Source organism: Lithobates pipiens, unplaced genomic scaffold (assembly GCF_037356315.1).
Source record: "Lithobates pipiens isolate NorthernLeopardFrog02 unplaced genomic scaffold, aLitPip1_a1.2 Scaffold_19, whole genome shotgun sequence".
Lineage (NCBI taxonomy): Eukaryota > Metazoa > Chordata > Amphibia > Anura > Ranidae > Lithobates > Lithobates pipiens.
The window spans coordinates 402,709,027-402,952,819 of NW_027507764.1; the positions used below are offsets into that span (position 1 = coordinate 402,709,027).

At 43.5% G+C, this 243,793-nt stretch overlaps 2 protein-coding genes across 6 annotated transcripts; one reads left to right on the forward strand and one right to left on the reverse strand.

Annotated features, from left to right (window-relative positions):
• Window positions 1-27,344: 27,344 nt before the first annotated feature.
• On the reverse strand, window positions 27,345-102,273 carry SEH1L (SEH1 like nucleoporin). Of its 2 annotated transcripts, none has more exons than XM_077492402.1 (9): window positions 102,035-102,273; window positions 95,065-95,115; window positions 87,122-87,268; window positions 83,459-83,670; window positions 82,031-82,129; window positions 80,179-80,319; window positions 67,874-68,031; window positions 63,895-64,042; window positions 27,345-27,761 (listed from the first exon to the last, which is right to left on the reverse strand). In XM_077492402.1, the coding sequence occupies exons 1-9, from the start codon at window positions 102,143-102,145 to the stop codon at window positions 27,578-27,580; spliced, it is 1,251 nt and encodes a 416-aa protein (XP_077348528.1). In that variant the 5' UTR covers window positions 102,146-102,273; the 3' UTR covers window positions 27,345-27,577. The 2 variants fall into 2 exon arrangements, with proteins under 2 accessions (XP_077348528.1, XP_077348529.1); XM_077492403.1 differs by lacking the exon at window positions 27,345-27,761 and adding an exon at window positions 59,652-59,864 and having other exon boundaries at window positions 102,035-102,271.
• A 5,179-nt stretch (window positions 102,274-107,452) lies between these two features.
• On the forward strand, window positions 107,453-235,324 carry PTPN2 (protein tyrosine phosphatase non-receptor type 2). Of its 4 annotated transcripts, none has more exons than XM_077492405.1 (10): window positions 107,454-107,685; window positions 171,513-171,603; window positions 201,666-201,766; window positions 207,314-207,412; window positions 209,270-209,407; window positions 212,403-212,612; window positions 214,768-214,929; window positions 219,012-219,157; window positions 220,930-221,031; window positions 231,262-232,326. In XM_077492405.1, the coding sequence occupies exons 1-10, from the start codon at window positions 107,629-107,631 to the stop codon at window positions 231,296-231,298; spliced, it is 1,143 nt and encodes a 380-aa protein (XP_077348531.1). In that variant the 5' UTR covers window positions 107,454-107,628; the 3' UTR covers window positions 231,299-232,326. The 4 variants fall into 4 exon arrangements, with proteins under 4 accessions (XP_077348530.1, XP_077348531.1, XP_077348532.1 ...); XM_077492406.1 differs by lacking the exon at window positions 231,262-232,326 and adding an exon at window positions 234,961-235,324 and having other exon boundaries at window positions 107,455-107,685; XM_077492407.1 differs by lacking the exon at window positions 107,454-107,685 and adding an exon at window positions 170,866-170,904.
• The last annotated feature ends 8,469 nt before the right edge of the window (window positions 235,325-243,793 follow it).

Genomic DNA, 243,793 nt, shown 5'->3' on the forward strand with positions numbered 1-243,793 from the left:
GCTAAGTCCTGTTCTGGGCATAGTTTCGCTCTTTCCAGTGCCAGAAGTACCTTGCGGATATTTAAAGTCGCTGATCTGCCAGTCGTGAATCCTGATTGGGCCTGGTGCAGGAGGGTAGGGAGAATGGTAGCTAGGCGTGAAGCTATAATTTTGGACAGTATTTTAACATCAACATTTATAAGGGAAATGGGCCTATATGAACCTGGGCATAAGGGATCCTTGGTTTGGGAATTAACTTAATGTAAGCCTGAGAACCCGTAGGGGGGTAGGAACCACCGTCCCATAGGGCTGTAAACACTTTGGAAAGAGTGGCAGGTATAAAGTCTCGGGTAAGTTTATAGAATTCGGCTCAATAGTCATTGGGGCCAGGTGCTTTAGAAGGGGACATCAATTTTATTGTAGACCGAATGTCGTCCAGGGTAATAGGGGCATTTATGGCGTCTAATTGCGGTCCGGTCAACTGTGGCAATCTCACCCTCGAGAGTAATTGGTCAGCGACTGAATGGTCAATGGGGTCCTCCGCATATAGGGAGGAGTAGTAGTCAGTCAGTAATTGGCTTATCATCTTAGAGGAGGTAGCAATGGATCCGTCGGGGTGCTTCAGGGCATGGATATGAGCGGGCCTTTTAAAGCCCGCACATAGCCGGGATAAAAGCTTACCCGCTTTATTGCCATGTTTGTGAAGGCGCATGGACAAAAAGGAGGAGGCAATCTGCTCCTGCCTTTCCGCCCAGAGGTCAAAGTCCTGTTTGGCTAACTGCCAGGCCCTGACATTAGCCTGCGTGCGATTACGTAGGAGCTCAAGATGCATGGAGCGAAGTTTATCGCTAGCTTGTATATAGTGTTGCTTTGAGTGTCTCTTGTATTGTTGCACATAAGCCACAATCCTGCCTCGGAGGAAGGCTTTGCCCGCCTCCCAGAAGAGATTCGGAGTGGCGATATGTTCACCATTCGTTTCTGTATATTCGGTCCAACTAGTGAGTAGCATTTGTTTGAAGTCCTTGTTATTGGCCAGATAGGAGGGGAAGCGCCAAATGGGCGAGGAAGAGGAAGGTTTCACATTTAACAGGCTAACCGTCACAGGGCAATGATCTGAAATGGCCATGTCCTTGATGTCAGGATCGCTCACCATCGGCAGGAGAGCAGGGGACGCAAAGACATAGTCAAGACGCGAAAACGACTTGTGGGGGGGTGAATATAAAGTGAATTCACGATCCGTAGGATGGGACAATCTCCATATATCAGTGAAATTTAGTGATGTGAACGTACGGGCAAGGGGGGTGGTGTCACTGTCAGTTTGGGCCGAAGGTGTAGGGCTATGGGAGTTACTGCAAGTCCTATCTTCAGAGGGACACATGACCGAGTTAAAGTCCCCACCTATCAGGTGGAGTGCTTCAGACGCTTGGGAGATCCAGGCTCCCAGCTCCCTGAAAAACAACAAGTCGGGGGAGTTGAGCGCATACACGTTAGTTATAGCAATGTCTTTAGAGGCCAGGGTCAGGTGCAAGGTGATCAAACGACCACACGAGTCTATACGGACGTCACGAGTGGTATACTGCAGTCATTTATGGAGCAGAATAACCACCCCCGCCTTGCGCCCCACAGCCGGGGAACCCAGAACTTCGCCAACCCAAAGTTTGCGAAGGCGTGAAAGATCTCCGTCAGTCAGGTGGGTCTCTTGTAGGAGCGCCACATCGGCTTTCAACCGCTTCAGATGACGGAGGACTTTCATGCATTTGGAAGGTGATCGAAGGCCCTTAACATTCCATGATACTACAGTAAATCGGTCTTTAGAGGCATCAGCCATAGGGGTCATCAGGGGTGGTAATAGCTGGCAAAAGAGGCATTAAGTCAACAGTGAGATAGACGGAAATATTCCAGGGAGTGCGCATAGGTAAGGAAACCCCCAAGGGTAACCAGGTACAGGTGGAAGGGAAAGAAAAAAGGAAAGCATTAGCGGGAAAGAGAAAGGAAAAGAAAAGGGGACAGAACCAGAGAGTACGAATTGCAGCAGAACACGTTAGGTGTATCCACTATAGAGTAGCCGTAGCCCACTTCACCTTTTTCCACACGGGTTGCATCTAAGGCACACGGCTCCCAGCGGGTGCATTAGCCCCCTGGGAGAGGCCGGAAATACTCCTCGGGGGGGGTGAGGGTAGGGGGGGGGGTAAGGGAAGGGAGAGAATACAAATCAGTATCTCTGACAGGGAGGTGGGGGAGGATTGGGGGGCAGAGGAAGGGGGGAAAACCCCAATGTTTTAGATGGGCAGCATGATAGCTGCATGACAAAAATGGGAAAACCAATCGTGCAGGTGAAATAGGCGGGCTAATACCCCAAACTAAAACAACATAACATGGACATTTTCAAGAATAGGGATAATAGCCCCAGTTATAAACAAACATAAGAGGAACATGAAGTATAAAACAAAATAACAGTGTGCAAGCACCATCTCTTAGGCAAGCATCCCATTGCTGACCTCACAGCAAGAGTAGTGGCTGAGAGTACCAAGAAGTGGAAACACTTTTTAACGTTACCAATATCCAGGCGTGGAGCCGGGAGGGATCAAAGGGCAAGTTCAGCGGAGCTCAGAGCGCGGGCGCTGGGTGGTGGAGCGACTTCGCTTGTATGGTGGTTTGGAGGGGCTCTGCTGATTACCAGTAGGGGCCTGGGGGGTGGCAGCCAGATCAGCAGAGGGACTCAGCATCGAGGGGTCATGTGTGGTATCCATGTCTGCGGGGTAGTTGGTGAATCGTTCCGCTTCAGAGGGTGAGTTGAAGGTGCGGCGAGTGCCATTGGGAAGAGTAACGTGCAAAATCGCCGGATAAGCCAAAGTGAACTTGACATGGTTCTTAAAGAGGGAGGCACAAATCGGTGAAAATTCTTTTCACAGTCGCATGACTTCTGCAGAGTAATCAGCAAACAGGAGTAAATTAACGCCATCAACCGTAAGGGTGCGTTGGGAGCGGAATTTCTGCAGGATAGCATGCTTGTCTGCATAGTTCAAGTATCTAGCTATGACCGCTCTAGGTTTGTTGCGCTGTTCCGAGAGATGTCCTAGGCGGTGTGCACGTTCCACCACACGTGGGGTAGAGAGGCCCAGTCGAGCAGGAATAGTAACCATACAGAGGTCCATAAGCTGTCCCGCAGAAACTGATTCAGGCAATCCTACTATTCTCAGGTTATTCCTTCTCGCCCTATTCTCAAAATCATCTAATTTAATCCACAAGTCCCTGGTAGTACGTGTGAGGCGAGCCAGAGCAGCAGCCAGAGCAGTGGTGTCATCCTCCATGAGGGAGATCCGCTCTTCAGCCTGTGTAAGGCGCTGTGCCTGGGCCTGCAGCTCGTTCCTAAATTGTTCCATAGCCTTCTGTATTGCAGAGTCTATAGAGGCTGTCAGTGTAGGCGTCAGTAAGGCTACCACAGCCTGGGCTATGTCTGCCGAAGGAAGCGCTTCTATGCCTGGGAGCTGAGGAGCTGTGAGTGAGGGCTCAGCGAGGCTGTGCACCGGCGCCATATTGGCCGAGGATTCGGCCGCGTCTGCCGTCGCGGACATCGCGGCGGTCAGCGATCGGTTCCCGGACCGCTCCACAAAACGGTCCATCAAGGGCTCTATACCTTCCCCTGACAGCAGGAGGGATCCCCGAGGCGAATAGCTGCCTTGTAGCCGGTTAATAGGGGGTATGCGGCGGGAGCTGAGTCCGCTTACCTCCTCCTCATGTGGCGCCGGAACCGGAAGTTGAATATTTCTTAATTGGCTATCAAAACCAGAAATTGAAGTTTTACACTCATTGATCGCCAACAGAATCTCTCGTAGGGTAGGTTCACCGCCCCCTACGGATTTTTGGGACATCTTATTTTCCTCTTGGGATGGCTCACCCACCCCCCCCCCAGGAGGTAGAGTACCAGAGTCTGCTGCCAGGTAGCCCACACTTCTCCTGTCCCCCAGCGTCCCCTGGGTTTTTAGTTGGCTAGATGAATGGTGCTGTGTTTTCCTGCCTGGAGAAGTCGCATGTGCAAAGCGCTCGAGTTTTGAGGCCGCTGAGGCTTGATTTCGTTTTTCCTTGGCTGCGCGTGTTTTTTGGTTCCCCTCCCCATGCGACATATCCTCCACGGCTCTTTTGCTAAGCATAGTAGTATTTAATGTAAAGAAAGAGGAAAAGGGAGAGGGGGGAAGGGCAATAAGCCAGTAGAGAGTTATTATAGAGTGGTATATCCCCCAAAAACTTCCCAGCGGGAAGGGACCGCTTTCAGCTAATAAGCACCTGGGAAGGAAAAAATTAGTCTCAAAGTCCCATAATACCAAGAGCATACATCAATTATTTTATAGGACTGAGCTCTCGCCGACTGACTGTTCAAAAAAAAAAAGGCAGAAGAGGGGGAGCAGGCCATCCATCAAAGCGGGGGACGCCAATATGCTGCTATACTAGCGGGTTTTAACAAGCCTGTAATTACCGTCCTCAGTACTCTAGGCGTGAAGGTCCCATCCGATTTTCCTGCTGGCGACTAGCCAGCCTTACTGGGCTATTCAATATATGCAGTGTACCTTAGTATGCCTTAGGGCACCTCGGGCCTCTAGGGAAGGGATTTCCACTGGGCGAACCCTGGTGATGCACTCTGTCGGGTTCCGTCGGCGATGATATCCTGGTCCGGGCCGGTCACGGAGCCTCCTCCATACGTCTTCATGCAGCGTTGAATGGGAAGCGTTCGGCTCTCGCAGTCTCGCGATAACCCGAGCCTCCACGAGATCTCTGTTCGGGCAGTCTCGGCAGCTCTCTGCACTTTTCCGACGGTCTTCGGCGAGCCAGGGGAGAGCGAGGATGGCATGCAATCTCCCGAACGCTCAGAGCGCGGCCTTGTCAGGGAACAGAAGCTTGCGTTCTTCGGATCTCAAGGCGGAGGCAGGGAGCCCGGGCATTACTCACATTCTCTCACTCGCTCACTCCCACCTCCATCCGGCCACACCCCCTTCTTGCTGACCATCCTCCAACCTCATGCATCTTCAAGGCTCCACTTCCTGATTCCCATACCCAAGAGACGATTGAGAGATCGGCTTCGGGTGTGAACATCGCGGGGGCGCGCTGGGCGGGTAAGTCAGCAGCTGCAGTATTTGTAGCTGCTGGCTTTTAAAAAAAAAACGGCGGACTCCGCTTTTACCAGCAAGTTCCCAGCCGGGTGTGTATGGCTAGTTATTTCCCATACGTAGGCTGCCATGGAGTCTGTTAGGAGAAGGAAAATTTATATCAAATAAAGTTCCTATCCTGATGGACTCCATGGCAGCCGGAGTTCCCTTTTGAGTTGCCACAACCTTTTTAGCTATATTAGCTTCAAATCTTCTGGGAAGGCTGTCCACAAGCTATAAGACTGTGTCTAAAGGAATGTTTGACCATTCTTCCAGAAGCGCATTTGTGAGGTCAGGCACTGATGTTGGACAAGAAGGTCTGACTCGTGGTCTCCGCTCAAATTCATTCCAGAGGGGTTCTATCAGGCTGAGGTCAGGACTCAAGTTCCTCCACCCCAAACTTGCTAATTCATGTTTTTTTGGACCTTGCTTTGTGCATTGGTGCGCAGTCATGTTGGAACAGGAAGGAGCCATCCCTAAACTGTTCCCAAAAAATTGGGAGCATGAAATTTTCCAAAATGTCTTGGTAACCCCACACCATAATCCCCCCTCCCCCAAATTATTTCGACCAGTGCACAAACGCAAGGTCCATATGGATGAGCAAGTTTGGGGTGGAAGAACTTGACTGGCTTGCACAGTCCTGAACTCAACCCGATAGAACACCTTTGGGATGAATTAGAGTTGAGACTGTGGGCCAGGTCATCTTGTCCAACATCCAGTGCCTGACCTAGCAAATGCTTTTCTGGAAGAATGGTCAAACATTCCCATAGACATACTTCTAAACCTTGTGAACAGCCTTCCCAAAAGAGTTGAACTGTTATAGCTGCAAAGGGTGGGCCAACTCGATATTTTATATAATCTTTATTTTTATTTTGTCAGAAAAATAAACATAGTGCAGCTGACATTTGCACAAAATAAGACAAGAGAAGGGTACAGACATTAGGGGGGGGGGTTCGGATGGCATGCAGTACATATCTCTTAAGAAAAAACAACAACATAGAGTGAGTACCCCTCATATGATATCATCAAGTTGTTCCTCCACTATGGGGGGTTTACGATGCAGAGACCTTTGTCGCTATACAAAATCAAACTTTAATTGCAAAATATAGCATTTCACCTGTGGCTACTTGCACAGCCTGAAGTAACAAGTAAGGGGGAGGGGAGAAGGGTGGGGGAAAAATGGACACATCAAAGGTTAATTTCTTAGTGTAACAGTAATAGGTTTGGTTCATCAGCCAGTATCGGGATCCTTGAGACAATAGAGTAGTGTAGTCTCAGCCTAATCACTCATACACCCTGTAAAGGTGGGTCCTTGCTCTGTTAGGTGCTCGATTTCCCTCTTCCTATCTTGCCTAGGCCGTGGTCTGTATGTACTTGGGAGTCCCATTCACCGGTGAGATAACCAAGACTCATACACGAGATGTATGTGAATAATGATTACATTTAATGTTTTGAATACAACAGGTTATATGCTGAGACAATTGGGGTGGCACCCTGTGGAGTAGCCAATCAGGGATACCCTCGTAGCTATACACCAAACTTTTCCTAGTAACAGGTTTATTGACAGAACAAGCAGAATAAGCAGAAATCGTGTCTTCATGGCAAACCACGTCATTAACCTTCACGAGATAAGAATAAGACTACAATATTCAACAACATTGTGCTAGTAGTCTGTGATCCAGACGTTCTAGGTCACAGACGCAGTTAAGGGAATATAAGATAATTGCATATCTTGGCTTTCTCTGTACAAACTCTCGCGGCCAAGGGCATTCTAAGAAAACAGCATATTTTCCAAATAGCGAGCATCTATGTCTTAGCAGTTAGAATTCTAGCTTGGTCATACAAAGTTTAAAATGGAAGACAGTATAACAAAATGGAGACTTGCTAATCCTTATACACCCATACATGGCCTATTGAACTGTTTGCATTTGGACGGCTACTGGTACTGTCTGAGTTATGGAAGATGTATAGTGTATCCAAGTGGCCCAAATAGCATAGAATTTACCATAACTGTCCCTGCATTTTGCCATCTACCCCTCTGCCGCCATTATAGAATTGAGCAAACGCACCTATTCAGAGCGACATGGAACCTGGGTTGACTTCCAGTGTACAGGGACCAGCCGCCGGGCAGCGTTCAGAAGGTGTGGAAGAACTGATTTACAGTAGGTACGTAAAGGAGTGGGTGGCACGTGCAACAGGAACACCATAGGTGAGTCTGGCAGGTCTACATCTATAATGGTCTTAATTTGTTGCCTAATATCTTGGCAGAAAGGCCACAGCAGCGGGCACTCTCACCCAGAGCTGGTACAAGGATTTTTTACACCCTAGGCGAAACCTCATTTTACCGCCCCCCCGGCTCCACCCCTGACTCCACACCTTTGCCCTGCCCACGTACACCTCACCTTTGTTAATGGCTGCTACTATTTTCCATGCAACACTTTGTAAACCAGCTAATCGTGGAAAATCTCACCTGTGGCCATTAATGCCACTTCACCTGTGCCCATCAAATACAGCCTCATCTGTGCCCATCAAATGCAGGCAGCCCCATCAGTGCCCATTAATGCCGCTTCACTTTTGCCCATCAAATGCAGTCTGACTTGTGCCCTCACTATGCTCCTTCACCTGTGCCCATCAAACGCAGTCTCATCTGTGCCCATTAATTCCACTTCATCTCTGCCCATCAAACAGTTTCACCTGTGCCTATCAAATACAGCCTAACCTGTGCCCATCAAATGCAGGCAGCCCCACCAGTGCCCTTCAAACACAGTCTCACCAGTGCCTATCAAACACAGTCTCACCTGTGCCCATTAATGCCGCTTCATCTGTGCCCATCAAATGCAGTCTGACTTGTGCCCTCACTATGCCGCTTCCCCTGTGCCCATCAAACGCAGTCTCATCTGTGACCATTAATGCCGCTTCACCTGTGCCCATCAAATACAGTCTCAGCTGTGCCCATCAATGCCACTTCACCACTGCTAATCAATGCAGCCTCGGGGGGGGGGGGGGGGGGCTTGGTACATACTTGGCATTTTGGCAGATCAATCATCAGTGAATATAAATACATACAATACACACATAACATTTGAAAATTGAATGTCATTGTCAATGTATACACAAGCTCTTTATTAAGACAGTTTCTCGCTCACACAATCTACAATTCTGCTGTGTATGCCTGTACCTGCCTCTGTCCGTGCCTCTTCCAGGCTCCACCTGGCCCCAGGCTGGAGAGCCGCCACGCTATGAGACTATCCCATGATTTACTCCGCTCCACTCCAGTGTGACACGGCCCGCCCAGGAGAGCGTCCTCGAGCGGGGGGGGGGATGCTGGACACACACACGTGTCAGAGCGGATAGTGAAGAGCGAAGAGCAGGGGGAGGGGGGGTGCTGGACACAGGACACATGTCATTATCAGAATTTAGAACGATCTCCGCTCTGAGTCAGAGGCTCAGAGCGGAAAGCTGGCTGAGGGGTGAGAATCCGCTGGAAAACATGTCAGAGGCGGGAGAGCAGCAGGGGAGTTGTTCTGCACAGTGTGGACACACATGATGGCACTGATGTTACAGCAGAGATCGGGTGGGGGCAGGGACGCTGCCCTGCTTCACACATGTCAGAGGCTCAGAGCGGCTGCCTGGAGTATAGTATAGTTGCAACTGCAAGCTCTGTGGACAGTGGCCGGGTGCCCTAGGTGGCAGTGCGCCCTAGGCGGCTGCCTAGTCCGCCTAGTGGGAGCACCAGCCCTGCTCCCACCAAATATGTAGGAACGTGCCTCGGAGCCCACAGCCTCTCCAGCATACATCCGAGGCTGTAGGGAACATCCTAGCTAGAGTTGTAGGAACTCTGTACCATCTCGTCAGCAGCTTAAAACCATTTTCTTGCATTTTAGTATCCACTGAGCTCTTATGAGTCAGCCGATATAGGTGGTCTAGTTGGACCTCTGTAAACGTATTCTGCAGGTCTCTCTCCCACTCTTGAATGTATGTTTGTTTATTTCGGGACTCCGCACTCTGCAACATGTCATAAAGTACTGAAATAGAATGAGGGACAAGGTCAGCGAATTTACACAGCTTTTCAAAAGGGGTCATAGAGGAGGGAGGTCTGATATCGTGTGGCAGACTACTAATAAAGTGTCATAGTTGTCTATAGCGCCACTCGTCCAGCAGGAAGCCGCCAAATTGGGAGCGAAGCCAGTCCAGAAAGACTAGGCCTTGTTCATGTACAAACCTCCCACATCGTGTCTCCCCATCTTGTGCCCACATGCCGAAATAGGGGAGATGTTTCCCCGGACTGAACCAGGAGAAGCCTCCAAGAGGTGCGAGTGGGGATATCGGTTGTGACAGTTGCTCCCTCATATTCAAATTGTCCCATAACCTCAGCACGTGGACAGAGACCGGGGACACAAAGTCCGAGAGGCCTCAACTTTCCCGGGGGAGCCATGGGGCGTGTGACAATTTACGACCCGCCAGGCACTTTTCAAGGGGTACCCAGGATTTTGTCATAGTGTGGTGTTGGCAGTCCAGGACCCTCTGTAGGGCGACTGCTTCATAGTACCCAGGAATGGAGGGAACTCCCAATCCCCTGTACCTCTTTGGACAGTGCAGAGTGCGAAGGGCTAGGTGGGGCACCCCACCCTGCCAAATAAACCTTATGAACAGACTGTTGAAAGCCGAGAACAAAGATCTAGGGAGCGCTATACGTACCAGTTGAAGGTAGAACAGAATTCTCTGCAGCACATTCATTTTCAAGATACTGACTCGGCCCATCCACGAGAAAGTGGTGCGGTCCCATAGCGAAAGGTCTGTTTTAATTTTATTAATTAGGGGGGCAAAATTACAGGTATATAGTTGTGCGTATTTGGTGGGTAAGTATATGCCTAAGTATTTTAAAGATGAGGAGCACCAAGTGAAAGAAAAAGATGCTTTTTAATTGAGCGTGCATCGTCGGGGGGACGTCTGGGGGGGGGAATTTCGGATTTATTGTAATTGATTTTAAAATTGGAGACAGAATGGACCTTCCGTAATTCTGCCATGATGTTGGGGAGGGAGATCAGTGGCTCCGCAACATAAAATAAGACGTCATCGGCATATGCCAACAGTTTGTGTTCGGTCGACCCTACTATGAATCCCCTAATGTCTTGGTTGGATTGTATCCTATTAAGCAGGGGTTCCAAGGTAAGGCCAAAGATCAGGGGTGACAAGGGGCACCCCTGTCTTGTCCCATTCTTAATAGGGAAGGGGTCAGACAGCATCCCGTTCACCTTAACCCGGGCTTCTGGGGAGCTATATAGGGAACCAATCCACCAAAGCATGTTGTGCCCCAGCCTAGACAACTAGGTAGTCCCAGTCCACCCTGTCAAACGCCTTTTCGGCATCCGTAGACAGTAAGAGACAGGGTGAACTGGGTCGCCGTTTGTCCGTCCAGTGAATCAGCTGGATGGCCCTGTTGGAATTATCTCTGGCCTCCCTCCCCATTATAAAACCCATTTGGTCTGGATGAATTATTGTGGGCATGACAGGTTTAAGTCTATTGGCCAGAACCTTTGCTAAAATTTTTATGTCTGTGTTCAACAGCGAGATCAGCCTATAGCTTCTGGGGATGGATGGATCTTTCCCATCTTTTGGGAGGACCGTTACATGAGCCAACAGTGTCTCACCAGGAAGTGAGGCGCCCAAAGCCAGTGCATTAAAGTATGTGCACATGCGGTCAACTAAGAGGGCGAAAAACTTTCTATAATATGAATTAGTAAACCTGTCCGGGCCGGGATTCTTTCCTAACAGTAGGTCTATGACTGCTTCAATTTCCGATGCAGCCACAGGTCGATCAAGCTATTCGCTAAGTTGTGTCGATATTTGAGGGGCCAGGGCTTCTTCCAGGTACTCTGATAGGAGCTCCATTATTTGCAAAGGAGTGTGGCCTGCCAAGGTGGTGGGGAGCTGGTAAAGTTGGGTATAGTATTCCCTGAACGCAGCTGCAATCTTAGAGGATATTGCCGTTGGAGGGCCCGTGGTGGTTTGTAATTTTTGTACATGGCCAGATGTACGTTGCCGTTTAAGGGCTCTAGCTAAACGTCTACCGCATTTGTTGCCAAACTCATAAAATTTATGAGAGACATATCTCAATCTATCCCTGGTCCTCCTCTTTAATAGGTCAGATCATTTTTCCCTAAGTGACATTAGTTCTTCATACAACTGGGCGGTCAATTGGCGTTTATGTTTAAGCTCTGCAGTGCGCAATTGGGCTAATATTAACTGAAGTTCCGCACTGTGCGCCTTTTTAAGTCTAGATACCTGGAAGATAAATTCGCCCCAGACCACCGCCTTATGGCCCTCCCACACGGATGCCATCCCGTCTCTCCCAGCACATTCTCTTTAAAATAGTGAGAAATGGTATCCGAGACCCGCTGTTGAGCAACAGCATCATCCAACAGGCTTTCATTTAGCCGCCACGTCCAGTGACGAACATCTGGGGAAGAGAGAGCTAGGGAGACAGAGATGGGAGCATGGTCCGAGATTGTCAGCAGTCTGATCGACGCACCCGAGAGCGACTCCAGCAGACATTGGTCTACCATTAAAAGATCTATCTGCATGTACACATTGTGCGTGGCGGAGTAGTAACTAAAGTCTTTAACTGTCGGATGGAGCACTCTCCAGAACCAGAAGATTAGCCTGTAGCGTCTTGCAAAATCTTTTGAGAAAGGCAAATGAATGTGTTGAGCGGCCAGAGGAGGTGTCCATCTGGAAATCAGGGCAGACATTAAAGTCACCCCCTACCACTAGCCTCCCTTCACGGAAAGTGGATAATGTATCCAGCAACTTATCCAGGAAGTTCAGTTGTCCGGAGTTAGGGGCATAAAGTGCCACAATCATAAGCTTTTGGCCAAACAAGGTGCCCTTTAACCACTTGCCGACCACCGCACGACGATATACGTCGGCAGAATGGCACGGGCAGGCATATGGGCGTATATATAAGTCCCTGCCTGCCCGCGGGTGGGGGGCCCGATCGGGCCCCCCCCCCGGTGCCTGCGGCGGTCGGCATTCGTTCGGGAGAGATCCGGGATGAGGGGACGGCCATTCATTCATGGCCACCCCCTCGCGATTGCTCCCGACGAATGGAAATCCTTCGTGACATCACTTCCTCTCCTGTATTGTAAACACAGGCAGAGGAAGTGATGTAATCTCTCCTCGTGTCGGTCTTTTTCGTTCCGGCACCGAGGAGAGAGGATCGGTGAGTTTCACCCAACACTACACATACAGTAGAACACGCCAGGCACACTTTTCACCCCCCCGATCACCCCCCAATCACCCCCCCAATCACCCCTGCCCCCCCAGTCACAGTGACACCAAGTGCAATTTTTTTTTTTTTTTTTTTGCATTGGTGTCATTTGTGACTGTAATAACTGTTAGGGCAGTTAGGGTTAGCCCCCTTTAGCTCTAGGGTGCCCCCCTAACCCCCCCAATAAAGGTTTAACCCCGTGATCACCCCCCGTTGCCAGTGTCACTAATAAGCGATTTTTTTCTGATCGCTGTATTAGTGTCACAGGTGACGCTAGTTAGGCAGGTAAGTATTTAGGTTTGCCGCAGCTTTTTATAGCGTCAGGGACCCCCATATACTACCGCATAGCCCCCTGATTGCCCCCCAGTTAACCCTTTCACCAGTGATCACCATATAACTGTTACAGGTGACGCTGGTTGGTTAGTTATTTTTTTTTTGTTTCAGGGCACCCGCCATTTATTACCTAATAAAGGTTTAACCCCCTGATCACCCGGCGGGTGATATAAGTTTGAGGGTCAGATAAGGCCTGCGTCGCCCCAGCATCAGGTTAGTGCCAGTACCGCTAACACCCACGCGCAAAGCATACACCTCCCTTAGTAATATAGTATCTGATCAGATCTATATTAGCGTTGCCTGCATTTTAGGTTTCCCAAAACGCATTGTTAGCGGGATCAGCCCAGATACCCGCTAGCACCTGCGTTTAGCCCCTCCGCCAAGCCCAGCCCAGCCCACCCAAGTGCAGTATCGATCGATCACTGTCACTTACAAAACACAACACACATAACTGCAGCGTTCGCAGAGTCAGGCTTGATCCCTGCGATCGCTAACAGTTTTTTTTGTAGCGTTTTGAAACAGTCGCTGACAGGCTAGGTGCTTTTTTACCTGTGAGTCTCACTAGTGTACCCCTAAATTTAGAGCCCAAAATGGCAAAGCGAAGGTACACTAGTGAAGAGGCCTACACGTTTCTGAGCATGACAGATAGTGAAGAGGACGTCACTCACCTGTCAGATTCAGGCTCAGAATACGATCCTGTAGAGGACAGCGGCTCCATGACAGATAGCTCTGACGACGGAGATGAGGCCGCTGCTAAGAACAGGTGTGCCCAATCCCGAATGTATTCTGTTGTTGAGGTGCAGGAACCGCAGGTCACTCGTATGGAGCAGAGACGTACTAGAGCTGCTCACCCTTCCTTCTGGTGAACTGGCAAGCACCAGCGGCCTAGTACACCCTGGACGTACATCCAGCACTGCAGTAACACGTGGTGACGTGGCGAGTCCCATAAGTGCAGTTCAAGCTGACGAGGTGGCAAGCACAAGTAGTGTCCCGCTGCCACCAAGAAGAAGACAAAGACAGGCCTGTCGTACCCATAGTGCCCTTCCTGCAGAATTCGCCAATCCTATTTGGGTGCCCACATCTTCTGCAGAACCCGTACTTCCCCCATTCACTGGCCAACCTGGCATTAACGTGGAAACAGTTGATTTTAAGACACTTGACTTTTACTCACTGTTTTTCACCAAAGATCTCTATAGATCTATTGTGGACCAAACCAATTTGTACGCTGGTCAACACATCGCCACTATTCCCCAGTCCGCCCTTGCCAGACAATGGAAACCAGTTACGGTTTCCGAATTTAAAATCTTTCTGGGCCTCTCCCTCAACATGGGCATAACCAAAAAGAGTGAGTTGCGGTCATATTGGTCCACTGACCCAATTCACCATATGCGCGTGTTCTCTGCTTCCATGTCCAGGGCACGATACGAGATGATTTTGCGGTTCATGCACTTCAGCGACAATGAACTCTGTCGTCCTCGTGGAGACCCTGAATACGATCGGCTCTACAAAATTCGGCCCCTCATAAACCACTTCAATCAACGTTTTGCAGACTTGTTTACTCCCCATCAAGTTGTCTGCGTTGATGAGTCCCTGATTAAGTTTTCTTTTTTTTTTTTTTTATTTTTTTTTTTTTTTTAAACATGTTTTTATTCTGAAAAATGTAGCATTTGACATACCGGCGAAATACAAGTAACATATCCAGTCATATCAAACTTCGGCACATATTCTTGGAAAACTGAACAGTATATCTTGAACGTACAGCAGGCTCTGAGAGATACATACAGTCTCAAAACAAACAGGAAACATATACCAGTATGCATAACATCACCAGTGTTGTGAAATTAAACAAGAAAGTTTAACTAACTATTAGTCTCTCCAAGCTAGAACCCAAAAAGGCGACATATGATTGGTATAATAAAGGAGTACTTCTAGTCTGAACTTAGGAGGACGACAGGTAGTTCATATCTCCCTACACTCACCCCTACCGGGATCACGCTGTGAGGGTAAGGAGACCTGAAGCAGGATCACATACCTAGAAGAGCCCTGTCGTCTATACGCGCCTCCTCCGAGTCCACTCAATAACGTGATGCGTCCTGATTAAGTTTTCTGGTCGCTTGTCATTCAAACAATACGTCCCCAACAAGCGTTCCATATACGGGGTCAAGATGTATAAGCTCTGTGACAGGGCCACAGGCTATACACGTAGTTTCATGGTTTATGAGGGTAGAGATAGTCACGTAGAGCCGGAGAACTGCCCTGATTACATAGGAAGCGCTGGCAAGATAGTGTGGGACATGGTGTCACCCTTATTCGGAAAGGGGTACCACTTGTACGTGGACAATTATTACACAAGCGTGCCACTGTTTAGTCACTTGTTTGATCAGCAGATTGGAGCATGTGGCACCGTGCGACCTAATCGCCGGGGCTTTCCCCAGCGGCTTGTAGAGTCCCCTCTTAGGCTGGGGGAGAGAGCCTGCTTGCGCAGTAATAATTTGCTCGCTATGAAGTGGAGGGATAATAAGAATGTTTTCGTTCTTACCTCCCTTCATGCAGACATGACGGTCCAAATTCCTACGGCGACTGGTATTGTGGAGAAACCCCTCTGTGTCCACAAATATAACCTTAACATGGGAGGGGTGGACCTCAATGACCAGTTGTTGGCGCCGTATCTAGTTGCCCGTAAGGCCAGACGCTGGTACAAAAAAGTGTCTGTTTATTTATTCCAATTGGCTATACTGAATGCTTATGTGCTACACAAAGCTTCAGGACGGACTGGATCCTTCCTTAAATTCCAGGAGGATATCGTCAGAGCCCTTCTGTATCCAGACGGTGCTCCACCTCACCTTCCCCTACCAGATGCAGTAAGCCGGCTGCATGAGAGGCATTATCTTTATGCCCTCCCGAGTACCCCTACCCAACGAGCCCCCCAAAGAAAATGTCGTGTCTGCAGAAAGCGCGGATTTAGGCGTGACACCCGTTATTGTTGTCCCTGCTGTCCTGACAATCCTGGTCTTTGCATTGGTGAATGTTTTGAACGCTACCATGAACTAGTTGAGTATTAGCGTAGGGTACAGCATTGCACAGGCTAGGCACACGTTCACAGGGTCTCCCAAGATGCCATCGCATTTTGAGAGACCAAAACCGCGGGAACCGTTACAACAGAAGTGTTAAAGTTACATAAAAAAGTGTTTAAAAAAAAAAAAGTAAAAAAAACAAAAAACCAAAAAAATATAAAATAAAAAAACCAAAAATAGTTGTTGTTTTATTGTTCTCTCTCTCTCTATTCTCTCTCTATTGTTCTGCTCCTTTGTACTGTATTCTATTCTGCAATGTTTTATTGTTAACCATTTTTTGTTTTCAGGTACGCCATTCAGCTGTAGCGTGGATTTATTTATCTTGACAGCAACAGCGTTTGCTCCCACGATATGTAAAGCCACGACTCCAGCGCTGTCGGAGGTGATTTCACCACCACAGTTAAAAAAGAGCATATATGCCGAAGCATGGGGGCATAAGGGGTGGAGGAGCGATTTTGCTCCTAATGCCGCGTACATACAGTCAAAATTCCGACGGAGGGCTTGCCCGTGGAAAAGTTTGAATGTATGTACGCGGCATAACTTTTTTGCGGGAGGATGCCCCCATGCTTTGGCATATATATATTTTAGGCACAGATTGTGTTAAATGTGTTATTTTTTGCTATTTTTTTTGTATTTGCTTTGCAGGTATGGTAAGTCCTACTGTTATACTGTAATGTTACTTTGTTTTATTGTTAACCATCATTTGCTTAGCAGGTACGCCATTCTGCTGCAGAGCGGATTTATTTATCTTGACAGCAACAGCGTTTGCTCCCACGATACGTAAAGCCGCGACTCCAGCGCTGTTGGAGGTGATTTCACCACCACAGTTAAAAAAGAGCATATATGCCAAAGCATGGGGGCATACGGGGTGGAGGAGCGATCTGCTCCTACCTTTTGCGGGAGGATGCCCCCATGCTTCGGCATATATATATTTTAGGCACAGATTGTGTTAAATGTGTTATTTTTTGCTATTTTTTTTTGTATTTGCTTTGCAGGTATGGTACGTCTTACTGTTATACTGTAATGTTACTTTGTTTTATTGTTAACCATCATTTGCTTAGCAGGTACTCCATTCAGTTGCAGCGCGGATTTATTTATCTTGACAGCAACAGCGTTTGCTCCCACGATACATAAAGCTGCGACTCCAGCACTGTCGGGGGTGATTTCACCACCACAGTTAAAAAAGAGCATATATGCCGAAGCATGGGGGCATAAGGGGTGGAGGAGCGATCTGCTCCTACCTTTTGCGGGAGGATGCCCCCATGCTTCGGCATATATAAATGGTGCATGTATGCCCACCATTAAAAGTGGGTGGATGAAGGGTGGTATCTAATGGTGGGCATACCCACCGATCAATATTTTTTTTTCGTTCAGCCCACAGGCTGCATGAAAAAAAAATTACAATATATGCCCAACCAGTTCCAGCAACATACTGGTATGTTGCGGGACTTTGAGTGCTTATACCAGAATGATGCCTGCAGGTTTAGGTATCATCTTGGTATCATTCTTTTCAGCCAGCGGTCGGCTTTTATGTAAAAGCAATCCTAGCGGCTAATTAGCCTCTAGACTACTTTTACAAGCAGTGGGAGGGAATGTCCCCCCCCCCGCACCATCTTCCATGGTTTTCTCTGGCTCTCCTGTCCCAACAGGGAACCTGAGAATGCAGCCGGTGGTTCCGCCAGCTGACCATAGAGCTGATCAGAGACCAGAATGGCTCCAATCATCTCTATGGCCTAAGACACCGGAAGCTACGAGCATTTCATGACTTAGATTTTGCGGGATGTAAACAGCGCCATTGGGAAATTGGGAAAGCATTTTATCACACCGATCTTGGTGTGGTCAGATGCTTTGAGGACAGAGGAGAGATCTAGGGTCTGATAGACCCTAATTTTTTTTAAAAAGAGTACCTGTCACTACCTATTGCAATCATAGGGGATATTTACATTCCCTGAGATAACAATAAAAATCATAAAAAAATATATATAAATGAAAGGAACAGTTTAAAAATAAAATAAAAAAGCAAAATAAATAATAAAAAAAAAAAAAAAACACCCCTGTCCCCCCCTGCTAAGGCGCAACGTCGAACGCAAGCGTTGGTCTGGTGTCATATGTAAACAGCAATTGCACCATGCATGTGAGGTATCACCACGAAGGTCAGATCGAGGGTACTAATTTTAGCAGTAGACCTCCTCCGTAAATCTAAAGTAGTCACCTGTAAAGGCATTTAAAGGCTTTTAAAAATGTATGTAGTTTGTCGCCGCTGCACGTTTCTGCGCAATTTTAAAGCATGTCATGTTTGGTATCCATGTACTCGGCCTAAGATCATATTTTTTATTTCATCAAACATTTGGGCAATATAGTGATTTTTAGTGCATTAAAATAAAAAAAAGTGTGTTTTTTCCCCAAAAAATGCGTTTGAAAAATCGCTGCGCAAATACCGTGTGAAAAAAAAAATGAAACACCCACCATTTTAATCGGTAGGGCTTTTGCTTTAAAAAAACACTTCATGTTTGGGGGTTCAAAGTAATTTTCTTGCAAAAAAAAATATTTTTTCATGTAAACAAAAAGTGTCAGAAAGGGCTTTTTCTTCAAGTGGTTAGAAGAGTGGGTGATGTGTGACATAAGCTTCTAAATGTTGTGCATAAAATGCCAGGACAGTTCAAAACCTCCCCAAATGACCCCATTTTAGAAAGTAGACACCCCAAGCTATTTGCTGAGAGGCATGTCGAGTCCATGGAATATTTTATATTTTGACAAAAGTTGTGGAAAAAATACATTATTTTTTTTTTTTTTTTTTTTTTTTGCACAAAGTTGTCATTAAATGATATATTGCTCAAACATGCCATGGTTATATGTGAAATTACACCCCAAAATACATTCTGTTGCTTCTCCTGAGTACGGGGATACCACAAGTGTGAGACCTTTTGGGAGCCTAACCGCGTACGGTACCCCAAAATCCAAGCACCACCTTCAGGATTTCTAAGGGTGTAAATTTTTGATTTCATTCCTCACTGCCTATCACAGTTTCGGAGGCCATGGAATGCCCAGATAGCACAAAATCCCCCCAAGTGACCCCATTTTGGAAAGGAGACACCCCAAGCTATTTGCCGAGAGGTATGGTTAGTATTTTGCAGACCTTCATTTTTGTCACAAAGTTTTGAAAATTGAAAAAAAGAAAAAAAATATACATTATTTTTTTTTTCTTCATTTTCAAAAACAAATGAGAGCTGCAAAATACTCACCATGCCTCTCGGCAAATAGCTTGGGGTGTCTACTTTCCAAAATGGGGTCATTTTGGGGGGTTTTGTGCTATTTTGGCATTTTATGGCCTTCAAAACTGTGATAGGTAGTGAGGTGTGAAATCAAAAATTTACACCCTTAGAAATCCTGAAGGCGGTTCTTGGTTTTCGGGGCCCCGTACGCGACTAGGCTCCAAAAAAGTCCCACACATGTGGTATCCCCATACTCAGGAGAAGCAGCAGAATTTATTTTGGGGTGTCATTTCACATATGCCCATGGCATGTGTGAGCAATATATCATTTAGTGACAACTTTGTGAAAAAAAAATTTAAAAAAAATAAAAGTTTGTAATTTTCCCGCAACTTGTGGCAAAATATAAAATATTCCATGGACTCAACATGCCTCTCAGCAAATAGCTTGGGGTGTCTACTTTCTAAAATGGGGTCATTTGTGGGGGTTTTGTGCCATCTTGGCATTTTATGGCCTTCAAAACTGTAATAGGTAGTGAGGCGTGAAATCAAAAATGTACGCCCTTAGAAAGCCTGAAGGCGGTTCTTGGCTTTCGGGGCCCCGTACGCAGCTAGGCTCCCAAAAAATCCCACACATGTGGTATCCCCGTACTCAGGAGAAGCAGCAGAATTTATTTTGGGGTGTTATTTCACATATGCCCATGGCATGCGTGAGCAATATATCATTTAGTGACAACTTTGTGAAAAAAATAAATAAAAAGTTTGTAATTTTCCCGCAACTTGCGGCAAAATATAAAATATTCCATGGACTCAACATGCCTCTCAGCAAATAGCTTGGGGTGTCTACTTTCTAAAATGGGGTCATTTGTGGGGGTTTTGTGCCATCTTGGCATTTTATGGCCTTCAAAACTGTAATAGGTAGTGAGGCGTGAAATCAAAAATTTACGCCCTTAGAAAGCCTGAAGGCGGTTCTTGGTTTCGGGGCCCCGTATGCAGCTAGGCTCCCAAAAAATCCCACACATGTGGTATCCCCGTACTCAGGAGAAGCAGCAGAATTTATTTTGGGGTGTCATTTCACATATGCCCATGGCATGCGTGAGCAATATATCATTTAGTGACAACTTTGTGAAAAAAATAAAAAAAATAAAAAAGTTTGTAATTTTCCCGCAACTTGTGGCAAAATATAAAATATTCCATGGACTCAACATGCCTCTCAGCAAATAGCTTGGGGTGTCTACTTTCTAAAATGGGGTCATTTGTGGGGGTTTTGTGCCATCTTGGCATTTTATGGCCTTCAAAACTGTAATAGGTAGTGAGGCGTGAAATCAAAAATGTACGCCCTTAGAAAGCCTGAAGGCGGTTCTTGGCTTTCGGGGCCCCGTACGCAGCTAGGCTCCCAAAAAATCCCACATATGTGGTATCCCCGTACTCAGGAGAAGCAGCAGAATTTATTTTGGGGTGTTATTTCACATATGCCCATGGCATGCGTGAGCAATATATCATTTAGTGACAACTTTGTGAAAAAAAAAAAAAAAAAGTTTGTAATTTTCCCGCAACTTGCGGCAAAATATAAAATATTCCATGGACTCAACATGCCTCTCAGCAAATAGCTTGGGGTGTCTACTTTCTAAAATGGGGTCATTTGTGGGGGTTTTGTGCCATCTTGGCATTTTATGGCCTTCAAAACTGTAATAGGTAGTGAGGCGTGAAATCAAAAATTTACGCCCTTAGAAAGCCTGAAGGCGGTTCTTGGTTTCGGGGCCCCGTATGCAGCTAGGCTCCCAAAAAGTCCCACACATGTGGTATCCCCGTACTCAGGAGAAGCAGCAGAATTTATTTTGGGGTGTCATTTCACATATGCCCATGGCATGTGTGAGCAATATATCATTTAGTGACAACTTTGTGAAAAAAAAATTTAAAAAAATAAAAGTTTGTAATTTTCCTGCAACTTGTGGCAAAATATAAAATATTCCATGGACTCAACATGCCTCTCAGCAAATAGCTTGGGGTGTCTACTTTCTAAAATGGGGTCATTTGTGGGGGTTTTGTGCCATCTTGGCATTTTATGGCCTTCAAAACTGTAATAGGTAGTGAGGCGTGAAATCAAAAATGTACGCCCTTAGAAAGCCTGAAGGCGGTTCTTGGCTTTCGGGGCCCCGTACGCAGCTAGGCTCCCAAAAAATCCCACACATGTGGTATCCCCGTACTCAGGAGAAGCAGCAGAATTTATTTTGGGGTGTTATTTCACATATGCCCATGGTATGCGTGAGCAATATATCATTTAGTGACAACTTTGTGAAAAAAAAAAAAAAAAAAAGTTTGTAATTTTCCCGCAACTTGCGGCAAAATATAAAATATTCCATGGACTCAACATGCCTCTCAGCAAATAGCTTGGGGTGTCTACTTTCTAAAATGGGGTCATTTGTGGGGGTTTTGTGCCATCTTGGCATTTTATGGCCTTCAAAACTGTAATAGGTAGTGAGGCGTGAAATCAAAAATTTACGCCCTTAGAAAGCCTGAAGGCGGTTCTTGGTTTCGGGGCCCCGTATGCAGCTAGGCTCCCAAAAAATCCCACACATGTGGTATCCCCGTACTCAGGAGAAGCAGCAGAATTTATTTTGGGGTGTCATTTCACATATGCCCATGGCATGCGTGAGCAATATATCATTTAGTGACAACTTTGTGAAAAAAATAAAAAAAATAAAAAAGTTTGTAATTTTCCCGCAACTTGTGGCAAAATATAAAATATTCCATGGACTCAACATGCCTCTCAGCAAATAGCTTGGGGTGTCTACTTTCTAAAATGGGGTCATTTGTGGGGGTTTTGTGCCATCTTGGCATTTTATGGCCTTCAAAACTGTAATAGGTAGTGAGGCGTGAAATCAAAAATGTACGCCCTTAGAAAGCCTGAAGGCGGTTCTTGGCTTTCGGGGCCCCGTACGCAGCTAGGCTCCCAAAAAATCCCACATATGTGGTATCCCCGTACTCAGGAGAAGCAGCAGAATTTATTTTGGGGTGTTATTTCACATATGCCCATGGCATGCGTGAGCAATATATCATTTAGTGACAACTTTGTGAAAAAAAAAAAAAAAAAGTTTGTAATTTTCCCGCAACTTGCGGCAAAATATAAAATATTCCATGGACTCAACATGCCTCTCAGCAAATAGCTTGGGGTGTCTACTTTCTAAAATGGGGTCATTTGTTGGGGTTTTGTGCCATCTTGGCATTTTATGGCCTTCAAAACTGTAATAGGTAGTGAGGCGTGAAATCAAAAATTTACGCCCTTAGAAAGCCTGAAGGCGGTTCTTGGTTTCGGGGCCCCGTATGCAGCTAGGCTCCCAAAAAGTCCCACACATGTGGTATCCCCGTACTCAGGAGAAGCAGCAGAATTTATTTTGGGGTGTCATTTCACATATGCCCATGGCATGTGTGAGCAATATATCATTTAGTGACAACTTTGTGAAAAAAAAATTTAAAAAAATAAAAGTTTGTAATTTTCCTGCAACTTGTGGCAAAATATAAAATATTCCATGGACTCAACATGCCTCTCAGCAAATAGCTTGGGGTGTCTACTTTCTAAAATGGGGTCATTTGTGGGGGTTTTGTGCCATCTTGGCATTTTATGGCCTTCAAAACTGTAATAGGTAGTGAGGCGTGAAATCAAAAATGTACGCCCTTAGAAAGCCTGAAGGCGGTTCTTGGCTTTCGGGGCCCCGTACGCAGCTAGGCTCCCAAAAAATCCCACATATGTGGTATCCCCGTACTCAGGAGAAGCAGCAGAATTTATTTTGGGGTGTTATTTCACATATGCCCATGGCATGCGTGAGCAATATATCATTTAGTGACAACTTTGTGAAAAAAAAAAAAAAAGTTTGTAATTTTCCCGCAACTTGCGGCAAAATATAAAATATTCCATGGACTCAACATGCCTCTCAGCAAATAGCTTGGGGTGTCTACTTTCTAAAATGGGGTCATTTGTGGGGGTTTTGTGCCATCTTGGCATTTTATGGCCTTCAAAACTGTAATAGGTAGTGAGGCGTGAAATCAAAAATTTACGCCCTTAGAAAGCCTGAAGGCGGTTCTTGGTTTCGGGGCCCCGTATGCAGCTAGGCTCCCAAAAAGTCCCACACATGTGGTATCCCCGTACTCAGGAGAAGCAGCAGAATTTATTTTGGGGTGTCATTTCACATATGCCCATGGCATGTGTGAGCAATATATCATTTAGTGACAACTTTGTGAAAAAAAAATTTAAAAAAATAAAAGTTTGTAATTTTCCTGCAACTTGTGGCAAAATATAAAATATTCCATGGACTCAACATGCCTCTCAGCAAATAGCTTGGGGTGTCTACTTTCTAAAATGGGGTAATTTGTGGGGGTTTTGTGCCATCTTGGCATTTTATGGCCTTCAAAACTGTAATAGGTAGTGAGGCGTGAAATGAAAAATTTACGCCCTTAGAAAGCCTGAAGGCGGTGCTTGGTTTTCGGGGCCCCGTACGCGGCTAGGCTCCCAAAAAATCCCACACATGTGGTATCCCCGTACTCAGGAGAAGCAGCAGAATTTATTTTGGGGTGTAATTTCACATATGCCCATGGCATGCGTGAGCAATATATCATTTAGTGACAACTTTGTGAAAAATTTATAAAGTTTGTAATTTTACCGCAACTTGTGGCAAAATATAAAATATTCCATGGACTCAACATGCCTCTCAGCAAATAGCTTGGGGTGTCTACTTTCTAAAATGGGGTCATTTGTGGGGGTTTTGTGCCATCTTGGCATTTTATGGCCTTCAAAACTGTGATAGGTAGTGAGGAGTAAAATGACATATGTATGCCCTTAGAAATCCTGAAGGCGGTGCTTGGCTTTCGGGGCCCCGTACGCGGCTAGGCTTCCAAAAAGTCGACCACATGTGGTATCCCTGTACTCAGGAGAAGCAGCAGAATGTATTTTGGGGTACAATTCCACATATAACCATGGCATGTGTGAGCAATATATCATTTAGTGACAACTTTATGTAAAAAAAAAAAAAAAAAAGTTTGTAATTTTCCCGCAACTTGTGGCAAAATATAAAATATTCCATGGACTCAACATGCCTCTCAGCAAATAGCTTGGGGTGTCTACTTTCTAAAATGGGGTCATTTGGGGGGGTTTTGTACTGCCCTGCCATTTTAGCACCTCAAGAAATGAGATAGGCAGTCATAAACTAAAAGCTGCGTAAATTCCAGAAAATGTACCTTAGTTTGTAGATGTGACAACTTTTGCGCAAACCAATAAATATACAGTTATTGACTTTTTTTTTTACCAAAGACATGTGGCTGAATACATTTTGGCCTAAATGTATCACTAAAATTGAGTTTATTGGATTTTTCTAATAACAAAAAGTAGAAAATATCATTTTTTTTCAAAATTTGCGGTCTTTTTACGTTTATATCGCAAAAAATAAAAATCGCAGAGTCAGTCAAATACCTTTAAAAGAAAGCTCTATTTGTGGGAAGAAAAGGACGCAAATTTCGTTTGGGTACAACATTGCATGACCGCGCAATTACCAGTTAAAGCAGCGCAGTGCCAAAGTGTAAAAAGACCTCTGGTCATTTACCAGCAAAATGGTCCGGTCTGAAAGTGGTTAAGAGTACGAACCTGCCACTTGGGTCCGCATGGTGGGCCAGAGGAAGGAAAGGGCAATTTTTATGTATCGCAATGGCCACCCCACCAGATTTAGGCCTGGGCGAGTTACTGAGATACCATTGGTTATAGATGTGTGTAGGGAGGCGGGGGACCGAGTCAGTTCTGAAATGAGTCTCTTTTAAAAGTTAAACATGTGCCCCCAGTCTCTGTCTCAAGCCACAACTTACTGCATTTAGATGGTGAACTCAGACCGTGGACCTTGTACGATACGATCTTCAAGTCAGCCATGACTTAACATGAGAAGCAAAGCTACTTGAGCATATGGGAGGATAGGATATTGAGTGTTAAACCTAAGGTGTTGATAAAAAAAAATGCCAGTATTGCCCACATGAAAAAAGAGGAAATAAAACAGGTAATACATTAACAATATAACACAAACAAAAGACAGATTGCCTCTTGGACTTAAATCCAAAACTAACGTCGACGGTGTAGGGGTCACCCCCCGGCCAGCCGGTCCTGAGTGGTTCCAGCGTCCCGCACACCATGGACAACCTTGTCTGAGGGGTATAACTCCCAGGAGTTCACCTATGAGGGGTGATTGGGGAGATATTGAGGAGGGAGCCCCACTAAAGGGACCCGCTCTAGTGCATGAGCACTCCCGTTGTTCGAGTGTGGTATAACAAAAAAGTGTCTGCAGCACAAAATCAGTCCTGACTAAGACAGCATAGAAAAAAGGAATTCTTGCAAAAAGAAAAATTAAAGTCGGTGGGACCTCTAAAAAAAGAAAAAGTAAACCAGGAACTTAGATTATAAAAATGACTGGGGAGAGAGCAGAACCCAAGTTCGTAAAGGCTAGGTGCAGGTGATGCTCAACGAGCAGGTGGGGAGGTAGGGGGTTCTTGCCCAGCAGAACCAGCGGGATCATCCTGGCACCTCCTGCAACATTTGCGAGTGCTGGGATCACCGTCGACGTGCACCAGTCAGGAATATCCACCAGGATGGGCAGGTCCAGATGGGAGAGGAAGTGGGCGGGGGGGGTTCCGATTTGTTTCATAGTGTGATTTGATGTCCCCCTTTGGTAACAATAAGGCTGAAGGGGAATCCCCAGCGGCAGACTAAGTGGGCATCTTGCAGGGCTTCCAGCAGTGGTTTAAGGGCCCTTCGCTGCATTGTGCGTCTGGATAGGTCAGGGAATAAGGACAGCTTGGCTCCATGAAAGTCCACATGGCGAACTCCTCTGAGATGGTACATGATACGTTCCTTCAAGGTATGTTTGTGTAGTTTACAAATAATGTCCCGGGGTTTGTCTGGATCATCAAAGGGGGGTCTGAGAGCCCGATGGGCATGATCAATCTCTATGCATTCTGGGGTTTCCTTGCCCAGAATTTGTGTAGATACCCCTTGAAGAGTGGGGATAATGTCTCTTGGCCCTGTGGCCTCTGGTAGGCCTCGTATACATATGTTCACCCTGCGGCTCCTATTTTCCACATCATCAAGATGATCTAGTAAGGAGTCAATGTGTTGGTCTTGCACCATGCTGCATGTTTGTAAGGCTTGTAAGGCAGGTTGTATGTCCTCCACTCTCCCCCCAATATGGGCAGTGTCAGCTTGCAAGTCCTCAATGTATTTTCTAAAGGCCTTCTCCATCCAGGCCATGAAGCCTTCCAAGTCAGCCCACATAGGGAGGGCCAAAATGTGGGACCTTAGATCCCCACCCCCGAGAGCCAGCTGCGGTCCCTCCTGTTTAGAAGGAGGAGGGTGGAGGTGACGATGGAGGAGGATGGCACGGTGATGGGATCGGGGATGCTGTGTGCAGTCTGTGAGCACTCACCTGGCACCATCTTGGATGCAGCCCCACGACATCTGCTCCTGCCGGTGAAGTAGGTCTCTAACAAGCTGGAGCGGAGTCCTGGGGTCCTCCGGGGCTGCGGGGAGGATTTCCCCTGTTCTGACATCCTCTGGGGAACTCGTCCCAGGGTAAATGCTGCTGTGTGCGGCGCAGTGCAGAGCGGGTCAGACGGAGCTCAGCTCAGACACGTCTGCTCGCTTCCATGTCTCGGCCCCCCCCCCCCCCCCCCCGGGCCAACTCAATATTGAACTCTACGGACTAAGACTGGGATGCCATTAAAGATCCTGTGCGTGTAAAGACAGGCGTCCCATTTCTATTGACAATATAGTGTATGTCCCTATGCAACATCTTTAGTAAACATTACCCTCTAGATCAGGGATCGTCAAACTACGGCCCTCCAGCTGTTGCGTAACTACGCATTCCATGAGGCATTGTAAAACTCTGACATTCACAGACATGACTAGGCATGATGGGAATTGTAGTTTCTGAACAACTGGAGGGCCATAGTTTGAAGACCTCTGCTCTAGATGTATTGGACACAAGGTACTATTGGATGTGGTCGCACCTTGAAGGATTTATTACCACGTCTTGGTTTGCTGTTGCTGCTTGTTATGCTAAAATTTCAACTTGTGCCACCTGGGAAGGAAGTGAAGGAAAAATCCCACAAAAAAAATCAAAAATGTGAGTGAAACCCCGCTTTAAGTTGCTATTGCTCATCATCACAACTAATCACATTATCTTTTTTTTTTATTTTTTATTAGACCTGACCAGAAATAGATACCAAAATGGGGGAATTTAATTGCTATGAACAAAAGTATACACATTTTTTCTTAATCATTTTAAAAATGGTTTATGAATTTCGAAAAATATATTAATGCATGAGCACTGCATTCATTTTATTAATATGTTTAGTATTAATATTATAACAAATCAAACTAATCAACGTTTCCTGCATATAGAGGAATGCTGCCTTATGTCTTCTCTTAAGTGGGTGTAATATCAAACTATATAGTTTCCTGAACATTTGCAAGTCCTGCTATTCATTAAACACAAAAACATACCATCACCCCTCACGTAATCATTGTAATATTTTTCTGAATTCATACACCAACATTTTCAGGTACAGTCTTAAGAGGTGGATTGTATCGACGACGAGGATGTGAGCATTGAAGACTTTCCGGGTCTGTCTCACAAGAATTCACTGGAGATGGTGAAGGAATAAAATGAGCATAGCTAGACCATCTTGATCCAGCTTTGGGGCTGTCCATAAGGGGAAAGCTATACCTAAAGCAAGGAAAAAACACAAAGCACAAAAAAAAAGCTGAACACATAGTCAATTATAAAGTGGTGAGCAGGAAATAAAATTATACAGTTTTCTCTAAAAACGACATACTGTATTGTATCATAAGCCTTTCTATTTAATTTTTCTTATTTGCTCTTTTGCTCTGTTAAATATACATTTGAACACTTTTTTCCCCATGTTTGTTCAATAAGTGCAAAACAAATAAACAAAAGCTCTTAATTGTCTTAGAAATGTATAATTGTAATTTGTTTTATGCACACTTTCTGTAATCTTAGTGACTCCTCCCAGTTCTTATTTTGGACTTCAAAACAATTTGTCTCTATGTATTAGAGGTGAGAGAACTGGGAGAGAATTTGTAGTCTAATGCTGTGTACACACGGTCAGACTTTTTGCCGGACTTGAACTCCGAAGGACTTTTCGACAGAGTTCCAATGGAGTTCTGTTGAAACTGACTTGTCTACACACAATCACACCAAAGTCTGACAGATTCGACCGTGATGACATACGACCGGACTAGAATAAGGAAGTTCATAGCCAACAGCTGCCCTAGCGTCGATTTTCCTCCGTCGGACTAGCATACAGACAAACTGATTTTTCAACCGGACTCGAGTCAGTCGAAAAGATTTAAAACATGATCTAAATCTAAAGTCCGTCTGATTTTTTTTTTGACAGCAAAGGTCTGATGAAGCCCACACACGGTCGAATTGTCCGGATTCATTCTGTCAGACCTTCGCAGTTGAAAAGTCTGGCCGTGTGTACACGGCCTTAGAACTGAAAACTGGTGCGGGTTGACACTATTCCTTGCAACTTCGGTCCAAGAAAAGGCATGTGGTATCAGTCTACAGAACTAAATCAAGAGCTGTTTGCACTTCTGGCACTGGCAGATTAAGACCAGGCCTTTTCTGAAACTTTTTGTTTACAAGTTTAAATTTGTATTTTCTGCTAGTAAATTCATTTGAACCTCCAAACATATTTAATTTTTTTAGCAGAGACCATAGAGAATAAAATGGCGACTGTTGCAATATTTTGTCACAGCATATTTGCGCAGCAGACTTTCAAAAAAATTTTTTTTTGAAAAAATACACTTTTTTGACTTAAAAAAAAAAAAAAACAGTAAAGTTGGCCCAATTATTTTTTTTTTTATAAAGTGAAAGATGATGTTACACTCGCAAAAACAGATACCTAACATTTCATGCTTTAAAATTGCGCACGCTTGTGGAATCACAACAAACTACGGTACTTAAGAATTTATAGTTGACTATTTTTGATAGATTTTAGGATAAGGCCTTCTCCGTGCCACCTTTTGTTTTTATGGGGATGGAGATGGAGAAAGGCAGAAAGGGCATATTAATGCCCATGGGGTGTCTTTTTGTTAATTGTTTATACACATTGTGCCTTTCTTATTTTATTTTTTAATTTGTTCATTCAAATGTTTGCTGCTTTTAGGGTCTATCACTCTGCAATGCATCTTGCAATGCAATTAATTAAGCATTATGTTTTTTATTATTTAGATGACATCACGTGACCAAGAGATATTCTCTATTCTGTCATGAAATGTTCCTGGCCTTAATTCAAAATTTAAAAGAGCACTGTTATTTAAGTATTTGAAAAGTTATTTTCCACATATAGTGCTACTTCAAGAAACTCACCTTATGGGGAGTAAGCTTTTGACCCTTAAGAAGCTTTGAGTACAGAAGACTTACCATGCTACATATTCCACCTTCTCTAGCGGGGTTTCGATATTGATCAACAGATCCTTACCTTGCACGGTGGAAGATGTATTCTCTGGCCCCCAGGGTAAATATGTTTTGGTTGGGTTTCTTCTATGAGGCCAGAGATATATAGTTGTCAGTGTGTATATACCACCTCCCTTAGCAGGAAACTTCTTTGTATGGTCAAGCTAAGCTATCGATAATGGGAGACTTTAATACTATTCTTGATCCTGCTTTGGATAGGCCAACTCCTCCTAAAAATTTCTCTGGAGAGCTCTCTAGTTGTTCCCAGATGGTAGAAGCTTGGCGATGGAAAAATCCATCAACTAGATCATATTCTTGTTTTTCAACTTCGTATAAGACCGTCTTCCGCATAGATCTAGCCTTCGCTAAGTCGGCGATATTAGCAGATATGGTGGATGTTAAATACCTGCCAAGCGGGTTATCTGACCATGCTCTGCTTATGCTTACACTTAGTCTGCATAACTTTCGTGATGCAGTACAGTGGAGATTGGTTACTCACTGGATTTCACATTCAGATATGGTTAATAAAATTCTATAAGTGTTCCTTTAAATATCGTGCCTGGGGGGTGTCTATAGTATGCCTGTGAAGTGCCATGTGTTTCCCGTGTTTAGAACAGTCACTGCACAAAATGACATTTTTTTTTTTTTTAAATCTTTATTTATATCAAAATTTTTTCCAAAACCAACTAAATACATGTATGAAAAGGAAAAAGGGCCATATTCATGCAAATACAATATATAACATACCAAAAGGAAAGAAATTATTAGATTAAACCTACACATATGTAATCATTATATACCCCTCTACTTTCCCCCACACCCCCCCCCCACCCCCCACCCTTGCCTTGTAGAACCGCTAATGGGTTCCCTCTTAGTGACCGTTTTTTTTTTTTTTTTTTTTATTATTATAAACGGGATATTGCTTTCTTCTGAAGTTTATTGTGTAATTTCCTCCACATATCTCCAGGTCAGTTTAAATTCTTCCCACGATGCCCATTTATTTGAGCCTCCCTCCTCTGCTGTTACGTCTGCATCCCCATCGTTATAATTTTCTATTTTTTGTGTTTCATTTAAGCGAAAAATCCAATCCGATATTTTAGGGCTCTCCTTTTCCTTCCATTTTTTTGGAATTAGATTTTTGGCGGTGTCTAACAGGGTTGGGATTAATGAGTTTTTATAATGCTTTATGGGTTCGTCTGTCCCATGGAATAGGACGGTCCACGGGTCTTCTCTTATTTCCTTTTTTGTTACAACTTTAATTATCTCTAAGATTTTTCTCCAGTAAGTTTTAATAATGGGGCAATCCCACCAAATGTGGGCCATAGTCCCAATTTTTTTACACCCACGCCAGCAATCCGCCGATTGCTCTGATCCAAATTTGGCCATTTTATCGGGAGTCACGTACCACCTTGCAAGGCATTTGTAATTCGTTTCTATCAGTTTATTATCTACAACCCCTGAGTGAATTAATTTAAAAATCTTATTCCGAATTGATGTGCTACATTGTGACCCCAACTCTGATTCCCATTTATGGACGTATGGCGGGTCCCCCAATTCCTCTCCCTCAGAGAGGATCTTATATAAAAATGTAATATTTTTTTTTGATGTATCTCTCAGACATAGATGCTCCAAGGGTCTCAATTCCTCTTCACTCCGAATTGGCTGAGATAGACTCGAAATGAAGTGACTAAGTTGGAGAAACCGCCACCCGTCCATTTTCATGAGGTCTGTGTCCAGACTAAGTGCTTGAAGTGATGCTATTTTACCATTAACTAATATATCTTTTAATTGTGCCGTATCTTTCCTAATCCAGTTACCCCCCACCTCCTGTTTACCCGGTGTGAAAAAATCATTATTTTTAAGAAAAATCAAGGGTGAATTGTACCCCCACTTATTTTGTGAATGTGTTCGGTCCCATATCTTTAATGCTAAACGTGTTATCTCGTGAGTGTGAGGTCCGATGGCCCTAAACTGTGGGGGGTTCCATATCATGCGACCCAAACGTGCTTGACTCATTGTGATCTCTATACTCACCCACCTCTTTTTATTTGCCTCTTTCGCCCATTCAACTACTCGAGACAGGACCACTGCATTGTAATATCTTTTTAAATCCGGGACAGACAATCCCCCTTGTCTTTTCCCCCTGCATAACACCCCCATGGCTATTCTCGGTTTTTTATGTTGCCAAATATATTTCAAAATTAAATTTTTCAATAATCTAAAATAGGCAGAAGAGAGCGGGATGGGCAGCATCTGAAACTTATAGATAATCTTCGGGATTAATATCATTTTAACTGCGTTAATACGCCCTAACCAAGAGAGGGGACATGCTGAGATTTTTTTTAATTCTCTTTTAATTTCATCAAGTAAGGGGATATAATTCTTCGTATATATTTTCCTAATGGTGTTCGATAGGTAAATTCCCAAATATTTAATCTCCTTGCGCCAAGGGAAACGGAATTCTGATCGGAGGTTCTCCTCTTCCTGTGTGCTGATATTAACATTCATAACTTCGGACTTGCTGAGGTTTATTTTCAAATTCGATATTTTGCCGAATTTTTCCAACACCCTCAGCAAGTTCGGAATCGTGATCCTCGGGTTAGTTATAAAGAATAAAACATCATCCGCGTAAGCGGCTAATTTATGATCTTCCCCTCCCAGTTTAATCCCCGTTATATCCTTATTTTTTCGGATATGGGTCAGCAACGGCTCCAAAGATAGAGCGAATAAGAGTGGGGAAAGTGGACACCCCTGCCTGGTGCCGTTACTCATTTGAAAATAAGAAGAGGGTTCTCCATTAATTTTGACGAAGGCCCGCGGGTGGTTATAGAGGACCTGGATCCATTGGATCATTCTCGGGCCTATCCCCATAACTTCCAACGTTTCTATCATGAGTCCCCAGTCTACCCTGTCGAATGCTTTTTCTGCATCTATCGACAGGAATAGAGCTGGGGACCCACTGTTTTTTAAGGCCTGGAGAAGGAGTAAGGCCCTCACCCCATTATCCCTTCCTTCTCTCTCAGGAATAAATCCGACCTGATCTGGGTGTACTAGATCGCTCATCTTGTTCTTCAGCCTGGCTGCCAGTATTTTGGCGAATAATTTTGTGTCCGCATTCAATAATGCTATTGGCCTATAACTTGAGCAAAGTGTATGATCCTTCCCTTCCTTTGGAATTACCGTAATTGAGGCCAATAGAGCTTCAGCCTTCATGTCATATTTTGTACCGAGCCCATTCAAATAGTGACATAGTCTTGGGACTAAGATTTCCTTGAATTTTTTATAATACAAAATCGTGAACCCGTCAGGACCGGGGCTTTTGCCCGATTCTGTCTCCTTTAAAGCTCGATATATTTCCTCCTCAGTAATAGGTCTATCTATACTGTTTCTTTCACTCTCTTGTAAATGGGGTAAGTTGGTATCATACAAAAATTCTTTGGTACTTTCCTTAACCCCTTTACCACACTTCCCTTTTTGGCCAATATTGTATAGGGCGCTGTAATATTGACTAAATACCTCCGCGATTTCTTTAGTGGTATGGACCGTCATCCCATTCTTATCCTGGATTTTGTCAATAAAATTGGTCTCCCTCCTCCCTTTTAGTTGTCTCGCTAAGTATTTGCCCGTTTTATTTCTCCCATAGTATCTCTCTCTAGTTCTCCCTTCGAGTGTCCTACTTGCTTCCTGATCCAACAGATCCTTAAGTTCCTCCCTTTTATTGATCAATAGGTGAAGGTGTTCCAGATGTTGGTCCTTTTGCTTTTTATGCTCTTGCTCTAGTCTGTGGACTTCTTTAATCAGGTTCTCCATTCTCTGAATTTTAGCTTTCTTTTTATTTGTGCCAATGGAAATGAGGATACCCCTTATATATGCTTTATGTCCTTCCCATAGGGAGGCGCCCGAGATATCCCCTGTATCATTTGTCGAGAAGTAGAATTCTAATTCTTTCCGGATTATCTCAATGTTGTCGTTATCCTGGACCAAATTTTCATTTAGTCGCCAAGTAAAAGGTTGTCTGTATAACCCTGGTATCCTCAACTTCATTGTCACAGGAGAGTGATCAGAGAGGGAGGCTATTCCTATCCCTGTCTCTACGACGTCCTCTAGCAGCCTGTGATCCACCAATATGAAATCCAATCTAGAATACGTCCCGTGCACTGGGGAGTAGAAAGAGAAGTCCTTCGTTTTCTCATGTTGTATCCGCCAAACGTCCACCATTTGATGTCGTTTAAGGCGTTGTTTCAGCATTTTCAAGGACCTCTCGTTCGTCCCCCTTTCCCGGGACGTGCTGTCCAAGGCGTTATCCATGCAAAAATTAAAATCCCCTGCTAAGATTACATCGCCAAGTTTGAATTCTGCTAGTCTTCGTAGGATCCGTTTCATATATCCCAAGGGGTTATTATTAGGACAGTATATGTTAGCGAGAGTAAACGCCCTATTTCCTAGCTCTCCCTTAAGAAACAAATAGCGGCCCTCAGGATCCGTCAATCTGTCAATCAAAGTGAATCGTGTGTGTTTCTCGAATCCAATTGCCACCCCCTTAGCCCTCCTGATGGGGGAATCCCCGTAGAACCATGTCGGGAATCTATCTGAATTAAGCTTAACATTCGAATCCAGGGAGAGATGGGTCTCCTGTAAGAATACTACTTCAGCTCTACATTGATGTAATTCTGATTGGAGTTTGTACCTTTTATTTAGGGCGTTTAATCCTCTTACGTTGTAGGATATAAAATTCACCTCAGTCATCCTGTGCTGACTACTGGGGTACTTAATCTATATTTATTTATCCTTCCCGTTCTTTTCATGTCCCTTTTGGTCCCCCGCTCTACAAGGCAATTCCCCTCCCCTTCCACCCCCCGCCCCCCCGATCCCTTCACCCCCCCCCCCTCTCCCACCCCTGTCCCCCCCCATCCCTTCACCCACCCCCCTCCCCCCCCCCTGGCCCCGTCCTGGCCTATACTTGATTATGGGAGGCCCAGCCCCCCTCTACAAGTAATACCTTCTAGGGTGTGGCTCCAACTGCGGGCTTCCACTTCGACTCCCCCGTCCCCCCGCCCCTAGGGGTGGAGATTCTCCATCTCCTGACGGGGAGTGGTGGAGGTCGGGTCCGCCCCACCTATCCATCTTCCCCTCCAACCCCGCCCCCCACTCCCACTCCAATAAAAAAAAAACAATATAGAGAAAGAAAGAGACAAGAGCAAAAATCGGTCAAAAACAGACTAAGAAACCAAGGGGCCCACTCGTAAGGCGCTGGGGACCCCCACTTCCTCATTAATTTTCACATGAATCTCAGGGGAGCTTAAGGGGTGGGATTCCCAAATTTTTGCAAAAAACCTCGAGATCCTCTAGGAACTTTAACTTATGAGTCCTGCCCTCTCTCTGAACAATCAGAGCTGTCGGGAAACCCCAGCTGTATCTTATATTGACATTTCTCAGATGTTCCAATAAGGGTTTGAGTTGTCTTCTCCGTGCCAAGGTCCCTGCGGAGAGATCGGCGAAAATTTGTAGAGTTGTCCCTTCGTATTGTAATGCGGGTAGACCTCTTAGTTTACTCCAGATCATGGCTTTGTCCTCGTAGAGATGAAACTTTACAATCACATCACGGGATATCTCTCCCCCCAGTCCTGGTGGTTTCCTTACTCTGTGGACACGATCTATCTTTAGATCTTCATCTTCCATTCTACCTAATAGAGGATTAAATAGCTGCCTCATCTTTGCACCAAGGTCTTCTCCTTGTTGTTCAGGTAAGGCTCTGATCCTAAGGTTCTGTCGTCTGCTCTGGTTTTCCTGTTCCTCCAGTCTATATAAAATGTCCCTGTGAGCCTCTTGCATTTTTCTGGACTGCGCTTTTAAGTCTAGTAGTTCCTGAGCCTGTTTGCCCAATAGATCCTCCGTCTCTTCTATTCTCCTTAACAGGTGACCCATATCTGCCCTGACAGTTAAGATCTCTGACTTAATTAAATTCTCCATTTTCAAAAACATTTCTTGTATTTCGCCTTTAGTCGGCATTTGGGAGATATCTGTCTGTTCTCTATTTTTACCAACCATGTCTGACTCTGATTCTTCACCTGAGGAGTCGCCTTGGATCCCGGTTGATTTTCCAGCCTCCTTCCTCCTCTCTCGCTTGCTCACTTGTTTTTTGTCCAGGCCTGGACTTTTTTGGCTTGTCTCTTTGAGATATTTCTGGATAGAGCTTGTGTTTAAGCTCTCTTTAGGGGCTTTAGAGTCATTAACTTTTGGGTTTCTACCCTTCATGTTGTCCCTCTTATGCTTCCTCTTCCCCAGAGTTCCTTTTCTTTTGAAGGCACCTTAGAGAAAGGCTATGGGAATACAAGTAGGAAACAAAGAACAGGGGTGCAAGCGATGGGGAAAATAATAGAGTCAGGTCTTTTCCTCTGAGCTAGCCAATGGCCTGTCTATGGGACAGCAAGCACTCCCCAGGAAATCGTTAAATATAGATCCCAGACCACAGTGGGAAACGGGGAGAACTACTGCACCTCTACTTAAGGAAGAAAAAAGGCCGGGGCGCCTCCCTTAACTGTTCGTAGCTATAAGCAGTAGAGATTGAGAGGAAAACAAGATAGCAAAATACTGCCACAACAGGCCACCAGAGGGCCCCTTTTCTCCCCCCAGGTATACACTCCCCCCGAAGCAAAATGAGAATGGAAGAGTGGTTTACTGGTTCTGGGGGGTCAAGTCGTAATTCCTATGTAAAGTAAAAAGCTATATATCGACAGCTGTCTTCAGATTCCTGGACAGAACTTTTCAGGGCATAGAAAAACATATGAGTCTTGCTGCATACATTCAGAGTGCTGCTATTGCATAAATCATTTACATTTACTACCAACAGCTTGCTTGCTCCTTAGAAGCACCTTCTCAGAACTTTAACTGGAGGATATATGATAGTCCAGGAGAGAAAAAACATAGCAGTTTGGAAGGGTCTGACCTGTTAGTAGTCTTCTGCGTAGAACTTTTCAAAACGTAATTAACATGTAAAAGAGTCTATTTGTCACCAGCCATCGTCAGAGTCCTGGGTGGATCTTTTCAGGGCATGAAAATGTATATGTATCTCAATATGAACATTCAGGATACTACTATTGAGCAATCAAGTTACTTTACAATCCAACAGCTTACTTGCACCTTAGATGCCCCATTTATAACAGTCCAGGGTAAAACAAAAAGAAAACCATAGCAGTTTGAGAGGATCTGAGACATATGAGTCCTACTGCATACATTCAGAGTGCTGCTATTGCCTAGATCATTTATATTTACTTCCGACACCTTACTTGCTCCTTAGATGCACCTTCTCAGAGCTTTGACTGGAGGATATATAATAGTCCAGGCGAAAAAAAACATAGCAGTTTGGAAGGGTCTGACCTGTTAGTAGTCTTCTGCTTTCACAGACTCTTCAGCCCGCAGGGACAGCGCACACTCAGCGGCGTCTACTAGGTAAATAGAGGAGTGGAGAGGTATGGGGGGAGGGGTAGACCCGAGGGTTCATTTAACGGAAAAAAAAGTCATTTCAAACTTGCGTTTTTAATGTAATAACTGGTTCTGGCAATATGGATGAAAATCATTGAGAAAAATGGCATTTGTAGCCCCCCCTGCCCATTACCAGCCCCTTTGGGTCTTGTACGGATATTAAGGGGAACTCCGTACCCATATTAAAAAAAGGAAAGACGTGGGGCCCCCAGGCCCTATATACTCAGAACAGCAGTATACAGGCGGTGCAAACAAGACAGGGACTGTGTAGATTTGTTGTGTTAAGTAGAATCTCTGTGTAATTTTGAACTGGTACATTTTTAAAGTGTAGCTCCAGTCAAAAAATCTATTTTTAAGCTTTTTGGAAAACATAGGGAAGGGTTATCACCCCTGTATAATTTGTTTTGCCGTCCGTCTTTCTTCATCTCACTTCCTGTTGTCTCCTTCGGTTTGCAAGTAGGAGACGTTTGTAAGTTGGATGTTTGAAAGTAGGGGTCTGCCCTATATGCTCTGCAGAAATGGCGGAACAAGGTGTTGCCACAACATTGTAAGCCCTCAAAGTGACTCTTGGTGGGCGCTGGAGCACCCTGCTGTGAACGATTATATCAAGAATTGTAATTACATGCCATTGTTGAACAGTGGTAGAAAAATTGACCTTTGCTGGTTGTGGTGCTGGTGCCACAACACTATAAGTCATCACAGTTACTCTGGGTGGGCATAGGAACGGGCCCTCCTGTGAAATATTATATCAAGAATTGTAATTACATGCCCCTGTTAAACAGGGGCTGAAAAATTGGGCTGCTGGCACTGGTGCCACGACACTGCAACCTCTCCCATATACTCTAGTTGTGGTGCAGGAATGAGCCCTGCTGCAAAGCATTGCATCAAAAATTGTAATTAAACGCCCCTGTTAAACATCCTTCCTGAGGACTGGTGTCCAGAACTGGACAGCATACTCCAGGTGAGGCTGGGGCCGGACCAAAGTCTTGTAGAGTGGGAGAATTATCACTTTATCCCTGGAGTTGATCCCCTTTTTAATGCATGCCAATATTATGGTTGCGTTGTTAGCAGCAGCAGCTTGGCATTGCATGCCATTGCTGAGCCTATCATCTCCTAGGGCCCCCAGGTACTTTTCCATGCTAGATTCCTCCCCTAGTGAGTAGATTGCATTCATATTTTTGTCCCCCAAATGCATTATTTTACATTTTTCCACATTAAACCTCATTTGCCATGTAGTTGCTCACCCAATTAATTTGTTCAGATCTTCTTGCAAGGTTTCCACATCCTGCGGAGAAGTTAGTGCCCTGCTTAGATTAGTATTGTCCGCAAATACAGATTGAACTGTTTACCCCCATCCTCTAGGTTGTTTATGAACAAATTAAATAGGATTGGTCCCAGAACAGAACCCCACTTCCCACCCCTGACTATTCTGAGCACTCCCCATTTATCACCACCCTCTGAACTTGACCTCGTAGCCAGTTTTCATTCTATGTACTCACCCTATGGTCCATGTCATCAGACCTTACTTTGTACACTAACGGCCAAAAAAGGGATTAAATCTGCCGGCAAACCACTGCAGCAGCACTTTGCCGGCAGCATAGCAATCCTGCTCCATTGTTTTCAATGGGCAGCAACGGCGTATTCACTGCTCCTCAGAAGCTGCCGGCAGGACTTTTTGTGACACCCTGCCAGCGCAGCACCCCCAGTGTGAAAGTTTGTAGCTGAGGCTTTTTTTTCAGGTGCTTTACAGGTGCTATTTTTAGGGCTGTAGCACCTGAAAAACGCCTCAGTGTGAAAGGGGTCTAAACGTTTATGGGGAACTGTGTCAAATGCTTTTGCAAAATCCAGATACACCACATTTACGGGTCTTCCTTTATCTAGATGGCAACTCCCCTCCTCATAGAAGGTTAATAGATTGGTTTGGTAAGAATGATTCATGAATCCATGCTGATTACTGCGAATGATAGTTTTCATTACTAAAATCTTCTATATTCAGTGTCTTGCAAAAGTATTCACCCCCCATTTTCAACCTTTTTTTTTTTGCGTTTTGTTGCCTCACAACCTGAAATTAACATGGATTGTTTGAGGATTTGCGTCATTTAATGTACAGAACATGCCCACAACGTTGAAGTTTTTTTTTTATTGTGAAGCAAACAACAAATATGATTAAAGATCAGAAAAAGACAATGTGCATAACTATTCACCACCTAAAGTCAATACTTTGTAGAGTCACCATTTGTGGCTATCACAGCTCCTTGCTTTGGATAAGTCTATGAGCTTGCCACATCTTACCAATGGGATTTTGCCCATTCCTACTTGTAAAACTGCTCCAGCTCCTTCAATTTGGATGGTTTGTGCAGCAATTTTTAAGTCGGACCACAGATTTTCTATTGAATTGAGGTCTGGGCTTAGACTAGGCCATTCCAACACATTTACATGTTTCCCCTTAAACCACTCAAGTGTTGCTTTAGCACTGTGCTTGGAGTCATTGTCCTGCTGGAAGGTGAACCTGCGTCCTAGCCTCAAATCACACACAGAGTGGTACAGGTTTTGCTCAAGAATATTCCTGTATTTAGCACCATCCATCTTTCCCTCAACTCTTAGTTTCCCAGTCCCCACAGCATGATGCTGCCACCACCATGTTTCACTGTGGGGATGTAATGTCTTTGGTTTGCGCCCAATGGCCAGACTTAAATTTTAGTCTCATCAGACTAAAGCACCTTCCTCCATTCATTTTGGGAGTCTAACACATGCCATTTTGTTGTTTTTTTTGCTGAAAGTAATGGCTCTCTTTTGACCACTCTGCCATAAAGCCCAACTCTATGAAGCGTAGGGGTTAGTGCTGTCCTATGTACATATAATCCATTCTCTGCTGTGGAACTCTGCAGCTGCTCCAGGGTTACCTTAGGTCTATACGCTGCCTCTCTGATTAATGATCTCCTTCCAGGTCCGTGAGTTTCGGTGTGCGCTCGTCTCTTGGCATGTGTCTAAAGATTGTGGTGCTTGGTGTTAGAAAAAAATACGGTGTACATTTTTTTTTGTCTTATCTTTTGTACTGACAGCCCATTCAAGATTATTGGGCTGCCTTAACACAAGTTAAACTGTAATGCTACGTGCATTAACAGAAAGCACATGAACAGCAAGGTCTAATGGACATTTAAAAAGACCCTGTCACCAACTTAAAATCTGCAGGTATAAGCTAAGAAAAATCAAGTGCCTTTTAAACTTGCTAGAAAATTTGAATCTTTGGAAAAAATAAATTCCTTAGCACAACCTCCTCCCTGCATGTGTAGCACTGCCCCCGTAGGGGTTGCCAAGTGTAGTCTTCCCTGGGCCTCCCTCTGATTTTCCTGCAGCCAGTTAATTGGGTATTTACACACTATCAACCACACAGACTTCCGCTTATTGTCAATGATCAATCTAGGGCAAGGATGTCCAAAGTCCAGCCTTTGGGCCAGTTGCAGCCCATGGTACGGTTTCATATGGCTCCCCTGGTAATTTGGAGATATATCTTTTATATATATCAAAGCCCCAAGATTCATTGGGGAGCCACAAAAGATATATACTGTCTTTATTATTTCTGGGAGGGGGCAGGACAAGTGCTGCCAGTATTGCATACAGAATCTGCTAATAGGCAAGGTACATTGTTTTCTGCCCAAGCTAGGATATGATTCACCTCTCTGGGCCGCGCAACTGCTTGAGCCCCCTCGATGAGTGATAAAACCATGGCTGTGGCATTGTCGGATTGGAGGCTGACAGGAAAATTCCATACCTGAACGTCCAGGCCCTCAGGGCAAAGCACGCTGCCTGAATCTCTAGAATGTTGATAGGCATTTCTGACTTGGACGGTTGCCTCCTCCAGGACTGCTCCCCAACCAGCCAACAAGGCTGGCATCTTTTACCACGTTCCAGGTAACTGGAAGGACTTTGCTTTTTGCAGATTCTTGGTTATCAACCACCAACTGAGACTCTGGCGCCCCTTTGGAGACAGATACCTTAGTAAAGCTAGAGCTTAGACTTTCTTTTTCCAAGCTAATAGCAAACGGTTTTGCAGCAGCAGCCACAAATGAAATTGAGCATAAGGAAAAGCCTTGAATAAAGCCACCATCTTTACTAACGACATCATGCGAAGCCAAATAGGATTCTCTTTTGCTTTGACCATCTGAATCAGTTCCTTGATGGTGAAGATCTTTGTTTAGGGAAAGAATACCTTGTTCTGGGTTGTATGCATGTGCAGATCCAAGTATTCTAATCTCCTTGATGGTTTTAAGGATGATTGCTCTAGGTTGAAAATGCAACTTAAGTATTCCAGGTAGCCAACTGTGGTAACCATACTTCAGTCTAAGAGGGCTAACGCCTGTTCTATCGAGAGCACATCATCTAGATAAGCTATAACCATTATACCTTGGGCTCTGAATCTGGCTAGAGGAGGGGCCAGGAACTTTGTAAACTTGGTGCAGAAGCTAGACCAAAAAGGCAGAGCTACAAACTGAAAAATAGGATTTTTATAGCAGCTTTCTTGTAAAATCCTCTTGGTGGAGAACATCATTGGACACAGTGCCTAAGTAATAACTTAATGGGTTGACATGGGTATACCCAATGCAGGAAGTTCACTCCCCTATATAACCCCCTCCTCCTTCCAGGAGTATTTTTTTTAAACTTTAGTAGTTGTGTAGCAAAACAATATACTTAATCCCCATAAAAAGGGGGAGGGACGTCTGTGTTCCATGATCTACTCCAAGAAAAGGAATTTACAGGTAAGCCGTTATAAAAGTAGCTGGAGATGCAGACTCAGACTTACCCTGGTTCGCATCCTTCCTAGAGAAGGAATCTCAGAAAGTGAAACTAGGAACGTTCACTTCGGCAGTACGAAAAGTTACATGCGCAGTCTCTCAAGGATCACCCCTGGAGCCCATGCTCTAACATCTATCACCGCCCACTCCTCAAAATCATCAGTAAACAGGATCTACTTCATCACTCCTACGCGGATGACATCAAACTCTACCTACGCTTCACCAGCAAAAAAGACCAATACCAGGCACTGGAAAACTGTCTCTCATTGATAACGATTGGACGACGGACAACTCTCTTAAACTCAACAGATCACAGCTATGGAATGCTCTACCCGTGGATATTCGCTCGGAAGAAAACTATCTGGCCTTCTGGAAGAAGCTCGAGACTCATCTCTTCTGAAAACCTAGATGGACACTGCCGGCAAAAGCACCCTGAGGCAATTTAGTTTGCATATGTAGCGCTATACAAGATATTCATTCAAAAATCATATTTTCTTCATCATATATCATGGGACACAGAGCCTTAAGTAATTACTTAATGGGACGTCCCATAGCAATGCTATTTGAGGGGAGGGAGGGACTACCCATAGGGCACCCCAGACCTGAGAGTTTATACTGCTGCCTGCAGTACAATGGGCCCGAAGGCAAAATCCTCATACCTCCTTAAATCCACCTGATAAAATTTTGTGAATGTATGTACTGAAGACCAAGTTGTGGCCTTGCAGATCTGAGCCATGGAGGTCAGGTGACGCACTGCCTGCCCTGGTAGAGTGCACCTTCGCTTGAAACAGGGAAAACCTTACCCCTGAAATCATAAGTTTGAATTATCACTTGTCAAATCCACTTAGCGACAGTGGATTTCAACGCTGCCTGTCCTTTCTTGGGAGCCTCTGGCAGAATAAGACATCAGTCCTACGAATCTGAGCAGTTGCCTTTAAATAGATTTTCACTGCTTTCACCACATCAAGACAATGTAGTGACCTTTCTTTCCTGGAACATGGTTTCGGGAAAAACGATAGCAGGACAATAGCCTGGTTCAGGTGGAAAGCCAAGACTTTTGGTTAAAAAAACAAAAAAAACCTGGACGAGAGAGCAACACCACTCTGTCATGAATAATCAAATATGGCTCTTTCCAAGAAAAAGCCAATCCTAAAACCCTCCTTGCTGAGGATAAAGCAAACAAAAATACCAGCTTCCTTGTCAGAAGGACTAAGGGAATATGCTGCATCAGTTCAAATGGCTGTTTTTTTAACACTGACAAAACTAAGTTTAAGTCCCAAGAGCTCAAAGGTGATTTAACTGGCGGATTAATATGCATCACCCCTTGCATAAAACCCCAGAATGAGTAGCAAGCAGTCTACGAAATTAAATCTAAGGATGAGACTTGGCCTTTAATGGTACTCAGGGCCAATTTCATCTCTACGCCTAATTGTAGAAAGGCAAGAATTCTGCCTATGATATATCTCCGAAGGTGCCAACCCTTGGATTCACACGAGGAAACATAAGCCTTCCACACTCTATAATATATAGCTCTGGAAGCTGGCTTCCTTGCATTAATCAAAGTAGAGATAATGGACCCAGAAAGTGGGTTTCAATAGCCAGGCCAAATTTAGCATTCGTAAAGTAGGATGGAATATCGGCCCCTGTGAGAGCAGGTTACATAATTAGTCAGGATGAAAAAAGACACAAGTCCATCCAGTTCAGCCACAGGTCTCGCCTTAGTGGAAAGGACCATGGATCCTCCACTGCCATCTTTACGATTTCTGCATACCATGACCTTCTGGGCCATGCTGGTGCTACCAGAATTACCGGCTTTCTTTCCAGCTTGATCCTGCAAAGACGGTGTGGCACCAATACGGGGGGAATGTATAGATCAGTGAGAACTGATCTCACAGGGTCACCAACGAATCTGTTCTGCATGCGAGTTGATTGCTTGTCCTGGACACAAAGATGACTAACGTCATGTAGATCTTCTAGCATCCAGATTCAACATCAGGAGTCCTCCATTTTTGGCAAAGAGCCCCACAAAAATGTCGGGGGTGAACAGACCATTCCCGAGGGAATAACTGCTGGTGACTTAAGTAGTCCGCCTGCCAATTCTCTATTCCTGGAATGAAGACTTTTGATAGGCATGGAATATTCCTTTCTGCCCAAGTTAGAATATTTTTCACCTCTCTCTGTGCTGAGAGACCCTTGGTGCCCCCCTGGCGATTGATATAGGCCACAGACGTGGCATTGTTGGATTGGATCCAGACTGGATAATGCCTTAAACTGGAAGTCAAGGCCTTCAGAACCAGACCCACTGCCCGAATCTCTAGGATGTTGATGGGCAAGGCTCTTTCGTGTCTTGACCACTGTCTTGGTCTTTGGCTGACAGAAGATCCAATCTATAGTGCTTCACGAACGTAGAAAAACTGGACCACGTTGCAGCTCTACAGATCTGTTCAGGAGAAGCACCAGCCCACTCTGCCTGAGAAGCTGCCACTGCCCTGGTTGAGTGTGCTCTGATCCCAACCCTTCCTAGCCCCTGAAAATAAAGTGAATCAGACTTCCTGAACTGACTTGTGTAATCTAAATAATGGACACATCTTCTAACATCCAATCTATGAAAAATGTGTTCCTGTTCTCTCACCGGATTTGAACAGAAAGTAGGCAGCACAATCTCCTGGACTCTCTGAAAACTAGAGGCTACCTTAGGTAAAAAGGCTGGATCTGTCTTAAAAATCAAACGGTCCGGAAAAACCTGGAAAAAAAAAAAAAAGGTGCCCTAACAGAAAGGGCTTCAAGTTCACTCACTCTCCCTGCCGTAGTGATAGCCACCAAAAACACAGTTTTGAGAGTGATCAATCTTAACGAGCAAGATTCCAATGGCTCAAAGGGTTCTCCTGTGAGAACCTGTAAAACTAATGAAAGATCCCAAACTGGGAAGGGGGAATTTGTAACGGGTCTCTGCCTACTTAAGGCTCTAAAGAACCTCACTATCCAAGGGTCTGATGCTAGATGCCTTTCCAGAAATACGCTTAAAGCGGATACCTGACCCTTCAAGGTTCCAAGGGCTAAACTTTTATCTGCCCCTGCCTGCAGGAACTCTAGAACGGCTACCGAGCTGTGCACATCGAAGGAGTTCTCTGAGCACCAGCTATTGAACCGCCTCCATACCTTCAAGTAAATGGTCCGAGTTTCCTTTTTCCTGCAACTTTGGAGAGTGGATACTAAACGATCTGAGAACCCTTTGCCCCTCAGCAATTCCTCCTCAGTAGCCAAGCTGCAAGGTTCCACCGCTCCACCTGAGGACAGCAGATTAGACCCTGGGCCAGTGTGGCGTGATTAGAATAAGTAGTGTTCTCTGCCTGAAACTTCCTTAACACTGCAGGGATCAGAACGGGAGGGGGGAAAGCATAGCACCTGGAGAATCCCCAACTCTGTGCTAGTGCGTCCACCCCCAACGCCCCGCCCCCCCTGTTTATGGAAAAAAAGATGGCTACCTTCGCGTTTTTACTCGAGGCAAAGAGGTCTATCGAAGGGATCCCCCACCTTTGGGTTATCATTTCGAAAACCTCTTGCTTGAGAACCCAGTTGCCTTCTCTCAGTGTTCTCCTGCTGAGGAAATCTGCTACCCGATTTTGCTCTCCCTTCAAATGTATCGCTGAAAGGGACAAGACATTTGCTTTGGCCCACTTGAGGATGGCTTTTGCTAGGGCCCATAAGGATCCGCTCCTGGTGCCCCCCTGCCTGTTGATGTAAGCCACTATGGAGGAATTGTCCGACCTGACTCTTACATGATGTCCCCAGAGTTCCCTCTGAAAGGTCCTGAGTGCCAGATCTACTGCTCTCAGCTCCCTCCAATTCGAGGATCTCTTTGACTCCCTCCTCTCCCAGGTACCCTGTACCAAACGGGGATGTCTGGGTGTGCACCCCAACCCGAGCCGCTCGCATCGGTTGTAACCACCCTGGATACTGGTAAAATCCATTCTAGACTTTGCAACAAATTTGCTCCCTTTCTTCACCAAAAGGACCTCATTACCCGAGTAGGAACCGAAACCAGAGAGTCCAGAGACCCCTGGCTGTGGTCCCAAACCTTCAAGATGAATAGTTGCAGAGGATGGAAATGTAACCCCGCCCACTGAACTGCTGGGAGCATGGATGTAAGCAAGCCCAAGGCCGACATGACCTTCCTCAGCAAGATCTGACGGCTGCCCTGGAGAAACAATGCTTCGTCTACCTTTTGGATTTTCTCTAAGGGAAGGAAGACCTTTTGTTCTGTTGAGTCCAACACATACCCCAGGAAAGTGACCCTTTGGGATGAAACCAAGTTGGACGTCTCTAGGTTCAGAAGCCAACCCAGGCTCGCTAACAGGTCTTTTGCTACTTGTAGATCCCGAATCAACTGCGCCGAAGGGGCAAACGGGAAGATCGTCAAGATACGTGATCACCGGAGATTCCCCTGAGACGCAGGAATGCCAGAACTTCTGCCATCACTTTGGTGAAGATACGGGGGGGGGGGGAAGAGGATAGCCCAAAGGGAAGTGCTTTGAACTGGAGGTGTAGCACCCCTACTGGAGGTTTTCACTGCCAACCTGAGGAAACGCTGGTGGCTCTCTGCAATGGGAATATGCATCTTTTAAATCCATCGATACCATGAAACAGTTTGGCGGAAGAAGTGCTTTCACGAGTAAGCTGAATCCATCCGAAACCTCCTGTAGGTGACAGACATGCAGAGGCTTCAGGTTCAGGATGAGCCTGAACATTCCGGAAGGCTTGCGAACCACAAAAATGTGAGAATAGAAGCCTTTGCCTGTCTCTCCTGCTGGAACCCGTACCACCACCTCCTGTTCCTCTAACTCCTGAAGAGAGGAAAGAAGGGCAGACGATTTTTCTGCAAACTTTGGCATCTCAGTGATAAGGAGTCTCAGAGGGGGGCTCTGAAAACTCCAAATCGGTAACCACTTCTGATGATCCCCAACACAAACTGATTGGAGGTGATCATCTACCACTGAGAGGAAGGCCCCCAACCTTCCTCCCACCGTGACCCTGTCATTGAGACTTTTTGGGCTGTTCAGGAGGGCGAAAAATCACTCCCCCACGCCCTTTGCCCTTCAGCCCCCAACTTTTCTTCTGCCGAATAGTTCTAGGGGCTTCAAACTGAGGACGAGTCTTTTTTTGACTGCTCCCCATTACTTCCTCTTAACAGGAAAGGCCTTTTTCTTATCAGCCGAGCAATCTAACACTGCTTCAAGACCTGGCCCAAACAGCAAGTCCCCTGTAAAAGGGATCCCACAGAGCTTTTTTTGGACGCATTGTCACCCTGCCATGTCTTCAGCCATAAGGCCCTCCTGGCTGAGTTGGTCAGAGCCGTAGACCTTGCAGACATTCGCACTGATTCAGCCGAAGCATCCGCAATGTATGCTACCCCCTTAAGCAGCATGGGAAAGGAGGATAGAATAGTCTACTTTGGCGTCCCTGCTTCAATGTGTGCCTTAATCTGGGTAAGCCAAAACTCCATATTACGAGCCACCACTGTGGCTGCCATGGCAGGCTTAAGATTTCCCTGTGATGAATCCCAGGCTTTCTTCAGAAGTGAATCCATCCTTCGATCCATAGGGTCTGAAAGTACCCCCATGTCCTCAAAGGCCAGATCAGTATGTCGGGACACCTGAGAAAAGGCAGCATATAACCTGAGAGATTTATTCCAGACAAGAGCCTCCTCTTCCGCAAAGGAAACCTTCGTTTCAACGCACCAGAAAAGAATGGTTTTCTTTCGGGATCCTGCCATTCCTTCTTGATGGCATCGATGAAGACGTCATGAACTGGGAACAGCCGCTTTTTCTGTTCCCCCAGGCCCTTGTACATCTGATCGTGGAGTGACAATGCCTTCCTTTCCTCTTATATACCTAAAGTGGTATGAATAGCTCCTAAGAGCTCCTCCACTAATTCCAGGCAAAGTGTATACCGTGAGGTTCTTTTAGATTCCCCCTGGAAGTCTGAGGCGGCACTGTCAACTTCTTCCTCAACTTCCTCTCTGGAACCCCCTGGATTCTCCCCACCCCCAGGAGGAACATTCACTGGGCTATGTGGTACACTCTGCTGCGCTGGTGGAGGAGTGCTCTGCGGCTGAGGCCACTGGAAACTAGAAAAAAAAGAGCGTTTTGAAGGACTGGAATGTACTAGAGAGTTCCTTCACAGAAGCCGCCAGGTCTGCACCCTGTTCTGCTGCCTGCTCCCTAAATACCCCTCAATACACTCCTTACAAAGTGCCTTTGTCCAGGAATCCCCCATAGAGGCTCTACATGAAGGACACTTCTTGCTAGAACCATGGGGGGGGACTTGCTCGTGGCTTTCTGATATACAGAAATAAAATAGGGCAGCATAAGTTTAAAAAAGTGCCCCCCCTAGGATCAACCACCACCAGGATCCCAGACACTCCCCTTCCCCCCCAACCACCAAGGGGGAAAAACACCAGTGGAGCTACTGGTTACAGAGTAAGGGAACACCTCCCTAGGGTTCCCCTTACCTTTGAGTGGCTGGTGCCGTTATCCCCAGGAGCTCGAGGCCTCCGCTTTGGACATTCTGTTGAGGAAGAGTGGCACGAACGTGCCTCCGACAGCTGCCTGTACAGCTTATAAAGAGGCTGCACCAGCTGAACGCTTGGTCCCCTTTCACAAACTGCGTCCGGAACCGGAAGACGCAGATCCAACGAAGATGTCCGCCCCCACCGGAACTGACATCGCCCGTCATCCGGTTGGGCCTCCAGCTCCAACCCGACTGCAAACACAGGGGGGAACTAGGACATCCTGCTGCAGCGCCCCACTGGGCGAACGAACGGATGGACCTCCTCGAACTTCTTGCTTTCCCCAAGCGAAGTTTGGAGTGTGTGGAAGACAGTCAGTACGAAAAGTCCAGCTCCCCAGCCGACCGGACTGCCAAATGTCGTCCGACAGACAATCGGACTGCAGAGCCAGAGAAACCACTGTCTCCTCCACTCAAGATAACAGCCTCAGTCTCGCTGATCGTTTAGCTAAGGTTCCTTAGCGGTGTCTCCCCACCGGAGGAAACACCATAACTGAGGGAGGATGAGACTTAAATTGTGAAATTTAAGGCGGTGTTTCCGAAGAGGGGAAGAGCCAGGGTCTCTACGGTGGCTGTCCTGAAAGATGGACTTGGGAAAATCCTATTTTCTTTCATTCACTGACACAGCAACAGTAATCTTAACCGTAGGGACGTCCCCAAGCAGTGTCATAACGAGTGGTGGGAACAGCAATAAAACTTCACCCACAACCAACGGTGCGCCCTAATAAGGCAGTCCCCATCTTAACTAACCGCAAGAACTTGCAGCCAACAAATGCAACTGTGCATCAATACTCAAAAGTAACTTTCTTTAAAACAGAGGAAAGAGTGCAGAATTGCAACATTACACGGCCGCCTGCAAAACTGTGGCCAAAGCATGCATCCGAAGATACGCTTATATCCACTTTGTAGAATTTGGTAAAAGTGTGAACGGACGACCAAGTCACCGCCTTACACACTTGAGCGACTAAAGCTTGATGTCAGAAAGCCCAAGAGGTTCCAATTGCCCTGGTGGAATGGGCCGTGACAGGAAAGGGGCACCTGCCCCTTCAAGGCATAGGCCTGGACCACAATCTGTCTGATCTACCTGGAAATGGTGGCCGATACAGCCATTCTTTTTTTTTGGACCTGCTACCGAAACAGTCTAACTTCCGAAAGGGAGCCGTGGCAGACAAATATACCCTTAGAACCCGGACCACGCCCAGGGAATGAAGGGCCACCTCTTTAGGCTGTGCTGGTTTAGGATACAGATTCCTGTCCGATGCAATGGCCACTAGGAAGACCATTTTCTGAAAAAGAGTGAATGGAAGTTCCCCGACGTTCTCAAACGGCAGTTTCTGAAGCACCGATCGCACCAGGTTCAGATCTCACGTGGGCAAAGGTGGACGCACCGGAGGGACTACATGCCGGACCCCTTGAATAAAAGTGCTCACAAGAGACGCCAGGGGTCATTGGAAAAAAAACAGCCAAAGCTGATATTTATCCCTTAATGGTGCTTAAAGCCAATTTCTGGTCTACTCCTCGCTGTAAGAACAGCAGGATCCTGGAAACTGAATAGGTGCGCGGATGCCACCCCTTCTAACATGGAGATGTAGGCCTTCCAGGTACAATGGTATATCTTCTGAGAAGATTTTCATGCCCTCAACATATTTGAAATCACCTAGTCCGACAGGCCCCCGGTTCCTTAGCACCCAGCTCTCAACAGCCATGCCGTTAAAGCCAGCAATGGTAAAGCAGGATGGAGAATTGGACCTTGACACAGGTCTTCTTGCAACGGTAGTCCCCAGGGAGCGTCCGCAACCAGGCATACTAGGTTGGCATACCAGGGATGCCGAGGTCAATCTGGGGCAATCAGTATCACTGGAATCACCTCGGTCTCCACTCTGCGGAGCAGTCATGGCAACAGTTTTTGGAGGAAAGGCGGTACTGACCCCATGGGGCCACCAGCACGTCTGACACATCTGGCCAAGTATCGCTTCTCCTGGATATGAATCTCTGCACCTTCCGACTGAGACGGGAGGCCAGGAGATCCACATCTGGTGTGCCCCACCGCAGGCACAGCAGCCTGAATGCCTCCGGATGCCACGCCCATTCTCCTGGGTCCAACATCTGGCGACTTGGGTAGTCCGCCTGCCAGTTTTCTACTCCCGGGATGTAAATGGCCGACAAGGCTGGTACATGTCGCTCTGCCCACTGAAGGATGTGAGTGACCTCCCGTGCTGCAGCTAAGCTTCTTGTTCCTCCTTGATGGTTGACATATGCCACAGCCATAACGTTGTCTGACTGGATCCTGATCGGACACCCTCTTAGTCTCGTTGACCATGTGGAGAGGCATAGCCCGATTGCTTGGAGCTCGAGCACATTGATCGGCAACTTGGATTCCTTCCCCGACCAGAGGCCCTGGGTCGACTGTAATCCCAGTACTCCACACCAGCCGGTCAGACTAGCATCTGTTGTGATCACTGTCCAATGCAGAGGTAGTAACTTCTTCCCGGACCAATGTTCCGGCGACCTCAGCCACCAGAGCAGGGAGTCCGATTGACTGACTCACCCGAATCTGCCGATGCAGGGATAATGGAGATTTGTCATTCTGCAAGACTCTGCTGTGAAACTGGGTGTACGGTACAGGGCTCGCATGCAGAAGCACAGCAACGAACACCTGTGGTTCATCAATAGTTTTAACGCGACTGAGAGTCTGCAGTTTGAAGGGAGAAAAACGCTCGCTTCCACAGAGTCCAGCAGTAAGTCTAGGTACTACAAGTGCTGAGTCGGTATAAGCACCGACTGGTTCAACAGCCACCCAAATTCTTGCAGGGTTTGCATGGTGATCGCCACATCCTCCAATTCTGAAGCGGAAGCTGCTCTCAGGAGATCGTCTAGGTAACCTACAATTGCGATCCCGCGTTGTCGCAACAATGCCAAAACTGGAGCCAATACCTTGGTAAAGACTCAGGGTGCTGATGCCAAGCCAAAAGGGAGCACCACCTACTGGTAGTGGGCTTCCCCTAATGCAAATCGCAGAAACATGATGCCTGAGGCATATGGATATGTACAGGTATGCATCCTGGATGCCCAAAGACGCCAGGAAGTCCCCTTGATGGAGTGCAGCAACTACCGAGCGAACAGATTGCTTTCTGAACCTCTGTACTTTTACAAAGCAATTGAGGGCTTTCAGGTCCTTTTTGGGGACTACAGATTGGAGTAGAACCCCTGGAACCTTTCCGGAACAGGCACTATCACCCTGCGGCTTAGCAGGTCCCTTACTGCCCCTAATAGGGCCTCCCCACGAGCTGGGAGTAAGGTTATGCTGGAGGGGAAGAATCTGTTTGGTGGCCAAGAGAGAAACTAATCTTGTAGCCAGAGGAAATCAGATTGCAGACCCATTGGTCGGACAGCCGAGAGGCCCACTGGGCTGCACACTCCAAGGTGAGTAGCACTTTTGCTCACAGGCTTGTGGTTCTGGGAACGCTTTTGTCCCTCAGGTCGACCTGAGAGCGTTTAGCCGAAGTCCCGGACGGATGTAAAAGCCTTAAGCGGAAAATGAGGACCCCTTGCCTGCAGCGTGGCTTCTTAGTCTTCCTGGCCTGTGGAAGCAAGGTACTCTTCCCACCCGTGACATTCTTAATAATGTCAACCAATGAGGCTCCAAAGACTCACAAAAGGAAGGGTAGATCCAGAAAGGCTTTTTTTATTTTATTAATTTTTTTTAAGATGCCTGGTCTGCAGACCAGCATTTTAGCCAAATCAGTCGCCGCAGCACCACTGCTGACACTGAAGCCCTAGAGAGCAAAGGAAGCATATCCAGGGCCAGGTCAAATGTGCTCAAGGCCATGCACTAACTGGTTTGCTAGTTCCACGCAGACAGGAGTAGCCTGCTGCTTCTCCAATTTGCAGTGCAAATTGCTGACCCCACAACCGTAAACAAGGAACGGGCCACTGCCTTGGCCTTCCTGACGGTAGGGTCCTTAAATGCAGGAGTCCCCTCTACCGGGATCGTGGTTACTTTGTTTAACTTGGATATGGGGGGGGGGGCACAACCGGAGGAGCCGACCATTTTTTAGGAAGGCTCTCCTCAAAAGGGGTAGCACACCGCCATTCTTTTAGGGACTTCCCCATTCCTTGTATATGAACTCATCAAAATAAGTCAGATACGGAAACACCTCAGGTGTACAGGCTGGCTTACGGGACCCAAAAGGAGGAACCTGCTGTATCCTGAATTTTCAGAGTACCACGCATAGCTGTGATAAGCGCTCCAACTAACGCTTTGTCTTGTGTGGACCTGGACGGGGACTCATACTCACTGTTCAATCGGTCCTGGTCAGAGTCATCTGAAACAGAGCAGGGGCTGCTTTTTACCACCTTTGCGCCTGCACATCGCCTCCACCCTGGCAATGAACGTTTCAAAGACTGCTGACAAAGCATCCAAAGGCACTGCACTGTTTGCAGACAAGCCGGTTGCAATTGCAGGGAGTTCTTGGGAAGAAACACCAGTTTCTGAAGCCATGCTGACCCACCCTGTCTGCACCCTTGGGGACTTAGTACAGGTGCACAATCCCACCCTCCTAGCTGCTGAAGACCGAAGGGCCCCCACCGCATGACTCACCACCCCGCTCTAGGGCGATCACCACATGCAAACCTCCAGGCAGCCAACGGGGAGACCACAGACACCCAGTGCAGCCCCCAATTTAAGGTCAGAGCCTCCCGGAAGACCCCTGGCTCAGGTACACACCGCTCAGCAGCCAGTCATGCAGCATCCCCCACGGGTGGAGGGAATATAGGGACAGGGAGAAAAAAAAAAAAGAAGAGGGACCCACTAATCAACCTCCCAGGGAATGCCCAGCTGCTCCAACACGCCGAGGCAGGAAGAGCTGTACTTAGCATCCGGATGAGCTGGGGACAATTCCATCACAGACCCACTCCCGAGCAATACGGGGTGGCTGCTGGCCACTGCACACTGACAAGAACATTGGTAGTTCAGTCATGTGTGCCCGGAGCGTTGAGCTCAACGCCCGCACCTGCAACCTGAGGGGCATGTTGTGGCCGACCCAGTGCATAGCTAGGGTCTGCACACGCTCAATGGCCAGGCTGGGGAGACTACAAGGATCTAGATTATCCAGCCGGTCACCCAGCCGGCTGTTGATAGATCACAGGATCTTAAAATCTCGCGCAAAAGGCAGAAAAAAAAAAAAACTGAGCTGCAGGAAGCAGGCTGAGGGGTTATTGCCAGAGGGACTGCCCCCTGGGTACTTTTCCTACTAAATTTTTTTGTATATATTTATCCAAACCATCCCCAAACAGCCGTTCACCGCAGAAAGGGAAACTAGCCAGGAGCAGTTTTGCAAGCATAGTATTCTATGCATATATACCAGCCCAATCGTAAGGCCTGAAGAATAGAATAAACAAAATAATAGTGTAGCGCTAATTGAACAGTGATATATTCACAAGGGAAAATATCCGTGTGTAAGCAATCGTAAATGCTAAGAAAACTGGAAATAGAGCCCTCCATCATGTGATTAATACATAAAAAAATATTATACTTGAAATTAGATATCTAGGTGAAGACAATCATGTCTAAAAAAACAAAGTATAAAGTCCTCTATCATGTGACTAGTACACGTGAAGTGAGATGAGAGGCATTCTTCAGATGAAATAGACGTTTCACTGATCAGGTGTAGCAAGATGTGTCAACTTGTCTGAAGTAATCAAGAAAGTAGATGGAATACTCTTACCAGATGCGGTGGACTCCCCAGTCTTACGACAGTAGAGTCAGGAACGCTTAGGGTCTGCACATGCGACCAGATGGTAGATTAAAAGCAGTCCAACGGGATTCCCAGAAGGCTCCGAGTGATGCAACAGCCGTGGCGGGCGTCTCTCAGGGGGATCCCTCAAGTTGTCCGGATCAGGTGTGGCCCATTTACATTTCAGACCCCAAGTGTAAAGGGGGTTCGACAAGGATGGTAGAAACAAAAGAAAAGAAAGCTCCAAATGGTGCAGGTCAAATTTTTTTTTACCAGGAGGGATTTATTAAAAAGTCATAAAAAAAAGACATGAATTATAACAAGTGATCACAAAAACGGAAGCGTCAATAAAAGCAATGTGGGGTGCTAGATGCAGGCCCGACGCGTTTCGACAAAGAGCATCCCTTGTCCACATCAGATGGGGCTACCTACCCACTCTACTCAATGCGCAGGTAAAACGCAAGAATAATGAGCTATACATTTCTAATAAGAATGATGTAATTTTAATGAATCCACAGTAAAGATCATTTCACTGGCATAGAGATATAACATTTTTTTGATACCAGTACTTATATGAGACTCAATATAAAGGTCCTCCCAAAAGATGTGTATTTATATGCATGGTTTTACTAATGGTTTATATGGATTGTTTATAACGTGTATAATTTTGTGATGTTTTGATAGACATATGTGGTTGATTGGCTTAGCATATTGAGGGCTGGTTTTGTGCTTGCCCGCCCACAGGCTCGTTACTATTCGGTCGCCACTCCCCACACATCTTGTCTTTGATTACAGACTCCGCCCCTTTATAGGCGGGTCTGGCTTGGAAAACTTTATAAATTTGATAGCAATGTGGTGGGTTCTATTATGCCCCTGTTGAAGACACTCTTTGTCGAAACGCGTCGGGCCTGCATCTAGCACCCCACATTGCTTTTACTGACGCTTCCGTTTTTGTGATCACTTGTCATAATTAATGTCTTTTTTTTATGACTTTTTAATAAATACCTCCTGGTAAAAAAAAAAATTGACCTGCACCATTTGGAGCTTTTTTCTTTTGTTTCTACCATCCTTGTCGAACCCCCTTTACACTTGGGGTCTGAAATGTAAATGGGCCACACCTGATCCGGACAACTTGAGGGATCCCCCTGAGAGACGCCCGCCACGGCTGTTCCATCACTCGGAGCCTTCTGGGAATCCCGTTGGACTGCTTTTAATCTACCATCTGGTCGCATGTGCAGACCCTAAGCGTTCCTGACTCTACTGTCGTAAGACTGGGGAGTCCACCGCATCTGGTAAGAGTATTCCATCTACTTTCTTGATTACTTCAGACAAGTTGACACATCTTGCTACACCTGATCAGTGAAACGTCCATTTCATCTGAAGAATGCCTCTCATCTCACTTCACGTGTACTAGTCACATGATAGAGGACTTTATACTTTGTTTTTTATACATGATTGTCTTCACCTAGATATCTCATTTCAAGTATAATGTTTGTTTATGTATTAATCACATGATAGAGGGCTCTATTTCCAGTTTTCTTAGCATTTACGATTGCTTACACACGGATATTTTCCCTTGTGAATATATCACTGTTCAATTAGCGCTACACTATTATTTTGTTTATAACTTTGGGCTTTGTTTGTTTGAAGTGTTAGCAGCTGTTTTTTCATTTTTATTCTAATATAGCATGGTGTTTTCCCCCCTACCTATTTTCTGAAGAATAGAATGTCTCAGTGTCTATTGCAAAACATAGGGCACCTGGTAGCTCCGCTAAATCCTGGGCCTGCTGATCAGGGATAACCTTGAGCACCCATTTAAACTGGTCTTTCAAGGATTGACATACACCAATCGCTGCCACCGCAGGTTGAGTCACTCACTGAATCTGCCAGAGAAAATGCGTTTAACAGGAATTCCATTTTTTTAACTGTTGGATCCCTAAGCTATTGAGCATTGTCTACCGGACAAGTCAAACTTATTCACAGAGCATATAGCAGTGTCAATTGCCGTTATCTCCCACTTTAGTGAATTTATCCTATCAAGGATAAAGTGTTGAAAACTTTAGGAGAAAAAAAAATAATTTAAAATCTAATAATGCTTGTCTGGGTGATCCCACTCAGAGCAAATAAGCTGTTCCAGCAATGAACGGACAGAAAAAGCATGCACAGCTTGGGGCGGCTTTACCAAACAAGCAGTGGGCTTGTTTAAACAGACTCAGTTAAGGGTAGCATAAAAGCAGAGAGGACCAACTCAGTAAGAGATTGCACCATCAATCTCTCAGATTGTGAAGCTGAAGGTCCTTCCGCATTTGACCCCTCAGAAGAGGAGTCATCACCCTCTTCATTGTTCCCTGTGATAAAATAATCTTCTCCCACCCCCAGTTCTTCTGTTTGAGGGTCCCGGGTAGTGGAAGGGCACCTGTTGTGTTTTGTCCCACTCTGGGAAGATGCAATTAAAGCCGCTAACCTTTCCTCCAATCCTATCATGGCTGAGGAAAACTCTTCAGTAATATAGACAGAGGCTGCAGTGTTGGAAACGGTTGCAACATTTGATGGCCCCAATGGCTCACTGACCACCCACCACCTCAGTTTTGTCAGGGGAGGATGCCGTTGTAGAGCTGAGGCTAAGCTTCTTAGAGCTTGAGGGAGATAATTTTGAGCCCTTTTTTGAGGCGTTTCTACATCCCTTCTAAGCATAGCCCGATGCAAAAATGCAGAGGTGCTAACAGAATAAATTGCACCCACTGCTTGAGCAAATAGTCCAGAAACTGCTGCTGCCATTAATGCTCAGCCTGAGGCGTCAGTAAATGTGCCAAGGGAATGCCTGTGTCACCACTTACGTGCCACCTTCTGCTTGTGTCCCTCAGTCAGCTGCTGGCAGCAAAATTTCGCTTTTTAAATGTACTCCTGTGCTGGGCGTTGCCGCACGCTAATGCTGCGCCAAACACCCGCTTTGTCTTCCCTCCAACGGGATCGGCGTGTGTGGGAGGGGGCGGCGAGGACAGCGGTGACAAACCGCCATGCAGGGGCAGTGAACGGAGCTGCATCCTCCGATCGTTCTGACTTCCCCCTACCTATCCAGCGAGAGAAGCACTTCTGCCCAGGTGGGGAGTGTCTTTTTGAAAGAAATGCCCCCTCAACATCTTACTGGAGGCCTGGGACTGCTAGCCGTAGGAATGCTTGCAGCTTCTGAGAGTGATCTAAGGAAAGCATGACAAGGTACGTGCTCTATACAGCCCCCAGTGGTGACTTTAGGCATGACAACATTTACTTTTTAAAGGAAAAATACATAAGAAAATGTAAAACTCCTTAGGAATCTCCACTTACCTTATCCTGCTGCAGTGATTCTTTGGTAAAACTGACACTCAATCTTCCTCCATGAGGCCCTGGTACCATTCAATTCGCCTTAAAAGACATTTTGAATGGATCCAGTTGCATAGCCTGCCCCAGCAAGGAATATTCCAGGGGGAACGCAGCACATCTTTACTCGTTACCAACACCTAAAAGACTGGTGAAAAAAACTGAGGTACTCCTAGCAGTGGGAAGGGCTATAAAAAGGGAGTGGACTTCCTGTCTTAGGGTGTGCCAGTGTCCATCGCTTAGAGGTGGTCTTTAACCCACGTAGTAATTACTATGGCTCTGAGAGAAAAGAAATTACATTTTTTTCCTTAAACTCCCCCCTTAACCACTTGACAACCGTCATATAGCAAAATGGCGGCAAAGTGGTTTCAATAGCCTGACCGGACATCATATGACGGGGCACGCAGCGCGATGATAGACTGACACACCGCAACACGGATCTAGGTAAAGAGTCTGACGGAGACTCTTTACCAAGTGATCAGCTGTGTCCAATCACGGCTGATCAGTGTAAACAGGAAGAGCCGTTGATCGGCTACTCCTCTCGTGTGACAGATCCGATGGTCCTGATGGGGGGGGGGGGGGTTGTCTGTGCACTACAGTAAGGTGGGAAGGAAAGTCCTTTGCTTGCTCTGGCAGCAGACTCAATATACACTTTTCTTCAGGACACTCACTAGTATCCTCTTTATCCGACACCCTTGCAAATGGCTTCATTAGCCTGAAGTGAAGACCTTCACAGAACAGGCCCCTAGATGCAGGTCTGTACTCACTGTAGCCTGGACAGACCCTTCTAGGCACAACTCCCTCCTAATCAGCATTACAGAACATCTGCGTTGCAGCTTCCACGATTCTGGCCCTCAGGTCGACCTGAGGCCACATGGCAGCCTGTACGGAGGAGCGGCAGCAGCCCCCCTCCCTCTGGGACCCTGTTCTCCAGCCAAAGACCCCAAGCACTTGTGTTGTAGGCATATATAGTCAGGCAACATGCCCTGAGGCACCCGTTTCTGCCAATGGCAAGGGCTGTGCCTACACTCCCATTTGTCATGTTTCGTCCCACTGTCTAATATGCCTCATCTTACTGGACCAGTGTGAAATAGGCAGACCCGATCAATGGAATTGCTGCTCCCTGGTAGGCAGAGAAACCCAAAACTATGCTCTTTTTAGCATAGTTTTGGGGGATGAAAAACCTAACCATCTATGACCAGCTTTACTCTGCGAGTGACCTGAACATAGACCAGACAAAAGAATTTTTCACTTTTAAAACCTCTTCTGACTGTAGCTCACATCTGTATTAAAAAAAAATTTTCCTTTAACTATGTCTTGCATTTTTTTTGTTTTATAGAAGAAAAAAAAAAAAAAAAAAAAAAAAAAAAAACTTAAAAAAGGGGTTCTAAAGGCTTACAGTTTTTCACCTTAATGCTTTCTATGCATTTTAGGTGAAAAACCTATTGTGCTGCAGCTCCCCCCCAGAGCCCGATCCAGCGATGTGCACGAGCGCAGCAGCTCCTACTGCTGTTTCTCTACTCACTGGGCAAATGGATGGCAGCGGAAGCTACCATCTCTCGCTGTCGTCAAAAGCTGACATGGGAGCAGGGCCAAAGCCCCGTTACCTGTGTCAATGGACGCGGCAGCGGGACTTCTGAGCTAGCATGCATGGGTGACCCCATGGAAAGCAACTTACCGTGGGGGCACCAACCGAAGAGGGGGGTCTAGTGCACTGAAGTAGAGGATAGGGACTGCTCTGTGCATAACCATTACACAGAGCAGGCAAGTATAGGTATGTTATTTTAACAAGGATGATAAAATTCTAAAAAAAAAAAAAAAAAAAAAAAAAAAAAAAAAAGACGGCGGCTTTACTAACATCTTAAGCCAAATTCCAAACAAAAAAATGTAATGGTTATCTGCCAAGTTAAAAACAGTCCCAGTGATTATTCTTGGTATGTTCATTTGTCACAGCTGGAGTAAAATTGTTAATTTGGTGTGCAGTGCCACTCCCCAAATCATGAAATGCAGTATAACTTATGGGATTTAGGCTACAAATAGAAGATGAAGGGGGAGAATAAATAAAATAAAAGGGTGGGTGGGGCAGAACTTTCCATGTACTTAAAGTGCAATTTAAATAGACATACGCCTGGCATTATCAGAGGCATTTGTAAGCCAATATTCCTACTCGTAAAGATTTAGCTAAGTGAACAGAAACAAGATTAAAGTACATATTTTTATTATATCAAAACAAAAAAATATTAAACATATACACAATTTTTTTTTTTAGCTGTAGTTACAAGACATCCTGCACATCCTGGAATGATTCAAACTGTGTTGGTAATAAAAAAAAACTCTGCATCCAATCCAGCGTACATGCAACAAGCAGCAAAACAGCAAAGTTACTCCGGTTAGGTTGGTATCAGCTGTGCGGTCTGTTAAGAACACAATACAAACGGAGAAGGGAGAAAAATAAATGCATCACTCAGGTAAAATGTGTTAAACAAAAGCATACATCTTTCTTGTTTGGATTAGATAAAAAAATATATAAATTGAGAATAAAGCTGAACGCTACTAATGGGAGCAGCAACATTTCCCCCCCCCTTTTTTTATCACAGGCAAATTTAAATGTTAAAGAGTTTTCTGTCAAATGACACAGTCAGGTTTCCATGTATGTATATATTTTCTGGCCCCCTAGTGCACAGCTTACTGAACAAGGGCAGAAAGGCAGGTAAGTAAGTAACTTTAATGCAGAAGAGACAAAACATGTCTCTCCTGCACTAAAAATCCTCCCTTTTCGCCCATTTTTATTTAGCATAAAGTTTCACGTTACAGGCCAGACAATATCAGATACCATGGCAGTTGGATTTCCACAGTGTTTCCAGAACACCTGTCTGATTAAAAATGATATCGATTATAATCTGTGCCCACAGACCAAATTGATTCCAGCAGTTAAGGCTTTAAGGCTGGGTTCACACCTATGCAAATTGGATGCAGGTTTCTTTGCATGTAATTCGCACGACAGGAGATTGTGACCAGCTATCTATGGAGCCAGTTCACATATCTCCTTGCGGCGTGGTTTGCACATGAATGCTGTGCATCTTTAGCGCCGTTTCAGGGCTGAATGCAGGCAAAAATACGTCCCAGTTAGTCCCTGAAACAGAGAACAGGAACACACTGGACCCATGCTGTGAGCCACATCCATTGGAGATGTGAACCCAGCCTTATGGAACGCCACACAGTTAAAATGTATGGAAATTAGAGTTCAGCTTTATTATAATCCATAGCTCATTTTATAATATATAAAAACAAAAGCATTGCAGCTATTCAAGATAAAAAATTAAAAAAAACACACACACATAGGTCCACAATTAGAAGCACTCAAAACACATTCAATTAAGCAATTACCTATATGTCACAGATAAACAGATTGAAGGGTTTATTAATTTAGCATAAACTGCAATGAAGTGCATTAATCCATAATAACGGAATCAAGACTGCCATTCTTAGACCCCTTTCACATTGAGACGCTTTACAGGCGCTACAGCGCTAAAAATAGTGCCCGCATAGTGCCTCTCCTCTCACTCGTGTGAAATCCGAGGGCTTTCACATTGGAGCGGTGCACTGGCAGGACGCTAAAAAAGTCCTTCAAGCAGCATCTTTGGAGCGGTGTATACACCGCTCCTGCCCATTGAAATGAAAGGGGCATTGCTGCAGAACTGCTGGCAAAGCGCCAAGGAAGCAGCACTTTGCAGGTTGTTTTAAGCCTTTTTTTCGGCCGCTAGCGGAGGTTAAATCCGCCCCACTATCGGTCAAAAACCCATGCAAAAACGTCAGTAAAGCTCCACGAAAAATAGCAGAACTTAACCGCAGACGGCTCTGATGCCCCAGCATGAAAGGGGTCTCACGGTTTTGTCATAGTAATTCAGGTCTAAATACACAAATTTAGGTAAACATCTTGTGAGCTGTGCAAACATTTTCAGTGTATGTCAATATAGCTAAAATAAATCAACCATTTATGAACTGCCAATAATAAAATCAAATTCTGTGCGGTTTCACAAACCTGCAAAATATAAACCAGGGGAAACCCTTGGACACAGTATTGCTCAGGACACTCTGCAACAATAGCAACATCCTCCTCACCACCCAAGGATGAGCTCAGGCGTGTTTGCAATTAGCACGTGCAGAGCCCGCCAGGAAGTCGACACTGCACAGCTTTGATCACAGGCAGCGAGACATTCCTCAATCCCTGCAGCCGCGCATCGGGAAAATGCCTCACTGCCTGCGATTAGCGCTGTGCAGACTTCCTGGCGGGCTCTACATGTGCTAGTTTAACACACCGGAGATGATCCTTACTGTTCAGAGAGGTGTACTATTTTCCTTCACCGTAAATCTCCCGTTTAAGTAGGCTCCACAAGTTCTCAAGAGGGTTTAGGAAGGGGGCCATGTCATTCTTTAACCTTTAAGGCCTTTACTGGCTAGTCACCCAGTGGCAGTACTTTGATGCATGCAATGGAGCATTGTCCTGCATGAATATCATGGTCTTCTTGAAAGAAATACAGACATTTCTGTACCACTGCTTGGGGTAAGGGGAATTAAAAATAACTTGCAGTAGGTTTGAGAGTCAATTTTGAGCCAATCTTCAACTCAAAACAGTCCAACTAGACCTTCTTTAATACCACCAGCCCATACCAGTACACCACCTCACTAGTGTCTGAGTAAAAGTGGAGATTTGTGCCTTTACTGATCCAGCCACAGGCCCACCCATCTGGTCCATTAAGAGTCACTCATCAGTCCATAAAACCTTTGAAAAATCTGTTGGATATTTCTTAGCCCAGTCTTGACGTTTCAACTTATGCATCTTGCTCAGTGGTGGTTGGGTTTCAGCCCTCCTTACCTTGGCCATGCCTCTGAGCACTGAACACCTTGTACTTCTGGGCACTTCAGTTAGGTTGCAGTTCTGAAATATGACAGCACTGGGAGGATAATGGGTTCCTGGTAGGTAGTTTCAAGTTTGGTTCTCAACTCTTTGGCAGTTAAATTTACGTTATTTTTTTTCTCTCAACATGTTTCTCACAACCCTGTTGACTATTTGCAACAAAATATTTGGGGCTCCATTCACCTGTGATTTGGAAACGCAGCACATCGCGGGACGCCCTTTTGATCCCTGTTACTTTGAATCACACCCGAATCGCAGTAAAAATCTCACAAACAGAACTATGGGACGCCTGTCGCCCAAAAAATTACAAGAACCTCTTTTGGGAGACAGTCCATTTGTGCCATTTTACTGCGATTTGGGTGCCGCTCAAAGTAATCGGGGATCTCAAGGGGTCCTGCGGTTTGCGGTGTTTCCGAATTTCAGGCAGAATCGATGCGATTCCACCTGCAAAAAGAAATGCCATGGCATGAATGGAGCCTGATGGTTCTGTGATCACACTCCAATATCTTAGCAATTTCAAGAGTGCTGCATCCCTCTAAGACTTTTTACAATTTGTGACTTTTCAGGGTCAAACGTCTTTTTTGGCCCATTTTACATAAGGAAAAGAATTGGTCTAAGAATTATGCACACCTTAATGTGGCTGTAAAACCTTGTGTGTGACATTTACCTATAGGCAAGTCTAGAATAAGACTTGACTAAGTAGTGGAAATATCTCCCAAATATGCGCTGTTTAAGATACATTTTCTTTGTAGCGTGCCGATTATGTAAATCGGTGCATACTCCATAAAAGAAACACACCTCTGTGCCCTTTCTTCACTCGCAAGTGCCGCGACCGACTGCGCCTGTGCGCATGCGTGGGAGGTACGTCACGCGGCTCCGGCCAGTCATAGAGCCAGAGTGCGCGACCCCAGAAGGAAGAGGGGTAAAGATTGATGCAGCACAGTGGACAGCGCTGGCTTCGTTTGCAGGTAAGTGTCACATAATGGGTTAGTATGTGATGCATACTAGCCCATTATGCTTTTCATTTGAATGGAGTAAGAAAGGAAGTAAAACCCATCGGGGTTTACCTCTCCTTAGGTCACACCCTCCATCATTACACAAATACACAACCAGATATGCTTAAATCCTATAAGCATTCACGTTTATACAGCTTAGAGTCGTACAATAGGCATAATGATTCGGTCAAAATACTCACTTGCCTAAAAGTTGTGCACACAGTGTAAGTCTTTTCTTCAAGTTTTGGAAAAAGTTAAAGGGTTGAAACCCAAAACTTGTCACCAGAAAAAAAAAAAAAAAAAAAAAAAAAGGTACCCTTGTGGGAAAAGATTTCCCCTCTACTCCTGGTCCAGTGACAATCAGATACATTGGCTGGCGTATACTTATATTTTAAAATATTCTCTGGGTTTTATTTTTTTCTTCATCACACACTGTTTCAGTAACATGCATATGTTTAATCACAAAAAATTAACACCTCCATGCCAACAAGTTACTTGCACATTCAAATGTCCACAACATAAATCACTTACCTGCTAGAAGATGAGCCATTGATAGAATTAGGTAAACTCTGATTGGTGGAGCCAACAGAAGGAACAAGAAATCCTTGCTGATTGGAACTTACAGGATTCCCATCACCTTTTAGTACGCCGGTGCATTTCCAGTTGTCCATATAGTTGGCTTAAATAGATTCAGAAGAAAAGTAAATCAGATATTATGCCAATGTCTCAGGGACTGGATTACCATTAGAACAGGGCAAATAAAAAAATAAACACACAGGTATCACACAACTGCCTGCCACCCCCAGCAATTAAGCAATCAAAAGAATTTTACCAAGACAGAAAGACCGACAAAAAAAGCAGACAGAAATGAGAAAAAAAAAAAAATAGTTTTGTAAAAACATTTAGTGTTTTCCCTGCTGGGCATATGTATAAAGGAGGATTTTGATTTTGTGGTTATGAGAGAGTAAAAAAAGGGGAGGGATATGCCAGTATATGAAGAATGATGTGCAAGTGAATGTGAGGGATGACATCACTAATGGAGGTGGAATCCTTATGGGTAGAACTACAAAGGGAAGAAACCAGGTGAAAGCAATACTGGGAGTATGCTATAGGCATTCTAACCAGGAGGAGGTGGGGGGGGGGGGGGGGGGGGAAGACAGAACTATCACAGTTTGGAATGGCGGGATTTTAATTATCCAGATAGATAGGGCCGAAGGAAAAGGGACTTTGTCTAAGACTAGCCATTTCCTAAATGTCTTTAAGGACAATTTCATGAATTTCATACTAGACCTACTGATCACCAATACAGACGTGATCACAGGTGTGGAAATACAGGGCAACCTAGGAAAACAGTGACCACAGGTCAACTCGTTTCAGTATATAATCAAACAAATAGGAAACATAAGGGGAATACAAAGACACTGAATTTCAAAAGCGCCAACTTCGATAAACTACGCTCCTTGTCGGAAGATATTAAATGGGATGAAGTCCTAGGAACAAAGAACAGAGGAAAAATGGGTGTGAATTAAGAGCATATTAAATAAAAGCACTTGCCAGTGCATCCCAAAGAATAAAAAATTAAGAGCCAATAAAAATCCAGAGTGGCTCAATTTAATATTGGCCCCATAAAGAATGATAAAGGGAAGCTGGTTACAAAGGATGGAGAGATGGCGAAGGTACTGAATTTATTCTCAGTCTTAATGAGGGGCTTCAGTAACCAAAACTGCAGGGTTTATCCTTGTGACACGTCACAGGAAGCACACTCCTGGCCAACAGAGAATAGAATTGGAAATAGACTTGAAAAACCTAAAATAAGTCACCGGGACCAGATGGCTTGCACCCAAGGGTCCTTAAAGCGGGAGTCCACCGGGACTCCGCGTTTTTTTTTTTTTTTTTTTTTAAAGCCAGCAGCTACAAATACTGCAGCTGCTGACTTTTAAAATAGTGACACTTACCTGTCCAGCGCGCCCGCGATGTCGGCACCCCGAAGCCGATCTCTAGATCGTCTCTCGAGTGCTGACGCCGCCATCTTGGGTATGGGAATCAGGAAATGGAGCCTTTCGGCTTCATTTCCCGGTTCCCTACTGCGCATGCGCGAGTCGCGCTGTGCAATAAGGACGGTCCCCGCTGCCTCTGGGATCTGTGTGTTTCCCAGCAGGCAGCGGGGCACTTGCGGAAAGGGGCGTAATCTATGCCCCTTTCCGCAGAGAGCTATCCCGGAAGTGGGTGCAGATACCTGTACTGTACAGGTATCTGCACCTCCCTCCCCCCTGAAAGGTGCCAATTGTGGCGCCGGAGGGGGGGAGGGTTCCGATGAGCGGAAAGTCCACTTTAGGGTGGACCTCCGCTTTAAGGAACTCAGGCAATTGCTACACCATTGTTCATTTTTACGAACAGTCTGACTGGTTGGTACCAGCTGATTGTTGAAAAGCCAATGTAGCAACAATATTTAAAAAAGGTCCCTTGGTACTATATATCAGTTTATCATCAATAGTATGCAAGCTCTTTGGAGAAGATAAGGGACTGTATACAAGATTTTTGCAATGGAAATGGTATCATTAGCAGTACTCAGCATGGAATTGTGAAAAATTGTTCTTGCCAAAGCAATCTATTAATCTTCCATGAGGAGGTGAGCTGCAATCTAGATAACGGAAGGCCTGTAGATGTAGCGTGTCTGGATTTTGCAAAGGCATTCGATACATTTCCCCATAAACATTTACTGCACAAACGAAGGTCTGTCAGCACGGACCAAAGGGTTAGCAGTTGGAGTGAAAGCTGGCTACAGGAGCAAGGTCAGAGGTTGGTGATAAAATTGTGAGTATCCAGAATGGAGGGGTCCCCCAGGGTTCTGTCCTGGGACCAATCCTATTTAATTTACTCATAAATGATCTGGAGAATGGGATAAACAGCTCAATCTCAGTATTTGCAGACAATACCAAGTTAAACGGCAATAACTTCTCTGCAGGATGTGGAAACTTTGCAAGAGGATGTAAACAAATTAATGGGGTGGACAACCACATAGCAAATGAGGTTTAATGTAGAATTTTAAATAATTCCTTTCAAGTGGCAAAAACATGAACGCAATCTACTTACTAGGGGGGAGAACCTCTGGGGGGAATCTAGGATGGAAAAGGACCTGGGGGTCCTAGTAAGGGACAGGCTCAGCAATAGCAAGCAAAGCCAATAGAATTATTGGCATGCACTTGACTGGCCTGCATAGAGTCCTGACCTCAATCAGATAAAACAACTTTGGGATGAATTAGAGCGCAGACTGAGCCGGGCCTTCTCGTCCACATCAGTGCCCGACTTCAGAAATGTGCTTCTGGAAGAAAGGTCAAACATTCCCACAGACACGCCTGAACCTTGTGGAAAGCCTTCCCAGAAGAGTTGAAGCTGTTATAAATGCAAAGGGTGGGCCAACTCAATATTGAACCCTATGGACTAAGACTGGAACGCCGTGAGGCTGGTTTCACAGCACACAGCAGGCTCAAAGCAGGAGTTTGGCACCTTTTCAGGTCAGATTTCAGCCTGAACTTTTGGCTGAAATCAGACCTGAAACTGATCAGAAGACTCACAGGACTGCCCCTGCCATCCTAGGCTGCAGGGCTGTATGTATGTATAATGCTGTACACTGTGTAGGGAGACAACTAGTCCCTGCATGCAAGGGTGCCACCCTGAAGCAGGAAACCTGAGGCAGCTGTCATGGAGGCAACTTAACTGGAACATAGCCATGGATTAAAGTGGTTGTAAACCCTTACAAACCACTTTGACCTACAGGTAAGCCTAGATTAAGGCTTACCTGTAGGTCCAAGAAATATCTCCTAAACCTATATGGTTTAGGAGATATTTGGCCGAAAACAGGCACCGCTGTCCGCGCAGGCGCACTGGGCGCGGCATTCTCAACAACGGAGCTGCCGCGCGTGTCGGCTCCCGTGCGCATGCGTGGGAGTGACGTCATCGCGGCTTCGCCTTATGACAGCGGTGGAGCTGCGAGACCCCCACCAAGAAGATGGATGTGGCGGACTACAGGGGACAGCGGCGACTTCGCTGGCTCCTGTGTCAGGTAAGTGACACATAATGGACTACTATGCGATGCATAGTAGTCCATTATGCTTTGCAGGGAATGAAAGAGGAAGTAAACTCATCGGGGTTTACTTCCCGTTTAAGATAAAGAAGCTATGTACTCGGTAACTACAATTGGCTGCTGAAAGTGCTTAGAAAAACTTGAGGGATTAACATTGCTTTAAATTTACAGAAAAAGGTGAAAACAGAACTTTAGCATTAACAACACCTGTGGATGACCGTTTGTAAAATATTGTTTGAGGGAGTTGGTGTGTGACATGGATGCGTTGCTTTAAAACACTACATGTTTGGCGTGGAGACAATTATCTAATTATATATAACCCTTATCAATTACATATACACTACACCAAATCCAACTGAATATGTACCATGACAGACTTCTTGATTAAAAAAGCCAACATTTGCTACAAAAATAAAATATTTTTACCTTTCCATAACCGAACAGTTCCATCATCCCCAGACGATGCCAAAACAGTGCCAGTTATGTTCCAACTTACTCGCCATACCTGTGAATTGTGGTTATCAAATTGTGCCACTGTATGAATTTCAAATTTTGTCACACCCCCAGCAGAAGTCAGTTCCTTTCTGTAAATAAATATATAAACATAAAAAAAAAAAAAAAAAAAAAGACCTGCTAACTTTAACATCCCCACCCCCCTTCAACTTGGGGAGATTTCCTCTCACTTGCTGCTGAAGTGAAAATTAATCTCCTTAGCAGGACACAGATTGGAAGGAAAAAAAAAACAAACGGAAACAAGTTTTGCTTATATATACATACACACTTTAAACTAGATGCACTGGACGTGCTACTAAAAAATAAAAAACCCTACTGCTACAACCCCTGCCAGAACACACACACACACCTGGCAGCTGAGAGATCTGCCGTATTTATCGGTGTATAAGACACACTTTTTTCCCCCTAAAATCGAGGGGGGGGGGGGTGCGTGTTATACGCTGATCCCCTGCTGTTGCAAACTCTTTCTGCCTTTCTCTGAGGCTTCCGTGTATCTTCGGCCGCACATGACACTGACAAGGCTGCATTGATGGGCATTTAAATGCAAGTTTTTTTTCCTTAAACTTCCCTCCTAAAAGTTTTTTTTTTCTTCTTTTAAATTCCCTCCTAAACTTGGGGTGCGTGTTATACGCCGATAAATACAGTATATATTTTTTTTTTAAAAACTGCATTTATTAACAGTGCTGTTCGTGGCTTCATTCATCTGCAGATCATTGAGATGAACATCATTAGGGTTATTTTCCTCTGTTCATCCCCTCATTAACCTTTTGTTTACTCTAATCAGCCTTAAGTAACTTGTTATTCTCCTTCTGTATTCTATTGTTTTCAAAGGAACTGCACAGATGTGAACCAGCTCTTAGTGACCCGATTTTCAACTTCATACCATTTTTAAAAATTTTAAAAATACGTTTAGACAAGCGACAGGTATGAAAGTCTTTTCTTGTATGTGAAACTTTGGTATAAAGACATCCAAATTAACCCCAACACTTTAGGTATTATGGCAGGAGAGTATAGAAGCCATAAACACAAAAAAACACCATGTTAGAAACACCGTTACCGGCAAGTCTACGAACCTTCCAGGACTGCACATCTGAGAGACGAGGGCTCCTCCCTACAGGAAACACAATCAATTAACAGCTTTGTTATAAGTCTCCACCCTTCCCCTTGGATCCTCAGCATTTAATAAAGTAATCCTGAACTGGTTCACAAGGAGCATTGCTCTACATAGGAACTTACCACCTAGCGTTTAGCTTATCTTTCTCTCCACATAGGGGGGGGGGGGGGAAGTAGGCCTGTCGTCCTGAAAGGTTCGTAGAAACATCGTTACCGGCAAGTCTAACGTAGGTTTTCTCCTATCACCTTCCAGGACAGCACACCTGAGAGGATAATCAAGTAACCCCAGGCCTACTTTTAGGGTGGGACCACAGCTTATAGGACCTTCCGACCGAAAGCCAAGTCTTGCTGTGACAACACTTCCACACAGTAGTGCTTTAGGAACGCATCTTGACTGGACCAGGTGGCCGCACTGCAGAATTGTTCCCCGGAGGACCCTGCTTTCTCAGCCTAGGACATTTCTTGTGACCTGGTTAAATGAGCTTTAACTTTTGCTGGTGCTGGAACTCCAGAAATTTCATATGCTACAGAGATAGCTTCTCTGATCCATCTAGAAATTGAGGCTTTAGAAGCCTGAAGCCTCTTCCTAGAGCCAGCATATTGAACTAGCAGGTGACTGGACCTCCTAAAACTTTGTTCTTTCTAGATAGGCAAGGAGACATCTTACATCTAGACAATGAAATTTATTTTTTCTCATTTTTTGGTTTATCACAGAAGGACAGCAATATTATGTCTTGTGTCCTATGAAATAAAGACGCTACCTTTAGTAGATATAAGGAATCTGCCCTAAAAGGTGACCCTTTCTGGCTGTACCAATAGGAAAGGTTCCTTAATGGACAGACCTTGCAGGTCACCGACCCTCCTGGCCATAGTAACTGAAAAAAATGATAATTTTAAGGTTACAAACTTAAAGGGAACTTCTATAGGTTCAAAAGGGTATTTAGATAACGCCTCTATTACGCTTGTTGGGTCCCATGGAGGGAAACCACTTTTGGCGACAGGAATCCTTTCCGTGGCCAACAGAAAATGTTTGATTAGGTTTTCTTTTGCCAACCTTATATCAAGGTAGACAGAGAGGGCCGCTATCTGAACCCGAAGGGTGCTGACCCCAAGGCCTAAGTCTACTCCGTCCTGGAAAAACTCCAGGATAACTGGAACAGTGGTGGAGGTTATCTGCCTCTCTTTACCCAAGGAACAGAAGGTCTTCCACACTTTAGAATAAACCTTTTAAGTCACTGGTTTTCTAACCATGAATAGGGTATTTATTACTCTGAGCAGTCCCTGCTCTTTAAGATCTGGCACTCACTAACCAGGCAGTCAGAACATCTGTTCCTTCCATGTACATTGAAAAAAAAAGGTCTTGGAATAAAAGTGAGAATTATATAATATCACAGATATATAGGCCATAAACCTTGTATTTCTGAAGGGTGGCCAGCTCAAGCTTTATATGGAATACAAAAACAGGAAGACACACCCAGCCTGCACTGTTGCATATTCTGATGTACAGTCGCCTATACAACAGAGAAGACACAAACAACCATAAAATGTTATGTATTAAGATACCATCATATTTAAAGCACAAGTAAACCCATCCACACAACAGTTACATTTCTAACATGCCGTAAATGTGACACCCCCATTGGTTGTGCTTTCAACCAAACTGTCAAATCATCCTATGGTTGGTGTCTTAACTGATCACATGTGCTGCAACATTGCAGTTATAGATTAAACGGAGGCCAAGATGGCAGCTTCCTTGGCTGAAAACGACTGGTGGGTTTACTTCCACTTTAAGCACAGGAAGGAGGAAGGAGGAAGAGGAAGAGGAAGAGGAAGAAGAACTTCCAATGTGTGCTTCTGATGCTCAACAAAGTAAGGTCATATATCTAACAAAGGACACTAACAAATGCAAATGTGGTGTTTTTCTTAGTCAATATGAAAAACAGAGAAGACACAGACACCTTTCACTGTTGTGTTTTTCTGATGTACCGCAAACTAAGGTAATAGATGCCAGACAGAAGGCCAAGAACCAGTACGGCGCTGTGTACTCCTGATACTGAACTCTGTATGGCCATATAACCAGAAATTATAGTAACACCTGGAGTACACTTCTGATGATCAAGAAAACTGGAGTTAGTACTTACCGGTAACTCCTTTTCCGGTGGTCTTCCAGGACAGCCCTTGAGAGATGGAGCTCCTCCCATCGACCCAGGAAACACATTGCCACAGTTCAAAAGGCGGTCCCTCAGGTCCCTGGTCAGTCATTCACCAAGAACCGAAGGATGGAACTGAAAAACATATAAACCATAACAGGTAATAACATTAGTACATCATTATAATCAAATAAAGGGTGGGATCGTGCTGTCCTGGAAGACCACCGGAAAAGGAGTTACCGGTAAGTACTAACTCCAGTTTTCCCAAGTGTTCTTCCAGGACAGCCCTTGAGAGGATCCCCAAGTACTTACCAGATTAGGGGGGGACCACGGCCTGGAGGACTTTCCTCCCAAAGGCCTGATCCTGACTAGACATTAAGTCCAGTCGGTAATGCCTTGTAAAGGTGGAAAAGCTTGACCATGTGGCTGCTTTACATACCTGCTCCGGGGTGGCACCAGCTCTTTCTGCCCAGGATGCAGACAACGCTCTTGTGGAGTGAGCTTTAACACCCTCAGGAGGATCTCTATTCAAGGCCTTATACCCCTCTGCTATAGCTAGCCTAATCCATCTAGCTATGGTTACTTTTGAAGCTTTCTGTCCCCTACGCTGTCCGGAGAAAAGGACAAAAAGGGAGTCTGAAATTCTGAATGGATTTGTTACTTTAAGGTATTCTAGAATACACCTCCTCACATCCAATAAATGAAAACGTTCCTCTTTCTCATTTGCTGCATTTTGACAAAATGAGGGAAGGACAATATCTTGGGACCTATGGAAGCTAGATGCTACCTTTGGTAAGAACCCAGGGTCTGTCTTTAGAATGACTCTGTCTTCTAGGATCTGTAGAAAAGGTTCCCTGATGGAAAGGGCTTGGATTTCACTGACCCTACGGGCTGAAGTGATTGCCACCAGGAGTACTGTCTTAAATGTAACAAGCCTTAAGGAGGCCTCCGAGATAGGCTCAAAGGGTGACCCCAAGAAAGCTTTTAGTACAACTGCTAAATCCCAGGATGGGACTTTGGTGACTCTGACTGGCTTGCGTCTAGCGACTGCCTTACAGAATCTAGCGACAAAAGGATTTTCCTGTAAACGTTCATCTAGGTACACACTTAAGGCAGCTATCTGTACCTTAATGGTACTTAGGGTTAAACCCTTGTTTACACCTTCCTGTAAAAACTGTAGAATATTAGCCGTGTTTATGTCACGGCTATTCAACCAGCTATTAAATTTTTTCCAGACTTTTTTGTAAATAGCCCTCGTGACTGGTTTGCGACTCTGTAGTAAGGTCGCAATTACCTCATCTGTCAGGCCCTTACTCTTTAAGATTTCCTCCTCAGTAACCACGCCGAAAGCTTCAGTGTGGCGACCTGTGGATGGTAAAGAGGTCCCTGCGACAGGAGGTCCTGTCTGTAGGGAAGCCTTAGAGGTGGATAATCTGTCAATTGTAGCAACGTTGTGAACCATGGTCTCCTGGGCCAAAACGGTGCTACTAGAATCAAACAGGTTTTTTCCTTGAGGAATCTTGCTAGGACCCTCGGAATGAGATGAAGAGGGGGAAAAGCATACGCCAGACTGAAAGACCATGGAGCTTGCAAGGCATCTACAGCCAGGGGCCGATCTCCTGGGTTTAGCGAGAAAAAATTTGGAACCTTTGCATTGTTTTTGTTCGCAAAAAGGTCTACCTCTGGTTTTCCCCAGTGATTTGTTATGAGATTGAATGCCTCTGGGTGTAAGGACCATTCTTGGTTCGAAATCTTTTGTCGACTCAAGAAGTCCGCCGTGTTGTTCAGCTCTCCTTTCAGGTGGACTGCAGAAATGGATTCCAGATTGGCTTCTGCCCACTGGAAAATGCGTCTGGCTACTACCATCAAACGAGGACTTTTGGTACCTCCCTGTTTGTTTATGTATGCTACAGCCGTCATATTGTCTGAACGGACTTGTAGATGGTGACCCTGTATTGTGGGGTGAAAGGCTAAGACCGCTCTCAGGATTGCTGTTAGCTCTTTCCAGTTGGAAGAGAAACATTTCTCTTCCGGGGTCCACTTGTCCTGGACCCAGCTTGAGCCGAGGTGTGCTCCCCAGCCCCAACTGCTCGCATCTGTTGTCAGTGTTGAAGTGATAGGAAGGACCCAATGAACCCCTTTGTTCAGGTTCTCCCTGTCCTTCCACCACCAGAGGGAGCGTTTTATCCTTGAGGGGATCAAAACTTCCTCCTCCAGATCTCTGCCCCTTAATTGTTCTAGCAGAAACCCCTGAAGGTCTCTTTGGTGGAACCTGGCCCATTGTACGGCTGGAATGGCTGCTGTCATAAGACCTAAGACCGACATTACTTCCCTCACTGTACATTTGGGGCTGCATTGAAGAAAAGATATTCTCTGCCACAGATTCAAAATCTTTTCTTCCGGCAGTATAATTTTTTGATCTACTGACTTGATCCAGTAACCCAGATACAGGATCTCCTGTGTTGGGGTTGTCTTGGATTTCTCCTGGCTGACAATCCACCCTAACCGACTCAGGCTGAGTTGAGTCAACTCCAGATCCTGAGAAAGACGACTCTCCGAGCGTGCTGTTAGGAGTAGATCGTCTAGGTAGGGAATAATTGAGACTGACTGAAGCCTCAGTGGAACTAAAGCCTCTCCGAGAACTTTGGTAAAGATTCTTGGGGAGGATGACAGACCGAAGGGAAGCGCTCGGCACTGAAAGTGGTAAACCCTTGTGTCTATCTGTACTGCCATTCGAAGGAATTTCTGGCATTCCTCCTTTATTGGAATATGCAGATAAGCATCCCTTAAATCCAGGGTAGCCATAAACATCTCTTTCTGCAGGAGATTCTTTATGGAGTAAATGGACTCCATCCGAAATCTCTTGTAACGGATGGAGCGATTCAATGGTCGGAGATTCATAATTAATCTGAATCTTCCTGACGGCTTTTTTACTACAAAAATGTGAGAGTAAAAACCGTCTCCTTGTTCCTGTATAGGGACTGGTGTCAATACTTCTTGATCCACCATCTCCCCTATCAGTAAGGGTAAGGCCCTGGCCTTTTCTGAGTGACTTGGAAGTTTTGTCACTACAAACTTTGAAGGAGGGCGGCTGTGAAACTCCAGCGCATGACCCCTTTTTATTATGTTTAAGACAAATTCGTTTGAAGTTGTCTCTTCCCATTGTGGAAGGAATTGGCTTAATCTTCCTCCCACAGGGACCCTGGCATCACTGGGGTTTGGGATCCTGATTGGGGCGGCTAAACAGTATGCCCCCTTTTCCTTTCCCTTTATGCCCCGACCAATGTTTTTTGGGGATTGAACTCTTCTCTGGTTTAGAGGGTTCTTTAAAGGGACGAAAAATTTTTCTTTGAAAATTTTTCTTTTTTGCGGGAAAGGTTTTCTTTTTATCCGCCGTCCTTTCTAAGGCGGAGTCTAATTCAGGCCCGAAGACTAAGTCTCCTGTAAAAGGGACGCTGCACAGGCGGGTCTTAGACGCCGTGTCTCCCCCCCAGGTTTTCATCCATACTGACCTCCTTGCTGCCACTGAAAGTGCTGCTGACTTAGCCGCAAATTTTACGGAGTCCGTGGAGGCGTCAGAGATGAAACTGGTGGCCTTAAAAAGCATAGGGAAGGATTTCAGAAGCTCCCCCCTAGGAGTGCCTGCTTTTAAATGTTCTTGAAGTTGCGACAACCAGAACTCCAGGTTTCTAGCTACACAAGAAGTGGCTAGAGCTGGTTTTAAGCCTGCCATAGAGGCATCCCAGGCCCTCTTTAAGACAATGTCAGTTCTCCTGTCCATTGGATCTTTCAGGTGACCCATATCTTCAAAAGCCAGATCAGCTTGTTTTGAGATTTTGGACAAAGGGGCGTCTAGTTTAGGATTTTTATTCCAGACCGCCTCTGGGCTCTCATCAAAAGGGAACCTTCTCTTAAGGGATTTAGGAAAGAAAACCTTTTTATCTGGTTCAGACCACTCCTTAAGGACAAGGTCAGAAAGCACCTTATGTATAGGGAAAACCCTTGCTTTCTTTTTCCCCAGAGCCTCATACATTTGATCATGTCTAGATAACTGAGTTTCTTCCTCCTCAATTTCCAGCGTATCATAGATAGCCCCCATTAGCTCATCTACTTCCTCAAGAGACAATCTATACTTTGAGGCTTTGGATGTTACTTGATCCTCTTCCTGACCCGAGTCAGTGTCAGAGGAATCGGGGCTAATCAACGTGGGGCTAGGCTCCCTGATCATACGGGGCTCCCCTGAGCTGGGTGTTGTAAGGCATGGTGAGGAAGAGATTATAGTTGCTTTACTCGTGGAGGCAGCTGCAGCTGATCCCACGTCAGTGATTAACTCCCGGAGGGACTTAAAGGTCGACGCCATTTCCTCTTTAAAGGAGCCCAAAAACTTTGCTAAAGGGGAATCTGCCTCAGATTTAAGCAAGCTTGCAATGCATTGCTTGCATAGGGCTTTGTTAGAGCCAGAGGACAACCTATTCCCACAATTAGGACACTTTTTGCGGCCTGTCTTGTCTTCCCTTGGGATATCTTTAGCCTGAAATAAGAAGACAAAGGATTTCTTAGCGTCAGCCCCATGTCCCTCCTTCAATCACCAAGTGCAAACAATCTCACTGTGAGTAAACCGCCACCGTGGGGCACTACAGGACCCAGCCTACAAACACCACCACTCCACCAGAGTAATAGCATGCCCAGCAGCCTACCTGGGATTGGTTGGTGCCTGTCTCCGCCGGAGTATCCTGGGGAATAGCCTCCATGGTCCCCCTCTGATGCTCCCGATCCCGCCGCTAGTCCGGTATTGCTGGACGCTGGTCGGGCTTCACAGGCACAGCGCTGGCTCTCCCTCTCCTCCTTGTACCTTTAGAGACCCGGAACCGGAAGTCTCGGCACGCAGTGATGACGCGGTTCCGCCGGAAGTGACGCTCGGCGTCTCCGACCCCACCGCAACAAGGAGCTGAGATGGAGGTTCCACTCACCGCTCCTGGGGGAAACCAGCGCCATTCTGCCCCTGGCCACCTCGGCACTGGAAGGAGGAGGGTAACGGGTCTGCTCCGAATCAGCTGGACGGTACCCGAGCCGTTTAAAAAAGGTATGGACCCAAAACTGCAGCCAAGGAATAGGACCCGGTCCCTCATGGCTACAGGTTCTCAGGCAGCCCCTGAGAGGGGCCTTCAGGTTCCTGGCAACATGTTCCTCCGACGGAGGAAACACAAATGACTGACCAGGGACCTGAGGGACCGCCTTTTGAACTGTGGCAATGTGTTTCCTGGGTCGATGGGAGGAGCTCCATCTCTCAAGGGCTGTCCTGGAAGAACACTTGGGAAAATGCAGTTGCATAGCCAGCTCAGTATGATAACAGACAAGACACCTGCGACCTACAGTTGTGTACTGCTGGTGCTGGACCAAGTGCAGTCATAACCAGCAGAGTGACACTAACCCACTTCTGATTAGCAACAGGGTATAGTCAAAGAACCAACAGAAAATGTCACGAACCATTCAATGTTGTGCACTTCTGATTAGCAACACTGCACAGTCCCATAACAGAAATGTCACTAGCAAAAACTCATTGCTGTGCGTTTCTGAATAGCAACTTGTACAGTCGTATAACCAACAGAAATGTCGCTGACAATTCTATGCTGTGACTGATTGGAAATAGTGTATGGTTATATGTAAGAAATGTCACTAGCAATTCAATGTTATACGTTTCTGATAAGCAACAGTATACAGTCACATAATATTATGCATTTCTGTTGAGCCATAAGATAGTTATAACAGAAAAGACACAAAACTTCCCATGGTGTGCATTTCTGATGTGCGGTCAGACAATCTATCCTAGGCACAGCCTGAACTTCCAATACTAATCCTTCACCAGTGAAAGAGCATGGTAGTTCCAAATAATGGAGGTCTGAGACTATAACACAGTAGTGGTAGTTGTTACGCTACTACTGTATAAGTCCGAATAGGTGTAGCCAACCCACCCACAGGTGGGAGTGAGTCCAAGCATCTAAGGCAGGCATGTCCAAAGTCCGACCCATGGTCCAATTTATAACGGCCTGCCTGGTGATAGAGATGGATAGATAGATAGATAGATATCTTTTGTTGCCCCCGACAATCTCCCAGTGCCGGGGCCACAAAAAATATATAGTCCGGCTGCCTCGGAGGCGGGGTGAGTGCCATGCACACAGGAAGATTATTTTCTGTTTACACGGCAGCCTCTGTAATAGGAAGTCCCGTCTCCAGCGCTGCCATTAGATGACTGTTCTGTCCATCAAAGGAGGCAGGACTCTCTCTTAAGGAGGCCGCTGTGTTAACAGGAGATTCCCCTGTAGGATCTCTTTGGCACTCGTCCTGCCCCCTCCAAGGCGGCAATGATGGAAAATGGTGCATTCCTGGCAACGGTGGGGCGTTGCAGATGGGCACTAACCCTTATTTTTTCACAGTTCTTTATTTCAAATTTTTAGTTTTTATTTCCTGAAACTTCCCTCTTAAAGTGAAGGTGCGTGTTATATAATAATACCACTGACTTCATCTCTTCACCACACAGCCACAAAGGCAAGATAATTCTTGTCGGGCAGTGTATTAGTGCTTGAATGAACACACCTTAGACCGAATTTTAATGGTTCAAAGAATGTCAAGCAAAATGGTCGGCCCTCACGCATGTTCACTTCATCAAATTTGGACACCCCTGATCTAAGGCCTTAACGAGCACAGACCCAGAGATTAATTAAGTCATTCTCAGGAAGAGATGATCACAATCTTAGCCTGGAGGTAATCAGACACCAGTAGGACTTCACACTAGATACACTAGATACAAGCTAGTTTATGTAGCTTTAGCATAGAGGTTTACCCCAGGAACCCCCCCCCCCAGGGTAAAAAAATTAGGGGGCAGGCTTTTAGGAGCCAAAAAAAAAAAAAAAAAAAAAAAAGAACACTCTAAATGCACCATTGTGGAGCCACCTGCTAAATTCATAGCAGCCGGCCTTAATTTCGATAACCTAGTGTGCATTTGCTGACCAGGGAAACCTGTTATTCCTGGAATTTCCAGGTTCCTGTAAACCACCTCACAACCTTCCCATTAACTGTTTAGGAATGTTTAATGGCAGGACAGCTTGTAAGAGACTGTGCCCAACAGATCACACCTCTTCACTAAATTCACCCATATTGATGTACTATATTAGGGTTTATAGTGGTAGGCTGGTAAGCTAGTTTTGCAATAACCACAGAATCCGATTCACAAGGAAGCTGTATACATTGGTCAAGCTGAAGCTTCTGGGCTATTTGTTCCCAGACACATGGGAAAGGATAGTAGCACCCTGGATTAAGGGAGGGAGTCCTATCTCAAAACCCTAAAACCACCTGGCTTTTATTAGGGGGATTCTGCTGCTAAGCTCCCAAGGCAAAGGGAAGTACTCATTGCTTTGTCTTTCCCCTTTTTTACCACAGCCACAGGGCTCACTTTTCCAACCTCAGGAAAACTGAAGGAGGAGAATAGCAGCCAAAATCACCACCTTCCAAGTTGTTGTCCCAACTGGAGAGATGCAAAGATAGGCTGTGTGATTCACACTGCACCAGCTCTCACCTCTCCTGGGACCCAACTTTTTCAAAGGGAAGAGGGAAAAGCCAGGGCCAAAAAATTTAGCCGCGTTCAGCTCTAGTCTGGTTATCCATATCCCCCCCCTTCCCCGTCTATCTGGGCAAGAGGGAGTAACAGTGAGGGTAGGATAAGGGCACTAGGCCCCCCTCCAGAGAGGCTTTCCAGAGAGGATGTGCCCTCTCTAGGGGTGAGCTACTCTGTCTCAGGGCCCTGGGCTGTTGACTGCTCGGCGGCATCACAGAAGGTTTTAACAGTTGCCAGCATTTCCGTTTGCATGGATGAGAACATTTTTAATCAGTGCCGAAGCCTCTTTTCCTGTTTATTTATGCATTTATAGTAGAAGGGCTTTGAGTGAGACTTGGGGAGTTTGTCCTTACAATATCCAGACTTTTTTGAGGAGCTATGCCCTGTAGCGGCAGGAGGGTGTTTATCTGGGGCCTCCTGGGCTCCGCCGAGGGACTATATGTCTTCCCCCAGACTGCGGGCTTGTACTGGGGAGGGAGGAAGGGTAAGGTAAAGTTCAGCCTGTCCTGACTTTTCCAGGATTCTTGACACCAAGAATCTGGATTTTCTTACCCCCTTCCCAACCTCTCTTTCCAAGGGGGTTGTACTCACCGGACCCCGACCTGGATCTGGCCGCAGTAATTGCTTTCCCTTCCTCTTGTTCCATGAGGTTAGCAGGGTCCTGGGCTGCTGGGGCATGTACAGCCGGCTGACCGTTTCTCACCGCCTTGCTCCGCTCTCCACACGCTTCTCCAGGTTGCGCTGTGACTCCAGCTGATGCGGATGTGCCTCGGAGTGAGGCTTGGAAGACAGGACTTGCTGAAACTTAGGCAATGAGGAGAGCGGCTGATGGTGGAGATTGAAAGCCTCAGCAATGGTACGCACTCCCTGCGGCCAGAGCGCTGGTGTTAACTTGGGGGCGACCTGTGAGGACAAGCCTGCAGGTTAGTTCAGCCCTCCCCGGCTTCCCTAAAACCTGTCTCAACAGGGAGCCATCAGACCCTCCCCGGTCATCCAGTCTTGGGAAAAAAAAATAAAAAATAAAAAATAAAAAAAAAACCCCCAAAAACCATGCTGCTGTGTTCAGGAGAAACACAATCAATACTGAGGATCAAGGGGAAGTGTGGGGACTTATAGCAAAGCTGTCAAGTGATTGTTTTTCCTGTAGGGAGGAGCCCTCATCTCTCAGATGTCCCGTCCTTGAAGTTGATAGGAGAAAATGTATTATTAAGAACAACACATACATACACACAAACCCTACTCTGTGGCTGGTACATGCAAAATTTAAAGTTGTGCCAGAATTAAAGAAAATTCGTTTTTTAAGAAAGCATTTGCAAACTGAATATTCTACCCCAAGAACATACCTTAAAGGCTTCATGGTGAAAATTCGGACATCTTTACTAGCAACTGCAAGGATGTGGAATGATCTCCCCAAGTTCGGAGCAAATGCAATATCATGAACTGGATCTGTGATCATCATCAAAGTTTCAGCTTTTACATATTTTCTGCAAAGAAATAAGATTTAAAAGCCTCCTAAATAACTTGTGCAAGTAAAACAGGCATTTTCATTAGAAAAATATGGCAGTCATCACAAGCCTATACAAAACACAAGTTAACCAAGTTAAGTGTATCCAAAGTTAGAAAGGAGGTAAGCTACAAGTGTTGAGAATGGAGAAACATCAGCATAGGGGAAGCACATCCAAATTTGAGAAAATACGGGCACCATGGCTAGATGTACCAGGGCTTGCCCCAGTGGATCTGGCAGCAGACAGACTATTGGGAATAAATGGTTACTTGGTTATGAGGAATACTGTAACTTACTGAAGATACATGGTATTGAACTGTATTGCGCTGATTAAACTGTTGGTATACCAACTCTGCTAAAATAAATACCTTTATTATTGCCCCCCCCCCCCCAACAAAAAAAAGGAGGTAAGCCAAAAGAAAAAGTTAACATAGATATAACTTACAGTCATTAGGATTTGTCCTTTGAACCAATTCCTCTTCTGTTAGAACAGGGGTAGGCAACTAATGTTTGTGCAGAATCACTGTGCCCCTTAACCCCTTTCTCCTGATACACGCTGGGGGAGGGGCTGTAACAGGTAGTCAGTCCCGAGTGTGTGGGACTGGAAGCATCCACATGATACTTAGAGAGAGACCTGTTGTATCAAGACTCCATGTAAGAACGTGCATCGCTTTCTGAGTAATAACCCCTCCCTGGTTAAGAAGTGCATCCAGCCTGTGTGTAACGTGCCGAGTGGATACTGGCAGCATTGCCAGCAACACCTTGAGAGCCCCTTTGTCCAAGGGACATAAAAGCAACCTACTGCCCACACCCAGCCTGCCGCTAAACGTCTGGCCCACCAGTGCACGTGATAAACAACCGATGCAGCCAAAAAGCCACTCAGCTGTTATTCTCAAGCAGCAAGACCAGAGCGACCAGCCAGCCCATTGGCCGGACACCCAAAGCTGTAATCAGCTTTGATTGGGTCTCAGATCTAGTAACATGGAAAAAATGTCATGAGTTAACTTCCGGTTTACAGAAGACTTAAAAACGCCAAATAAAAAAAAAAAAAAAAAAAAAAAAAAAAAAGGACAGCATTCAAAAAAAGCCAAAACTAAAAAAAAAAATAAAACCGCCACATTCCTCTGTCCTCACTCAAGTTGCGACCGTGGATGTAAACAAAACCTTCCAACGTTAAAGTGAAAACCTGTAGAAATTTTTAGAGTACCGTAGTAATGTAAAAGGGTCCAGAAATGCAGGGCTGTGTAATGAAGCAGGTCAAGATTAACATCTTCACTTATTTGCAGGTGAATGCAGCCCTCCATGCATTCACATACATTGAATCCAGCCCTAAAGTGGAAAAGGGTCGCTGACCGCTGCGTTAGTTGTAATCTTCGGCAAGTGACGCCTTGCCCACCATCTCGGCACAGGTTAATACAGCTAAGGGACTGTGACAGGCTTAACAAAAGAGCCCGACTATGCTGTCCCTTTCTGCACAGCTCTTCAATTCAAAGAAGCCATACTACAGCGTAGTTATTTTTACATACTACAACTTTAATTTTAACTTTCATCATCTAACTTTGGAAGCAGTTAACTTGCATTGTATAGGCTTGTGATGACTATTACATTTTAGACAATTAGGCTTAAATCGGATTACCACTTCGACAAAATTTATATCATGTAAATTTGGAAAAATGCAAAGTTTCTCTTACCTAGTGTTCTCATTATATTCATAGATTTGAACTTTTCCCATTATATTAGGGCTGCTGTCATCACTACCCACTGCAATCATAGGAGAATGAGCACGGCAACTAAAAAACAACAAAACAAAGAAAAGTTACAAAAACTGATCTAATTCACATCATAGCTGTACAAAATGATTCAACATGAACAGTTAATTTTCTAAAAAGCTGTAAGTAATGTTAAAGCCTATGATGTAATAAGGGGGAGGTAGAATTGCCTGCTCCAACTAGCTGGCAGTATAATTTGAAACAATGTCGCCACCAGCAGCACCACATCAGTCTGTGTCCAGGAGTTGCAACTACACGCTGGTTATCAAACTACTAATTAAACTACTAGGGAGGAAAAAAATAAATTGCCAATGTATACTACACTTCAAAGTGCAATTCAATGCAACAAGTCTCTCTCTAATACGGGTATGGGGTTACCTTTAAGAGCTGCAGAGGGCACAGTGGCATGGCAGCGATTGCGTGCACGAGAGCCGACACATGGGTTTGTGTGTGTAAACAGGGGAGGAGGAGATATAGCATTTGCTCCTACAAAGACATTTATAACACTGATCGCTGTATAAATGTCAACGGTACCAAAGATGTGCCAAAAGTGTCTGATCTGTCCATTGCAATGTCGAAAAAAATAAAAATTAAAGTTATCACAGCCATTACTAGTAAAAAATAAAAATGTCTTTTTTTATAAAAAGCCCATAGTTTGTAGATGCAATAAATTTTGCGCAAACCAATCCATATAAACTTATTGCGATTTTTAACAAAAAATATGTAAAAGAATACATAATCGGCCTAAACTGATTGGGGATATTATAGCAAAAAGTAAATAGTTTTTTTTCAATATTGTCAATTATAGCACAAAAAATAAAAAGACGCAGAGGTTTTTATTTGTGGGAAAAAAGGATGCAATTTTGTTTGAGTACAGCGTCACATGAACTCTCTTGTCAGTTAAAGCGGCGCAGTGCCAAATTGTAAAGTGCTCTGGTTAGGAAGGAGGTAAAATCTTCTGGGACTTATTGCACTGTCTTGGCCTGTGTTGGGTGTTAATAAAAATAATATTTGCAAAAAAATAAGTCTTCTGTTGCTGAAGTGGTTAATCATTTGTTCTTGGGGTTGGAGACAATTAAATTTTACTGTCAGATGGCCATGCTTACCAGGAAAGGAATAAGGAAATTTTTTGTACTCGCCCATTTAACACTTTTCTCATCAGCCAATTACAGCAATTTATTTGCGTGTCCGATTTCTGAATTTACTGAAATGGCCCATATCAGTACCTGAACAACAGTAGGCAAGATGTTTAAATGAACATAAGGGTTCTGTAAAATATGTTTTTCTCCCTTCAGCAATAGTAAAGTTAGTTTTGTTTTTTTGTATGGAAAATGTAAAGAGGAAAGTGACCTGGAAGGATTCCAGGAGATGCAACTGCAGCTGAGCTTGCAGGAGATTTCATGCTGTAGAGACCACTGACTGAGGTTCATGACATCAGGAGCTTCGTATATTCTTACAACACCATCCGCAGAACAGGTGGCCAACATTAAGCCCATGTGTTTAGGTGCAAACTTGACATCTGTTACCGATGTTCTGCTGTCCACAAGTGTAGTTCTTTTAACCTAAAAAGAGAAGCCAATAAAAAAAATAAAAATAAAAAAATAAAAATAAAGGACAGGTAAACGTTTTTACAATAAACACACTGAACAAAGTTTAACTATAATGATAGGAAAAAAAGTTTTGGACATAGTGGAGAGGGATTAGAACAAGTCAGTCGTTTTATGCTGTCTGTGTCCCCGTTAAGGAAGATTTGTCCTGTGTACTATTATCGTTGAAATCAAACCCCAAATTTTGGGTCCCCATAAATTAGAGGGGAAATCTTCCAATGGGGACACTAGTTCTGATGTGCTGGGGGTTCCGTTCATTTGCAGGAAAATTGTTGTTTGGTTATGGGACAGGAAGAGAACAGGAATCTCTGCAATGTGACACCGGGGGTGGGGAACATTAAAAAACACACACACACGGAATGTGTATAATCCTCCCTTATTCTATAAAACAAAACACTCAAAAAATAAAAGCTTTCCTGGTTTGCATAGCAATTATTTACAAAACCTTGTGAGGTTACGATCTGTAAAAAAGGAAAACATCTGTGGGCAATCACAGAACACTTTACTATAAAACCACTACCACACAAAAATAAACTGTAAAGCACAGAGAAGAGGAGAAAAAAAAAAAATAAAAAAAAAAAAAAATAAATAAAGTTAACATGTAGAGCATGCCCTTTCCTGCATTCTGATGAAGCATTAAAGAGGAAGTAAACCCTAATGGTTTACTTCCTTTGTCTCCCTGCAAAGGAAAAGCATAATGGGCTACTATGCATCGCATAGTAGTCCATTATGTGTCACTTACCTGACAGGAGCCAGCGAAGTCACCACTGTCCCCTGTAGTTCTGAGCATCCATCTTCTTGGTGGGTCTCGCCGAAGCAGTGATGACGTCACTCCCACGCATGCGCACGGGAGCCGACACTCGCGGCATATCGCCGCAATCTGCGGCTTGCCCAGTGCGCCGCTGTCTACAGTGGCTATCTTCAGGTAAATATCTCCTAAACCGTATTGGTTTAGGAGATATTTCTTGGACCTACAGGTAAGCCTTAATCTAAGATTACCTGTAGGTCAAAGTGGTTTGTAAGGGTTTACAACCACTTTAACAGTCACATTGATGCAGATAGGTACTCAATACACCCATTCTACCCTGGAGGACACAGACAATGATGAGAAGCTGTGGATTGTTTGCGATTAAAGCTTCCATGCATGGTGCAAATGAGACTACAAGGATAAGTGTGATACTGGTATGCACACGAGAATACCATAGACACTCAGACACACACAAACTATGGCCAGAACATCTTACCACTAAACCGCCGGTATAGTACTCCGATTGTATTAACCACCTAGTGATATCTACGCAATTAGTTACTTGCTGAAATGGCATCTAAGCAAATGTTTACTGACACTCAAAAGGTCTAACTGTGGACATTACAGTATTGCACAATATACAGCCAATAATCTGGGGAGGTACATTTGACTTAATAATAGCACCAAATAATGCTGAAAGTATTGGACAGGCTCTTGTGGACTAAGACTATAAATCATACTTCCAACATAGACATTTACAAAAAACAAAACACATAACCTGAAGGATCAGATAACAGCATTTTATGGCCTATTGCACACAAGCATAAAAAGCAGTAATGGTGTAGCATGCAAACAGCCATGTAAAGATCCATAGTGCAGTAATGTATGGATGCTCAAGCTGTGGCCCTCCAGGTGTTGCAGAACTACAAGTCCCATGAGGCATTGCAAGGCTGATAGTTACAAGCACGACTCCCAAAGGAATGATGAGACTTACTGTTCCACAACAGCTGGAGGACTACAGGTTGAGCACCCATGCAGGATCATTAAAAGCCTTATACAAAATGTTTATTTTTATTTTGTTAAAGAAGTTCAGGCAAAACGTAAATGTTAAATCTGCTCTGCGCTACATTCTAAAACAAATCTAACCCTGTAAAAGCAAAAATCACTATACTTAGCTATCCTGCACCTGATCCAGTCCCTGCATTAGCTACGCCTTTGCTGTGTAGGTGGGTGCAGAAGAGGCACCCGACAACAGAAGCCCCAAAGTCAGTCTATGGGTGGGAATCACTTCCTATTCATTTCACAGCCGTTGTTGGTCCTATCCTGCACACATCTGCCGCTGGAGACCAGCCCAGATCAGGTGCAGAATAGGCAAGTACAGAGTTTCACCAATGCAGTCCAGATGCTTTTCTGCATGTGCGTTTGATGCATTCCATATAACCTACTTTCCATGTGTTTTTGATGTATAAAAAAAAAAAAAAAAAAAAAAAAAAGCACTGGACTGAATGTGGTGTGAACTGACCGTTACACCTCTACTGTAATTTTGGTCCACTCTTTCACAACTGCTCCATGTTTCATACTGAAAAGGGTTCTTTTCCCCAACTTCTGTTTTGAGATCTCTCCACAGGTGCCCTATGGGATTTAGACTTCTTGTTGGCCAGTTCAGGACTCTTCAGTGCTTTGTCTTAAATAATTTCTGGGTGCTTTTTGAGGTGTGCTTTGGACCATTGTCCTACTGAAAGAACCATTATCACTGACAGAAACCCAACTTTGACAGTGGGCCCTATATTTCACCCCAGAATTCTTTGGTAGTCTTCAGATTCCACAATTCCATGCGCAGTCAAGACATCCAGTGCCTGAAGCAACCCCAAAACATGAGTGAAGAACCTCCACCATGTTTGATTGTATTCTTTTCTTTAAATTCCTTGTTTCTTTTTCTGAAAACAGTAGCATGAGGTGCTTTACCAAAAAGCTGTAATTTTGTTTTGTCTGTTCACAGCACATTGTCCTAAAGGATTTTGGCTTCCTCAGGTAAGTTTTGGCTTAAACCGAGGAAGAAATTATTTTATTTTTAACATTTAGGATATAGCAAAAAGTAAAAAAAAATATTGTGTTATCTTGAAAATTGTCGCTCTTTTGTTTATATTGTAGGAGGACAATTTGTTTGGGTACAATATTGCACGACAGCAAAAATTGGCAGTTAAACTGACAGTGCCGTATTACAAAAATGGCCTGGTTAGGAAGTAGGTAAAGTCTTCTGGGGCTGGTGGTTAAAAGATACAGGCAAGTTTAATTACAAATTACAGGAGTATCAAACTTAAATGATAATCATTTTGTCCAGTCCATTTATGGAGTCTTGCATGGAATGTGTCAGATTTGGATTTTTGTTTCTCCACTTTGTGTCATACCAATACAAACAAAAAATAAACACGTGAAAGCCTAGACATTTGTAATAGAAATAATTTTCTGGGCGAAGTGGTGCATTATCTGACAAAATTGCAGGGGTGGCAATATTTTTTTGCTATGACTGTACACATCAAGCTTTACACCCACTCAAGCTCTGCAGAAAAATAAAAATAAATTATAGTAATTAAATTAGGACCTGGAAAGGTAATAAGACCACTTTCACATAAGTTTTAAGCTACTGATAAATCTTACCCAGTGACTCTGCCCACGAGGTTTGTCATTTGATTCACCTACTATTTCCTCCCAAACAGCAGCTGTTCTATCAAAAGAGCATGAAGCCAAAACCTGCCCAAACTCTGGATGAGCCCAAGTGACACGCCATACAGAGCCGCTGTGTGTCTGAGGAGAAAGGCACATAACAGTTACTCATACAGATCAATCCTGAAGCAAAATTATAAATATCAACATTGCTTTCCTTTTTCTGTAGCTAAATTAATGCTAGCCATACATGGACTAAAATGTGGCCATTGGCTAGTTAAATGACAAAAATAAAAAAAAAAATAAAAAAAAATAAAGGAGATCCATAGTTTGCCTTGCTGCACCACCCAGCTCAACAAACTTCAAATTTGAGGAAAAAAATCGTTGGCTAAAAAGTGATTGCACCCAATGAGCTGTGTCTAGCATGGATGGCGGAAGCTGTTAGATTTCTTTTGCCCAGCTTATTCAAAAATGAAGCGAGCAGAATGTAAAATTATAGAGAAAAATAAAATAAAAACACAAGCAGAATTCATAGGTTGCTTAATTAAGTTGACGTCCTAGTCAACTGCGCCCTTCAAGTTCAAATGTTTTTTTTTTTTTTCAAATTTTTTATTTAATACAAGAAGACCAGGGTACATGAATCAGTACATCCAAAAGTATAGAAAACAATACAACTGCAAAATAAACAAACGGCAACATTTCTATACCCATGTAGGCATAACGCCCTACGTTAAGGTCTCACCACTAGGGAATGCTAGAGGGTAGGGTCAGTTTGCCACTTATAATTCCCGCGGCCGACACGTCTCCTCCAGGGAGGCGAACAGCCCGTCCAGGTGTGGTGGAGCAGCAATGTGTCTGACCATGCACACGTGGTCCCTCCTACTTTTTTATATTTTTTTATGTTTAAGGTGGTAGTCTCGACCTCTCCCTACGGCGTTCCTCCCAGGGATACTAAAAGACCGGGGGAGGTCCGCCGAGCGAGAGTGTAACCTAACAAGGGGACAGGCCAGTAAAAGAGGAGGTAGGGGGGGGGAGGGAGAAGGGGGGAAAGAGGGTAGGAAAGAAGGATTCTGTAACAATATCCCGAAAAGGTCATCATTCAGCATTCCTGAGAGCACGACCTTCAGTAGAAAACCTGAAGGCATTCCATGCCTGCCAAGTCTTAGAGTACGCTTCCTGTCGGTGTTGGCTGGTGAGGATCAGGTCCTCCAGCCTGCTGATGTCATCTACTTTGTGTAGCCATTGAGCGACTGTCGGAGGATTAGAGGATTTCCAGTTGAGAGGTATGCACGCCTTAGCAGCATCCAATAGGTGTCTTATCACTGATTTGCCATATTTCCGGGCAGGAGTATCCGTCATATGAAAGAGAAAATAGGCAGGCGAAAACGGCACCTCCCTATCAGTGAATGTCTGGGTAGTGCGCCACACCTCCCTCCAGAAACCCTGCAATCGGGGGCAGGACCAGAATATATGCAGGAGGGTACCCTCCTCTAAGTGACATCTCCAACATCTGTCCGAAGTCGTCGGGAAAATCTTGTGTAGTAGTGCGGGGGTTCTATACCAGCGGGAGATAATTTTAAAGTTTGTTTCCTGTTGCCCAGTGCATAGTGAGGATTTGTGGGTGTAGTTGATTATTTGTCGCTTCTGATTGTCTGTGAAGGTAACCGCTAGGTCCTCTTCCCACTTGGCAAGATATGGGGGCTGGAAATCCCTTGGGGGTTCAATCAACATTTCATATGCCATAGACAGTGTGTGGGCGAGGGTCCCGGTCTCTGTGCAGAGCCTCTCCAGACAGGTAAGGGGCCTCTGTGAGTCAGTGGGTGGCGGCGGCATACTCTGGAGGAAATGGGATAGCTGGGAAGCCCGCAGGAAGTCAAGGCGGTATGGGCCCCCCAGGTCCGTCAAGTCCGCGAGCGTCGTCCATCTACCCCGTTGACTAAAATGAGACGCTAGGGAGAGACCCTGTCCATGAAGGTCCCGAAAACACTTGTCTCTGAGACCAGGGGTGAAACTCGGGTGACCGATCACAGGCCGCACCGGCGCGTCAGGTGTCGACAGGTCTGGGTCAGTTAAAAGGAGTGAGCAAATCTTTGCTGTATTGCCTATCAGGGGGTGACGTCTAAGCTCCATAGGTAAATCTCCATAACACCACGGGCTGCCCGTCAATGAGATGTCAAATTGTTCCTGTTCTAATTGCGCCCAAAGTTTAGTGTCTTTATGGCGGCACCAATCCAGAAGTCTACTGAGGTGGGCAGCATAGTAATATTTCCGGATCTCTGGCAATGCCAAACCCCCCCCGATTCTTAGGGTTGGAAAGCATGCTCCTGGATAGACGTGGATGCTTGCCCGCCCATAAAAAGCGGGTGAAAAGTGAGTGGACCTGCCCGAAAAAGGCCCTGGGAACATGGACCGGGAGGGCCTGGAATAGATAGAGAAATTTTGGCAGGATCGACATTTTAAGAATATTACAGCGGCCCAGCCAGGAGTGCATTCCGCCCACCCAGTCATCCAAAAGCTTTCGTACGGTTTTCAGTAAGGGGGGAAAATTAAGTTTAAAAAGTTGCGAGACGGAAGGGGGAATAAAGGTGCCCAGGTACTTCAGGGCAGTATCCGACCATTTCAGCGTAAAGGAAGTCTTTATCCGCTGCAAACGTGCGGGTGGTACCCCCACTCCCATAGCTTCGGATTTTGAAAAATTTATCTGCAGGTTAGAAAGTTGGCCGTAAACATGAAATTCCTGCAAAAGGGTCTTGAGAGAGGTCTCAGGGTCTGCTAAGGAGAACATAAGGTCGTCGGCATAAGCAGACACCTTATGCCTAGTCCCCCCGATCCCTATCCCCTTAATGGCCATGTTGTTACGGACATGGCACAAAAAGGGCTCCAAGGTCAGTGCGAACAGCAAGGGGGACAGAGGGCAACCCTGTCGAGTGCCATTCGTAATGGAAAACACGTCAGAGAGCATCCCATTCACCCGTACCCTCGCCGTTGGTCCCGAATAGGCTGCTGAAATCCAGCGTATCATTTTGTCTCCAAGGCCTACATGTCCAAGGGTGGCAAACATAAAGGACCACTCAACCCGATCGAATGCCTTCTCGGCATCTGTGCCAAGAAACACACACGGGGTCCGGGTCTTGGAAGCTATATGGAGCAGGTTGAGGACCTTCGTGGTGTTGTCCCTTGCCTCCCTAGACGGGACAAAACCCACCTGATCTAGATGGATCAACTGAGGAAGGTATTGTTGCAGTCTCGTGCCCAAAACCTTAGTGAAAAGCTTCAGGTCTGAGTTCAGGAGGGAGATCGGGCGGTAGCTCCCACACTGGGTCAGGTCCTTACCTTCTTTGGGGATCACCGAGATATGCGCCCGCAAAGTAGTGTCGTGAAGTCTGTTCTCCCTCCCCAGCCCATTAAAGAGGTCTACTAAAGGGTCCCCCAGGGTCGGCAGTAGGATTTTGTAGTAGGCAAGAGTCAACCCGTCAGGGCCCGGCGCTTTACCCGGTTTCGTATTCTTCAATGCCGTTTGGACTTCTGACAACGTAATGGGCTCCTCCAGAGCGGCACTTGCCTCCGGAGACAGGGATGTCATTTTGGACTCAGTGAGATACTGCGAGACAACGGAGGGCAACGGCGGCACACCGGACAGGTTGTACAGGGAACTGTAATAGTCCATGAACGCCTGTGAGATCTGCAGGGGTAGCGACCGTTTTTGTCCCGACGGGGTCACAATCTCGGGAACGTAGGAAGCCAAACGCTGTGCTTTCAGGGTCTGTGCGAGGTAACGCCCACATTTATTACCCGACTCGTATACCGTCCGTCTACATCTCTGCAGTGCAGTCTTAGCTCTATATTGAAGTAGGTCGTTGATTTGTGAGCGGAGAATGTCCAATTCCACGCCGAGGGCCGACGACGGAGATGTTTTATGCGTCTGTTCTGTGGCATGGAGCTTTGCTAGTAGGGAGTCTAATTGTTCAGTCCTGTCTCTTCAGTCTGGCCCCGTGTTTTATAAGGACCCCCCTGATGACCGCCTTATGGGCTTCCCACACTACCCCCATACCACTGTCAGGGGTATTGTTCGTGGCAAAATAGTGGCCTATTTCTTTGGTCACATCTGCCAGGATTACAGGATCCTGTAGCAAACTCTCGTTGAGGCGCCACTGCGCTGGAGGATGGGTAAGGTTGTCTGACAGTGTATACCGCATGCTGATCGGGGCGTGGTCGGACCACGTAATCGACCCGATAGAGGTGTGGGACACCGCATGTAACTGCCCATGAGGTATTAGAAAATAGTCCAGTCGTGAATAAGTCTGGTGTGGTCTGGAAAAGAATGTGAAGTCACGTTCCCCCGGATGGAAAAGTCGCCAGACGTCTATAAGTTGCGCCGAGTGTAGGGATAAGCCTATACGCTTGCGCATGTCTCTCGATGTAGTAGATGTACCGGACGATGTGTCCTCCAGAGGGTCGAGGGGGATGTTCAAGTCACCTCCAACTATCAACTGACCTTCCGCATAGCTCTGAAGATGATCCAGACGCTTGCGAAGGAATGTATCCTGGCGGTCGTTTGGGGCATAAAGATTTGCTAGTGTGACCTTCCTACCCCCAATCAGTCCCTTTAAATATAGGAAGCGGCCCTCCTCATCTGTTCGAGAGCCGATCAGCGTCCATGGTACCCTGGCCGAGATTAAGATCGTCACCCCTCTCGACTTGGCTACCGCATATTGGGAGTGGTATGCAAAGGGATAATGACGGCTTTTAAGGAATGGTAGACTACCATCTCTAAAATGAGTTTCTTGGATAAAAACCACGTCCGCTTTAGCCCGACGCATATCGTGTATGAGAATCTTACGCTTTTCGGGTATATTGAGGCCCTTCGCGTTTACTGAAAGTATATGAATAGCCTCCATCGCTGCAAGCGAAAGAGCGGACAGCAATACAAAAGGTAGGGGCGGGGTAGAAGAGGATGGGAAGGGGAAGTAAAAGAAAAACAACAGAACAGGGGGGAGGGAAAGGGAACGGAAGGGAGTTAGAAAAAATTGGGGAGTCTCAGGAAATAAGGAAGGGTGTAGAAAAACTAAATAAGGGGGAGGGGGGCCGTCACAGTCCTAGACGGCCAAGTAAACAAACCTAAAGTAGCCTAAACGGCTGCAACACTCACCAGAGCTACCTCTGGTAACCGAGCGAAAACCTAAGTGGGAGCTGGAGTGAACCGAGTTGTAAGGGTGAACTCCCGGTCCAGTATAGCATCCCCTCCCCGGCAGCCAACAAGCACATGTGAAAAAATAGATAATGACAGATATAATAATATAAACATATAAAAACCGGCATAACATTAAAAAGTTAAGAGCAAAGACATAAGGTAAGCAACTACATAGAACGTCCCATGCGGCAGTTAGTACGGCCAGGGGGGGGCGGGGGACCATCAAAACAGAGGGCCTTATAGCCCAAAAAAAATCTACTACGTGGGAGCGGAGGCCGCGGAGGATCCTCAGCACCCACCACCGAACATTAAGTCCAGCCGAGTGTGCCTCTCCTCCACGATCTCCCACTCTCCCAAAACCACCCCCCCCCCCCCGGGTGCCCCCCACAATGCTGAGGTATAGGTCAATAAAAGAGAAGACCCCCTCCCCCCAACACCTCCCGGTAATGTGTCCCCTCAGGCGGGGAGAGGCCCCCGCAGGCTCCACAGCATACCCGAAGGTTCCCCCCCCCCGCATAGGAGATTAAACAGGTCAAAACATAGCCCAGTGCTCCCCCCTACCAGCAACCAGCGCTGCGCAAACAGGCCATAAGTCCCCTACAGCAGAAGTCACATTTATCGCCCCCGCACTGGGGAGCCAAAAGTTCCTGTAAATGATGGATCAGCTGATCCGTGATGGTGGGTTGCTGTCCGGACCTCTCCACCAGCAAAACCCTTGTTCCTCCAGATAGCAGCTCAAAAAGTAAAGGGGGGGATAAAGGGTCACGTAGTAGCAAAGCGTTGCCCAGCTCAGTGCAGAACAAAACAGGTGTCAGTAGTGGCATCCGGGAGCAGACCATGGCAGACAGCCCGGGGCGGGTTGCACTGGCCGGGGTGCGGGATTGTAGGGAGCTAAGGGCAGCATCAAAAAAGAAATAAAAGCATAAAAGACCCGTCCGGGAAGTGTCCCAATAGTCCGCGACAGCCGCCCATGTCGGAGTGGCCCCTAAGGGCCCCCAGGGGGAGGAACCCCACGGAATCAACGGGGGGCCCGATTGGCAAGGGGGGAGGTGCGGGGGGGTGCCCATCACAAAATAAAAATCAAAACAAAAAACCGGGTGGCATAGAGGGCAAGGGGGTGCGTACAAAACACGTCAAAGTGTGCATATCACCTATGTCAGTGTGTCCGCCGCCATGGAGAAGTGGGGCTAGTAGCTGCAGTGGGTAGCCCAGGGCCTACTCACGTGGTGCTTCTCCCGAAGCCGATCGGTGTCTCCGACGTCCTCGTTGCTGGCGGGGGGGCTGGGGGCCCCGGTTAACCGATGCACCCGATCTGCCCACTTGCCGAGGGAGTAGCTGCAGCCAGTCCGGGAGCGGGATGGGCTCTGTCCCCAGAAACCGAAAAAGAGCCGGTAGGTCGGTGGCCGTCTGCAGGGTGAAGCTTCCAGTGTCTTTGCGGAACATGACGGACAGGGGGTACCCCCAGCGGTATGTGTAACCCAGCCGTTTGGCCAGGTCAAGGAGTGGTCGAAGAAGGGCCCTCCGCCGCAACGTAGAGCGGGACAGGTCCTGCAGAACACGGATGGTCGCTCCATTCACTTCCACATCACCAAGCTCCCAGGCACGTCTCAAGATGGCTTCCTTCTGCGCATAACGGTGTAGTCTGCACACAATGTCCCTCGGTCTGTCCGGGTCCGTCGGTCGCGGGCCGAGAGCCCTATGCGCTCTGTCTAAGGGGACCACCACTTCTGGATCTCCGAGCACTGTGCGGATGATAGCGCCAACCACCGCGCTCACGTCCTCCGGACCTGCTGTCTCCGGGACCCCACGGAGCCGCAGGTTGTTGCGGCGGCTCCGGTCCTCCAAGTCCTCCACGTGCAGTTGGAGGGAGATGGCGGCATCTCTGTGCTGGTCCCGCGACTGTTCCAGCGCGGTGACCCTGGCTTCCAAGGATGTCAGAGATGACTCCCCCGCTGACACTCTTTCCGCAATCCCGGAGACCTCTCCGCGGACCTCCTGTATGTCCCGCCGGTGCGTCTCCTCCAGCCGCAAAATCAACGCCTCAACGGCGGACTGTGTTGGGAGGGCCTGGAGCATTTCTCTAATATCCTGGTCCAGCATGGAGGGCCCGGAAGCCGCCGGGGCAGGCATCACCCCCGCTCCCTGCTCCGTCTCCTCCATACCCAACTCCGGAGGTGTCTCCTCGCCGGGCTGGAGCGAATCCAAGGGTGCCGAGCGTGGATGCTTCGGTGAGGCCTGCAAAGCCTTTCGTGGTGTTGCGGCGGCCGCTCCCGGTGGGGATTCCTCGCCGCGCCCGAAGTAGCGGCGGAACGAACCGGCGGATTTGCTGTGGGGGGTCCCTCGAGTTGCTCCCCGTGTCCGGTGCTTCTTAGATGAGCTCATGCCGGTAAAAAGGATTATCAGCGCCGGGGCATGAGGCCTTGGACCGGGAGCTCCAAGAAAAAGCTGCCTCACTCGGCCATTCCTTAGCCACGCCCCCCCAAGTTCAAATGTTTTGCCTGCACTGGAGAATGCAACAAAACGCACATCGTTAAGGCTGGGTTCACAATGGTGTGCTGCATTTTGGCCACAGTGAAGGCGTTTGCGTGGTTTAAATGTTTTTAGCTGCAGTTTCATCAACTTCACTTTAGAGATATCCAGGGGGAGCTTAACACTGAAGGCTTTTTTACCTTCATGCACACAACGCATGAAGGCAAAAAAACTTAACCCTTTACAACTACTTTATATATAACTGAACCATACTCACCTTCCAACTTGCAGTACAGTGCCAATCCCCATTTTCACTTTTGTCCCAAACCTAAAAAAAAAAAAAAAAAAAGTCAGATTCTGATTTGATTTTTAGAAATGTAAACCAACACTTATACATATACATTTACAGGGTAAAAATGCCCCACTACCTGTCCTAGCCCTAAACATATACCTGCCTCCAGGTTACTGCTGCTGGCTCCAGCATCAAACAACGATTTGAATTCTCTTTAACCCAGTAACATAAGTTTAGGGCTCAGTCACAAGGACATTAGAGCACTTGCAACACCCAAGGAGTTGCAGGTGACCCATGCAACCAACCATTTAAGTGAATGGCAGTATGCAATTGCACAAACCCAAATGCTCTTTTGGGTCAGCATGTCCCCCATGCATATGATGTATTCCCCAAACAAGAAACTTCTGCCACTGTACATACCATCTGTGGCTCCCAAGGTACGAGTCAACTGATGCATATGTTACAATTCCATTTGCTTCCATTTAAGCAAGATTTCCCTTGGTAAGGCACAATTTTTGTATGCAATTGTCTCCTATATCCCGTAGATAACTCAGAAGCAGGGCGTCGAGGGGTATAGAGCTGGGCGATAAAAAATAAAATAAATTCACAATATAATTATTATTTTTTTGATTGACACCGCGCCGGTCCTGAGAAAAGGAGTTTTTAGGCAAGGTCACGGCTTCGGCCCAGTCCACGGCATCTGGCTTCGCTGACTAGGCTGAAGCCGTGGCCATGTCTAAAAACTCCTGCCCGCAGCACCTCAGGACCGGCACTGTGTCAGCGCCGGTCCTGGTGAGGAAAATCTAAAAAAAAAAAAAATTTCCCCAGCCCTACTGCATACAGTCTCCAGAGTATCTGCCATTGCGTACCAAAAAGTGGCGGAGTTTGGGACAGGACCAGACCATGTGAAAGAAGGTGCCCAGTTCTAGATCACATCTAGTGCAGTTGGTGCTGAGGTCAGGGTATATGCCCGCCAGCTTCTTTGGCATGCAATATGCTCTATGGATAAAATTTAGTTGTATGAATCTATCCTTGGCCGCAATCATGGATGGGATGAATGCTGTTAGGCACTCCTCTCCCAAAGAGGGGATATCTACCTGCCATCTGGCCATGCATCAAATTTTTTTTTTTTAGGTCATGGGCTATTGTTAAGTGCAAGTAAAGGGAGGAGAGGGGTTTGTCCAGCACCCCCAAGATCAGGTGACGCTCAATCGAATCTGGCTCGAGCGTCACCTGATGCGGGAATTGGGCTCTAAGGGCATGCCTCAGCCGCCAGCATCTAAAAAGGAAAGGTCTTAGGAGGCGGTGGGTCTGTTGCAGCTCCCAGAATGAGGCAATCTTGCCCCCCTGGCATCACCTGTCTAAGGGTGGCGATTCCTTTCTCAGCCCACCCAGCCGGGTCTGGGATTGTGGACAGATGGGGGAAGCAAGGGATTGGCTCAGAGCGAGGTGTGCAGGGAAACACATGACTGCTTCACAAGAACCTGAAGCATGGTTTTCATAGGTTCTGTCACTGCAGGATGGGCCCTACTCCCCTGGTATGCCAGGTTCGTCAACAGTGCAGAGGATCCTAGGAGGGCAGCCTCCAACTAGACGGCAGGGTTCTGCCGGGGTTGGGAGAACCACCACCTCACAGTGACCAGGACCGCTGCCAAATATTATATCAGGACGTTGGGTAGTGCCAAAACACTTTTGGACAGTGGAAGGTAGAGTATATTTTTTGCCACCCTTGGGGGTTTCCCAGCCCATACAAAGGAGATCACTATGCTTTCCAACCAACGGAATAAGGTCCTGGGGATAGGGGTCGGAAGGTAAATAATTTTTAATAGATTACCTCGTCCTACCGGAGTCAGTAGTAAAGTACGCCAGGTGGTACACCTCTGAGTGAGTTGTGTTAATAGTGGGTGCGGGTTTCTATCCAGATAACCTACAATCCCATTCCCCACCTCCCATTCCCCACCCTCACCCCCAAGTGAATTCATACACCCATTTCAAAAGGTGTACATGTGTCCAGATAGGGCATTGACTAGTGAAGCTAGAATAAGAGCGAATTATTCCAATTTATTTGAATGCCAGAGAATCAGCCAAAGTGATCAAAGACAGTCAGAGCTGCGCAGAGGGAGGCAGAGGCATTGACTAAAATATAAGAGGGAATCGTTGGCATATAGAGAGTTTTCCTCCACCGCACCTATTCATATGCCCTTAACTAACATGTCCGCTCTAAGGAGAATGGCAAGGGGTTCCAGTGCCAGGGCAAATAAAGCTGGGAAGAGCAGGCATGCCTGCCTCATTGCAGAGAGGAGAGGATCCCGTTGGTTCGAATAAGATCTCTAGGTTGGGCATATAGCAGCCGCAGCCAGGAATCAGGACCAAACCCAAATTTGGAGAGGACCGCCCATAGGTAGCCCCACTCGGGCAAGTCGAAAGCTTTCTCGTCGTCTAGTGAGGCCACCACACCTGGGTCATCGGGAGCAGCAATTGCAATGTGCGTATATAATCATAATGTCCGTGCCCCTGCCTGGCATAAACCCGAAGAGTTTAAAGGGAAGGGTTTTGAGGATTAAAATACTAACTCCCCTTGAAAAGTGGGTGGAATGATAGTGATGTCCCACCCAAGGTTTCTTTAAGCTAAAAGCCTTCTTCCCCACCAGGTGGGTCTCCTGGAGAACATGTGAGGGCCATAAGATTTAATAAATTGGAATAGGGATCGCTTAATCGCCAAATTTAGGCCTCTCGTGTTCCAGGAGAATACCTTAAGAGAAGACATCAGTACTAGGTTAGAATATTGCAGAATGAAATGGGGGGGGGGGGGGGGGGGGGGAGAGAATCAACACTCTCCAGTCTGGGCATCTGGACCTGGAAGGACACAAGGGAGATATAAGCAAGCATGCAGTGTCAGGCATATCATTAGTAGGCAGTACTGTCACATAAAACAAGTAACTTAAGGCCTCCAACAACAGCCACCATAACCAACCATCCCCCAAACTCAGGAGGAGGGCTTCCATCCCCAAAATAAACTTGGCTCAGCGGCCTGACGTGAGGGAAATGTGCAACAGGTACCTGGCCCCTACTTCAAACCAGTGTTGAAAAGCAAAACAAACATGTTATAGTCCAGCAAGGATAGGTGGTGTAGATCTCCCGGATCCCCGGGGGCACATACTTATGTCTTTGCGGAAACGATGCAAAAACAAGAGTTCTGAAACTCATCACTGTTTTAACAGCAGGCATTTCAGTGTCCGAGTGTCATAGGTCAAAATTACTTGAGGGTAATATGTAAATCCTGCAACCGGCCAGAGTACTTTGCCCCATGGCCCTGCGGAGGAGAAAGGAATACCCTCCAAGCGTCCACAAGTCCCCCTCCACACAGAAGCCCCCAAAGGATCATGGACAAGACCATGCAGAGAGGGCTGCAGATGAAGCAGGAGTAGTCACTGCGCAAAGGAGCGGTTTGTAAGGCAGGGTTCACAGGGCATCCGGTCAGGCATCCCCATCGGGAAGAATACAAAACATAGGAGTGACACTAGAGGGTGTGCACCCTCGCCATGCAGGGGTAGGTAAACATTTCTCAGAAGTCAGCATGAGTAGCTGCAGTGACAAATCACGGCAGATTCAATTAATCATAAGAAGCATTCAATTAATCATTGTAATAGGAAACAGCATACCTGGTGGACATCAGCTGGGGAGAGTTTAAGCCCACGCCACTGCCTTCCTGGGCAAGGTAGAAAATTGAACCCATTCCCCACCCTGGACCGGCAGCTTGGCAGGAAAAAGCATGCTATATTTGATTCCCTTCTGGCGCAGCATGCCTCGCACATGATTGAATGATTTATGTTGGCATTGTGTTTCTACCGAATAATCCGGGAATATGAGGAGCTTTGAATTCTCGTATTTTAGTTCTCCTTGCAGACATGCAGCATGGAGCACCGTATCAATGCCGGTAATGCAGAAGCTTAAATGTGAACGTGCGCGGCAGGGTCCCTGGCCGCCGGCATATGATGGGCACGCTCAATAGAGAAATGTGGGGAGAATTTGGCTCTGGGAAGTAGGGATGGGAGCAAGTATTTCATGAACTCCAACGGGACGTTCCCCTCAGCTCTCTCAGGGAGGCCGAGAACCCGCAGGTGCTACGCCTGTTCCGGTTCTCTGGTCTACAAGTTTTTGACCTTAAACTTCAGGGCCAGTATATCGGTATGGTGGTCTCTCGGAACATCCTCTGCCACCCGATCCTGAAATGTATCCATGTCCCTTCAGATGAGGGCAGTCTCAGTCTGGACATGGTCAATTTTTGTGTTCAGTGTGGACTGGCAGGTAGTGATAGCCAACATTAGGACATCGAAGACTGCAGAGCCGGCCTGAATAGTTCCATCAGGCGGGGGGTGTCCGTCTGAGTCTCCATATTGTGCGCCACGTGGGTAGTAGGCCTCAACACGGGATGGGTACTCACAGGAGTGGCTGCGTTGCTCTTTTGGCTAAATCTTCTGCCCCCGGGCATCACCCAGTCCTCCCGCAGAGGATCTGATAGAGGGTGGGTGTAATGTGGTCATCTTACACCAGGACCCAAGCAGGACCAGAGGCCGGAGTCGGGAGCTCTTCTAATACAAGTGCGCTTCCAGGACCATCTTTGACAGGCCCCCACAGGTTACCAGTTAAGAGTTACACAAGAGGTCTGGCACTAGAATTATTGTGCTCGCTCTGACGTTCAAAACAATACTTCACGTGTGGTGCAATCCAATTTACATATGCATGCGGGAGCAATGTATACATTCACACTTAAGCACAGTGGGACAGGGGCGCATTCAAATTTTCTCTTATTATATACAAATTAATTTTTTAGGGATCAACTTTATTGCCATCGTAAGGGATGAACATCCCTTGTGACAACATGGGCCGTGACAGTTGCTCTTTATGGAGAGATCTGGGGTCTATTAGACCCAAAATCTTTCCTCTAGCCTCCCATGCAACCAAACACAGATCGGTCTAATCGGCCGCTTTCCTGGCTGCTGGCCAATAAAGAGGCGGCACCGAAAACAAAAAAAACTACATATCGCTCTTAATTTCTGGGGTTATAAAGGGAGGGGGAATGACATCAGTTCCTCTCTCTCTGTTAAGAGCAGCCATTGCCACATCACTCCTGGGCTCCGTGGTGCAACGGTAGAGCCCGAAAAAGGTGGTGGGGAACCCCATTCCTTCACTCGCAGGAGTGGTAGAGTGGCTAATTAGCCACTTGGATCACTTCTGCATGAAAGAATCACCAGGTGAAAAGGGAAAAATGTAATACTTACTTTTTCTGGTGCCTACCCATGGAGGCATACCTATGAATGGGAGAACTGTGTGGGGGTCATGCCTACTAGAGGTATAATGAGGTGAACTCTGAGAACAGAGGCATGAGTGGAGGATTAATGAGCATGTCCCGAACTCCCGATCTTCTATTTGGTAAAGATGTGTGGGATGACTTGCATGAGGGCTGTAGTGAAAACAAAAAAAATAAAAGTTTTCCGTGCCGGAAGTCAACCCGCACAGTTTCACCAGATAGAAGATCAAGAAGTCATGGGAGGTCAGGACATATGCGTACATCCTCGGCTCATGCTTTTCGCAGTTCTCAGAGGACGCCTCATCATACCTCTAGTAAACATGACCCCCACCCCATACTGTTCCTCCCATCCATAGGTATATAAGGTTAGGGGTTACAATTAATTTACTAGCAAAAAAATATTGATTTTAACTTAAGAAACAAGTGTAAGAAAAAGATTTAGACTTTAAATGGTTAAACTTCCTATATTTACACATTAAAAACATGACAGACTGCCTGGATTTTCTCTTTACACACAGAAGTTTATCCCTTTGATCCAAGTAGTAAGAGTTAGTTACGTTTCATGTTAAAAACGTGCCCATATGTTTTTCTTTTGACAGCTGAGTGAGCAGTTAAGTCTCTCCACTTGTTTTATGAAAGAATCGGCAAGCTCTGCAATAGAGATCATCAAGGGGCTTGAAACGAGATCACAATGTAACGATTAATTGTGCAGCTCTACAGCCAAGCACAAAAATTCCTCAAACATATTTGAGGCCCGCAGCCCCCATACACACGAATAAGTATTAACAGTGTTGGGACACTTACACAGTAAAACGCAGTCTGCAATACACGTTACATATGGTCGCACATGCTGGAGTGAGAGTAATGTTTAAAGCTCCAGACCTCATCCGTAACACTAGACTGATGCTACAGGGAGCTTTGAATGTGTGGTCTAGGGTAGTAAAATAAGTGAAGTCTGTCGCCGTTTCACGCAGTGCAACCTCATCTTTTATATTTTGCCATAAAGTTGGGTCATTTGTGTGCCCCAAAATTAACTTCAGTCCGTTTTTGTGGCATTATTGATAGATTCAAATTTAAACCACCACCATTTTATTCTCTATGGTGTCTGCTTTCAGAAAGATTTTTTTTTTGGGGGGGGGGGGGGGGGATACAATTTTCAGGCCTAAAAGTAGTTTTTTTAATCATTGTATGTAAAGACAGCTCTGGCAGCAAGAGGGTTGAACCTCCAAAAGGTAGGTGTGAACCCAGCTGGCGGCTGTTAGAGATGTCACAAGGAGAGAACTTTGCACATGACACAATAACACAGTGTTGACCCCACTCTGTACAAGTCATTGATAAAAGGTAGGCCATGTGTGGAGCCTTCACCTTCCTTCTCAGGGTTCTCTGCACCCAACTATAGGGTGCACTCTGTGATAGGATGGCTAGGACAAGACACGCATGTTTTCTAGTGTAGATGTGACTGTAGTGGACTGTTTTGTAAACATCAGATGTGCCATCACTGGGGGCAACACATGGAGGGAGGACAGACTCTGATCACGTGTACACCACATGGGGCTTCACCCCATCACCGTCCATACAACGCAGCATGCTGGAGAACCCCCATCTCATGCCCCACGTGCTCCTGCTCTGCTGCCACACACTCACTTTCACGCTCTGATCACTGGAGCAGGTCGCCATTCGTCTGCCATGGAAATCAAACGAGACATCGTGGATGAGATCCTTGTGATCAGCGGCGATGCTCCGGGCTACGAACATACCGGGAGCCGAGTCGTGACACTTCACTGACTTCTAATACTCGGCCCCTGACGTCATACGTACACCCGAATTCCGAGCAAAAAGCCCCGCCGCCCGCTCACCAAGAGACAACCACCGCGCATGCGCGTCACCCGGCGCCTTTTTTTACGTAGTCCGACCGTCACGTGATATCAGGGTGGCGTCACGTGCTTCAAGAAATTAGGATTGTGAAATCAGTGTTGTTACAAAGTATCGCACAAATAATAGGGAAACGCCATTCTTGTATAAACGGGTCCTTGCAGAAAATAATCCTTTCTTATAAACGACATAACATTACTAAAACCCCTTTCACACTGAGGCACTTTCACGTTAAAAAAATAGCACCTGAAAGCTACTTCCCATTAATATCAGTGGAAGCTTTCATACTAGCGTGTAGTGTCATATTTTGCTCCCCATCGTAGAATGTTCCGGAAGTGACGTTGCAGCCAGAAATTTCTCACTGCGCATGCGCAATGCTTTTCAAACACTTGCGCCATGCGTTCCAGAGGATTTCCGACAATGCAGTTCAGTGAAACCATCAGATAATGTCATGGAAGCGAGGGGAGGTAATCGTGACGTTAACTTTAGACAGAGCAGAGAGAGAGCGGATAACTGTGGCTCAGGGAGGGGATTACCTCCCCTCACTTCTGTGACATCTGACGGTTTCACTGGTCTGCATTGACGCAAATCCTTTGGAACACATAGCGCAAGTGTTTGGAACGCATCGCGCATGCGTAGTGCAAAATTTCTGCCCGCAACGTCACTTCCGGAGCATTCTACGATGGGGAGCAAAATATGACACTACAAGGGCATAGCTCCCAACTGTCCCTGGTTTCGAGGGACTTTCCCTGATTTAGAGCAATGTTTCCCCCTCATTTGTCCCTCATTTTGGTCTGATTTATATAGTTGTATATAAAATGAACTTTTTATCTTTCAAAAAGTGTTTCCCAGTGCTAAACCTTTCATCTAAATTTTAAATGGCTGCATTTGTAAATGCTAAAAGTCAATATAAAGGAATAAAGGGGACATCAATGGCTCCTGTGTCAGGTATAGTATCGCATAGTAGCCCATTATGCTTTGCCTTTGCAGGGAAACCAAGAGTAAGTAAATCCATCAGGGGTTTACCATCTCCATCAGATTGTCCCCCACAGCTATTACCTTTTGTATCACTTGACCCTCCCAGATTGTAAGCTCTAATGAGCAGGGCCCTCTGGTTCATCCTGTATTGAATAGTATTATAACTGTACTGTCTGCCCTCATGTTATAAAGCGCTGCACAAACTGTTGGCACTATATAACTCCTGTATAATAATAAAAATAATTTGTTATTATTATTTATATTAATAATGTTTATTTTGTGTTAGGGTGTTTAGTTATTTATTATTATTGTTATTTTTTTTGAGGGTAAGGGCCGGTTCACACTGCAGGCGATGCGAGGCGACACCGACTTGCCTCGCCGCGACCTGCCGCGACCTCAGCGGCAACTTGCAGATGACTTCTGTATAGAAGTCAATGCAAGTCGCCCCGAGGTCGCCCGAAAATAGTACAGGAACCTTTTTTCTGAGTCGGAGCGACTCGAGTCGCTCCTCTCAGAACGGTTCCATTGTACAGAACGGGGGCGACTTGTCAGATCGAGGCGAGGCAAGTCGTGTCGCCTCGCATCGCCCGCAGTGTGAACCGGCTCTAAGGGGTTAGGGTTAGGCATTAATTATTTCATATGGCGGCCTGAAGGGTGTGTTCACATTGCCATCTCCACAATGCAGCACATTAAACTCACTTCTGTGTCAAGTGCAGCTATGATGTTTGCGGCATCAGAGTGCGAGAGTTTACTTCCTCTTCAAGCACCTGTAAACTGGCTTTCAACCGTGGTTTTTTTAAAGTGATCCAGCACAAATCGCATTTCAGTGGCCAGTACAGCCTGCCACCCTTAGGAAAATAGCCTTATGCCGCATACACATGACTGGACTTTCCGTCGGAATGAACTCTGACGGACTTTTGGAGGGACTTGCCTACACACGATCACACTAAAGACCAATCGTTTAACGCAATGACGTACGACAGGACTAGAAAAAGGAAGTTCAATAGCCAGTAGCCAATAGCTGCCCTTGCATCGTTGTTGGTCCTGCGGACCTGCATACAGACAAGCGTTTTTCTCTATAGAAACTGTTTCTGGCGGAAAGATTTGAAACATGTTCTATTTCTAAAATCCGTCAGATTTTTCGACAGAAAAGGTCTGATGAAGCCCACGCACAATTGAATTTTCAGACGAAACAAATCCGTCAGAAAGTTCGGTCGTGTGTACACGGCATTAGACATTTAGGGTTTCTTCAGGCAAGCATTGCTCTCAGAAGAGAAATCCGTGTAGATCATTTTTCAGAGGGCATTTGACAAGTTTAAACTGACTAGGCTATCCTCCCAGGAAGCTGTCAAAGTGGACAGCAGACAGATCCCCTGCTGATCGAAATGAAAGATGCCCATGGAAAGGACCCTTATGCCGCGTACGCACGGTCGGATTTTCCGACGTCAAATGTTCGATGTGAGCTTGTTGTCGGAAAATACGATCATGTGTATGCTCCATCGAACATTTGCTGTTGGAATTTCCACCAACAAATGTTTAATAGCAGGTTCTCAAATTTTCCCACAGCAAAACTTGTTGTGGGAATGTCCAATCGTGTGTACACAAGTCCATCGCACAAAAGTTCACACATGCTCTGAATCAAGCAGAAGGAGCCGCACTGGCTATTGAACTTCCTTTTTCTGGGCTTGTCGTTCGTGTTGTACGTCACCGCGTTCTCACTTTCAGAATTTTTGGCCAACATTTGTGTGACCGTGTGTATGCAAGACGAGTTTGAGCCAACATCCACCGAACAAAAATCCACGGTTTTGTTGTCGGAAAATCTGATCGTGTGTACGCAGCATTAGATTGTCTGTCTGCCTTGACAGGTTATAGTGGAGGAAAGCTCAAACTTGTGCCCGAACCCACCTGAGCTCATTCCTGCTGATCACTTGTACATCACCATGGCATGTGCAGATCAAACACCAGGATAAGATGGCAGCTTCTTTGGCTGTATAGTATAGGAGGGTTTCGTTTGGATTTAAAAGCACCCTGAAATACTCTAAATAAACCTAAAATAAGTTTGTACTGGAGAGTGAAGAGAGTTTGTATTTATTATTATTATTTTTTTTTTCTTTGTGCTATCTGCTTCCTCACTGGAGACATTAAAGTGTTTGTACCCCTTAATAAAAAGATAACTTCTGTTCCTTTATAGCAGGTTAAACAGCACATTGCTTGTGCTTTGTAACCTGCCCCTCTCTAAACTGTAAAATACCTGGCTGATCCTGCTTGGTTCTGCCCTCCCACCTATAAACTGACCCCAGTGTATGATGGCTCTTGAGCCCTGACACCGTGGTCAGTTTACATGCCTCTGTCATCCACAGCTCTCCTCTGTCCTCCTCTAACCTCCTCCCTGCCTGTCAGCTTCTGTCTCTGTGTGAGCATCTCCCCACCCTTTCCCCCCTCCCCTCCCATCTCTATTAGTATACAAGTTCAAAAAATATCACTGCCAGACCCTCGCTTGTATGCAGCCCTGGATCGGAGTAGGAGAGCGGCCAGGAGTCACATGACCGGCCTGAAGATAACAGAAAAAAAGGTATTTAGAGGCTCTGTTTTAAAGAAACACTTTCAGAGTGCATTATTGCTGCATACAAGAGAGGGGCTGCAAGTGAATCTACCTATTTGGGTTGCAAGCACGTTAACATTTCTCAGTTTGTCCTGGTCATCAATGTCACCGGAATTGAAAGTGAGGGAAGAACCCAAATTTTGAGTTGTCACCAGAACATGTATAGATAGGAAATCTTTCAAAGGGTACACTTGCTACAATGACAATGTCTAAGAGGAGATTTACCTTAGGTTGTTACCTCACTTCTTGTTTTGTTTACAGGACAGGAGGTGAAGGGAAATCTCCTAAATAGGACAAACATGCCAAAAGCTGGCCGTACACTCTATAATCTGATTATGCAACCTTCTTTAGATCTAACATCAACTATGTAGTACAAGGGCCTACCTAATTTTATACAGATGAAATGTTTAGGTGTGTCCTCCTATCGCATAGTTTTGGTAACTTATCGTACAATCAGATTGTATAGCGTTTGTCCGGCTTTAAGGACATTGTACAATCCAATTGTATAGTGTTATGTGCAGCTTTAGCTATACATTTAAGCCTGGTACACATAATAAGATTATAGGACGAATGGTTGTCTGTTTTGTTTTACATGCTAGTCTCATATTTAAATGAGGTTATTAAAGTTATGAAAATTCTCGTACGACAGAATAAAAATTCGGAAGTGATGTGACGTATTGTATTTTCTGCTGAAAACTGTACTGATTACATGAAAATCGTTTGATCTGCATACCTCCCAACATTTTGAGATGGGAAAGAGGGACACCTACTGGCAAATACTAGGACACGCCCCCTGCCACACCCCCTTAAAGGAGAATTAACCAAAAAAAAAAGGTTAATTAAACCCACAAGGGATTTTTTTTTACCCCTTCTATTCCTTTATATTGGCTTTTAAAATGTACATATGCAGAAAGTTAGAAATTAGATGAAAGCTTTAGCAGTGCGAAACACTTTTTAAAAGATAAAGTGAATTTTATATACAACTATATAGATCAGACCAAAATGATGGACAACTGAGAGGGAATGAGGGGCAGAGGGACATTGCTCCAAATCAGGGACAGTCCCTTGAAATCAGGGACAGCTGGGAGCTATGGAGAAAAATGTTCGTCCCATTGGATAATTTCACACAAAACTTGTTGTGATCATCCCTCAAAAGCTCTGTACTAACAATTATGATATGATCACTTAAAAAGCAGTATTTTTCGTATGATTTTCTGATCGTGTGTACTAGGCTTTATTATAAAAGTTTGACAAGAACACATTGATGACTAATGATTGGATGTCAAACAAACCTGGCCAATCTAAATGCCTAGGTCTAGGCATCTTTCTGCGCTCACTACCACTTTGGTCCTCCTAAATCCACCAATTCAACATCAGTCAGCAGCAGAACCTAACATGCCCACATCAACCATGGCCCCCCTGTACCGCTGCCCTTACTTTAGTCCTTATTCACGTACTATTGGGGATCTCCAAATGGGAGGAGCAACAACAATGGGTTAGGACTATCTGTCACAGCTCGCTGTTTATTGGCTGCTCGGCTACAGTGCCGGTTGCCAAAGGCAGGTTGAGCGAATAATGCGGAGAGGTGGGCGTGTCACTAACCGGAAGAGGGTGTGGTTTGGGAGGCCGGTGCTTCTGTTGCTGTCGCAGATCAGGGCCGGAGCTGGTTTCCTCTTCTCTTCTCGTAAACAGCGCTGCGGTGTGCCAAGAGTGCCCGGGGAGCGATGCGGCCGAGCGTAGAGCTGTGAGAGCGGAGTTCTTTAGAGAGAAGGCGGACATTGGCGACATGGAGAACGAGTTCAAGAGCATAGACGAGGAGAACCGCTGGAGTCCGCTTTATGGAGTGAGTATGGACTGTGTACATTACTGGCAGTGTGTGTCCTCAGCTCTCCTTGTACAAGGCAGGCCAGCCCTGTCACTCTTCATCTCATTATTCATGTTTAATCATGTCCAATATCAAGGCTGAGAGATCATTGTGACAACTTGTTATGGGCTCAACTATTCCAGGGAAGTGCGTTTCCTTGTCGGGCCCATTAAAGATACCTAATAATTACTGGTGATTGGTTTCTGGGTTAGACAAACCATACCATGACATAAATTGTGATGTTGGGTGGAGTAGTCACACTGTACACAGGATTCCAGCAAAATCCACATCTGTATGCTATCACTGAAACAAGAATGTACCCTGGCATAATCTAGATTTAACACTCAGTCGCTGAAATCAGAAGGGACTGATGCCAGGGACCCCCCCCCCCCCCCATCGCTGGGGACCCTGGCATAAGCTAGATTTTACCCCCCCCTCTCCCATCGCTGGGGGCCCTGGCATAATCTACATAGCAACCCCCCCGATCGCTAGGGACCCTAGTGTAATCTACATCTCAACCCATGATCGCTAGGGACACTGGCATAATCTAGATCTCAAACCCCCCGATCTCTGGGGACCCTGGCATAATCTAGATCTCAAACCCCCCGATCTCTGGGGACCCTGGCATAAGCTAGATCTCAACCCCCCCCGATCTCTGGGGACCCTGGCATAAGCTAGATCTCAACCCCCCCCGATCTCTGGGGACCCTGGCATAAGCTAGATCTCAACGCCCCCCGATCTTTGGGCACCCTGGCATAAGCTAGATCTCAACCCCCCCGATCTTTGGGGACCCTGACATAAGCTAGATCTCAACCCCCCCCCGATCTCTGGGGACCCTGGCATAATCTAGATCTCAAACCCCCTGATCTCTGGGGACCCTGGCATAAGATAGATCTCAACCCCCCTGATCTTTGGGCACCCTGGCATAAGCTAGCTCTCAACCCCCCCCCCCCGATCTCTGGGGACCCTGACATAAGCTAGATCTCAACCCCCCCCGATCTCTTGGGACCCTGACATAAGCTAGATCTCAACCCCCCCCCCGATCTCTGGGGACCCTGACATAAGCTAGATCTCAACCCCCCTGATCTCTGGGGACCCTGACATAAGCTAGATCTCAACCCCCCGATCTCTGGGGACCCTGGCATAAGCTAGATCTCAAACCCCCCGATCTCTGGGGACCCTGGCATAAGCTAGATCTCAAACCCCCCGATCTCTGGGGACCCTGGCATAAGCTAGATCTCAAACCCCCCGATCTCTGGGGACCCTGGCATAAGCTAGATCTCAACCCCCCCGATCTCTGGGGACCCTGGCATAAGCTAGATCTCAAACCCCCCGATCTCTGGGGACCCTGGCATAAGCTAGATCTCAAACCCCCCGATCTCTGGGGACCCTGGCATAAGCTAGATCTCAAACCCCCCCGATCTCTGGGGACCCTGGCATAAGCTAGATCTCAAACCCCCCGATCTCTGGGGACCCTGGCATAAGCTAGATCTCAAACCCCCCCGATCTCTGGGGACCCTGGCATAAGCTAGATCTCAAACCCCCCCGATCTCTGGGGACCCTGGCATAAGCTAGATCTCAAACCCCCCCGATCTCTGGGGACCCTGGCATAAGCTAGATCTCAAACCCCCCCGATCTCTGGGGACCCTGGCATAAGCTAGATCTCAAACCCCCCCGATCTCTGGGGACCCTGGCATAAGCTAGATCTCAAACCCCCCCGATCTCTGGGGACCCTGGCATAAGCTAGATCTCAAACCCCCCCCCGATCTCTGGGGACCCTGGCATAAGCTAGATCTCAAACCCCCCGATCTCTGGGGACCCTGGCATAAGCTAGATCTCAAACCCCCCCCCCCGATCTCTGGGGACCCTGGCATAAGCTAGATCTCAAACCCCCCCCCCCCCGATCTCTGGGGACCCTGGCATAAGCTAGATCTCAAACCCCCCCCCCGATCTCTGGGGACCCTGGCATAAGCTAGATCTCAAACCCCCCCCCCGATCTCTGGGGACCCTGGCATAAGCTAGATCTCAAACCCCCCCCCCCGATCTCTGGGGACCCTGGCATAAGCTAGATCTCAAACCCCCCCCCCCCCGATCTCTGGGGACCCTGGCATAAGCTAGATCTCAAACCCCCCGATCTCTGGGGACCCTGGCATAAGCTAGATCTCAAACCCCCCGATCTCTGGGGACCCTGGCATAAGCTAGATTTCAACCCTTGATTGCTGGGGACCCTGGCATGATCTAGCCCCGGATCACTGAAAGCCAAGAGGACTGCAGCATAATCTAGAGCTGAACACAATCGCTGAAATCTCCTGCGTAATCTAGATAAAAAACCCTATCCCTGAAATCATAAGGGACCCCAGTGTAATCTAGAGCTAAACCCAATTAATAAAAAAAATTATATATTTCACTGCAGTGCGAGCTCTAACAAGTGGGCCCTTCAGTATCCTTCTGTATTGTATTTTATTGGATTGTAGCTGTATGGGCTTTTTACTTTGTAAAGTACTGCATAAATTGTTGGTGACATACAAATCCTGACTAATATTAATAATGTAGATCTGAACACAATCTCCTATATTGGGGCTCATTCACACCTGTAATTAGGGCCATCAGCAGGTTCCTGCTGTTGGAATCGCAGGTGTGTGAGAATAGCTGCAGCCACTCAGTCTGCACAATGACAGGAGCAACAGCTATCTGCTGCTGTTTGAATGTATCTGCACATTGAGTGTTTTTATCTGCATTTAAAAAGGTGATTGGCCTTAGATGCAGACAATTTGTGTCCAGCAGGACTGGTCCTCTGTTCCTGACTGCAGATAACCTCTGGATGTGCAGATGGATAGCCTTGTTTCCTGTCAGCCTGTCATTGGATGGTACAGACTTTCTGGCTGTAGCTGTTTTCGCATGCCTGTGATCTTGCCACAGGAATCCTCCGACAGCCCTAATCGCTTAATATAATTATAAATGCTGTCTTTAATCTTATTAAATCTGCAGCTTTTAGTAAAAGACTATCCATGAAGCCATGAAGCTTCTTGTTCAGGCACTTAATGTTATGGGGTGACTACTGTGTCCTGTTAGTGCTCTTGCCTTGTCATCCTGTCACATGCACCCCTGGTTGAGATTGCAAGCGGTTGTGCAGACACACGTTACGCAGGCATGGTTCACCATTTTCACTATAAGGAGCCATTCCAGAGCAATAATGTGCAGGTAGAAAGGAAGTTGCTGGAGGAGCTCAACTGTGATATGGGATACCCTGGAACTGTTATTTCATAAAAAAAAAAAATAAATAAATAAAAATAAAAAAGCAGCAACTGTTATGCCCTGTGCTTTAGAAAATTAAACATCATCCTACCGTTAAGATTTAAATGCAAAACAAAGCTCCCTGGGGTGAAAACACTTTCATGCACAGATACCAGTCCAGTGATGTAAATCGCACTGTTTGTCACTACAACTCCTGTTAGGGCTCTTTCTCTGATCCCTGCCGAGCAGGAGGATGACAAGCCCTTGTCCACTTCTCCTATGCAGAGCAAACACTGACACAGCCTGCTTTCCTCTATGAGCGGTCAGTTGGGAATGGACTGACTGTCCGTTTTACATCCGAGGGTCATTCAGTCTGCCAGACAGATAGGGAATCCATTCCATTTATCTGTATTTAACAGATAAGATCAGATGTCGATGGGTGTAAATGAATACATGTCCGTTTACATTCACTGCTCTGTAGAGGGCAATGAATGGTCCGATCAGATCTGCCTTAAAAAAATAAATAAAAAAAAACACTCTACAGGCGGACCAGGTCGGGCTGCCTGTGCGAAAAGGGCCTTACAGGCGCTTTACATTTTTCCACAAAATAAACCGGGCCAAAACTCCAAAACAATATTCTAGTCATGTCCTGACACCAACTACACACATTTTAAGTCCTAAGACACCTTTCACACCGAGGCGGTTTTCAGGCGCCTGAAAAAAAACAGCCCCTTTCACTCCAGTGTGAAAGCCGGAGGGCTTTCACACTGGAGCGGTGCGCTGGCAGGACGGTGAAAAAAGTCCTGCTAGCCGCATCTTTGGAGCGGTGTATTCACTGCTCCTAAACCGCTCCTAATCATTGAAATCAATGTGGCAGCGCAGTTATAGCACTGGCAAAGCGCCGCTGCAGCTGGGATTAAAACTGCCCCGCTAGCGCCCGCATACCGCCGCTAAAACGGCGATAAAAATAGCGCCGCTTTACTGCCGACGCTGCTCCCGCCCCAGTGTGAAAGGGGCCTAACTTCCACCAACCTTAAATCTGTCAGACATGACTTGTCTGTTCCCCCAGACTCTATAGCAGTGTCTGAGTTCCAGGTGATCCTAAATTGCCAAATGTGTTGGGTGTAAAATCCTAGCTGGATAAAGAATCCAATCTCTAAAGGTTTACGAGAGGAGCCTGGGAAATGTGTTAACCTAGACAGGACTTGCAGGACTCTACTACACACTTGTGGATCATAAGAGAACCATGCCACTGGACAGCCAACAAGGTGTCCACATCACATAGAGCTGCACAATTAATCATCAAGAATCATTATCCCAATCTTGATTAAAGTGTTTCACAATTCTTTCTATGCAAAGAATTATCTCTGCCCACAGCCTTCAAAAGAAAGGAAGAGAAAAACTGGGCAGTCTGCCAAGAATCAAAACATTCTTTATCAGTTGAACTTAAGTATAAACATTGTAACAATTTGTCAATGGAATAGACTTTGTGTGTAAGTGAGGAAAGGTTAAAGCGGTTCTGCACCTTTAAAAAAAAAATATTAAAAGCCAGCAGCTACAAATATTGCAGCTACTGACTTTTAATAAATTGACACTTACCTGTCCCAGGGTCCAGCGATGTCGGCAGATGACGATCGATCGCTCATCTCTCTGCTGCCCCGCCGCCATCCTCTGTCAGGGAATCGGGAAGTGAAGCGTTGCGGCTTCACTGCCCGGTTCCCTACTGCGCATGCGCGAGTCGCACTGCGCGTCTCTGCTGGTTGCCGTTGTGTCCTGGGAACTGTGTGTTTCCCAGAACACAACGGGGGGGGGGGGCCATCTGCGGCGGTCTGTCCCGGAAGTGGGTGCATAACTGCACCCCCTCCCCCCTGAAAGGTTCCGATTGTGGCATCGGAGGGGGGTGGGATCACATGAGCGGAACTTCCACTTTAGGGTGGAGAACCACTTTAAACAATAAACCCTTTTCTGACATTTGTTGGTTTCAAGTTATAAATTTTTTTTTTTTTGTTAGAAAATTACTTGGAACCCCCAAACACTATATATATATATATATATATATATATATATATATATATATATATTGACCTACATTTTTTAGTAGACACCCTAGAGAATAAAATGGTGGTTGTTGTAATATTTTATGTAACACTGTATATGTGCAGCAGTCTTTCAAATGCATTTTTTTTGGGGAAAAAATACTTCTCAGCTCAGCAGAGATCAAGAGGATGACAGGGTGGTCTCTGCACACTGTGATCTCTGTTCTCCTCTATGGGAGGATCGGATGAACATGGGCCGCCTGTCCGTATTCATCCGATCCGCTCTGCAGACGGATAGAAAAATGGGATTTTCCTCAGTCTGCAGAATCGGAACCATAGCGGAGACGGATGATATCAGGTGTCAGCGGATGTTCATCCATTGACACCTGCTATCCCATAGGAATGGATGGATGAAATACGGCAATACTGTCCGCATGTGTGAAAGGGGCCTAAATAGTTAAAAGTTCCATATCTATAACGGAAGCCTCAAGTTAGACAAATAGCTTGCCTGCAATTGATGGCTTTCTTGTGTACTTATGTGGCTTTAATACTTTGTTACTGATCTGGAAGCGTTTTGCAACCAAAGTCAGACGTTATTTACAACCTGTTCTGGATTGGTGACTTGGAAAGCTTTGAAGCATATAATATATATTTCCCAGCGCAAGAACTGTACTTGTCTGCTGATTGTTCTTTGCTTTCAGGTGAGGGGGTTTCCATGCTATAAGGAGTAAATGGATTCATGTGCTTTATAGTAATCCCATGAAAGCTGTGAAGCAGAATATTTACCATGTTGCATTGCAGTTGTCTATTCAAAGCAGTCTTTGTTCATCCAGATCATTGCCATATTAACAAATCGAATGGTGCTGTATAAGAAGTTATTGTCATCTTTGAGCCAGATCAGTGCCATTTTACAAAGGGTTTGAGATGGCCATGCCGCCATAGTTCCTTGTTACAGATGAATGACTTGTGACAGTTCAAACACAAAGGCCGTTCTGTTTAACGTTCAGAAATGAGGTGACTTTTTATTTATACATTCTTTAGGAAGTTTTTAAATTGTAAAATGGTAAATAATACAAAGTGGAAAATACTGAACAAATATAAAAGATCCATTTATTGCATTAGTGCGTTCCTCAAAAAATTTGTATTTTACATACAACTACGGCTGCAACTAATGATTATTTTCATAGTCGATTAGTTTTTGCTGTGCGTTTTTTAGATTAGATGTGAACCAGGGCTAAGATGTTTAGTAACGTAATGGGATTAAAAAGACTAACATTAGCCCTTTATAGTACAAAAAAAAAGCAGATAATCACTACGGGAAGGGGTTAATGTTTTTATTGTAGAACAGTGAAAGTAATATTTACAGTAGTGATGATACTTTTCTACTATAAAGGGTTAATTTATTTTTTTTTTTTTTTTTTTACCCCATTATATTACTGGCCGATTAATCGGTTTTGAAAATAGTAATTGATTTCATAATCGATTAGTTGTTTCAGCCCTACATACAACCAAAATATATACCTGTATTTTTCTTATGAGCATGTCACCCCTGTACAACATCACTAAGGGCTCATTCCCACTAATGCTGTGCTGTGATATGGTCTGCTTTAAAGCGAAGGTCCACCCTAAAGTGGACCTTCCGCTCATTGGAATCCCCCCCGGCACCACAATTGGCACCTTTTCAGGGGGGAGGGGGGTGCAGATACCTGTACAGGTATCTGCACCCACTTCCGGCGTAGATTCTGCAGAAGGTACACCCCTTTCCGAAAGTCCCCCGCTGCCTGCTGGGAAACACACGGATCCCAGAGACAGCGGGGATCATCCTTATTGCGCAGCCCGACTCGCGCATCAGTAGGGAACCGGGAAATGAAGCCGAAAGGCTCCACTTCCTGATTCCCATACCCAAGATGGCGGCGGCAGCACCCGAGAGACGATCGAGAGATCGGCTTCGGGTGCCGACATCGGGGGCGCGCTGGGCGGGTAAGTGTCACTATTTTAAAAGTCAGCAGCTGCAGTATTTGTAGCTGCTGGCTTTAAAAAAAAAAAAAAAAACGGCGGAACTCCCGGCGGACTCCCGCTTTAAGGCTGGATTCACACCTATGCAGTTTTAGTGCTTTTTTTTTTCATTTTGCAGATTTGCACTGCAGTCCATTTAACATGGTTTCCTATGGAACACGTTTTGTAGTGCAAATCTGCAAAATGCAAAAAGCACTAAAACTGCATAGGTTTGAATCCAGCCTAACACGACATCCTGGGATTGACTAGAATTGGAAAGTGCAACATTTAGGGCAGCTGTGCATATGAGCCAATCCGCTTCTAACTTCAGTTTGTTCGGTTAAAGAGGAAGTAAACCCTGATGAGTTTTTTTCATTCCCTGCAAAGGCAAAGCATAATGGACTCCTATGCATCGCATAGTAGCCCATTATGTGTCACTTACCTGACACAGGAGCCAGCGAAGTCACCGCTGTCCCCTGTAGTCCGCCGCATCCATCTTGTTCGTGGGGTCTCGCAGCTCTGCCGCTGTCATTCGGCGAAGCCGCGATGACGTCACTCCTGCGCATGCGCACGGGAGCCGACGCGCGCGGCAGCTCCGTCGCTGAGAATGCTGCGCTCAGTGCGCCTGCGCGCCGCTGTCTACGGCGCATGCGCCGTAGACAGCGGTGCCTGTTTTCGGGCAAATATCTCCTAAACCATATAGGTTTAGGAGATATTGCTTGGACCTACAGGTAAGCCTTAATCTAGGCTTACCTGTAGGTCAAAGTGGTTTGTAAGGGTTTACAACCACTTTAAGCTTTGACATAAAAAAGTGCTTGTTTTTATATAGAGTTGTACCAGATTTTGCACTCCGCTTTTAGTAGATCAACCCTACAGTTAAGCTGGTTGGTGCGGTAGGGTGGAGGAGAGCCTAGCGTGGTCAGTTTTTAATAAGAGAGCAGATGGACTGGCAGAAACACCAGGGATTTCAAACAAAGGAAGCAATACAAAGAGAATAGGATACTTGTTCATACATGGTATAGTAGTCACATACCAGGGATATGGAATTTTGAGTTAACATACTCTTTAACTACTTATGTTGTATGCATGTTACTGTAATCAAGTCAGATGATATATATTGGTTTAAAAGTCATAATACACTGGTGATATTCAGAAATCTTTCATGTTTGATGCTATTTACCGATGCAGCTCTGTAAGGGTGTCTACCGTTTAAGAGGCTAAAAAAAACCCTCTTGTAATTACTTGATACATTACTTGATACTCCATGCCAGGAAACCTATAATTTCTTCTAATCCTTTGCAGGCTCTTCAGCGTCCTGCTCATAAACAATAACATAGCCTGTGTGAATTAAATTAGTCATCAAGGGTATGTGATCGCTTGCTTTGGTAGTTCCTTTGTAATAGTAATGCCTTAATGAGAAATAGTTGGCAGGAACAAAAGCTTTCCCAGGCTCTGTCACATCATCATTGTATTGCTAATCTAGTTGTGTTTGGCAAAGATGCTACACATTATAAATAGTGGTACCTGTGATCTTATACTGACAACTAAAGATTTCCAGTGAACAAGAAAATGAAATTGGATAAAACAAAGTAGTAAGTACTGTATGTATTTAAAGCAGATCCCTGTTATTTTCCAAAGGATTAGTCATTTTGTTAGTTAATGAACTAGACAGAGAGAACGGTAACACCCCCAAAATTGGGGTCAGAGGGCGCTGATCACCCCTGGTATGTTATAAACAAAAAAAGAAAAGAAAATGGTGTCCCCGGATCGGGGCTTTTTGCCAGCAAAGTTTAACCTGTGTAATATAAATAACATTGACATGTAGAAAAGTAAACTAATATTGTAAATATTTATTAATAATAAAAAGAGGATAAAATGGGTCACGCAGTAGTCAAGGACTGAGCTCCACAAATTAGGTAAAAATGTATAGTATTACATGTATGAACAGAAATACACATATACATAGAATTGTGATGCTTGAAACATAGTATCAGTACAGTAAGAGATATATGCGTGTAGATAGTAAAAACCCTTTACGCGTTTCAACCCTCCCAGGGGTCTTCTTCAGAAGGTTACTATCTATTTATGAAAGAATAGAGAAAAGACAAGCATAAATATATATCACAATACATGATGCACTGTGTTGTACTAAAAATAATCTGTTGTAGACAGAGTATATATCAAAACATTGTAAGATTACACAGTTAACAATCAAGCGATACATATTGTAACAATAAATACCTATATTGATCACAAAAGAAATCCTCTTTCAAAGGACCGGACAGGGTTCCGTACATTCTCCCATAGTGTTCATAGATGTGCCGACCTTATACAGATGGAAAAAGTGGCTGGCTCTGCCCGGACAAAGGGGGAAAGAGCAAGGAAAATGGATCCAAAGGGGTAAAAAAGCTTACAAGGGATCACATCACTGTTACCACCTCCAAAACATAATAATGGAGGAAGGTATGGGTATGGGTAAGCGGGATTAGGAGAGAGGGCAACCTACAGGAAAAGAAAGAATATAAGACATGGGTATATATATATATATATATATATATATATACATATACATATACATGTATATATGAAGAGGGGCCCTATTTAGAAAGCTATCACCTCTGTATAGAGAGATAGGACATGCCCGCATGCAGTGTCAATAGTATACACATGTCTAGGATACGCATATGTCAAGTGAATCCTGCCATTTCAGAGTGGAATATTTCACTCGGTTAGGGTGTAAGCAAATGCCCAAGGAAAACCCCAAAGAGAAGACCAACGCCAAACCAAGACACCATGTACAGCGAAAGTGGGAAAGGGGGGGGAAGAGTGGAAAATTGAAAAGGGAAAAGAAGCAGAGACGGAAAGGGAGGTGAAGTGGCTGCGAACACGTGCCAAACAAAACTACAAGAATGAACCAACAGTGAACGTAACTGAAGAAAAAAGTGAATGGGGAAAGAAAGTGAAGTGGTGTAGCAGCTTCAGAATATCACAACGTGACCACAGTAGTGCAAAAAGTAAAATAATGTATATATACCTATAGCCAATTTCCAATGGGTCCACATTGGACAATAGAGCCAAAAAGAAAACACTCAAATAATGAGTGGTAAAGTGACTTGGAAGTGGTGACCTTTATAGTACAGCCCTTCACATTAATATGTTTCCATGGGGCCAGAGTGGTCTTAAGTCTGCAAATAGACAAGAGATAGTCTTATACTCCTGCCGACAGAACTATATATAGTGCAATAAAATGAGTGGAACAGCATAGAATAAAAGAACCCAAGGACTTACCCAGTTGCGTGAAAGCAGTGTGCGTGTGCTCCTGTGGATGAGGAAGTGATGTGCAGTGTGAGGGGGTGGAATATAAGTAGCCCAGGTTGGGTTGATGGATCAATCAGAAGTCTCCACCTGTTAACCCATAACCACTTTTGGTCGCCTAGAAAACGACCGGATGTGGTCCCCTCGGCGTTCCGGAAATGACTCTCCTGATAAGGCGGGAGAGTACACGGTAGCGTCGCACCGGCGTGACGTGGGTGCGTCGCGTCGTACGCGCGGAACGCGCGTGCGCAGTGAGGCCACCAGTCCGATACCGTTCGGAATGCCGCCGACCAGAAATTATTGTCCCGGGTGGACGGGCAGCGCTCACCCGTTCGTACCCCGGGACTTAATGGGGAGAGGCAAGCACGCGCCACTGCCACTCCCCTCTTCTGGTCGTGAAGCCCTACCCCATTGGTCCATCCAATCGACATAGATAAGGATGGGAGATGACCTCACATGGCACCATCTAGTGGAGAAAAATGGGAAAACATAACCGGACCCTCCGTAGTACAGCATAAGGGATAGTAAATCCAAAAACAGTATATTTTTTGATAGCAACATGTCACAAGTAAAGAATAACAATAAATAAACATAAATGAAAAACATTTCATAATAAGCATGTAATCTACAGGTAAACTGGGCACACAGAAGGAGAGATCTACTGGTTAGTGTATAAAAATATGACAGACTAGTGATCATGGGGCACGGAGTTGTATACTGCACCAATGCATCATACACATGCACATACAGCCCATCAACACCAAAAAGGTGAGCGGGAGCAGGTGGAATGCACCCATTCCAAAGAGAGATGGGGTGCATGAGCATGCGGCATGTATAGCATGCCATGCATACATGCAGTGCAACCGGCCAAACATATGTGCCCCACAGGACCCACATACGAAAAACAAGAGGTGAATAGGTCTGCAAGGAAGTCAAAACCAAAGACACAACAGTATATTGCAGGGACGACATGGAAAACACATGGCTAATCCGCAGTGTGTCACTGTGTTTTGCCAGAGGTGAAACCCTTTAAAAATGGAGCAAACGATATGGCTTCATTCAGGCCTGGGGAAACGGTAGCATTGAGCTTAAAGATCCATCCCTGTTCGAGTTGGAGAAGGGTCTTATTCCAATCTCCCCCTCGAACAGGGATGTGTATACGATCTAAAGCTACAAAGGAAATAGCGGGCATCTTATAGTCATGTGTAGTTACTACATGTCGTCCAAGGGGTACATAAAAGTTACCAATCTCCATGTGGTAAATGTGCTTGGCCATCCTTTTATGTAGTTCCAACTTGGTTTTGCCTACATAGTACGACCCACATTCGCACTCCATGAGGTACACAACCCCACGTGTTTGACAATTGGCGAAGTGGGATGGACGAAATGTTCGACCATTTGGGAGTTGAAAGATTTTATCCCGTTTAATGTACTTGCAGGTAGAGCAGTGCCCACAGGGAAAGGATCCCAAAACTGAGCAATGCGCTGCTCGTCTTGCTTCATCTCTATATTCACTTTGCACTAGTTTGTCGCGAAACGAAGTAGCGCGTTTGTGGGTAATTAGAGGCTGTTTCGACACTAGTTTGCCAATTTTATGGTCATCTTTCAGAATAGACCAATGTTTTTGGATAATATGACGAATCAAGGCATGTTGCCTGGAATAACGAAGAACGATCCTGGCAAAGTGCCTAACAGGGTCGTTCTTCGCTGCCCCAGGGTGTAAAAGATTGTTACGGGATTGGGCCAGTGCTCGATTATACGCTTTGCGCAGACATACCCGACTATAGCCGCGGGCTAAAAGTCTTGTCTGTAGTTGGGCAGCTTCGGCCCTAAAAAGGGCATCATCCGAACAGTTCCTGCGCAACCGCAGGTACTGGCCATAAGGTATGGACTTCTTAAGATTTATTGGATGGAAGCTGTCTGCGTGGAGTATAGTGTTCCCGGCGGTATCCTTACGATACAGGGTAGTGAAAATTGAATTAGTAGGAGAACGCCCAATTTTTATGTCCAGAAAGGTGATCGAATAAGGACTATAAGAAATTGTGAATTTTAAATTATATTCATTTTCGTTGATTAGGGTCATGAATTCGAGTAGCTGATCCTCCGTGCCCTTCCATATGACGAGAATATCGTCGATGTATCGCCGCCATAGACAAATATGGCGCGTAAAATCGGCGAACCTCTCGCCAGACAGGAGGGATTTCTCCCACTCCCCCAGGTACAGGTTGGCGTAGGCCGGTGCACAACAAGTGCCCATGGCCACGCCCTGCACCTGGAGGTAGTGGGAGTTGTTAAATACAAAATAATTATGATGCAGGATATACTCCAAACCCTGTATGATGAAATCACTCAGGGTCTGGTCATATAATTCCCTATGTTGTAAGATGTTGTAGATGGCTTCAATCCCTTTGATGTGGGGTATTGAGCTATAGAGGGCTTCTACATCAATTGCTACTAACCAAGCATTGGTCGGTAATATCATATTCTCAATGATCTGCAAAAGATGTATGGTATCCTTTACGAATGACGGCATCTCCATCACAAGGGGTTGCAGGAAAGAATCGATTAACTTGCTAAGGTTCTCGGTTAACCCCCCCCTACCGGAAATTATGGGTCTCCCGGGTGGACGAGATGGATTCTTGTGGATTTTAGGAAGGCAGTAAAAGGTTGCTTCTATGGGAAACTTGGTGTTGATGAAAGAGTATTGGTCTCTGGTGATACTACCCGTCTGAAATGCACCATCAATCAATTGATAAAATTGTTGATGGTAAGTAAGTATTGCCCTGGTTGGGATTACCTTATACCAATCCGTATTGTCCAGTATGGCCTGGCACATGTTGAGATAATCGGAGTTATCCATCAACACCACGTTTCCCCCCTTATCCGAAGGTTTGATGGTGATATTTACATTGTTCCCCAATGATTGAATAGCTCTGTATTCATCACTGCTTAAATTGGCGGGATAGGTGTGCTTACGACGAAGTTTAGAAATATCATTTAGCACCTGTTTGACAAAGATTTCAATGCATGGATTTAGGTTTAACGGGGGAAAGGAGCCTGATGGTTTTTTCAGGGATGAATGACATTTCACCTGATCAGTATTACTCCCTAGGAGAGACTCCAAGTCAACTCGATCAATTAGATCCAGAGTGTTATTTTCCTCATAGAGCAATGTCAGATCTCGTAGAGCTCTAAGTTCTCTCATGCCTAATTTAGGCATCTCATGGTCCTCAACATCTACATCCACCTTCGCATGCAAGCTCTGAAGAAGGAGCCTGCGTGCGAAGAGTTGGATATCAGTTGTCACTTCAAAAATGTCATATTCCTCCTCTGGACAGAAAGTAAGTCCTCGCGACAATACACTTGTCTCTATTGGGGTCATGCTATACGAGGACAAATTAATTACACTCATAAATTTTGTGGGATTCTGGTGACAAACATGTCCAGATTGCCCAGTCCCCTGTTGTTCGGGGGAAGGGGAGACCCCCGTATGGCATTTAAAGTATTAGATTTTGTCTCAGATGTAGGTTCAATAGCATTCAAATCTCCCTTCGGGCATAATATGTTAGTCACATCACAGGTGACTGGTCTATTATCGTGCCCAACAGGGGATTCATTGGCAAGTCTGGTTCCAGTGGAAATCGGTATCGGGACCTGTTTGGTGTTAGATTCTAACTGGGTCTCCCCCCCGGTGTTACGTTTCTTTTTCTCTTTGTCAGGTGAATCCTTATTATAGTTTCTTTTGGCTTTCCTTCGTCCCTTATTTGGTGCAGTGGATTTCAGATGGCCACTGGGTGCATTGTTAGATTGTGATGCACCCATTGCCTTATTGTGGGTATGTTTAATTGAACTCCCTCTTGGGGTGGATAAGTTCATATTCCATTTATAGGCCCGACCTTCAGAGAAGATCGACTTATCCCTCCAGAATTTGGTTTCCTTTTTACGTAAAATATCACGATTGAAGGTCTGTAGGCCTTCATTCAATTTGGTGCGCAGATCCAAGAACCGTGCACTATGCGAAAAGGGTTTTAGAGCAATTTCCAAATTATTGATCTCCCCATCAAGGGTTACCATTTGTCTATTATATTCCCTTATTAAGATGGTCATCATTTGTTGGGAGCATGTTTTTAGATTCTCTTCCCATTCAATCCTACATTCATTACCGATATGTTCCATATTTGGAAAGATTTGGACCCGAAGTCCTAAGGGGTTAATATTATTATCAATGTATCTCTCGAAGGATTTTATATGCCAAAACAATGCCGACTTCTTCTCTAGCACTTTGGTGAATTTAACAAAAAGAGTGGAGATCTCAGTTTCCACTCGATCACCGTTTTCAAATTCAGTCTCATAGCTGGACATTAGATGGTTCCAATCATCACCCTGGAAGCTATTCATATTATCAACAAGCGAAAAACAACGATAAGGAATTATACAAAATACAAATATGCCAAGTAGAGCTCAAGTCCCAAAACCTCTTGCGTTACCGAATGGGGAAGGGTGTTTAACCACCCGGGTTTAAAGAACTAGACAGAGAGAACGGTAACACCCCCAAAATTGGGGTCAGAGGGCGCTGATCACCCCTGGTATGTTATAAACAAAAAAAGAAAAGAAAATGGTGTCCCCGGATCGGGGCTTTTTGCCAGCAAAGTTTAACCTGTGTAATATAAATAACATTGACATGTAGAAAAGTAAACTAATATTGTAAATATTTATTAATAATAAAAAGAGGATAAAATGGGTCACGCAGTAGTCAAGGACTGAGCTCCACAAATTAGGTAAAAATGTATAGTATTACATGTATGAACAGAAATACACATATACATAGAATTGTGATGCTTGAAACATAGTATCAGTACAGTAAGAGATATATGCGTGTAGATAGTAAAAACCCTTTACGCGTTTCAACCCTCCCAGGGGTCTTCTTCAGAAGGTTACTATCTATTTATGAAAGAATAGAGAAAAGACAAGCATAAATATATATCACAATACATGATGCACTGTGTTGTACTAAAAATAATCTGTTGTAGACAGAGTATATATCAAAACATTGTAAGATTACACAGTTAACAATCAAGCGATACATATTGTAACAATAAATACCTATATTGATCACAAAAGAAATCCTCTTTCAAAGGACCGGACAGGGTTCCGTACATTCTCCCATAGTCTTCATAGATGTGCCGACCTTATACAGATGGAAAAAGTGGCTGGCTCTGCCCGGACAAAGGGGGAAAGAGCAAGGAAAATGGATCCAAAGGGGTAAAAAAGCTTACAAGGGATCACATCACTGTTACCACCTCCAAAACATAATAATGGAGGAAGGTATGGGTATGGGTAAGCGGGATTAGGAGAGAGGGCAACCTACAGGAAAAGAAAGAATATAAGACATGGGTATATATATATATATATATATATATATACATATACATGTATATATGAAGAGGGGCCCTATTTAGAAAGCTATCACCTCTGTATAGAGAGATAGGACATGCCCGCATGCAGTGTCAATAGTATACACATGTCTAGGATACGCATATGTCAAGTGAATCCTGCCATTTCAGAGTGGAATATTTCACTCGGTTAGGGTGTAAGCAAATGCCCAAGGAAAACCCCAAAGAGAAGACCAACGCCAAACCAAGACACCATGTACAGCGAAAGTGGGAAAGGGGGGGAAGAGTGGAAAATTGAAAAGGGAAAAGAAGCAGAGACGGAAAGGGAGGTGAAGTGGCTGCGAACACGTGCCAAACAAAACTACAAGAATGAACCAACAGTGAACGTAACTGAAGAAAAAAGTGAATGGGGAAAGAAAGTGAAGTGGTGTAGCAGCTTCAGAATATCACAACGTGACCACAGTAGTGCAAAAAGTAAAATAATGTATATATACCTATAGCCAATTTCCAATGGGTCCACATTGGACAATAGAGCCAAAAAGAAAACACTCAAATAATGAGTGGTAAAGTGACTTGGAAGTGGTGACCTTTATAGTACAGCCCTTCACATTAATATGTTTCCATGGGGCCAGAGTGGTCTTAAGTCTGCAAATAGACAAGAGATAGTCTTATACTCCTGCCGACAGAACTATATATAGTGCAATAAAATGAGTGGAACAGCATAGAATAAAAGAACCCAAGGACTTACCCAGTTGCGTGAAAGCAGTGTGCGTGTGCTCCTGTGGATGAGGAAGTGATGTGCAGTGTGAGGGGGTGGAATATAAGTAGCCCAGGTTGGGTTGATGGATCAATCAGAAGTCTCCACCTGTTAACCCATAACCACTTTTGGTCGCCTAGAAAACGACCGGATGTGGTCCCCTCGGCGTTCCGGAAATGACTCTCCTGATAAGGCGGGAGAGTACACGGTAGCGTCGCACCGGCGTGACGTGGGTGCGTCGCGTCGTACGCGCGGAACGCGCGTGCGCAGTGAGGCCACCAGTCCGATACCGTTCGGAATGCCGCCGACCAGAAATTATTGTCCCGGGTGGACGGGCAGCGCTCACCCGTTCGTACCCCGGGACTTAATGGGGAGAGGCAAGCGCGCGCCACTGCCACTCCCCTCTTCTGGTCGTGAAGCCCTACCCCATTGGTCCATCCAATCGACATAGATAAGGATGGGAGATGACCTCACATGGCACCATCTAGTGGAGAAAAATGGGAAAACATAACCGGACCCTCCGTAGTACAGCATAAGGGATAGTAAATCCAAAAACAGTATATTTTTTGATAGCAACATGTCACAAGTAAAGAATAACAATAAATAAACATAAATGAAAAACATTTCATAATAAGCATGTAATCTACAGGTAAACTGGGCACACAGAAGGAGAGATCTACTGGTTAGTGTATAAAAATATGACAGACTAGTGATCATGGGGCACGGAGTTGTATACTGCACCAATGCATCATACACATGCACATACAGCCCATCAACACCAAAAAGGTGAGCGGGAGCAGGTGGAATGCACCCATTCCAAAGAGAGATGGGGTGCATGAGCATGCGGCATGTATAGCATACATGCAGTGCAACCGGCCAAACATATGTGCCCCACAGGACCCACATACGAAAAACAAGAGGTGAATAGGTCTGCAAGGAAGTCAAAACCAAAGACACAACAGTATATTGCAGGGACGACATGGAAAACACATGGCTAATCCGCAGTGTGTCACTGTGTTTTGCCAGAGGTGAAACCCTTTAAAAATGGAGCAAACGATATGGCTTCATTCAGGCCTGGGGAAACGGTAGCATTGAGCTTAAAGATCCATCCCTGTTCGAGTTGGAGAAGGGTCTTATTCCAATCTCCCCCTCGAACAGGGATGTGTATACGATCTAAAGCTACAAAGGAAATAGCGGGCATCTTATAGTCATGTGTAGTTACTACATGTCGTCCAAGGGGTACATAAAAGTTACCAATCTCCATGTGGTAAATGTGCTTGGCCATCCTTTTATGTAGTTCCAACTTGGTTTTGCCTACATAGTACGACCCACATTCGCACTCCATGAGGTACACAACCCCACGTGTTTGACAATTGGCGAAGTGGGATGGACGAAATGTTCGACCATTTGGGAGTTGAAAGATTTTATCCCGTTTAATGTACTTGCAGGTAGAGCAGTGCCCACAGGGAAAGGATCCCAAAACTGAGCAATGCGCTGCTCGTCTTGCTTCATCTCTATATTCACTTTGCACTAGTTTGTCGCGAAACGAAGTAGCGCGTTTGTGGGTAATTAGAGGCTGTTTCGACACTAGTTTGCCAATTTTATGGTCATCTTTCAGAATAGACCAATGTTTTTGGATAATATGACGAATCAAGGCATGTTGCCTGGAATAACGAAGAACGATCCTGGCAAAGTGCCTAACAGGGTCGTTCTTCGCTGCCCCAGGGTGTAAAAGATTGTTACGGGATTGGGCCAGTGCTCGATTATACGCTTTGCGCAGACATACCCGACTATAGCCGCGGGCTAAAAGTCTTGTCTGTAGTTGGGCAGCTTCGGCCCTAAAAAGGGCATCATCCGAACAGTTCCTGCGCAACCGCAGGTACTGGCCATAAGGTATGGACTTCTTAAGATTTATTGGATGGAAGCTGTCTGCGTGGAGTATAGTGTTCCCGGCGGTATCCTTACGATACAGGGTAGTGAAAATTGAATTAGTAGGAGAACGCCCAATTTTTATGTCCAGAAAGGTGATCGAATGAGGACTATAAGAAATTGTGAATTTTAAATTATATTCATTTTCGTTGATTAGGGTCATGAATTCGAGTAGCTGATCCTCCGTGCCCTTCCATATGACGAGAATATCGTCGATGTATCGCCGCCATAGACAAATATGGCGCGTAAAATCGGCGAACCTCTCGCCAGACAGGAGGGATTTCTCCCACTCCCCCAGGTACAGGTTGGCGTAGGCCGGTGCACAACAAGTGCCCATGGCCACGCCCTGCACCTGGAGGTAGTGGGAGTTGTTAAATACAAAATAATTATGATGCAGGATATACTCCAAACCCTGTATGATGAAATCACTCAGGGTCTGGTCATATAATTCCCTATGTTGTAAGATGTTGTAGATAGCTTCAATCCCTTTGATGTGGGGTATTGAGCTATAGAGGGCTTCTACATCAATTGCTACTAACCAAGCATTGGTCGGTAATATCATATTCTCAATGATCTGCAAAAGATGTATGGTATCCTTTACGAATGACGGCATCTCCATCACAAGGGGTTGCAGGAAAGAATCGATTAACTTGCTAAGGTTCTCGGTTAACCCCCCCCTACCGGAAATTATGGGTCTCCCGGGTGGACGAGATGGATTCTTGTGGATTTTAGGAAGGCAGTAAAAGGTTGCTTCTATGGGAAACTTGGTGTTGATGAAAGAGTATTGGTCTCTGGTGATACTACCCGTCTGTAATGCACCATCAATCAATTGATAAAATTGTTGATGGTAAGTAAGTATTGCCCTGGTTGGGATTACCTTATACCAATCCGTATTGTCCAGTATGGCCTGGCACATGTTGAGATAATCGGAGTTATCCATCAACACCACGTTTCCCCCCTTATCCGAAGGTTTGATGGTGATATTTACATTGTTCCCCAATGATTGAATAGCTCTGTATTCATCACTGCTTAAATTGGCGGGATAGGTGTGCTTACGACGAAGTTTAGAAATATCATTTAGCACCTGTTTGACAAAGATTTCAATGCATGGATTTAGGTTTAACGGGGGAAAGGAGCCTGATGGTTTTTTCAGGGATGAATGACATTTCACCTGATCAGTATTACTCCCTAGGAGAGACTCCAAGTCAACTCGATCAATTAGATCCAGAGTGTTATTTTCCTCATAGAGCAATGTCAGATCTCGTAGAGCTCTAAGTTCTCTCATGCCTAATTTAGGCATCTCATGGTCCTCAACATCTACATCCACCTTCGCATGCAAGCTCTGAAGAAGGAGCCTGCGTGCGAAGAGTTGGATATCAGTTGTCACTTCAAAAATGTCATATTCCTCCTCTGGACAGAAAGTAAGTCCTCGCGACAATACACTTGTCTCTATTGGGGTCATGCTATACGAGGACAAATTAATTACACTCATAAATTTTGTGGGATTCTGGTGACAAACATGTCCAGATTGCCCAGTCCCCTGTTGTTCGGGGGAAGGGGAGACCCCCGTATGGCATTTAAAGTATTAGATTTTGTCTCAGATGTAGGTTCAATAGCATTCAAATCTCCCTTCGGGCATAATATGTTAGTCACATCACAGGTGACTGGTCTATTATCGTGCCCAACAGGGGATTCATTGGCAAGTCTGGTTCCAGTGGAAATCGGTATCGGGACCTGTTTGGTGTTAGATTCTAACTGGGTCTCCCCCCCGGTGTTACGTTTCTTTTTCTCTTTGTCAGGTGAATCCTTATTATAGTTTCTTTTGGCTTTCCTTCGTCCCTTATTTGGTGCAGTGGATTTCAGATGGCCACTGGGTGCATTGTTAGATTGTGATGCACCCATTGCCTTATTGTGGGTATGTTTAATTGAACTCCCTCTTGGGGTGGATAAGTTCATATTCCATTTATAGGCCCGACCTTCAGAGAAGATCGACTTATCCCTCCAGAATTTGGTTTCCTTTTTACGTAAAATATCACGATTGAAGGTCTGTAGGCCTTCATTCAATTTGGTGCGCAGATCCAAGAACCGTGCACTATGCGAAAAGGGTTTTAGAGCAATTTCCAAATTATTGATCTCCCCATCAAGGGTTACCATTTGTCTATTATATTCCCTTATTAAGATGGTCATCATTTGTTGGGAGCATGTTTTTAGATTCTCTTCCCATTCAATCCTACATTCATTACCGATATGTTCCATATTTGGAAAGATTTGGACCCGAAGTCCTAAGGGGTTAATATTATTATCAATGTATCTCTCGAAGGATTTTATATGCCAAAACAATGCCGACTTCTTCTCTAGCACTTTGGTGAATTTAACAAAAAGAGTGGAGATCTCAGTTTCCACTCGATCACCGTTTTCAAATTCAGTCTCATAGCTGGACATTAGATGGTTCCAATCATCACCCTGGAAGCTAATATACTGTTTTTGGATTTACTATCCCTTATGCTGTACTACGGAGGGTCCGGTTATGTTTTCCCATTTTTCTCCACTAGATGGTGCCATGTGAGGTCATCTCCCATCCTTATCTATGTCGATTGGATGGACCAATGGGGTAGGGCTTCACGACCAGAAGAGGGGAGTGGCAGTGGCGCGCGCTTGCCTCTCCCCATTAAGTCCCGGGGTACGAACGGGTGAGCGCTGCCCGTCCACCCGGGACAATAATTTCTGGTCGGCGGCATTCCGAACGGTATCGGACTGGTGGCCTCACTGCGCACGCGCGTTCCGCGCGTACGACGCGACGCACCCACGTCACGCCGGTGCGACGCTACCGTGTACTCTCCCGCCTTATCAGGAGAGTCATTTCCGGAACGCCGAGGGGACCACATCCGGTCGTTTTCTAGGCGACCAAAAGTGGTTATGGGTTAACAGGTGGAGACTTCTGATTGATCCATCAACCCAACCTGGGCTACTTATATTCCACCCCCTCACACTGCACATCACTTCCTCATCCACAGGAGCACACGCACACTGCTTTCACGCAACTGGGTAAGTCCTTGGGTTCTTTTATTCTATGCTGTTCCACTCATTTTATTGCACTATATATAGTTCTGTCGGCAGGAGTATAAGACTATCTCTTGTCTATTTGCAGACTTAAGACCACTCTGGCCCCATGGAAACATATTAATGTGAAGGGCTGTACTATAAAGGTCACCACTTCCAAGTCACTTTACCACTCATTATTTGAGTGTTTTCTTTTTGGCTCTATTGTCCAATGTGGACCCATTGGAAATTGGCTATAGGTATATATACATTATTTTACTTTTTGCACTACTGTGGTCACGTTGTGATATTCTGAAGCTGCTACACCACTTCACTTTCTTTCCCCATTCACTTTTTTCTTCAGTTACGTTCACTGTTGGTTCATTCTTGTAGTTTTGTTTGGCACGTGTTCGCAGCCACTTCACCTCCCTTTCCGTCTCTGCTTCTTTTCCCTTTTCAATTTTCCACTCTTCCCCCCCTTTCCCACTTTCGCTGTACATGGTGTCTTGGTTTGGCGTTGGTCTTCTCTTTGGGGTTTTCCTTGGGCATTTGCTTACACCCTAACCGAGTGAAATATTCCACTCTGAAATGGCAGGATTCACTTGACATATGCGTATCCTAGACATGTGTATACTATTGACACTGCATGCGGGCATGTCCTATCTCTCTATACAGAGGTGATAGCTTTCTAAATAGGGCCCCTCTTCATATATACATGTATATGTATATATATATATATATATATACCCATGTCTTATATTCTTTCTTTTCCTGTAGGTTGCCCTCTCTCCTAATCCCGCTTACCCATACCCATACCTTCCTCCATTATTATGTTTTGGAGGTGGTAACAGTGATGTGATCCCTTGTAAGCTTTTTTACCCCTTTGGATCCATTTTCCTTGCTCTTTCCCCCTTTGTCCGGGCAGAGCCAGCCACTTTTTCCATCTGTATAAGGTCGGCACATCTATGAAGACTATGGGAGAATGTACGGAACCCTGTCCGGTCCTTTGAAAGAGGATTTCTTTTGTGATCAATATAGGTATTTATTGTTACAATATGTATCGCTTGATTGTTAACTGTGTAATCTTACAATGTTTTGATATATACTCTGTCTACAACAGATTATTTTTAGTACAACACAGTGCATCATGTATTGTGATATATATTTATGCTTGTCTTTTCTCTATTCTTTCATAAATAGATAGTAACCTTCTGAAGAAGACCCCTGGGAGGGTTGAAACGCGTAAAGGGTTTTTACTATCTACACGCATATATCTCTTACTGTACTGATACTATGTTTCAAGCATCACAATTCTATGTATATGTGTATTTCTGTTCATACATGTAATACTATACATTTTTACCTAATTTGTGGAGCTCAGTCCTTGACTACTGCGTGACCCATTTTATCCTCTTTTTATTATTAATAAATATTTACAATATTAGTTTACTTTTCTACATGTCAATGTTATTTATATTACACAGGTTAAACTTTGCTGGCAAAAAGCCCCGATCCGGGGACACCATTTTCTTTTCTTTTTTTGTTTATAACATACCAGGGGTGATCAGCGCCCTCTGACCCCAATTTTGGGGGTGTTACCGTTCTCTCTGTCTAGTTCTTTAAACCCGGGTGGTTAAACACCCTTCCCCATTCGGTAACGCAAGAGGTTTTGGGACTTGAGCTGTACTTGGCATATTTGTATTTTGTATAATTCCTTATCGTTGTTTTTCGCTTGTTGATAATATGAATAGCTTCCAGGGTGATGATTGGAACCATCTAATGTCCAGCTATGAGACTGAATTTGAAAACGGTGATCGAGTGGAAACTGAGATCTCCACTCTTTTTGTTAAATTCACCAAAGTGCTAGAGAAGAAGTCGGCATTGTTTTGGCATATAAAATCCTTCGAGAGATACATTGATAATAATATTAACCCCTTAGGACTTCGGGTCCAAATCTTTCCAAATATGGAACATATCGGTAATGAATGTAGGATTGAATGGGAAGAGAATCTAAAAACATGCTCCCAACAAATGATGACCATCTTAATAAGGGAATATAATAGACAAATGGTAACCCTTGATGGGGAGATCAATAATTTGGAAATTGCTCTAAAACCCTTTTCGCATAGTGCACGGTTCTTGGATCTGCGCACCAAATTGAATGAAGGCCTACAGACCTTCAATCGTGATATTTTACGTAAAAAGGAAACCAAATTCTGGAGGGATAAGTCGATCTTCTCTGAAGGTCGGGCCTATAAATGGAATATGAACTTATCCACCCCAAGAGGGAGTTCAATTAAACATACCCACAATAAGGCAATGGGTGCATCACAATCTAACAATGCACCCAGTGGCCATCTGAAATCCACTGCACCAAATAAGGGACGAAGGAAAGCCAAAAGAAACTATAATAAGGATTCACCTGACAAAGAGAAAAAGAAACGTAACACCGGGGGGGAGACCCAGTTAGAATCTAACACCAAACAGGTCCCGATACCGATTTCCACTGGAACCAGACTTGCCAATGAATCCCCTGTTGGGCACGATAATAGACCAGTCACCTGTGATGTGACTAACATATTATGCCCGAAGGGAGATTTGAATGCTATTGAACCTACATCTGAGACAAAATCTAATACTTTAAATGCCATACGGGGGTCTCCCCTTCCCCCGAACAACAGGGGACTGGGCAATCTGGACATGTTTGTCACCAGAATCCCACAAAATTTATGAGTGTAATTAATTTGTCCTCGTATAGCATGACCCCAATAGAGACAAGTGTATTGTCGCGAGGACTTACTTTCTGTCCAGAGGAGGAATATGACATTTTTGAAGTGACAACTGATATCCAACTCTTCGCACGCAGGCTCCTTCTTCAGAGCTTGCATGCGAAGGTGGATGTAGATGTTGAGGACCATGAGATGCCTAAATTAGGCATGAGAGAACTTAGAGCTCTACGAGATCTGACATTGCTCTATGAGGAAAATAACACTCTGGATCTAATTGATCGAGTTGACTTGGAGTCTCTCCTAGGGAGTAATACTGATCAGGTGAAATGTCATTCATCCCTGAAAAAACCATCAGGCTCCTTTCCCCCGTTAAACCTAAATCCATGCATTGAAATCTTTGTCAAACAGGTGCTAAATGATATTTCTAAACTTCGTCGTAAGCACACCTATCCCGCCAATTTAAGCAGTGATGAATACAGAGCTATTCAATCATTGGGGAACAATGTAAATATCACCATCAAACCTTCGGATAAGGGGGGAAACGTGGTGTTGATGGATAACTCCGATTATCTCAACATGTGCCAGGCCATACTGGACAATACGGATTGGTATAAGGTAATCCCAACCAGGGCAATACTTACTTACCATCAACAATTTTATCAATTGATTGATGGTGCATTACAGACGGGTAGTATCACCAGAGACCAATACTCTTTCATCAACACCAAGTTTCCCATAGAAGCAACCTTTTACTGCCTTCCTAAAATCCACAAGAATCCATCTCGTCCACCCGGGAGACCCATAATTTCCGGTAGGGGGGGGTTAACCGAGAACCTTAGCAAGTTAATCGATTCTTTCCTGCAACCCCTTGTGATGGAGATGCCGTCATTCGTAAAGGATACCATACATCTTTTGCAGATCATTGAGAATATGATATTACCGACCAATGCTTGGTTAGTAGCAATTGATGTAGAAGCCCTCTATAGCTCAATACCCCACATCAAAGGGATTGAAGCTATCTACAACATCTTACAACATAGGGAATTATATGACCAGACCCTGAGTGATTTCATCATACAGGGTTTGGAGTATATCCTGCATCATAATTATTTTGTATTTAACAACTCCCACTACCTCCAGGTGCAGGGCGTGGCCATGGGCACTTGTTGTGCACCGGCCTACGCCAACCTGTACCTGGGGGAGTGGGAGAAATCCCTCCTGTCTGGCGAGAGGTTCGCCGATTTTACGCGCCATATTTGTCTATGGCGGCGATACATCGACGATATTCTCGTCATATGGAAGGGCACGGAGGATCAGCTACTCGAATTCATGACCCTAATCAACGAAAATGAATATAATTTAAAATTCACAATTTCTTATAGTCCTCATTCGATCACCTTTCTGGACATAAAAATTGGGCGTTCTCCTACTAATTCAATTTTCACTACCCTGTATCGTAAGGATACCGCCGGGAACACTATACTCCACGCAGACAGCTTCCATCCAATAAATCTTAAGAAGTCCATACCTTATGGCCAGTACCTGCGGTTGCGCAGGAACTGTTCGGATGATGCCCTTTTTAGGGCCGAAGCTGCCCAACTACAGACAAGACTTTTAGCCCGCGGCTATAGTCGGGTATGTCTGCGCAAAGCGTATAATCGAGCACTGGCCCAATCCCGTAACAATCTTTTACACCCTGGGGCAGCGAAGAACGACCCTGTTAGGCACTTTGCCAGGATCGTTCTTCGTTATTCCAGGCAACATGCCTTGATTCGTCATATTATCCAAAAACATTGGTCTATTCTGAAAGATGACCATAAAATTGGCAAACTAGTGTCGAAACAGCCTCTAATTACCCACAAACGCGCTACTTCGTTTCGCGACAAACTAGTGCAAAGTGAATATAGAGATGAAGCAAGACGAGCAGCGCATTGCTCAGTTTTGGGATCCTTTCCCTGTGGGCACTGCTCTACCTGCAAGTACATTAAACGGGATAAAATCTTTCAACTCCCAAATGGTCGAACATTTCGTCCATCCCACTTCGCCAATTGTCAAACACGTGGGGTTGTGTACCTCATGGAGTGCGAATGTGGGTCGTACTATGTAGGCAAAACCAAGTTGGAACTACATAAAAGGATGGCCAAGCACATTTACCACATGGAGATTGGTAACTTTTATGTACCCCTTGGACGACATGTAGTAACTACACATGACTATAAGATGCCCGCTATTTCCTTTGTAGCTTTAGATCGTATACACATCCCTGTTCGAGGGGGAGATTGGAATAAGACCCTTCTCCAACTCGAACAGGGATGGATCTTTAAGCTCAATGCTACCGTTTCCCCAGGCCTGAATGAAGCCATATCGTTTGCTCCATTTTTAAAGGGTTTCACCTCTGGCAAAACACAGTGACACACTGCGGATTAGCCATGTGTTTTCCATGTCGTCCCTGCAATATACTGTTGTGTCTTTGGTTTTGACTTCCTTGCAGACCTATTCACCTCTTGTTTTTCGTATGTGGGTCCTGTGGGGCACATATGTTTGGCCGGTTGCACTGCATGTATGCATGGCATGCTATACATGCCGCATGCTCATGCACCCCATCTCTCTTTGGAATGGGTGCATTCCACCTGCTCCCGCTCACCTTTTTGGTGTTGATGGGCTGTATGTGCATGTGTATGATGCATTGGTGCAGTATACAACTCCGTGCCCCATGATCACTAGTCTGTCATATTTTTATACACTAACCAGTAGATCTCTCCTTCTGTGTGCCCAGTTTACCTGTAGATTACATGCTTATTATGAAATGTTTTTCATTTATGTTTATTTATTGTTATTCTTTACTTGTGACATGTTGCTATCAAAAAATATACTGTTTTTGGATTTACTATCCCTTATGCTGTACTACGGAGGGTCCGGTTATGTTTTCCCATTTTTCTCCACTAGATGGTGCCATGTGAGGTCATCTCCCATCCTTATCTATGTCGATTGGATGGACCAATGGGGTAGGGCTTCACGACCAGAAGAGGGGAGTGGCAGTGGCGCGCGCTTGCCTCTCCCCATTAAGTCCCGGGGTACGAACGGGTGAGCGCTGCCCGTCCACCCGGGACAATAATTTCTGGTCGGCGGCATTCCGAACGGTATCGGACTGGTGGCCTCACTGCGCACGCGCGTTCCGCGCGTACGACGCGACGCACCCACGTCACGCCGGTGCGACGCTACCGTGTACTCTCCCGCCTTATCAGGAGAGTCATTTCCGGAACGCCGAGGGGACCACATCCGGTCGTTTTCTAGGCGACCAAAAGTGGTTATGGGTTAACAGGTGGAGACTTCTGATTGATCCATCAACCCAACCTGGGCTACTTATATTCCACCCCCTCACACTGCACATCACTTCCTCATCCACAGGAGCACACGCACACTGCTTTCACGCAACTGGGTAAGTCCTTGGGTTCTTTTATTCTATGCTGTTCCACTCATTTTATTGCACTATATATAGTTCTGTCGGCAGGAGTATAAGACTATCTCTTGTCTATTTGCAGACTTAAGACCACTCTGGCCCCATGGAAACATATTAATGTGAAGGGCTGTACTATAAAGGTCACCACTTCCAAGTCACTTTACCACTCATTATTTGAGTGTTTTCTTTTTGGCTCTATTGTCCAATGTGGACCCATTGGAAATTGGCTATAGGTATATATACATTATTTTACTTTTTGCACTACTGTGGTCACGTTGTGATATTCTGAAGCTGCTACACCACTTCACTTTCTTTCCCCATTCACTTTTTTCTTCAGTTACGTTCACTGTTGGTTCATTCTTGTAGTTTTGTTTGGCACGTGTTCGCAGCCACTTCACCTCCCTTTCCGTCTCTGCTTCTTTTCCCTTTTCAATTTTCCACTCTTCCCCCCCTTTCCCACTTTCGCTGTACATGGTGTCTTGGTTTGGCGTTGGTCTTCTCTTTGGGGTTTTCCTTGGGCATTTGCTTACACCCTAACCGAGTGAAATATTCCACTCTGAAATGGCAGGATTCACTTGACATATGCGTATCCTAGACATGTGTATACTATTGACACTGCATGCGGGCATGTCCTATCTCTCTATACAGAGGTGATAGCTTTCTAAATAGGGCCCCTCTTCATATATACATGTATATGTATATATATATATATATATATATACCCATGTCTTATATTCTTTCTTTTCCTGTAGGTTGCCCTCTCTCCTAATCCCGCTTACCCATACCCATACCTTCCTCCATTATTATGTTTTGGAGGTGGTAACAGTGATGTGATCCCTTGTAAGCTTTTTTACCCCTTTGGATCCATTTTCCTTGCTCTTTCCCCCTTTGTCCGGGCAGAGCCAGCCACTTTTTCCATCTGTATAAGGTCGGCACATCTATGAAGACTATGGGAGAATGTACGGAACCCTGTCCGGTCCTTTGAAAGAGGATTTCTTTTGTGATCAATATAGGTATTTATTGTTACAATATGTATCGCTTGATTGTTAACTGTGTAATCTTACAATGTTTTGATATATACTCTGTCTACAACAGATTATTTTTAGTACAACACAGTGCATCATGTATTGTGATATATATTTATGCTTGTCTTTTCTCTATTCTTTCATAAATAGATAGTAACCTTCTGAAGAAGACCCCTGGGAGGGTTGAAACGCGTAAAGGGTTTTTACTATCTACACGCATATATCTCTTACTGTACTGATACTATGTTTCAAGCATCACAATTCTATGTATATGTGTATTTCTGTTCATACATGTAATACTATACATTTTTACCTAATTTGTGGAGCTCAGTCCTTGACTACTGCGTGACCCATTTTATCCTCTTTTTATTATTAATAAATATTTACAATATTAGTTTACTTTTCTACATGTCAATGTTATTTATATTACACAGGTTAAACTTTGCTGGCAAAAAGCCCCGATCCGGGGACACCATTTTCTTTTCTTTTGTTAGTTAATAGATAATAATAATTAGCTAATAAAAAAAATAAAAAAAAAAATAAAAAAAAATATATATATATATATATATATATATATATATATATATATATATATATATATATATATATATATATATATTTATTTATTTATTTTCTCTGTATCATGTATGTATATTTGCATATTTCTGCATACTACAATGCAGAGAACACTTTATTTCAGGAGCATCTGGTTCACATAATGTAACAGAATTGCAATTGTTATGGCAAAATGTGTGTCTAGCTGTAATTTGCTTGCTGTGTGAACAGTTCTAAATAGCTGTGGCTGCCGACAGCCCGTCTTTGAACTGTGCGCTGCTATCCACACAAAGCTGCCAATTCCAGCTGCAGGAATCGGTAAATTCTTGCTGCTGGGATTCACAGTGTGGCTAAACACCCCTGCGAGTGCATCCTAACATTTCGGTAAAGAAAAAAAGTTGTGATAGCGCTGCCGAATAGAGAGCAATCATTCAATCAACTGAAAAGACAAAAAATAGTGACTTTCATAAATATTGGGTAAGCATAAACTTCTGTGCTGTGCTATAAAATTGCTATATAATTAGAAAAATACACAAATGCATTATAAAGTCCACACATCTGGTGCATCATATTTCAATTTGTGCGCCATCATATAACAAGAGTGCTCCGTCCCTAGGTGAAATACTCGCTTTAAGACAAGACCCACAAAAGTGCTAACGCAGCATAATTGTAATCAATCCTGTACACCAGATAGTGAGTCCTCTGCTCTCTTCTTCATATGTTGGAACTTCCCCAGCTGGGATGACTCCACAGAACAATCAGAATTATATATATTATATTATATTATATTTATTATATTTTTTCCCAATAGACATCTGTACAGGAACCCACACAGATGTCTCTAAAATCGCCCCCTGAAGTCGGACTGACATGTGAGAATGAACTTGTGCAAATTCAGCTTAACTTGCACAATTTCAATCCCACAGCAGTCAACCCAGGCTAAAGGAAATAATCGCACAGTATCGTGGTTAAGATGCATAAGAATGTATCAGACAAGCTTGACCTCTTCCCACCGAGCGTACGCATATATGCAGCCTTTGCTTTAAGAGGTTATACCAGGATGATGCCATCAGCTGCATTATCCCAGAGGAGCATACCTGCCCCCCCACCCGCCGCTCTTACCAGTCCTCCCGTCCCACCGGGAGACCTGATCCTTGATCTGCCGGTGGCTAGAGACATACTGGCATGAAGCCGGAAATGGCTTTGTTCCAGTCTTCTCTCTGTAAACACGGAAGTGATGTCTCAACGTCACTTCCGTTTACTCGGCTGCCAATGGCACAGTTTAAAAATAAAAATAAAAATACATTATTCAGGATAGCCATTTTTGGCAGTCTGAATACCTTGAAGTGCAGAGGAGGGATTTGGCGTCTTTTAGACCCCCCCCCCCCAATCCCTCCATAAAGAGTACCTGTCACCACCTATTAACATCACAAGGGATGTTTACATTCCTTGTGACAGCAATAAAAGTGATCAAAAAAATGTTTTTTCAAAAAAAAAAACAATTTTTAAAGCATCCCTGTGAGCTCATGCAGCAAAGAAAATGCATACGGAAGCCATGCCCGCATATGTAAACTGTGTTAAAATCACACATGAGGTATCGCCACGATCATCAGAGCGAGAGCAATAATTCTAGCACTAGACCTCCTCTGGTAACAGTTATTTTTTATTTTTTTTTTTAAACGTCGCCTATGGAAATTTTTAGGTACCGTAGTTTGTCGTCATTCCACGAGTGTGCGCAATTTTAAAGCGTGACATGTTTGGTATATGTGATGCAACAGAGTCTCGCAGCATCCAGATCAGGTAATGATGCACGCCGCCTGGCTCCCCCTTTACGCGTTACACCATTCTCCCGTGTGGCTTCTTTAGAAGGTGACTAAGCTGTAGAAGCCACATGGGAGAAAGGTGTAACATGTAAAGGGGGAGCCAGGTGGCGTACATCATTACTTGATCTCGATGCTGTGAGACCCTGTTAAGCAATATGATACAACAGGGTAACAGGGTTGACATGCCAAATCGCATCAACGTGAACCTAGGCTTATTCTGAGAGTTCTGTGGAGTCATCCCAACTGGGGAAGTTCCATCATCAGATGAGATGAGCAGAGGACCCACTATCTGGTGTACAGGATTGATTACCATTGTGCTGTGTTGGCACTTTTGAGGGTCCTGAGGCGAGTGAGTATTTCACCGAGTGATGGCGCACTCTCTTGTTATATAGTGGCGCACATATTGAAATATGAAGATGCGCTAGATGTGTGGAATGTTGGGACTTTATTTACCTATAATGTGTTTGTCTATTTTTCTAATTGTATAGCAATTTTATAGCACAGGAGTTTGTTGCGTGATATATATTAAAGGGGTTGTAAAGGTAAATGTTTTTTCACCTTAATGCATTCTATGCATTAAGGTGAAAAAACATCTCACACTGCCGGCGCCCCCAGTCCCCCCGTTTTACTTACCTGACCCCTCGAAAATCCCGCGCTCGCCCCCGCCGTCCTCTTCGCCGCTCAGCCTGGCCGCTGATTGGCTGGAGTGGATGGATTGAAAGCAGCGCAGCCATTGGCTCGCGCTGCTGTCAATCACATCCAATGACGCAGCTCGCGGGGGGGCGGGGCCTTGTGATACAGCGAGCGGCTATAGCCGCCGGCTGTATCACGGGAGCGCGCCCGCAGTGCTTCTCACCAATGCGAGGGAGCTCGCATTAACGTGAGAAGCACCTGCGGGAGGAAGCAGAGACAGCCGCCGAGGGACCCCAGAAGAGCAGGTTCGGGGCCACTCTGTGCAAAACGAGCTGCACAGTGGAGGTAAGTATGACATGTTTGTTATTTTAAAAAAATAAAAAATTTTATTTTACAACCCCTTTAAAGTCACAATTTTTTTTTTTTTTTTTTTTTGATTCTAAACTATTGGGCAGCTCTAGCACTACTTCTTTTTTTTTTTTTTTATTTTTTTTTTTTTTCTTTACCGATTTTTGCAGTGTATGTGTGTGTGTGTGTGTGTGTGTATGTATATATATATATATATATATATATATATATATATATATATATATATATATATATATATATATATATATATATATATATATATATATATAATTTACCATCTGCTCTTTTGCTCTACAGTGGTGGAGTGTATTTATATTTGCAGGGCTGTTTGTCCTGTGAAGCTGCTTTGTAGATTCGTTCTGTATAAGTTAGGTGGTTTCCCTCCAGGTCAGATGTTCTTCATCCATATGAATAAGGAAAATTCCACATTAAATTAATACTAAAGTCTTATTTTTGAAAGGGGGGGGCAAAAAAACTAACTATTATACTTGCCTGCTCTGTACAGTGGTTTTGCACAGAACATTTTGGATCCTCCTATTTTGGGTCCCCTAAGGTGCTTGGACTTGCTATTGGGGCAACCGAGCTGAGCTGCAGCTGTGTGTGTCCACATTCAGACATAGAGCTGGAGTTCATCTCTCTCTCGCTGATGCCTGTATGGCAAATGCACTTTATATTTTTATAATTCTTTTTTTATTTTTTGTTACCTGCAAAATACCGTATATACTCGAGTATAAGCCGAGATTTTCAGCCTCTTTTTTGAGGCTGAAAGTGCCCCCCTCGGCTTATACTCGAGTCATCGCTGTCTGCCTGCTCGATCAGCGTGTCGAGCAGACAGACAGCGGCCATTCTATAATTCAAAAGCCGCGCCTCCGGCTCCGCCTTCGCCTGTGATAGGCGGAACACTGAATTTCCCAGCAGCCTGTGTTCCGCCTATCACGGACATCGTCTCATCCTCGTACTACGGACGAGGATGAAAGGATGGCCGTGATAGGCGGAACACAGACTGCTGGGAAATTGTGTTCCGCCTATCACAGACAGGGAGGCGCGGCATTTGAACAGGGGAATGGGCGCCGACGAAGAGCGGTGATCCTGGGACGGGACCGGACGGAGGCTCGGCTCGGCTCGGGACGGGACCGGACCGGACGGAGTCTCGGGACGGGACGGGACCGGACGGAGTCTCGGGACGGGACGGGACCGGACGGAGTCTCGGGACGGGACGGGACCGGACGGAGTCTCGGGACGGGACGGGACCGGACGGAGTCTCGGGACGGGACGGGACGGGACCGGACGGAGGCTCGGGACCGGACGGAGGCTGGGGACACAGGTAGGCTGGACACACAAGGCCACACACACACACACACACACACACACACACACACACACACACACACACACACACACACACAGGGATGGATGGATGGATGGACACACACACAGGGATGGATGGATGGATGGACACACACACAGGGATGGATGGATGGATGGACACACACACACACAGGGATGGATGGACACACACACACACACAGGGATGGATGGATGGATGGACACACACACAGGGATGGACAGGCATATCTCACCCTCGGCTTATACACGAGTCAATAGGTTTCCCAGTTTTTTGGGGGTAAATTGGGGGCCTCGGCTTATACTCGGGTCGGCCTATACTCGAGTATATACGGTAGTTACCGTTTTAATATATTAAAACTTAAAATTTAATATTATTTAAAAAAAAAAAAAAAAAAAAGAGAGAAAATGTCAATTTTGCAAAGAATATTACTAATATAATTACTAATATTACATACTTAAATTCTTCTTTTTTTAATCTAAAAGCAGCCAGTGGATGTGGTTGCTGTTGGCTAGTGACATCACTTCCAGGGAGGGACACTGTTCCTGTGTAGCCAGTGGGTGTATACCGGATGGGAGGAGCTGATCATAGGTTCCTGCCCAGTGTTCTCTCATTGTACATACTAATTCATGAGAAAATGAAGAAATAAAAAGCCCCATCCACACATGACATTGGGGGTGGTTTGGCTTGGGAGGTGCAGTTCACATATACAGTATAGCTGTGCTGGTCTTTGAGTGGCGACTAGCACAGGAGAAGGGACCTGGACACAGGGGAACTGTTAGTGTAGCTGGAAGGGCTCTGGGGTCTTGGCTCAGTCTACAATGATCACTATACACTAAAGAAATAGTACAGGCAACTACACCAAGCCTGTTTCCACTAGTGCAACTTGTCATGCGACTTTAGACACAGTTGCATGGGTGCAAGAAGTATAGACTGTACTGTATACCTAATGATGGTGAAAAAGTTTTAGATATGTTAAAGCATTCCCTGTTTTTTATGTTCTACATTTTTCTAAATAAATATTTTTGAAATATTCTTCTTAAAATATATTGTGCCTTTTAAAAGTCCACCACAAAGGGATTTCTTTTTTTATTGAAAAGGTACCTGCACTACTTTAATGCGACTGATCCAGACTGTAAAGTTGGATCAAAGCTGTACTCGGTCACATCAAAGTCGCACTCTAGCCTTGGGCTACGTTTCCACTAGTGTGTCTCCAAAGCTGTGTGACTCTGAGTGTAGCTTTGATCCAACTTCACACTCTGGATCAAAATAGTGCAGGCACCTTTTCAAAATCGCTGATTTTCCAAGTGCTATTGTAATCAATGGGCTGTAACTTTGTGATGCCTCTTTGTGTCCAAAGTCACATGACAAGTTGCATTATTGGAAATGGAGCCTTAAACTCATTACTCGCATTTAATGAGCAATAAAAATCGATCTGTATCCTTCCAAATATTTTGAAAATTTTTCCTTTGTACTTGTTTGTTTTTATTTTTTGCTCCCTCCAGCATTCGCTGCAGCTGGGCTTGTGCCACACCATGCACACAGTGCGACACCATGCACATACCAGTGCCATGCAGAAACAACCATGTGGTTCTACACTGTAGAACATGTGCAGCATATTGCATTGTAACCTATTTTACAGTCTCTAACAAACATAGCATACTTCCAATGCCTGCTCCCTCTCGAACTGCTATCCAAAAAAAGGCTATGAAGACAGGAGATCATGTTCTTTGACAGGTAGGAGAGATGGGGGTGGGGCTGGGCAGGTCTAGGCATGCCTGCCTAAGAACAATCAACAACTTTTTCAGGAAGTGAAAGACAGCTTTGCAAATAAAGGGAGATTGTGTTGTCGGTGAAGAACTGGCTAGCTGATTGTTTAGCTAGCCAGAAAATTAATAATATCAACGATAATTATATTTAACCACTAGGCGCCCGTGCTATAGCTGAAAGACGTCTACAACACTGACACCAATTGCCGGGAGGCCGTCCCTGGGTGTCCTCCTGTTTACTTCCGCGATGCACGCTCCCACAAGCACGCATCAGGGAAATTCTGCGCTGGCCGTGTCCCTTGGACACAGCCAGTCACAGATCTCTGTAAATGGCCAATCACAGTGGCCGTTTACAGTGTGATCTGAGTATCAAATGAGAGATTATCTTGTATGTAAACATGAGATCATCTCTCATCGCCGGCTCTCCAGACAATAAAATGCCACCTGTCCCCACTGCCACATCAGTGTCACGTGCCATCTGTCATCAGTGTTATTGTCCTGGTGCTCCAGGGCCTTCAAAAGTGTAATAGGTAGTCAACAAGTTAGATGTGTAATTTATGCTTCTAGAACATGCTCCCTGCATGTTGGGCCTCTCTATGTGGCCAGGCTGTGGAAATGTCCCACACGTGGTATCGTAATACTCAGGAGGAGTAGCAGAATGTATTTTGGGGTGTCATTTGTGGTATGTGAGAGAAATATTCTGTTATGACAATTTTGTGGGAAAAAATCTTAATTTTGCAAAGAATTGTTGGAAAAAATTACAACATCAAAAAACTCACCATGCTTACTAAATACATTGGAATGTCTACTTTAAAAAAAAAAAAAGGGGTCCTTTGGGGGTTATTTGTACTTTCCTGGCTTGTTCGGGTTAAAAGAAATGATAGGCCACCAGTACATCAGGTGTGATCAATTTTTTATGATTTGCACCACAGCTTGTAGACTCTCAAGGCCCCTTTTCACACGGGACGGATCAGTAATGATCCGCTCCGTGATGATCCGCTTGCTCAGCGGGGATTGCTCCGTTGTCCCCGCTGAGCCGGGATTTTCCTCCGTCTGCAGAATCGGACAATAGCGGAGGTGGACGATAGCGGGTGTCTGCGGATATTTATCCGCAGACACCCGCTATCCCATAGGAATGCATGTATGTCCGTATTTCATCCGCAAATGGATAGATGACATACGGACATAATGTCCGCCTGTGTGAAAGGGGCCTAACATTCACAAAGACCAAATAATATCCACAAATTTGGGTTATTTTTACCAAATCTATGTAGCAGTATAAATTGTGGCCACAATTTATGAAGAAATAATAATTTGCAAAATTTTATCACAGAAACAAAAATGCGTGTGTTTTTTTTTAATTTTTTTTTCAAAATTTTCTGTCCTTTTTTCATTTATAGCGCAAAAATACTATTAATGGGAACAAAAAATTTTTTGGACTGCACTCCACTTTAAGATGCAATTTGGCTCTCAATTTGGAAAGCTTTCCTCTTCCATGTTACTTTCCCAAAAAGATAATCTATGAAAAAAAAAAACTTAAATAAAGAATAATTATAAAAGTCTATTTCAGTATCCTGTTCATAAACAACATAGCCCTTGTGAATTAAAAAGATTAGTCTTTTGGGTATGTGAATGTTTGCTTTGGCAATTCCCTTGATAGTAACGTATTCATGAGAATTTGCTTGTAATTGCAGAAGTTTTCCCAAGGGTTTAGTCACCTTTTTTTTTTTTTTTTTTTTTTTTTTTTTTTTATCCTCTGTACTTCTCTTTCATTCAGCGTTATTCTACCCTGGAGCCTCTTGTCATTATTTGAACTCTGTGCAGATGTACAGGAGAAAACTGTATATAGAGGAGAGAGAGAGAAAAAAAAAAAGAATTTCTCAATGGTGTTTAAGCACGGTGACCTCCATGACATCACTGCACTTGTAGTCCAGTTCTACTTCTTTCAGCCCCATAACTGTAAGTTTTTATACCTGAAATATAGGTCTGGGATGGAGAAATAGTCCACGGGAACCTGAGCTCTGAACATGGTTGCATTGCTTTGTAGGGTCCAATAAAAGAAAAAAAAATGCACATTCTTTTTATTAATATGGGCATATTTATTTCACTTTTTTTACCTTGATGCATATGATTTTGTGCCCCCCCCCTACCCACTGCCCTTATACTGAGTCCTCTACTCAATCAAGCGATGTGCTTGCCTGTAGTCTTCTTTGCTCTCTCCCTCTTCACACAGGGACTGACTGGCAACAGCAAGAGCCATTGGTTTCCACTGCTGCCTGTCAGTCCCTGATCGGTCCTATCGCTGCGCTGGAGGATACCATATGACTGGTAAGTTTGCCATAACGAACCAATATGCTGTGCATACTAGTACATTATGCCATAACCCAACTGGAGGGCCAAAAAATAAATAAATAAACATTATAGCAGACTTTACTTCTGCTTCAATTTTACATAAGCAGCACCCAGAAAATTAACTCTTGAAAAATAGCAGAGCACTTCTGGTATGGGAGAGTTCCTGGGCACTCCTGTGCCTTACAGTCTGAAGCTCAGCTCACATATGAGCTGCATGTGGCTCACAGCAGAGGTCCTGTGCTTGCTGGTTCACAGTTTTTTAGGTCCTACTTCAGCCAGAATTTTGGGCTGACTTCGCACCTGAAACAGATAAAAAGATGACCTGCTGCAGAGATAAGGGAACCGGCTCCATATCGATCTGGTCAAAGTCTCCAGTTATTGCTAATTGGATGCGGGGATCCTGCTTTCAAATCACAATAGTGTGAACCCAGCCTCAACTGTATACCTGCAGTATGAAATATGGACAGCTGCCTCTGACTGCTATGAAATTTAAACTTTGGATCTATTGGTTAAAAAAAAAAAAAAAGTTTGTTAAATTTAACAAGCATTAAGAACATTACTGTATCTTTCTTAATATGGTCAGAATTTTGACTAGGCAAATGTTTTATTTCCCATGATTTGTCAGCTCTATCTAGTGGTCATAGTGCAGTATTTTTCCTGCTATTCCACAATCAGAACATAACCACATTATGTCCACTAGATGGCGGTGACAATTTTGCAGATTTCATGTCCGTTTTCTTGTGACATTTAGTTCAGGGGTTTTTTCTTTTAAATAAAGATCACCTTTTTAGTGATAATCACTGTTCTTGTTGGAAGCTCTAACATAAAGAATCAAAGACCTACCTCTGCATGGATGGACACATGGTGCAGTACACTGCCTGGCAAATCATTCATGGGGAATAATTAGCAGCAGGTGGACTGTAGGTAATACCAGTTATTAGTTTTATCTGTCTTTCTTATTTATAATTTATTTCTTAGAAGCTTCAAGAGTTTGGTTCCTCGTAAAAATTTTGATTATTTAGTGCCAGAGTGTTGTATACAAAACATTCTTACGTATGTAATTTCCTGGGCCGGTGTTTATACATACATTATATGTATGTATAATGTATATGTGTGAACTGTGCATGTGTGCAGCTCTTGTACAACTTTGCCATCATGCCGAGGTAAATAAACTCCTAGGTGGGAGTCAAAATGGCCATGGATCCAAAAACATAAAGAAGGCAGGCCTAGGATGTCAAAGCGAGGGAGCTCTGGGACATGGCATCCCTGGAGTGGAGGAGAGTATAATTCTGCGTTAGTTATCTAAAACGCCATGAGCCTCTTTGTAGCCAGAGACTGTTGGGTGTCTAAGACTTGGGTTACACTTCCTTTTTTTTTTTTTTTTTTTTAAAGCTCACTCGACTTTTCGGATCATATTTCATGTTACACCCATATTATTCACAGCCCCCCCCCCTCCACTTTCCGTTTCAGTGCTGTCATGCATGCCTGATTAATTGTCGCTCAAAGTAACACTGTACCCAAATTAAATTTTTATCTCCTTTTTGAGACAGACAAAGCTTTCCTTTTTGGTGGTTTTTAAAAGATTAAAAAAAAGTTGCCTACTTGCCTAGGTGGATGCAGCATTGGTCCCCCGCCACCTCTAAGACTGAGAACTGCGCTATCAAAGACTGCTGATCGCTCAGTTCTTGATGCTCAGTGAGCTGAGAGATAGTGACTGTCATTCTACATCGCTCTGCTCATCCTGCCCTTAATTGAGCGCTGGGCTGTATTGAGAGCCTGAGCCAGTCATCCCCCACCCCTTGCAAAGAGCTGATAGGCTGAGCCATCTGGGTGGATCTCGACATTCAAGTCTGGATCTGTCCAGAGTCTAAAATACACACATACACACTTTTTTGTTTCAAGAACAATTTTACATGCAACTCAAAAGTTGCGATGGGCTCCAATGTTGCCCCACCATATGCCTGCTCATTTATGAATGAATTTGAAAAGAGGCACACATCTGGTGGCGCTACATAGATGATGTATTTGCGGTATGGCAACATTGAAACCTTGATTTTGAGATACTGAATGGGTTCAGCCCAGATATACAGTTTAAAATCAACATTGGTAGCAATTTGATTACTTTCTTGGATACAAGGGTCTATATTGACCAGGGTCCCATTAATTCTGATTTGTATATTAAACCCACTGATGGGAATCAACTCTTATTGTTTAACAGCTATCATCCACCTCATGTGTTTAAATTGATCGTGAGAAGTCAACTACTAAGGTTTAAGTGCATTGTTAGTAATGAGATAGTAAGGAAAACGAGACTATAGGAGATGTGCCAAAAATTTAGGGAACAAGGTTACCCAGAGAGAATGATTACACAGGAACCGATTAAAATACAGCAAGAGGATGCAATTTGCACTTTGAGAAAACAGGAGAGACCAATATTATCATTTGTTTTTCAGTTTCATAGTTACAGTGAAAATATTTTTAATATCATTAAAAAACATTGGCCCCTTTCTGAAATGGTCCTATCCTCAGATTAACATTTTGCAACAAGTCCCCATGAGAGCCTATCGGCGTAATAAGACTAAGGGATTCCTTAGTCAAATCTGAATTTAAGGCCAATATACATAAAAAAATAAAAATAAAAATGAAATTTCTGGGTAGAAAAAGAAAGGGATGTTTTCCCTATTTGAATTGCATTCAATGCAGTTTACTACTCAAACTATATATATATATCTATATCTATCTCTCTATCTCTCCTCACATACCCTTGTGATTTGATATACATCGGTAAGACGACCCAAAAGATAGAATAGCCCAATATCGCAGCACAATAAGACTTAAAGAGGAAGTAAACCCTCTCACAAAAAAATAAATAAATAAAAAACCCTGCAAGACAAAGGCATAATGAGCTTACTAGCTCATTATGAATTACCTGAGATTGAGGCCCCCAAAACGATCCTCGTTCACCTCCTCCGTCGCTGACATGTTCACTCGGCGTGTCTTCCGGGTATCGCAGCTCCGGTGCTGTGACTGGCCAGAGCAGCGATGACGTCACTCCTGCGCATGTGCGCTGATGCTGCCACCAACAGCATGATTGCCATTAGAAACGGCACACACAGTGCGCCTGATGTCTGCTATTATCTCCTAAACCTTTTAGGTTTGGGAGACATTTCTTGCACCTACAGGTGAGTTTTAATCCAGGCTTACCTGTAGGTTAAAGCGGTTCTCCACCCTAAAGTGGAAGTTCCGCTAATCTGATCCCTATATTATCTAATATAATATAATTTTTTTTTTTGTAGGCTACCTTAACACACAGACTAAAAAATACACATTGATTTAGGATATTTTTACCAAAGAAACATAGCCGAATACATTTTGGCCTAAATTTGTGAAAAAGAGATTTATTTGCAAAATTTTATAATGGTATTAAAGAAATTTAATTTTTCTTCAAAATTTTCAGTTTTTTTGCATTTACAGATCACAAAACTTAAAAAAAAAAAAAAAAAAAAATACACAGTGGCAAATAAAAGGAGATGTAGGTTAAAAGCTTTTTTGGCCCTACTTCTCCTGTAGGTCACAGGAGTGCACTTCACGCTACACTGTGACCCGCATTCAGACATCACTCAGCCAGTGCAGAGTCTGTGGGCCAGAAAGACATAAAAGGAGAAGGTAGGGAGATGGCGTGAGAATGAAGGCTGGAAGAAAAATAGAATAGGTATATGGAATAGAATAAGAGGGGATAGTGGAGAGAAGGAGTGGGAAGGGGGGGGGATCCCCGGGGTGGGGGGTAGTGGAGGCATACTAGAGTGAGAGTAGGACTGGGTCAAATTGGAAAGGGTGGATATTTGCCACCCAGGGTTGCCATGTCAGGAGGAATTTGGTCTGTCTGTCTGTCTGATAACAGGGCTATCAGCTTTTCGTTAACCATGATGTCGTTTACTCAGTTTTTGACTGCTTTGAAGCTGAGAGCTGTACTTTTCCAGGCTTTTGCTATGGTCAATTTAGTTGCAGCAAAAATATGCGATGCCAATTGGTGTTCTGGTTGTAGTAGTTTCGTGATCGGTTTCCCCTGAAGGGCCTCAAATTGGTCCCTCTTTATGTTAGCATTAAAGAGGTTGCGAAGAAGTGCATAGATTCTGATCCACAATCTGCTTACCCTGGGGCACTTTCACCAGATGTGCGCCATTGTGCCCTCTTGAGAACACCTACGGCAGCACAAGGGGGCATATGATGGTCTAAATCTCACCAGCCTAGCCGGGTTAGAGCACTTTGCAAGAGTTTGTACATTATTGGAGTACTTTGACAGTGCAATAGTCATGATCTGCCAATCTGCTGGGTCCAATCAGTTCCCCAATTCTGCCACCCACTGGAGATGGTATGGTCTCAAGAGTGGCTTATTTGGAGCCTATTATAGCTGCATATATTAAAGAGATTAAACCCGAGCACTGGGGTCGTGATCTACAAAGGCTTTCAAAAGGGGTCAAAGTATAGGGGGTTGGTCGAGATTTAATAAGATGTTGAAGAAAATGTCTGAGTTGCAAGTAAATGTAGTGCTCCCTAAGGGGGATGTCATGGGAGGATCATAAGCAACAAAGTTACCATTTCAAGTTACTTCTAACACCCTTCATAGGCATACTTAAAAATCACCCCAAAAATAATTTTGCTACTTCTCCAAAGTATGGCGACACCAGGTGTGAGATTTTTTCACACTTGCAGCCTAGCCACATAGAGGCCCAAAATCCAAGGAACGCCTTTTGGACATTTGAGGCATAAATTATGCATGTAATTTCTTGACTACCTATTACATTACACACAAAATGACCACATGTTAGAAAGCAGACAATGTTTTTTTTTTAAGAGGCATGGGGGTCTTTTGTAGACTTTGTTTCTTTGACAAAAGTCTGTGGTAAATGCAGAAAGAAAATGTTTTTTTTTTTTTTTGAAAAAAAAAAGTTGGCAATTTAATGGGGTATGTCTCATATACAACATGGGCACGCTTTAGACTTACAACCCGAAAAATATTCTGTTACTCCGCATGAGTATGGCGGTACCATATGTGTGGGACTTTTTCACTGCCTGGACTGATCTCTGCTGCCATAAGCCAGACAAGACTAGTCTGATATGTGGCTGTCCCCGTGCCATGTCATGTTCATTGGCTAGAAAGTACAGGAGGCTGAAGAAACGCAAGTATTCCTGTGTATTCCAGAAGTGCAGTTGTCTGCTTGGGAAGGCTGTGATTGGTGTCTTGAAGGAACATAAGTCAGATGGGTAAGTTCAGGCCGGCGGGCAAAGATATGGTCAACAGATGGGCAAAAGACTCGGTGAATGTAGATGCTTGTGTAGGGTCAAAGGAAGTTTAAAGCACTTTTTCTGTCTGTCAGAATCTCTGAAAAGTGATCAGAATACAGATGGCTCATCAAACGTGAACAAGTCCTTAGGATGACACTGACTGGTGTGGTGGTTATTGGGGACACTGAATGGGTGGTGGTGATTATGGATGTCAATCACCAATCATGAAGGTCACACAGTAGTAAACAATGGTGTTAACGCTGCTTTGAGGCCCGAGACTACGCATGAGCCCCTGTTTTTGGAGGACGTATGTGTACTTTGGTACTTTAGTTTTGGCAAGTACCCGCTCCCACTTCTGCTTGGTTCACTTACGGCCTGCCAACCTTCTGGGACACGCCACAGGTCCCAAGAGGCTGTGGGACCATTCACAGGGTGCAGCAAGAAGTCTGCTTTGAAGCTGCAAGGTGTTGCAGCCAGTTTCCAGCAGTTAACATGCTGTCACTGGGGACCCGAAGACAAGGTGAGGACAGCGCTGGATCCCTGGACAGGTGAGTGTCTTGTCTTTGTGTTTTTAAAAAAAAACCTGCAACCTGCTGCAACTCCTCTTCAATTTTTGACTATACATGCTTTATTAGATGTACAGTGGATTTAAAAATCTAAACACCCCAGTTAAAATGTCAGGTTTCTGTGATGTAAAAATTGAGACAAAGCTAAATCATTTCAGAACTTCTTCCTCCTTTTTTATAGGTCACATTAAACTGTACAACGCGATTGAAAAACAATCTGAAATCTTTTAGGTGGAGGGAAGTGAGAATAAAAAACTAAAGTAATATTGTTGCATAAGTGTGCACCCTTACACTAATACTTTGTTGAAGCACCTTTGATTTGAGTACAGCACTCAGTCTTTTTTGGCTATGAGTCTTTCAGCATGGCACATCTTGACTTAGCAATATTTTCCCACTCTTTGCAAAAGCTGTGAGACTGCGAGTGCATCTCCTGTGCACAACCCTCTTCAGATCACCCCACAGATTTTCAATCTGATTCAGGTCTGGGCTCTGGCTGGACCATTCCAAAACTTTAATCTTCTGGTGAAGCCATTCCTTTTGATTTGGATTTGCCTCACATTGGGTATGGTGTTATTTTTGGTGATGTGCAGTGTTGTTTTTGCGCCATACATATCTCTCTGGTTTTATGGCCAAAATGTTTAACCTTGGTTTCATCAGACCGTAACATGGTTTCCTGCATACTTTTGTGAGACTTCAGATGTGTTTTTTTGATAAACTTAGCCAGACTTGAATGTTTTTCTTCATAAGAAAAGGCTTCCGTCTTGCTACTATACCCCATAGCCCAGACATATGAAGACTATGGAAGATTGTTGTCACATGTGCCACACAGACAGTATTTACTAGATATTTCTGCAGCTCCTTTAACCACTTCCCATCTGGCCTATAGCAGATTGACGACCGGGAAGTGATTCTGTTATCATGACTGGGCGTCATACGACGTCCAGCGGGATAACATGCCGGCGTGCGCCTGAGGGGTGGTGTTTTTTCAGACACACTGCATCTCCGATCATAGTAAGGAGCCTCTGATGGAGGCTCTTTACCATGTGATCAGCTGTGACCAATCACAGCTGATAGTCGCGTGAACCAGCAAGTGCCGGTAAATGGCTTTTCTCAGTTTTGCGCTGACAGGGAGAGCCAAATGGCAGCTCTCCCTATCAGAGGTGGGGGTCTGCTGATAATCACATTGATTATCAGCACAGTCCCCATCAGATGTGCCAGTCGGTGCCCCATCGGTAATGCCTGTCAGTAGCTCCTCATCGCTGCCTATCCAGTGCCACCTATCGGCGCCCATCAATTCTACATATCGGTGCCGCCACATGAGTGCCCGTCAGTGAAGGAGAAAATTTAAATTTTATAACGAACCTTTTTAGTTCAGCAAACAAAAAATCCCAAATCATCAAATACCACCCAAAGAAAGCTCTATTTGTGGGAAGAAAGTGATAAAAAAAATTGGTTTGGGTACAGTGTCGTATGACCCTGCAATTGTCACTCAAAGTGTGATAGCGCTGAAAGCTGAAAATTGCCAGGAAGGGGCTGAAGTGGTTAATGTTGCTGTAGACCTCTTGGCAGCCTCCGTGACCAATTTTCTTGTCTTTTTCATCAATTAATGAACTTTCAGTTCATGCCATGTTTTCTCTGCTTGATGACTGTGTTCCATGGTACAGGGATGCGTAGACTTTTTTTTATTTTTTTATTTTTTTATATCCATTCTTTTTAAGCAGCCTATTTTTCCATTAGAAGTTGCAAGCCTTGGAGTCAAGCACCCTAAGTAGGTGAGAAACCTAGGTGATACAAATACCATCCTCAACCCTGCCCACCTGTACCAGACCAGGTGTGAGACTCCTTCCAAGCACCTCTCATAAGACACTAGCCTGTCATTCATTTTAAAACTTTATTTCTCTGGTCAAAAAAGGTATATGTGTGTGTGTGTGTGTGTGTGTGTGTGTGTCCATCCAATTTATGGACCCGATGAAGTGCCATGTTTAATCAGGTAACGGATCTCTCCATTTTTATTTGCATGTGACATTGACAGTGCTTATACACTAAACAAGGATGTCTGACTTGACAGCATGATTTGATGGCCTTCAGGGCAAAAATGCTCAAAGCCACCTATGAACTTCTACTGTATAAGCTTTGCTTTGGCATTTGGCATATGTACAGTGCTGAGGTGAAGGGGAGGGAGAGTCGGGACAGTTTTCGTCACTAGGCTAATCCTCTTTACTGCCAACAGCTTGTGGTGCCCACAGGTCTGAACTAGCCAACTCTCGTCTGTCTTCAGGCAGTTTCTGTTACATATTATTATATGTTCCCTAATTGTACAGAGGGGGAATATTTGTGTTTTTTGACAGGTGCATATGATATTTAAAATGGAATGTGGTGTGCATTTTTTGTTTTTCTGCCCATGGCGCCCTGCTGTGGCATTGTTGATTTATTTATTTATTTTTAGTTTTTTTTAGTTTTAAATTTGCTCTACAACTCTGTAAAATTGCATCACATTTATCAAGTTGCCTTTTAAAGCTGTCATGACCTATAGTTCTTTATGCACCATACATACTCTGCAATCTTTTTGTACCCACATCAAAACTGTTTGCTGCCTCATTTCCTGGTTTTAAAACATGTTAATGACTGTGATGGAAACATGATGTTGTAGAAGACAATACTGAAAGCTTTTCAAGTACAGTTTGCTTCAAAGTATCCTTTAAAATGGACCTGCAAAAGCTTTGTAAAAATAAAGCCATTAGAAAAATATGTATATCTCTCTCTCTTAATGGCTTCTGGTGTTTCTGGAAGGTGCACACACACATCACTGTGCATCACTGCTACCTCGTGCGAAAGATGGGCACTCGAAATCCTGCAAGAATGCACTCAAGCCTATTGTAAGGGCCCTCTGTGTGGAACCTGTGGTCTCTGCAGAGGTCCGACATGCTCTTTTATGTAAAGGATAAGTTCACTTTACTTTACTTTGCTACTTCTTCTTTTTTTTTTTTTTTGCAGGTAAAAAATGTGCATTTGTTTTATGTTGCAGGAGCCTGTAAAGCATTGCACCGGCAATCAGTGGATTGCTGGTGCCACGCAGGTCTCCTGCAGATCTGCTCCATGTCATATGAGGAAGCCAACACCTTGTGACAGTTAGCCCTTGTACACACGGTCGGACATTCCGACAACAAAATCCATTGGATTTTGTCCGAAACTTGTGTTGCATACACACGGTCGGACAAAGTTGTCGGAAAATCCGATCGTACGTAACGTGATGCCGTTATTTCGTTACGACGGGACTACGTTCAGGCTAGTAGCCAATAGCTTTGGTCTAGGGATTTGATCTGAGCATGCGTGGCACTTTGTCTGATTGGAATTCTCTACACACAATCGGACAAAGTCCGATCGGATCATGTTGTCGGAAAGTTTTATAGCCCAGCTCTAAAACTTTGTCCGTCGAATATTCTGATGGAAACAGTCCGATGGAGCCCACACACAGTCGGATTATCCGATAACACGGTCGGATCTGACATTTTCCATCTGAATGTCCGACCGTGTGTACAAGGGTGAAGACTTGAACTATCACAGCGCTGTGGTAGTTCATTGAAAACTACAAGCTGACAGCCGCAGCCGGTTTTTCATTCAGAGGACACTGAATGAGTGACGTTGGCGGATTTTTTTTTATCCCCTATTGTGGCAGCAGACATGGAGAGAAGATTCCCAGTCTGCTGTTACAGTGGGGATCAGGGGGTGGGGATTTCACTGGGCCTGGTACGTTCATAACTTTTTACATGTTGTAAACTTCTCCTTTTAATCAGTGCTAGACCTTGCAAATCAGTTGTGCTGACCGCAGAGCCAATAGGCTGACTCAGTGGAAGCATGTGTCCGACCTCCACAAGAGTCCTGCCCCCCCCCCCCTTACAGAAAGCTAGGGTCTTTATCTGTAGCATGTTGGGGCAGACTTTTGTATGTAGGCTATAACAGCTTTCTTATTTTCTGAGAAACGGGTTAACGGGTACAAAGTTGCCCTGCATTATCATATGGAGGAGCAAAAACATTATGCAAGGCAAGTGAGAGAGAAAAGGGCACCAACTGGGCAGACTAGTGACCAAGCGAAAAGTGCCCAAAAGGGAAATTTGTGGTTATAGTGATGAAGTATTACAACACCCAGTGTTAGCCAGGACAAAAAATCTTCTCAGCAGGGTTTCTTCTTTCAAAGCAAAAATAAGTAGAAAAGGGGGGGTACAGATGAAAAATAAAAAAGAAAGTATCCCACAGTTCGACAATCAGTAATTACACCCCTATTTCAGTGGCGAAGGCGAGATTTTAAAATATTAAAAACAACAAGGAAGTCCACACCGACTCTTAAATTACAGTACACCCAGTGAGTGATTGGTGAATCTTAACTTGAGTCACCAAACCCAACATAAAATTGGAAAAAATAAAAAATCCCCTGATCAAAAGAATCTTTTTCTAAACATTAATAAACATCAACTCCAAACGTAAAAATAAACTTTATATAAAATCTGTGAAAATTATTTATTCTTTTTATAGTATGTGTGAAAGGGGGGGGAAGAGAGAGAAGAGTTTGTGCACTTAATAGTGTAAAAATCAAAAATAAATGTAAAAGGCCTCTAAGGGCCACACTGCCACCAAGTACTTTGTGACAATCATTGCAAAAAAAGTTTGTGTGTATATACGTGTGTGTGTGTGTATGTATGTATGTATGTATGTATGTATGTATGTATGTGTATATATATATATATATATATATATATATATTATACATTTTTTATTAATATATAAAACCCCCCCCCCCCCCCCCACACTTTTTTGCGAATGATTGTCACAAAGCACTTGGTGGCAATGTGGCCCTTAGAGTGTATGTGTGGATAGATAGATAGATAGATATATTATGGGTGAAGGTGAGTATAGTGGTGATGGCGTCAGGATTACCAATTGCTGGCATCAAAGATGGGTTTGATGAACTGAGAACTAAACACTTTGTCTATAGGATGGTCCTTCCAATAGAGTTTATTGGGTTCATAAGATCAACGCCCCTCGAATTAGAATAGCCAGGCATTCTTCGAAATTCGGTCCGTTTCTGCTGAACTGGCTGTGTTTTTGATCCATGTATGGCCAGCTTTAAATTTCAGGAACCATATATACACTTAACAGTGTGCTAGTATTTTCAGAGAGTTGCAAGAGTTAGGCACAAAAAACATTTTATTTTTAGTTCTGGTCTACTTTAACTGCTTTTTGGGGCTCCAATACAGATTTACCCTCACTTCCTGTCCTATTGTTTTACCAGACAGTAAGTGGGAAAACTCTCCAACAGCAACGCAGATAGAAAATTTATATTTTTTTTTTCGTCCATGCATACAAACCTTGTCTGTAGTCAGTCTTACAAGTGGGGAAAATATGGCAAACCCATTTTATAATTAAGAGAAACCCTTGAGTCGTTATGTTCACTTACTTGGTGCTACTGATTGCTGTTTAAGATTGTGTTCATTTCTGCAGCATGTGCGGCTTGCTGTGCCTTAATTTGTTGTTTCTGGAAAGTTGTAGTAATTTGATCTGTAAGATTGTTCTGGGAATAAAGCTGGGCTTTGACTGGGAAGAGGTCAGTTTGCGCAAAATACACATTTTATGACCTCTGTACACATTTTAGATGCTATTTTCAGAGTAAAGAATCCCATATAATCAATTCCTGACTGAACATTTTTCATGCATTTAAGTGTGATTAGCCACACAGGAAGATGTGTTTTTTTTTCCTCCTTTTCTTTTTCTTATCTGCCTTCTGTATGAGGACGTGAAAGCTGAATGACAATAATTGATGTACTTAATGCAAGGAGAGGAGGGCTGGTGATGACACAATCTCCACCTCATCCAGTTAGTGGCGGTTAGCAACCCGCTAATCGCAGTCTGCCCGTTGATTGCGGGCAGGCTGCTGGTAGTTTAGTGATTCTGTTTGCCGACCCCCTGGACTGCTCCTCTCACATTGCACACCAATGTAGGGAGTAACTACTTGGTGTGCTGTGCTGATCCCGGCTGGCCCTTCTCGCACGTCTATCCCAGGCGCTAGTGTGTGTGACATCAAAGGGGATGGACGAGAGTGGAGGGCCGACCGACGCCAGCGTGCCAGGGGCAAGAAGAGTACTGTCAGCACTTCCCTTCTCTGCCCACACTTCTCTTTTGTGTACCCACACCACTGCTCTATTGACTTCACTCATCTTCTGCCCTACCAGTTGTCAGCATCCACTGCCTTGCTGACCCTTAATGACCGCCCGACACACTGCTCAGCCTTTTACTGACCTTTTTACGCTGTCCTGCATTCAGGCCTGAGACTACACCCTGTTCCAAATTATTATGCCAATGCTATTTTTCTCATTTATCTAAATGATTGATTAAGAGAACAATTCAAATTGTATTGAACAAACCTCCTAATCACTTTTTATTTTTATTTTTTTCCTTTTTCTTTTTGGGGAAAAAAACCCCAAAAACGTACAATGCACTGTTCCTAATTATTACGTGCAGTAAGTTTCAGAACACTTTATAGGTTGTAAAGAACGGAAAATTGTCATTTGTTTGCAGCATATTTACTGAAATCAAAAGCTATTTCTATCAAACTTTGAACAACATTTTAACTTTTTAAACATTTTAACAGGTCACGTTACATTTTAATATTGGACCCCTTTTTTTGATAGCCGCTTCACAAGACTTGCATCCATTGAACTTGAGTTTTTTTTTTTTTTTGGACAGTTTTTCTGCTTGAATTTTTGTTTGCAAGATGTCGCAATAGCCTCCCAGAGCTTCTGTTCGGATGTAAACTGCCTCCCACCCTCAGCTCTTTTGCTTGAGGATGCTCCAAAGGTTCTCAATAGAATTGAGGTCAGGGGAGGATGGAGGCCACGCCATGACTTTTTCTCCTTTTTATCCCCATAGCAGCCATTGATGCAGAAGTATTCTTTGAAGATGATTTTATTACAGAAAGCATAGTTCTTCCTTCTGTACCAGGGAAGGAAGTGGTCAGTCAGGAACTCCACATACTTTGCAGAGGTCATCTTTACACCTTCTGGGACCCTAAAGGGGCCGACCAGCTCTCTTCCCATGATTCCAACCTAAAGCATTACTCCACCACCGCTTTGCTGACGTCACAGCCTTGTTGGAACAGGGTGGCCGTCCACCAACCATCCACTACTCCATCCATCTGGACCATCCAGAATTGTATGGCACTCATCGGTGAACAGGACTGTTTGAAAATTAGTCTTCATGTATTTTTCTGCCCAATGCAGCTGTTTCTGCTTGTGAGCATTGGTTAGTGGTGGCGGAATGGAAGGTTTATGCACAGTTGCAAGACTCTGGAGGACTCTACACCTTGATGTCCGTAGGACTCCAGAGGCACCAGCAGCTTCAAATATCTGTTTGCTGCTATGTAATGGTGTGTTGTCAGCTGCTCTCTTGATCTGATGCATGGATCTGGCAAAAATCTTCTTCAATGTGCCTTTATCTGCACGAAACCTGTCTGTGCTCTGAATCTGCCACAAATCTCTTTAATAGTGTGATGATCACGCTTACGTTTTCGTGAAATATCGAATGTTTTCATACCTCATCCAAGGAATTCAACTATTTCACTCGTTTCGGCAGCAGAGATCCTTTTTGCTTCCCCATATTGCTTGAAAATGGTGCTCTGCTTAATAATGTGGAATACCCTCCTTTTAGTAGCTTTTCCTTTCGTTGGGCTCACCTGGCAATCTAATTATCACAGGTGTCGGAGATTGTTTTCAGTGATCAATAGATTCCTGAGACACAATGCCATCCATGAGTTAAACTGGAAAACAAAATAGTTATTATATCTTTGTGACACTGAAATAGAATTTGCATAATAATTTAGAACAGGGTATAGTCGAGTAAGTCAGCCTGCAGTACCAGGTGTTCTGCCTTTTGTGGGGCTTTTGCCTCAGACTTGTGGGGGTGACCAATTACAGGCGATCCCCGGGTTACAATCAAGATGGGGTCTGTGGGTTTGTTAAGTTGAATTTGTTTGTAAGTTAGAACAGGTAAATTTCTTTATCATACATCATGGGACACAGAGCCTTAAGTAATTAATGGGTTATAGGCCACCTTCAGGTGTTAAACCCAATCAAGGATGTTCATTCTCCATATAAATCCTCCTCCTTCCAGGAGCACATCAATTTTTTTACCAGTGTTTAAGGTGTTAGTCACGAGGGAAATATGCTCTGAAGAGCTCCACTGGAGGGATCCATGCTGGCTTTAAATAGCCTCCATAAAGACCAAATTCATCCAAAGTGCCACTAAGGCCTAAAAGTATGGTACCTGGGGCCTCGTATCTGAAGCATGAGGTTTTGCCGGTGACGCCTCTTAAGGCCCATACACACGATCAGACTTTTTGACAACAAACATGCAAATTAGCTGTTTTGGAGCAACATCGGACCGTGTGTACGCTGCATCGGACAAACTTTTTTAGTTATCATCTGGCTTTTGTTGGCTGTGCGAACAGACAAACTTTCTGGCAACAAAAGTCCGATGGAGCAAAGTCTGATCGTGTGTACAGAAAACCATAGGACTTTTGTACAAAGTACAAACAGGCATGCTCAGAACCAATGCAAAAGATCAGACAACAATACAGAAGTTGACCACAGGTGGCGGTAAAGAGCAGAAAAACCACGTGATTTGGTGAAAGTTGGCTGAAAAATTCCTGCTGTGTGTATGCAATACAAGTTCAGGGCCGACGCCCTTTGTACAAAAATCCAAGGGAAAGTTTGTACAAAGTCCTATCGTGTGTATGAGGCTTTAGTGGTGCTGGAACCCAGGGCTTGGTCTTGCTACATTGCCTAAAGCTTCCTCATGGGGTGTTTTACAGGTCCAAAGGTGTTGGAACCCTGTTTTAGGGACCTGGTCCTTGATGGGTGAAGGCTGGATTGTCTGTTAAGCAAATCCAGCGGGGATAAGGTAAGGGAAGAAATTTGGGTATTAAAAATGCCTATGTATGTCTTCCATTAGGGAAAAAAAAAAAATTCCCGATGCCTTCATGGCAGCACACACTGGGTTGTGACTCCGTCCCCACAACCTGACAGGATTGGTTTAACTATAAATTTGAAGGGGAGACACCCCGCTGCATTCTCTTTTTTATTTTTTTTTTTTTTTTTTTTTTTTTTATCCTCACCTGACAGGTTGGATGAACAGGTTTCTCCGAATTTACAGATGAATAAGCCTCTTGCCGCAATCGCCCCAGCAGGTTCAAGCCTCTCCTGTTTGGAAGTTCCTCCTGTACAGTCTCTAAAGGAGCTTCTATGGAGGGAACTCCTGTTCTGGTGGTCTCGGGGGGGGGGGGGGGGCGTCTGGATTTTGGCATTTTATAAGCTTTAAAGAAGCTTCTCCTGTTTGCAGTGGACTTCCTATTTACTTAATTTTTTTTTTCCCCCTGGTTTTTGTTTCTCTTATTAATTTCTTATTTTACTCTGGGTCTGCTGGTCCTTGCTGTCCTCTGCCGTGCTGTCATCATGGCCTCCGCCATCCTTTCCATTGCTCTGAGCAAGTGCAGAGCAAGTGCAGAGTCAGGTCAGTTGATGCTGCGATATCCAGTGTGAATAAAGGCCTAACTTGTCCAGTAGACCATGCACAGATGCTTAAAGGGGTTGTAAAGGTAAACATTTTTTGTTCTTTTCTATGCGTTAAGGTGAAAACACATGTGATAGTGCCGCCCCCTGCCTGACCCCTCAAAAGTCCCGCGCTCGCCTCCAACATCCTCTTCGTCACTCAGCCTAGCCGCTGATTGGCTAGAGTAGATGGATTAAAAGCAGCGCAGCCATTGGCTCGCACTGCTTTCAATCACATCCAATGACGTGGTGTGCAGGGGGGCACGGGCCCGAGTGATGCAGTGAGTGCCTATAGCCGCTGGCTGTATCACGGGAGCATGCCCGCAAGTACTTCTCACCATGCGAGGGAGCATGCATGAACGTGAGAAGTACTTGCGGGGGGGAGCCAAGACAGCCGCTGAGGGACCCCAGAAGACCAGGTTCGAGGCCACTCTGTGCAAAACGAGCTATACAGTGGAGGTAAGTATAACATGTACCTTGTAACTTTTTATTTTTTTTTAAATCCCTTTACAACCACTTTAAGGAGCCAACAGATAAGGAGTTGGAATCCCTGTTAAGATTTACTTTTTCCATGACAGGTGCCACTACTCAGTCTGCAGTCTCTACAATAAGCGTCTGTCAATCCCTAAAGGACCAATTTATACAGGCCCTTGGAGAGCTTCCTGCGCAACAAGCTCGGGATTTAGCTGAACTACTAAAAACATTATGCTTTGCCATAGATGCTATTAAAGTTTCTATTCACCAGGCGTTCTGCCTTAAGCTTATGCATGTGCAAATGCTTAGAATCCTGTGGTTAAAAATTTTGGTCAACTGAAGCACCATGTAAAGGCCTCCTAACTGGGCTCCCTTTTCATAAGGAGTGGCTATTTGAAGAAGACTTGGACAAATATATCCAAACAATTTCTAGTGGGAAAAGTACTCTTGCCAGTCGAGAGAGAATAAACACCCTTCATTTAAACGACCCTTTCCCCTACTCCAGAGGCCGTCACTCTAGAGGAAAATCTCAGTTACCCTCAAAAGAAGTCCTGGGGTTGAATCCTAAAGCCTCATCATGAACAGGCAACCCCCCTCACCAAGGTGGGGGTAAAGACTTCTGCTGTTTTCAGTCTGGAAAGTAGAAATTTAGGACAGATGGGTCATCTCCACGGTAACGCTGGGGTACAAACTGGAATTTTGGGACTTTCCACCGTCTCGTTTCCTGAGGTCAAGTGTTCCTAAAGATCTAGAGAAAACACAAACTGTTTCAGGCACTGGACCAATTAATATCTCAAGGGGTGATCATACAGATCCCCACAAAAGAGCAGGGTTTGCGGTTTTATCCAAACTTTTTTGTGGTACTGATACCAAATGGAGATGTCAGACCCATTCTAGATCTAAGAAATCTAAATCTGTTCCTGAAGATCCACTCCTTTAGAATGGAGATGATCAGGTCAGTCGTTTGTCTTTCTAAGAGGAGAACTTCTCGCATCAATCGACATCAGGGATGCATATCTGCATGTCCCTATGTTTCCCGCTCATCAAAATTTTCTGCGGTTCGAGATAGGACAGCAGCATTTCCAGTTTGTAGCCCTGCCCTTTGGGCTAACCACAGCACCATGGGAGTTCACCAAAGTGCTGGTCCCACCTCTAGCCAGGTTAAGGGCACAGGGCATAACAGTTGTTGCATACCTAGACGATCTTTTACTAATTGTCGTGGCCTATTTGGAGAAAAGCGTATGCACTACAACTAACTATCAGAGGAGTTGGGTTGGATTCTCAACCTAGAGAAATCTTCCTTAATTCCGCTAAAAAAGGCTGCAGCATTTGGGTCTGATCATAAACACAGCCCAGGGTAAGGTGTTCTTGCCTCAGGCAAAGATCAACTCCATAAGAGAGTTGATGTGGATGGTCAGGGCAAATGGCGATCCCTCCATTCGCCTTTGCATGAGGTTGCTAGGAACCATGGTGGCTTCATGCAAAGCGGTTCCCTATGTCCAGTTTCCAGAAAGGAAAATCCTTCAGACCAGTCATCTGGAAAGTGGTAACGATGGATGCCAGCCTTTCAGGCTGGGGAGCAGTACTAGAAAATACAATTGTCTGGGACAGGGATCAAGAGCCGAAAGAACCTTGCTCATCAATATCCTAGAGATTCAGGCAGTACGTCAGGCTCTAAAGACCTTGACTTTCAGGTTACGGGATTGTCCTGTCAGGATTCAATCCAACAATGCCACAGCTGTGGCCTATATCAATCACCAAGGGGACACCAAAGGTCTAAGTGCAGAGAGAGGTGAACCATATTCTAACTTGGACAGAAAGGAATGTTCCGTGCCTATCGGCAGTCTTCATTTCGGTAGTAGAGGATTGGCAGGCGGACTACTTGAGTCACCAGCAGTTATTCCCAGCGGAATCGTCTCTTCACCCAACATATTTCAGGCTATTTGCCAAAGATGCGTGACTCCAGATGTACATCTTCTAGCATCCAAGTTCAACTTTAAGTTAGTCAACTTTGTGGCCAGAACAAGGGATCCATTTGAATGCGGAATGGGTTGGTGACCTCATGGGATCAATTCTCACTGATCTATGCATTCCCCCCCTATTCAGTTGCTGCCTTGACTTTTATTTGCAGGATCAAGCTGGAAAGAAATCTGGTAATTCTGGTGGCACCAGCATGGCCCAGAAGGTCATGGTATGCAGAAATCGTAAAGATGGCAGTGGAGGGCCTATGGTCCCTCCCACTAAGACCAGATCTGCTCTCACAGGGACCGATATGCCATTCTACCTTATGGTTTCTAAATGTAACGGCTTGGCTATTGAAACCAACATTCTGAAGAAACGTGGGCTTATCTCTACCCTGATTAACGCAAGGAAGCCAGCTTCCAGAAATGCAAGAATTGAAAGGCAAGAATTCTGCCTATGATATATCTCAGAGGGTGCCAACCCTTGGATTCACACCAGGAAACATAATTCCTCCAGATAGATAGATAGATAGATAGATATAGAGAGATTTTGACCGGCTCTCTATGGAGTCGGTTCAGATATCTCTGCAGCAGCTCCAGTGCATTTTGCTCATTCGGGCTAAAATCGGACCTGAAACGATGAATCGGCACACACTGGACCCCTGTTGTGAGCTGCATGTGGCTCATATGTGAACCAAGCCTTAAAGCAGAACTCCGGGCAAAAACTTTTTTTTCCCCAAGTTCTCATTGCTGAACTCCTACCTTCACCAACTTTCATCTATGTTCTTCTGAGCTCTGTAGTTCCTCTTCAATAGCCTGCTGAACTTGCTGAAAAAACTTTACTGCCTGGTGATTTCCAGTTTGCAAGTCCGCTGGCTGCTATCCCTCCAGTAACCTCAGCCAGTGGTCTGACACACCCCCTTGTAATCCTCCTGAAAGCGAGCAGGAAGTTGTACTTGACCTGGCTCACTATAGTGGGCGGAGGGGGCCTCGCAGCCCCCGGTCTGTGCCACCCATAGCAGTGGTGTCCTTCTCTGCACCGCCACCACCCACCATTTTTCTCCAGTGTGGGAAGAGTTACAGATCATCGGGATGACAGAGCGGATCTAAGGCTGACAGATCTGTATGTGAGGACACTGCTCGTCGTACAGCCCTGCCTATTTGCATATTGGAACAGTGCGCTCTGTGCTCAGTCACAATTCCAGTGCAGAGAGGCGAGGCTGTACGACAGGCGGTGTTCTCACATACAGATATGTAAATGGTAAAGTGAAGCAGCGCTATAAACTATAACGAATACTAAAACAATTTAAGCCCTATATAAAAATAAAGGGCAAATGTGATAAATCCTATGTCAATGTGCAAAAGTGCAATCCTATATCATCAAAAATAGTTCAATGACCACAGAAAAAATGTGCATCAAATATCACAATGATTGAGAGTCTCTTCAATTGTGCACGATAGGTGCAAAAGCAGGAGGGGGAGGGAGAAAGTGTCCAAGTGCAAATCGGCAGGATAGGTTGTTATGATAGCCTGTAGATAACCTTCAGCAATCCACACCCAGCGTGTTCTAGCCTCTCACCTTAGGGATAGACGCCAATGGGTCTAGTTATGCATCAAGATGTTGGATCCTGGTGAACCGTGCTGTCTTCCTCTTCAATGGAAATTTCCCAGTAGGATAAGGAACTACTAAAGCCTCAAGGAATGGATGGGTTTTTTTTTTTCCCATGTGATCCACCACAAACTCTTCTATGCATTAGGATAAAAAGCCTCCTGTGTGCCCCCCCCCCCCCCCCAAAAAAAAAAAATTACTTGCGCTCCATCTCAATCCAGTGATTTTTACACAAGAGACTCAGTTGTCCAGGACTCCCTCTCTTCATTGGCTGTGACGGCAGCATTGGCTCCCGCTGCTGTCACTCAAAGTGAGTGAGCTAATTAAGGGGAGAGAGAGGACGGGCCGCAGCTCCGTGTCTAACTGGACACATGGAGCCGCATTTGGCTCGGTGCCGCAATAGCAAGCTACTTTCTGTGTCAACACTCAGCAGGAGGGAGGGGCCACAAGCATCAGGGAGGGAACCGTGATGAGGCTGCTCTGCACAAAACCATTGCACAGAGCAGGTAAGTAAATCATGTTTGTTATTTTAAACAAAATAAATCCAGTCTTTTAGTATCGCTTTTAAAAAAACATTGTTACGGCTTGAGTATTTTAAAAGCACTTGTGTGTAAGCCAATTTTCCATGCACGCATAGGCCGAGAAAAACATGCTGAACTGCAGAGAAAAGCATGGAACTTGCATAAACTTTAAACATGTCTAGTATTTTTAGCGCTAATGCATTCCAATGGCCACAATAAATTTAAAGTAGTTTTATAAACCTTCACATTTTAATTTTTTTTAAATAACAAACATGTTACCTGTATAGTCAGTGTTTTATCTGGCGCTCCAGGTGGAGTAATCCTTAGGAGTATAGTCTGCGGCTGTAATAGCTGGATGGTGATGTATCCATATAAAGGGGTGTTAAGGGTTAAAGGGGAAGGCAGCCATCCTTTCAGAGTCTGTCCAGAGCGCTGCAAGACATGTAAGGAAAAAAACAGAGGGGGAGGCGCCAAACCGGGGTGTAGTATTAAAATGATGACTTTAATGGGATAAGATTAAAAGCGCTTACAAAATGATAGATCATTGTGTTTCTTCAGAAGCAAAGGAACCAAGCAGCTCACAGCTGTGTGGAGCTGCTTGGTTCCTTTGCTCCTTAAACACTGTGATCCATTCCAGCCAGCTTCTCAATCCTTTCCTTTCCAGCTATCTGGAACAGTGGTGGGACCCACAGAGCCATGTGGAATGCCAGGACTGCACTTTCCTTTGACGAGCATGCATCTTCTATCATCTTGTGTGGGTGTTTTTTTTTTTTTTTTTTTTTTTTTTTTTTTAATCTTATCCTATTAAAGAGGAAGTAAACTCTCCCACTCTGATGCTGCTTTTTATTTGGTCCATTATAATAAGTCATTATCAGACTATAGCCACTGTAATCCAGCCCAAATCGCATATTACTTGCGGTTTAACCACTTTCAGACCGGACCAATTTGCTGGTCAAAGACCAGACCACTTTTTGCGATTCGGCACTGCGTCGCTTTAACTGACAATTGCGCAGTCGTGCGACGTGGCTCCCAAACAAAATTGACGTCCTTTTTTTTTTCCCACAAATAGAGCTTTCTTTTGGTGGTATTTGATCACCCTTGCGGTTTTTTATTTTTTGCGCTATAAACAAAAATAGAGCGAAATTTTGAAAAAAACGCATATTTTTTACTTTTTGTTATAATAAATATCCCCCAAAAATATATAAAAAAAAGTTTTTCCCTCAGTTTAGGCCGATACGTATTCATCTACATATTTTTGGTAAAAAAAATCGCAATTAGCGATTATTGATTGGTTTGCGCAAAAGTTATAGCGTTTACAAAATAGGGATAGTTTTATAGCATTTTTATTAATAATTTTTTATTTATTTTTTTACTAGTAATGGCGGCGATCAGCGATTTTTTTTTTTTTTTTTTTTTTTTTTTTTTTTTTTTTTTATTGTGACTGCGACATTGTGGGGGACCCATCGGACATTTTTGACACATTTTTGGGACCATTGTCATTTATACAGTAATCACTGCTATATAAATGCAGTGATTCCTGTGTAAATGACACTGGCAGTGAAGGGGTTAACCAGTGGGTGGCAGTGAAGGGGTTAACCAGTGGGTGGCAGTGAAGGGGTTAACCAGTGGGTGGCAGTGAAGGGGTTAAGTGTGAGGTTTTTTTTTTCTTGAGACGATCGCGGGGATGCCCGCAGCGATCGTGTCCGCGGGTCCCGTGACTGGACTCACGGGGGTCCCGACCAGCGCGGGAGAGCGCCGGCGCGCTCCCGATGGCAGGGCGGCATTGAATATTGGACGTACCTGTACGCCAATATGCCTGTCCGTGCCATTCTGTCGACGTACATCGTCGTGCGCTGGTCGGGAAGTGGTTAAAGAACCTTTAAAAAAAACTTGTTTCCAGGGGTTAGGCAGCGCCATCTTAAGTATTATTTTCTGAGTCCATAGTGGAGTGTATTTCTGCCCTTACATTGAGCACTTCCTGTACTGTTAACCAAGCCTCCTTCTCAATCCAACGTTTCTATGGCAACCCTGCTTCCCTGTTCACAGCTTACTTGTTTATTTCATAGTATTAACTTGATGTCTAATGTTTCCGTTTGTCAGACTTATCAGCTTCAGGTGATAAGACTGCATTATTGGCTAAGTTTAGACTGTATGTCATGTCACATGGTGTGTAGGAGGAAGCTCTGAGTGATTAGCAGAGTTCAGAGCTGTGCCGTAGGAAGTCCTGATAACGGATGGATAAGACAGAGAGCCTGCCTTAAATCAGGGGAGATCTGGGCATGATCAGTGACTTCATTCTACAGAACAACAAGGATTACAACAATACTAAGCAAGTAAGGAGATATCTACAAGCAGTGTTCATTAGGGTTTTTATGTTGATTTACATGGGACAAAGTTGTGGGGGAGGGTTTACAACCACTTTAAAGTCGTCAGTGAGCGATGACACCAAATTTGACACACCTGCTCCCGAGACCTTGTACCACTGAGTCACATGACACCCCGGGGAGGGAAAATGGCTAATTGAGCCCAATTTGGCCATTTTCACTTGGGTATACTCACTTTTGTTGCCAGTGGTTTACACATTAAAGCGGAGGTCCACCCTAAAGTGGACCTTCCGCTCATCGGAACCCCCCCCCCCCTCCGGCGCCACAATTGGCACCTTTCAGGGGGGAGGGGGGTGCAGATACCTGTACAGTACAGGTATCTGCACCCACTTCCGGGATAGCTCTCTGCGGAAAGGGGCATAGATTACGCCCCTTTCCGCAAGTGCCCGCCCCTTTCCGCAAGTGCCCCGCTGCCTGCTGGGAAACGCACAGATCCCAGAGGCAGCGGGGACCGTCCTTATTGCGCAGCGCGACTCGCGCATGCGCAGTAGGGAACCGGGAAATGAAGCCGAAAGGCTCCATTTCCTGATTCCCATACCCAAGATGGCTGCGGCAGGACCCGAGAGACGATCTAGAGATCGGCTTCGGGTGCCGACATCGCGGGCGCGCTGGACAGGTAAGTGTCACTATTTTAAAAGTCAGCAGCTGCAGTATTTGTAGCTGCTGGCTTTAAAAAAAAAAAAAAAAAAAAAAACGTGGAGTCCCGGCGGACTCCCGCTTTAATGGCTGTGTGTTGAGTTAATTTGAGGGGGCAGAAAATTTAAATTAAGCAAGCTTTACACTCATTGTAGCAAAGTGTCATTTCTTCAGTGTTGTCACATGAAAAGATATAATAAAATATTTACAAAAATTTGAGGTGTGTGTGTGTGTGTGTGTGTGTGTGTGTGTGTACTTACATTTTGTGCTCATAATTTTACATACCCTGGCAGAGTTTATGATTTCTTGGCCATTTTCATATAATATAAACAACACAAATACTTTTCTTTCACTCATGATTAGTGTTTGGCTGAAGCAATTTATTATCAATAACTGTGTTTACTCTTTTTAAATCCTAATCGACAGTAACTTCCCAAATTACCCTGATCAATAGTTTAACCTAGTTCCTAATACTGTATATTTCCTCCTTTAACATCAATGACAGCTTGAAGTCTTTTGTGTTATTTGTAAATGAGGCTCATTATCTTCTCGGATGGCAAAGCTGCCCATTCTTCTTGGCAAAAAGCCTCCAGTTTCTGTAAATTCTTGAGCTGCCTTGCATGAACTGCATGTTTTGAGATCTCCCCAGAGTGGTCCAATGATATTGAGGTCAGGAGACTGAGATGGCCACTCCAGAACCTTTTTTCTTTATTCTGCTGTAGCCAATGACAGGTTGACTTGGCCTTGTGTTTTGGCTCATTGTCATGTTGGAATTTCCAAGTACATCCCATTTGCAACTTCCTGGCTGTTGAATGCAAATGTTCCTCTAGTATTTTTTGATAACATATGGCATTCAACTTGCCATCAATTTTGACCAAATTTCCTGTGCTTTTTGTAGCTCACACATCCCAAAGCATCAGCGATCCACCTCCGTGTTTCACAGTAGGAATAGTGCGCCTTTCATCATAGGCCTTGACTCCCCTCCAAATGTAGCCTTTATGGTTGTGGCCAAAAAGCTAAATTTTACTTTTTTAATAGCCATTCAAACCCCCTTGTGTCAACTTGCGTGCATGTTATCAGTCCAAAATCACCTGGGTATTGTAAACTTTTGATCAGGGTCATTTGGGTAGTTTCTGTTGCCATTATGATTTTAAAAAGAGTAAACACAGTTGATTTGATAATAAATGGTTTCAGCCAAACACTAACCATGAGTGACAGAAAAGTTTGTGTTACCATTCATATTCTCTGAAAAATAGCCAAGAAATCATAAATCCTGCCAGAGCATGTAAACTTATGACCACAGCTGTGTGTGTGTGTGTGTGTGTGTAAACATTTTTTGCCAGAAAATGTGTAATCTCTAACATTCCTCTTCTACATGTAAAAGTCGGCCTGATATGGAAGTGGTTAAGCAACTTTTTTTCCTGCCAAGCATTCTGGCATCTAGAGGGGCTTAAACAGATGCCCTGTGTGCATGAAGCCTTGTATCACTTTTTTAAGGCATCTTACTTCAGTAATTAAAACCAAAATATAAGGCTCCATGCACACATGACGTTCAAAAAAGTCTTTCTGGATGTTGGATTGCTGACAGGAAAACGCTGCTTTAAAAATACTTTTTCAAACGTGTTTATGCGTGTTTTTCAGTGCCAGCGTTTTTGGGCTTTAAAAAAAAAAAATTACACCTATCTTGCATTCAGCTCTGCAATGTAAAAAAAAAAAGCTGATAAAAAGTGCCTTTTATGTGCATTTTTCAGTGTTCAGTTTTTTTTTTTTTTATTTCTTTGTCAAAACTGCTCTTGAATGTGATTTATTTATTCATTTATTTTTTTGGCCATTCAGACAACCGACTACATTTTTGTTCTTCTCTTATGATGTTCAACAGATTCAGGACCAGTTTACAACATAGAAACGCAGTCCGGATGCGTTCCAGGTGCTTTTCTGCATGCATGTTTTTGATGCAGTCCAGTGCTTCCCCCCCCCTCCTTTTTTCTTAACCTTAAGGGCCAGTTCACATCAGATGCAGTTCAGTTCAGTTCTGTGTGCTTTTTTCTTGCACTAAGAATGCATGCACAGTGTTTTCCATGTATTCTAATGGCTCTAGTTCACACCATGCAGTCAGCTTCCGGTGCAGAAACGGACTGGAAACTGACTGGAACTGACTGTATTGGTACAGAAAAAACAGAATTGCATGGAACTACATCTGGTGTTAACTGGCCCTAAATAAAAGGACAAGTGTGTTTTTGGTGTATTTATGTGCGTTCCAATGTGTATTTACAGCGTTCCAGTACAGTGCAGAACTGACCGCACTGGTGTGAACTATGCCATTGAAAACCATATAACCTACTTTCCATGCGTTTTTGATGCAGAAAAAAATGCACTGGACTGCATGTGGTGTGAACTGGATCTTAAAGTGAGTGTAAAGTTAATAAAAAAATAAATAGAACATTTCTCTACTAACCTGCTCTGGCTAATGAAAATTGCACAAAGCAACCACCTCCAATAACCTCCTCTTATGTGGTCCCCTAGCAGAGCTCCTGGCCCCTCCAGGAAGCAGCTTCCCGTGGGGGCACTTGTGCATGCTCACACCCAAGCCCTCCTCACTGGCTTTAAATGACGGCACTGGGAGCCAAAAATGCGGGCTGAAATCGGACCTGAAACGGTGAACGAGGATGCACCGGACTCTGAGAGCCGCTGCGTGCTCATATGTGAACCCAGCCGAACATGTTGAGGTTTTTTTATTTGCTTTAAATCTTAATGAATAAAGTTTGGATTCGTATGTGTCCGTTTTTAGGCTCATTCGCCATGGCCTTAATGGAATAGCATGAAACGTTATTTGACATTCGTTGCCTTTAAAATCACATCTCAACACATGTTCAAAATATACTGTGTAAGACTTCAATTTCTTTTACAGCATTTTTTTTTCTTTAATGGTCTTTACACATTTGTGTTTATAATAAACTGCAGCCAGTATATTGCATGTATTATCTGTTTTTATATTCTTGATTTTGTTTTCCTTAGGAAATACGATTTAAGTCACCTGTGTTGCCCAATAAGATAGCAAAAAATCCAGAGAATAAAAACAGGAACAGATACAGAGATGTAAACCCATGTAAGTACACTTTCATCTGTATAAACATATTGTAAGTTTTGTGTATGTATGTATGTATGTATGTATGTATGTATGTGTGGAACCTCAAAACTTAATGTGAACCCTAGCTATGAACTCTATTTGAACTTGTTTTGTTTGAGAGATTTATACACTGCATTCATAAAGTATTCAGATCTCCTTCATTTTTTCAATGTATTTATGTTTCAGCCGGATGCTAGTTTTAAATTCATTTGTTTTCCTTATTATACTCAGTACCCCAAGTAAAACCACGATGTTAGAAATTTTTGCAAATGTATGAAAGAAAAAAAGAGATATCACGTTGGCATACGTATTCAGACCCTTTGCAACAACACTGACTTTTTTTGTTTTTAATTCCTTATTGGTTTTTAAAAGGGAATTACACAACACAGAGCCTATTTGGGCATACCTAGGCTTAACAGGTCTTAAAGCGGGAGTCCGCCGGGACTCCGCGTTTTTATTTTTTAAAGTCAGCAGCTACAAATACTGCAGCTGCTGACTTTTAAAATAGTGACACTTACCTGTCCAGCGCGCCCGCGATGTCGGCACCCGAAGCCGATCTCTAGATCGTCACTCGGATGCTGCCGCCGCCATCTTGGGTATGGGAATCAGGAAATGGAGCCTTTCGGCTTAATTTCCCAGTTCCCTACTGCGCATGCGCGAGTGGCGCTGTGCAATAAGGACGGTCCCCGCTGCCTCTGGGATCTGTGTGTTTCCCAGCAGGCAGCGGGGCACTTGCGGAAGGGGGCGGGCACTTGCGGAAAAAAGGGGCGTAATATACGCCCCTTTCCGCAGAGAGCCATCCCGGAAGTGGGTGCAGTTACCTGGATTATCCAGGGAACTGCACCCCCCTCCCCCCTGAAAGGTGCCAATTGTGGCTCCGGAGGGGGGAGGATTCCGATGAGCGGAAGGTCCATTTTAGGGTGGACCTCCGCTTTAAAGACCAAAACTATACATGGATAACTAACTGACCCCCCATCACATCGATTTCCATCGTAACCTCCGACCAAAAAGTTTGTACTTCCCTACAATGCCAAAAGATGTGGTCAAAGTCAGCTGGTGAGGACATACACCTCCAGCATTCCGCCGACGTGGACTCATAAATAGAGGCTAGCCTAGCCAGAGTATAATGAATTCTATGTACCAATTTAAATTGGATGAAGGCAGTCTGTAGCCGACATCAACGGAAACTTCCCAAATGTCATCCCAGTCTTCACACTGAAAATAATTTGCATCCAAACAACTCTACATTTGTTAAGACCTTTGGCCGCACTGTAAATAATTATTTATACATTAGAAATAGGTTGGTGTGTTTGTGTTTGTGTTTTTATTTATTTTTATCTGTTTTATTGATATTATTTTTTTTCATCATAAAACAAACATGGAAAATTAAAATTACAAAATACATTCAGCATTAACATATTACATTATTAAACCCAAAACACCCCCTCCCTAATAGATCTAAATTCTCTCTCCCTCACCTCCTAACCCATCCCGTCCAAGAGCCCCCCCCACACCAGTTCTACCTTCTTGAGCTATCATACCTTAGCTACTCTGTAAATAGTTGAACCCCTACACTTCCATCTTATCCTAAGATAACGGTGTCCGATCTGGTAATGTCAGTCATGGTTCCCACAATTCACTAAATTTATTTACTGAACCCCTGTTCTTATATACCTGCCATTCCTTTAGCAAGGCATCATTTACCTGTATCCGCCATTCCTCATATGTTGGGCTTCTAGAGGCTATCCATTTCATTGCTATCAATTTTCTTGCAATAAATGGTATCCTATTAATGGGTAACCATTGCCAGGGTATCTTTTTTTTTTTTTTTTTTTTTTTTTTTAATTGTTCTAACAGGCATATTCTTGGGTCTATCTGTATATGGGTTTGATGTACTTAATTAGTAGTAGTTTCTACCATATTCTGCCAATACCTGAACAGTTTAGGGCAATTCGAAAGCATATGCGTTAAGTCAGCAGATACTCTTTAACATCTCGAATAATCAGATGTGTCCCGCCTCCCCATTGGTATAATCTAACTGGTGTCCTATAGGCTCTATATATTATTGTGTTAAGCATTGCTGTGGAGATACTGACCCTAACTGTAAGGATTCCAGTATACACTTCCATGTTTAATCTCTCATTTTTCCAGGGTCTTTTTTCGTGTCCTTTTCTAGCTAAACAACTATTTAATTCTTGTGACTGCTCAGTAAAGTGACCCTAAAGATTGGAAATCAAACCCCTCTTAACCTGTATCTTTGCAAGAACATAAATAAGTGGCATCTTAGCTTTTTTTTTTCTCTTTAAACTGACTCTGTAACGCAGAATAAAGTGTGAGGGGACAGATATATTTTCTGTAAATCTAGAAATATTTTCAATATATTATCTATCTGTATAAAGCCGTGCAATGTATTTTATCACTTTTTTTTTTTTTTTTTTTTTCTCCATACTCCTAACCCTTTTAATTTGCCTATCTCTTCATAATTTTTATATTCCCATAAAGGGGAATATATTGAGATATGGCTATGTTGCATAATGCATTTAATTTCCTGCCAAACATTATGTATGGGTCCAAGAGTTGAGCGCTGTGGCGCATTAGCAAAGTTAACTGATTCTAATTTGGCTATCGAATTATATTGTGAGGATCTATTCAAAATTATCGTTTGGATAGGATCTGTCCCGTCTATCACTCCCCATCCTTTAACCTATTGGAGTTGTGCTGTTAAATACATTTTAGCATTTGGAACAGCGAGGAAACCCCCCCCCCCCCCCTTCCCCCCGTCTTTGGGGAGTTGTAGTGTATGAAGTTTAATTCTAGCATTTTACACTTTCCATAGCAATCTTGGAAATGGGGAATCAATTTTTTCATTGAAGTGGTGTCCAGATTGGTGAATTTTGCAAAACAAAGAGTAACGCTGAGGCCCAATCATTTTTATTAGATTTACACACACCGATAAAGTTCATTTGGACTATACTTTACTCTTCTTCTTGAATTTATCTGATATGGGGACTAAATTATCTCTTTCCCCCTGAGTGTACGCAGATATGCGTACTTGGCTTCCGGGGGGTATACTGGGATGATGCCCACACCTGCAGGCATCATCCCGGTACCGTTTTTTTTTCATCTGGCGATTGGCTATCCAGCCATAACAACCGATGCGGCTAAAAGCCGCTCGGCTGTTATGCCAGAGGAGCGGGAGGGGACGTCACGTTACCGGGAGCACCGATTCAAGTTGCGCTGCCTCCGGCTGCTGGGGAGGAACTGGAACGAAGCTGTAATCGGCTTCATTCCAGTCTCCTCATAGTAAACACGGAAGCGACGTCATGACGTCACTTCCCGTTTACTCGGCTGCCAATGGCGCCGGTTTTAAAAAGATATATGGTATTCAGAATCGCCGTTTTCGGCGATCTGAATACATTGAAGTGTAAAGGAGGGGTGGGGAGTCTTTTAGACCCCCGATCCCTCCATAAAGAGTACCTGTCACTACCTATTACTGTCACAAGGGATGTTTACTTACCTTGTGACAGCAATAAAAGTGATCAAATTTTTTATTTTATTTTTTTTAACAATTTAGTCATTTTAAAATAAATAAAAAATAAAATAAAAAAATGTTTAAAGCGCCCGCCGTCCCCGCGAGCTTGTGAAGCAAAGAAAACGCATACGGAATTCGCGCCCGTGTATGTAAACGGTGTTCAAATCACACATGTGAGGTATCGCCATGATCGTCAGAGCAAGAGCAATAATTCTAGCACTAGACCTCCTCTGTAACGCTAACCTGGTAAAAAATTTTTTTAAAGTGTCGACTATTGAGATTTTAGGTACCGTACTTTGTCATCAATCCACAAGTGCGCGCAATTATAAAGTGTGACATGTTTGGTATCTATTTACTTGGCGTAACATTATCTTTCACATTACGCAAAAAAATTGGGCTAATTTTACTGTTTTTTATTTATTTATTTTTTATTCATGAAAGTGTCCCTTTTCCCCAAAAGTTGCGTTTAAAACACCGCTGCGCAAATACCGTGTGACATAAAATATTGCAACAATCGCCGTTTTATTCTCTAGAGTCTCTGCTAAAAAATATATATATATATATATATATATATATATATATATATATATATATATATATATATATATATATATATATATATATATATATATATATATATATATATATATATATGTATATATGTGTGTGTGTGTGTTTTGGGGGTTCCAAGTAACTTTCTAGCAAAAAATATGGATTTTAACTTGTAATCCCCAAATTACAAAAATAGGCTTAGTCATGAAAGGGTTAAAATAATATATTCCTTTATATTAGCAGAAACCTGTATATCTAAGTATTTGAGGGTTGTAACAACCTGTATTTTATGATCTGTTTGTGCTAAAGCCACTGTTAAATTGTCTAGTGGGAGTAATACAGATTTTTCGCAATTTATACTAAACCCCAAAAATTTGCCAAAGGTCTCGGTCAACCTTATGTCAGATATTAGGGATTGAGCTGTATCTCCTAAAAATAATAAAGCACCATCTGCGTATAAGGGGATTGTATCCATTCTTTCTCCCCTCTCATAACCCCTAATAGTAGTTGTCTATTTAGTTGCTGTTGCTAATGGGTTTTATAGCCAGTGCATATAATAACGATGGCAATTGTCACCCCTGCATAGTACCTCTAGTCAGAGAAAAATGCTCTGATAATGCACCATTTATCTATATACATGCTTGTGGGGCTTTGTATAATAATTTAATCCACTTTACAAATCCTCTACCCAACCCAAACTTCTCAAGAACCTCCCATTAATATATCCACTCGATACAGTCAAATGCTTTGGCTGCATATAGCGATTAATATAGCGCTCTTCCCTACATTGTCTGATGGTATCTTTTTAGTTTCAAAAATTATTTTCTTAAATTCGTTGTTGTGGACCTTCCAGGTATAAACCTGATTAGTCCACATGCACCAGCTTATGTATAACTTTTAGTCTACATGCCAAGACCCTTGCCAGAATCTTTGCATCGGAATTTAACAATGAAATCGGACAATAAGATTCTGGCAATAGATGATCCTTATCTGGCTTGGGTAATAGATGCATCATTCATAGTTTCCGGAAGCTTAAATGATGTATATGCATGATTCAGTACTTTCAGCAATTCTGGCAGCAAAATATCTCCATAACTTTTATTTGTTTCCGATGGTAAACAATCTAAACCAGGAGCTTTCCCATTAGGGGAGTCTAAGACTGCCCTAATTAATTCATCTAATGTTAAAGTGTGCATCCAGATATTCTCTTTCTTCTGTGGAGATAGATGGTATTATTAAAGTGTTCAAAAAAATCTCTGTCGATTCTGGTGAGAGGGTAGCCTTACTCTGGCATGAATCCTTGTAGAAATAGTAAATGAGGATACCGTATATACTCGAGTATAGGCCGACCCGAATATAAGCCGAGGCCCCCAATTTACCCCCAAAAAACTGGAAAACTTATTGACTCGTGTATAAGCCGAGGGTGAGACATGGCTGTCCATCCCTGTGTGTCCGTCCATCCCTGTGTGTGTGTCCGTCCATCCATCCCTGTGTGTGTGTCCATCCATCCATCCATCCATCCATCCATCCCTGTGTGTGTGTCCGTCCATCCATCCCTGTGTGTGTATCCATCCATCCATCCATCCCTGTGTGTGTGTGTGTGTGTGTGTGTGTGTGTGTGTGTGTATTCATCCATCCATCCATCCCTGTGTGTGTGTGTGTGTATCCATCCATCCATCCATCCGTGTGTGTGTGTGTCCGTGCAGCCTTGTGTGTGTGTCCAGCCTACCTGTGTCCCAAGCCTCTGTCCCGTGCCTCCTCTGTCCCGTGCCTCCTCTGTCCCGTGCCTCCTCTGTCCCGTGCCTCCTCTGTCCCGTGCCTCCTCTGTCCCGTGCCTCCTCTGTCCCGTGCCTCCTCTGTCCCGTGCCTCCTCTGTCCCGTGCCTCCTCTGTCCCGTGCCTCCTCTGTCCCGTGCCTCCTCTGTCCCGTGCCTCCTCTGTCCCGTGCCTCCTCTGTCCCGTGCCTCCTCTGTCCCGTGCCTCCTCTGTCCCGTGCCTCCTCTGTCCCGTGCCTCCTCTGTCCCGTGCCTCCTCTGTCCCGTGCCTCCTCTGTCCCGTGCCTCCTCTGTCCCGTGCCTCCTCTGTCCCGTGCCTCCTCTGTCCCGTGCCTCCTCTGTCCCGTGCCTCCTCTGTCCCGTGCCTCCTCTGTCCCGTGCCTCCTCTGTCCCGTGCCTCCTCTGTCCCGTGCCTCCTCTGTCCCGTGCCTCCTCTGTCCCGTGCCTCCTCTGTCCCGTGCCTCCTCTGTCCCGTGCCTCCTCTGTCCCGTGCCTCCTCTGTCCCGTGCCTCCTCTGTCCCGTGCCTCCTCTGTCCCGTGCCTCCTCTGTCCCGTGCCTCCTCTGTCCCGTGCCTCCTCTGTCCCGTGCCTCCTCTGTCCCGTGCCTCCTCTGTCCCGTGCCTCCTCTGTCCCGTGCCTCCTCTGTCCCGTGCCTCCTCCGTCCCGTGCCTCCTCCGTCCCGTGTCGTGCCGATGGATCGCCGCTCTTCTCGGCGGCCATTCTACAATTCAAAAGCCGCGCCTCCGTCCTCCGCCTGTGATAGGCGGAACACTCAATTTCCCAGCAGCCTGTGTTCCGCCTATCACGGACATCCTCTCATACTCGTCCGTAGTATGAGAATGAACGGATGTCCGTGATAGGCGGAACACTGACTGCTGGGAAATTCAGTGTTCCGCCTATCACAGGCGGAGAAGGAGGCGCGGCTTTTGAATTTTAATGTCCGCCGTCTGTCTGCTCGATACGCTGATCGAGCAGTCAGACAGCGGTGACTCGAGTATAAGCCGAGGGGGCACTTTCAGCCTCAAAAAAGAGGCTGAAAATCTCGGCTTATACTCGAGTATATACGGTAATCTATCTTGATTTTGTGAGAAATATTCCCATTTGGTAAACTTATATTTGGCTTGGAATTTGACAATTGCTAACACTTTCCCATTTATTTATTTTTTTCTCCTTCCTCAAATTACTTCTTCCTTACTAAAGAGTGTTCCCTTTTTCAGCTTTTTCCATAGCTGTTCTTTTTATATAGAAGTTGTACATCCTTCCATATAGCTTGATTCTCAGGTGTAGATTTCTGAACATATTGAAATTCTTTTTATCATACTTCTACTGCTAAAAAAGTTTCCCATTCCTTGTCTTTTTAAATCTGCTTTACCTTGTATCATTAACTATCTTAAAAAGGCCTTCATGGTATCCCATACCATTTGTGAAGTCATTGATTCTGCATTTTTAAGAAAGAAATTGGTTAGCTATTGTTGCATGGATTCACCCTGGGCCAACACCTGTAACCATGAGGCATCCATACGCCAGTAAAATTTGTTATATGATTTAATTTTTCTTATGGTCAGCAAACCTGAAGAGTGATCCGAGATCCCCCTTGCCATACACTGCATATGGAATGGTTAATTCTGTGCCCAGAGCCAGATCAATCCTGGATAAAGTACCATATGTAGAGGAACAACAAGCATATATTCCAGGATCCTCGTTGATATCCACACACTAACCCCCCCCCCCCCCCCCCCCCCCCCCTGATAATGCAGAAGACACCAAATGATATTGAGTAGAAAACTTAGCATTTTGTAAGACGAGTTTCCTCCAGACAGACTATTGATGAATTGTATTTTTCCATAATATAGAAAATGGCCCTTTTTTTTTTTTTTTTTTTTTTTTTTATAAACCATGTCCTTCAATCTTCTCACATTCCAGGATATTAATACTAACTTGTTAGCCATTATCCCCATCTGCTATACTTATAACCATCAGAAAAGAGTTGTATAATACACTTAAAGCGGGAGTCCGCCGGGACTCCGCGTTTTTTTTTTTTTTTTTTTTTTTTTTTTTTTAAAGCCAGCAGCTACAAATACTGCAGCTGCTGACTTTTAAAATAGTGACACTTACCTGTCCAGCGCGCCCGCGAAGTCGGCACCCGAAGTCGATCTCTAGATCGTCACTCGGATGCTGCCGCCGCCATCTTGGGTATTGGAGCCTTTCGGCTTCATTTCCCTATTCCCTACTGCGCATCCGCGAGTCTCGCTGCGCAATAAGGACGGTCCCCGCTGCTTCTGGGATCTGTGTGTTTCCCAGCAGGCAGCGGGGCACTTGCGGAAAGGGGCGTAGTATACGCCCCATTCCGCAGAGAGCTATCCCGGAAGTGGGTGCAGTTACCTGGATTATCCAGGTAACTGCGCCCCCCTCCCCCCTGAAAGGTGCCAATTGTGGCGCCGGAGGGGGTAGGATTCCGATGAGCGGAAGGTCCATTTTAGGGTGGACCTCCTCTTTAATATTTCCATTTTACTTTCTCTAAAAGAATATGGGACCATAAATGTAACCATATTATTCAAGTTTGAATAATGGCTCATCTTGATCACATAAGCTCAATGAATATAAAATATTTTAGGGTTAACATAGGCTTAACTAAAGAATCATCATGTAAAAAGAGCTCCAACGCTGATGACTGATGGTCCAGGGTAAACCAAACTGAGACACAAAGGCATGTCTCAGCTGCAGGTATCTAAACGGGTACCAACTAGGCAACTGAAACCTGGCCTTGAGCCGATCAAAAGTACATAACCCTCCCACCACAGCAATCTCTTGATTCCAACCCCTGCCCAGATGACCGGAGCCAGAATGTCTCTGAAATGTGGAAGTTTGGGGTTGAATCACAATGGGGTTGATGGAGAGAGGGAGTTTGTCCCAGGATGCATGATTGCCTGTACTTTATCCACACCCATATAGTAACTCATGGTACCTGTTATGAGTGAATGCACCCGGGAGCCTCTATATACTAAATAAGATAGTCGCTCCATAAGACCCAAGGATTGCTGCCTCCAATACCGTAGCAGCATCCTCAACAGCTTGTGCCTTGCAAACTCCATTTGCCCTGCCAGGAAATATTTATAGAGGTCTGGCAGCCCTAGGCCCCTCTGCCCCGGTGGTTCTTGTAAAGTGCAGATACTGATTTTAGGATGAGACTTGGGCCATTAAGAACTAAATAGGCTGCCATTAAGAACCAAATAGGCTATCAATGCTATTAAAGTAAGTCTGTGGAACCCATATTGGGCAATTGTGAATGAAATGTAAAAATAAGATTTTAATTTTGAGAAGATTCACTCTTCTAGTTAATTATCGCAGTAAATGTCACCAAGCCTCCAACCTACACTTAACCATCTGAATCAAGCATAGTAAATTGAGCGACATCTAGTCCCTAACCTAGGTGATGTCTCAATACCCAGATAAGTAATTCTGGATACCCACACAATGGGGATAGCGGGGGTCAGCATGTTGTTACCCAGCTTCAATTGACATTACACTCAACTTGGTCCAATTGACTTTGAGACCTGAAAACCGTGCAAACATTGTTAAAATGTCAGACAGCTCGTAAAGATGGACCTGGATCTTGCATAAAGAGTAATGTCGTCTGCATAAAGGGCAGTACAGTCATGTTTATATTCCCATCGCACTCGTTCCTGGATTAAAGGCTCCTTCCTAGTGGGTGATCGGCTCAAGGCCAGGTTTCAGTTGCCAAGTTGGTACCCGCTTAGATACCTGCAGCTGAGACATGCCTTTGTGTCTATAAATTTGCAAATAAAAAATTTTCATAAATTTAGGCTAAACTGTTTTTCTGTTGGGGTTATGTTTACCAAACAAATTTTAACTAGTGTCTATTTAGTCTGTATGAAAGTAAGTATACAAGTGTGTGTGTGTGTGTGTGTGTGTGTGTGTGTGTGTATATATAATATTTAGAAAATTTTATCAATTCTGATGTATTGGACGCCTCATCTCATTTCTTGATGCCCTAAAATGCCAGGATGGTACAAATACCCCCCAAATTACACTTTTTTTTGGAAAGTAGACCATCCAAAATCTTTAGTAAGAGGCATTGTGAGTTTTCTTCTTCTTTTTGGGGTGTGTTGTGTTTGTGTATTTTTATTTTTTTTGTCACAGTTGTAATTTTTGACAAGTAATTTCTCACACAACGGCATAGGCATACTTAAAATTGCATCCCAAAACACTTTCTGCTCTGCCTCCTGAGGGGCTACCATACGTATGAGACTTTTTCACAGCCTAGATACATGGAGGGACCCAAAATCCAAGGAGCACCTTCTGTGCTTTTAAGAAGCATAATTTATACCTCTAATTTCATGACTACCTATTGCCTTTTCGGAGTCCCTGGAGCACCAGGACAATGGAAAAGCCTACTAAATGATCACATTTTGTAATGTAAATATTCCAAGGTATTTTCTGAAACATATAGTGAGTCTTTTGAAAGTGTATTTGCCAAAGTTTTTTTTTTTTTTTTTTTTTTTTTTTTTTTTTTTTTTTTTTATAAATGCAGGAAAGAAAATGAAGAAAAGCCCCCCCCCCCCCCCCCCATATCCTTGTCCTTTTTAAAGAGGAAGTAAAGGCAACATTTTTTTTTTTTTTTAAAGCACACCCTGTAAGGCAAAGGCATAATGAGCTAGTATGCATAGCATACTAGCTCATTATAAACAATTTACCTGAGAACTAAGCCCCCGAAGCGGTCCTTCGTCTTCCTCTTTGTCGCTGCCATGGATCCCGGAGTGACTTCTGGGTCTTGTGGCTCCGGCGCTGAGATTCGCCGGAGCCGCGATGACGTCACTCCCGTGCATGCGCACGGGAGCCGTCACTCGCGGCATATTGCCGCGATCTGTGGCCTGCCCCAGTGCGCCTGTGCATGCGCCGTAGACAGCGGTGGCTGTCTTCTGGTAAATATCTCCTAAACCGTATAGGTTTAGGAGATATTTCTCGGACCTACAGGTAAGCCTTAATCTAGGCTTATCTGTAGGTCAAAGTTGGTTGTAAGGGTTTACAACCACTTTAATATGATGGGCATACTTAGAATTACACCCCAAACCCCATTCTTCTACTACTTCCAAGTATAGTGATGGCAGATGTGCAAGACTTTTTCATAACCTAGCCATATAGAGGGGCCCAAAGGAAGTACCTTCAGGCATTCTAGGGACATAAATTACCCATCTAATTACCTGACTACCTTTCAAAAATGTGAAGGCCCTGGAGAACCAGGACAGTACAAACACCATCAAAATGACCCCTTCTGCAATTTCCATGTTACAACCAACCAAGGTAAATGAATTTTTTTTGGGGGGGGGGGGGGGGGTTGTGATTATACCAGCACAAAGTGGCACATAATTGTGAAATGATAAATGGTTTGGCAAAATTTTATAAATATCTGAAAATTGTAGCGTGCATTTGTTTTCACCCCCCTTTTTACGATGATACCCCTAACTGAAGTCTAGTGGAACCAGTTAAGCTGCGCTACCTACCCCCACTGAGGCTATTACTGTTTGTGCAAAGAAATGAAAATTAATCAGATAATTCCAATAGATTAAGTGAAATAATCAGCTAGAACAATTCATATACAATCAAAATTAAGTGATTAATGCTCAAAAATTAAATATGATTAAATTTAATATAGTGATTAATAACAGTTGACTATATTCAAAAAGTGAATAAATAGTTATAAATTGATAAATAAGTTCATTAATTGACTATAAGTAAATTAATTTAAATTTAATTATAATCAATAAAAAATTATAAATAAATACAGTGTATTTATACTTATACTCACTTTTTGAATATAATCAACTGTTATCACTATATTTAATCATATTTAATTTTTGAGCATTTATCACTTAATTTTGATTGTATATGAATTTTTCTAGCTGATTTCACTTAATCTATTGGAATTATCTGATTTTCATTTCTTTGCACAAACAGTAATAGCCTCAGTGGGGGTAGGTAGCACAGCTAATTTTGTTCTTTATATGCATTGTATTTTGGATGTGTATGACATCCTGGTAGCTGCAGCTGTAACTGGGTTTTTGTTTTTTAATCTTTTAGATTAGGAACGCAGTCATTTTTTTTTCCTTTTATTAGTGGAACCAGTTGCCTTCAGAAGTCGGCTAATAAATCTTGTCCACCTGTGTGTAAAATTGGTTCACTTTCTAGCAGGTCTAGTAGGTCAACGACCCTAAACATACAGCCCAAGCTACAGTGAAATGGTTTAGATCAAAGCATTTTCAGGTGTTAGACTGGCCCAGTCAAAGCCCAGACCTAGATTTTTATTTGTAAAAAAATTATTTGAAAACCATTTATAATTTTCCTTCCAATTCACAATTATGTGTTGGTCTATCACATAAAATCACAAACTATTTACTTTGTGGTAGGGCTGTTAATGATTTAAAATTTTCGTGTTCGATTTAATCTCTTTTTATCGACTAATTTCGATTTAATTATAACGCACATACAGATCCAACTACTTTTAGCTGATCTCCTTGCATTGCAACTCTGCAGTAGTCAGTGGTAAATGTGGTATACACTATATACAATCACCCAACATTAGTTAGTTTCCACAATCCATGACTTAACTTCACAGTTCACACAAATAAGTTTTTAATTCAAACTGTAGCACTGACTTAAGTATTTTTATTTTATTTTTTTCCACAGTAGCGTGACAATCCCTCCACCTCCGGTGTAACTAAACACTCGCACCTTATGGCATGGACCCCTGTGCAAACAGGTGATCATGCAAGCGGGCATCAAAAGGGTTAACGCGGACCATAAACTTCTCTTGCATCTCCTTAGATCTCAGCAAGGACGCCAGGTCATGGGTAGAAAGAAAAGATCTACGTGCTCACCGCTTAAGTATAAGATTAAATTTCTGTGTTCAAACACAAACTACTCACATAAAGATGATATAAACACAGCATGTAAAGCCAACAATCATGTTAGTTCCATAGGGCAGCAGCGGTTGACGTCATGCCTAGCTCCTCCCCCGTACGCGCTACTTTCAATCAGAACTTCAACGTCACCGGACTCCCCCCCCCCCCCCCCCCCCCTTTGTTGGCAGACAAAGGTACTTGGGGAAGGGGGAGGAGACATTGATGTCTGTGACTGCACTGGATCTCCGACAGAACTCCTGGAAGCCGGCGGAGAGGTGAGTATCGATCAAAAAAATTAATCGAGGAATGAATCTAATTTCCACAGCCCTACTTTTTGCTTGTAATATGACAAAATGTGGAAAATTTCAAGGGGTATGAAAATTTTTAAGGTATTGTATGTAGGCATAGATTGGGCCACGCATGTGAGGCACTGCTCTGAATGTTGGAGTGGGAGTATTAGTTGTAGGACTAGAATTCAAAGTCAAATGATAACCTGTAATGATTTTTAAAGCAATGGCTAATGAGAATTTGGGTGCCATAGTTCACGAGTGTGCACAATTTTAATACTCTGTGTTGTATCAATTTACTTAACACAACCTCATCTTTGTTTTATTTGTGCCAAGAAATTGGGCGTTGGGCCCCTTTCACACTGCAAAGTCGCATGCCAAGTCGTACCCTATGATTTCCAATGTGTACCGTTCATATCTGTGTGACTTCAAAGTAGTCCCTGCACTACTTTGGTCTGACTTTGATGTGACTTGAGGTTCATAGACCTCAAGATTACACAGGCATTGCTTCAAGTGTTGTCAAAGGTGCACAACTTTCAGGTCGCACAAGTGTAAAAGTAGCCTTTAAATTGCCTTCGCAATTTCGCACTAAAATGATCATTAAAATAATATATAATTGTATATATTACAATATGCATTTGATAAACAGTTGTGCAACGATCATCTGACATAAAAAGAAAAATGCAGTTGCCTCTCTTTATATTGCAGGGCCTCTGTTTTATAAAAATATAGAATTGTTTGAGGGCTTATGGTTTCCAGCAAAATGTTAGTGTGCAAATATATATAAAATAAAAAATTGCCTGGGTAAATGCAGCAGAAAATACAGTGCAACTGTCAATTGGCAATAACGCTGATTATCATTCTAAGTTATTAAACATCCATTTTCTTTGTTCCTCCTCCTAAGGCATGGACATTCAAGTACTGACATATTCTGTGGTGTAAGCTGTTGAGAAACAGACTGCGTCCTGACTTCAGTCTCTGTTATGAATGAGTGCTTGTTCTAAAGCACATTTACGGCTTGTTAAGAATACTTTAAAATCTATAGCCGGTACACAGGTGTGACTTGGAAATTATTGGATAGACCTTCACTTGAAAAGAGCAAAGCTCAGCATGTAGAATAAATCTGACTTTTTCTTGTGTTCGCCATTTATTGTTTGGTGCTTTGTTATTCTTATTGCACTTCATTGGGAGACATTTTTGTTATGCCAGTTATTCACTCAACTTTCTTTTCTAAGAAAATAGTGGTCACGGTGCACTAAGAATGACAACATGACTTCTTGTAAAAACCACAGTATTTCAAACAAAAATTTTGCTCCCTTTCAGTATTCAGCAAAATAACGTCTTTTATGAAGCTTACATGTTTTTGTTGACCCAATCTTTCAGTGTGTAGTGTTTTTGACCATTTTTTTTTTCATTTTTCTTTATTTCTGGCACATCACATATGTATAATCAGGCATTAGTGTGTATGTATGTATATATATTTAATAATACTAAAAAAATTTTTTTATAAGGATGGCACATTCTACAAACTCTGAAAACCATCATTTCTGTTTGTAGCGGTCAATTCACTTGTAAAGCTTCACTACTCTAAGGGCTCGCTGTTAAAACCCCTGATGCGTTTTTACCACCCCTCAACTTCTACCCTTTTTAAGCTGGAAAGACCACAACTGTAAATGAGAATTTTTAAAAGTAGACATTACAACGCTGCAGACACGTGCATTATGCATGGTTATGGGGCAGTTGCAGTGAGGACCCATTCACTCGTATGGGTCGCATTCAGCGAGCAGTAGCTCCAATGCCACGGAAGGTACTACCGTATGTCCCATTGCATTTGATGGGCGCTACTGCTCGCTGAATGCGACCCATTCGAGTGAATGGGTCCCCACTGCAATTGCCCCATAACCATGCATAATGCACGTGTCTGCAGCGTTGTAATGTCTACTTCTAAAAATTCTCATTTACAGTGAGAATTTGATCACCTGCGGAGTTTTGTAAATTTGCCCCCTGATAAAGAAATGATCAGTCTATAATTTTAATGGTAGGTTTATTTTAACAGTGAGAGACAAAATAACAAAAAAGTCCAGAAAATCAAAATTCAAAGTTATAAATTGATTTGCTTTTTAATGAGTAATATGTTTTTGATCCATTTGCAGAAAAATTACTTGGCAAAACCCTTGTTGGTCAGAGGTCAGATGTTTCTTGTAGTTGGACACCAGGTTTGCACACATCTCAGGAGGGTTTTTGTCCCACTCCTCTTTGCAGATCTTCTCCAAGTCATTAAGGTTTCGAGGCTGATGTTTGGCAACTCGAACCTTCAGCTCCCTCCACATATTTTTTATGCAATTTAAGGCCTGGAGACTGGCTAGGCCACTCTAAGACCCTTTTAATGTGCAGCTTCTTGAGCTGCTCCTTTGTTACTTGGCTGTGTGTTTTGGGTCATTGTCATGCTGTAATACCCAGCCACAACCCATTTTCAATGCCCTGGCTGAGGGAAGGAGGTTCCTGCCCAAGATTTGACAGATGCGTTGAAGTTGTTTACACCTCCCATGGTTGATGGTTGGGATGGTGTTCTTTGGGTCATAGGCAGCATTCCCCCTCCTCCAAACACGGTGAGTTGAGTTGATGCCAGAGAGCTTGATTTTGGTCTCATCTGACCATAACACTTTCACCCAGTTCTCCTCTGAATCATTCAGATGTTCATTTGCAAACTTCAGACAGGCCTGTATATGTGCTTTCTTGAGCAGGTGGCTGCATGATTTCAGTCCTTCACCCTTGGTTTTTGCGTGGAGCCCCAGACCGAGGGAGATTTGACAGTTAATTTATTTCCATTTGTGGAAAATCGCACCAACTGTTGTCACCCTCCTACCAAGTTGCTTGGTGATGGTCTTGTAGCCTATTCCAGCCTTGTCTAGGTCTACAATCTTGTCCCTGACATCCTTGGACAGCTCTTTTGTCTTGGCCATGGTGGAGAGATTGGCATCTGACTGCTTCTGTGGACAGGTGTCTTTTTATACAGGTAACAAACTGAGATTAGGAAAACTCTCTTGGAGAGGGAGAGAGAGAGAGACAAACAAAGCAAAACAAATCCTGTACTTTGAGCGTAGGGTAAGTGTACAAGTGTGAATGTTTTGAGAAGTTAATGTCCAAAGGTGTTTCCATTGCTCCTCCAAAGAAAGGAGCCACCCTAAGGAAATGTTATTGGCTCGATAAAATGGTTTAAAATAAAAAGGGGGGGGGGGAGGATGCAATGCAAAATTTTTGCTTTTGGGTTAAATGCCACTTAATTTAGCCCTGTATTCAGAAATACATGAATGGGTGGCCAAATGTCACTCCTAAGGCAAAAGCAGCCTGTTGGATTATAATACTGACAGAAGTGGCAGGCTTGAGAGCACCCTGCTCTGCACATGCTTAGTTGCTCTCCATTGTTAGGCACTGCAGGGTCTGTAGAGGCCGATCTGCTTACCCTATTAAAACAAAATTAAACTCTCTTATCCTTTACAGCTGAGGAAGCTGCTTCTGTTTGATCTGCAGCTGCCATGGTGCTGTACATGTGATCAGTTGTGAAACCAGCTATTTGATTTATAGTTTGAGGAAACAAGCAAATGTGACTGTTGACGTTCCAGGAATGTAACTTTGTTGAAACCGTTAAAGCGACTGGTTTAATTCAGTTTTTAAATTTACTGCTGTTCAGGACTCCTTCGCCTCAGCAAAGGTTTCTTCTCCAGCAAGAAGAAATCGCAGCAATGGTGGAGGCAATTTACAGCACACACTAATTTTGGTAGCATAATTATTAATGTGGAATGTATTTTACTTGCTAAATGTGTTTATTATTATTATTTTATTTTTTTATTGCATTGTTATGGGTAAAGTTCCACTTAACAAAAAAAACCTGTGCATTTTATCAAACTGTGACAATGGCTTTCTATTCATTTAAAACTCCTCAAGCATAAAACTCCCAACACTTTCTTGCAGCGTATTTCTTAAAATTAGGGGTGTCCAAACTTTTTTTTTCAAAGAGGGCCAGATTTGAATAAGTGAACATGCGTGATGGCCAGCCATTTTGCCTGACCTTCTTTGAACCATTAAAATTCGGTCTAAATGTGTTCGTCTGAGCACTAATACACTGCCTAACAAGAGTTCTCTTACCTTTGTGGCTGTGTGTGGTGAAGAGATGAGCTTGGGTGTGGTTTTTGGATATACCATATTTAGCGGCGTATAACACACAGGCGTATAACAAGCACCTTCACTTTTAAGAGGGAAGTTTCAGGATAAAACTTAAATTAAAAAAAAAAAATAACTATGAAGCAAAATAAGGGTCAGTGCCCATGAATGCGGCCTCACCGTTGCCATCAGTGCAGCCTAATCGATGCCCATCTGAAGCCTCGAAGGGGGTGGGCGGGAGACGACACACACCAACAGATTACCTACAGGAGAATATCCTGTTTACACGGCGGCCTCTTTAATACAAAGTCCTCCCTCCTATGAAAAACAGCCGTCCCAATGGCAGCACAAGACTTCCTATTGCAGATGTCGCCGGGTAAACAGGAGATTCTCCCGTATGTGATCTGTCCCCCCGCCCCCTCCAAAGCAGAGGCAATGTATACAATATATATATCTTTTGTGGCTCTGGGGGCCACAAAAGATAGATAGGATAGATATCTATATATCCAAATTACCAGGGGGGCACATTAAACCATCCAACCATCTTGCAGAAGAGACCAAGCAAGTCTCTTCTGCAATAAAATTCCTGCCTGTTTGCCCTTTTAATTTCCTAGCCTAAAGTTCGAGTTTACTAAATGTCAGTGTGCATGTACACAACCTTCAACACCTGCTGAATGCTGCTGGCAGTAGTTAAATTGAGACACAGCCAACACCTAGTGACCCATTTTTTCTTTTCTCAAACCCAACTGTATAATAACACATTTGCTAATGTTTCTGGAAAAAAAAGTATTTTTTTTTTTTTTATAACTGTTTACCTGTAAATCCTTTTCTTTGAAGTACATCATGGGACACAGAGCCATAGTAGTTATTATGTGGGTTATAGGCCACCTTCAGGTGATGGACACTGGCCTAAGACAAAAAATGCACTCCCTATATAACCCCTCCCACTACTGGGAGTACCTCAGTTTTTTTTTTTTTTGCCAGTGTCTAAGGCAGAGGTCTCAAACTGGCGGCCCTCCAGCTGTTACAAAACTACAAGTCCCACCATGCCTCTGCCTGTGGGATTCATGCTTGTAACTGTCAGCCTTGCAATGCCTCATGGGACATGTAGTTTGGCAGCAGCTGGAGGGCCACCAGTTTGAGACCCCTGGTCTAAGGTGTTGGTCACGAGTGAAGATGTGCTGTGCTGAGCTCCACTGGAGCAATCCTTGCTGGGGCTAGCCATGCAGCCGGATCCACTCAACACGTCGGTTTTTTTGTTGCTTTTTTGGCTGAATTGAATGGTACTTGGGCCTCATAGCTGAGGAAACGAGGTCTTGCCTGTAACACTTCTCTTTTTAGAGAGCTGGACCCGAGATCCAGTACTTTTTGGTATTAAGGCCATGAAGTTTTTACTGGCAGTGGTGCTATTACAGGTCCAGGACTGTTGGTTTCCTCGAGGATCCCCAGCTCCTGAAGGTTTAACGGAACCCACTGTGAAGGGTGTAGATTGGGTCTGTTGGTTTACCACAGAAAACCCTGCGGCAGGAAAGCTAAGTGGAGTTTTCTAAGAATTTTTTTTAATTTTCTTATGATTGTCTCCTTTAAATTTAGTAAATGTTGTCATGCCTATGTCACCACTGGGGGCTGTGTTAAACACTTACCATCTCATGCTTCTCAGACAGCCCATGTGTCTAGGAAGCAGCAGTGTCTTCTTCCTCTGGCCAAGCAGCAGACCTCTGGTAAGTTTGGGGGGGGGGGGTGGGGGCGGGTTCCCTCTCCCCACCAGGCACCCCCCTGTGCTGTTTTTTAAAAGAAAACAGTGCAAACGTCAGGCTGTCCTGTGGTTTCCAAACCCTCCCCTCACCATTTCACCTTCCTCCCTGTGGATCCCGTAGGAACAGGAGCCCGCTCTTGTGTGGGAAAGAGCTCTTTGTAAAAAAAAAAAAAAAGAGGGTAAAGGCTGTAGGCACCGGGTGTTGGGGGGGGGGGGGGGGGGAGAGGCTTAGCATGGTGTTTGGCAACGTCCAGCATGGGAAGGTATGTTTTAAAAGGAACCATTTGTGCTGTTACATGCTGCAGGAGGGACACAAGAGCAAAGGTGGCACATAAGAGGTTTTGTGACACAGGTATTCCTTTTGACACATTTACTACTACATCAGGCTGAGCATTAATAGCAGCCATAGGGCTGGCTCTGTGTCCCGTAATGTACGTTAAGAAATGTGTTCTAAATGCTTTCCTAGTTCCATTAGCATATTAAAGGTTGCCCACTTACATGACTAAATGGGTGATAAAGCGATGTGAATTTTCAGCGTCGCAAATTTATTGAGTTACAAATGTTCTTTTGTTATGTTACTAAGGTTAGTTTGTTTTTTGTCTTTGTTGGAACGTTGTTGCTTTACTGCCTTAATTGTGTTTTTTTTTTTTTTTTTTTTTTGTGGCTTTGTAAATGCCCTATTTTTTTTTTTTTTTACTTTTGGGAGCAGGTTCTCTCTGAAATGCCTTTCATTACTTTTTAGTGAATGGTTAACCTTTTTTATTTATATATATATATATATATATATATATATATATATATATATATATATATATATAATAATAATTTTTTTTTTTTTTTTTACTTAAACCTACCTGGAGTTCAGTTCTTCATACATGTTAACACCACCTAATAACCATGCACCCACAGACACCCCTGTGATCTGCCCCCCGAGCACACCCTTTTTTTTTTTTTTTTTAAGCCTCTGGCTCTAAACATATGCTTCAAAAAAAATAAAACGCAATTGGAATCCATGCGTCTGGCCCCCCGCATGTAGATTAGGGGGCCTGGACACATGGATAGGGTGCCACTGCTGTTTTTGTAGGGTAATTGTAAAGCACATACCTTGTTATATTATGCAGCTAGTAATGTAGTTGTGTACATTACGGAATCAATCTCACATGCGTGCATTCATTTTGGATTGCACCCCAACAAACACTACAGCAGTGCTATGCTGGCTTTATCATTTCACGTGTTGGGAGTGTGTTGTACTGTGGTTGAGCCCTAAAGGTTTTGGTATTGGTACCAGCGTCTGTGTATTGTAGTTTTGACTTTTTAGAGATACATTTCTCATTTGCCAAGAGCTGCATTTATACTTGCCTCTTCTGTGGGTTTCATAGAGCCTGCCAAATTTCCAGAAAACCCATTGGATTAACCAGTAATGGTATTTCCAGATGTCTCCTAGCACAGCTACCTGAGAGATGATTGTTTCCACTTGCAACATGAAATGCAAACCACAAAGATTAAAAGCTCCTCGTTCTCTGTTTTATAAAAGCATCACTATTAAGGATGTCAGAAATCATGATAAACCAAGAGCCATCACCAAACACCAACCAGCAAAACTATCATGCAGAAACTATGGGTGTAAATATAGAAGCTGTCTTAAGAGTCCTGGAAATGCCTTTTACCCTGAAGTATACATGTATATTTCCCTAATCTTTTTCATACAAGACAATTAACATACCTTAAGGAGGGAAAAACAGTTTGTAAAACCTTCAACCAAAGGTCAAATCTTGGCTGGTTAACAATTAAAAAATAAGTTTGTAGACCAAACCATGGCTTTGGAAAGCACTTTCCAAGAAACTCCAGCCCACAAAGCAGCCAAAGATCTTGTGGAATGCGCCTTTATCATAGCTTGAGTGTGATGACCTGTGTTATTATAAGTGCAAAGAATTGATTCTATAATCCGTCTGGGTATGGAACATTTTAAGACCTTAAACCCCTTTTATATGGGCCACAAAATAGAACTATAAGTTAACTAGACCTTTGAACTCCTTAACCCCCCCCCCCCCCCCCTCCCAAAAAAAACCACCTGAACTTCCACCTTCTGATTTATCTGAGTACTGCAGGAAGTTGGTGCAGGATGATAAAGCATGGGTCCTTAAACAGGGTTTGCAAGTCTCCTAGGGCCTCCAAAGTGCCCATGGCAGGTCATTTTACATTTGTTCTTCAAACCTAAGGAAACATTGATGAGTTGGAACATGCAGTTAGGTGTCCCCATAAAACAGAAATTTTCTCATTAAATAAATGCTTTCTACATAAAATTTCCCATAGGAAAGGACCTTGGGAAAAAAAAACATATTTTCCAAAGGCCTTTTGGACAAGTATAATGTGGGGATAAAACCCTCAAAATAGTGGGTCCTCTAGAATGTGCAAAATGACTGTTCCTCCTTCAAAGGTGAGATGGTTCCTATTAGAGCTGCTGCTTTCTCTTGGTCTCCTGGAAGATTTGTAATTGGGGGGCGGGGGGGCGGGGGGAGTTCTTATACCTCTTATAGTCTAACACATTAGAGGGATATTTTAAAATGTATTTGATTTATTTATTCCCACCCCTAGACATGGGGACCAGTCCCACTGTAATGTGTGCTTTCATCTTCCGCTCCATTAACTGTTCCAGTGCTATCTGCCACATGCTTCCAGAGTGGCCTAACACAGATGGCCCTCAATTTTGACCTTTGTTAACATTTATGCCATCTTAGGAGATTTCACTAGCTCTGTTGGATGTAATGCGATCCTCTGCTCTATCCAGGGATGACTTCAGTGAAGTAGGGTTCATAAAAGAAAAATTGCACTTATAGCACAAACACTGACTGACTACAGAGGCCATAAGAAAACTTCAGCACCTTAACCTACAAAATCTCTATCTGATCTACCCTGCGACATTAGTAGTCTCTGAGCCTTCAGTCCCCGAGGTCATGTTTGATGCAGAGATTCTCTAATTCTTGATGGATGAAGCTAAGGGTGGGTTCACACTATTGTGAATTGGATGTGGGATTCCCTGCATCCAATTTGCATAGTAGGAGATTGTGACCGGTTCACACATCTCTTCAGTGGCTCTGGTGCAAATTGCATGGGAGTCCTGTTCGTCTTTTTTGTCAGTTGCAGGCCTGATTTTAGGCTGAATTCGGGCCTGAAACGGTGAATGGAGACGCACAAGACTCCTGCTGTGAGGCGCTGCAATCTCTAGTGTAGTCTAGTCTAAATCTTGGTGTGTCCTGTAGTCTTCTACCAGTGCTGTTGCCAGTCCGGTCTCCTTAACCGCTTCCTGACCAGTGCACAACAATCTACGTCGGCAGAATGGCACGGACAGGCAAATTGGCCTACAGGTACGTCCATTTGAAATTGCTGCCGTGTGCACGCTGCCAGCAGCGCGCCTGCCGGTCGGGACCACGTGAGTCCGGTCGTGGGTCCCGCTGACTCTATCACTGTGGGGATACCGGTGATCGTCTCACGGGGAGGTTGAACAGGGAGATGCTGAAGTAAACATCTCCCTGTTCTGCCTAGCAACAAGTGACACTGATATCTGCTCCAATCACAGGGAGCAGAGATCAGTGTTCACTAACACACAGCCACGCCCCCCACAGTTAGTAACACGCCCCTAGGACACACTTATCCCCTACACTGCCACCCCCTGGTTAACCCCTTCACTGCCAGTGTCATTTACACATGAATCGGTGCATTTGTATCGCACTGATTGCTGTATAAATGACAATGGTCCCAAAAATGTGTCAAATGTCCGATGTGTCCGCCATAATGTTGCAGTCACAATAAAAATTGCTGATCACCGCTAGTACTATTAAAAAAAGATTATTAATAAAAATGCCATAAAACTATCCCCTATTTTGTAAACGCTATACATTTTGCGCAAACCAATCAATTGCTTATTGCGATTATTTTTGGTAAAAAAAATAAAATAAAAAAAATGTGGAAGAATACGTATCGTATCAAAATTGACACTTTTTTTTTTTTTTTCCTTTTTTTTGGTTTATAGCGCAAAAAATAAAAACCGCAGAGGTGATCTAATACCACCAAAAGGAATCTTTGTGGGGGGAAAAAAGCTGTCAATTTTGTTGAGCCCTGGTCTTTAGCCAGCAAAATGGCCCGGGGCCAAGTGGTTAAATGACGCCATTCCTCAAACAATCCATGTTCCAGGTTGTGAGGCAACAAAACAAGAAAAATGCCAAGGTGGGGTGAATACTTTTGTAAGGCACTATATGTGGAAGGTACTCTTTGTGCCGAATCCTTACTTTCTTACAGCTTGGTCTGGACCAGCATTTTGCCCTCTGCATCAAGGATTAAGTCTCTGTCCTTTAAAGTGTTACTAAACCCACAACAGTAAAATCTGTTCAGAATAGCATGCTTGTTGTACTCACTGTGGAACTTAACCACTTCAATACAGGGCATTTATACTCCCTCCCTGCCCAGACCAATTGTTAGCTTTCAGCGCTCACACTCTTTGAATGACAATTACTCAGTCATGCTACACTGTACCCAAACAAATGTTTTTATTTATTTTTATTTTTTTGGGGTTTTCTGCAATATCAGCCAGAAAAGGCTTTTTAGTTTCTATTGTAAAATTTTGCAAAAAAGTATTTTCTTCATAAATTTGGGCAAAAATGTATACTGCTACATATCTTTAGTAAAAATAACCCAAATTATTGTATATTATTTGGTCTTTGTGAAAATTAGTTTACCAACTATTGTGTAAATCATTGAAAATTGATCACACCTGATGTACTGAAGGCTTATCTCAATTCTTGAGACCCTAACAAGCCAGGAAAATACAATTACCCCCCAAATGACCCCTTTTTGAAAAGTAGAAATTCCAAGTTATTTAGTAAGAGGCATGGTGGTTTTTTTTTTGAAGTTGTAATTTTTTTCCCACAATTCTTGGGAAAATAAGACTTTTTGTGTAAAAAAAAAATAAATAAATAAAAAAATATAAACAAAAAAAAATTGTCTTTAATAACAAGTTATTTCTCACACAGCACATGCATACTTGCAATGACACCCCAAAATACATTCTGCTACTCCTCAGTATAGCGATGCCACATGTGAGAGACTTTTACACAGCCTGGCCACATACAGAGGTCCAATTTCCAAGTAGCATCTCCAGGCGTTCTACGAGCATAAATTGCACATCTCATTTGATGACACACAATCGCACTTTTGAAGCTCCTGGAGCATGAGGACAATGGAAATGCACACAAAATGACCCCATTTTTGGAAAGCTAGCAACCCAATGTATAATCTGAGGTATAATGAGTCTTTTGAACCTTTTAATTTTTTTCCAGATGTTTTTGGAAAATGTGGGGAAAAAAGTTATTAGCATTTTTTTATTTTTTTACATTTTAGGCATTCTAGGAGCAGAAATTACATGCACAAATTCCTGCCAACCTATTACATTGTTGAAGGCCCTTCATATTTGTAACACATCGCATGTACTGTACATACCAATTGCAAACAAAAATATGTTCTGCTGAGCAAAGGGTAAAGAAAAGAGAAAGTTTTAGTAGTGCAGTGGTCCACAGAGGAGAACATCGGTCCAGGCAGCCGGCAGGAACATGGACAGCGACAGCAAAACAGGCAGACGGCAGGAATACTGTCCATAGTCAGTACAGGTAGAGATGTCAGCACAGCCAAAGCATTTACTCAGGTAGCAGGCAGGACCATCAAGCGTCATTTTGCATCCATGTCTGACTCCAGCTCTATTTCATCAGGTGATCTCCTTGTATTGCCTGGATGTGAGTTTCTCGCAGCCACTGATTCTTCAGAAAGATGCTCTTTGTCATTCCTAATGTTCCCAGTAAGGGCGAATCAGCTTCTTGTTCCATTAAGGCTACTACCTGGTCTTCTTCTGTTCTCCAGGTTCTAACAGGTGGTTGTTCAGGTCTCCTCTCATACCAGCTTCTTCTCTTCTCAGACTTCCAATAGTCCTTATCTCTATAGGTTATGCAGGGAGCCTTGTTTGCATCCTTAGGCTCCCTACATGGAACTTTGGGCTCCTCTGTGCCCATTTTAAACTTTGTGTGTGTGTGTGCGCGTTTTATTTTTAATTTTTTTTGCCAATGTCCATTTCTCTTTTAAACAGCAGTATAATTCGACCGTTTAAGATTTCCGGTGTCCTTCAGTGGACTCCTATTCTCGTTTTGTGGTTTTTACAGAAATGCTTAAAGTATTTGTAAAGTCTTTGTTGTTTTTTTATTTATTTTTTTTGTTTTAATAAAAATGTTATACTTACCTGCTCATTTGCATGGAGCAGCCCTGATACTTCTCTTTTTGGTCCCTCTTCTGTGCTCCTGGTCCCTCCCTTTTGTTGTGTGCCCCCACAGCAATCGGCTTGCTATGGGGGCACCCGAGCCAAGTCACAGCTCTACGTGTCCATTCAGACACTGGGCTGTGACCTGCCCGCTCCCCTCTCTCCTGATTGGATAGCTGACATTTATTGACAGCAGCGGGAGCCAATGGCGCTTTTGCTGTGTCTTAGCCAATCAGGAGGGAGAGTCTTGGTTGACTGATACACTTGTGGAGATCACTGGACAGAGATGGGGCTCAGGTAAGTATTAGCGAGGCCGAGGGGGGGCTGCTGTATACAGAAGGCTTTTTATCCTAATTTATTCAATGCATTACGATTTATAAACCTTCTGGCTTTACAACCCCTTTAAGAGTAAAAGATGGATACGTTTTTGACAATCTGTTTTTAAGTTTTTTTTTGGCTTCTGTAATATGCCCTGCTTTCAGTAAAAAGAATAACTGTATGCTTGAAAGATTTGTCTTGGAAATCCTTTGGGTCCTGTCCTAGAATTATTTGTTTAGCAAGTCAATTTTATTTATCAAGAGATGGTTTTATATGGAGCTTACTGTAAACCCATTGAAAATAGCTGATGAGTGAATCATAAGTGTCTCTGTGATATTCCAGTAAGAAATGAATCTGTGTGCGTTGTAAGTCAATAAACAATTTGGCCAATGCGACTGAAGGAATAATCGTACTGCCACAATTCCGTGTGTGTGTGTTTTAACGTTCTATACTCCTTTGTGCTTGATTTATCATTAATGATCTGGTGGTTTCCAGTCTCTAATTGTTCAAAGGTTTTTGTTACCTAGGGAAGGTCAACGTAAACTTTTTTTTTTTTTTTTTTTTTTTTTTTTTTTTTTTAAATATATCCTTAAAGGGTAACTCCACTTTCATGGGGGGGGGGGGGGGGAATATATAGCATATACAATTGCGACAAAAGGCATATTATAAATGTTCTTAAAAATTAGCTTTCCTTTTCAATCTGCAGCCACTGTAATTTTCTGTAAATGCAATATTGCTACCTGGAGATGTTCTGTAAACAGAATGTTTATTGTATTTTGCCATTCCTTAAAATAGTCCTCATCACTACAGGTTATGTATGGAGCCTAGTTTGCATCCTTAGGCTCCCTCCATGAAGCTTTGGGATACTCTGAGCTCATTTTATACTTCTATAACTTGTATAAAAAGCAGTTAAAAAGTTGCGTAAACTACATACAAATTTATTTTTTTTGTAAGTTTTGATTTTGAAGTTTTGCTTCACCTTTTGTGCATAAGAGTTGAGGAATGAAAGTTTATTTACAGTGGTTCTAAAGGCATGAGGTTTTTTACTTTAATGCAGTCTTTACCCTAAAATGGATGTAAACCCTCTCATTTACCCGGTGAAGTGAACAGCCTCAGACGATACACAGGGATGAAACCCATCTCCCTACCTAAGACCCCTTTCACACTGGGGCATTTTTCCACCGCTCCTTCTATTGGAATCAGTGGGCACTGCTGCTAAAGCGCCTACAAAGCACTTTGGCAGCGGTGCTTACAGACGATTTTAACCCTTAATTTGGCCGATAGTGGGGGTTAAAAGCGCCCAGCTAGTGGCCAAAAAGCATCACTAAAATTAGTGACTCTTTTTTTACTGCTATCGGCCTCCCATCCCAGTGTTAAAGTAGCCTAAGTTTTACATATATATTTGCTGTCTTCAGCTTTATATATACTTTAGAAAGTTCAGATTGTTAGGTTTCCTCTTCCTGTTCAGTACGGCAGTGAAGCCTCGGAATACAGGATGCAAACCTGATTCATGAAATTTGAGCTGGGCGCATATATCTGCAGTGTTTTTTTTTTTTTTTATCTTTCAAAGCACGTTCCCATTGGCTGTCTCCTGCTCCGTTCTTCTGTTAGCCTGATGACCTCTGGCAAGTTCTCTGTTAACAGACATAAAAGCAGCCTGAGTTTTGTGTTGGGGAGGATGCTATAAATAGATTAGCTGAGCCCTAAAATATTCAATGAACCAGTCTGAAAGTCTCCACCTATGAGGAGAAGGGTTGTGTGCTTTTCCTCCAGTCCGCGGTCTTGGCTGTATGCCCAGGCTTCACTGCAGTCCTGAACAGGACCAGAAAATCTCCCATCATGAGCTGAACTTTCTAAAGCGTGTATACATAAATTTTTTTTTTTGGTTTGTTTTTATTATTTATATAGTGTGTGTGATTATATATATATATATATATATATATATATATATATATATATATATATATATATATATATATATATATATATATATATATATATATATATATATATATATATATATATATAATTTCTCTCTCTCTCTCTCTCTATCTCTGAAGACAGCAGATATACATGTAAGGCGCCATGCACACTGGACGTTAAAAAAACTAGGGATGCACCAATACCTTTTTTTTTTTTTTATTTTTTTTTTTTTTTTTTGTGATAGTACCGATACTTTTTTTTTTCTTTAAGTAATCGCTGATACCAATTACCGATATCTACCGCAACTTTTTTTTTTTTTTTTATCTTAGCGCTTTTTTAATCTGAAATGTGCAAATATATATGTGTAAAAATATTTACTAACAAAGCAAACAAAAAAAAGTTTTAATTGTTTATCGTTTTATAAAATAGACATGAACAAAAGGAAAAAAAAAGCAGGAAATACTAATTAAATGTAGAATTGGGAGTTAATTAAGGCTGATTAGAGTAAATTAAGGGTTAAGGGGTTAAACAGAGGAACATTTGTTCATCCCTTTGATCTGCAGCTGAAGAAACATAAATATACAAAAATAAACAATGTTTCCTTTTTATTTTATGTTTCAGGGCTGAGCAATGTTGTTAATAAACCTTGCCAGCTGCTTTTAAGAAAAAAAAAAAAAAATTTGACAGCTCCATTTACCAGACTTCTTTAACACTGGGGAGACCCACTGACAACTCGAAGAACCGAGCTTGAAAGTATCGGTATCTGTGCATTTACATGAGTACAGATACTTGTGCAAATACTACAAATAGTATCGGTGCAACTGTAAAAATGTTATAAAAACGGCAGTAGCTTTGCAGTGTCTTTCAACTTTTTAAACATTTTTGCAATAGTGTTTAATTTTTCTAGCGTTTTCCGCGTTTTTTTTTTTTTTCTTTTAGTACTATTATTATGGATCAAAAACCTTTAAATGCTGGTGAGAGAAGTTTAATTTTTGTAAAAATCATTTAAAATATTTAATGAAGAGATTGTTAAAGGAAGGAGAAAGGGGAGGGGGGGGAAAGAGGAGGAAAGGCCAGTATGATGTGAGAACGAGATGGGACAAAATTGAACTGCAAAGTTGAAAATGTCTTTCGGAAAAAGTTCACTGAAGTGGGGGGAAAAAATAGGAAAATGCTGGTGAACCACGTTTTTGAGCGTCTATCGACTTTTATCAGCTTTTGGCGTTTTTTGTGTTTAGAAAAAGACTCTTGAAAGCTTTTTTTTGTTTTTGCTCAGAAAAAAGCCCATAAACTCCACACTGCTAATAAAAGTTAAAAAACGTCCATGTGTGCATGTACACATATAAGAGTGGCGTTTATGAGCTGTTAAAAAACATAACAAATAAAAAAACCTTGCAAACTCCAAAAAAACAGCTTCAGTGTGCATGGGGCCTAAAAGTTATGTAGGGAGATTTGTTTCATCAGTGTATCATCTGAGGCTGTTCACGTCACTGGGTACATGTGAGGGTTTACATCCACTTTAAGGTAAAAAAAAAAAACTCTCCGTGATCTTGATACTACATGATACTTGAGTTATAGATCGTACCACTGCTGTGTCTGAGATTAGCAGCGCTACTCGCTCTCCTATCACAGGCACAGATACAGCAATAGGCTCCATTGGCTCCTGCTGCTGTCAATCAACTCATGTGAGCAGGGGATGGGGCTGAGCTGTACTGTTTGTGTATAGATGAACAAAGCCTGGCCTGAAAGCGAGCCTGCATGAGTGCCCCCATAGCAAGTGGCTTGATGATGGGGAGAGGACTGCACCGGTGGGGGGTACCCCAGAGGAGAAGGTTTAGGGCTGCTCTGTACAATATCATTGCACAGAGAAGCTAAGTATAGAATGTTTATTATTTTATTATAATTTAATAAATATATTCTATTATACATACACCCACCACTTTAATGTCCATAGCCTGGCCCTATTTCAAGTTTAAAGGGCAGTCAGGTTTGAGATGACCATTGTCCCTTGGGCTAGACTTTTTGAAAGTGATACAGCTAACGTGCCTTCCTGTAGATATTTTTTTATGTTTTCAGGTTTAATGCAGGAAATGGGTTCTTGGGCTCAGGTTCACACTTGTGCAGTGCAGGAACCAGCGCAATTCCAATCTTGCCGGTTAATGAGACCCCCAGAACACAATGCGCTCCCATTCCAGTGCGGACCAAAAAATGGGTCCTGCGCCATTTTGGTGTGAATGCTAGGCAAATTCAGCCATTCAAACTGTATGGCAGAATTCGCATTGCACAGACGTTGCATGTGATCTGCACAGCAATGCGTTGCGAATCACATGCTATGCCTGGCATCGCACCAGTGTGAATCCAGCCTAAATGAATAATTGAACAATGAAAATTGAAGTTAAAGTGCAGCTAAAGCTATCGAGACTCTTATTTAAAATGAAAATTAGTTTCTGTAAGCAGAAGTTTAAATTTTTAAAAAGAAGTGTTTACTTTACCATCACTACTTTCCCCCTCTCCTCACAGATGACCATAGCCGTGTCAAGCTGCAGAATGTGGATAATGATTATATCAATGCCAGTCTTGTGGTTGTTGAAGAAGCTCAAAGGAATTACATTTTAACACAGGTAAGTGTGGTTTGTTTTTTTTGGTTTGTTTATAATTTTTTTTTAAGGGTGCAGTAATCATGTTAAATATTTTGTGTAGATAGTTGGGAATGGCTCTGACTGGTCAGGATGTCACAGCTGACTGTCTGTGTTGCCCTGTCTGTATTCTCCCCAGCACTCTTTTGCTGGACCCACTGCTAGGGTTATGACTAGGCCAGTTATATATATATATATATATAATTTTTTTTTTTTTTTTTTTTAAACACGTTGATTAAATAAATACTGGCTGGTTTGACGAGAAACTTGTTGACTTCATGCTGTCTATTTGTGCTGCTACAGATTTTTAAAAGAGGAGCTCCAATCATTGTAAAAATTATGCCAGCAGCTAAAAAAAACTGTAGCTGCTCACTTTTAATAAACTGACACTTGCCTGTTCCGGGCTCCAACGTCGTGTTCACCCAAACCCTTTTATCCACCTGTCTTCAGTCCTCGGCATCAGCATCCTAACTGTGTGGACACCTGGCTGTGACAGCTTTCGCCATCAAATTCAGATGCCCACTCTGCATGCACAGGCTCTGCTGCACATTGTGAATGGTGCCGCAGCCTTTATAGTACCTGTCTTGTGTCAAAGACTGCAGGGAGAGGAGAACTTCTGCTGAGATTGCCTCAGTGATCCGAGCGGAAATGGGAGCAGATACTTGTCAAAACCAGGTACTCACTACCCCCCCCCCCCCCAAAAAAAAGTGCTATTTCTGAAAGAGGAGGGGCAGAAGAGGCCTTATAGCAGACCCTTTTGAGGTCAGCTGGTGCTGGCATTCCACTTTAAGATAAGGTTGTCTCTCTAGAAAATGTACAGCGCTTTTGCTGAAATATAGGTTCTCTCGCAAAAAGTCAGTTTTGCCTTAAAAGCAATAGCTGAAATCCTAGTGAGGAGAAATGCCTTCAGTTTGCAATTGATAGCAGTCCTGTCTGCTTACCAGAAGTAGCGGGTAATAAGGTATAATATAATATAAGTGAAATAACACCGGGTGCAAAAAGTTGTATGAGCATGCACTCACCAGATAAAAGAATATAGTAGGCATCAATACGTACTTAGGACAACATACTCTTCAGTCAATGCTACCAGCTAAATGAGAGATGGTATCCAGAACACCACACTAGGTATAAACAAGCTCACCAGCAAGATTATGGCATTCCCTTGGCAACGTATATGGCATGACTCCACGGCACTGTCTGTGCACTTAGTGTTATTTTATTATGCTTTTAACATTTGTATAGCCCTTTTGTAAGCCAATACATATATAAACTTTTCTGGGTTCCTTGCTGGTGAGTTTTTTACCTAGTGTGGTGCTCTGGATAACTGTTCTCATTTAGCTGGTGGCATTGACTGAAGAGGACGGGGTCCTAAGTATGGATTGATGCCTACTATATTCTTTTATCTGGTAAGTGCATGTTTTTGGTGGAGGCCCACGTGTGAAAGCATCTTTATGCACCTGGTGTTCTCTCTGATATTGTATTGTGCCTTGTTACTTGATTTTTTTTAATTAATTAAATTTTTTTCTGCAGCCATTAAACTCAGCATTTTATCCTATGTGTCCATGCACACATAGGCTTTTATCAGCGTTTTTTGACAGGTGTTTTCTGGCTGTAAAAAACCCTTCACAACGAGTGTGTTTTAAGAAGAATTTTTTAGTTGGAAAAACACTCATAGACCTGATTAAAACCTATGCATTTTTATGCATAAGTGGGAATCAAGCCTTACTCTGATAAAAGCTTAAAAATGCTGAAAAACTTGGCTATTGAGCATTTATCAGTGGTATTGAGCCATAAGCTTTTGTGGGAGTAGAGTTTTGCTGAAAAACAGTACTTCAAGAACACTGCAAAACTTATTTTACAGCTAGAGCTTTCTACAGCTAATGCATCTGGTGGTGCATGAGGCTTAAGGCTTTAACAAACTGATTTTGTGACGGAGCCTATAGTTATTGCTCAAAAGTGCTGCACATTTTCTAGAGTATATGGTTTACAAGGAATATACAGTTGCTTTGGGTGCTAAGTGCTGAAATAATCTGGTGCGCTCACTACTTCAATTGTTATAAGGTTGTCTCTAACTAAGCATAAGCTTGTTACCACCCATGGTTGAATATATCCTTATTTTTAAGGAACACATCAGAACCAATCCCGTGTGTGTGTGTGTGTGTGTGTGTATATGTGTATGTATATATATATATATATATATATATATATAATTATATAATTATATAAAAGTTAATATAAAAATGAAACTGCAGTCTGCTCACATAATTTGTAAGAAAACGTCTTTGTCATTCTGAAGCCTCCCTCTAACCACGTTGCATATTATTTTTTTATATATACTGATTCTGTACTTGCCAAATATGCTGCAGAAATCTCCCCCCACTGAGTCTGGCTACAGCCATTTTAACTGCGGACAGCTGAAGCTGCTGCCTGTTAACTTCCTGTATTTACACAGACAGAGGCACACCTGCAGCTCTCATTGGCCCTCTTATGACTCGACCCCTCCCTACCTGGCAAACACTCAGGAGACTTAGAGCTGTGCATGATGTCATAAGGCTGGGCTTTTTACTAGACAAACAGGAAGAGGGCTGTATAAGATATTTACTGGCAGAAAAAAAAGTTTTACTATCCAAAGTTAAAACAACAAAGGCAGAAGATTTAATAGAATGAAAGATGGGGGGGGTGGGGGGGGGAGAGATGACTGAAGTTCTGCTTTAAGTTAAAGTTTTTTTGTTTTTACAGGGAGCTTTTGCTTTCCTACTTTCACAATCCAGGTTTCTTTTTCCCACTGGGGGAGGGCGATTCTGTTTCTTCTTCTTTTTTTTTTTTTTCTTCTAAGGAGCCTGCAGAGCATTGCAGTCACGATCAGCAGATAGCTGGTGTAATCGCAGGTTCCTGCAGACTCCCACCATAGCTGTCTGCTCATACAGGCAGACCATTATCTAAGAGCAGAAAAATCAATGCACTATGAAAGCACTCACCAGCAACCTCATTGAGAACTGCAAGCTATGGCCATGCTATGTTCAAATTATGATATTGGGTGCGGGGAGAAAATCTTCCACCTGCTGTCAGGTAAGGAGAGGAAAGGCTGCAGATATCGGAACATGTTGCATCTGTTTTTAGGGTGGAACATGTTCCAAAGGTGAACTTCTTTACAAACAAAGATCCTACCTGTCGCCTTACACTTTTTGAAATCTGCACCGATCTGGGCCCATCGTTTCTATTTCAAAAAGATTAACAAAATCTTAGTGCCTTCATTTGACTGTCATCTCACCTTCGGATAGCAATTGGGGCCTGTGGGTCAGGGGGCCTTGATGCTTACTGACCTTGAGTATTATTTGGCTGGGCAAATGGCCTTGTAGGTGACTGGTCAGAGATGATGATGCTGCTACAGAGTTGATGGGATTTTATGAGGGTTTCAAATTCCTCCTTTTGCAGGGGTCCTCAGGCACCCCATACCACCACGGGATTACTGAAAACAACTATAAGTGCTTAGGGGAAGGCCCACAAACTTTTTATATAGGATGGAGAATGGGGTTTCACCCAGGTTTAGCTTTTGTGACTAAATCCTCAATATCGTTATTGATTGGCCTTCCCTGATGCCAGTGGCTGTGGGCCACTAGGGAAATAAGACAATTGGAGATGTTGTGTCTGAAGGTAAATTAATGGTGTTTGATCAACTTGGTACTTCCTTGTACTTCTTAAATTTGTACTTCTTAATTGGTACTTATAATTATGTCACACCATTTGAGTACCAATTTGGCTTGCCCATTTTGGTGATTCTGCCCTCACTATTAGAAACGTTATTGCATGCTGATTCTTTGGTGAAAATGATTGAAGTGTACAAAAATGTGTTTCTGATCAGGCCTCCTTCAGTTTTATAATACTATATTATAGGTTCAATTGAGCTTTGAAGTGGGTGACTGATGTATATTGATTTACAGGGGGATTATGTGGGACTACCTATTTTCAACACCATGTGTCTGCAAGTGATCATTTGATCCAGCACAGGTTTCTACATTGTATGTACTGTAATGTACGTCTACCATATTAACAAGAATTTACCAGTCCCTTATGGCAGAATACTGGCATTGTACTTTCTCCCCTGTGGATTTGTCTCACATTTTTTTGGCATTGTCCCTTGATCCAACAATATTGTAAAGATGTCACCCATGTTTTATAATGAAGGTCAGGGCTCTTTTTCAGTTACGTTGACCATCCCAGTATGTTTGCTGGATTTGTTGGAGGGACTTGCTGCCACAGTGGCCCATAGACCTTTGTTGAGCATACTACTATTTTACATATGAAAGCTTCGGGTCCCCGCTCCAGATTGTACAGCCATGTCCAGTGGATTCTAATTGGGGTGCAGCTGGGTGAGAAGTCTGTTTAAACCACTTGCAGTGTATGAGAGCAAGAGTAATGAACCACAAACCCCACACCAAGCAATCCCATACATCAGAGAGGTAATAGACTGAGGCTGCTATCTCTGTCCCGGGCCACATATCACCATTGCATTTCACCAAGCCCACAGGCCTAGTCATAAACTACCATGACTAGGGAGATATTCACCATCGCTCAAAGGCAGGTCCTGGGAACTTGGAGATAATTTCTCCAGGTGAAGGGATCCGAGTGCGAGCCACAACATGCAGATAAGCTGGATAATGACAGAGCTCTGGATGGCCGCACTCCAAAGGCCCTGTGGGTGGGGTGAAATGCGTCAGTGTGTGGTTGGGACAGAGAGACTGAGGCTGCTATTACCTCTTTGATGTACAGGATTGCTTGGTGTGTGGCTCAGGGTTCATTGGTTTGCGTGAAAGCAAAAGTTATAATACATTGGAAAAAAACATAGCTCCAACGTTAGTCTTTAAAAGGATTGGTGATTGCCACGTTTCCATTCTAAAAAGCCACATATTGTATCTGAATTGGGGCTGTCCAGACAAATTTGAAAAGGCATGTCTCTATCTGAGACAAATGCTTAGTCCCACCTTCATACCTGTTTGTTGGCATGGAAAGGCGGGCTGAGCAGTGTTCTGTTATTTGACAGGGACCGATATCTAGTCTGTTTTCTAAGAAACTAGCTGTAACCCTGAATCCTGACAATTTCAGGTTGCTATTACATGGATGGGGATGTATTTTCTTGGAACTAAGAGTGACGTTGACATTCTGACTAATTTTTCATTGTAATTTACACTGGTACACACTACTGTAATGAGGAGTGGGAATAATATTGCACAAAGAGGCATGGCTATTGTTTGACAGTTGGGTCTTGTGTGACCGGTTTTGCTGTCAATTGGTTCTACTTCTTTATTTTTTTATATTTGTATAATGCAATAAAAGCTCAAAATGTACTTTGTTTATATGATGCCACTAGTTGCCATGGAGCCAATAAGCTGAGTGTTGGAAGTCTTTAAATGTAGTAGGATGATAAATGCACTTTATGTCTTCAATTTGTTTGCGTCAAAGAATGCATTTAAGAAAATTTGGCAAATTTTTAGGGTGATCACTGTTAATAGCTCTTGTTGCTTTTCTTCTCAGGGCCCTCTCCCCAACACCTGCTGTCACTTCTGGTTAATGGTGTGGCAGCAGAAAAGCAAAGCAATTGTAATGCTGAACCGAGTCATTGAGAAGGATGCGGTGAGTGTAGTAGTCAGTCTTCTTTCTCGGAAATGGAGTCATGTTCTTGCAGTTACAATCAGTTTCACATCTCCATCTGCTGTTTCTCTTTATAGCATTTATTTCCTGGCCCTAGATTGTGTCACCAGTCAGATGCATACTATCCTGGGCGGCTGAGCCTTGCATGCAGTATATTCTGGAAATGGATCCCGAGAACCTAAATTGAATCAATTCATCCATATTAGCCAGCAATTTAAAGACTTACAATGGATTTAACACACTTGAAAGCATAGCTGAATAATGATTGAAGCACAGCCTGTGTTTTCAAGCCAAGTGCATAGACTAAAGACTAGCTATCCTATTCAAAATTATGTTTTTTTTTTTTTTTTTAAAGCTGGGAAATATACTATTAAGGGGGTTGTTTTTTATTTTTTCATTCGATTATGGTTGAACAGAAACTGTCAGCTATAAGCAGTGGAGCAGCAGAGCATGGCAACCAATTGGATTCTAACTTTAGCTTGTTCATTTAAGATGTGAAAATGAAAGGTAGAAGCCAATTGATTTCCATGCACAGCTGCTCCAGTTTTGTCAAATTCCCCTCCAATGTCTTGTTTCCCATCAGACAGCTGACCATACTTCTTCCGAAGAACAGCTGTGCTTTTGTGTTTACATAATTCCTGTAAGCAAGCTGGGTAGAGAATGGTTAATATGATTAAAATGACTTATAGCATTATTAGTATTGCTTTGCTTAGTTTAGTGAAGAACACTGGTGCCTTCCAGTGAAGCTACTGGAAATTGAGGTATCTGTAGAGAGAAACCAGTTGGGAGCAGAAGCTGGAAACAAGCTCGGGAATTAAAGTGTTACTAAACCCAGGACCCTGCATTCAATATATCTGGTCTCCCACAGTACACGGAACATGAAAATGCAATTATTTTAGTAAATATTAACTGCTAAATAACTTTTCTCATGAGCAGTGTTCTAGTAGTCTTGTGACCTCTATCAGTGTCTGGTTAAAGCTCGTAGGAGGCGTTCTCTCTGTCCTATGATGATGCAAGACCCCCCCCCAACCCTCTGTCTGGACAGTGATTGGCCCTGTACTGATCATATGCACCCTCCCAAGTAAAGTTTAACAAAAGAACTAGCTTTTCACAATTGAGAATAATTTAGTATGGCTTGTGGTTACTGGACTTGTTCTGTATCTATAAGGTGTTTTAAAAACACATTTGAGTAGCTTTGATTATAATAAGTGTCAAACATCTATAACCACATGGGTAACTTACCTTAATCCAATCACTATGCTGCAGTGGCATTTTTAATGTCTTTACCCTGGCGATCCAATGACAATTTGCTCTTTCGTCCATTTCATTTAGTCAATTAGCACATGTCTTGGACTTCATGCAACCATTGCAATTGGATTTTGAAATGGCACAGGGTGGTTTCACCTTCCTTTGCAACTCCCATCTTGCTCTTGGAAAGTAAACTTTGGCTTTGACAGATCACGTGTGATTGCATTAAGTTGACTAGGTGACCCTTTTGTGGCTATAAATGCTGAGGTATGTTCCTGACATTCATTAAAACAAAATAAGCTGTTTGGATGAATGTTAAAGCATCTTTAACACTACAGAATAAGGTCAGTTGAATATGATAATTACTACTAGCTATACCCTGAGCGGAATGAATAAAAACCCTCATCGGTTCAATAAGGATTTCTTTTACATAATGTCTTTTACAACATAACTGATGGAATTACAGCTTTTTTTTCTATCCTGTGGCAATATTTTATATCCATAAACACTAATGGTGAGCAGATTGTTGTGTGCCTATCTTACCCTAGCATAAAACATTTTGTTCACCTATGTGTTCATACATTCATATAGGTAAAGTGTGCACAGTATTGGCCTACTCCCGAGGACGAAGTACTTCCTTTTAGGGAAACGGGACTGTGTGTAAAGCTGTTATCCGAAGATATTAAAGCAAACTACACAGTCAGAGTGTTACAGCTACAGAACATTAATGTAAGTTATTTCATTCAAGAGCATCTTATTTCATGAGTTGTATGTTCTAGACGTTTGCATCTGATCAGATAACAAGCATGTCAATATTTAAAGCTCATGATCCTTCATAATGTTAATTTTAAAGATAGTTGGAGTTGGGGTAAAGTATAATATCTCTGAACTGTTGCTAAAATCATACTTGGTTTTAAAATTACCTACTTATGAAGGTCCCATGCTGCTTATATCAGTGTATATATAATGAGTTGATGGTAATGTGTAGGATGTTCTTGCAGCACTCACTGATGGAATCTTTTTCAGATTTTGATCTCCACCAGCAAAGGAATCTGTTCGCTGATCCCCGCTGAGCAGGCGCATAGTAGGTCCACTTTGCTAATGCAGAGTGGACATGGACACAGTCCACTTTCCTCTATGGGCCATCAGCTGTAGATGGACCACCTGTCCGTTTTGCGTGTGACTGTCAAGATGTATAGGGAACGGAACCTCTATCTGTCTGTTTTTAGCAGAACGGATGTCGGCGGGTGTAAACTGATATCTCCCGCTTCAAAGAGGGCAATGGAGGGTGCGATCAGGTCCACCTAAAAAGCTGACATGCATGCCCAATTTGTGAAAGAGAGCCCTAAAGGCATTATATACCTTCCTACTTGCACAAGATGTACATTGATTATGTACTTTCATGGCGTTATTTGTTGGCCTGTAGGCATGGCCTAAAGTAGGGTAAATTTAAAATTTTTGTCAGCAGTTTGTATTTATGTTAAAACATGAGGAATGGCACTGCAAAGGTTAATGCATGACTTCTGTCTGTAGTTTAATAACTAATACTTCCTGTGAAGAAGCTACGTATCCCACAATCCTTGGGCTTCTGATTAAATTTCGATTTATGTATTTAATCTGCACACAATCAGAATATCAAGAACTATGACAAGTATGAGTATCCAGGATAATTATTACTAAACAAACTCTTACAAAGCCTGATGTCAGGTGTACAAACTATCATACTGCAGTGTTGATGCAAAGTGGGGGCAGCCATTGAGGTCATTATGTCATTCATCTTCTAGGGATCGTCTTAGCAGAGGGATTTTCCCCCAGTCCTCTTCCAGGTCAGCCCTTGAGAAATGGAGTTCCTTCCTCCAAACAGGAAACACGTTGCCAATATTTTCTTTAAAAGGCGGTCCCTCAGGTCCCTAGTCAGTCAGTGTTTCCTCCATCCAGAGATATGTTGCCTGAGGACCACCAGAGGCTCCATCTCTCAAAGGCTGGGCTGGGGCAGGGGTCTCGGGCTGCAGCAGGGAAGAGGCAGCGGAAGCCTCTGGGCTGCAGGGATGAGTGCACTCTTACCATTTTCTTGGTGAAGGAGGTTGGTTTAATGGCAGCAGGCAACCCTCCTTGGCAGCTGGTGGGAGGTGTCCTGGATCCATCCTCCCTCTGCCCAGATGTGGAGAGATGCCCAGCCTGCTAGCTTGACCAGAAGACTAAGTACGTTATTTCCAGGGCGGGAGGACTCCATTGATGCAGGCTGGGAAACTGGTCCTACCCATTAAAGGCGCAGCAAGGTCGGATGGCCTGCTGGTGCCATTACATGTGGCAAGGCTGCAGGAGACAGCGTGGATGCCACAGGACACTACCAGGATGCAAGAGGATAACCCATCTGCCCAATCTTCCTGAAGTGAAGGCACCAGCAGGACACAGGTAGGCACCCGGGAGTGTCCATTATTGTGGGACAGCAGCTAGGTGGTGGTGGTCACTAGCTATCTGGGGCTCAGCAGGGGGTTACTAGTGTCACCGGGTGTGCACTGTATTCATGGTGTGGTGGAGTGTGCTTTTGTCTCACTACCATGGGTTCCCCAGTGTGATTGTCTTCTGACAGGTTAAACCACCAAAAGACCCAAAGCCCACTCCCAGGAAGCGGTGTGCAAAATGTCTACACACATGTTTTTGGATCCGTGAGGGATGACTTGGCTTCTACCTTTTTTTTTTTTTTTTTTTTTTTTAAGGATCGCAAAAAATGTATTTCAGAGGTAAAACCTCCAACGGATCCCTCTGGAAATTCCTCTCCCATAGCCTCACCAAGATCATCCGCCTCGGGTTCGCAGGAGACAGGGAAAGAGCGGGTAGCGGCGTGGTTAGCGAAATAGCCACCGACTGCTCAGATTTGGAGCAGGAAATGGAAATAGAATATTGTATAGAATGCATTAAGGTGAAAAACCCTGAGGGTTTACAACCCCTTTAAGAACTTTGCAGGGTGGGACATGTCCAGTCTTTCTTTGGACAAGATGATCTGTTGCATCCTCAAACCAAGATGTCTGTCACTTCTTCAGGAAAGCCTATCCCGCCTCCACTTAATAAACTGTACTTTTTACTTTCTCCATCAGCTCATGCCTCACAGTTAGAGGTTGTCTGCAAGAGTATTCATCTCATACTAGCTCGTTATGAAATGCCTTAAAACAAAGCTGTTGCAGCTGTCCCCGCACGCTGCTGTCACGGCCGACATCTTTCCCAGAGCTTCTTCACGATTTGTAGGCTGCGGTGCTGTGATTGGCCGGAGCCACCATGCCATCAGTCCCGCATGTGGGAGCCGCTGTTCATAGCACGGGCGCAGCAGAAACTGCACACATGGGGCATTCCTTCAGAGCGAATGCACCAGTGATGTCACTGGCTGCATGCACTGGAAATATCTTCTAAACTGTACAGGTTTAGGAGATATTTTCAATACCTATAGGTAAGCCTTATAGGCTCACCTATAGGTAAATATTTGCAGAGGAAGTTTACTTCCTCTTTAATACCCCTTCTTTTTTTTTCTTTTATCACATTTTTTACCCTCCCTTTTTAGATTGTGAGTTCTTACAAGCAGGGTCCTGTGATCCCTCTTGTATTGAATTGTAATGTAACCGTACTGTCTTTTATTTTGTGAAGCACAGTGAAAATTGTTGGCACTATACAACCTGTGTTACAATAATAGGTTTTTGAGGCAAATTAACATTTTTTTTTTGTTCTTCAGACAGCAGAATCCAGAGAAATATTCCATTTTCATTATACCACGTGGCCAGATTTTGGTGTTCCAGAGTCCCCAGCCTCATTTCTAAACTTCTTGATTGAAGTCCGGAACTCTGGTTCCCTGGATCCTAATTATGGGCCCTCCGTTGTACACTGCAGTGCAGGCATTGGCCGTTCTGGGACCTTTTCTTTGGTTGATACCTGTCTTGTACTGGTAAGATTTGTAGATGTTAAATGTTTTATACTTGTAAAATCCATTTCATTGTTGGTTTTTTTTTTTTTTTTTTTTTTATGTATGCATTTTAAGCAAGTCTATGCCCAAAATGGGGAAAAAAACTCTCTCTGAAATTATCTATCGCAATAAAGATTGCTGCAAATTATTCTAAGCTATTTGAGCATTTTTAAATACTGGTATGTGGTAAAAACGTGGAATGTGCAATTCAAATTCTTATTGGTCCAATAAATACCTACTCATAAGTATTCCAGGTATGCTTTTTTGAGTAGCGGGGGATAAGAAAATATAAATGACGGAATAGAATATTTATGCAAGATGCTGCTGTTATCATGGGTGTGTGCTCACTTGTATGTCAAAAATATACAGAACTGTGCAAAAGTTTGTCAGGTGTGAAGAGATGCTGTAAAGTAAGAATGCTTTCAAAAACATGCATTTTAGCATTTTTATGCATTTTAGCTTTGTGCAAATTGATAAAAATAAAGTGAGCGAACAGAAAAAAAAATAAAAATTTAAAATCAATGTTTGGTGTGGTTACTATTTGACTTTACACCAGCATAAATTCTTACACTTGCACACTTTGTATGCTTGCACAGAGTCAGGGTTTTTGTAGGATTAGTCATTCTGAGCCATTTCATATGTAGGTTGAAATGGTCATTAAGGCTACTTTCACACTGGGGCGTTGCGGGTGCTGGCAGTAAAGCAGCACTATATTTAGCCGCGCTTTACAGTTGTTTTAGCGACACTATGTGGCCAATAGCGGGGCAGTTTTAACCCCTGCTAGCGGCCAAAAAAGGGTTAAAACCGCCCGCAAAGCGCAGCTGCATCGGTAGGTGCAGCAGCGTTGCACGATTGTTTTCTATGGGAAGGGGCGCTTTAAGAGCAGTAAATACACTGCTCCGACAGCGCTCCAAATATGCAGCTTGCAGGACTTTTTTTGACTGTCCTGCAAGCACACCACTCCAGTGTGAAAGCCCTTGGGGAATTACAAAAATCCAGTCTTGCTGCTGCGGCCCCCATGCACTGCAAGAGTTAAATGGTCGTTCTGCCTAGGAGTTAGACCCCTTTTGCACTGGAGTTTTTTTTTAAGGTGATAAAGGGCTAAAAAAAAGTGCCTGTAAATGCCTCCCCTGCAGCCCCAGTGTGAAAGCATGAGTACTTTTTCACTGGAGCGGTGCGCTTGCAGCAAGTTAGAAAAAGGCCTGCAAGCCGGATCTTTGGAGCACTGCTGCAGCACCTGCAAAGCGATTCAGTAGCTGTGCTTTTCAGTTGTATTTAACTCCTTCTTTGGTGAAAAGTGTCGCTAAAACTAGCGGCGCTTTACCGCTAAAGCGGGCACACTTTTAGTGTGAAAGGTCTCCTACAGTACAGCATGTAATACTTAATTACACCACGGCTCTAGTGCTTTCTTCCTCTGCCAGAACCTCCGCCTGTATCCCATATAATATAGGGACACCTTAACTCTACACAAAGGAGGCTGGAGTGTAACAGGCACAAGTCCCAGCTTCGTTGTGGGCTGCGGGGGACCATTTGCAGCACTAGACGGATGCTTGTGTGTAGAATGAGGTATTTACACCTGATTTATGCACCCTGGACTTAATGGGTATCTAACCCTTGCAGTAGATTTAACCTCCTGATGTACATAAAGTAGAATTAAAGGCAAAGCTTTTTAAAATAAAAATAAAATTAAATTAAATAATTAGTAATTAGTAATTTTTGCCATCTGTTTCCCATTGTGTTTCCCATTAGCATTATTTAACTTCTGTGGTTTGTTCATTTTAAATTCTGTGATGGATGCTGAATAGTAGTCAATACAAGATGCATGATACAAGAAGGCTTGAACAAAATGTTTTAGTTGAAAAAGTAAAAATAAAAAAAATCCAGAAATGGTAGGCATATACCTGTCTATAGCATGCCTGGTCTATTTACAATGTAAAACAAAATTTTGGCTTAGATTTGTTTTTAATAATTTGATGCCATTTACGTCTAACAAACTGTAAAGATTATAATTTATTTTAGATTTTATTATAAAGGTATGGTCTGTTAGTATTCAAAATCCTTGAAGCACATCCTGTAAGTGTATGTATGGGTTTCCATAAATGTGACCATATAAAAATTCCTTTTCTTCCCCTTTCAGATTGAGAAAAGGAAAGAACCCTCCACTGTTGATATTAAACAAGTGCTATTGGATATGAGGCGATACCGAATGGGACTAATTCAGACACCTGGTCAACTGAGATTTTCCTATATGGCTGTAATTGAGGGAACAAAAATGATAACGGGAAATTCAAGCCAACAGGTATGTACAGCATTTTTATGCTTTCCTCAATTATTAGGATTATTTGTCACCTCTTTGTTATGGGGTGGGCTGCTCTGTTAATGGCATTTCCTACCTGACATATGCTTACAATATCCTGTTCCCTGTTCTCTGCATCACGATTTTTGTCAAAAAATGGAATTGCTAGTCCGTAATAAGTGGTAAAAAGGCAACTATCAGAGCTGATAGAAAAACTCTAAAAAGCTATGTGAAGGTAGATGGCAGCGATTGTGCCCTCAGGACCGAATCACACGGGAATTCGGTCTACGTTCCTGTGTGATTTCTGTCTGATTTCAGTGTGGTGCGACTTTCAGCCCATTCATTTGAATGGGCTGAAATCATACTCCATCACACCTGAAGTAGTATGTGCGCTACTTTTCAAAAATGCACTGCGGTACCATGTGAGCCGGTACAGGCAAATGCATTGTGTTTGAGCGATGTGTGTTAGTGTTGGTGTTAGGAATACATTGACACCTGCAGCGGGTCACACACCCAGTGCGTTTTAACAAGGGTTTCTCGTGCTACGTTCTGGCGAACAAGCCCTAAAAACAAATGGCAAATTATTCTGTGTATTGAATTTTTTGTGCAATGAAATAATTATAATCATTATGTAATATATATTTACAAAATAACTGTGCTTAGCCACTTGCCGATCAGCTGCACATTTTACGGCGTCATTTTTCTTGCATGGGCTAAGGAGGGTGCCATTACCCTAGTGTTGACTAAACCCAGTGGTAATCAAATACCACCAAAAAAAAACTATTTGTGTAAAAAAAAAAAAAAAAAAAAATGCTTAAAATATCATCTGCCTACAAAGTTGCATGACCGTTCAATTGCCTGTTAAAGCAGCGCAGTGCCAAATAGCAAAAAATGCCCAGGTTATGAAGGGGGTGAAATCCTCCAGAGCTTATGTGGTTAAAGTTCAATCGAATAAATCGGCGCAAATAAATCTATGCAGTGCCATTATCATGAACTAGTACCTGTAACTGCAGTTCTGTACTATTCAGAATTCACCAATGGTCAAGTGATAGTTAAAAAAAAAAAATACAAAAGTCTAGAAACGTTTATTCAATGTGCAGAAAGGACACTTCACTTGGAAGCCATCATCCACCACTGATAATCTTACTGTGTATGGTCACATAACACACCGCTAAGTGAATTGTACACCAGAAACCTATATGTAACGCACACATCCAAGCCCGCCAATCTCCTATAGCCACTCCTTCTCAGCCAGCCTACAGAGATGTGCCATAAAGCCGGTCATGATCCTCTCCTATTTCTCCCAGCAATATGGACACTGAATGGTGGTAGTGCTGCAAACCTCATACACAGAGAAAATAAAGCAGTATCATAGTGCAGTATAGTTTTATTAAAAAATCCAGGCATTAAAACCACATTTAAAAGCAACTTAAACAGCAAGAAAAACTTTTATGTATGGCTTCTGATCGAGCGCTTATACAGTGGCGTGACATCACTACTTTTTTTTCAAAAGAAAAGCTTCCGTGGTCTTTCTGTTAACATAGTTGATGGCTGGATATGGTTAATGCATTCGTTTTCTTTAAGGATTTTTAGCTTTTTGTCCTGGTAAAAAGAATGTAAGGTAAGGCCATGCATTATAAATTTTAAAAGGTGTGTGTGTGTGTGTGTGTTTGTTTGTGTGTTTGTTTGTGTGTTTTTTGATTTTTCTTTCAACCAGTGGGTTGAACCATCTAATTTTCAATCCATGTACGGCTGGCCTATCACACTTCCTGCCCTAGTGTTATGTTTACTTAGGTGAAGACTATCAGAGGTGGAAGTTACTTTACTTAGAAGTGGTCTTTTCTATGCTGGGACTTGCACGTCTTCTGAATAGACTTTAGTATTCATATTTTTATATGATAATTTTGAATAGCACATCACTGCAGTTAATATTGTATGAATGACATTGCACGTGCATGTTTAAAATTTCACTGCACATAGGTCATTACACAGAAACAGAATAATTTGCTAGATGGATTTTTGTCAAACTTGTGGGTAAAGGACCTATTAAGAATGAAAACAACTCTGATAAATATTTGGTTAATGCATTGTGTTTGACTTCAGCATTAGTCAATTGGCGTGATTGTATTCAACATATTCGTTCCTTTTAAAGCAGTTGTATAGTCTATTTTTTTTACTTTTACATAGAGTTAAGCCTGCAAGCACAGGGGTTTATCGGCTGGAAGCCCGGCAGACGCCGGACCCTGCCGGAAACAAACAGCGCCGGAGCCACGATATCCGGAAGACACACCGAGGGAACATGTCTGCTCCCTCGGCGTGTATCGGGCGCTATGTCGGGGCCTCGTTCTAAGGTAAGTATTTCATAATGAGCTAGTATGCGGTGCGTACTAGCTCATTATGCCTTTTCCCTTACAGGTATGAAAAAAACAAACGAATGGGTAAATGCTTTCAATTAAAGTGGATGTAAACCCTCACATATACCTAGTGAAGTGAACAGTCTCCGATGATACACAGATGTATGTACATACGTTTTACCTGTTTATCTGCTGTCTTCAGCTTTATATACTTTAGAAAGTGCATGTCCTGTTAGAATTTTTTCCTGTTCCAGCAGTGGGAGGGAAGTCTTGCTATACACTGTCAGACAGCTGATTGGAGGAAAGACACCCCCCCCCCCCCCCTCCACATAGGCAGACTTGCAGAGCTGTGCTGTGAATTGACCAGCTGTCTGCTACTCTATTTATAGCACCCGCCCTGACACAAAATTCAGGCTGGTTTTACCACGTGTCGGAGAACTTGTCAGAAGTTATCATGCTGATAACAGAATGGAGCAGGAGAAAACCACAGGACTCAGGGCTTTGACAAGAGATAATAAAACACTGCAGATATGTGCCCAACTCAAATTTCATGCATCGGGTTTACATCCACTTTAAGGCATGAGAAATGTATGTACTACATACTATTCTTACATTTGTACCATGTACAGTTATGCAACATTTTGATAAATCAGGAGAAACCAGGGAATTGCAACAGCAAATACATTTAGCCATCAGATGGTAAATCCTAGATTTTGCAGCAGTTTATAAAGGAAATTGTGACACTGTGTAGTTGATATTGAGTTTTAGGTGTGCAGGCATTGGTAAACCCATTGAATGGACTAACCACGTTTTCTTTGCCCCTGGAGAAAATTATACTGTGGTTAATGCAGTACCTGATGTTGCAGAGAAGGTATGTCAGATTAAAATGAATGATATTGGAAGATTACATTTTTATTTTTTTAATAGAGATTTGAAGTTTGGTTAAGACTAGCTGAGGTGTTCAATTTTTCCTCAAATATAAGAAAATGTGTATATATAATTCCCTGTTACAGATAGTGTATAAAGGAGGTATGGTTTAATTTATAGAGGAAACCCTAGGTCCTCCTTGCCTCAATGCCATAGTAGTCCTACTCCACCAGTGAGGTGTCTGCAAGCAGGCAAAGAGATATTTATTTATTTACCCACAACCCCTCTCGCACAGGAGCCCTTCAGTTGCATCCTAGCCTTATTGCCGCTCAGTGTCACAACAAGCATGCAGGAAACTTACAAAGCTAAGACTGCCTTTCTAAGCATCAAGTGTGTGAAGTACAGACTACGCCCTACATCCAGTGGGACATCATTGGGTTCTCCAGGCCCTGATATGATGTCCCATTGGACAAAACTCACACAGGGTAGAGTTTGTGCTTGCTGGCTTCAGAGGGAGCTAACATACATGAGAGTATTACCATAGCTGGATTGGGCCATTTTCTGCATTTTATGAGGCAGTAATCGCCACTAATTTTAGTTCAGTTTACAATAGGGAACAGTTTACTTGGCCATTGGAGATTTTGGTGTCAAAGGCCTATCAGTACTGGATTTATTGACTTACATGGTGATAGAAATAGATCTGTGCTAAGGGATACATGTTTCATTAAACCCTTAGGTTTGACTTTTTTCCTAATTTGCTAGCCTTATGTTTTACATGGCAAATTTTCTTATAGCCTGAGAAAAATTGTAGCCATTAGTGTTCATTTTTTCAATTGACCAATTTTACACTGATTTAATTTGTAGAATCCATGTACAGACATTTCCAAAGATGACCAGCCTGACAAAGTGGACAATAAACAGACAGATGAACGATATAATGGGAACCGTCTCCATACTGAAGAAGAGCAGTCTGATGGTAAATCTCAAGAAGCAGACTCTGATGCTCAAAGGTAATGTCTACGACAATGTATATTGCCATTAACCTCACAGCAGAAGTACTTAAAGGAGTTGTAATCCCTCGTGTTTATTATTTTAAAAAAATAAATGAATAAAATCTCATACTTCCACTGTGAAGTTCGTTTTGCATAGAGTGGCCCTGATCCCAGTCTTTTGGAGTCCCACAATGGTGCTCACGACTCATCCCCACATTGGGAAACCCCCTAGGAGAAGCTCGCTCCCGAGTCCAGCATTTTCGTTTTTAGATACAGAATGCCCTACTCGGCCCCGACGCCCGAGTCATTGAATTTGATTGACAGAAGCGGGAGTCAATGGCTGCGCTGCTATCAATCTATCCAATCAAGCTGAGACAACGGGCAGAGAGATAGACAGCTTAGCCACTGTGCTGTGTGTTCAATCTCCATACAGAAACCTCAGCCACCATGGACACATTTGCAGCATGTGGATATTTAAAGTGGTTGTAAACCCCTACATATACCCAGTGAAGGGACAATCCTCGGGTGATGCAGAGATGAGAAAATTCTACTACATAAGTTGTACCTGTTTATCTGCAGTCCTCTCTTCTCTACATCCATTCAAAGTGCTGAATTTATAAGCTCGTCTAAAGAGTTCATTAAAAAAAAAAGGATAGAGAGCCGAAGTTACACACTGCAGAGCTCATTGAGGAGAGCTCTAAGAGCTGATTGGAGGGAAGGGAGACACACGCCTTTGCACAACACATAGGAACATTGCTGAGGCTGTCAATCCGCTGAAGATCCTTCCCCTGCCACCTTTTTACTCTTGGAGTCAAGAAAACTTGTCTGAAGCGATTCATACAGAAATGATACTTGGTACTTTTAATTGAGACACAAACATATTATAGAGATATATGCTCTGTTCACATTTCATGTCTGAGGTTTACAACCACTTTAAGGCCTACCCTCTTTGCTGACGCTCATTTGCGTTACATGATCCGCAAGAGATTGAGGTAAAAAATCTTCTCTTTAACTGAAAACATCATAATGATGTGGCTTAAGGCTAGGTGTATACTTTACATATATTTCCTATAACATAGACTAAATTAAGAATGCATGTTGATTCCTGTTGAGGATGGGAATACGGGAAACGGTTAGGCAGCTTGACTGGTGGCCCTATATTACGGAAAACAGCAGTTGACTGAAAATTCCATCAGTTCGACTTGATTGCTGTTACCCATAAACATTATCACATGTAGGTTAGTACCATCACATCTGCTTATAAGCCTAGTACTAGGTACTAAAAATTGATAAAAGAAGCAGCTCCAAAAAAAAAAAATGTACATGGCATCCCTTCTTAATATTGACAAGATTCATCATTCCTTTCAAAAATAATGGCGCTGATAAAGTGATCTTTTTCAATTACTGGTGACGTTGTGATAGAGCTAATCCGTGTCAAATATATAATGCTTTTTGCTATTTGAATGGAACAATATTGTTTTTTCTAAAATTGCCTGATATGACATGCTCTTTATAGCTTGCCATATATTGCAGCACAATGGATGAGGTTCATGATATGAGCCACTTTTTCCTGACAGCAAGGCCTGTTGTTCTGCAAGCAATGCCCTTTACCTCTAGAATTTTCATAGTGGAAAAGGCACACCTTTTGCTTATTCTTAGATGTATCATGTGACTTTAAGAATCCAGCATATCTACTTGCCAGTCAATTCAGTCTAGTTAATGTGTGTTGTATACTGTGTGCCAATGTTATGCTAAAATATGTAATATTTTTTTTTCTTATAATTTTGCAGTACACTTCGGAAAAGAGTGCGAGATATTAGAAAAGCCAACACTGCACAAAAAGTGCAGCAGATGAGGCAGAAGATGACTGAAGTGGAGCTAAAAAGAAAAAGGTGGTTATTCTGGAAACCTTTTCTCATTCCAGTTGGGTTGGCTTCAGCCCTTGTATTGGGAGTTTTTCTCTGTTGGAAAATCTATTCTCCCTGACTTTACACATATGGTGCTTGTGTGGGTGTTTTCTAACACCCCAAAAACAGCCCGGGTGCTGTGACTGGTGCAGACCTCATTCTGAGGTATGGTGGTTGCTTTCAAATGGATACAGTCTGTCTGATGTCTTAAGCCATCTCAGGAGCTTTGGGGTCATCATGTTCCTAAAAAGCTGCTACTTTTTTTTTTTTTTTTTGTACGGATAAAATGGTACAATTTGTGTATTTTTATGTAATTTTTTTTTTTTTTTTTTTTTACGTTCTTATACCAAAAGTTGTAAAGATTTTCTTTTCTGGATGGTAATATCAATCTACACCGACCATAGAGGTTATGCACATGTGTAGAGGGTTGGATATGTCTGTGCTGACATCGTTGGAGCTCTGTGCTTTAGTTTGCAAGGTTTGGAATTGCAAAGGTTTCACCCTACCTACATGTAGTTTAGGCTGAAATTTTTTTTTTTAAAGTATCCTGAATGTACTGTTAAATCTCATCTGTTGAGAACAACCAGACCTTCCTTCCAATGTATGTGCCGATGTTTCTGTTGGTGCATTAAAGAAGAACTCTAGATATGATCTTAATTGCATGCTTGGCTTGGATCAGTGTAAAGTATACATCGCTCATACCTGATGGACTGTTGTGGGTGGAGTCGTTCGCACCGCTCTCCCACCATTCACAGAAGCCCTTAAAATTTTCAGTGCCTACAAGGTGTTCTCTGATTAGACAAGGTGTAGAGAAGGGGTGCTGAGCTCAGTGTCTTGGAGGACTAAGTCCAAGGAGCCGAAGGATTGTGTCAATCATTGTGATAGTGCCCAATACTACAGTGTTTTCCAGCTTCCACAGTGGTCCCTCAGCTATGAGATATACATATGTACCTTAGTCCAGGCAAGACCATTATAAATATGCAATGAAGATCATACCTTGAGTTCAGATATACATTTTCCCACTAAAGTTGTTGGAGTTGACAGGTAGTTAGCAGCAAGGAAAGTTTACTGGATGTTCACAATGCAGAGTCTTAACAATGGAGCTTTAAAATTAAGTATAGTTTTATATGCAAGCTAGAGACTTTCAACAGATCATTTCACGTCCTAATCTCTCTTACAGGTTAGAGTGTAGGGTACAGCCAGCTGTACGGTATTAAAATGCAGTTTTTGCAAATCTCTACAACAGCCTGGCTGGTTTATGCCCCATGTAAAAGTAAATAAATTGGGTTGTGTGTTGGCTGCTTTGTATGCAACATATTTTCACATTCTCCACTGAAAAAGGAGGTTTTGCATTAATATTTATTTTTAATGTATTTTCTTGTCTGTGTGTCTTTCCAGTCCTAAACAAGTGCTACATGTGTAAGTTACCATTTCAAATATGACCAAAGCTTAGAAGCCTTTCTGTTCTTGTGGGCGTGTTTATAGTCGGTGAATGCTTTTGAAGATAATCTGTTGCTTGATTGCTGTGAAACTTTTGAAACTCTTCATTTCCGTGAACCAGACTTGTTTTGATATAATTTTTTTTTATTATGTTATGGTTCACATATGTCATTTTTATAGCTTCCAAAAAATGTTTGCAAATTTGTGCACAATCCATTACGTTTTTAGTTTTTTCTTTTTTTAAAGAATGTTTTTTTTTTTTTTCTCCATAAAAGAGAAGATATCGGAGATGGTACAAGGATGTGCACAATAAACATGAATTCTGTTTTCAGTGGGTTACAGCCAGTTAGGCCGCTTAGTCTCCTTAGCACCTTGTTGCAGCACTGAGAGCATGTGATATTTTTTTTTTCTAGAAATGTTTTTCATTTGATTTTCATAGATATATCAGTTTGTAAAGAGCGTCTATGTAAAAGTAAATTAATTTTGTAGGTTTTAAAAAAAAAAAAGAGAGAATTATTTTTCACGGTACAGCATCTAAGTTGCTGTTTTATTGGTTTTGCTAAGACTACTTGGAATAGGGACCCATTCATACCTCTTCATTGTTGTGTTCTGTTAACATGCATCATATTAAAGCAGCCCATTCATTTTGAATAGGCCCACAATGCAAGAAAATCAGACATGCAGTAACATTTTTAACGCAATCCATGGTATGTTTCACTGCAAATAAAGCAACAGAGTCCATTGGGGAAATGATCTTTAATTTTACCATGCATTGAACAGTCCATTAATTTTTCATGGCCTGCCAAAGCTCTGCATTGCACAAAAATTGGACATGCCTCACGCAACTTTTTTTAAAACTTTTTTCAACGCAATGCATAGACGTATCCTATTTATATGTTGTTGGCACACCACGATTTAGATGCTTTGTTGGGATGCGATTGAAAATGAATGGCACTGCAGTGCATACTTCATGGTAGGCGTGCTTCAACAATGCACAATAAAAATGCTCATTTTACCACAATGCACTGATATGAATGGGCTTTGAGTAAAAAATGTATAAAATGTATTAAGAAGACCCCTGTGCAGGTGCAGTTTTTAAAAAGCTTGGTGCTTTCACCTCTTGCGTATCTGTAGATTGGACTCCTTGCACTGTTGTGAACTTTGCACTGTGACCTACTAATAGTGCTCAGTATTTTCCTCCTAGAAAAGTTTTTTTTTTTTGCTCATACAGGTAGGATGGAGTAGCTGTGGAGTTTACAAGTTTGCTTTTCTTCCCACCTCCTCCTTTTCTGTAGACCCTAGAAGATCCCTGTATTCATCCATTTATTTTTTTACCTTTTCATTCCTGTTCCATCATGCCTTTTAAGCTACACGGTCATGCACCAGGCTCTAGCATCACCTTCAGTTAGCAGAGCTTTCTATTGGTTCTGGCAAACCCCAAGGGTAGCAGTCATACACAGGCGCTCTGTGACTTTTGGCTTAAACCACCAGGCATCTGTCAGACAATTTCTAGCAACTATGCCAACCTCTAATCGAAACAAGCTTTTTTTTTAATTATTATTTATTTATTTATTTTTAATCATCCCAATTGGCTATTGAAGCAGCTGCCTATGTTGTTTTTCCTATGTGCTCAGCAAAGCAATTGTAGATTGGTTGACCTATGTGGATTTGTGCCCCCCCCCCCCCCCCACAAACTATGTAAGATGCAGATCTGCCATCTGCCACAGCAGTTAAATGGCTAATTTAAATTACACATGTTTATTACCAACAGAAAACATTAAACTTAATGAGACAAAGACCTTTTCTACTGTTAAGATAACTTTTTGGCACATACTTCAGCATGGGATTGCTCCAACAGGCGCTGCTGATTTCTGTGTTTGCATTGTGAGTGGGTTTTCTCATTGTTTGGCCTCATAGCTAAAGCACATTTCCCTCTTGTTTAAGGCTACTAGCTGAATGCTGAATTAGTTGGACCCTAAGCAATGAGCTGCGTTTTATGATCACAGCCTTATTAGTTTTATGTATATAATTCTTGCTTAAGAAGCTAAAGTATAAGACATTTCATAAAGCAGTTGCTTATGACCCATATTAGACTGGAAATATTTTTTTGTAATGTTCACATTTCCATAAACATGTCATATTGATTAAAAGCCTATTGGTGGTAAACTGCAGTAGAAGAAAGCTTCCCAATTGTAAGGGGTATCCAAAGCCTTTGTAAATCAAATTCAGTCATCCTTTTTTTTTGACCTACAATACAAGTTCACTAATGGGAATCTAGTAGTATAATTCATATAGACACGCATGTATAATTCCCCACATGCTCTGTTTCAGTTAAAAATTTTCCAAGTACTGGATGGGACCAATTTTGCCCTGATTTTTTACCTTTCATTGATAGTCAAAATGCCAGGAATGATCCATACAAGGATTTTTTGTTTATGCTTTTCAGTTTCACCATTGCCCCACCACCACCATCAGCAGCCTGAACCCTTGACATAAAACATAATTTCACGCTTTGTAGACCAACTTAATACTTGCTGCAGCAAGCACATGCTAGAGCCATGAGATTTTGCCAACACATCAGTGTTGGGTTTTTTTTTTATTTTTTTTTTATTAAGAGTCTTAAAGCTGAAATCCAGGCTAAACAAATTTTGTTTAAATGTTTTTTATAAGAGCTATGTGTAATCTTTAAGTGGTTGTAAACCCCATGTTCTGTAAATCTGAAAGACCACTATCTGTACATAATCAGTACCTTAATGTATTAGATCGCATTCTTGTTACCTTTTGTATATCACGTTGATGTTCATTAATAGCCTACAGAACCTGTCCGATTCAGTTGGTGTGTCAGGAGCCTAGTGCTCGGGAGGGAAGTCGCAATGTCACCGGACCACCCCCCCCCCCCCCCCAGCTTTGCACACTGAGGCACAGAACAGCCAATCCCAGGGGCAGCATGAGGAGTTGGGAAGAGAGATGAGGGACACAGCCACTTCTCATGTTTGTGTATGGGTCTAAATATTTAGTCACAGGAAAAGGGGTGTGGCGACACCTTTTTGTTTACCTGTGAAGGATTTTTTCATTGAGGGAACCCCAGGAAGATTGCAGACGGGTGGCAGCTTATTTCCCAGCCAGACTAAGGACAGGTTGCTTGTCCTCCTTTGCTGAATAAGGTAGTGTGTTCATTGTACGTTTTTTACTTTTTTCAGGTTTACAACCACTTTAAATCTTGGTGTCCTTTGGGTAATTCTTCTAAATCCTGTGCAGTAATCCAGTAAATTCTAGATAACAACCAGTAGGCTGCACTTTCGTTGTTTTTATCTTTTATATCCAACAAGCTTTATTGGAAGTAATTTAAACAGACTGCACATAACATATTGCAAGACCCGAGCCCACTGCTATGCATTTTGCCCCAATAGATACTTGAAGCAGATCTTCACTACATCTGAGCACCACAAATGAAAAACACTATTTAATTTTTTTTTTTTTTATTCAAAGCAAATTTACGCATCCATCCATGTCTGTTTTTTATTTTGTTGAGAAATCACTTTGAAAAACACTCCCAAGCATTTATGGCTGTGGCCATTTTGAGTAAGGGCAAGTGTTTCATGTAGCATTTACTTCCTGCAATCCATCTGCCATTAGCCCAAGCATGCATGCAGGAGAGTGTGCTTGGAGAAAACCACTCCTTCCATCTCCTCCTGAAGACTCCTAGGGTTCTTGCCCAGGCAAATGCCCCAGAAGTAACTTTAGAAATGTGAGAAAAGTTTAACACCATTAAAAATGATATACTTTTTACTATTTATTTAATAATGCTAGCAGCATGAGGATTAGAAATAATCAATGTTGAATGGGAGCGTGAAGTTCCACTTGCATGACCCTCATGTCTAAGCCTTTACTATGAATAAATAATGCATCGAAGGAGTAGAAGAGGGTTTGTCGACGAGTGATGTCTTCATGAGTTTTCATCACTTGCAGGAAAGCTTGTTGGATATAAAGAATACACAATGAAAGTGCAGCCCAATTGTATCCGGATACTGCAGGGAGGAATGGATCCCAGTAGATGTGCACCAGTGACCAGTGGACGATATGTAAGGCTGTCTGAAGCAGTAATACTTTTTCTGTATTATTTTTTCACTTTCCAATGCAGAAACTTCTGTAATACAGGCTGGTCAGTGTTTCCTTTCCTTGTGCAGGGCAACTTGGCAAATGTGTAAAAGCTTACGGTACACATTGGTCTTCAAACTAGTCAAGTGTAAAAGTAGATGCCCACCTGAACGAGGCAAGGGCAGTCATTTTTTTTCTATGGCCAGACCTAGTCCATGTGTGACAGCTTTAGAAGTTGCTGGAGTGCCCATGCACAGAAATAAACTGTATGCCTTGGCAGCTGGACAATGGAAACTGGAATTTGCCTCTTGTGAGATCTGCACTTCTGTAGACATAAAAAATATATTGGAATGTATAGTCCAATGTAGGACCATGCCTGATCAGCTGTTACGTGTTTTAGTTAAGTTAAGTCTTCTAATTCAAGCTGGTAGATGACACAATCGGCACAGAAAAAAAAAAAAAAACAAGCTAATGTGAAGCACTTTTTTTTTTTTTTATCCCCTTCCAAATAAACACTAATAAAAAAAAAAAAAGTTTGATTTAATGAATAAAACCTCCTATTGTAGGTATTCACATTTCCAAAGTAAGACTTCACAGGAGTACATTTCGTAACAATAACAGCTCTTAGCCTTATAGGTTCAGTTCACATGTACTCCTCCAAGCTACTGCTTGAGCGCCATTCTCCATGAGACTACTATCTTGCTTTTTTTTTTATTGCTCAGAAGACATTGGTCTTGTAGTGGAGAAGGAACTGGTCTTAGCTGGAAGGTTAAGGGCATTCGAAATGCTGGTGTTTGACCTGCTTTCTGACTATTGAGCAAGAAAATGTTTTAAAGGAAATCTATATTGTGGCATAAGGAGGTAGCTCTTGTCCTCTACTTCTGTGCATACATTTTAAATATTGGGACACCAGGATGAGGGTCAGGGTTGCTGTGTGCAGGTAAGTATAACATATTCTTTTATTTTTTATTTTTTTTAAAGTAAAGCTTTTACAATCACTTTAGTTTTCAATGTTTTTGATAAGTTATTTTCTCGCTTTATCCTGCTATAACCAGTCACAAATTTGACGTGTAGATAATGAAGTCGGCTGTTCTGTGGTTTGGATCTCATGTAATACCAGCATTGGGGTTTGGATGGAGTAGAAGTCCATCCTAAAACTAAATCCCTGCATCTACAGACATCGGCCATCTAAGACTAACCTATCTAACCCTGTGAAAAAAAAAAAATCCGTATACATGCCTTTTCTGCAGGCGATCCAAAACGATCCCACGCAGAGCTGTCAGCCGCGGCTTCGCTGTGGAGGCGGGTGCAGAGGACACGTCCAACAGAAGCCCCATGGTAACTCTATGGGTGACGTTGTCCCCCTATTCATTTCACAGCAGTTGTCGGCTGTCTCCTCTGCAGAGCTTCTGCTGCTAGAGATTGAGTTGGATTGGCTTCAGAAAAGGTATGGATGCTAATTTTTTTTTCTTTACAGCGCTATAGGTTTGTGTTAGACTGTGCGTGTCTTTAGATGCAGGGATTCTAGTTTTAGGATGGACTTCCCCTTTAATGTCTTCACTCTGTGTGGGATACTGCTATCATTTTACTTGCCCAAACAATAGGTTTATGTCCTGTATTGCAGAGGTTGTATCCAGCAAATAAGTATTGATAGGACCACTCCTTTTTATGTACACTGTTGCAGTGTGTAGACCTCACATTTTTGTGGTGTTTTTTGTTTGTCTTTTGTAATTCTCATGCTGAAAGTAGATTTTTAATTTGTTGATTTTTGTTTCCAGAGCTTTAAAGTGGTTGTAAAACCCCATTCATGAAATTTGACCTAGGCACATATTTCTGCAGTGTTTACTTATCTCTCCCCAAAGTTCTAAAGGCGGTGTCCTTCTGCTCCATTCCTCTGTTTATCAGCAGTCACTTCTGACAAGTTCTCTGACACATGAGATAACAGCTGCTGGAAATTTATGTCGGGGAGGGAGCTTAGAGGTAGATTAGCAGAGAACTTGTCTATTCACAGTATAGCTCTGCATGCTGCATGTTACTTTTGTTCCTCTGCCTATGTGGAGGGGGGAGGGGGTTGACTTTCCTCCAATCAGCACTCACACTGTATAAGCCCAGACTTCCACACCCACTGCTCATGAGGAAACAAGATTTCTAACACAATCTGCACTTTCCAAAGAGTGTAGAAAGGGAAAGACCACAGATCTACAAATAAAACGTATGTAGAGAGATTTGTTTCCTCTATGTATCATCTGAGGCGTTTCACTTCACTGGGTATAGGAGAGGTTTTACAACCACTTGAATGGCTTTTGTTAGTATTTTTTTTTTGTTTGTTCTTTGCAGTTTGTAAGGGAATTTGAACAGCACTAAATGCCACTTTAGCTTGTTTTTGTGATTTAGAACTAGCTGGGGGTTTGCTGTAGTGCGTAACATGAAGAATGATACATAAGCTAAGCTTCTCTTCAAAATAGGCAATGCCAGCAGATAATCATCTGTCTATGTGCTAATTAAAGAAGAACGCCTCCAAATTGTACCTGTTACCAGCAATGTGTGAAAAGCAAGCATTGCATAGAATCTATATGTCTATATAGACAAAGCATGAAGTGTCTGTTATTTTAATATGCTATATACTTTCCCTAGGCATTGTATGTATAGAATACATATACATTATTCAGAACAAGTACTATTTATGCCATGGGTCTTCAAACTATGGCCCTCCAGTTGTTCAGGAACTACAATTCCCATCATGCCTAGTCATGTCTGTGAATGTCAGAGTTTCACAATGCCTCATGGGATGTGTAGTTTTGCAACAGCTGGAGGGCTGTAGTTTGAGGATCCCTGATTTATGCAATATATAAAAAGTCATGAATTGAAAATGCCTTTATTAAAAAACAGACCTGTTTCAAAATGAAAGAAGAAATACAAAATGCAGTACAGGACTTTCTTAGACCCCTTTCACACCGCCGAGCCTATAGCGTCGGCGGTAAAACGCAGCTATTTTTAGCGACGTTTTATCGTCGGATTTGCGTCGCATTTCGGCCGCTAGCGGGCACTTGTACCCCTCGTTATCGGCCGAGAAAGGGTTAAAACCGCCCACAATAGCAGCGTTTTGCCCACGGTATAGCCGCGCTGCCCCATTGATTTCAATGGGGAGCAGCGGTGGAGGAGCGGTAAGCGCACCGCTCCTTCACTGCTCCAAAGAAGCTGCTGGCAGGACTTTTCCTGATGTCCTGCCAGTGCACCGCTCCAGTGTGAAAGCCCTCACACCAGAATGAATGGTGCAGCAGTTTGAGGGTGGATTGCAGGCACTATTTCTAACGCTATAGTGCCTGCAAAACGCCCTCGATGTGAAAGGGCTCTTACTGAAAAAGACCAGTATTGACCTACTTGTTGGAACAGGCTAGTATTTCCTACTTTGCTGGTTTGCCTTTTAGTATTAGAATGCCTAGGGAATGTGTAATATAAGTGTTTGATACTTTCGTATTCCATTTTTATCATTTTGTGATTTTCTAAACAATGTCTAATTTCAATGTCTAATTTCACACATTGACGATAACATATCCATTATGTGGTCCGTTTTAGATAAAGATTGTACATAAAATATCATTTTAAAACCTGATTAGGGAGACAAGCTGCTTAAAGCTTTTCCCCTAGCAGAGTACAGGCTGTTAAGAGGGTAATCCCGGAAACATTTCAGAAGACCAGTGGTAAGAAGCTCCTGCAGATGGCTACTAAGGTGATATAATTGTCCTTCACAGGACTTGCTACACAACCAGTGGCTAATCAGTGACTCTTGACTGCAAAGTGTGGTAGAGCAGGGGAAATTACTGCACCTCCTTTGGCTATGCCTCAGGCTTATTTAGTTACTAGAACAGAGAATCCAAAATCTGAATGCAATATTTTAGTATAGTCTGAAAGCCTACTACTTGTATATTGGACTATATTAACGCTGTGAACATAGATCAGTTTATCACTGATGCAATGAATAAAACTTTAAGTTGGTCATATATGCGGTCGAACTTTGGGAGTGATTCTTCAGTTCCCGCACCCACTCTAAGCAGAGTGAAGAGAGGAATGTCATTTTCTGGGCACTGGATTCAGGAGCTGTTTCCCTAGTGCTGACAGTGTCGCCAACCAATCTAACATCGAGCAGTGTATGGCCAGCTTTATTCACAACCAGAAAACAAATAGCTAGAAAATTACTCTGGTTTCCTGCTTAGTTGGGGAGTGGCTGAAATATGCATTCTACACTATCCTATGAAAAACTGACATACACTAAGAGTGACTTCTTGATGAAGTTCCGTTTTAGTTATGGGCCAGTTGGTTAGGTAAAATGGATCATACTTTAGAAGTAGTGTAATTATTGGGGGCCATTTCTGAGTTTTCTGAGACATAGAGGCGACTATATCGTATTCCCAGAGAGAGCGCTCTTCAGGTTGATGGGGTTGTGAATGAATACACACATCTGGTTGACTGTATTCCATGTACTGTTTATTGAATTAAAAAACAATGCTGGAATATATTTTACTTTCATGATGCACAGATCGCTTGTTGGTCGCTTTTTACCAGTATGAAGACTTGTATCATGAGTGTGGGAAGTTCACGGTCTGTCATTCTTTAACACACTGCCTGTCCTAGAACATCTTGCCAAAATTATATTTTTTGTATGTTTTTGTTCAACAGCCTGTTTGCAGCTACAACAAAACAATTGAACACTTAGCTGAAATGCCTATATAGGAAGTATTTATCTTTTAGAAAGATTATTAAATTTTAAATTCCACTTCTGTACTGGCGATGACCATCCAAATATTGCTCTGGAGAAAAGCTAATGCTTTCATTGCAAGCTTAATTTTACCTTTTTTGGAGTGCATCAACTTGGTAAAAAACTGATTTTAGTTAATTACAATTACTGAAATAGTAAATTACGTCATGCCTTTGGAAGAAAAGTACATGGACAATGTAAAATATGGTTGCTGCATTTTGTTCTGAAGCAGTTTCTTAAAGTGAGCCTATAGTCAAAACACAACTCTGCTTGAACTTAACCACCTTGCTTCCTTAAAAGTATCAGAAGTCATAAAATTCTTGGCTTCTACTCCAGGACTCAAAGACCGATTTATTGTGGTAACCAAATCAAGAGGTGATGGCCCCATGTTCTCTGCTGAAGGAGCTTGACTTTACCATAATTCTGGTCTTCCTAGCAGAGATCTTGTTAACAATTCAAGTAGCCGTTTTCTTTATGTGCCTGGTGCACTTTAGAAGATTAATTTTCCTTATGGCCACCCACTTTATGCCTCTTTACCAAATGACCCTTGTTTTTTGTTGTTTTTTGTTAGTCGCTACTAGATTTAAAACTTGATTTGTATTTAAATCTTTTGTTCCCATTTAAAGAAGTGTACAATGTAAATACTACTTGGCAATTGATTCCTGGGGGCTCCCCTTGGGAATACTTACATCTTTCATTCATGCTGGTTGTGGTGATATATTAGAACTTGCAGCTTGAATGCCGACAGACTGACCATATTCAAGGACAGGTTATAAAAGAGGAACCAATGTCTAATAAGTACCCAACTAATCCCAAGTATACTTGGCACCTTGATAAAAGGTCATTTGACATTCATGGACTTTGAATCTTGTTACCTTGCAATATACCCACAAGTCTTCCACTATGTTAAGTACGGAACATTTAGTCCATGTTTTACTTTATCACTTTTTTTGTATTCAGTTAAAAATAAATTACTTACAAGCACATGACCTGTCTGTGTCTTTTGTTCGGGTATGATTAGAGCAGTGATTATGTTATATTTATTCTTTGAAGAAAAAAAAGTTTTGTTTTAGTTCTGGTTACATTTAAGTTATGAATTGAAAAGTAAAGTAGTAATGTTCTATTAATGGTTTCCTTTTTGCCCTATTAATGAAATGTATTTTTCTATCTGCTCCTCACAGGGTCTTTTTTAAAGTGTCCAGAGAAAGAAAATATAGTCATTGCCCACAGCATACTGATTCTATGCCTTTATTTTCTCCTGGTTTGGTGCAGAAGAATTAAAGCTAAACTTGGGGAAAACTACAAATTCTCCCTTAACTGCTCATTTATGCCTAGGGGTCTGAGTACAGCAGTTTTACTTACCTGATCCTCTGCTCCTGCAGGCTGCTCTGCACTGCTGGACCAGTCCACTACAGCGTCTTCTCCCCTGCACCCCAACAGTCTAAGGTCATTTGACATCAAATCTGATGCAAGGACTATAGCCCTGCAGTAGACATGAGGACACTGAGGGACAGTCTACTGCGGAGGTAGTAAACCAATTGTTGTGAAGCTGAGGATCTGGTAAGTAAATGTGCTCTTACCATCCCCTAGACCAGTGGTCTCATCTGCAGCCCTTTGCATGCTTTTAATCTGGCCCTTGGGGCAGTATTTTATCCACTGGTATCAACAATGGGCCTTAATTCCCCCCAACTAATGAAGGGGTACAATTCCTCCCTATGACGGGGCACAATTCCTTCCACGACGCTAGCAATGGCACCTAATACCAATAATGGGGTATCCTTCCTCCCACTAACCTCAAATGGGGCACAGTTTGTTGCACTGAAACAAATAACGGGGCTTTATTTTTCCCCACTGATGCATTTTCTACTCCCAATGGCCACAGTCCAGCCTCCAGTCCTGAAGGACAGTAAACTGGCCATTTGCTTAGTTTGGAGACCCCTCCCCTAGACTAAATGAGCAATTAGCCCTTGCAGTGTAAGACTTTATTTTACCTTGGCTCAGCTTTAAAGAAAGAATTGTTTTTTTTCCAAACACTTTTTAATGACACCTACACATGGTAATAATCTAATTGCATGCCAAGAAAATGAATCTTGCATAAGGTATGTTCAGGCAAGATTTTTTTTTTCACTTAATTAAAAAGTCCAGTTTAGTGGACCTTTTCTATCTTCAAGTGAAACAAAACCATTCATTTTAGTGGTTTCCCAAATAATAAAATCTCAAGTTTTATATATGTTCAAAAAACTTAAATAAAACCGTAATTAAACATACATGCTGTACATATTTTATGTTGTGTTCTTATTTATATTCTGTTTACCAGCGCAAGCACAGTGTGCTTATGTCGGCTCTTGTCAGATCTTTCAAGCCCTCATTTGGCTAGTGTCATAGCTGATCAGGTGTGCAACACCACGGCAAATGCAGAGCTCACTTGAGGATGGGATTGCACCGACTTCAGCTAAAATCGTTTAACAGAGTCCTAATGTAGTACTTTGCTAAAACTATAGCACACCACAATGCACAGATGTAAGCGCTCTGAGTGTTGATTTGCCAAACACATTGCAGGTGTATTGAGAGCCCATTCATACTAACTAATGGCACTCTATTGTAAACGAAACAGCGTGCAACAGCCTAGAACAGTGCAGTGCTGCAAGTGTGCAAGATTATTGCTACATTATGCTCTGTAACCTACATCAAAGGTAGCCATATACTTTAGAGGTTGACAATGACTGAGCTACTTAAAGGAAAAAAAAATGGCGTCATTACTACCTGTAATGTATGAGATTCCTGGGCAGAGATAAATTGGCACTAGTCAAAAAAAGGAGCAGATCAGTCTTCAAATAAACAAATATATATATTATTTGTATGAGTTGAATTACTTTTTTTATTTAAGAAGCTTATTTTACTCTTATGGAGGTGATGCATTTTATTTACAGCTTTTAGAAACCCAGGGACACCAAGTTACAACCTTTCTGCTTTATTTCAAGGGCAACTTGAAGAGCAACTAGGAGCTTCAGGTGCGCAACTGGTTTAATGATGTCCACCTGTCACTTTTCTGTGTTAATCCTTGAATACATGTCCAATCCTCTTTTTTTTTTTTTTTTTTTTTTTTTTTAAGCCCTAGAAATGGAAGTAAGCTAAAACCCTTGTTTTTAGGTTAGCATATGGCAATGATATGATTTATTTTTTACTCAACTCTGAAAATATTGAATTGAACGCCATAATTTTGACACCTGTGGGGATTAGTCAATGAAGTAGTGCAATAATCCACAGTAACCACTTATAGGATAATGAGGAGAGAGGTTTTCCATTTGCATTGTGGTTTTTTTTTTTTTTTTTTTTTTTTTTTTTTTTTTTTTTTAAATAAACTTAATATGACGGACTTCCTGGTAGCATTCTTTGTTGTCTAGGAAAAATTTATTCTACAGTAATGAGGTAATATTTTGTGTGGAGAAAACTACAGCTGTTGGCATAGGATTGTTTTATATAGGGATGTCATAGAAATAAGCTCCATTTCTTACCTAATGTAGGATAACTTTTTGTGGGTTGAGGGTGTTTGTTTTTCCAAACTTTTATTTTGCCATATGTTACTGAATTGGTCATTTTTGTTTTGCATTGTGTCATAGGCCGAGGCTCCTCGATACCTAAACCTGTGCAGCTTGTGACTATTCTACAGCAGTTACACTGAGAGTCCATTGACATGCAAAGCAAGACATGAAACCCTCTTCAGGAGAATATGTGAGGTTCATTAATGTGCTGACCTCATTGTGTTATCTGTTTACCGCGTAAACGTCTCCAGCCAGGGGGTGAAGGACATCACCAGCATGAAACTTTGCAGACCAAGTTCACTTCAAGTATCGTCGGGTGTTTTATAATGCATGTGTTCTAGAATCTATGTAAGATACAGTAGAAAAGTACTTTGTATCATTCTGCCATTTACAATGTATTTTTATACTTTTTGGCAGCATTAAATATTTTTTTAAAATGTTACTGTGATTTTTATTTTATTTATGTGGTAAATGAATATATTACTGCTTTGTACAAAAGGATGGTTAGGTTGCTGCATTTATAATTCCAAAGAAAGTTTTCTTAACTTTGATATGGGTTACAATCACTAAAGTATGAAAGTGCTGGTAGGTACCTGGAATTTGTACTGATCTTAGGTTGGACATAGAGAGATTGTGGGGGTTATTTACGAAAAGCAAATCCAGGTAGCTGCTTTTTATAGTCGCAGTATTTGCTCTATCCCCTGCCAATAAACTGTTTACATCGATCAGCATACAAAGAATCCAGGTTTTACACCTCTGTAATCATGCCACATTCTAACAAAACAACTACATGACTTCACAGCAAAGTTATATAACTTATGCAGTGGTAAGAATATGAACCCATTTGTGATGTGTGATCTGATCCTCATCTAAGTCAATACACAACACACTATGTGCTTAACCGCTTCCTTCCTGGCCATTGCATATAAATGGCTGGGCAGAACACGTGTTGATCTGGGGGCTGTACCTGTACATCTTCCCAGATCTGTGCCTTCTGCATGCCCCAGGGGATGTTCATTGACATGATCCTAGGACTGTTGTGTCCACCAGACACTATGGATCACTGATCCGAGTACCAAGCAGCAGTGCTCCATTTTGGTACAATGTTATTGCTGTGACCAATCACAGGTCCAGTAGTAAAGAAGGCTGCCATTCAGAACTACTGTGAGCTCTGTGATTGGCCACAGTGATCATATGGTACAGGACCAAGCACATATTATCCCTGTACCATGTGATAGCTGTAGCCAATCGCAGCTTATCACAAGTGTTCTCAATGCGAGAACTGTCAGAAATGATTGATTATACAGCCATCATGGCTGTATAAGCAATCTTAATGCAAAAAAAAAAAAATACCAAAGTTTCATTATAGTACAGAATTACTACGAACAATACTCTGGTGTACAGATATAATGAAGAAAAAAAAATTGGTTTATTTACATTATGGTGATATCGTACCACTGTGGCAGTGATCATGTACAATGGCATCACTGTATGTCAGTGCCACTAGCCATCATCTCTGATCACTGCCACAGCAGTACAATATCACCAGACCATTGCTGCCAGCCAGTGTCCCCAATCACTGATGCCCGCTCAGTGTCCCTAATCACGACATACCAGTCATATATTCCCTAATCGCTGTCACAAAGGTTATGGTCATCGCTACACCAGTTGCAGTGTCACTCCACCAGTGTAAGCTAGCAACGGTGTCCCTGCTTGTTGCCACACCAGTCCCAGTGTCACCTGACCAGTATAATTCAACAACTGTTCCTGATTGCTGCCACACTAGTCCCCAGTGTCACTGGACCAATGTAGCTATCAACAATTTTTCTGATCACTACCACACCAGTGCAGGGTTGCCTCTGCCTACCGCCTGGGCTGTTTATAGACCACATTTTGGCCCGTTGACTGGACCAATCCTTTGCCTGTTTGCTGACCCTGTCTCTGCATGCGGCTTGAACTGACCCATCTGCACGTCTGACTATGTTCCTGTGAGACACCAGTTCCAACTATTCCCTGCTGCCAACTGCAGTCCTGGAACCACTCAAACTCTTGTTTTTCCCTTCAGCCTCCTGTACTTCCTGGTGAGTGAACATAACATTCCTAGGGGTAGCCATGTACCAGTATAGGCTAGCTTGACATAAAGGAACTGCTATTAGTGATGCTACAATAAGCTATTCCCTGACCACTCCTATAGAGGCAACCATTAGTGTGCATTTGTCTTAATACAGTTGGTTGATTTGTGGGATACACAAGATACAATGTCTGGTATATAATCAACCCAGACATTGAAAAAGTATTGTACATGTTGTATCCCCATATCCAGGAGTAGAAGAATGAGTTTTGGAGTGTATTTCTAGGTATGTCTATGCTCCAAGAAATATCTTATTCAATTGACAACTTTGTGTGAAAAAAACTTTCATTTCTGCATATTCCAAAAAATTTGTAGCAAAAAATAGTCAAAAGATGCAGCATGCTTCTTAAAAGTTCCATGGGGTGTTTACATTCTAAAATGTGGTTATTTTGTGGGTGTGTCCTGGTGCTTCATACCCTCCAAAAATGCGATCGGTAGTCAGGAAATGATGACGTTGACAAAGGTGCAGTGCCCTGAAACATATATGCCTAAGTGCTCCACCTCCTGACATTGGGTCTGCGCAGTGTGTCCGAAGATACCTAGCACACGTGAATTCAAGACTGATCCTCTGGCAGCCTGGCGCTCCATTACCTGGCCAAGCAGTGTTTTTGCTATTACACTGCTGTTCAGTGGATCCCACACACATACCTGCAGCATTGAGCACTTTGGCACGCTCCTGTCAGTGCTGACAGTCCATCCCTATTGTGACTCAAGTTTCATTTCACGGGGCAGAGATTACTGCACACTTTCTTCAGCAGTCTGGCTCGCCACAATCCAGTTCAGTGCTTCCTCCGTTTTTTGCTACTGGTTCCTGCAGTCTCCTTCTCTCCTCTTCAGATGTGTTCCGAGACCCTAGTGTAAGTTTAACAAGTGCTGTTAAACTGCAATCTACAGTACCTTGCAAAAGTATCACCCCCTTGGCATTTTATGTTTTGTTGCCTCACAATCTGAAATTAACATGGATTGTTTGAGGATTTGTATCATTTAATTTATAGAACATGCCCACAACTTTGTAGATTTTTTTTTTTAGTGTGAAGCAAACAACAAATAAGATAAAATAACATAAAAAGTCAATGTGCATAACTATTCACCCCCGTGAAGTCAATACTTTGTAGAGCCACCTTTTGCGGCTATCACAGCTCCAAGTCACTTTGGATAAGTCTCTGAGCTTGCCACATCTTACCACTGGGATTTTTGCCCACTCCTCCTTGCAAAACTGCTCCAGCTCCTTCAAGTTGGATGGTTTGCACTTGTGAACATCAATCTTTAAGTCTGACCACAGATTTCTAATCTATTGGATTGAGGTCTGGGCTTTGACTAGGCCATACCTAAAACATTTACATGTTCCCCTTAAACCACTCAAGCATTGCTTCAGCGGTATGTTTGGGGTCATTGTCCTGCTGGAAGATGAACCTCCACCCTAGCCTCAGGTTTTGTTGAAGAATATCCCTGTATTTAGCACCATCCATCTTTCCCTCAACTCTGACCTGTTTCCTAGTCCCAACTGTTGAAAAACATCCCCACAGCATGATGCTGCCACCACGTTTCACTGTGGGGGTGGTGTTCTTTGGGTGATATGTGTTGGGTTGGGTTTGGCCAGACATAGCATTTTCTTTGGCCAAAAAGTTCAATTTTAGTCACATCAGACAAGCGCACCTTCCTCCTTGCATTTTGGGAGTCTCCCACATACCTTTTCACAAACTCAAAACGTGCCATTTTGTTTTTTGCTGAAAGTAATGGCATTCTTCTGGCCACTCTGCCATAAAGCCCAACTCTATAGAGCGTACGGCTTTATTGTCATCCTATGTACAGATACTTGAGGCCGCGTACACACGGGCGGACTGTTCGCCCAACTTAGTTCGTCAGACAATCCGACAAACAGTCCGCTCAAAATTTGCATGAACGGACTTGACCACACACGATGAGCAGACAGTCCGCTGAAAGCGTGCGCGATGACGTGAACGGCACGTACGATGGGACGAGAAATTCGACGTCCAATACACTGCAATGCAACCTTCGCCGTGTAAATCCTTTCTGAGCATGCGCGAAACTTAGTCTGTCGAACGAGCCTACACACGAGCGGACTGTCCGCTGAAACCAAGTTTGGGCGGACAGTCTTACGGAAATTCCGAAAAACTTTGTTCGTCAGACTGTCCGCTGAAACAGTCCGCTGAAGCCCACACACGAGCGGACTGTCCGCTGAAACACTGTTCAGCGGACAAAGTTGGGTGAACAGTCCGCCCGTGTGTACGCGGCCTCAGTCTCTGCAGCTCCACCAGGGTTACCTTAGGTCTCTGTGCTGCCCTCTGATTAATGCCCTTCTTGCCCGGTCCATGAGTTTTGATGTGCGGCCGTCTCATGGCAGGTTTGCTTGTTGTGCCATGTTCTTTCCATTTGGTTATGATCGATTTGATAGCGCTCCTAGGGATTATCAAAGATTTGGATATTTTTTTTATAACCTAACCCTAACTTGTATTTCTTCTGGCCACTCTGCCATAAAACTCAACTCCTATGGAGCATACGGCTTATTGCCGTCTTATGTACAGATGCTTCAGTCTCTGCTGTGGAACTCTGCTGGGTTACCTTAGGTCTCTGTGCTGCCTCTCTGATGCCCTCCTTGCTGGTTCCGTGAGTTTTGGTGTGCAGCCTTCTCTTGGCAAATTTGCTGTTGTGCCATGTTCTTTCCATTTGGTTGTGAAAGATTTTCTGGTGCTCCTAGGGATCAAAAAAGATTTGTATTCTTCTTTTTTTTTTTTTTTTTAATCTTAACCCTGACTTGTACTTCTCAACAACATTGTCCCTTACTTGTTTGGAACGTTCCTTGGTCTTCCTGGCAGTGTTTGGTTAGTGGTGCCTCCTGCTTAGGCGTTGCAGCCCCTGGGGTCAATCAAAAAGGTGTGTATATGTAATGACAGATCATGTGACACTTAGATTGCACACAGGTGGACACCATTTCACTAATTATGTGACTTCTGAAGGTAATTGGTTGCACCAGAGCTTTTTATGGGCTTCATAACAAAGGGGGTGAATACAGACGCACATGCCAATTATCAGTTATTTCTGAAAAATAGTTTTATGTACATATTTTTCTCATTTTACTTCACCAACTTAGACTATTGTGTTCTGATCCATCACATATACAGTGCCTTGCGAAAGTATTCGGCCCCCTTGAACTTTTCAACCTTTTGCCACATTTCAGGCTTCAAACATAAAGATATAAAATTTTTATTTTTTGTGAAGAATCACCAACAAGTGGGACACAATTGTGAAGTGGAAAAAATCGAAATCTATTGGATATTTTAAACTTTTTTAGCTAATAAAAAACTGAAAAGTGGCGCGTGCAAAATTATTCGGCCCCTTTACTTTCAGTGCAGCAAACTCACTCCAGAAGTTCAGAGAGGATCTCTGAATGATCCAATGTTGTCCTAAATGACTGATGGTGATAAATAGAATCCACCTGTGTGTAATCAAGTCTTTGTATAAATGCACCTGCTCTGTGATGGTCTCAGGGTTCTGTTGAAAGCGCAGAGAGCATCATGAAGACCAAGGAACACACCAGGCAGGTCCGTAATACTGTTGTGGAGAAGTTTAAAGCCGGATTTGGATACAAAAAGATTTCCCAAGCTTTAAACACCCCAAGGAGCACTGTGCAAGCGATCATTTTGAAATGGAAGGAGTATCGGACCACTGCAAATCTACCAAGACCTGGCCATCCCTCTAAACTTTCAGCTCAGACAAGGAGAAGACTGATCAGAGATGCAGCCAAGAGGCCCATGATCACTCTGGAGGAACTGCAGAGAACTACAGCTGAGGTGGGAGAGTCTGTCCATAGGACAACAATCAGTCGTACACTCACTACACTGCACAAATCTGGCCTTTATGGAAGAGTGGCAAGAAGAAAGCCATTTCTCAAAGATATCCATAAAAAGTCTCCGTCTAAAGTTTGCCACAAGCCACCTGGGAGACACACCAAACATGTGGAAGAAGGTGCTCTGGTCAGATGAAACCAAAATCGAACTTTTTGCCCACAATGCAAAACTATATGTTTGGCGTAAAAGCAACACAGCTCATCACCCTCAACACACCATCCCCACTGTCAAACATGGTGGTGGCAGCATCATGGTTTGGGCCTGCTTTTCTTCAGCAGGGACAGGGAAGATGGTTAAAATTGAGGGGAAGATGGATGCAGCCAAATACAGGACCATTCTGAATGAAAACCTGTTGGAGTCTGCAAAAGACCTGAAACTGGGACGGAGATTTATCTTCCAACAAGACAATGATCCCAAACATACAGCAAAATCTACAAAGGAATGGTTCACAAATAAACGTATCCAGGTGTTAGAATGGCCAAGTCAAAGTCCAGGTCTGAATCCAATCGAGAATCTGTGGAAAGAGCTGAAAACTGCTGTTCACAAACGCTCTCCATCCAACCTCACTGAGCTCGAGCTGTTTTGCAAGGAAGAATGGGCAAGAATTTCAGTCTCTCGATGTGCAAAACTGATAGACATACCCCAAGCGACTTGCAGCTGTAATCGCAGCAAAAGGTGGCTCTACAAAGTATTAACGCAAGGGGGCCGAATAATTTTGCACGCCCCACTTTTCATTTTTTTATTAGTTAAAAAAGTTTCAAAAATCCAATAGATTTCGTTCCACTTCACAATTGTGTCCCACTTGTTGGTGATTCTTCACAAAAAAATAAAATTTTTATATCTTTGTTTGAAGCCTGAAATGTGGCAAAAGGTTGAAAAGTTCAAGGGGGCCGAATACTTTCGCAAGGCACTGTAATTCAGATTTTAAAAAAACATTGAACTAAAGGCTGTAATGTAACAAATTGGGTAAAAAGCCAAGGTGGGTGAATATTTTTGCAAGGCACTGTATATGTGCCTTGGTTGCTTGTTTGTACTAGTTGGGAAGATGCGTAATTTATCCCCCTAAAATGCCTGAAGATGCTCATTGGATTTTGGGCCCCTCTCTGTAGTTAAAGTCTGTGAAAAAGTCTCACACATGGTAGAATGTGTTTTGGGTGCGATTCTAAGTATGCCTATGCTGTGTGTTAGAAATATCTTATTAATTGACAACTGTGTGTAGTAAAAACAAATAAAAAATAATCCACATTACAGTACATTAGTTTTGATACAGTTGATTTTGTGTTATACACACACTGTAGACTCTGTAACTTTCATACACTACATTTATATAAACTGATTTGGGTTATTTTTAACAAAGAAATTTAGCAGACTTCATTTGGCCTAAATTTATGAAGAAGCATTATTTATTTACAACATAGTTTCTGTTAAACAAAGAAAAACATGTTGTTTTTTTTTTTCAATATTTTTGGTATTTTCTTTAGCTTATATCGCAAAAAAAAAAAAAACCCCAGTGATTAACTGCCACCAATTTAAAGCTCTATATGTCTGTCAAAAAAAAAAAAATTTTAATTGGACATTATGTTGCATGACAATGAGTTGTCAAACTGTGACAGCGTTAAAAATGTAAAAAGGGACTGGGCAGGAAGGGGCTGAAAGTGTCCAGCTTTTGAGGTGGTTAAGCTGACAGCACACAAACGATTCAAATTTTTGGTGTCTTTATTGAACACCCCCAATAAACACTGTCAGTGCTGGAGGAAAAAAAGTAAGTAAATCCTTTGCGTTAATAGCTAGTCGAACTTCCTTTAGCAACAATGAATTCTAGCAAGTGCTTTCCGTAGCTCTGGATCACAGCTGCACAATATTCAGGAGGAATTTTTGACCATTCCTCTTTACGAAACAGTTTCAGCTCAGATTTATGGGATGTCTGGTGTGAACAGCTCTCTTGAGGTATTCTTCCCAAACAATTCACCTTTTGTTTCATCAGTCCATAAAACATTTTCTTAGTAGAATTGTAGTTTGTCAAGGTGCTTTTTGGTATACTTGAGGCAAGCAGCAGTGACATCCTGCCTGTTCAAAGACATATGTATGTAGACTCAAGAACAGGGATGGTTACCAGTGCGAATGATGCCTTCTATCCTTTAGCTGTTACCTTTGGGCTCTCCTTGTCCTCAGTTTAGATTCTGCATTATACCTTGGAAGTCATCTTGGCTTGGCTTCTACTTCTAGAAAGTGTAGCCACAGTGCAAAAACTGTCTCCATTTAGAGACAAATTTGTCTGTTGACTGCTGGACAGTGGTGGCCCATGGATTGTGGGTGCGCGGGCATCGCCCATCCTATTCATGTACGTTTCAGGAAGCCAGACACATGAAATACTATGGTGGGGGTGGTGTGTATTTTGAAGCATGATTAGAGCCAGAGGCTCTAATACAGTGGTTATCAACCCTGTCCTCAGGACCCAATAACAGGCCAGCTTTTATGTATTACCTTGGGGAGGTGCAGACTAGAATACTGCAATCACTGAGCAGCAAATTATATCACCTGTGATGTATTTCAGTTATCTTGCAAACCTGGCCTGTTAATGGACCCTGAGGACAAGGGTGATAACCACTGCTCTAATAGGCTTCAAAATATGGCGGGCTCGGGGCGCAGAACACTGCCTCCTGATACCACCCTGTTTTGGCATAGCTAATTCATTTTTTATATTTTCACACTAACGTTCCTGCCTGCCAATCAGCAGGCAGGTCAGTGAGACCTCTTTTCCAAATGGCCAAAACAATTGGTGATCCTATTGGATGCCTAGTGCTTTGGCGCTTTGACGGAAGAGGAGACACGGCAGAGGAAGCCTGAGGACGAGCCAAGCAGACACAGGAGCCACAGCTTCCAGCTGAAGAGAGCCACGTCACTCCAGGAG

Bases quoted from the DNA above. Each gene is read 5' to 3' on its own strand.
- PTPN2 (XM_077492404.1), top strand. From the start codon at position 107,629: ATGGAGAACGAGTTCAAGAGCATAGACGAGGAGAACCGCTGGAGTCCG. The intron at 107,686-171,512 runs GTGAGTATGGAC...TGTTTTCCTTAG, and splicing joins GCTGGAGTCCGCTTTATGGA to GAAATACGATTTAAGTCACC. The intron at 219,158-220,929 runs GTAATGTCTACG...ATAATTTTGCAG, and splicing joins GCAGACTCTGATGCTCAAAG to TACACTTCGGAAAAGAGTGC.
- SEH1L (XM_077492402.1), bottom strand. From the start codon at position 102,145: ATGTTCGTAGCCCGGAGCATCGCCGCTGATCACAAGGATCTCATCCAC. The intron at 95,116-102,034 runs GTGAGTGTGTGG...TTTTTTTTTTAG, and splicing joins CCAGTGATCAGAGCGTGAAA to GTTTGGGACAAAAGTGAAAA. The intron at 83,671-87,121 runs GTAAGATTTATC...TTCTCTTTTTAG, and splicing joins CTCGTGGGCAGAGTCACTGG to GTTAAAAGAACTACACTTGT.